The 288,358-nt window shown below is 42.6% G+C and overlaps 1 protein-coding gene across 1 annotated transcript; it reads right to left on the reverse strand.

Annotated features, from left to right (window-relative positions):
• Positions 1-30,506: 30,506 nt before the first annotated feature.
• Positions 30,507-160,728, reverse strand: CNTN3 (contactin 3). Its single transcript, XM_068154378.1, has 21 exons — positions 160,659-160,728; positions 126,111-126,245; positions 92,847-92,942; positions 75,741-75,944; positions 74,735-74,837; positions 73,556-73,740; positions 63,344-63,480; positions 60,399-60,528; positions 59,064-59,214; positions 49,929-50,056; positions 48,291-48,466; positions 44,171-44,288; positions 42,932-43,090; positions 42,664-42,813; positions 41,842-41,912; positions 40,732-40,966; positions 40,437-40,552; positions 38,592-38,778; positions 34,787-34,899; positions 33,116-33,284; positions 30,507-32,516 (listed from the first exon to the last, which is right to left on the reverse strand). The coding sequence occupies exons 2-21, from the start codon at positions 126,163-126,165 to the stop codon at positions 32,416-32,418; spliced, it is 2,784 nt and encodes a 927-aa protein (XP_068010479.1). The 5' UTR covers positions 126,166-126,245; positions 160,659-160,728; the 3' UTR covers positions 30,507-32,415.
• Positions 160,729-288,358: the final 127,630 nt, after the last annotated feature.

Consider the following 288,358-nt stretch of genomic DNA (forward strand, 5'->3'; position numbering starts at 1 on the left):
GGGAAGAAGGAGATGGAAAATGATGGTGTAACATTGTCTTGGTGTGTGTCCTGTCCTGCCTGAGTAGATGGGTGATGTACAGATTGAGTTTTGAATGGTATTATGACCCAGTGTGTGAGATTTCGGTGTTATTATTACCCAGTGTACGAACTGCTCTGGAGAAAGGAACTGAAGGCCAAGGCTGTAGATTCAGTCTCTGTTGCCTTATGCACAGACACTGAGGAGGAGAATGGAGAGGAGAAGGTGCTGGGAGTCAGGCAGTTCTGTATAACTTGAGAATCAAACAAGCAGAGCAATGGATTCTCCAAGTCTGAAATGTAGAACAGAGCGTTCTTTTTCTCCTCTTGGTGATGCAGTCACAGATAATCCAGCTGGCTTGTTGCTGTAAAATAGATAGCATCTGGACTTTGTGTCTGCTCCAGTGTCAAATCCCAAGTGTCCTCAGTGGCTATCAGTGCTCCTTTCTAAGGGAAAAGGCTGTCACAGATGCAGGCACACACACAGAGTCAGGATTTACAGATCCAGCAGGAGAGATTTGGTGGCTTTTAGGAAATTCCCATTTGCAATTAGGCTAAGAAAGCTCAGAGATCCATTTTACAGGCTTCTCAGTGTGTGGAGGCTTGGAGGCTTTGCTGCTTCTCCTCTGCCAGCACTGATGCTGGTAGTGCAGGACCAGGAACCTGGTTTGCTTCAATCATGGCAAAGAACTACCAGTAAAAAACAAAAAATCCTTATCATTTGTGGTAGTTATAGGCTGTACCTTTCAAATTGTCCAGGATAAAGGATTAAGGCACCAGTGTAGTGCTCCTGATCCTGCCCAAAAGGGGCTGCTCAGGGAAGGGAAATGGGGCTCATCACCACCCTCTGTCTCCTTCCAGCTCTTGTACCTATACCTGGAGACCAGATCAAAGCAAAAGGCCTCTCCAAAGTTAGGACTCTTCATTAGGAAGTGTAGTGACAGGATGAGGGGCACAACTGCAAACTGAAAGAGGGGAGGTTTTGTTTACACATTAGGATAAAATTCTTTACAGTGAGGGGAATGAGGCCCTGGAACAGGTTGCCCAGAGAAGCTTCCCGTCCCTGGAAGAATTCAAGGCCAGGTTGGATGGGGCTTTGAGCAACCTGGTCTAGTAGAAGGTGTCCCTACCCATGGCAGAGTGGTTGGAACTTTAAAGTCCCTTCCAACCCAACCCATTCCATGAATTTGTGATTCTTTTTATGTCCAGCACAACTAAATCAGTGAAAGCCATGGGTACACACAGGCCTTCAGAAGCAGTCCTTGGTGAATTAGTTGTTTAGCCTGTCCCATTACACTTGTGAGCCACTGCATCCTATCATCCTATCACCTGCATGGACCGTGTGAATGCACCTTCCTGGTGCCATTTGTTCCTTTGAATTGAAGTTTATTCTGAAAAGTGAAATCAGTTTGGTCTTGTGCAGAGCAGGATGTTGCTGAACACAGCTGTGAACATGGAGATAGGGTACTCTAGGCCATAATTTTGTGGTGGGTTAACAGTTGGGCTTGGTGCAGCCACTCGATGCAGCCCCTTGCAGCTGCTAACATTCTGTGATCTGAAAGATCTCTACAAGCAAAACCATTCTGTGATTTTTCTGACTATGGGTACCAGAGCCTGGCCCTGGATGGCCACCACATCTGCTCTGACCATACCAGAGCATCACAGCAAGGAAAACAGAGACTGTCACCACACTAACATGAAATACTGAAATAGCTTCAAAGTTTGGAGCTGCCAAGTTGTAGTGGATATGCCCTCAGAAATGAGCGACAGATGTGTCAATGAAAATATAAGTTTATTGATATATATATACAAACTCTGTAAGGGGGTATTTACAGTCACCATTCACAGGTATCAATATTTGGTTAGTGGAACTATCTTTACAGAATGTTATGTATGGGCACTTAAATGATTCACAGAACTTATAATCGAAACTGAGTCAGAGAGTAGCAGGGGAGGGGTTGGTCAGTGACCGGCAACCCTCCACTCGGAGCAATATAAATGCTACCCTAACTGAAGCTCTGTAAAGAAGGGCTTGGCTTACTCACGAGCTGAGGACTTCCTGGAGTCTTTCCTTAATAATGTTCATAGTCCAGAGAATGTGGCACGGATGTGCCGTAATAAGGAGACAGGAAATGGCGCCGGCCGCGTGGCCGCACCACGTGGCTCTGCTGTTCTCTCCCAGGAAACAAAAGGTTCCTCGCTCGGAGGGGGGCAGTGGCAGGTCAGCAACGCTGGTTCACACGGGCTACCAGGTTTTCTCCTACAGTGATGGATCACACAGCGGTTGATCCCACGGAGTGCTGTCCACCGCACCGCACGCATCTGGGTGATGGTGGCAAAGGACCACGAGGCCTCTTGAAACACTGGCACGCGCACACACAGGCTCCAACACCGAGGTGGGAGGGGCTCATTTACCAAACGACCCCTATTTACCATTTGCCCCAGAGAATACTGGCCCAACAAGCATCTGTTGCTAACGCAAACACTAACCAATGAACTGACACCTACCAAATATGGCCTGAGTATATGCTATACCCAGGGAAACATATAGCCTGCCTCTTGTACTGCAGGGGTGAGACCACGCCCAGGTAGGCTGTTTACCTGGACTCAGTGGCGCCAGGATCCCCCCCTGCCGCCTTCAGAAAGGAGGGGGGAGCAAAGGAGGGTTAGTACACAGAGAACTATATCCTACAAATGTTTGGGGCACAATCCGGACCATAAGCATCGCTCACTACACAAGTGTCAGGCCTATAACACATGTTCCAGAGCAGTCCAACTGAGGTTATGGGTGCAAAAAATATTAACAGCTCATTGGTTATTTAAACGACATCATTTAGGGCTCATCTGGCTAATGAGGAAGAAAAAACTGAGCTGAACACTTCTTTTCAGTTTTAAGGAGATGTATGAGATCAGCTGTTCACAGGAAGCTATCAGTGTACATCCCTCGTTAGCTCCCTTGTGTAAAATTCCTTATCTGCCTCGTATTAGTCCTTCATTAATTAAAGCTACAGAATTCAGGGTGTTGTGCTATTTTTTTTCCTTAGCTGTTCTCTCAGCATGAAATTCAGCTAATTCTTCTGCTATTGGAAACAAAGCTCCAAGATTGAAGTTTATACTTATTGTGTTCTTTCAGTTACTTATTTCACATTGCTGTCATGCATGGATGAATTTATATGATGCTCCGATGACCTTTAGAAAATTCTCCTGATTAAATGCTGTTCTACTTCATTATGACATTTCTGTACTTGTACTACCAGATTTGATGTGTACAGCTTAATAACACGACCAGACATGAATGCTAATAACTTTACAATTCATTGCATTGCTATTTTGTTAACGTAGATGAATTTTAAAACAAGTTTCTCTTGCTGCAGGCTTCCATGAATCATCTAAATTAGAAGGTAACAAAGGAACGGATTAGCATTTGTTAGCCTGGATGCACAAATTTTGTAGGAACCATTTTAATATGTACTACAACTTTTCCAGCCTCAAGTTTAATATGTACTACAACTTTGCACCCTCGATTTTTCAACCAACATCATAATTGAATTGGTTTCCTTCTTGCCTAAGGATAATGATTTTACGCTGATGGAATCGTTATTAGATGCTAAGGATTATACTGATGTTGCCTGGTTTACATACAGCTAAAAAAACCCTGAAGTTACCCAACTGTAAAATACTTTTACACAAAGGCTACTGTAAGTCTGAGACAGATAGATGAACTAATTATGATGTTTAGAGTTGTTGTTAATATTCAGCATCCCTAACCGGAGCAAACTTCTCGGCGTAGCTCTGTGGATGTGGAGAGCTTTTGGAAACCACAACCCCATTGCATGTCCCATTGCTGCACCAGGGGAGGGTTAGGCTGGATGTTAGGAAGAAGTTCTTCACAGAAAGAGAGACTGGCCATAGGAGTGTGCTGCCCAGGGAGGTGGTGGAGTCACCATCACTGGAGGTGTTTAAGAAGAGACTGGATGAGGCACTTAGTGCCATAGTTTAGTTGATCGGCTGGTGTTGGGTGATAGGTTGGACTTGATGGTCTCGAAGGTCTTTTCCAACAAGGTCCATTCCATTCCATTCCATTCCATTCCATTCCATTCCATTCCATTCCATTCCATTCCATTCCATTCCATTCCATTCCATTCCGTGCCGTGCCATTCCATTCCACTCCTCAAAGCCTGGCAGATGGTAACTTGCTGTTGTGGAGCTGATGCTGTGAAAGCATGTGCTCACTGAGGTGGGGCATGGCTCCCTGCAGATTCATAGAAGGGTTTGTAGTTGGAAGGGACCATCTAGTTCCAGTGCCCCTGGCATTGGTGGGCACACCTTGCACTAAACCAGGTTACTCAAGGCCTCACCCAACCTGGCCTTGAACACTTCCAGGAAGAGGGCATTCATGACCTCTCTGGGCAACCAGTACCAGTGTATCACCACCCTTACTGTAAAGATGTTCACAGATAATATTCAGAAACCTCCAATTCTAGAGACAAACTCTGGTTGCGGGACAAAAAGCAGAGGAAAGGTGGTAGAGGTGAAAATAGGAGGTATTACCTTGGGGCTCAAGTGGTAGGGCTGTGGTTAGCATTTCAATGTGTGTTGGGAAGATCTACTCATGTTCCACCACAGTGTTTTAACCGATCTAGAATGTATGAGAAGCAGCTCACCAGCATCTGCCATTTTCTGTCTGCACATCCAAGCATCTCTTTGCTGTTCTTAGATGCCCAGAGAGGAAAAATAGTCCAGGTTAAGCATAAATGAAAGATTTCTGCTATCCTGAAAAACATCAGCATTTCATGGGCAATTACTCTCCAGGCTGCAGAAATAGCTGTTGAAATAATTGATTTTGCAGTGACTTCCTGATGTGCTAAGTGGGTGTTGGTCCTAGTGGACCTGTCAAAATAACATCTTCAGAAGTCTCAGTTGTAAAAGACATTTACCTATAGCCATTGAGTCACCAACAGTTATCACAGAATCCTGGATGAGTTTGGGTTAGAAAGCATCTTTGAAAGGTCATCTAGCCCTGTGGTCAGCAGGGACATCTTCAACTAGATTGGGTTGCTTAGAGCCCAAACCAACCTAACCTGGAATGTTTTCAGGGATGTGGTATCTACCACCTCTCTGGGCAGCCTGGGCTAGTGTGTCACCATCACCATCTCTTTCAGTTTAAACCCATCACCCTTCGTCTTGTCATAACAGGCCCTGCTAAAATGGCTGTTCCCAGCTTTCTTATGGGCCCCTTGAAGCACTGAAAGGCTACAGTAAGGTCTCCCTGGGGCCTGCTCTTTTCCAAGCTGAACAGCTCCCAGCTCTCTCAGCCTGTCCTCACAGCAGAGGGGTTCCAACCTTCTGATCAATATTGTGGTCTCCTCTGGACCCCCTCTAAAAGCTCCTTGTCCTTCTTATGCTGGGGTCTTCAGAGCTGGGCACAGCTGGGATACAATATTAGACCAGAGTACAATATTACAGTTTTAGAATACAGTATCAATATCTGCAACAATTAATGAGACAAAGGAGGAAGAAACACATGAAAACTATTGCCTTTAAATATTATGAGCATTTTTACAGGTTTTGCTTGTCAAATATAAGTGTGCCTGGGACTGAAATTAAGCAAGTTACCACTCTTGATTTACATGAAGCTGGGGGTTAACCTCAATTAAGAGAAACATTTTTGAACCATGTTTCTTTAGGCATCCCTTTCAATCCTTTTAAACTACAGGTGAGAAACCAGTCAGCATAACTTCAAGGGGCTGCTCTTCTGCATGACTTTACAAAGCCTTCCTGCTTCATTACTGGGGATGGATGTCCCTGCTAAGGTCAGGAAACACAATTGCTTTCCTACACTTCTGCTTCAGACACTTTTATTCACTACAGAAAAGAAGAGTGAGGAGCAGGACCAGTTGTAAACTTGCACTTACCTGACTAATTGTATAGAGAGTGATCAATATATGAAATCCAATGCTATGTCCATAGTGCATTAAGACATTATCAAACTCTTGTGCTTCTTGCCTACTTTAATATGTCTCCAGGTAGAGCACACCACTCCAGTTATATGTGGTTCAATAGTTTCTTTAAGCTGAGATGTAAACTTCTCTTTAAAAAGAATGAAAAAAAAAAGCAGCTGATCTAAAGCTAATAGAGCTGCACTGAATTCAGCTCGAATACATGGTAAATTTTCTTGACACCATTACCCTTTTCCTTGGAAACTTCAGTGATCCTGGATAACAATAAAATAAGGAGAAGAAAACAAGCACTGTAAAAACAAACCAAGAAAACTCAGGGGCCCATCTACTTTCAACCTTTTGCTCTTCCTCCTGGGTGTTCTCAGCAAAGGAGACAAAATCCCATCAAGCTTTCTTTTCAGCACCGCACAGGACTTTATGTTATTTCCTATGCTCAAGTTTTTGCCTGTAACAAAACAAAGTAATTAAGGTGGTTCTAGCAAAGTTAAATCAAGACAATAGCAGGAGACAAGATCTCTGAATTTCAGCCCAGGCTCTGCAAACTGATTTATTGAACAACCCTCCCTAAACTGTTTAACCTATTTGCTTCTGATTCCCTGTCTTTAAGGCCTTGCCAGCCCATGGTATCAGTCACAGCAGCTGGTGACTTGTATTTGTGGGGCGCTTTTGAACTGCAGCGCTCCGTAATGTTGCAGTGGAGTGTGGGCCTGTCGAGACATGACAGTACAGAATGGGGAATTGATCCTGGCTTGGCTTTGAAGATGTTGCTGGCAAGTTCTTCTTCTCATCCCTCAATGGGAACAGGAGACTTGGACTCCTCATTGGTGTGTGCCCATAGCCATATGATGTAGAGTGAGCTGCAGCGTTTCTCAGCAAGGAGCCAGCCCCAGCTGAGCACCTCCTCTCATCTTGGCTGCAAGTGATGAGCTCAGGCAACTCAAGGAAAACATGTCATAGAATCATGTTTGGGTTGGAAAAGACCTCTAAGATCACCAAGGACAACTGTTAACCTATGACTACCATGGCTCTTAAACCATATCCCAAAGTGTCCTGCCCACATGTTTCATGTCCTTGTGCCATGGACAGAAATGTCCCTTGCAAATCCTGGGGTGATTTCCCCAGCCCCTTGATGGTGCTAATATGGAGCTGATTCATTCTCTGTAAGGACAGAGTGACACTCTAGTGCCAAGTCACTGGTGAGACACCAGTGAGCTTCAGCAGGATGTCAATTTACCCACTGTCTTTTAGTTCAAGGTCTAAATCTGTGTTTCCATGGATGCTGGGTGCAGAGCAAGTGACTCAGGTTCAAGACTGGGTTGGCTTTGGAGGTTTTTGCTCCTTAGAACTTGAACTCTTCCAAAAATTCACCAGATTTCTGTAAATCTCTAGGGGAAGAGTTAAATCTGTTGTTGCAGTAAAACCTCATTACAGACTTGGTGTTACATTTCATAAGGGATTAGTTTGTGAAGCATCTGTTATTGCACTTCCAGAGAAGGTGGAGAGCAGAACTGCAGAGAAGCTTTAAGTTGAGTTTGGGGGATCAGGCATAATTAGCAAGTTGCTGAAGACTTGCCATGTGCTGTAATTAAAGGGCTGCTGTCAAAGGCCAAGCAGCCATAAAAATGTACCTTCCTCAGCTGCTGTCCCCTCTGGTGAGTTCATCTTAATTTTCAACCTTTGATGGAAAATTGAATTTTGAGATGGAAAAGGGCATGTCTTATTTTAGTAAGACCTTGCTATCTCTTAGTGCTTTTCTGGGGATATCCAAGCTGCACAGGCTTAGAAGGAAAGGAGCTGGGTCCTTGACACACCACTCAATCTCTCAAATTATCAAAAGGTCTCTGTAGGGGATGTGCTGACAGCAGGAGAGGGCAGGCTGGGTAAGTGGCTTTACCACCAGTTGTTCAACTTGTACAACTAAATGTGCTGTACCACTGGGTCCACTTGTAGCCAGGACTTTAATTTCCACTGGGAGAGAAGCTCAGCTGCACAGGTCAGTTTGCCAGCTGGGTGGTGATAGTCACAGGGCTGTTTTGGTTGGAAGAGACCTTTAAGATCATCAAGTTCAGTCCTTCAGCCAGCACTGTCAGGTCACAGCTAAATCATGTCCCTCATCACATCTCCATGGCTTTGAAACCCTTCCAGAGATGGTGGCTTTAGCACTGCCCTGAGCAGCCTGTTCCAGGTCTTGACAAGCCTTTTGTGGAAGAAATTGTCCCTCCTGTACAATTGAAACCTCCCCTGGAACAACTTGGAACCATTTACTCTTGTCCTGTCACTTATTCCTTGGGAGGAGAGAGCAATCCCCACCTTGGTCTGATGTCCTTTCAGGAAGCTGTGGAGAACAAGGAGGTCTCCTCTGAGCCTTCTCTTAGAATAGAATAGAATAGAATAGAATAGAATAGAATAGAATAGAATAGAATAGAATAGAATAGAATAGAATAGAATAAAACCAGGTTGGAAGAGACCTTCAAGATCATTGCATCCAACCTATCATCCAACACCACCTAATCAACTAACCCATGGCACCAAGCACCCCATCAAGTCTCCTCCTAAACACCTCCAGCGATGGTGACTCCACCACCTCCCCAGGCAGCCCATTCCAATGGGCAATCACTCTCTCTGTGTAAAACTTCCTCCTAACCTCCAGCCTGAACCTCCCCTGTCACAGCCTGAGACTGTGTCCTCTTGTTCTGCTACTGGCTGCCTGGGAGAAGAGACCAACCTCTGCCTGTCTACAACCTCCCTTCAGGTAGTTGTAGAGAGCAATAAGGTCACCCCTGAGTCTCCTCTTCTCCAGGATAAGCAACCCCAGCTCCCTCAGTCTTTCCTCATAGGGTTTGTGTTCCAAGCCCCTCACCAACTTTGTTGCCCTTCTCTGGACGCGCTCCAGCAAGTCAACATCCTTCCTAAACTGAGGGGCCCAGAACTGGACACAGGACTCGAGCTGTGGCCTAACCAGTGCAGTGTACAGGGGCAGAATGACCTCCCTGCTCCTGCTGGCCACACTGTTCCTGATGCAGGCCAGGATGCCATTGGCCCTCCTGGCTGCCTGGGCACACTGCAGGCTCATGTTCAGCCTACCATCAACCAGCACCCCTAGGTCCCTCTCTGCCTGGCTGCTCTCAGCCACTCTGACCCCAGCCTGTAGCACTGCATGGGGTTGCTGTGGCCAATGTGCAGAACCCAGCACTTGGATGTGTTCAATCTCATGCCGTTGGATTCTGCCCATCTGTCCAGCCTGTTGAGGTCCCTCTGCAGAGCCTCTCTACCCTCCAGCAGATCAACTCCTGCCCCCAGCTTGGTGTCATCAGCAAATTTACTGATGATAGACTCAATGCCTTCATCCAGATCATCAGTAAAGATGTTAAAGAGCACAGGGCCCAGCACTGATCCCTGGGGCACACCACTGGTGCCTGGCTGCCAGCTGGCTGTGGCACCATTCACCACCACTCTCTGGGCTCAGCCTCCAGCCAGTTCCTAATCCAGCTCAGAGTGCTTCCGTCCAAGCCATGGGCTGACAGCTTGGCCAGGAGTTTGCTATGGGGGATGGTGTCAAAGGCCTTGCTGAAGTCCAGGTAGACCACATCCACAGGCCTCCCCATATCCACCAGGCAGTCACCTGATCATAGAAGGAGATCAGGTTGGTCAGGCAGGACCTGTCCTTCCTAAATCCATGCTGGCTGGGCCTGATCCCTTGGCCATCCTGTAAGTGCTGTGTGATTGCACTCAGGATGACCTGTTCCATGATCTTGCCTGGCACTGAGGTCAGGCTGACAGGCCTATAATTCCCTGGCTCGTCCAACCGGCCCTTCTTGTGGATGGGTACCATGTTGGCAGCTTCCAGTCCTCTGGGACCTCTCCAGTGAGCCAGGACTGCTGGAAAATGATGGATAGTGGCTTGGCCAGCTCCTCTGCCAGCTCTCTCAGCACCCTAGGATGGATCCCATCTGGTCCCATGGACTTGTGGGGATCCAAGCGGCTGAGCAGATCACCAACTACCCCATTCTGGAACAGAGGAAACCTATGCTGCTCCCTGGCTCCTTCTGCCAGCTCTACAGGCCAGCTGTCTGGAAGACATTCTGTCCTCTTCAGGCTAAACTAGCCCAGTTTTCTCAGCCACTCCTCATAAGGCTTTTTCTCTAGATGCTTCATCATCTTCAGTGCCCTTCTTTGGACCTACTCCAGCACCTTAATGTCCTTCTTGTAGTGAGGTGCCCAAAACTGAACCCTAGATTTAAGGTGTGGCTTCACCAGTGCTGAGTACAGACAAGGGCATGATCACTACCCTAGTCCTGCTGGCCTTGCTATTTCTGATTCAAGCCAGGATGCTGGTGGCTGCTTTGGCCTCCTGGGTACACTGCTGGCTTGTATTCAACTGGTTGCTGACCAACAGCTTCAGGTCCTTTTCTGCTGGGCAGCTTTCCAGCCACTCTTCCCCTAGGCTGCAGCGTTGAACAGGGCTACAAGTTAAAAACAGATGTTGCTGAGACAGATTTCTTTGGCAGATGTGAGAAGATTTCTAGGAAGGGAGCACTTGAGTCTGTCCCACTTTGGTAGCTGTTAAGCTTCTGAAATGTAAGGAAAATTTGACCACGAACTTGGATATGACCTCATCCCAAGGTGGAGAGGTACCAGAGGTGCTCCTAAGGGCAAACATGAGTGCCTGGCAGCTCCAGGCTCTAGAGGTGTCTCTGTAGTTCAGAGGTGTGTTAGGTTTGCTGGGATCCTTCAAGGAGCTCTGCTGCAGCAGCGCTGAGCTCACTCCTGTTGCAAAATCCATCTGGGAAGCTGGGAGGATGGGTGGTGTTTGAGCAGTGCCTGCATCATCCAGCCATGTGCTCAGGCAGAGTGCTATCACTAGCTACAGTGCTTTAGAACTGTGCAGAGCTGCCACTGGCTGCTCTCTCTGAAGTGCCTACAAGCTAGACAGACCCTGTAGCTCTCCAATCACCAGGTCAGACCAGGCTTTGAATAATTTGGATGCATTCTGATGAACTTGGTGGCCTTTTTCTTTCCAAAGAATAGGAATAAGAGATCAGCAGTTAAAAAAAGACAGGGAGAAGAGAAAGTTTATCCTTCTGTTGTTTCCTTTCTAAACAACACTTCATTTGGTGTCAGTGTTAATATTGACAAGTGCATTGCAGGATCTGCAGGTGCTGGTGTGTTGGGTTGGAATGTTTAATGCACAGAGTTTAGGTGGCATGCATTAATCATACTCCCTTTGCCTTTGTTGTGTTAATGGGAGAAGGAAGCTCTTGGATTAGTGTATTTGTGTTTTTTACAGAAAAAGTGAAAAAGAAAAAGAAAATAATGAAAAAGGAAAAAGAAAAAGAAAAAAGAAAGAAAAAAGAAAAAAAAAGGAAAAAGGAAAGAAGAAAGGAAAAAGGAAAAACAAAGAAAAAGAAAAAAGCAAAGAAAAAGGAGTTGAGGCTTTTTTTAAAAAAAGAAAAAACCAAGGAGGAGAAAAAGAAAGAAAAAGGGAAAAAAAAAGGAAAAACAGAAAGAAAAAGAAAAGAAAAAGGAGTTAAGACTTTTTTTCAGATGCCTTCTACACCAGCAGCTAATGAAGAGGAAATAATGATGACTCTGCAGCGTGATGTGTATTAGAGCACTAATTAGACTATAGCAGAAGTGCTTACGGATGTCTTCCAGACACCTGCTTGGCAATTTCCAGCCCCATGAGTTAATGCATTTACCAGTGCACACATGACAAGGCAGAGTTGAGACTGCAATATGAAATGCTGCACACATCAGCCTTCACTTTTCTCTGTTTGTTTGTCCAGCTTTATGTATGATTAAGAAAAGGATAATGTGGATGGTCACTGAACAGCCCTGCTCTTGGGCTGGGCTTTCTACAGCTACCTGACGAGAAGTGGCTGCTGGTCTCTTCTCCTAGCACTAGGATGAGAGGACCTCAAGTTGTGCCAGAGGAGGTTTAGGATTGGATATTAGGAAAAAATTCTTTACTGAAAGAGTGGTCAGACATTGGAACAGGCTGCCCAGCTTGTGAGGGGTTTGGAGCACAAGCCCTATGAGGAGAAGCAGAGGGAGCTGGGGTTGCTTAGCCTGGAGAAGAAGAGGCTCAGAGGAGTCCTTATTGCTGTCTACAACTCCCTGAAGGGAGGTTGTAGCCAGGTGGGGGTTGGTCTCTTCTCCCAGGCAACCAGCACCAGAACAAGAGGACACAGTCTCAAGCTGTGACAGGGGAGGTTTAGGCTGGATGTTAGGAAGTTCTTCATAGAAAGAGAGATTGGCCATTGGAATGTGCTGTCCAGGGAGGTGGTGGAGTCACCATCACTGGAGGTGTTTAGGAAGAGACTGGATGGGGTGCTTGGTGCCATGGTTTAGTTAATTAGATGGTGTCGGATGATCGGTTGGACTTGATGATCTCAAAGGTCTTTTGCAACCTGGTCTGGTCTATTCTATCCTATCCTATCCTATCCTATCCTATTCTATTCTATTCTATTCTATTCTATTCTATTCTATTCTATTCTATTCTATTCTATTCTATTCTATTCTATTCTATTCTATTCTATTCTATTCTATTCATCCCTAGAGGTGGTCAAAAACCACAGACATTGCACCTAACACCACCTTGCCTGTGGTTTAGAGGGCAGGGTGGCCTTGGATTGATGGTTGGACTCAGTCATCTTCGAGGTCTTTTCCAAACTTCCTGATTCTATGATTCTGTTGCCCATTTCAAGAGTACATAAAGGATTCAGGTATGTGGTTTTCTAGCTTCTCTTTGACCATACAAAGACATTAATTGGTTTCAAGGCAAGAATTCCCAATTTAGACTGCTGTCTTGCACATAAATCAGTCCAGGATGTGCTGTGTATTGTGTCTCCAACATGTGCTTATCATTGATTTATTTTTGAGTGTGTGTTTTTGAGATCATTAAATCATACACTGGAGACAAGAGTGATGGAGCACTGGAGCAGGCTGCCCAGGGAGGTTGTGGAGTCTACTGCTCTGGAGACTTTCAAAACCTGCCTAGATGTGTTCCTGTGTGGCCTGCCCTGGGTGATCCCGCTTTTGCAGGGGGGTTGGATTTGATAATGTCTGGAGGTCCCTTCCAACCTCTAACACTCTGTAATTCTGTGATTTGGAGCTGTTTGTGCCTGAAAGCCTGAACTGATCCCAAATGACCACGCTAAAGGTGAGCAACCCTGAGTCAAAGCTTTCAAAAATTGTTTCTTTTTCTCTTGACCATGAACATTTTCAACTGATGCACTGCATCCTGGGTCAGTCAGACATTGAAATGCAGCATGACCACATTTCCCATAAAATGACACATTTAAAAGTAATGTGCAATATTTCCCTTTTACAAGTGTGTCACAGAGAATTCTGTTCTCTATTTTGAAATTTTTGGTGTTCTCTGCAATTTTATACAACCCCATTTCAGGTGGTCATTGTGAGCTGCATATGTTTCCATCCCATATCAGATCAGTTTTGCCTTACAGGGATGCCGCTGCTTTGTGTGACTTCTACTGTGTGCCCTGAGAGTAGCAATAAACTTAGTGCAGCATGGGTGGAAAGGGTGTAGCTGAAAAGAAGAGTTCTGGGGAAGTTCAGTGGTAGCATTTGAGTCCAAGAATGGCAACAGATTTATAATATGCCCAAGGACCGAATGGGAGGGAAGAGGTGAATGCAAAGTGGTGCAAAGTAACATCAGTTGCCATAAGGAGCATGGTGATGAGGCATGGGTCTGATGAAGGAGAGAGGAAAAAGGAGAATCTCTTCTCCTCATCTTTCCCAGTATGTGGTCTGATCCAGCCTATGGTCCTGTGCTATGTGGTGGGTGTACAACAGGACTCCTGAAGGCACTACCAAGGTGCTTTGGAGCTGGGAGGGCTCTCTGATGCTGGGTTACAGAGCAAACACCCAAGACTCTGCAGCATCAAATATTATCTAACAGATGCCCCAGGGTCTGCAGTACTGGAAGAAGATCCCTTGGGTGGGAGTTTTACAGACAGAAAGGAACAGAAAACTTACTCCAAGTGTAAGATATGGGACTTATGGAGATACAGACAAACAAGCAGCTAAGAAAGCCCCAAAACCCCAAGCAATTTTGTCATGTTCATTGTCAGGGTAAGTAGTGGTCTCAGCACACCTGGAGCCTCAGTGCTGTCAGCACTTGTGGAGGCAGCAGAGCATAGCAAAAATGCATCCTTGCAAGGGAACTGTGAGGCCAGAGCCTGCTCTTTCAAAGCCCCAGGTGGATGTTCTGCCTTGCTAAGTGAGTCTGCTTGGTTAGTGCCACCAGCTGTCTACCCATTACCCCTGTGTAACGCTGGTGGTGCCCCTGAGAGCTGTCAGTCCTGAGCTCACCCTGCGGTGAAGCACTGAACAAGTACAGCTAGGACACAAGTCAGGCGTGCTCATCTCTGGAAGAACATTCTTCTGAGGCTAGGCATTCTCCTTCAGTTGTCTGAGGAACTGCCTCAGTTGCAGAAGGAGGGGAAGGAGGGCATCTCCAAACAGGTCTTCCAAAGTCCTACTCCATGCAGTTATGCTGGGAAGTCTGAAGAATCTGAGGAGTTTTTGCCTCTGCTGTTAGTACTGGGGGGTGGGGATGTGTGTCACTGATGGAGGTGTGTAAGGTGAGCTGTCCCCACCTCTGTCTGCCTCCTTCCTTGTGGCTTTAGAATTTGTGCTCCACCCCAGAGGAGATGGTACCTTGTTGTGGTGGGTTAACGCCTTTTTCTGAAAACAAAAGAAGAAAGCAGGGTGGAGGGCTTGCGGGTACTTTACACTCCCTGAAGGGCGTCTCCCCCCTGGGAAAGCTGAGTCTGTTCCACTCCCCGCTCCCTGCCCAGCAAGGGTATAAAAAGCAGGACCTCATAGCTGTTGGATCTCCTTTTTGGCTGCTGCCTCTGCTGGATGAGAGCTACAGCAGCTGCCCTCCTGCTCCTCAGCCATGTGGCCGGACCTGATCCTTCTCCCTGCTGCCTCTGCGCCTCCTCAGAGAAAGACTGGTTTTGTATTATTCTTTTCTGTCCCCTTCCCATCCATTCTTGTTCCTTGCCCTTGTGAACCTTTTTTCCCTGTTATTATTATATATATATATAATTAGAAGAAAAAAATTATTTGCCTCTCTACTTCCAAGCTGGCTCCAGATTGTTGCTTAGTGGATTTGCTCCTTACCTTTTTTTTTTTTTTTTTTTTCCCTCCTCTCCCAGTTTGGAGGGAGGAGGTGGGGGGGAAGTGGGGAAGAGATTCTCAGCCTTTTCCCCATTTGAGCCTTTAACTCTCAGTTAAGGCTCAAACCACCACAATTTTGCTGTCTCAGCAGCATGTGGGAGATAAATGAGCAGTCCAGAAGCACTACAGTAACCCTCTAGAGGGTTTCTGCTTCTTGCTGGGGTTGAACCAGTCCCTCCAGGGGTCCTTCCCTGTGCTCCCCAGTGCATTTCAGGTGAATCCAAAGATCCCAGCTTCTATTGCTATTTAGTTGCTCGTCTATATCAGAGGTGTACTTTGGCATAAGCCATACCAATCTAATCACAAACCCAAGCAAACCATCATTGCAGTCCTTCATATATTGGCAGGCAGAAGCAAGCCCTCCCCTCTTATCCATTCTGCATACACATAATTTTTCTGCAGCCGTCATCAGCACGAGGAGCTCAATAGCTGAGACCAGTATTTCTGTCAGTAAATCAAGTGTGTGGATCTGCCCCTTTCCTTGATTATTCCAATATGCTGTCACAACAGTGTCTCTCATTTGGAGGACAATGACAAGGGTCATAATTTTATTCTTTATCTCCCTCTTCACCTGTTCCTTAATGCTGAAAAAAAGGGAGGAAATGGCATGTTGGGAAGCTCAGTGATGTTGATGACCACGTTGCAATGCTCACCCATTTGTCAGGACATCGTGAGAGGATGATGAGGAGTGAGGAGCACAGAGCATAGCTGAGTGTCCGTGCCTTGCAGTCCTGGCTGGCAGGTGCTGGTGCTGGTGAGGTGGTGCTGCTGATGGTGGGAGGGAGGAGGTGGGCACTAGGCTGCCCATCCCTCCAGTCAAAGTGTGAAGTCAAAGGCCAGGAAGGCAACAAAGCTGGTGAGGGGTCTGGAGAACAGGACTTATGAGGAGCAACTCAGGGAACTGCCATTGTTTAGTCTGGAGAAGAGGAGGCTGGGGTGGGACCTCATCGCTCCCTACAACTCCCTGAAAAGGAAGTTGTGGTGAGGTGAGGCTTGGTCTCTTCTGCCTAGTATCAGGTGACAGAACATGAGGAAATGGCCTGAAATTCTTCCAGGAGAGGTTTAAGTTGGATATCAAGAAAAATTTCTTTACTGAAAGGGTGGTCAAGTACTGGAACAGGCTGTCCAGGGAGGCGGTGGAGTCACCACCCCTGGAGGAGTGCAAAAAATGTGCAGACATGGCACCTGGGGATAGGGTGATGGTTGCACTCAATCATCTTTGAGGTCCTTTCCAACCAAAACTATCCTATGAATTGCCATGTCAGGTAGGAAATCTTCAGCCTGATCCCAAATAGGTCTGCTGGCAGAAGATGAAAAAGGTTAAAATGGAGTTTAAATGTCTTGAACTTCCCTGAGAACTGTGTCGTGAGAAGGGTGGTGAGATTCGTTTGGTTGTTTTCCAGTCGTGCTGCATTTACATGCCTAAAATGACTCAGCTGTCAGAGCCCTGACAAGTGCTAAAAAGCTCCTGTTAAGGTCACTGGTACCAGAGAAGTGTCTCTCACACAACATCCCAGTGTAGCAGGGCCACTGTCGCTGGGAATGGGGGTTGATGTCAGACACTGTTTGCTACAGACAGGATTGCGACCCTGGCATCCTGGCAGGGCTGAGCTGGAGCTTTCCTCACTTCTCCTAAGGAGAGCTGCTGGGCAACACTGCTCCAGCTACGTGTGAGAAAAGCTCTAAACATTCCTGACCTTTAAACTGAGGCTGAAGCAAAAAGATCTACTGCTAACTAAAAACACATCTGGGCTTGCTTTCATGTGTCTGAGCTCCCAGGGGGTAGCTGTAGCTTACCATGCAAATGCAAGGCTCCCTGCAGGACAGCCCAGCTTTGCAGCAGCTCTCACTGCACACTGCTACCACTCCACGCCCTGCTGTTCCTCTGAAAAGAGCCTCTCTGAGGAAAAGTTTCCCACAGTCACAAATCCAACTGATGTGTTTTAGAAAAATGAAAAACCAGCAACTGAAGAGTTTCATTCCAAAGTCTGTGCTGTCCATTTCCAGCCTGAAAAGCAGCCGCACCTCTGGTGTTTAGAAAGCAGCCCCCTGCTCCCTCTCCCTCTGTTTATGTGCTTTTTGTCTTTTCCCTCATCTGTTTAAGTGAAGTCAGGAGGCAGGAGCGCTCTCCTGCTGCAGGTGTGCAGAGGAAGGTTTCCTGTGGTGAAGAGCAACACCTCAGCATCTTTTGGCACACTCATTTGTGTGTCTCTGGTCTCTGTGTCAGAGTGACCATGCTCTCGTGACTTCAGGGTTCTGCACACGTGGAGAAATAGATGTCCAAGAGTTTTTAGAACCATTTCAAGATCATTGAGCCCAACCATTAACTGCCAAGTGTGTTGTTAACTCATGCCCTTTCCTTATCACTGATGAAGTGTGCCTGTAAAGCCCATGCCTGGCAGGTCACTTCCTGGCAGCCACAAGTGTGATGTGCCAGCAGCAGAGTCTACTTGTTGGGGTAATGTTTATTTGATACTTTAAATAGCTTCCTTGAGCCACCTGGGCATCATCATCTTCTGCCTTTAAAGCCGTGTGTGATGTGTTATTGGAGCACAGGTGAGATTTGACATCTCTCTAATACCTTCCAGTTTCCTCCTCTTCTAATTTCAAGTATTTCCCATCTTCTGCTCCTGCCATATAATTCCACTTTTAAAACATATTGTTCCTCATGGTCTCTGCATATATTTTGGAGCTTGTCTGGATAATTTGACAACAGGAGACAGCATAAATTATGTGAGCAATTTCTCTCTTCACAAGCTGATCCCAGCCCTGTGCTGCCATGATAAGGGCAGTGAGACAGAAGCTGCTTTAGTAACAGCAGGACATGTGTGACAGCCCTTCAGCTGCACTGTGACCAGAGAGCAGAGCATGTGCCCTGTGGGAAAGGACTTGAAACTACATAGCATGGGGCGGGGAAAGTCTTCAAGCCTGGCTGTGGTCTGAAAGTCCTCTGAAGTGGGGTTTGTGTCAATTTAGTCTTAAAGCTGTAGTTGTGGCTGTGCCATGAGCTGTATCTAATGGAGCTAACTAGAAATCATGGTGTCTTCATCTCTGAAAGCTGGGCTTTCATATCAGACATCCAACTGGAAACTCAGGTATGTTAGAGAGAGTTCTGATCCCTGAAGCTTCAAGAAAATCAGAGACATTGGATTAAAACAGCTTGAGCATGGCAGGGATCCAAACCTGTCTCTCACTTCCCAGCACATTCTTGATGTTGGGATAGTGACCACAAGCAGCAGCATCTTGGTTCTTGAGCTCAAAGAACATCAAGAGTTCTGCTGTTTCCTTGAAGGAAAGGGAGGTACTGGGAAGTCATGCCCTGCTCCTCATCTCAGTAGCTGGTGAGGCTGCACCATGATGCTCATATTCAGAGGTCAGCCTCCTGACCCCTCTGTCACCTCTCTCATATAAACAATCATTAGAGACTAATTGATAATCTTGAGAACTGGCAGCAGTTATCTGGGACAGATGGCCTCTGCTGGGAAACCTCTGCCTCTGATAGCTGCAAAACATGACATAAGTGTCATCTTTTCAAGAAAGCCTTTACCAGATGGGTCCAATTTAAAGCATGGCCTTTCTCCTTTCTTCCTAGAGGATAGCTCATTAACTGCAGAACAGATAGCTCTGCTCCTGAGAGGGCAGGCGAGGGTGGGTGTTTGATATTGAGACACTTATGGATTTGGTTCCAGCACATGAGTGAGGAAAGATGATGAACTTGTTAGAATAAATGTCAATAAGTGTATTGAAGTTCTCATTATTCTGGCTGTGCTAGAGCTGGCCCAAAAGAGACCAATTCTTGAGAAGTATGTTGTGAAAAAAGTCTTTCTTATGTTGATTTTTATTATTGCTCTGCACTGACCAACTCAAAGGCAATTTGTATCATCTCTCATCAGTCCTATTAGGAGACTGCTGCCAAAATTGGTGCTCACAGCTGAGGAGCTCAGGGAGCAGTTCATAAGAGGAGGATGAAATAAAGTCCTTCCCAGGGCTGCCTGCATGAATCTGATTGTTTCTGGCAGTCATTTCCCAGTCAGTACTAGGGAAAAAATTCTTAACTGAAGGAGTGGCCAGACATTGGAACAGGCTGCCCAGGGAGGCAGTGGAGTCACCATCCCTGGAGGTATTCAAGGAACATGTGGACATGGCACTTGGGGACATGGTTTAATGGCCATGGTAGTGCTAGGTTGATGGTTGGACTCAGTGATCTTAGAGGTCTTTTCCAAATGGAACAATTCTATGATTCTCATAGTCAGGTTGGCCATTTAACATTTGAACCTTTGACTTATTTGGCTGGGCTCCTTGTGGTCCTTGGTTTGCTCCTTGGAGGTGTCATCCCCAGGCTGCCATGGGATGCTTCATTCTCTTCTTCTCTTGTGCATCAAAATGGCTCCCAGGGATTCTTCTCCTTGAGGCAGGAAGCCCTGAAAACTGCATCTTTTCAATTAGTTGCATTCCAGACCATTCTGCTTGCCAGCCTTGTCTCTCTTCTCTTCCACAAGCTGGACCCGGGGCCCTCAGTTTAGGAAAGATGTTGAGTTGCTGGAAGGTGTCCAGAGAAGGGCAACAAAGCTGGGGAGGGGTCTGGAGCACAGTGCTGTGAAGAGAGGCTGAGGGAGCTGGGGTTGCTTAGCCTGGAGAAGAGGAGGCTCGGGGGAGATCTTCTTGCTGTCTACAGCTACCTGAAGGGAGGTTGCAGCCAGGTGGGGGTTGGTCTCTTCTCCCAGGCAGCCAGCACCAGAACAAGAGGACACAGTCTCAAGCTGCACCAGGGGAGGTTTAGGCTGGATGTTAGGAAGAAGCTCTTCATAGAAAGAGAGATTGGCCATTGGAATGTGCTGCCCAGGGAGGTGGTGGAGTCACCATCACTGGAGGTGTTTGAGAAGAGACTGGATGGGGTGCTTGGTGCTATGGTTTAGTTGATTAGCTGGTGTTGGGTGTTAGGTTGGACTTGATGATCTCAAAGGTCTTTTCCAACCTGATTAATTCTATTCTATTCTATTCTATAATACACCTCTACTGCCCTCCCCAGCTGAACTAAAAATGCCTCATTTTATACACTTTTTACAAGCATGTCTGCATGGTAGAAATGAGGAGTTCTTGCTTGTCCTGTGTTATGTAAACATTGTTGTGCTTCTAGAATGAAGTTTTCCTTTCCCTTTGATCCATCTCTCTTGTAGTCAGTTTAACCTTCAGAAGGAGTCAAAAGAGATTCATGGATGCCCTTGGCATTATTGCTGAGGAAAGTTGGAAAGAGAAAAGAGAGAAAAGAAAACTCCAAATTAGTGATCTAAGCAGCTCATTTAGAAATGGATGGGTAGCTAGAGGTTGTCTGTTGGTGTCTTTTAAAGCAAATCTTTTCCTTAAAATAGCTGAGGCCAAGTGTAAAAATAGCATTTGCCATGTTTACAAAGCATTACAGGATGAAAGTGTTCTTTTTCAGCAGCCTGGGAGGTAGCTGTGTCCCATCTCTGTGCCATGGGCAGGAGATTCAAAATTCATCCCCAGGGCTGCAGTGAAGGGACAAGGTGGGTTGTGGGGCAACTCTGGGTTTGGGTCTGTGGTGTACCCCCAGCACACATTCACCCAGTGGTGGTGACCATCACCAGTGTCTGCTGTGGTCCCTTTCAGCTGTAGGTGTTGAACAGTATCAGCAGAAAAAAGGAGCAGTTGGAGTCTGGCTAGAGGTGATTTTCTCAACAAATGGATGCTCCTGGTGGAATACTTCCCTGAAAATGTTAATTATGCTTCTTTAGAAGTATGGTGAGAGGTGAAGCAAGGCACCAGCAATCCAGGATGTTCCTGGACTGCATAGAAGACAACTTCCTCCTCCAAATGGTAGAGGAACCAACAAGAAATGGTGCTATGCTGGACCTTGTTCTCACCAACAGGGAAGGGCTGGTAAGCAAGGTGAGGCTCAGAGACAGCCTTGGCTGCAGTGACCATGAAGCAGTTGAATTGAATCTCCTCAGGGCATCAGGAGGAAGTATTCCAAGCTCACGGCCCTAGACTTTAGGCGTGCAGACTTTGATGGCTTCAGGGATCTGCTAGCCAAAGTGTCGTGGGACAAAGCCCTGGGGGGAAGAGGGACCCAGGACAGCTGGTCAGTATTCAAGGACCACCTCCTCTGTGTCCAGGAGCTCTGTGTACCAACAAAGAGAAAAGCAGGTAAGAATGCTAGGAGGCCTGCCTGGATGGGCAAGGAGCTACTGGACACACTATTACTTAAAAGGAAACTCTACAGGCAGTGGAAAGAAGGACAGGTAGAACAGGGGGATATAAGGAAGCTGCCCAAGCAGCAAGAGTCCTGGTTAGGAAAGCCAAAGCAGAGTTTGAATTGAATCTAGCCAGGGAGGTTAAAGGGAACACTAAGAACTTCTACAGGTATATGAATGGGAAGAAGAAGCCTAGGGAAGGTGTGGGCCCCCTCAGAAAGGAAACTGGTGACATGGTCACAAGTGATGAGGAAAAGGCTGAGGTACTTAATAACTTCTTTACCTCAGTCTTCACTGCAAGGGCCTCCAGCCACACTCCTGATGTTATGGAAGACAATGCCAGGGACAGGGAGGAAGAACTGCCCATGGTAAGTGAAGATCAGGTTGGTGATCACCTGAAGAACCTGAAAGTGTTCAAGTCCATGGGACCCGACGGGGTACACCCACGGGTGCTGAGAGAACTGGCAGAGGAGGTTGCTGAACCCCTCTCTATTATATTTCAAAAGTCATGACAGTCTGGTGAAGTCCCCACAGACTGGAAAAGGGGAAACATTGCCCCCATCTTCAAAAAGGGCAAGAAGGAGGAACCAGGGAACTCCAGGCCAGTCGGTCTCACCTCTGTGCCTGGAAAGATCATGGAACAGATCCTCCTGGAGTCACTACTCGCTCAAAAGAATAGTGAAGAGGTGATTTGGAACAGTCAGCAGGGCTTTGCCAAGGGCAAATCCTGCCTGACCAACCTGGTGGCCTTCTATGAGCAGGTGACAAAATTAATAGATGAGGGGCGAGCAACTGATGTCATTTACCTGGACCTGAGCAAAGCCTTTGACACTGTCCCGCACCACATCCTGGTCTCCAAACTGGTGACACATGGGTTTGATGGGTGACCACTAGATGGATAAGGAACTGGCTTGATGGCCGCACCCAAAGAGTGGCTGTCAATGGCTCCATGTCCCAGTGGAGGCCAGGGACAAGCAGAGTCCCTCAGGGATCAGTCCTGGGACCAGGCTTGTTCAACATCTTTGTGGGTGCCATGGACAGTGGCATTGAGTGCACCCTCAGCAAGTTTGCTGATGACACCAAGCTGTGTGGTGCAGCAGACATGCTGGAGGGAAGGGAGGCCATCCAGAGGGACCTTGACAGGCTGGAGAGGTGGGCACAAGCCAACCTCATGAAGTTCAATAAGAGCAAGTGCAGGGTCCTGCATCTGGGTCGAGGCAATCCCCGGCACAAATCCAGGCTGGGCAGTGACTGGCTGGAAAGCAGCCCTGAGGAGAGAGACTTGGGGGTGCTGGTGGACAAGAAGCTCAACAGGAGCTCTCAGTGTGCACTTGCAGCCCGCAAAGCCAATCAGATCCTGGGCTGCATCAAGAGAAGTATGGCCAGCAGGGCAAGGGAGGTGATTCTCCCCCTCTACTCAGCCCTGGGGAGACCCCACCTGGAGTACTGTGTCCAGTTCTGGAGCCCCTATTACAAGAGGGATCTGGAGGTGCTGGAAGGTGTCCAGAGAAGGGCCACAAGGATGATCAGAGGGCTGGAGCACATCTCCTGTGAGGACAGACTGAAGGAGTTGGGGCTGTTCAGTCTGGAGAAGAGAAGGCTCCCAGGTGACCTCATTGTGGCCTTCCAGTATCTGAAGGGGGCCTACAGGAAGGCTGGGGAAGGACTTCTCAGGATGTCAGGTAGTGATAGGACTAGGGGGAATGGAATGAAGCTGGAGGTGGGGAGATTCAGGCTAGATGTGAGGAGGAGGTTCTTCACCATGAGTGGTGAAGCCCTGGAATGGGTTGTCCAGGGAGGTGGTTGAGGCCCCATCCCTGGAGGTGTTTAAGCCCAGGCTGGATGAGGCTCTGTCCAGCCTGATCTAGTGTGGGGTGTCCCTGCCCATGGCAGGGAGGTTGGAACTAGATGATCCTTGTGGTCCCTTCCAACCCTGAATGATACTATGATACTATGTAGGGAGGATGCAGAGAGAGTCCTGGAAAAAGTCTGTCTCCAGTGGGTTTTGCTCATTAGCCTCCTAAGTGGAGGAGGCAGTTTGAAATGCTGCTGAGGCCCTTTGCCTGCAAAAACTGAAATGGGTCTTGGACTTCATATATGGTAGTGCCTGTGGTCATAAGAGTACCTTACAGGGATATGGTTTAGCAGTGGACTTGGCAATGCTGGGATAATGGTTAGACTTGATGATCTGAAAGGTCTTTTCCAGCCTGAATGATTCCATGATTCTATAGAAGAATATACACATGATGGAAAAGGTAGAAATGGTTGGAATTAGGTGAGTCAGGCTCCTGGTGCTAAGTGGTGAAGTCAGCTTTGGGTTTGTGGCTGAACGGTGCCCTCTTTAGTACCATCCACTGTGAAGGTGAGGCTGGAGCCAGAAAGGGGCCAGTGTGGTTGATGGGGACAAGGTGTGCCCACCACAGTGGTGCAGGGAGCTGTGTGCTGATGTTGCTTTGCTGCAGCCCTGTTAACACCCCATGGAAGCAGCTGGGGATGGCTGCAAGGTCCCCTTGGTTCAGTACCTCCCTGTGCTCTGTGTTTTTCCAGGCTGTGCCTGCTGCACAGGGTGACCACCACAGCTGCAGATGGAGTCTCAGACTCTGGTGTGTCTCCAGCTCATCATTGTGTGCCCATTTTGAACAAGCTGTGCAGCATGTAGGCTTCACCTCCTTCCAGCACCTATTTGATGAAATGCTTTCAGGAGTGTCAAGTAGGGCTGTGTTAAAACCCAGCCCAAATCCAAACCCAGATAATCAACGTCCTTTAGCAGTGCTGGTTGAGCTTGTGAATATGAATGAGTGGAAAACCCTAAAGCTGTGCTTGGGTTGATAGGCAAAGATTAATATTCACTGTAAATGAAAGGGAAGGGACACTTTGTGTAGGTCATACATGAGGAGGATTGCTGGAGAAAATTAAGGAGCTTTTACTGGCATTATTTTTATCCTCCTGTATCTTTGTGGCTGGAGTTTTAGCTGATTGCTTTGGGCAGTGCTGGCAGAGGGGATGAACAATCTTTCCAAAGGAAAAGTTTAGCATAGCCTCAAACACCCTCAAGAAGAGGCTGATTCTAGTCTTCAGAGTTAGGACCCAAAACTCCAGTACTAGCAGAAGCAGCAGCAAGCAGTCTGCAGTTAAAAAATGTTTATAATTAACAGTTAAAAACTATTTTAAGAGAAGATAAAGTAGTAAAGACTTTGCTACTTGGCAGTATCTTGGGCAGAAAGGATGATAGCAGAAGGTCTGGCTGAACTCATGCTTCTGTGCCATGATTGGCACTATTGGCACTTTTTCCTGTCTGGAGCAAATGTATAGTGGGGTTTATGTAGGTCCCATATGGATGTTTGCAAGGGTGTTTGTCAGGGTGATCTGCTACAGACAAGAGGGCTTGTATTAAGAAAAGAAGCAGCTGACAATGTTAAGAGTCAGGGATGTGAAAGCAAGAAGGGACCACTGCAAACCACCCCTTAGAGTGTCTGCCTGAAGCCTCCTGGTGACATTCCTGGAAATGCTGTCAGAGTAAAACTTGGCTGAGCCTTGCTCTGCCTCCATCCTCTCCTTCTTGCAAAGGCTTGATGGATCAGCCCCAGTCTGCTGAAGCTGGGGTAAGGGTTTGATTAGGCTTGGCTCAGGCCCTCAGCACTGGGTGCTCTGGTTGCTTGAAAACAGGTAATTAATGGTGCTTTATTTTTCATGTTTCCAAGGCAACACAGAACCCTCAAGACATTGTCTTCCAGTGCATGAACAGAAGCTTTTGGCTGCTGCAGAAGAGTTCCCCTCTGTCTCATCTGAAGCTGCTGTGAAGGTACTCAAGCCGTATTTCCTGTCGTTATAGTCGATTTACAGCTAATATGCAAAAAAGTAATGAGGATCAGATGCTGCTGCTGCTGAAATGATCTCTTCTCACTGCAGAGGAACTCATTCAATCTGCTGAGAGCTCTGCTGCTCACATAGATAATTAGTGTTGTGACAAGTTGTCTCGGCGGTCTCAGACACAAGTCTAACTTTAAGTGCCTCAGTTTGGTGGCAGTATTAGGAAAGGTGACAAAAGTTATTTGTCTGCTTTCCCCACAACCCCCCTTGGATTGTTAATGAGAGACTTTTTTGTTAAACACCTCCTTTTTGATAAACTCCTTCACAGGTCCTCAGCTGGGAAAATGATTTATCATTTTAACATAAAAGACATGAAAAAGAGGTTTTCCCCCTTATTTTCTCTGTCTCTTTTCTTTTTACATCTTTAGTTGATGTAAGAGGCCATTGCTTGTGTGCCAGCACAGAGTGGAAAGAGCCCCTACAGTGAAATCACCAGGGAGAGCAATCCCCATGAGCATCTTTCCTGCTGTCAATATTCCTCCCCAATTAACAGGCACAGGGAGCAGAGGTAGCTGCTCAAATCCCAGAGGAGCATTTGCTGGCACCTTCTCTGGGGGTGACAGAAAAATCAATCCACACTTCTACTTTGGCCTCAGAGCAGAGAGTTCAGAGCACCTAAAAATAAGTCCCCATGCCTCCTTTGAATCCCTCCGTGTCCCAGAGTAGGAGGATGCTGCACTAAGTGCTGAGGGAGAGCAGGGAGCTGCTCCAGTTGCTTGCATTCCAAGGAAGCATTGTTGGCAGTTAGGGACATGGTTTAGTGTTGACCCTTCAGTGCTAGGTCAAAGGTTGAACTGGATGGTCATTGAGGTCTCTTCCAACCAAATGTATTCTGTGATTCATTGTTCTGTTTGCATTTTTATTAATGGCCAGAAAGTTTGGTAGCTGATTTTAGGTCCAGTTTTGACCAAGTGTGTGCAAACCCTCCCCTTGTGCTGCTGGGTGATTCTAATCCTTCACCCTCAGCTGGCAATGAAGGGGGAGAAGGAACACCATGTCCTTTCACCTCTTGCAGATGAGTCATTTTGTGTCCCAAGGAGTGTGGGATTTGGGAAGCTGAGTGAGCAGGAAGGAAGACACTGAGGCGCTGGAGTGGGTCCAGAGAAGGGCAATGAAGCTGGTGAAGGGTCTAGAGCATAAATGTTATAAGGAGCAGCTGATGGCAGTGGGGTTGTTTAGTCTGGAAAAAAGAGGCTAGGGGGTGACCTCCTCACTCTCTATAACTCTCTGAAAGGAGGTTGGAGCCAAGTGTGTGTTGGTCTCTTCTCCAAAGCGGCAAGTGACAGGGAAGAGAGAAATAGCCTCAAGTGGCACCAGGGGAGGTTTAGGTTGGACAGTAGGAAAAATGTCTTCATCAAAAGTTTGTCAAGCACTGAAATAGGTTGCCCAGGGCAGTGGTTGAATCATTATCCTTGGAGGGATCTGAAAGCCATGTAGCTGTGGTGCTGAGGGACATGGTTTAGCAGTGGACTTGGAAGTGTTGGGTTTATGGCTGGACTTAATGACTAAGTTGCTCATTCCTGATGGACAACTGTGGAATGTCCTTCTGTCCCTAGGAGCTGCTTTGAGTTTAAATCATTGTGGACCAAATTAATGACTATCTTGAAGTTGCACCCTTTCTGTTGGCTCCTAACAGGATGCTTTTAATTCTTCCTCATGCAGCTTTTGCCAGTGCCTTGATGTTCTCCCACCCAAAGGGGATTAATTGCCGAGATGGGATGAAGAGCACAGCGCAGAGAGCAGGCATGGTCCAGACCTCACAGGACTAATTATGCTCTTAAAGGGTAAGGAAATAATCTTGGGTACATTGGGAAGAAAGTGTTTTGGTAATGCTACATAGGGTTACTGGCATGGCTCCTGTATTTGTGCATTTAAACAAAAAAAGGAGAGACTTGCAAAGATACTTCTTGACCTCAAATAGCTCAGCAAGGAGCTCAAGAAAAGAAATTTAATACCAAATGAGTTTATCAAGTTTTGCTGACCCTTAGAGATGGGGATAAACAAAGGAGAGATGCACACGAAGGTCCTGTGAAATTCTAATACTAAAAGACTCTCATGCACAAACTGGAAAGTCTCAAACCAGAGAGTTCAAAACCAAAGCAAATGAAGAGCATGGCATGAATTACAATAAAGCCATCACAGACACTGCAACATGGCAGCTAAAGCTGATGGAGAGGATGCCTGAAAGGAGAGTTTTTTGAGGGGAACTTTTTGGAGCACCTAATGAGAGGCAGGAGAGAGTCAGAGGACTGGCAATGCACAGCCGCTGTCAGCAAGAGGAAATCATGAAAATAGACTCAAAATTGGAGGTTATTTTAGACTGGCATCAACGTGTGTTTGTGGGAAGTGCACTTATGCCCAGACATACACACATACTCTGAGCACATCTCCAGATAGCTGTGTTCCTCTGGCAGAGAGGACATGGTCCCTGCTGCTGAGGTCTCCTCCACTGTGCTGGCTGCAGTTTGCAGCAGCAATTCCCTGCTGAGAGGCACAGTGGCTGTGCAGCTCCCGGGAGGACCCAAGGTCTGTACTGGAGAGGATGTCCTCTGCCAAGGACAGTGTGAGGGGACGTGCTGGTCTTTGGGAGGGCTGCCAAGGGAGCATCTGTCTGCATTTCCTCATCCTGCAGCCAGTGCTTTGTCATGGAGTGCTAGTGACCAGTGATGCTAGCCAAGGATGTGGGCACCTTGCTGACCTTGGGAAAGACTTCCAAGCCAAAGGTGAGACATAAACAGCACCTCTGAGAAGCAGCTCCAATTATGTGCAGGGTGCAGGCAGCCTCTGCTTGCTGAGGCTGCTGAAATAAGTGTTAAGCTTAGAAAAAGACAAATGTCTCTTATTTTACAGGCTGTACATCCTGCTTCCTGGAGAGACCCAAGCTGCACACACGCCAGGGAGGCAGCTCCAAACTGTGAGAAGTCTTTGAAGCAAAGCTGTGCTCTAAGAGGGTAAGAGCACGAGCTGGAGACCCAGTGAAGAGCTGTGCCATCTGCCCCCTGTCATGCTGCAGCTTGCACTTGGGTAGGCATCAGATTTGAAGAGAAGTGATGCCTCTTTTTGTCAAGCAGACTGAATAAAACACCAGGAGCCTACATCCAGATCCAGCTCCGCTAAGCACATCCTTGTTTGTTTTTTTTACTGCTTTTCAGTTCAAAGCATTAGCACAAACCCATGGAGGAGGTTGTTTTTCCTAAGAGAGCCAGTGCTTGTTTACAAACTCATTCTATTTTCACAATATTTGGCTGTTATTTATTGGAGACAGAGAGCTGTCAGGTTAATGCACTCCCTCACACAGGACCGTGTGCTTTATTGCCTGTTATTAAGACATAACATATACAAGCTGACAGGCACTGCCCATGTCTGTGTGCCACCAGCACAAGGCAAATTAAGTAGAAAATGGAGATATCCAATGTTTTCTAGGGCTAGAGGGAAGTTTTTAACTTATTTTGTATTCATAGCAGTAGTGGTGGGATTGCAAGCTCTAAGGAGCTCTCTTCCAACCTCAACAGTTCTATGGTTCATAGGGGAGCCTGTGTGTTCCCAACATATCTGAGAGTAAATTGTCCAAGGAAAAAGTTGTTTGTGGTTTTGTTTTAAATTCTTATGCCAGCTCCAGCTGAAAAATCCACACTCTAGAAGCACAGGGGGAGTTCTCAAATCCCCTGCTATAAACAGAATGAAACATCTTCACATTACTCAGGTGGCAGACGAAACCCCTCAGAAAGCGAATCTTGGAGGGGAAGGGGTTGTATGTGTGTGAGGTGGGATAGCAGTGCAGGGTGAGAATCCTTAAACCCATGCTTAAAATAACCTAACAAGCAGCCCTCACCCTCCAGACCTTCAAATCTCAGCACTCCCCTCTTCCCTCCCTCTCCAGCTCTACTCAACTTTGGGCTTTGGTAGCCTTCACCATCCCTGGAGGAACAGCTACATTTTTGGGTAAGGTGTTAAAACCACACACTTCACAGCAGTGTTTTCCTAAAATCCTGTGACTCATCCTACTAGAGTTCAAAGAACAGCAGCTGTAAGTGCTAAAGTGGTGGCTATTTTTGGTGCAAGTGGAACGGCAGAAATACCTTCCCCACCATCCCCAGTTCCAGGCAAACAATTATCATTGATTTAATTTCTTTTCTTTTTCTCCTCAGGTCTGAATTGCTGATCTTGGTTAGCCACAGAAGCTGCTCTGGAAAAGCCTTTTAAGAGGTAGGCTGGCTTAGGGGCCTCTCCCCTTACTGGCCTTTCACCTTTTCCTCTTTAAGTTCCCCAGTGACAACGTTATTTTCCCACCTCTCCCTGCAGAATCAAGTAAGATTTATTGCCACAAATAAACACTGATATCAACTGAATTAATTAACATAAGCTGGGGAACAGAGATCAGTTTAAAGGAAGATTAATCTGACTATTGGGGGGGAACACAGAGCAGGGCAGGTGTCCATCTGCAACCATCTGAAAGGGAAAACACTGTTTGCTCGAGAAGAATTACTTCAGTCTTGCCTCTTTGTATGCACTTGTAGAGGTGCTGGGCTTATTGTTAACCCTTACTGCAGCATCTAGATTAGTTCCCTGTTATGCAGGAGGAAGAGAGGATTTAAAAGTATCAAATAGTTCTGTTTTGCCCATGTTCCTGGTGAGGTTTTTAGTGCTAGAATGCCTTGGGCTTTTATGGGAAGGAATATACCAGCTGTAAGAGAACACAGGCCACGCCATGCAGCCTAATGCTAAATAGTGATACACTAAATAAAGGATTATAAAGAACAAACTCTTCTTCAATATAATTTCATTATTTTGTTTTGATTTCAGAGAAGAGGAAACAGCCTCACTGCATATATGGGAAATGAAGCAAAGGGCAGGGAGGTGGCATTTTGTCCAACGTGCTGCAAGCCAAGTGGGCAGCTCAGAAGCTCAAGCACAACCTTGGGTCCCTGCTCCATGCATGTCTGACTCCTCCAGGCCATGACTGGGACACATTTGCATCCTTGCTCCTCTTCACCCTCCTGCCCTGTGTTCTGTGTAAACAGGTCTGGGTAGGTGGGGTGGGATTGTAATCTTTCAGCAGCAGAACCACTGAGAGGGAAACCACTCCTACCCCAAGTGCCACTTAGTGCAGATATGATGGAGATCTATTGAGCAGTCAGCACAGAAAGGTCAGGAGACACAGTAAGCACCGTTTGTAGCTGCAGTGAATCCCCATGTGTGCAAATCTCTAATAGGACCAAGCAGTAATACTCTGCAATGTTCTGCTCTCCCTCAATGTAATAAATATTTTATTAGAGTAATAGAAAAAAATGCATACAGATAACCATAGGATACACACACAGCTGGAAGTTTAAGGATAAATTTCAAACTTTTCAATATGAAACAAGGTACTGGGCACATATCTCATGGAGATATATAACTAGAAATTAAAGAGGACAATGGAATCACATGGAAATGGCAATACAGGGACAGGGACTAGAATGGTGTGAGATGAGACTAGAAAGAGTCACCCTTTGTTGCATGGAACATAACTAGATACCAACTAGTAACACCTGGTTTTCCATCCCTCCCCCACCCCCCATTTGCAAGTGTCTGCAAACATCACTGGTTAGCCACATTGAAAAGCAACTAGCCATTTATAACTAGGTATGTACAGTATATACAGAGCCTGCTTACTTCAACACTTAGCACGGATGTCCATCTGGATGTGATACTGAGAAGGTGATTTGCTATTTGAATGCATATCCAAAGTTTTGTGGGTTTGTGTTTTTGTTTACAGTGCTACCCTAATTTCATTAATCCTGGTTCTCTCCTTTTGTTGTCTGTGGTGGAATAATGCTGTGAAAGGAAAACCAAACTCTTTAAAAGGGTTTGCTTTATGTCACGTGAACACTACCATGGATGGAGGCAGCTCTCTACATTGATTGGATTGGCTGAGTGGACTAAATTCACAACTAGAGATGTCAAATGCACCAGGTTTAATGGATTTTTAATGTATTGCTGTGAAAGAAAACAGATTTCTCTGTGACAGCAAGCCTGAAGCGTCTTTATGTGTTTATCTTTTCTTCTAACCTATAGTATTGCCAGCAACTTAGCAGTAGTGGGGTGCATGAGAGTGCCAGAGCAGGTGAAGTAAGTTTTGAATTGGTTCAAGAGCAGTGGGAGGGGAGTTATGAATGTAACACTGAATGAGGGATGATCTTACAGACAGAGCAAGATAATTTGGGCTGCATATTTGGAAGCACCACATCACAAGGTGGGGAGGTGGTGGTAGTCCCTTTTCATAAGGCCGTGGTGCAACTGCATCTCAATGCTTGCAGCTGGGCACTTTTGTTAGTGAAACACTGACAGGAGTTCAGAGAAGGGCAACAGAATGATCCTGAAGGAAGGTGGGAGAATTTGGTTATGAATGAGGAATAAGAAATGTAAGGTGGGTACATAAGGAAATCAAGTTCAAAATGTCTTGCTGAAGAGGAGGGTTGGGTGTTGCAGAAGGTGTGTGAATATACACTGTGATCAAACAGAGCCACCTTTGAAACACAGCTCTATTCTGAAGGGTAGTAGTGGAAGCCTGCCTCTGGGACAGTCCAACCTGGACTAATATCCATAGTGGCACTGCTCTCTACCTTTCCTCTCTGATTTCTTGCTAGATTTAGACTAATTTCTATAAATGGCAGTAAGAAAAGTGATCCAAACCTATTGGATTATGACAGTGTCTTAAGGACAGCCTCTTGGTCAGCATGTTACCAAGTGACTGAAAAACCACAGCTCTGATGTTGTCCTGACATCAGAACAACACACCCCAAATGATTGAGTGTCACTGCAAAATGGGGTTTGTCACTGAGCTCTTCCTCCTTGCTCTGATCATGGTGCCATTGCTCTCTGTCTGTCACATTGTAGCTGAAGGACGTCATATGTAAACTCCTTTGGTTCAAGTATTAAGGCATTCTGGATTCCTTTTTAAAGGATTTGCTAAACTTTACAGGATAGTTTTACTTCAACCTACAGTGAAATATAAAGAATTTAAAAACACATCAGGATAGAGGAAAAAAAAACATGCATTAACCACTGCAGATTTCTTGAAACCCCCAGCACTTCTCTGGAGTAACAGATGCTTGCTCTTTTTTTTCCTTCTTTTTCCCCCAGCAAACGAACAAAAAAAAAGCATCATCACAACACAGAGTTAAGAGTCAAGGAAAATATTGTTGGCAAGAAGCTGGATACACTGAAGATACTCAAGACTGATGGACCAGAACCTCTTGCATCCATACCTGTGACAAATGAAAAAGGTCAGGATTAAATTCATGCCTGTCTGCTGTGCCAAAAAAAATATAAATGACTGCTCTTCCTACATGCTAAGCAAAAAGGGCTGTAAAGTTTTCTTTCTGACAAGCAAGGAAAACATGCAAAAAGACAGTGAATGTTTTCTAGCTGCAAAAGGCTGAGCTGTATGAATGCTCTTGACTTTCAAGGTAATAGTGGGGGGGAAAAAAAGGAGGAAAAGTGTACAAAACCAATCCGATCTTTTTCATACCAATTTTGCTGGTAATGTACCAGTTCAAGAGAATGAAGTTTGCCATGCATGAGGGCATGAAGACTGTTAATTGCTTTTCTTTTGATTAGCTTTTTTTTTACCATACAACACACACTATTACTTCTCTTACCCCCCCCCCCCATCAGTAAGGACTCATTTCCTATAAAGAGAAGCTGTGACATCTGCAGGGTGTCAGCTGTAGATTTATAATGACTCTCTACACCAAGGCAGAGAGCTGTCTCTCTATACCATGACCAGCATGAAGGAGGTGCTGGCATTGGCAAGGGACACTCTATAAGCATGTGATAAAATAATGGTGATTCAGCTTTAACTTACTAGCTAGCCTGGGAATCAGGATCTGCTCACTGCTGGTGCCATCTCCACCATCAGTTGTTGCTTTCACTTCAATGATGTAATCTTCATTAGACTGCAGCAGAAGTTCAGCAGTTGTCTTGTCCGTGCTCAGCACGTTCATACTGGGCTGGCTGCTGGTCCTGTACAAAACCTGCAACGGGAGCCAAGAGCTGCAGTGTGACATTGCTCACACTGAGCAGCAGTTCCTGTGTTTCTTAGAAACAAGGTTTCAGACTTTAAAAGGATGGCACGAGAGGAAAGATCTGATTTTGGGTTAATATTAGGGGGCAGAATTGCATTAAAAGGAGGAAGGTAACATCAATCACTCTCTTACTGCAGCTTTAATCTAAAATGTCATGATGTGTAATGATCACACATGAATAATGGAATCTGTTAAGTATCTTGATGCTGTATTGTTCTAGAAATTATCCCACCATTTGGAATCTGTCATTACCTAGATCAGCTTATGCCAATACATAGTTTGGGAAGGAGTAAAGTAATCAAAATTACAGCTTGTGCTTGGAAGATGCTCTGCAGGTGCTCAGTGATTATCTTGCCATGAAACTGAACTGCATTTGGCATCCCCTGTTTTAAGGAGCAGGAGCCTTCCCTGAACTTCACAGCCTGCTGCTCAGTATGATCAGGCAGGAAGGATTTAAGAGCAACATCAGCCTCCCTTTGTTCCTGAAGGCTTGATGAACTCCTGAGTTCAAACTAAGTTCTGTTAAGGCCCTTGCCTTCTGGGATAAACCCAGCCCCCACAAGTGCTTTACTTCGGTAAAATTAAGCATCTTTATCAAAATTCAGCTTACCCTCAGCAATGTTTGCTGTCCACAGGGGAACCTGGAAGTGGTGTGGGAGGCAGCAAGCAGTGTGAAACTCTGCATGGTGTGTTTTTAGGTCAGCTACCATCGATGGAACTGGATGGCTTTATCTAAGCTATAAACAGGTATTTCATGCCAGTATACTCAGAACACTGAGTAGTCAGATTTTCAGCATAAATCTTTTATGCAGGAATATATCATGTGTGATCAAGCTTCTGCAGCTCATCAGGAACAGCCTCAGCTATTCTCCTAAACACACTTAAGATACCTGACACACTGAAATACTTGTACATTTGTGTGTGCTGATCAGAATTGGAGTAGATGCAGCAATCTAACTGCTATCAAGGCAATGAGCATGTCCCTCAGCAGGTAAGAAGAGTAAGATTTAAGGATATCAGTTTGATATAGATGGTATTAATAACTATTTATAAACTGCACCCATCAGCTATATCTTAGGTTAATTGGGTTCTTTTAAGCTGTTACACAGTTGGGGAAGTGTTACAGAGTTATAATGAGTGTTGTTAGATATGTTACAACATCCAACTATTACACATCTGGGTAAATGTGATCCCACGAGCTAGCAGCAGTGCCTGCAGCTCCTGGCTTTGCCTGCATGAGGAGGAGAAGGCATTTACTGGACATTAATGGTTAAAGCACCACAGGTTGTGAGACACTGTTAGAATATGATCTAATTTCTGTCCAAAGGAGGCACTACTGAAATGATTCAGAGGTGGTATCATGCACCCTGTGAACTCCTGCCTTGCAAACAGACAAGACAAAGCAAAGAGAGGATTGCTTTCAGGTATTTTTCTGGTCTGTTTTCCCTTACCTTGTACCCAGTGACCTCTGACTCATTCTCCATCGCTCTTACTTCCTCCCAGTTGAGGATTACTCTGGAGTTGGTGACATTCCACACAAGGTTTCCCGGGGGTTGACTGGGTGCTTCAAATACATAACAAAAGCATGACTTAAATTGGCATTAGTGATTTATACAACAGTAGGAAATAATAGCTCAGGTAATTGCCTGTCATTACATGTCAGATGCAAAGCAACTGAAAGGCAGCCTCTTTTGTACACTTTATGGTTCCGAGACTGAAGTGGGAAAAAAGAAGGAAAAATAGAATGGTACAAAATGTTATTTCTGAAGTTCTACTACCTGGTGATGTCTTTCCATAAATACAGCCAGACAAAAGCACAGATCTTAGGACATGAGTGAGCAGTTAGTACAAATTCTAATGATGGTAACAGACAGTTTCTAGTTTTAGTATCCTGCCAGGACTAAGCAAATACTACACAACAGGCTGTGTGTTTGTTAGACAAACCTAGTCTTAGTGACTATTCAAATCCACACACTGTGCTGATTAGCATCTTTGTAATGGGAAAAAATACTTGACAGGTTTGTGCTGCTCTTCTAACTCGAGCTGTGAGTCAGAAACACCGTCCGTACCACTTCTGTCCCTGCAGCTGGAACAACAGTGTGCTATGGCCAAGTAAATCTATTGGGGGTTTTGTTCATTAACAATCTCAGACTGTTAGTTTCAAAAGCAGTAGCATGCTTTTGGCTGTCCACTTCAATGTACCTTGAGCTGCCGAGCTTACAGGCAAGGAAAAGGTAAGGACAAACCTTTTAAGATGCCTCATGTTGGTTTGCTAGAAAGTGGGTCACACAGTGACACAATCAATGATTAAAATCTTTTCTAAATGTGTTAGGGAAAACAATTTACTGTTGCTGTCACCTAGTGGAGGCAACTGCTGCTTAGGTGGACTACACCATGCTTTGATGCTGAAGGTTTCAGTAGTAAACACTGACAGGGCTTTTAAACACTCTTATTTTCAAACTCTCTCACACAGGTAGCTCCCTACCTCCTTTACATGAGCAGTCAGATCAACCCCCTCCTGGTTATACTTCGTAACAAAAAGCGGACACACAAAACGTAAAATCTGAGAGTGAGACTTAAAAGAATGATTCTGAAGTCAAGTAACCACTTGCAGGTATATATTTGGCAGCATCTGCCCTGCTCTATATACTAAATAGGATTTAACCTGATACACTAATAAGCCCCTATGTGTAAATGTAAGAGGAGATTGTTTTACTCCTGAGAATTAAGTATTGCAGCATATCTGAACAGTTTCCACACTGAGATATTAAAGCTGAGTTTCAAAAGAAATGAGTCATTCTTTTAAATCCACAACAACATATTAATATGACAGCTGAAAAAATGAAGAGTAATTATAGCTAAAACCCCCATAAGCCTCTATCTACCACTTGACTTTTGGAAGTGATTCAGTAGGCTCCAATTCACTTCACATACCAAAATCTCCACTAATCTCCAATCTTCAGAACTGCAGAACATAATCTGTAATAGGTCAGATCCTGAACCACCACCACCACCATCTCACCTAAGTACGTGCCCACTGCTAAGCATGCACAAAGCTACGTGGATTTCTCTGAGGCTCCACAGATGCCTGGTCACATACTCTAGTGCTTAGAATTGATGGATGGAACATTTTCTTGTAGTTTAAGACCTTCTAAATAAGAAATAAGTGTAACATCTTCTTTTATAAATGTAGGCAAGTCTTCCTCAATTGCCTGCCATTTTCCATAGTGTTCAGTTCTTGTGTCCCCAGAATAAGGACAGAGAGCTATTGGAGGGAGTCCAGAGGAGGCCACAAAGATGATCCAAGGGCTGAGACACCTCTGCTGTGAGGATAGGCTGAGGGAGCTGGGGTTGTAGAGCATGAAGAGAAGACTCTTGGGAGACCTTAGTGCTGCCTTGCATTACCTGAAGGGATCCTACAGGAAGGCGGAAGCGAGACTTTTCATAAGGGTGTCTAGTGACAGGACAAGGGGGAATGGTTTGAAGCTGAGGGAGAGTAGTTTAGACTGGACCTTAGGAAGAAGTTCTTCAATATGAGGGTGGTGAGACTCTGGAATAGGTTGCCCAGGGAGGTTGTGGATGCCTCCTCCCTGGGGGTGTTCAAGGCCAGGCTGGATAAAGCCTTGAGCAGCTAAGTCTAGTTGAGAGGCATCCCTGCCCATGGCAGGGAGGTTGGAGTAGATGATCTCTGAGGTCCCTTCCAACCTAAGGCATTCTGTGATTCTGTGATTGATTTTACAGAACTAAGCTATGCTTCTTATTTTGGGCTGGGAATGTGACTGTTGATTTCAATTATAAGAGCAAAGATACTTTAATGGTCTAAGATAAACACTGAGTTTTCAATATTGAAATATACTGCCAGCTGACCTTAGGTATTTGTTTGCTTTGATGTAGCAAACAGTCCCTGAGAAGTATCTTGTAAATCATGTGGGGTGAATGTAAATGCAGTGTGCACAGGAATCCTTCTCAGTGAAAAACACATCAATCACCAATATTCAGGTTAAGGTAGAAATTGGCATTGATTAAAAATCAGACATTTGAATGAAAAATCAGATTCTACTGCAGCAGTACAGAGAATTATTTATCTTAGTCAATTCAATTAGCAGTTAGCAAAATCCTTCAGACTGACATCATACTGTACTGCAGTTTTTGCTCTCTTTATTCACCAGCAAGACCTGTGGACATAAAGCAATTAATTTTTCTTTTTAATTACTCCAGTAGCAGTGATCTTATCTTGACTAAGGGCCTGATCCAGCTCCTGTTCATAGCAGTGGGATCAGGTGCTTGTCCAGGTCTCTTTCGTGGAATATCACTGACCAGACTGGCACGACCTTGAGTGAGCAGCCAGAGAGATGATTAATTAGAGAGAGCTTCTCATCATGTCAGGCACAGGCTACAGGCAGTGAGTTAGTTCAGCTCAGCCAATTCATGGTGACTATGCATAGAATATATTTAAAGTCCAGCAAATGTAAGTTCATCTGTGTTGGTTTGGTCCTCAGCGACAGGCTGCCACTCACTGCTGCATATAATCATTTCTGATAAACTGCCTTGTTTTGTAATATTGATGATGTGACTGCTTTTGGAAGCAGGATGTTAATGACTCTTCCAGAGAATTTGACCTTTCAGACAGATTTAATTGTACATTCTTGTGACTGTGACAGAAATACTTGGAGATTGATGACCCTAATTCTGAGTTGCAGTACAATGCACGAGCACGCTAAAAATATTTCCATTTGTAGACAAATTAGTGCAGCCTTTGACAAGCTGTTCCCCAGCTTAATTTCTCCTTTTTAATAGTAAAGTGGCCTCTTGTGCAATTTGTTCAAGGGGAAACAATGGACATGAAGGATTGTTTTGCATGAATGGGATGAGGATCACTGCATTTCAAACGCCGTGCCCTAGAGAACTTACAAATATGTTACAAAACCCTGAAAAATTCAACAAGTCTGGCTTTGGCCTTCCAAATAACAGGAATTGTTCCTTTCACATTCTTCCAGCCACTAGAAGAATAATAAAAGAGTCTGTGCAGAAATTAGAGATCTATCTTCAGCTTCACTAGCACAGCCGGGTTTCACTTACTTATCCTGCTAAAAGCAGCAGAGGGTAGAAAATGGAAGATCTGTGTGAGTCCCCTGGCCTGTGAGAGAATTCAGGAGTTATGCAGATTGTGGTCCCCAGGAAGGTGCCTGTTTTCATTTCCCTGCAAGCACTAACACACACTTACAGCTCTCCCCACTTGAAATTCAAGCTACTTACGTGTCTTTTTTGTGGTAGCATTCACTGTGGCACTGAAGGGACCTGCTCCAGCACTGTTATAAGCACGGACAGCTGTGTAGTATGCTAAGTTGCTCTTCAAACCAGTTATTCTTACTGATGTCTCATTCCCTGCAGCTTTTACTCTGTTTGAAGATTCTTCTTTTCCACCATTGTTCCAGTACCTAACCTAGTAGATAGAAAACCAAACCATTCAAAAACCATGCTTGGAATAGAGTGTTCACCCACAGCACTGCATTTGACTCCTTTAAGTGCCTTTTATTTGTTCTCAAGTGAGAAAGGTGAAACTACATTCAGGATCCAAAAATAAGTTTACTATGTAAAAAAAAAAAAGATAGCTATAATGATTCTTATCCATTTGCTTTTCACACTTGCTGCTCTATTTACTGTGACTGTAGGAAAATGGAAACTGAAATATTAGATCTTGCTTAAATTAAAAGATGACAAGAGCAAAACCATCACCTCATCTAAAAAAGCAAGTTAAACCTAGAATAACTGTCCCTTATAAAACAGTTCTTTTGTGAGTAAAAGCAGTGCTGAAAAAGTGACAGTTTGGAAGCACTGTTAGACACATGGCTATCAGCAAAGCAGAATTTTGTTCTGTGTTCTTTATTTTAGACTAGACTAGACTAGAATTAACCAGGATGGAAAAGACCTTCGAGATCATCAAGTCCAACCTATCACCCAACACCATCTAATCAGTCAAACCATGGCACCAATGGCCTCATCAAGTCCCTTCTTAAACACCTCCAGTGATGGTGACTCCACCACCTCTCTGGGCAGCACATCCCAATGGCCAATCTCTCTTTCTATGAAGAACTTCTTCCTAACATCCAGCCTAAACCTCCCCTGGCACAGTTTGAGACTGTGTCCTCTTGTTCTGGTGCTGGCTGCCTGGGAGAAGAGACCAACCCCCACCTGGCTACAACCTCTCTTCAGGGAGTTGTAGAGAGCAAGAAGGTCTCCCCTGAGCTTCCTCTTCTCCAGGCTAAGCAACCCCAGCTCCCTCAGCCTCTCCTCACAGGGCTGTGCTCCAGACCCCTCCCCAGCTTTGTTGCCCTCTTCTGGACACCTTCCAGCAACTCAACATCTTTCCTAAACTGAGGGGCTCAGAACTGGACACAGGACTCAAGGTGTGGCCTAACCAGTGCTGAATACAGGGGCACAATGACTTCCCTGCTCCTGCTGGCCACACTGTTCCTGATGCAGGCCAGGATGCCATTGGCCTTCTTGGCCTCCTGGGCACACTGCTGGCTCATACTGTCAACCAGCACCCCCAGGTCCCTTTCTGCCTGGCCACTCTCCAGCCACTCTGACACCAGCCTGTAGCACTGCATGGGGTTGTTGTGGCCAATGTGTAGAACCTGGCACATAGAAAGTAGCCTCCTTCTGGGTGTAGATGGGGCAGGAAGAAAGCAAGCTGCATTTACCCAGCACTTGGTGCTTTACAAGAGGAGCCAAAAAATCCCAACCAGCCAACCAACAAAAAAACCCCAACCCAACCAACCAACTCCAAACAAACCACCCACCCCCGCAAAACCAACCAACAAAAACTCAAAGGAGAAGCAAAGAGGGGCCAGTTAGGAAGACACAGGGTCCTAGCAGCAGGCACTTCAAACAGGCAAGGCCACTTCTTCCAGGAAGGAGATAAACAGCAAAATAAAATCCACTTTTTGCAGGTCAGAGCACACTGCTTGGTTGGTTTGTGTGAGAAGGACTCTGCTTATCTGCCTCTCCTGCACAGAGGTGCACTGCTGTCCTGCAGCCTGCATGACCCTTGTGGCTCACAGCCCCTTACCAGTGGTACTATACATTCAAAGAGCTTACCTCATAGCCCAGTAACCTTCCACTACTCATCTTCCAGGGAATGGCTGTCCAGGAGACTTCGATGACCGAGGATGACAGACTTGTTGCAGACACACCAGAAGGTGCTGTGCTTGGCTCTGTGTTGGGAAATCAGTAAATGAGAGATGGTCAGCAGCACTGGTGACTGAAGATCAAAACATGTCCATGTTCCAAGTGATCTCATTTCTACTGCCTGCTTGTTACATTGTCTGATGAAACACCTCATGTAAATATCTGGAGGTAACTCACTCGGTCTTGAGGTACCTCAGCCACATACCTTCTTCTGCTGAAAACACTGTAGTTACTGAACTAAATGGCCCTTCTCCTTTGTTGTTATAGACCCCAACTTTGACTTCATATGGTGAAAAGGGCAAGATGCTTTCATTCCTAAAGACATATCGTGGTGTGTCAGGAGAGGTGACCACAGTCTGTATCCAAGTCGTGGTGCCAGAGGGGCGGAAAGCAACAACATAGCCAAAGCCTTCTCCATTTTGTAATTCTTCGGGGATGGGCTGTAAGAAAAGCAACAGATGACAAAGTCTGTGATGCTACACACAGCACTGCACATGCTTTGCAGGAAGAAAGCACCCACAGACTAACAGACATGATTGTAACCAGGTTCTGGTACTGCTTTTGGTATTGTTCCACCAGTGAATTAACTCTGGACCAGCAGAGCAAAACGTGCTCCTTTGAACTTACTTTAAGGTTTGCACTTCAAGAAGAGAGTAACCTTCAGGTACTTCCCTTATTTTTCACTGAGTATACTGCTTTAAGACTCTTCAGGAAATGCCTTTTTTTTCCCCCTTTACTTTCACAATCCATAATTCATAAAAAATGAATAATTGCTTACTCAGCTCTTCCAGAATCCAATACTACCTTTGTAAAATGGCTTACACCATGCTCTGCTGTGATTATGATTAGATAGCCACACAGAGCAGTGTTAGCAAAAGAATGTTAACATTTTTTACCTCATTAAAAAGGGGACACCTAACAAAGCGGTGTCTGATTGTTGGCACTGGCTAGAATGTGCATCCAGAGTTAATGGTAGGAAGGCAAATTTGCTCTGAATAGCATAATTCTTTGGCTCAACCTTTGAGCAACTCCCCTTTCTCTTCCCCCCATTCTCCTCCTCCCTTTTTTAGCCTCCACATTTGTTTGAGAAGCAATCTCAGACACACTAACGAAGCTCCCCACTGCTTGCCATCCAGCACAGTAACACAGGGAAGCAGGAGGGGGAAGGCAAACGTGCAGAGCTGACACCACAGACTATTACCAAGCACATATACATCCCAGATGAGAAGCTGCTGCAGCCAAGGAAATTAATTTTTTAAGGAGTTTGAATGAAAACAATCATTCTCTGAAGAAAATTGCTTGCCAGGAAACTTACATCCCATGTTATGACCAGTTCAGACCTGCTGCCTCCTCCCCCACTGACTTCAGATGGGGGGATTTCAGGAACTGCGGAAAGGAAATGCACAGCTGTCTACACAGTGCAGATACAAGAGACCACAACACATCATGTTATCCTCCTGCTCTGCAGCTGACTTGGTTGTATTCATACTGCTTTTGCAAACCAATGGAAATGCTTTTTGAGGCAGGGTGGGCAGTCCTGGAAAGACACAGCCCTATCCCACACCTTGCTGCTGCCCATCACTGGGGCAGGCTGATGTTTTTCTGAGTGCCTGAGGACCCTCACTAGCTTGCAGTCTGAAACATGCAAGCTAATGCATGTAAAAACTGGAGGCATGTTTCATATTTTTAGCAGCAGAGTTAACTTATGCAGATGTCTTGGGCAATGGCCTTACTCCCCGGGACCTCCTGGGGTTTTAATTGATGTCTTCTTCCGAGCCGCATGCTTGTTACATGGGAGCTGTACACTGATCAAACACTGGGAATGAAAATACCCTGTCAAAATTAACCTTTTCCCATCCATCAATACATCCAGACTCTGCAGCACTGCCTGAGCTGGCAGACTTTGGCATGCTAAATACAGTTTAAAGGTATTTAGATGTCATGCCTCTGTGGTGCTCAATAATGCACCACAAACTGTCCACAGCTAAACGGAAAAATCACGAATTGGTGACAGGCTTTTATACTCCATGGGTATTCCAGGATTGTTTGCTCAGAGCCACGGATATGAACACTCTTTTTTTTTTTTAACAAACATTCAAGATTCTTAAAATAAAAGCAAATAGAAGAACCCACTAACCTGCCTCTTCAGTTCTTACTTTTTCTGAGGGTAAACTAGGTTCTCCACCTCCTATTTTGTTATTGGCAACCACACGAAATTCATATTCCACCCAAGGATTTAAATCCACAACGGTGGTTGTGAAAGTTTTTCCATCAATCACATCTGGAACTATTTAAAAAGAAAGAAGAAAATAAAACAAAAAAACCCACAAAAACCATAAAGTAAGAACATGGTGTCCCTGGTCAAGAACAATTCAACAGAGCCTGTAACAAGAATTGTGTTCTACCTGTTGTAACTCGCTGCCAGCCAACTGAGAAGGGCGTCCTTGCTTGTATGGTGTAAGTGGTTACTGGGCTGTGATTATCTGTGCCTTCTTGCCAGGAGATCTGTGCTGTGGTGTCAGTAATTTCATCCACTTTCACATGTTCAGGGGGCCCAGGTGAGCCTGGAATCAGATTGAAAAATATACAGCATTTTGTAAAGGCAGTACCCTGGAAAGCTCTAACACAGCAGCCTGGATCCCCACTTTATCAGTACTGTGGGAGGAAGAAAACAATTCAGCCTGGCATGAGAACACTTGGAATTACTGTTTTACATTCACTAAACTCTGAACATCTAACTCAGAACCACTCTGAACTGCAGCACAGGTGACAGGGTTTTGGTTTTTATTCCAAGGGCCTTTGTTCAGTGTGATCCCTTGATCACTCCAGTGCCTTTTACTTTAGTCCTCAATGTCCTTTTGTAACCCACTAACACACTGCTGCACTCTGCTAGCTTTTTCAGCTACAGCTGTTCTACTGTACAATGCACTGTAGCAATTCTTCAGCACAACATGTGATCAGCACCCTGAGCAGCAGGGTTTTGTGTCTTCAGCACCAGCAAAGGGGTTGAAATACCTTAACAGCACATTGACAATTAGTAAATATCTGGAGTATTTTAAACTACATCAAATAAGTGTTGATCTCATAATGTGCTTTCCTAGATCAAAGCTTCTCTCTTGCATTATATATAGCTGGAAAGCTACAGTTCTGGCTTAAGCACCAGCATTCCAGCTCTGAAAAAAAGGGAATAATCCTGCACTATATGCTGCAAACTCCAGTGTGTCCCTGGAGCAAAGCCTTTCCCAGGCTCTGGCAGCCATTGCCCATTTCACAGAAGGACTCCAGCGTCACCAACCCTAACTGTTCAGTTTGCAGAGGCATCAGCTCGCCGCTCTGTCACAGCTGCCAGTACCAAGTTCCCTCTCATCACTGACTTGAAGGATTGTCACAGGCAGAAAAGCTGTGACGTCAATATTACATCCTCCAGCTCTTAATTTCTCCGGGAAAAATTAGACTTCGTCCGAAAATTGAGCTGAAAGTCTCCCTAACTGCAAGGCAGAATGGAATAATTCCAGTCACGGTCATTCATCACTTAATGCAAGTCATGAATTGTTTCTGTAATCTACAACCATCAGTTGTTTCTGTAATCTACAATATAAAAATGTTAGAGAACGTGATTCATGGGAAGGGAAGCTGAAAGGTACCTCGTACGATAAGGTCTGCTGCCGATGCTACGCTATCCACTTCCGTCTTCACCATGCAAACGTACTTTCCACTGTGTTTCAGCTGGATGTTTCTAATCATTAAATCCCCTGCTGCACTCTGTCGAAATACAAAGTTCTTATTAACATAAACATTACTATCTTGGTGTTTAATAGCAATATTTGTAAATGAAAGCAACCAAAAAAGTCAAGAGAAAGTTGTTAAAGATGGCGCTGGCAGGGCAGCAAGGCCAGCCCCTCAGCTGCTCCATGCAGCTGTCTCTCAGCATCTTCCTAATAAACACAGAATCAGAGAATTGGTTTGGTTGGAAAAGACCTTTAAGATCGTTGAGTCCAACCATTCTCTACCAATTCTGGTGCTAAACCCTCAGCACCTCATGAGGTAGTGCCCCTCTTTTCCAGGAGAAGTAAGCCGCAATAAGGTTAGCTCATGCTGGGAATGTGCCTCCTGACTGCTGCTAGGAACCATGGAGCGAGTCAGTGCCTTGTGACCAAGCAGTTATCTCAAAATCCTAAGAGAAAAATGCAGGGTTTATGGCCTTTAACCATTTTTCTCCCCCATTGTCTCTCTCATATCATCTTCTGAATCAAGGGAAACAGCCATAAAACTTGAGTGACAGCTGTGATAACTTCCTACCACATTAGGGCTCCTGGTATTTGTTTTCCACATTTCCAAGACCTTTGGTAGTCAGTGTCACTTCAGACATTTCCTCCTTGTGCCAGCTGAATTACTGCATTAACCCAAGGTCACGACATATTTTCCAGGTGAAAAATCTCTCAATCAGATTTTTATTTGTAGAAGTTTTCCATTTTCTAAAAGTTTTCAGGAGAAGCAGAAATTCATTGGAGGACAGAACCCTATCTGGTGGTTATCTTCAGCTACTCTGGCCACAGGACTGATTCTGGGGTGTACAACAGTTTGGGAGAAAATGTAAGAGACAATTCTGGAGTTTATTTTAGTACTGGGAAAAAAATAGCAACCTTTCGATGCTCACCCCCATTATTTCAGCATGAGGATGTTTGAATTCTTTATGCAACACAAACTGAAAGCAATCAAGCCTGATTCCCTTCTCTGCCTGGTGAAAGCAGAGATCAGGAGATTCACAGAAAGCTTTGGGTTGCAGCACAACTCAGTGCTGACTGTCTACCATACATGAGATGAAGGCAATCTAAAATCCATCCAAAATCCATCTGCTGTTTGCAAATGGATATTCAGGGAATGACCAGCAGCAGCAGTGCACACTCACAACCAAATCATGCTCTACACAAACTTGTTTCAGCAAACTAAATTTAAAGCATCTTGACCACGAGGCCTGTTGAACAGAATGATTTTACTTGACATAGACCCCACCAAAATATTAACACTGCACTTGAATGATTTGTGGCTGTTTTGGGGAAGAATCCCAAAGCAGTGGGGAAAACACAGAAACCTGCAGCAGCAAAAAGCTCCCAAGCAGATGACGCCCCCATGGCTCTGCAGGCCAGCAGCAGTATCTACATTCTTGCCTAGCCAAATTAAATCCTTGTCAGCGTGGACAAGGCCAGGTGACAGAAGATCATCTTCCTTTCTCCATGCTACACAGCACACAAAGACTGAGTTGTCCGTGCAGCTGCTGAAGTTGCTTTTGCTTCTCCTGACTGGATAACACCCTGAGCCATTGCTGTGCTCGGAGAGCAGGTGACACCCCAAACAGTTTAGAGGCAATCTGTTCAAACTGTGGGAATCTGCTTGGTGTGCTCTGCTCTTTGGATATATCATCTGCATAACACACAAGAGAGCAGGAAGACACTGTTACATCCTGCATTTTTCTAACCATCTGGAAGACCAGGTGGTGGTCCCATAACATTCCCACTAACTACTACATGTTGGACACCTCAGGCACGTGCGACAGGGACTTCCAAGATGTCACTACACAGAAAACTATCTGGTGAAAAGTTACTTTGCTTTTGCCATGTTTGTGACCAAGAAAATTGTTTGTGCACGGGTATTTAAAAACCCACACACACTGCAGCCATTGGAAGGCTTAGAATATGCAAAGAAGGAACATAAAGAGAGCTGATGGGAGACCCTCTTACTCTCTGCAACCCCTTGAAAGGAGGTGTTGGTCTCTTCTCCCATGTAACAAGTGATAGCACAGAGAGGAAATAACCTCAAGTTGCACCAGGGGAGATTTAGGTCGGATCTTAGAAGAAACTTCTTCAAACTTCTTCACTGAAAGGGTTCTCAAAGCCTGGAACAGGCTCCCCAGGGAGGTGGTTGAATCCACTTTACTGGAGGTGTTTAAAAGACACAGAGATGAGGGACATGGCCTAGCACCAGACGTGGTAGAGTTAGAGAATTGTTGTACTGGATCTTAAAGTTCTTCTCCAACCAAAATGATTCTGTATTTATGTTCACTCACCATGCCCCATCAAATTATTTCATTGACTGTAATGTGATATAAGCTTCATAAAACTCTTGTCCTGGGTTTCTCAGTAACTCATTCAGTTTTGTGCTAATGAGCTTCAATCCCTCTGTACACAAATTAAACTTTAAAAACACCCCAACCCTTAAATGGCTACTTTCCAACACACACACACACACCCCCCCCCCCCCAGTTCTGTTCTGTCCCTTAGGACAAATTGCCAAGTCAAATGCTCTAGATACAGGGTTCTGAGTTAGGCAATGCTCACACTCTGGATCTGTATCCAGCATCACTGGAGAATTTGTGGTGCAAAACTACTTTTTGATGCCTTTTTTCAACCCCCAGTGGCAAAAAGAAATTAAATAAATAATGCAACAAAATAATTAAATAAAATAAATAAAATCAAATAAATAAAATGAAAGAAAATAATAAAATAAAATGAAATGAGACAAAAGGAAACAATCGAAGCACCTAAAGCAGGCTTTGATTTGGAATTAGGCCTGGGTTTGGCTCTGCAAAAAGCTGGATTTTTTTTTAGTGAGAAAATTACATTTTCCTATCAGCTTACAAAGCCTTAATGAAGCCAACTGTCAGATTCAGGTTCTGGTCTGGTTTTAACAGTTCCTTTCTAATATTAGTGTTTGTATATACAACCTGAGTACAGCTGGGGGGAAATATTTCTAAACAAATAAAGCCCATGTAGCAATCCTAGAAGGTAACGGGCTATGAAATCAGAGCATTCCCATTACAGCTTGACAGATGGTCAGTTTGTAATCCTCAAAACATTTCTGTGAACATGCACATGATATATGAATATCTCATGGCTCCTGCAAGGAAATCTCATCATCTCCACATGCACTTCTATTTAATCAACTGCAAACTGCAGTACAATCCCCGTGTTTGGTGCCTACTGATTAAATGCTAAATCTTTCAAGGTTTTACAAGCAAGAAAAAGAAGCAAGTTAGGTAGTGAAGTGTCACAGTTTCACAGGCAGCAGTGTCTAACCCGCAGCTATTCCTCCAGAGCAGGAGATCTGGCAAGAATATGCAAAAAGAACCTTTATGAAGGGTTCTAATGGCCAGTTTCACACCGATGCTCAGCTGCTTGTTTTGTCATCACTTGGCTGTGGCTTGCTCTGTAATGAGCTCTTTTGCTGTAATTGATTTCATTCTCCTGATAGATCCTGCATCTGTCCCATTGCTTTACATCTCATGTTTTGATTAGAAGGCACCAGTGATGCCACCACACACCCCCCAGCAGCATCTCCGCATCCCACATAGGAAATATTTAATGAGATGTATGGCTTCTCACCCAGGGAGGCTCAGGCAGGATGTTGAGGCATACATTGTGAGGCAAGTGGAGGAAAAACAAGGGAAGATGAGATTTTCTCTTTGGCTTTAGGCTGGGGGTTATGAAGTCTGGGCCAAGTTCCTCAGTCTTTGAAAAAAAAAGTCACGTGGGGCCAGATGCAAAAAAAGAGCTGGGAACTTGCATGGCTTCAGGTCTAAGCTACAAGGTGCCTGTACAGTGGGTTATGGGCAGCAAGCTAGCTCAGTGAATGGTTTCCCACCAAGACAGATGCAAATGGTACATGCTCAGAAGAGAAGCAGCATCCTAATTTTAGCATGTTGAAAAAGGAAAAAATAAATAAGGTTGTCTGTGCCGCATAAGGCAAGTGAAGATATTTGCCACTTACCCCTCCAACCTTCTCAAAATGGGAAGCATCTTTCTTGAAGTCTGCGAGTGTTCCATTGAAGTACCAGGTGAAGCTGATGTCCAGTATAGGATCATGCTGAACCTGGCAAGGCAACACAACACTTTCTCCCACAGTGACATCCATGTTGGAAGGTGCCAAAGTAATCCTTGTTGGCTCTGTTGAGAGCAGAAGTATCAGTTATTGGATCTCTGTATTGCTGAGCTTTGCTTGCCACGAATATTCTACCACGTTCTTCAAATCTAATTACTGGCTGTCACTCCAGACTATGCAGCTGGACTATAAATGCTGCTGCCTGACCCTCTTGTTGGACCACTCTGTCCTTGCACATTTACCAGCAGGAGCTACTCGATCCTGAAAAGGTATATTTTAACCTGCTGTGCACAGGCCAACGTGCTTTACCAAGCTAAGTGCACTGCAGCCCACAACAATGAAATTCAAGAGCCTGTGTGGTTCTCAGTAATAACACTCAGGTTTTGGAGCAGGAAGCTGTAAGCAGCAGCCACTGGGAAGATTAAGAGGTAGGAGTGAGCGGAGCAGCTAATAAAATTGGGAAACTAGAGGAAATCAAGACAGGGTAGAAGGCATTGGATATTTGGGTCCATATATCATATAGAACAGAAATAGTGCAGCAAGAACAGTAAGAACAGCTGCTTGTTATTCCAGCATCACATTAATGGAAACAAGTTGCAAGTAAATATTGTAAAACTGAAATATAATCTTGGAAATTACTTTCTATATAATTCTATTATTTCCATATAAAGGGAAATGAATCATTTAGGAGCACAGATGGACAAAGTGCAGCTGTTACTTCACTGACCAAACTAATTCTGTTTGGATCTATGAGCTCTCTAGGATATGGAACACAGTAGCATTAGATAATTCTGACTTTGGAGAGCCTTTCAGATACTCTTCCTTTAGAAAAGATCATGAGAAAAGACATTCTTCAGACCAACTTCAGACCAGTGTCTTAGCAGCTAGCAATGGATGACTTAGAGGAAGGGGCAAGAGCCCATCTAACAACCACCATGGACAGAATTCACTTCTGAAAGACTTCAGACTTTACTGCCCCTGGAGTCCCTGAAGGCTCCTGCAGCTGGAGTCCCTACCACATCTTTTTTTCCATGAGCAAAGAGCCTGTCATTCCTTAAGGCTAGATATATTTTGGACTGGAATATAAAATTTCCTTAAATACTTTCCTGAGGGCCATGTGGGTTTTGTTTGCTTGGTTGGGGGGGTGGTGGTGTTGTTTTGTTTTGTTTTTCTCAACAAATAAGAAACATCTCCAAACTTAAAAGCATAACTGCGTTACTTAGGATTTAGTTAAGTGAGAGAAGGGAGGAAGTGTTCAATAACTCCCTCACAACTGAGAGTTTTCCTTATCAATGACATAAAATCTCTGAGTCTCTTTCCTCTCAACTAATAACAGAGCTATAGCAAATACCCTTTTAGCTTTATGTATTGTCGAACACACAACTTCTCACATCCTTTACTTTCCACCACATTTAGTAGTTCTTCAGTAGGCAAACTCAGACTCCACATCATTACAGACTTCTCTTGCAGAGCTTGCAGTTCACTTTGCATCACCTCACAGACACCCCTCTGTTTCACCTCACCTACCTGTAACTATTAAGCTTGTTGAGCCAGTGGCTGTTCCAAACTGGTTTGCTGCCAGGCACATGTAGCTTCCAGCATCAGCTTTGGTCACATTGGCTATTCTTAATCCACCATCCTTCAAAAGTGTGATTCTAAAAATCATGAAGAGATTTACAAAGTTGCAGCATTGGTTTGTAGGGAAAGCACTTTGCTACTCACACTCTTACCTTAGATCAATCCAAATGTGTGCTTGAAATATTTGTGGCCATACACTGGCAACACAATCTAAATCTGAACTCATCTCGAACTCATATCTTGAAGCCACAATTCTGGCCATCAGCAGAAGCACTGTTTAAGACATGTATGTGTGCAAACACATGTTTGTGTGGGAGGAAAAGCCTACATGAACACTCCAGGTGAACATCACGAGTGTAACAGGTGCCAGAGTATCACAGTTGTCAAAGTATCAACTGAAAAGGTACCCAATGCCATGATCCTTAACATTTCTGAGCAAGGGAAGATAGCAGTCACCAGGATTTTGCCTTCTCACTTGCATGTACTTCATTATTAACCTGCTTCCATTCAGTGCAAAATTACTTAAATATATATCTCTGTTCTTGTTTCTTTGAAACATATTTCAGGCAAATTAGTGTCACTCCATCTTCACTTGCCCCAGCTTAGGTTTAGTTCAGTAAAGTTAAATACATACAACAAAAAGGCAATGGAGAAGTTTGCTGTGTTAGGTGGAAACTAGGATCACTGCTTTTCTTCTCAAAGTTTGTCCTGAGCATGGTTCCTTGCTCTTCTGGCAGTCATGAAGTGTATCTGACAGCTCAGCATGATCAGTTCCTCACATGAAAGCCCACGTGTGCCATGGTAGGTGGTTGAAGAAAGACACTGCAAGGCTGAAAGCTCTGCACCAGCTGCATCTGTAGTCTTTTAGGACTGCAGCCAGGCACAGCTAAAACACAGCAGGTGAGTGCATCACCTTAGATGTAACTGCATTGCAAAACTAAAAGTTGAGCCATAAAAGGTAGAATCTTCAGTAAACTGCACTGTCATTAATTATTTATAGCCATTACATGATAAATAATACAGTGTTATGATGTGTTTTGGGGGGGTTGTGTTTAAGCAATATGCCTGAATTCATTATTTCAGTGAATAATTAAGTTGGCAAATAAGGAGCAGCAGAATGCAGCTCTAGAGTTTGATCTTATTCTTCACCCTTAACTTCTCTGATCCTCCATAACCATGTTCACTAAGCACAGACCACACTGGTGTGAATCTGTTGTGGCTGTGAAGTTATGCTGTTCCTTCCCCTTAGCAGCAAGTTCACCTAATCCTCAGAGCTGCGCAGAGACTGCATTTGAAATGTCTGAAAACAGGAATCTGGATTCCTTCCACAGCTGCACTGATACCACTCATCTCTTTACAACAAAACACACTCCAGAAATAAGCACCAATTCCAATTGTTTTTCTTAATTATTGCATTTTCTTGAAGGTGTTGCAGTGCTCATGGCTGCAGCTGACAGACATTTCTTTTGGGCAAAGGTGGTGCAACAATGGAGTTAACAGATGCAAATTGTATGTGATAGCAAATCATCTCGTTAGAATGACAAAAGCATCTTCTGTGCGGGAGAAAAGAGTTAAAATAGACACTTCAATCAGCTTACATCTGGAGGAAAGATGGTACCTGAGACAGTGTGGTGGTGGTTTGAAGAAGGTTTGGGGGGAGGCTGGGGGGGGGGTGGTGGTGGTGCTTCATCAGTGTCAGCACAAGTGACCTCCCTGAGGCATCTGAACATCTCTTGGAAAAATCCAAGTAATATTTGGCTGCACTTCACAAGACTCATAGAATGGTTTGGGTTGGAAGTGATCTTAAAGATCATCCAACCCCCCTGCAATGGGCAGGGAAACCTTCCTCTAGACCAGGTTGCTTAAAGCCTCATCCAGCCTGGCCCTGAACACTTCCAGGGAGGAGGCATCCACAGCTTCTTTGAACAACCTGTCCCAGTGCTTCACCACCCTCACCATGAAGAATTTCTTCCTTATATCTAATGTAAATCTCCCCACTTCTAGTTTGAAATTGTTACCCCTCATCCTGGATCTTAGGAAGATCTTCAGTATGAGGGTGGTGAGACTCTGGAACAGGTTGCCCAGGGAGGTTGTGGATGCCTCCTCCCTGGAGGTGTTCAAGGCCAGGTTGGATGAGGGTTTGAGAAACAGAGCCTAGCTGAGAGGTGTCCCTGCCCATAGGAGGTTGGAATAGATGATTTCTAAGGTCCCTTCCAACCTAAGCCACTCTATGATTCTATCACTACCATCCCTGATAAGGAGACCTTTCGTATTAGTTAGCACAACTGTAATTAATTAAATCTTACAATACAATTTGTAGGCATTTTAAACATGTTGAAGACAGGACTGATACATTTTATATGTGAAAAGTGTTAAAATGCATCCACCACGGTTGCAAGCAAGCTATTGAGTTGTTGGACTTCCCAGCTTTCTGTGCAGTTTGCAAAGGTTTGTGTTGCACCATCTGCTCTGAACCAGTTTCCAGTAGGAGAAAAAGAAAAGGCAGAACCAAATAAAAACTCAACAGCATTCAGAAAGCCTGAGCTCAGACAAAGGAAAGCAATAGGATCAGGGGGCAAACCCGAAAATGTCTATTGTTTAATTAAAACGAATCCCGTTTAGAGTGCTCTGAGCTAGCTGCAAGTCTAGCTTGCCTACAATAATTAAGCAATAGGCTTATTAAAACTGAAATATAATTAAGAATCGAGTTGTGTGTGGGGTTGGTTTCCCCCCCCCCCGAATTGAAAGAAAAAAAAATAAAATCAGCCAATCAATTCTAGAAATAAAGAAAAGAAAGAAAGAAAACAAACCATTGCCAAAACAAAAGAAAATCTTTGCAGGTAAATTACAGAGAGAAAGGCTTCACTTTTTCAATTACAAACCAGCAAATGCAGTGCAACCTCTGAGAACACTAAACCCCGAAATAGCTCTGCCCCTTCCTGCTGAAACAGAGAAACTGAAGCTTTTAGCATGCTTAAAATGATTAGATATTCAGACACTGTGATAAAACAAGTGCACTGTGGCTGGCCCGCTGCCAGGCACCGAGCTGGAACTCTAACATAAAAAAATAACACATCCTTTGGCGTTGCCTTTATCTGCAAGTGTTTCTCCAACACATTATGCTGAAGGCCAGCAAATTTCAAAGTGAATTCCATTTTCAACAACCTGCACACTTCTGATGCACTGGCAAACGGCAGAAACCTTTGGCCCTGTAAAATAGAGATGCATTCCACTTGCATGACTGGAGATCAATTTAGAACCTATCTGGTCATCGGATCAAAGCACCATTGACAAAATAAACCCATAATCTCTGGCTAACTCTTCAGCAAAATTACAGGAAATTAGTCTTTGAGAAGATTCTTTTCTTTCAATAGCCAAAGGAATGACATAAAAAACTCCAACTAAAAAATAATCTAAGCCCATCAGATGATTTAACTCATGCCCATGCTTTTTGACTGGGGTCAACAGAATGAGAAGGGCAATTAACTGGCTACAGAGCTTCAGGATCACAGGATGCTAGGGTTTGGAAGGGACCTCAAAAGATCATCCAGTGTAACCCACCTGCCAGACTAGGATCACCTGGAGCAGGTCACACAGGAATGCATCCAGGTGGGTTTTGAATGTCTTCAGAGAAGGAGACTGCACAACCTCTCTGGGCAGCCTGCTCCAGGGCTCTGTCACCCTCACAGTGAAAATGTTTTTCCTTACATTCATGTGGAACCTCCTCTGCTCCATCTTGCACCCATTGCCCCTTGTCCTGTCATTGGACATCCCTGAGCAGAGCCTGGCTCTACCCTCCTGACACTGCCCTTCAGTGTCTGAGGTCTCCCCTCAGGCTCCTCTGCTCCAAGCTCAAGAGCCCCAGCGTCCTCAGCCTTTCCTCCCAAGGGAGATGTTCCACTGCCTTAGGCATCTTTGTGGTTCTGTGCTGGACTCTTTCAAGCAGTTCCCTGAGGTCCTTCTTGAACTGAGGACCCAGAACTGGATACAATATTCCAGATGTGGCCTCACCAGGGCAGAGCAGAAGGGGAGGAGAACCTCTCACCTTGATTCCTTTGCTCATTCCATCATCCCAAATTATTTCTTGCAAATGTCCATTCCTGCATTCTGGTGGGCAGCACATCTTCCTTCAACCCTTCATGAACTGAAATCCTATTTCCTGTCTTTCCTCCTGCGTGTTCTGCAGTGCCCCCTGCGCTTTCACTTCTCTGCATTTCACTGCTCTTTTCTGTCCAGTTCCCTTTAGTCAAAATATTAAAAACATAATAACCCCCCCAAAGGACATAGTTTGCAAATCTACCAGGAAGCAAGATTGCATTTTTCAGCACTGAGTGATTTCTCAGTCTCAAGCTCATGAATCCATGCTGAATTACATTTTCTTCCCTCCACAAGACATATGATATTCAGCTCATTTAATTAAAATGTACTGAGTCATTATCCCAATCTCCATACTGTGAGGACACAGCACCAGTTACAAATAAATTAAGAAGGAAGGCAACGGTGCCGTCAAAATGAGAACCTGTCAGCCTTTACTGGAGGAGTGTGGTCAGTACCTCCAGCTAAACATAAATATTCTTACAACAAAGGCTGGGAATACATTGAAGTAATGGAGGATTTGTGCCTCCTTCCTATTATTCAAAAGGGAATTTGCTTAAAAGTGAGACTCAGCCCCTGTTGCTGCACCTTAGGTGATGTCACTTTTACAGCTGATTTCAGGGGTAGTTCCACCCTCATGCTAAGCCACGTTTGGTCTCTTAGCCTTCTCAAAAGACTTCCCAGTTTAGGTACAATTAAAATTAGCATGGTCTACACCAAGGGATTCACACTACAGCGCTGGTGGAATGCATTCCTGTGAGACCTGTGCTAGAGTCCCTGGTCCTGCTCTGGCAGGGGGGTTAGACTCAATCTCTGAGATCCCTTCCAACCCCTAACATCCTGTGATCCTGTAAACTAGCATGGTCTGTACCAAGGCATCCATCCCACAGTGCTGGTGGAACGTGCTGCCACATCCTCAGAAGACTACAGACTCGAATGCTTATTTAGGTGACAATGGCCCCATTCTCTACCAACCCTCAGGAACTCCACTATAGCACCAGCAGATCTACCAACATCAACAAGAATATGGTTTTAACTAGTCAAGGGCAAATAGATTTAGGAAACTGTATGTGTGTTTGTCCACATGGGTGTAAGAGACCTGCCCTTACAGGAACTGATTTCATAGAATGGCTTGAATTGGAAAGGAGCTTGAAAATCATCTAGTTCCAACCCTCATGCCATGGGCAGGGACACCTCTCACTAGACCAGGTTCCTCAAAGCTTCTTTCTCATGTCAAATCCAAATCCACCCTGGTTTAGTTTAATTTATGGTGACAAAATAACTTGCTGCACTCTTTGAAGACTGATTTCCTTCTTGCTCTTTACAAGTAAATGGCAACTCTAATGGGGGGAAGTCTGTCTCCGTCTCACACTCAATCTCCATCTCTCCTAAGGAGCACTCTGTGAGCCTGATCCCTACCAGAGATTTGAGTTCCAAATGTAACTAAGATCATCCTGCTTCTCCTGTTTCTCCTAGGCAATGAGCACACTGGAGCTCTGTGACCAGCACTACCCCCTTCTGGGAGACTCATTCCTCCCTTTTCCTGCAATTAAGACACCCCCACACCAGCCTTCTACATTAGAAATGCAGTTAGTGGTTGAAAAATGTCCTGCTAATTGGCAACACTTTCCTGAGCTGCAAGAACTGTAGAACTGCAAGGAATCCATGAATTGCAATTATTCATGGCAGACAGTAATGAACTCCAGTGCTTTCTGCAAAGAATCACACTGCTGCTCTGCTCTGGAGCGGAGTGTACTTCATTTAGATTGATTCAGCATTATTGCCTTTGTTAATTCTGTTTCCTCACAGTGGGGTGTCCAAAAATACAGGAGGAGACACTTCGGGCCCCATTTTAGAAATACCTGCACTTTGCAGAACTAAAAGCCATCAATTATGTTCATGAATCTAAGCAGGCAGCACCATGCATGCTCAATGCTCTTTCAGAAACTGCACATTGTTTTCTTTAGCCTGGTACCACCCACAAGTAAAACTGGTAGGTGCTGCTTTGGAAGGGCAATCCAAAACCACAGAATGTCTGAGGGTGGGAGGGACATTAAAGATCATCTACTCCAATCTCCCTGCCATGGGCAGGGATGCCTCTCAACTTGATGAGGCTGCTCAAGGCCTCATCCAACCTGGCCTTGAACGCACCCAGGGAGGAGGCATCCACAACCTCCCTGGGCAACCTATTTCAGAGTCTCACCACACTCATACTAGAGGACTTCTTCCTAAGATCCAGTCTAACCCTGCTCTCCCTCAGCTTATGACCATACCCCTTTGTCCTGCCTCTAGACATCTTCATGAAACATCCACCTCCAGCCTTACTGTAGGATCCCTTTTGGTATTGGAAGGCAGCTCTAAGGTCCCCCTGGAGTCTTCTCTAGGCTGAACAACCCCAGCTCCCTCAGCCTATCAGCAGAGGTGTCTCAGCCCTTGGATCGTCTTTGTGGCGTCCTCTGGACTCGCCCCAACAGCTCTGTGTCCATCTTATGCTGGGGACACCAGAACTGGATGTGGTATTCAAGGTGGGGTCTCACCAGAGCAGAGTAAAGGGGCAGAATCCCCTCTTGACCTGCTGGCCACGCTCCTCTTGATGCAGCACACGATTTGCCTTTTGGGCTGCATGAGTGCACTGCTGGCTCATGGGGAGCTTCTCATCAATCAATACACTCAGGTCTCTTTCTTCAAAGCTACTCTCAACCCAGTCTGCACCTAGCCTGGATTTGTGCCTTCAGACCATTAAGACCAGATCTTAACTCCATCCATCCAGACAGCTCACAAAGCAATGCAGTAGTGGCTGGAATGCTTTTTGACACATGCAGAACCTTGCAAAGCATGCTTGGCAACTTTGACTGTCATGAATCAAACCTAGACATGTGGCATGGCATGGCATAGCCCAGCCCAGCCCAGGTTGGAAAAGACCTTTGAGATCATCAAGTCCAACCCATCACCCAACACCATTTAATTAACTAAACCATGGCACCAAGCACCCCATCCAGTCTCTTCCTAAACACCTCCAGTGATGGCGACTCCACCACCTCCCTGGGCAGCACATTCCAATGGCCAATCTCTCTTTCTATGAAGAACTTCTTCCTAACATCCAGCCTAAACCTCTCCTGGAGCAGCTTGAGACTGTAGGAAGGGGAAGGATCCCAATCTTCTTGCCTGCTTTTCTATGGAGATAAAATCTAGGAACTTTCTCAAATGGAGAAAATCAGCTGCTATGCACAACAGGATGGAAGGTTGCATGTAGGAAGCAAAACCAGGTAGTGTTATTGTGAATAAGATTTTGCTTGCAGGCACACAGACAGCTAGAGAGTCTGTGGTACCATGTCAAGCTCTATAATGGCAGACACCTCATCTCCTGCCAAATTGCCACATGTTATCACTTGAACACTGTTGTGGTCTCTGTGAAGAAAGGGCCAGAACTGCACAGATCAGAAAACAGCAAATGTCCAAATCTTTTAGGTAAAAGGAGAGAGCTCCAGCCTTACAACTGAACAGTGTTCTCAATCGTGGTTCCTAAAAGTTTTTGGTCATCTGGCAGCAGCATCTGTGTTTAGGAATTTCAAAGCAAACCCACAATGGGGTGTTTTACAGAAACACCAGGACCAGAAGAACCTCTCAGAAATACCTTCCAGATGAAAGGCTAAGCTTTGTAAAACCTAACACAAAGACCTACAGGAGAGGGGTGCATTCATGAAATCACAACACACTGCCACAGCAATCCTCCTTCAAAACTAAAGTGTGCAGTCCCATGCCTGGACTTCTGGATGCTTCAATGATACCATTGTCCCCAGGTTCTCCTGCCAAGTACAGGGTGATAGCAGAGTGCTGCAAGAGCAGCATTGACAGTCACTCTCTTCTCATTGCATCTAGGTGAACTCTAGATGACTCTCGGTGGCTTTGCTGTGACTACAGTCTGTATCTAACTCAGACACTCCAGCTCCTGGCTGCAGAAAAGCTGACCTCAGGGCAGATGAAACTCCCAAATAATTTTTCTGCTCCTCTGAGTTTTTACAGCCTCTGAAGTGCTGCAGCTGGAATGTTCTGAGTACCAAACTGCCTAGTTCCACACCAAATCACTTATGTAAGTATCTTAATTATACCATTCATCCAAGAAGGGCTTTTTTCCCCTGTCCAGTTCACTATCTATAACTCTCATTCTCTGCAAATACTGAAATGTAGAAACAGGAAGCAGGAAAAGGCAGCAGTCCCCAGTGCTGGAGAGACAGAGAGCAAACAGCTGCTCCAGAGAGCAGAGAGGTACACTTCTGCAGCCTGATTATACAATTTAATCAGCAGGCTTGTGCCAGTTTAGTTTATGACTAATTCAATCATGCTTTAATGGTTATTCCTGGAAAACATGCTTACATCTTGTGGGAAGTCAATAGCTGAGGACACAGGTGAATAACAAGACTCTCCACTGAGAATTACTGACACCAAAACACGTTTCCTCTTGTGTAAACACTACCTTGTTATCATGGGTAGATACATTTCATGGTTGCTTGAGAACCTGAAAGGGTATTTTAATTTTCTTTTTGTGTTTTCATCTGTGACTCTGGACCTCCAACTTACTAACATTTTTCCCCTCTCTCAGCCACATCATCACCATGGCTCTAATATGCCTCATTTGCCTCCTTGTCGGTATTTTGTTGAAGGCCATTAGTATTGTTTTGTAGGCTTTGTCTCTCCAGTTTTCTAGCAGCACCTGATTCTCTCTAAATCAGGCTAAACTCTGCATTAAACTGAAAAGAAAACCTGGCCCTTGACCTCAAAGATAGTAATATGAATGTACCCTCAGTGCTCAGATACAACAGCAATTGAATAACCACCAAAGAGAATGTTCCCAGCTAGACAGGCTTCTAGCTAGCCAGGGTCCCAGCTGGAGAGGCTTTACAACTACGTGGATCTACACAAGCCACTGCTACATAACAAGACACAAACAACCTTTTTTTAAGATTAAAACAAACCAATGTAACTTGATACCTTTCATTTTCGTGTAGCTGCTCACCTCCCTTCTTCCAGGAGCATTTGGCCTTAGGGGAAGCTTTGGGTTTGCATTCAAAATCAACTGTGCTGCCTATCTGAACCTGGATCAGTTTCTTCATTGGATTCTTGGAAAAATCTGGAGCAGAAGCTAAAACACAAGGGATAGAAAGAGTGAAATAAAGCACCTTTTACCCTGTCAATGGTACTGCTATTTAGAACTTACATGACGCTTCTCAGATTCCAAACAGGATTAAAAACATGAACTAGTTCAAATGGATCTTCCAGTAGATAATTATGCATTTCTCCTCATACTGGCACACCAGCAAAGGTCTCAGCTGTGCACAGTATGTCACCTAACAAAGCATGCACAGAAGATCCCATTGACTTCATCTGAGATAAAGCTCCCAAACCCAGCCAGCATTGGACACACGCCTCAGTGCGAGCACACACAGTTTGTCCAAGCCCAGGGAGAGCAGTCATCACCAGCAGGCTCATTACAACTCAAGGAAGTGGTTGGCTTCTAGTTCCACGTGACATTGCGTGTCAGATATGTTAGATGACAGAAAATTAGAGTGCTGTTCATGCTGAATGGGTATGGTTTGTGTTAATTAGCAGTTAAGAAAAGGCACTTGGCTTCTACCTATAGTAGCAGTGAAAGAAAATTCAGTATTTTAAGAGACTAAAGGTGAAGGAGGAGCTGTAACCTTAAAAATAGAGAAGAAATAATGTCCCCAAAACACTGGTCTTCACAAGCTTAGTTCTGAAATCAGTCTGTGTCGGAGGTAAGTATCACACAAGCAGGAGAGCAGAAGGCAGTCACACGTTCAGCACTGCCCTCAGACAAACAGCTGTTACTATTTCAAACTCAAACACACACCATTTGACTGATGGATTGACAACCCCCTGTCCCCTTGCACACAAGAGCATCCTATTGCTTTTAAATGCCATGGTTCCACGGGGAGCACTGGAGCCAGAGTGCAGAAGGTGAGTGCCTCTAACTGATGTGTGGAGCCAGTGCTGCCTCCTGACCATGTCAGCCCTTTTAATCTTTGGGCCTGTGTCCAAAATCCCTATCCCTGCTCTTCCTCTAATGAATAATTTAGCTGTGTTCTGTTTTAAAGCAATGAATTGGACTGTAAATCCTCTGGAAGCAGATGAGTCAATGCCTCAGCATTGCAGATAAAGATATTAGGCTGACAAAAATGTTTACTTCAGTGATAGCATCCGAGTGAGTTAAATTTGAGATCATGCTGAGATGGGACAGGAGGCAGGTGGAGGGGGTGTGGGGAGGGAGAAGGCATTTGTGTTTTAGTGAGAAAGCAAAAATCTTACCTACAACCCTGAGCTCTGCACTGGAATAGATGACACCATGTTTATTTTCAGCTATGCATTGGTATCTGCCAGAATCTGTCAGATTTAGATTTGATATTGTAAGTGCACCATTTTCAATTTGGATCCTTCCCTGAATATTAAGAGAAACATCTTTATTGATGAGATACTTCCTGTGAAAAATTTAAGATAAGTAAGAAATATAAATAGGACAGCATAAATACAGCAAATGGGGCAAATGTAACAGCAGCAGCATGAGAACAGGTCTGGGGTAAGTGAGATGACAGCATTGTGGTGTGACAACAGTGATCAAATATGGAAACACAGCGTATGGAACCGAGGCTTCAAACTTGCTCGCTTTCAGAGAGGCTTTGCAATCCCAAATAGCCTCCCATGTCCCCTGAAATATGGACAAAACCATACCAGGCTCCTCATGACAGCCCAGAGTATCCAAACTGTACAGATGGCCCTGGCATTTTGTACTATTTAGAGATTTCACACATGCCATTTGCTAATGAGCTCTCTGTAATACTATACAGTAAAGATTCCAACAGTCATTAAATGGAAGATGTATCTAAATGCCTTAGAGCTGACAAAGCTACTGAAGTACAGGCATCTTCTCCCCTCACTTGTTCTTGGAAAGCTATATTAGTTACAGGAAGAAGTAACTAACTTGAGGGTGGAATGGTGAGAAAAGGAACTGGTGGCAAAGACGAAACCAAGGGAGCTTTCTCTCTAGGGAAAGCCAGAAAAACAAAAGAACAAAAAATGTCCTCAAAACCATTCTGTGGTATTTCATTTTTGATCTAGACATGGCTTACCAGGCCTAAAGCAATGGTACTCACTCTGCCTTTTCCTAAGAGCATGTACTTACAGTTAGCCCCACTGCAGGGTGACTGGCTATCTATGAACAGCCAGGACAGCTCAGCTCAGCTCCTCCTTTGACAGGTCCCCTTCCCAGTTTCTTGCAAGGCACTCAAGCGAGTTAGACAAAGGACAAAACAATCCTAAAAGGGAGCAAGGCTGAATTTCTACATCTTGCTCCTCTCTCCAGCATTCCAAGCTGCTGCTCTTACCCTTCCTTACAAAAGATTTGGGTTTCTTTTGGAGAAGGGGAGCTAAGTGGAACAACCCCAGCAGAAGAAGGATCATTGCAGTCAAGGAGCCAAGGAGCTGAAGATAACTGATTGGTAGAGACAGAAAAATCCTCCTCCAATGTCTCCTCAGTGCTGGCCTTCAACGAGTTAGTCCTAGAGTTTACTGTCCTTAAAATATTTCCAGAGTAAGTCATGCTTATGCCCTGACACCATGCCAGAGGCTGGACACCAAGACTCAGAAGTGGAGAAATGGGAAGACTGAATGAGAGGAGATATTTTTGTAGCCACTGAGGTAAAAAAAAAAACACATTACCTGGGTGACTTTGTATGATACAGTAACAATGCTCTTAAATCACCAGGATGAGACTTTGTGCTCCCTCATTTAACCTGTCTACAAAACACTGCCATTCCCTTTAGCGAGCGTATAACTATTACACTCTGACTGGCAAGAAATGGCTTTCAGTGTGTAGATCACTTTTCATAGCCATTCACTGTATCCACTTGAGGGGTCGGCTCTTTCTTCTTCAACAGAGAGGGTCAACACTGAGCTAAAGCCAAAATACCTTCCTGCACTGGCCATAGTTTGCATTCTTGATAGCTTCTGCTGGGCAGTTTTCTCAATGAAGCAGTGAGATTAAAATCAGTATAGCTATCAGATGCCTTTCTGTGTTTCTGATCTGGGAGAAAAGTATATTCAAAGTACAACCTCTTTTCCCTGTCACTAGATGCGTTCTTTTCCATTAAGTGACAATAATAATAATAATAATAATAATAATAATAATAATAATAATAATAATAATAATAATAAACAACAACCAGGTTGGAAGAGACCTTCAAGATCATTGCATCCAACCCATCAACCAATCCAACACCATCTAATCAACTAACCCATGGCACCAAGCACCCCATCAAGTCTCCTCCTGAACACCTCCAGTGACAGTGACTCCACCACCTCCATGGGCAGCCCATTCCAATGGGCAATCACTCTCTCTGTATAGAACTTCTTCCTAACATCCAACCTAAACCTCCCCTGGCACAGCCTGAGACTGTGTCCTCTTGTTCTGGTACTGGCTGCCTGGAAGAAGAGACCAACATCTGCCTGTCTACAACCAGAGCTCAAGTGGCTCAGTTGGTAGCACATATAGACCCTTAATGGGAAGGTCATGAGTTCAAGCCTGCAGTGGGCAGCAGTGTCCTCCATACTCCAGTCAACGAGGTCTGTGGTGACAGGTTGGACTTGATGATCTTTGAGGTCCCTTCCAACCTTAGGAATACTGAATCTAAACCTCCCTTCAGGTAGTTGTAGAGAGCAATAAGGTCACCCCTGAGTCTCCAGGCTAAGCAACCCCAGTTCCCTCACCCTCTCCTCACAGGGCTTTACAAATATATTAAAGCCAATACCTTTGTTCCACTGCTCCTTACATGACATTATTTGCACCAAGTAATAGTGACCCTAAGAATTTTCAGGAGTTTTTGCTGATTTTTCATCAAGAAGTTTGAGTATATGCTCTTATGACCTTTAATGAAATGCCAATAGCAAGTATAACAAAATCCTTGCAGTTCTCTATCCCCCATTTGTGGTTCTTAATTTATAACTTTAATTAAACTTCCTTCTCTAGAATTCCCTTACCACACTCATTTCTGTGCTTCTATCATTGCTTTTAAATCTGATTTCAGCTGAGATGTTTTTATACAGCATAATTTGTGTTTCTGGTATTGCAGCTTTTGAAGTTTCCATCTGGATGCTCTTGACAAACATACAAAAGCAGTCTCAGGTATTTCTCTAGCCTAATTCTCACGGGAAGTATTGTTAATTTCACATAGCATCATGTTTTCAAAACAGGATGTTACCTCTATTGACAGTTGTTCTCCATTCTTCAGCCACCTATATGATGGTTTGGGCTTCCCACTTGCTCTGCAGTCCCAGTATAAAGTGTCCTCTACAGCAACTTCAGTGTCTTTTATCGTCTGGACCCAGTGAGGTTTTGCTGCAGAAGAAATAAATACACATCAACAACAACTCCTCTAACAAGTTATTGCTCCATGTGAGAATCAAAGGGTTAATTTGCATGGCACTCATAAGATGGTTTGTACCAACAGTGGTTCAGCTTCAAGGAACCTCATGGAACAAACTACTCACTGTTCAAAGAGTCACAAAATGAGTTTGGAAGGGACCTCCAGAGATTGAGGCCAACCCCTCTGCAAGAGCAGGATCAGCTAGGGCAGGCAGTACAGGAATGTATCCAGGTGGCTTTTGAAAGAGAAAGAGACCTCTCATCCTCTCTGTTCCAGTGCTCTGTCACCCTCACCATAAAGAAGAGTCTCCATGTGGTGTGGTGGCACCCCCTGTGTTCTAGCTTGTACCTGCTGTTCTGTGTCCTGTCACTGGGCACCACCATGGTTTAGTTGATTAGATGGTGTTGGGTGACAGGTTGGACTTGATGATCTCAAAGGTCTTTTCCAACCTGGTTAATTCTATTCTATTTTTTTTTTATTCTATTCAAGAAGAGCCTGGCACCTTCATCTTCACCCACCCTTCAGACATTTACAGATATTGATATGATCCCCTCTCTACCTTCTCCAGACTAAACAGTCCCAGTTCTCTTAGTCTTTCTTCATGGGAGAGATGTTCAAGTCCCCCAGTCATCCTAGTAGCTCTCCAGTGGACTCTCTTCAGAAGATTCTTGTCTCTCTTGACTTGGGGAGCCCCAAGTGTGGAGGGGGAGGAGAACCTCCCCAGACCTACTGAACAGAGTTTTCTGAGTGTACCCCAGGATGCCACTGGCCCTCTTGGTCACAAGGGCACATTGCTGTCCCATGGAGAACTTGCTGTCTATTAGGACTCCAAGGTCTTTTTTTCATGGAGCTGCTTTGACACATTTTTATCACAAGCAGTAAACTAAAATAAAATGGAGCTTAGAAACCACTGAAGTCAAGCTAATGAAACCAATATTCAAACCACTAATCATTAAACAACACAGCTTTGAAACTGAGGTACATGTAAGATAAAGATTTTAGTGGTGGGACTGGGATTAAATAATTGATGGAGCTAAATCATCAAATTAATACTGAAGTGAGTCCTTTAAGTCCCAAAATGAAATGCAATTGTAGGGAAACTCTAGTTCTAAACACCACTTAAATTGCTTTTTAATGCTAGAACTGGATGAAGATGCACAGACCTATGAAGCTGGTCCGGCAAACGTTAGTTCTAGCACAGCATTTGGGGGATGCAAATCAAAACATGGCCTTAAGAAAGTTCATAAACCCCACTGGTAAGAAACCAAATAAAATCTGTATTCCTAGCACACGTCATTCAGAATTATTGAAAACACAATTACAGCTCTAAAGATGGAGTTTAAAACATCTGTTACAGCTCTCCTAGGGTAAAAAACCCAAAAGCTGACTCAGAAAGAAACCATCGCTGTGTGAAAGGCAACAGTAGTTTCTGCCTTTAGTGCTACTTCCCACAACAGAGCTAATTCCTGTGAATTTTCTTTCAATCCACTCAATTTACTAGAAAGTTTATTATCTCAATGTTTCACCAAGAAAAGACAAATTCTGGACTTTGCAAAACAGATCTAAAGCAGAATGAAACTGGCTTGCAAATGCATAGCTAAAGGCAAAAGAATTTTCCAGAGTCCATTGATTACTGTAAAGATTTTCATAGAGTTTTAATTTAGGAAAGTCTTGTAGCACTCATTTCAGAGCAATTACAAGGAAAGGAAAAAAGAGACCCTGGTGATACAGGAAAATATTATTTAATGGATGAGTTTTGGAAGCACAGAAGGTCAGATTAATTCCTGTTGAAATTCCTACCACAGTGGAGTTATACCAGCAATTAATTCTGGCCAGGGAAATGAATGACTGGCCAGAAGGAAGTCTGCAGCACAGCTGAGAGCTGAACCTGTTCCATAGCCACAGGCACAAGACCAGCAGACCAATGCTTGGATGAGGGTTGGTATTAATTGCATTAAAAAAAAGCTTCCCTTTTCTCTAGCATACAGATTTTCTCTCCATCAGGCAAAGCAGAGATAAGATCTTACCATGACCATGCACAATAGCACCCTTCTGATAACGAGGATTAATAGTGTTTATGATTGCGGTATATACACTTTGGATTAACTTCTCACAGAAGGCTTTACTAGGATGTATTAATTGAGGTATTAGCAAAGGGTTTGGAATTCAATCAGTATTTGCTGACAATGAAACCCTGTTATTACTTTTGTTTTGCACATCCCTCATGCCTCGTGAGGTGATTGTCCCCTTGTACTCAGCTCTGGTGAGGCCACACCTTGAGTACGGTGTTCAGTTTGGGGCACCTCAGTAGAAGAGAGACATTGAGGTACTAGAGTGAGTGCAGAGGAGGGCAACAAAGATGATGAAAGGCCTGGAGAATAAATCTTATGAAGAATGACTGAGGAAGCTGGGGCTGTTCAGACTGAAAAAGAGGAGGCTGAGGGGGGACCTCATTGCTCTCTACAACTCCCTGAAAGGACATTGAGGAGAGGCTGGTGCTGGTCTCTCTTCACTGGTAAATAGTGATAGAAAAGAGGGAACAGCTTCAAGCTGTGACTGGATAGGTTCAGACTGGACGTTAGGAAACATTGTTTTTTTCCACAGAAAGAGTGGTCAGGGATTAGAATGTGCTGCCCAGGGATGTGGTTGAGTCATCAACCCTGGGTGTGTTTAAAGGTGGTTTGGATGTGGTGCTTGGCGATACGGTTCAGTGGTGAACGTTGTAGAGTAGGGTTCAGGGTTGGACTTGGTGATCCTGAGGGTGTTTTCCAACATGAATATTTCTGTGATTTCACCATTTTGGTGATGATAAATTTTCTTACACTCTCTTTATCAAGGTCAGCTCTAAAAGACAGCATCAACTGATCTTTGTGTCAGGCAAATCTGCTATCTCCCTGATGATGATTTTAGTTAAAGCTTCATCTGGTAAGAGTTCAAGAAGGAGCCATTGCTTTATCTCACTTCATCGTCTGGTGTATTTGCCCCACATATATCAAGGGCATGAAAGCTCAGGACTCCATGTCACCATGCTTCCTGCACTTTGCATGCCTAAATATTTACACAATGTGCAACAGTGCATGAATTATTGATGGATCCATACATGTGCAATGTTTCACACCTGCTGCCTATCTCCACTTGAAAGTAGGCTAAATGTAGTCTATTTACAAGTTCAAGTTCTTGGATTCAATTCCATTAGTAAAAAACCTTGTCTACACCACAGATCTTCATTTCAGGAGTCTTTGTGTCAGACAGTCTCCATAGAAGGCTCCACAATAGATGTGATAAACTCTTTGGAAAGCATGGCAGCAGGACAACCACTCAAACCAGAAACAAACAGAACAGTTTCCCAAGCCACAGCACAAGAATTTCCAATGCCTGCTTATCCACCAAGGAGGGATGACGTAGACTTCAGTGATTTTCTCAAGGCAGGCTCTTTTTCCCTTCAAATTACCGATGAAGGAATCCAGCAGGAAGAAAAACACTCTTTTCAACCTGCCACATCTCAAAATCTTTAGAGAAGGCTGTAAAGGTATTAGAAACTCTTTGAAACAGAACAATTCAGCTAACTAGTTCAAAATTGAAATGGCAGCTAAATGGGGCAATTCCAGGTGGGACTATTCCACTGAATGCTCTACTCCTGGCCAAAGATGTCCACTTGGCAGCAACTGAGAAAAGTGCAGGCAGAGGTGATGTATCAGTAGGTCTGTATACTCTTTTTAAAGCATGACCCCAAGCCCTTTTCTGTTGAGCTCTGTCTCAGTGTACCTAAATGATTCGGAATGCACAAAGTCATTCTGCCTAAGGTCTAGTCGCTGCTAGGCAAATGTTACTTAGAACATCTGGTTCCACCACCACTACAACATGTGTGCTCCTGAAGAGAGACTAAAGACTTGGTAACAAAGCCTCCTTCTCTCATTGAGCTACTGCATTGGCTTGGTGTGTAACTTGGATCTTCCTGAGGAGACACCACTCCTTCCTCCCTAAGCAACAAATAGGCAATGAGGCAACACATTTTCGTTGAGATGGAAAAAAACCCCAACAAGGAGGTGATCTCCTGTAAGTTGAGAGGTTAGAAATTGATTTTAATGCAGTTTGTAGTGCAGGGTTTGAGACTGTGACAGGAATCCATACTGTGCGATAATGTTAAGAATTCTTAGGAACTTGCTGTGCAATTGTCATGAAAGATTCATACAAAGTTCCCTGAGGATGAAATACTTGTAGGTAACTGATTCTCTCATGAAGGTTAGCCATCAGCCTCATGGTCACTCACTTGGAAAAGCACCTGCCTGTGTTTTGCTTCACTTTCTCTGGCCTAAAATATTCCTTGCAATCCCCATGGTCCCACAAGTAAGAAGTGGTACAAGTGTTTAAATTCATAACATTTATCCCTGCGAGAAGACTCAGCCATCATTTTTTTGGTGGCTACGATCACCCTTTTCTTTCAGCTAATTAGGCCAGGCAGGTCTTCCTGAAGAAAATTGTTGCTTCATTACACTCCAGGGCACCCCTGCAGTCCATAAGGAAAGGAAGGTGTTTTAGACTTTTAAGAAACACTTTGCAATAATTTCTCTGGGGGCTGATGTGAATGAAAACCAACTGCAATGAGTGACTGCTTCGAAGCTCTTGGAAGCAGTGGCTAAAGAAGTTGACACTTCTCAGAAGGGGTGCTGAGACCTGATTTGTAAATGATTTGTGGGGTACCAAGTACAATGGCTGTCTACATGTGTTTTTGTACATGATCTCCTTCAGAGTAGGAGACTCCAATAAAAAATGTCTTTTTAATTCCTGAGGTCATTGAAAATGAATAAAGCAGAAGCAGAGCTTCAGGCTCATGACTTCTGTCTAGACACTGCATTCTCACAGAGAGTACTGAGGTCTGCCAGGCCTCTGCCTGGAGGCAGAAGACTACAGGAAGCTCTTCTAGAACAGTCCCTAATTGGGGCTTGCACATAAGATGCAGTCTGCTTATATACCGATCTCTACTTTGAAATTTACAGTATGAAAGCTGGGCTGCAAATACCCTCTGAAAATCCTTTTGGTTAGCTCAGCAGTTGGGCCATAAATCAGAGTCAAAAGGAACTTCTCATAGTTCAAGGGAAAGCAGCTATGAAGCATACTGAGGAAAAAACAACCAGAAAACATGACCTTCATTTTGCTAGGCAGTATATCTGAAAGTCAGGCTATGACACTCATGCTGATGCCTCCAGCAATGACGAACCTTATTTTACCTCAAAACTCAAAGGGACTTTAAGCATGATTAACTTTTTTTTTTATGATAGAACAATTGAGCCAGGAGAAATAGCTCACATCTCCCTGAAGATGTCTACTATTTGACTTCCATTCAAAAGTAAAAATGCTCTCAAGCAACAGGTAATTGATACGTCATTGGGGAAAGTTTTAGTATGTAAAAGGGATGGACAGTTTGACTCTCTAGAAAGACAATGAAATGAGTAGCATTGACAATTCATAGTAGTAGTATCAGTCAGGGTTGGAAGGGACCACAAGGATCATCTAGTTCCAACCCCACTGTCATCGGCAGGGACACCCCACACTAGGTCAGGCTGGCCAGAGCCTCGTCCAGCCTGGTCTTAAACACCTCCAGGGATGGGGCCTCAGCCACCTAAACTCTAGGTTGATCAAACTCAGCAACTCCTTGACCTTATTTCATAGAACCACAGAATCATAGAAGATTAGGGGTTGGAAGGGACCTCCAGAGATCAAAGAGTCCAACCTCCCCAGCCAAAGCAGGATCATCACACAGGAACACCTCCAGGATGGCTCTGAAAATCTCCAGAGGAGACTCCACAACTTCTCTGGGTAGCCTGTTCCAGAGCTCTGTAATCCTGACAGTAAAGAAGTTCCTCCTCTTGTTGAGGTGGGACTTCCTGTGGTCTATCTTACATCCATTATTCCTTGTCCTATTACAGGGATTTATAGTTTTGTAGTTAACATTTTGAAGACATCTCCATGAAAGAGTCAAACCGTCAGACAAATGCTTGAAACGGGGAGGATCTTCCACACACAAAATAATGCTGCTTTAGTGTAGTTTTGGTGGCACATTATTACCAAATCAATGAAATACAAAGGTGGTTCTTTTCCTACACTAAAAAAACTGTGGGGTCTCTGCATTACTGGGGCTTTGCCTGCAGACCACCCCTGCGGAACAAGAGAACAGCAGCAGATCTTTTTCTCTCTGTTAAACATTTCACTTGGGTACTTGTCAACCATAAGGTCTGTCAGATCAGCATGTGCTAATTAAGACTAGAAATGTGGTTGGGTTTTTTTCCAATTATACTTTAAATTGTTCCATGCAGCTCTACCATGTTACATGTTTAATTGCATCTTACAGTACAAAAATGGAATTGTTTCATCTCCTCTCATTTTTCCGTTCCATGAAACGCCTCCATGGATTCTTTCTTCTTCTCTAATCTCTTTATGGAAAGGGCTAAAAGTGATGAGAAACAAATATACTAATAAAGCAAATCATTCATATATTCAGGTTTTATATGAAATCAAAGTTAGATAATCGTGTCCTATTTTTAGCACGTTCTGAAATCCCCCGAGGAGAAAAATGACATTAAGCAAATGTTGGAACAGCGCAAATGACAATAAACTGAACGTTTCCTTCTCTGGAGACTTTCAGAACCTGCCTGGGTGCACTCGTGTGTGACCTGCCCAGGGTGAACCTGGGACTAGGTGATTTCTAGAGGTCCCTTCCAAACCCTAACATTCTGTGATTCTATGATTTGATGTTCTGCTTTGCTTGACAAAACCTTTCAGGAGAAAAAAAAGGAAGAAGAATAGCCTGTCAGTAATGTCATGAAAGAATCCAGAATACCTGGTTTAGAGTATCTGTTTTTACTATTGACTTCAACTATAGGTTGAGAGTTCCATTCAAAACCCACAATAAATTAAAAAACGCCAAAAACCACCAAAACAATGCCCAAACACCCCAGACATGTTTTATTTTTCATGAAGAGAGTTAGTGACGTGCACAGAATTTCTAAGTTGAGCATATTTATAACCATTCTGAAGGAAATTACTATGGACACAAATGAAGTTGATCCTCTGTTCCATTTCTGGAAGAGGAGACAGGAGAGCATGGAAAACATCAGTGAGTTTGGGTTTTTTTGACATCAAACCATTTATGCACTGAAAATTCCATTTTTCAGATTTCAAATTTTACAGTTTCAGCTCATGAAACAAATCAGGAGAGTGTGAGTGTTATGCTTCACAGCAGAGCAGTGAAATGTTTCAAGCTTTTGTTCAGGACCAGCTTTATGCTTCAGTCACAAGCAATCTTTAAATTCCACAATGAGAAGAAAACCACCTAATTCACCAACTGATTTATTGCTGGGGAAGAGGAGGCTCAGGGGAGACCTTATTGCTCTCTACAACTCCCTGAAAGGAGGTTGGAGACAGGTGGGGTTGGTCTCTTCTCCCAGGCAACCAGCACCAGAACAAGAGGGGACAGTCTCAAGCTGTGACAGGGGAAGTTTAGGCTGGAGGTGAGGAGAAAGTTCTTCACAGAAAGAGTAATTGTCCATTGGAATGTGCTGCCCAGGGAGGTGGCGGAGTCACCATCCCTGGAGGTCTTCAAAAAAGGATTGATGTGACACTCGAAGCCATGGTTTAGTTAGTCACGAGGTGTTAGGTAATGGGTTGGACTTGATGATCTCTGAAGGCTTTTCCAACCTGGTTAATTGTATGATTTTTTTTTTTTGTCTCTTTATTCTTCCCTGAAAAAGACTTATTTTTCACAATACTTCACTAAGATGGCATAGAAAAGGTTAATTCTAATACTCTTCAATTCTTTTTCCAGGTAGGATAGGAAAGAGCTTTTTTGCCTCGAAGAGAGAAAAAGAAATGTTTTCCGTGTTGAAGTAAAAAGGAATTTGTCTATTTGTGGTGCATGACTTTTTCTATACACAACTGCAAACACGTCTTAGACTTCTATCAGTAAAATATTTTAACAGTAGCCCACATCCACTAACATTACCACACAGATTTTAGTCATCTTTGCCATGGTTGTTACTTCCTGGCAGATGGATGGGGTTTTATTTTAAGTCTTCAGAATACTGCATTAATTTCTCCCCAAACCTCATCTGCTTTTAGAACAACTTCCTTAAATATCAATCTTTTATTGGAAGACTAAGTAGCATATGGCTGGAATTCTTCATCAGACAGATTCCTGAGCCTTGATATCAGACACAGTGGCAAGCCATCAGAAATTATTTTCAGTTATAGAGCATTATTAATCCACAAACAGAACAAAACCCCTTCAAATTATCAAAAAGTGTTGAAATGATGCTACCCTGAACACAAACTTGTTGGCATTCTAATTGTGACAACAAAGCAAGTAACAAAATATGAAAGATTACTGAAATCTCCTTCTGCAGAATGGGCTTTGCTAAGCAGAACAAATGAAATGAAACAGTTGGGGTTCCATTACTGCTGTTACAGGTCCCATTATTCCTTCGAGTCTAAATATCCATATTAGTCATGAACCAAATGTGGGCAGATATTTATACTGCGATATGAATGCAGTTTGAGGGTTCAGATACCTTCCTGAATTTGTAATGAAAACATTCACACCAATTTTCCTGTCACAAAACTGCAGCTCCCCTGCTTTTATTGATCAGCCACATTCTTTGTTTCAGTTGTTTGTCCTTTAATGAGCAAAGCAAAACTTGGGGAGCAGGCCAAACACTCCAGATTGACCATTGCTGTAATTACATTACAAGAGCTAACTCAATTCTGTACACAGTTTCTATTGACATCTTACAACTGCCCTGGTTTAAAACTGGAGCAGAAATACTCACCCAAACTGATATTCAAACCACAACTTGTCTGAAACTTTCAAGTAGCAAAAAGAAGTCACTTTGTAGTCAAATGCATGCTGCCAAATTTGGAATGACAGATGACACTGGCAGATGAACCATCTTAGATCTTTTCTTTCACAGAATGTTAGGGGTTTGAAGGGACCTCTGGAGATCTGAGTCCAACCCCTCTGCCAGAGCAGGATCAGATCGTTTGTTCTGTATCTTTTGTTCTATCTTCTTAACAGGATTTCAACAAACATATGGAAAATGCAGGTTGCTGCATGTCCCCCATGCAACCTAACCTTGAACATATCAAATTATGTGTCATCAAATCAGCCTAACTACCAATCTAGAATCTGAGTGGGCAAAAGTCTCTTCTCCTTCCTTATAAAATCTGTTATGCTTTAAATTAAAGTTTTCATTGACTAAAATCTGCCTTGCATCACTCTGAGTGTTCTAGTAAACAGCAGCTTCCCATAGAGAAGCACTAAAGAGCATTATATAACTTATAAATAAATAAATAAATCTTCACTCAGCTATTCCTAGGTGAGGCAAAGCATTGCAAAGCACAGTCTGAAACTGCTTAAATTGCCATTTACCTAAAGAAAATTATATTTGCTGAGATCTGGCTTTAACAAAAATTGTCAATTACCACTTTGCTGCAAATCACTCTGGCTTTAAAACACCACCAATGTACTTTGCCAATATTCATTTCCCTCTATAGCCTGAAATGCACAAGAGACTCTGTTTCCAGCTATTACATTTCATATTATTTCATTTCCTATGCTGGATTATATTCTCTCATTTATTTACTCATTTAAAATAAAATTGGCCACTTTGAAAGCAAAGGATTGACAACACCCATCAGTAATCTCTTCCTAAAGCAATATAAAATTTGTACTTCCTGTAAATGTGAGGCCTAAATGATCCCCCAAATAAATTCAATTGACTGAAAATCTAAGGTTTCACCAGTGGGCCAGCAAGGATGTGTAAAAATATCTCTCCACCATAGGAAAAAATAAGGACAAGCAATTTCCACACTACTCTTAGCAACCCTTTTGAGCCTGGGCATTCATTACAAGCATTACACAAAAAACTTGGTGCAGAAGTTCTCTGTGAGTAGTTAAGATGACACAAAAGCTTGATGGTACTGCAGAAGCTACAAACCCAGAAGTACCCTAGAGTGGTTTCTATTTTGCACAGAAAGGAGGAGAAAGTTTCCTACCATAGTAAGTGAGACGTCCTCTGGCAATGTTTTTCCCTCTTGAGTTTTCAGTAATACATTCATAGAGTCCAGCATCCTCCTGCTGGAAATTAGGTATTTCAATCATGCCATTGGATTTCCTCAGCTTTATTTTACTTGGAAAGGGCAGACCATCAGTTCTTCTCCAGTTGATCTGAGGCACAGGGCTGAAAATCAAAATACCAGGATTTTAGACAGCTTTGGTTCACGTACTTGATTGGCAAAATTAAAAACTTACTATATGATAAAGCTGAGAAGCAACTAAAGGCTCGTGCTAAAAGCGGCACTCACGCTGTACGTGACAGATGGTCAGATTCTATGGCAACTGATTTGCATGTAGTGTTCTGTTTCATGTGCTATGATTTGTGGTAGCAAACTTTTCATTACTGTCTGTGTGATTGTCCAGTGACACTCAAATTTCTTGCAAATCAGCACTGGCCTCCCCTGGAGATGGGCGAGATTCAGCAGTGACTGCCATGGAAGGAGAATCAAGGCAAGCCTTTTGAAATTCCCATCCAAACAACCATTCATTCTCTGATTTTAAAGCTTCCACTCACCTAGCTGAAGGACCAAAGCAATAGCATGTGATTAAGTTATCAATCTGGCACTTAAAATTACGAACACCTGACAAAGCTGTCTGCAAATAAACCTCAAAGTGGTAAGTAAATACATTTACAGAAACATAAACGCATTCTCAGATCGTTTGTGAAGGAGAAGAGATATCAATTGTGTGTGAAATACCACTCAGAAGAGGAATGCATTTTAATCTTTATTTCAGCTATAAAGGAAGAACAATATTATGAAAGCATCAAGTCCATTTAGCAGTAAAATTCAGACAGACTTCTGGCAGGTTTCAACAACATTTCCTCCTATGCAGAGAAGGCAGGGTTAGGCCAAAGGATAGCTGCAAAACGGCGCTGGTGTTATTCAGGATAACCTGAAACGTAAATGCCTGTGTTGCCACACCCACATTTTATTCCTAAACAACACAAAAACTACTCCAAGACTCTTTGCCCTTTTATTCCAAAGCAATAATGATGTGATGATTAGAATAGGGTGTTTAGAAACCAGCTCCAAAATAACTGGCAGAACTGGATGACACTTGTGCAGATGAACCCTAACGTGCTTCAGCTTTCAGTATGGGTTTAGGCAAAAACTTACTTTCCTAGTGCAAAGCATTCTAGCTTCACCGTTGAGCCTTTAGCTGCAGGAAGAGTCTCAGGAAACTGCACTTCTATTTTGGGTTCATATTCTCCCATCACACCTGTATGAGAGAATTGAAAAAAGGTAATTTTCAATTTTCAAAGCCTTTTTTCCTCTCTTTTGCATTACATCACATTAAACTCAGACCCAAGTTTATTTCTCTTGCGCACCATTTATAAAGACAAGCACTGGGAGCTGCCACTGAAATCACTGTTAGACTTCAGAGAGGAAGAGGAGCATGCAACACAAAATAGTTTAACTTCTTATAGAGCAATCACTATCCTGAGAATGCATGAAAGGTTACACTGTAAGAGACAAAAGCATTCGCTGATGTCTAGATGTGTTATTTGTTTATGCTGCAAAGGGGAGTCACAGAATCATATAATATTAGGGGTTGGAAGGGCCCTTGAAAGATCATCCAGTCCAACCCCCCTGCCAGAGCAGGATCACCTGGAGCAGGTCACACAGGAATGCATCCAGTGGGTTTTGAATGTCTCCAGAGAAGACTCCACAGCCTCTCCGGCCAACCTCTTCCAGGGCTTGGTCACCCTTACAGTGAAAATTTTTTTTCCTCATGTTCCTGTGGAACCTCCTATACTCCAGCTTGCACTCATTGCCCCCTGCCCTATCATTGGACATCACTAAGAAGTGCCTGGTTCTGTCCTCCTGACACCGCCCTTCACATCCTTATAAACATAAATGAGGTCAACCCTCAGGCTCCTTTTCTCCAAGGTATAGCCCCAGCTCTTTTAGCCTTGTCTCATAAGAAGATGTTCTACTCCCTTCAGCATCTTTATGGCTCTGAGCTGGACTCCTTCAAGCAGTTCCCTGAGGTTCTCCTTGAACTGTGGGGCCCAGAACTGGATGCAACATTCCAGATGCAGCCTCACCAGGGCAAAGCAGAGGGGCAGGAGAAACTCTCTCTACCTGCTAACCACAGTCCCTCTAACAGAGCCCCTCGTACCATCTGTGCGCAGCACTAGAGGAGTTGGTGAGCCAAGAACCTGGCTGTTGGTGACGGTGCTGGTTACAACACAGGTGTAGTTTCCCACGTCTGATGGCTCCACTTTGGCGATGTAGAGGTGCCCGGTCTCTTGAGACACAAAGCGCCGACTGTCCTCTTGCACGAAAGATGGGTATTCATTGAAGATCCATGCAAATGACAGGTCTAGGTGGTAATAAAAAAGAAAGAGCGATGCTTGTTGGGGGGCTTCCACTCTTTGTTTGGGGTTTTTTCCCCCTTCAATGACCAGTTCATTTTAGCAGTTATACAGCATAATGTATTATGGGACACACAGGACCAGAGAGCCAATGACTGCGAAAAGTCATTTTTACTAAGTATCAGAATCACAGAATTGTTAGGGTTGGAAGGGACCTCAAGGGTCACCAAGTGCCAAACCCTCTGCCATGGCCAGAGACACCTAGATCAGATCTAGCAAAAGCAAATAAAAGCAAACAAATCACTTCTGCACCAAAGCCCTATCTCTTCCAGCAGAAGGGTGACAGGAATTCAAAGTGATTTAGAGCAAGATAGTTTTTCAGGTCCTTTTCTTTTTTTTTTAAGACTTAATATGCACAGAAATAGGAACAGACAGCAAAAATGAGAGCAAATTTTGCTAAAATGGAAACATTATTCATTCAGTAGCTACTTAACAACTCAGCTAGATACTTAACAGCTAAAAACAGCAAGTGGGGAAGGTCAAAGGAAGCATGGAGTCCCAGTACTGCTCAATGCACAGTAAAACTAACTTTTTTTCCTTACAAAAGCTCATAAAACTTCACTAACATTCCCTTTGCATGATGATGATGATTATTAACAACCAGGCTGGAAGAGACCTTCAAGATCATCGCATCCAACCCATCAACCAATCCAACCCACCTAAACAACTAACCCATGGCACCAAGCACCCCATCAAGTCTCCTCCTGAACACCTCCAATGATGGTGACTCCACCACCTCCATGGGCAGCACATTGGGCAATCACTCTTTCTGTATAGAACTTCTTCCTAACCTCCAGCCTAAACCTCCCCTGGCGCAGCCTGAGACTGTGTCCTCTTGTTCTGGTACTGGCTGCCTGGGATAAGAGACCAACATCCACCTGTCTACAACTTCCCCCCTTCAGGTAGTTGTAGAGAGCAATAAGGCGACCCCTGAGACTCCTCTTCTCCAGGCTACGCAACCCCAGCTCCCTCAGCCTCTCCTCACAGGGCTGTGCTCCAAACTCCTCCCCAACTTTGTTGCCCTTCTCTGGACTCATTCCAGCAAGTCAACCTCCTTCCTCAACTGAGGGGCCCAGATATGGCAAAGAGCCCTCCCTACCATTTGGCACAGCCATTTGAAAGGGAAAGCAGACTTCAAAAGATAAACCCAAGAGATCTGGCAACAGCTGCGTTACAATTGGTTTGGGTTATTTTGTATTTTTTTTTTTGCCCCTGAACACCGCTCTGAGCTGTGTGTGTCCAATTTTAATTGGCAAAAAGCCCCTTCCTGTGTGAGGCCACGTGCTTGCCTCATTTATATCCTACAGAATCAAAAGGAAATTAATGTTTAATGGTTTTCCAGGCAAGAAATAATTTTTCACCCAAGCGGCGCTCGGCTGAAAGTTTATAAAAAGATTATAGCTTCTGCAAGCGCTAATTAGGGGTGATTACAGCTTGATTGACCTGCCTTCATGCTAAAATATCTTGCAGCATTTGCACTGCCCCTACAAAAATGGAGTTCACTCCTGTTCTGCACAGGTTTAATTCCAAAGTGCATAAAATTGGCTGCAGGCATGAAACAGAGAGCAGGCGCTCTGCTAACCCTCGAGGTTGAGGATGAAAGCGAAGGCAGGAACGTGCAAAAGCGACAGGACAATTTAACACAAGGTAAGATTGTGGAGATGAAAGGAAAAAATATTCAATAAATGGAATTATTAAAATATTTATGGGCTGGCTAATGCAAAAAAGGGCATCAAATGAAATGGCTTATCATAATTGCATTTGATTGTCTTCTATCAATATTTAAACTTCTTCCATTAACATCATTTTGCAGGAGCAGAGAGTGTGAACAATTAACAGTCTCAGGACTTTGCTTAAAGAGTTTAAGTTTTGTCATATTTGGAAATGTTTATTCTTGGAAACAGTCACTTATCCTTCTGGACTTGCAGTGTGTATCCTCAGATGAAACAGTGGCTTTCACTAAAAGTTCTTTCCTACGTAACATGAGAAGTGCAGCTGATTTCACAGTATCACCAAGGTTGGAAGAGACCTCAAAAGATCGAGTCCAACCTGTCACCACAGACCTCATGACTAGACCATAGCACCAAGTGCCATGTCCAATCCCCTCTTGAACACCTCCAGGGATGGTGACTTCGCCACCTCCCCGGGCAGCACATTCCAATGACGAATGACTCTCTCAGTGAAGAACTTTCTCCTCACCTCCAGCCTAAACCTCCCCTGGCGCAGCTTGAGATTGTGTCCTCTTGTTCTGGTGCTGGCTGCCTGGGAGAAGAGACCAACCCCTTCCTGGCTACAACCACCTTTCAGGTAGTTGTAGAGGGCAATCAGGTCACCCCTGAGCCTCCTCTTCTCCAGGCTAAACAATCCCAGCTCCCTCAGCCTCTCCTCACAGGGCTGTGCTCAAGGCCTCTCCCCAGCCTTGTTGCCCTTCTCTGGACATGTTCAAGTGTCTCAATGTCCTTCTTAAACTGAGGGGCCCAGAACTGGACACAGGACTCAAGGTGCAGCCTAACCAATGCAGAGTACAGGGGCACAATGATCTCCCTGCTCCCTGCCCCACTATTCCTAATGCAGGCCAGGATGCCATTGGCCTTCTTGGCCACCTGGGCACACTGCTGGCTCATGTTTGTGATAAGGAAGAGCAGCAAGGATCTGCCAAGAAAAGATGAGGGAGTTGGTACAGTGGGAAGTAAAATTCTTGTCTCCAGTAGGCCTTTTGAGATGTGCCACAAGAATCTCATACACAAGCCAAAGATCAGTCAGTCAACCTAAACACTCTGTACAGCTGTTCCCCCATCTCACAAAACAAACACCGAGGTGCAGTTATCAATAGTTTGCTGTCTGGCACTACTCAATAGCAAACCTGCCACTTCAAACAGAAACAAGAGAATAAGAAACTATTTCAAGAAAGAAACCAAAGAAAGAGTACACCCAAAGAGTTTGAAAGGAACTACAACCTCTTTGCCAGCAAAGGCTAGAAAATAAACAACAATTCCATTTCTACAGAGCAGATGAATGAAATGAGCATCCACAAGGCTGAGGAAGGGGCTGTAGACAAAATTAGGTATCAGCTGAGGAACTGTGAGAAAAGGAAAGAAATAAATTGTATTTTCATCTCTATGTTCACAAGACACACAAGTGCAGGAAGTCAGGCTTTATTGGTTCTGGTATTTATTGAGCTGCTTGTTTTCCTTAGCTCACCATTTTATTTTCACTCCCCTCTCTCTGTCTCTCTCTCTTTATTTTTTAGGAGAAAATTATAAGGAAAAAAAAAGACATTATTCAAAATACTCAAAGGGGTCAGATAGATCTGGATACACAGGCAGAAAATCAGCAGCCTGGTTTCCTTCTTGTTATATTGGGTTAAGTCAAGAGTAAACTCATTGTAATCAGTCATTATGATTATGAAAGCCACATAAAGTGTATTCCAGTTTAATTGGGTCCTTCAACAGCCTATGAATAAGCACTCCTGGAACTTAATTTCCCATCCAACATATATTTTCATTGACTCTTTTAAATAAAAGAGAGCAGGGGAGGGTGGTTCTCTACCAGGGCCCCACAGCCAATATCTCATTTGATATTTCCTGTACTTTACAGAACTGCATTCTTATTTTCCCAAAATAATTCATATTAAACAACTCCTGCTGTGATTTATTATGTTTATACCACTTGCCTGTTGCTGATCCTCGGGCACCTCAAGGGACACAAACTCACTCCCCTTTCTGTCAATTACAAGTTTGCAGTTGATTTTCTGTTATAAATGGAAGCAATATGTCTCTCCTGGCCTTTCTTGGAGATCTAAGCCTTTGCTTTCCAGGACATTCCCCCCCCCCCCCCCATTTGGTGGCCATACATGGATAAGGTATTTCAAATTACAGTTATTACTCAATTTTTATTTGTTTACTACCTCTTGGTTGGCAGCTTCTCTTTAGTTTGCATTATCTCATTATTATTTACTGTGCAGTCTCCAAGCCCCACTCAGCATGCTCACACTGTTCTAGGAGCTTTGTGCAACTGAGGGTTCAACTGCATATATGGACAACTGAAGTTTATTTTATCCACTAAATGCACAAGTTCCAAAGGTCATCTCTTGCTCCTTGTGTGCTGGACCATACAGTAGCTTGATACATACTCACTAACCCCATCTAAACTCACATCTAAATCAAAGTCCCAAAAGAACCTAAAGTAAATTATGTGAATAATATTGTTCTGAAACAGATTTAAACTTATGTTCAAGAGCTGGGGGAGGGTGTTCAGAGATGGTCAACAAATCTACTGATGGGTCTGGCGAGGAGGCAGCTGAGGGAACAGGGTTTATTTAGTCCAGAGAAGACAAGGCTGAAAGGAAACCTCAATGCCCTCTAGAACTCCCTGAAAGGAGGTTGGAGTGAGGTGGGGGTTGGTCTCTTCTGCCTAGCATCAGGTGACAGAATGAGAGAAAATGGCCTCAAATTGCACCAGAGGAGTTTTAGGTTGAAGATAGGAAGAATTTGTTTAGTCTAAGTGTGGTCAGGCATTATAACAGGCTGCCCAGGGGAGGTGGTGGAGCTGCCACCCCGGAGGTGTTCAAGAAATGTATGAACATGGCACTTCAGGACATGGTTTAGTGGTCATGGTGGTGTTAGGCTGATGGTTGGACTTGATCTTAGAAGGTTTTTTCCAATTGAAACAATTCCATGATTCAAAAGCTATTGGATTTCAATTAGTGAAGTTTCCATAAATAATCCTGAAAATAAATGATAACATTTGATTTTGAGTGCATCAAGCTGACTGAACAACAGCTAGAGGTTTTGTGTGTTGTGGTTTAAAGACGCTTCATGTGTCAATCATCGCTACCCAAAGCTACAGCACTTCATCCACTTCTCCAATTCAGATTTTAGAATATTCTGTAACAGAGATACAAGGAGAAGCTGAAGCATCCTGGAGTTTCCTGTCTGCAGCTGGCACTCTGCCTAACCTGCAGTATTATGGCTTTTAAAAACTCTTTGCAAGAAAGTAATCAGCAACAACTAGAAACTGCAATTAAAGAGGTGGAAATCTGAAGCAACCAGCTATTTGGAATTAGCTACCTTAAAAGTAATGGAAAAGTAACACTGAATTTGAGAGGATAATGACAGATTCCATAATTAAGGAAGAAACCAATTAGTTCATCATTTGGCCCAGTTTCAGCTCAAACTGTGTTGAAATGACAGAACATGGAGAAAAGCCTCTCACTCTGCAGATGAGCATCACTCAGAAGGAGCAAGCTCTTGCTCACAGACATGAAGCAATCACATATGGCTTTGTGGGGCAGCCACAGGGAAATGCCGGTTTGCCATCACTGCTGAGGACAGCTCTGTACCTCTGTCTGCACAGGAACATCCAGGGAAGTGCAAACAAATCATTTAAAGGTAGCAAATTAATCTGCATTGGGCAAAAGTGCATTAAACTCCCAGAGAATGCTCTTCAGCTAGATGTAAACTGTCCTTAGCTCACTGCAGCCTAATACTTAGAAGATTCCACTGCAATGGGTTCACAGATTTACAGATTGCATCAGGTTGGAAGGGACCCTTCACAGGTCACCTTGTCCAACCCCCCTGCAGTCAACAGCAACACCTCCAGCTAGATCAGGCTGCCCATGGCCACACTGAGTCTGACCTTGAGTGTCTCATGGGATGGGGCCTCAAACACATCCCTGGGCAGCCTGTTCCAGTATTTTACCACTCTCATTGTAAAGAGCTCCCTCCTGATGTCCAACTTAAATCTACCCTTCTGCAACTTCAAACCACTGCCCCTCAACTTACTGTTACAAGCCCTGATAAAGAGTCCTTCCCCAGCTTTCCTGTTGGTCCCCTTCCACAATTGAAATGGATCTCTAAGGCCTCCCTGGAGCCTTCTTTCCTCCAGACTGAAAAGCACCCATTCTTTCATCTTGTCTTCATGTGAAAGGTGTTCCAGCAGCCCTCTGATCAGCTTTGTGGCCCTCCTCTGGACCCACTTCAGCAGGTCCCTGTCTCTTGTGTTGAAGGCTCCATAGCTGGACACAGTACTCCAGGTGAGGTCTCACCAGAACAGGGCAGCAGAATCACCTCTCGACCTGCTGGCCATGCTTCTTTTGATGCAGCTCACTCATGGATGCGAGTGCCCTTGGAGGTGTGATACATTTTATCTTACACACACTACCATTAACTCATTAACTAAATTCCTTTCATTATTAGCTACCTTAGTTCACCACCAGAAAATGCCCATTCTTCCTTTGGCAAGCCAGCACACCCAGCTGCAAAGCTACTCTTGGTGCCTGGATTTCAGCCAGAAAAAAAAAAAAGAGAGGTAATATTTTATCTCTGCCATAAAATAAATCACATCTTTCTCAAGATCTGGGCAAACATTAAAGGTGGTTCTACAAATGAAAAACTTACCCACTCTGGGCATAAGACAAGGTGTTTATGTACTCCAGTGTGGGACCTCCTAATAAATGTGTAACTGGAGACTATAACCTCTTTAGGTGCCACTGTCAAAAGAGATATAGTTTTGACAATAAAAAACCTCTTTAAAATTTTATTAGAAATAAATTGTCCAGAATTACAGGGTTTTAGGGCATATTCTCCATCACAGTAAGTGCCCAGAAACTGAAAAACTGTCCTAGAGTGTGTTCAGATGGAAAAAAACAAACTCAGTATTTCTCAGGGGCATCCTGAGCTATTTGCAGGCAAGTAGTTATACCAGGAATCACTGAATCACAGAATGGGTTGGGTTGGAAGGGATCTCCAAAGGTCGTCTAGTCCAACCCCCCTGCAGTCTGCAGGGGCATCCTCCACTAGATTAGGTTGCTCAGAACCCTGTTGAGCCTGACCTTCAGGGATGGGGCCTCAGCTACCTCCCTGGGCAACCTGTTCCTGTGATCCATGACCCTCATGGTAAAGAACTTGATCCTAACAACAATTAAAATCTCCTCTAAATTCAAACCACTGTCCCTTGTCCTAACACTGCAGGTCTTTGGAAACAGTCCCTCTGCAGCCATCCTGCATGACCACTTCAGCTACTGGATGGCCACTAATAGGCTTCCTTGGAACCTTCTCCAGACTGAACAACCCCAGCTCCTTTAACCTGTCCCCGCAGAGGAGGTGCTCCAGCCACTTGATTATCCTCATGGCCCTCCTCCACGAGGTCCGTCTTCTTCCTGTGTTGAAGGCTCCAGATAACAATGCAAAAGTTTTTAGCTGTTCACAAAAAGCTGCAGTCACACTTCAGAGCACAGCCCAGCTATAATCTGGAGCTCGGCAGGTTACTTTTTGTTGATGTTTTCTACATACAGGGATTGAATTGTGGCTACCAGGAGTAAGGTGACACAGTGAGTATCACATTAAAATAGAACCATAAAATCATAGAATGGCCCAGACTGGAAGAGACCTTAGAGAGCACCTAATCCAACCTCCCTGCCAAGGGCAGAGACACCTCTCAACTAGACCAGGTTACTCAAGGCCCCATCCAGCTTGGCCCTGAACATCTCCAGGGAGGGGACATCTACAACCTCTATGGCAGCAATCCATTCCAGAGTCTTGCCAGCCTCACAGTGAAGAATTCCTTCCTAAGATCCAATCTAAAACTATTCTCCTTCAAATTTAAATAGCTGGATCATTTTCCAGACTTGGGGAAAAATTGTTTGGAGGTTTACAAATGGTTCTGAGATTTGCCCTGAACTCCCCAGTATAACACTCTTCTTTTGGCTGAAGATAGTTTTGTCCACACAAAACATGAACAGGACGATGGGAATCAGAGTCCAGCTATAAAAACAAAAAGTGAGGAACATCTGCTGAGAAATTCATTTTATTCCAGAATACAATGGAAACACCCTGATTTGAAACTAATGCAGACCATTAATCTTTTTGGCATGAAAGTTGAATTATTTTGTAGATAAAATAGAAAAGATCAATTTTCAGCACGCTGTGCAGGTAATTAGGCATGCAACTTCTGTGTATAGAATAACCCCAAACAATGAGAGCAGCGAGAGAGGCCGAGGCAGTATCTTGCAATTTCAATCTACACATTTAATGAGAATATTGAAATGTTTTTAGCTGAAACTGCAAGGTTCCTACTTCAGGCTAACACCTAATTTTCATTTTTTAAATGGAATATGGTAAGGGATCCACTCATTTGCTGACTCTGAAGTGAGCCAGTGTGATGTAAAACCAGATGCAATTCCTGGAAAATCAATATACCATGAACTGGATTGGGTTTTTTTTCCTACTGCCTCCCTGCCTTACCACAGCCATACACTGGTAAAGTAGGAATCACACAAACAAGCTGGCTACCTTCTGCCTGAGGTGACAAAGCTCCAACCATGTTCAATGGCCCACTGAAGGCCTGTCTGTTTCTACACTCAGACTTTTCTAAGTCTTTCAGAGCAGTGCCACAAGCGAAGCACACCATTGCAATTAAACAGAAACAGTCTTAAGCTCACCCTTGGGAAACGCAAATATTCAAGACTGGCAGTATTAGCTCTTTAGTAATACCATCAAACTTCCCTCCCCCCCCACCTCCCTGACTCAGAATGGCTTGGGTTGGAAGGGACCTTAAAAGATCATCTAGTTCCACCCCCCTCTGACATGAGCAGAGACACGCTCCACTACACCAGGTTGCTCAGGACCTCATCCAACCTGGCCTTACTCACAGTGAGCACATCCCCAAACTGGAAAAGCAGCTTGTCAACATGGCCTTGCTAAATCTGTCTGCTTTTTGTCCCTCCCCTCTCCCACATGGGATTTGATCATTAGCTAGTGTCAAGTTTCAAACCAAACATGACCTCACAATATCAAGTTGCTCCTTAACTGGAGGGTTAAATGTTCCTCGGTACTCCCAGGGAGTCCTGATGTTAATAGGTGAGTCTAACAAACTGCATTTCTCCATTGGGGTTCCAGTGAGGAATAAAGACCCAATTTTGCTTCCTCTCCAGATGATGGATTAGTTTCTTTTTCTCACATTTCCAAACTAATTGTTTCAGACTATCTGTGCTATTCAAAGGGTCCAGGCTCTGATCACATTATTCCTACTCTGGAAGTACGCAGAAGAGTAAGAAACTGCTTTAGGAAGCAGTATTTAAATACATACCCATTAGCCATATCCATTTCAAATGACAAATTGTTCTTTTAATCACCTCCCTAGAACTCTACATTTAATTGCTCAGAGCATTTCCAACAACTCTGTTGTGCTTTCTCATGAGTTGAAAGTGTTTTAAATTGCTTCATGCCTATAATAATTTTGAGGAGAGAAAGATGATAGTTTAGTTTATTGCTCAACTAAAACACATCTGATTTCTTCTGGATGTTAAGTATTAAGGAGATAAGTTCAAAGAAACTAATGGGAATACCAAAGAGTAGGTTTTCAAAGGAATTTACTAATGTTTATAGGTGCAAGTAGTAATCAGTGACAAGTTTCATTTGGTAGTCTTGCACTCATTTAGGAGAAGGGACTTGGTAAACCCCTGTGAAAAACAAGAATTACTTGCAGTACTCTCATTAAGAGTGTAATGATCAGCTATGACTGTGTGCTGGAACTGCAGCTATCTCCCTCCTGCCTCTTCCTAATCAATTATCCTGCTTCCAAAGAAAAGCTCAAATATTTTAGTGGAGAAGATAACAAATAGAGGAGAAAAACCCTTCAGCAACAATTTAGGGACAAAAATAATCTTGAGAGAGGGCCAAATCAAGTTATTTTCTCCATTTTTCTTTTCTTTACCCAAGGCATGCTTGAGAGACCCAGGAACAGCTAAGTGAAAGGCCTTGGTCTGAACTTCTTGCTTGAAATTTGGTTCTTCCTAATCTATTTCCACCTCTTTCTTTCCATCTCCCCCTTTTTCCAACAAATACCCCCCCACCAGGAGACATATCTGCCCTTAGGAGATTCACATCCCAGGTTGCTGCCTCTCAGGTTTTCAGGTTCAGGAAATAGGGCCAATGAGAGCAGGTATCAGCAGTAAAGTGCACATCCCATAGACTTTCGAGGTCTTCTGGAATGCCCACATCTATTTTGCTGATGAAACTTATGCAGTATTATGCCCACAAAACCCTGCTTTACTCCTTGCTCCTCATGCTACTACTGGAAGTAACCAACTCCTAGTAAATCTTCAGTGGAAACCAAATGCACTGCAACCAGCAAGAGCTGACCCACTCTTATGCAAAAGTCCTCCTTAGGCTGTAAGTGAAATTGTACCTCTCACTGCACAGACTACAGGTTCTGACATGCTCTCACTTCCCACTAAGGAAAACAATAATTTATCTCTAAAATACTGACATTTAGGGGGTTTATTTTGTTTTTTATGCTACTTGTCAAATATAGAAATACATAGAAAAGACTGAAGGCTAGAATTTTTCCTTAAAAAACAAACCAAAACAAGATCAAAAGCGGCAATATTCCCATAATCATTTTGCAATGACTATTCAAGATGTAGTACAAGACTCAAAAGAACTAGTATTACTGTTTCCAGGCTTTATGCTCTTCTGATTACCTGGCTATACAGCTATATCCTTCACAATCTACATACATCTCTTAAAGTAAGACTTACAGCAGGGCCAACCTGGATGTGTTCTTGTGTGGCCTGCCCTAGGTGATCCTGCTGTGGGAGGGTTGTTGGGCTGGATGATTTTCTGAGCTCCCTTCCAACCCCTAACATTCTGTGAAGATCAAATACTCATTCACAACTTCAGTGTCACAGATTGCATTGGGACGGAATGTGCATAATGAAACATGAAGTGAACAAAAGAGTTTTGTAGGAATCACAGAATTGTAGAATGTTAGGGGTTGGAAGCAAGCTTTGAAGATTGAGTTCAAACCATCCTGCCAAAGCAGGATCACCTTGGGCAGGTCACACAGGAAAGCATTGAGATGAATTTTGCAAGTCTCCAGATAGGAAACTCCACAACTTCTCTGAGCAGCCTGTTCCAGTGCTCCTTCACCCTTACAGTAAAAAGCCTTTTCTCATGCTGGGGTTGAACTTATGTTGTAGTTTGTATCCATTGCCCCTTGTGCTATCACACACACCATTGAAAAGAGACTGGCACCTTCTTGACACTCACACTTCAGATACTTATAAACATTAGTAAGATTTTCTCTCAAGCTTGCTCTTTTACAGACTAAACAGCCCCAGGCCTCTCAACTTTTCCTCATCAGGCAGATGTTCCAGTCCTTTCCTTATTCTCATAGCCCCCTCATTGGACTCTCTCTAGCATATCCCTGTCACTGTTGAACTGAGGAGTCCAGAGTTAGACACAATACTTGAGATGTGGTCTCATCAGGGCAGAGTAGAGGGGAAGAACCTCCCTTGACCTGCTGGACACACTTAATGCATGCCAACATACTGCTGACCTTCCTGGCCACAAGAAGGCACATTGCTAGAATTGTGAATTATACCATACTTGTCCAGTTTGCCCTTTCCCAAATTGGAATAATCCATCTTTTGCTGAAGGTTTCTTAGGCCACTTACATACTTCCATGCCAGCTTAAAATCAGGTACAGTAAGTAGCTGCAGACCTTGCACGAATAAATAAATGAAGAAAACAAACATATACTTGGCCTGATGCCCATCAGCCTGGAGCACAGGTTTATCACAAAAGTGCTTTGGAAAGACTGCATTTGACAAAGTGCAGAGCAGCAAAAGCGTCTCTGAAGCGTTGGTTTGTTACTGGTGGTGAAAATAATGCTCTGACAGATCGAAATCATTGAGAAATCCAGCTGTGAATGTGTGTTATTGTCCCTCATATGGACAAATGTAAGTGTCTCTTGGGTACCATTTGATTTCAGACTGTCAGCTGAAATTTGTGCAGATGATGATGATGACACCAGCAGGGCTATTGCAAGATATATTTTTAAATAAAAATACCATTTCTCTCTGGCAGGTTGAGAACAGCTCGAGAACACTGCGGAAGCATTTATAAGGGCACTGCTCTTACAATATTCCACACACTCTTCTCCTTAGAATGCATTTTTGTGCAAAAACCTCATAACCTGCCTCCTGCAAGCATGATTTATTCCTCGTGCCCAGAGAAGTGTCATCCACAATATGTAACAGAATCAAAGAGAGAGGTGCAAAACCAGGATGCTTTCCACCTCCTGAAAACACACTGAGGGGCAGCAGAAAAGAAAACGAATTCTGGAGTCCTATCAGTTTGAATCAGATCCTGGGCTGCATCAGGAGAAGTGTGGCCAGCAGAGCAAGGGAGGTGATTCTCCCCCTCTACTCAGCTCTGGTAACACCCCACCTGGAGTACTGCCTCCAGTTCTGGAGCCCCTATTACAAGAGGGATCTGGAGGTGCTGGAAGGTGTCCAGAGAAGGGCCACAAGGATGATCAGAGGGCTGGAGCACCTCTCCTATGAGGACAGACTGAAGGAGTTGGGGCTGTTCAGTCTGGAGAAGAGAAGGCTCCCAGGTGACCTCATTGTGGCCTTCCAGTATCTGAAAGGGGCCTACAGGAAGGCTGGGGAGGGACTGCTCAGGATCTCAGGTAGTCATAGGACTAGGGGGAATGGAATGAAGCTGGAGGTGGGGAGATTCAGGCTGGAGGTGAGGAGGAAGTTCTTCACCATGAGAGTGGTGAAGCCCTGGAATGGGTTGTCCAGGGAGGTGGTCGAGGCCCTGTCCCTGGAGGTGTTTAAGCCCAGGCTGGATGAGGCTCTGGCCAGCCTGATCTAGTGTGGGGTGTCCCTGTCCATGGCAGTGAGGTTGGAACTAGAAGATCCTTGTGGTCCCTTCTAACCCTGACTGATACTATGATACTATGATTTTGCTTTGTTTTAAGGGTCTGAAATGATTCCAAGGCCAAACAAGTAAAAATCAATTCAATTTGCAGTTCCCTGATAAATAAATAGCATGTTGGTATTCAGGAGCTGCAGAAAGGAAACAATCAAAGCATCCAACTATCCCTGGCATATGAGGTACTTTCCATACCATGTTATTCATGAAGCATGGTCCTGCTGAAACTTGCAGGTCTCCAAATGGCAATACAAGAGACAAGAGCACAAATCTGCAAGTCTAAATGCTCATTTGCAAGAGACATGACATTATTCACTGAATGATCTGTCACAGCAAACAGTCAGCAATAAATTGGGATCTATTTTTTCATTGTCTAATATCATTTTGCATCAGCATGTCACAACTTTAAAACAATATGCTGCAAGCTAAATTGATCCCTCCCTATCAAATGTACTCCTGTGTAGTGATTAATAGCCTATGTTTTTCAGGGCACAGCAGTAAGACAGAGGACATATTCTTGCTGCTTTATAGATATAGAAATGTTTGTGTCATACTGCATGAAGCAGGAACACATATAACACAAGGCTAATTATGAATATATGACAAATGGAATTTCCTTGCAAATTTCCAAGCAACAGATTGTCAGCTCCACAATGTTCTTGCCATTTACTGAATTTCTTGTGGGTTACGGTCATATTCCACACAGTAACAAGATAACAGGGAGTATCTGCACCGACAGAATGCTAATTCCTTATTTTTCCAGGCAAGCCTGAATTCTTTAAAATACCTGAATGACCATCAAGCAAACATTCACCTACCATTATGAAGTACCTTTTTCTCCCTATACAAAGAAGCTCTGAAATCACCACAACAGGAAAGGACCATGCCTCATTGCTCCCTCCTCTCCTGAAGAGCAGAATATACCTCACAAATCCAAAATCGATGTCAGATTAGTAGAACTGACTGCACCAAACAAATATCAATCACAGCATCCAGCAAACAGAAATGGCTGAAGACAAGCTACATGATAATCAAGCTACACCCTCAGTATAAACAGTAGGTGAAACCCCTAAAGGAACTTGGTGGATTTGCTTTCCTTGGGACTTTGTTGCTCCTCAGACACCGACATTGGAACAAAATCAATAGCAGAGAAAAATCATTTTTAGATCTCCATATGCCTAGCCTCTTCCATTCTTGGCAGAATGGGAAGAAATTAGCCTTGCATGAATGTTTTTTTAACCAGCTGCACATTAAGTGTATCCAACATTAAGTTTTGTTTGGTGAGATGTTTGTTATATTGACAGCTCTTCAAAACCAGCTAAGACACAACAGTATCACAGTAAAAAAAATAGCTGTAGAGAGTTCAGCAGAATTTAATGGTCCTAACAATTGAAAAAGATAGCAGGAGATCTACATGAATCAATTGTAGATAACCATTTTATCTTCTGAGTCTGTGGGTGAGATGATTTACTGATTTGTGGAGAACACAGGGTAGTTAAACAGATTCCCTTGTAACAGAATTAGAATTTTCTGCAGAAGTATGGTCACACAGAACGATGACAGATGACCATCTTAATTACCCCAAAATCACTGCTCAATTATAATACATCTTATATTATTGAGCATAAAACCCAGCTGAATTAGTACAATATTTGGGGAGGAAGTCATCATAGAATGGCTCAGTTTGGAAGGGACCTTAAAGAGCACCTACTCCAACTGTCTAGGCTCAACAGCCCCAGCTCCCTCAGTCAATCCTCACGGCTCCAGCCTCCACACATCTATGGAATTTCCCATTCAGTAAATCTCAAACAATACTGCTAAAAGAGGGAATGCCCCGAAGGGAAAACATGGCAACTCTAAAGAAAATATTGGTGTGTTTTGTGATACAGGTTGTGTTTAATGACAGCAATACAAAAATTATCTGAGCACCCTCAAATGGAAGTGCTGATCACCCACTTCCTCCTCCCATACACCAACATCTATCACAGAAAACAAGCCAAAATACAAACTCAGCACACAAGCTCATGTTTATGAAGTTAAATGGAGTTTCATTGTTGGTCTAAATGGTAGATGTCCATACCCTGAGGAAACTGGAACTTCAGACTTTGAAAGGACAAAAGTACCATTAACTGCATGAATAATTTGCTCCCCATTGAAAGGGAATATTCATATTACATGAATAGCTGTGGCTAAGATAAGCAAAGAAAAAAGATGCCAAATTGTAGAAGGGCAGCAATTTCTCTTTTTCCATACTATAATCTGGGATGAACATTGGTTTCTATTGTAACTGGAATGCTGTATATGGAGGAATAATCATAATTTAATCAAGTCTCTTCCTGAAGACTCTTTACAGAGAATGTAAGAACTAAGTGCAATTAAAGTTGCAAGAACTTCGAAATTGCACAACATGACAGAACACAAAAGGTCAGCATTTGGGAGGGCTAAAGGGAAAGACCAAACATTTAAGAAGGTTTTTAGAATTAGTATTGTCTGAAATAATTTGATAGCTCAGTACCACAAATACAGAATCAAAGAAAAATAGAATTAGATCACTGATCTGGAAAGGGCTGAACAGCCCTCAGGCCACGTCAGCTGTTCCTAAACCATCCCTGCTATTCCTATTTCTGCTTTATCTAAGACTTTCTAACCTGCATCTAACCACAGCAGCTCTAGAGGCACTGTATGCTTAATGCCACCATGCTATAGGTTCATGTTGTAGAAGAAAGAAGAGGGAGAATATTTTTCCACCTTGCTCCATGTCTCCCCAAAACTTTTAATGATTAATCCTCCATCTGTCAGACACACCCAAGGATTGTGAGTAACTGTGGTATCAGTTCTCAATTCCATTTGATAATTCAGGGAGCCCTCAGCTTGCTTGTTTTTTGGGTTGGGTTTTTGGTTTGTTTTTGTGGTGGTTTTTTTTTTGTTTGTTTGTTTGTTTTGGTTTTGTTTTGGTTTCCTGAACAACCCAATTGGTGTGTGGGGGTATCAATTATATCCCAGCTGCTGACTGCAAAAGGAAATTCTCACCTTTTCCATGTGTTGATCTGAACCACTGTTCTCAGCAACATGAATGTGTTTGGTCTCACCTCCTGTTTAACACCTCACTCTTAAACATAGCAAGAGCCAGGCAGAGTTGTAGTCACTTTATCAATCACCTCTGGGTGTGTTGCCATGCAAGGGACGCGAGTGTAGGAATGGCTAGGGTAATTGAGACCTTGGGCTGCATGTGGAAATAAAATTTAATCATTCTAATTCTTACAGATAGCTGGAAGAATGACCCATTTTCTCAGCAGCTGAAAAGACAAAGCTGTTGTAAGGCTATAAAGATGATTTAAGGGTATGTATCAGTTTAGAGCGGGAAAAATTCTGCAAGCTGAGACAGTTGTAAAATTGCCACTTTATGGCTGTGTCTGCTTGGACTCTAGCAAATTCAAGAAGCCACAATACCTATATTATTGTATTGAATGTTTAGTTTACATTACCTTGTCTTTGCAATCAAATCTAATGTTTGACATCATAACCCTTCAATAACGAGACTCCATATCAATTAAAAACAAATAAAACTCAGTTACTTTCAAATACTGCTTGAGGCTCAACAGCAATTAGTCACACAGACTCAAGATGCAGAATGAATGATAAAATGTATGAAGAACTTTTGATCCACCAAGAAACCATATACCTAGTTTCCTCACCCCCCTCCAGACAGCAGTGTTTTAAATCATATCAGCATCGTGACATTACACTATCAAATGTCTCATGTACAAGGAAGCAGGTAGATACCAGAATAATTAAAGACAATCTACTCTCTGCAATTGTCTACTCCGAGAGAAAACCAGGTTCAGAAAGCTTGGCAATTGTGAAACTGGGCAGAATTTAACTCCAGAAGACAATTAATTACTGAAACTATCAAAAATATCAGACATATTAAGCACACAGAAATCACTAGGAGCTAGAGAGGCTTTCCAAGATAGAAGGAAATCCTAAGCACTACTTCCCCCTCTTTTGGTTTTCTCTCTGTGTATTTATTCCAAAACTAGGTCTCACTCTTGTTCTCTATTGCATTTCCTAGAGATATTCCTGTTTACAGTCTGGCTGAAGCATGAAGCTTGGAAGGTCTCTTACCTCCTGCCCTAGGGGGTGGTCCACAGAGGAGCACAACTCCCTGCCCCTCTCGAACCGATACCGCACTTCTCATTTTTGTCCTGGAGTTTTCAAGCTCTGTTTTTGAAAGAAAAGAGAGACAGATATTAGGAAGCACAAAAGACTAAACATACAGAAGTCTCTAGTTCTCAAACCCTGAAATTTGACCTCTTAGGAAACACCCAAGCTCAGTGAGTTCAGCCAGCTGGTTACAGAAGAAACGGCTGCTCAAAATGAGGGAGGATGACAGAATTAGGACTGACCTAATTTGCAACAACACAATTAAGCAAATTCTATGGCTAATTTTGTTCTTATTCTAGGCTTATGCTACCCTAATTTTGACAACCAGAAAGGAGTCAGAAGCATAACTTAAAAATAGGTCTTTAAGCCACTGCTACTTCTGAAATGAAGGCTCTGATGCAAATAACATCAGGATCCTGCTGAGCTCCTCTAACCAACTGTAAAATGAGACTAGGAACAGAGTTAATCAGAAACCAGATATAAATCTTTTCAAACAGAAAGGAAACCCCTCAACCATCTCCCTGCAGCAGAATCCCTTGTAACCTCTATAAGCTCTGCTGAAGACAAGCACTTTGCACCTCAGTGTATTGAGCCAGCTCTCTGCTCTGCCTGGCCCCAGGTCTTCTGGGATCTTTAGAAGCTGTATAAGAGGGGTAAGAAATGCTCCTGAGTCTCCATAAATGAAAAGTCACAGAGCAGCAGTATTTTAACATAAATTTAAATTAACTTTCCCTCTAAGTGGTGACTCAAGATCCAGGAAAGCATGGCCTCATTAAAACCTTGAATTGAGCTAAATAGAACATTCAATACCAACTAAGATTGAGGGTCTATACAAAGAAAGGGTTTTCCATGAATAAGTCACTTATTTTCCCATAATAACCTCAAGCAATTAAAAAATCCTCTATGGTTATAACCTCATACAGGATACTAGAAGAGTCTTGAAAATAGGGCTGCCTTTATAATCAAGCCTAACAGCAGTAGTAAGTTGACCAACAGTAGCTAATTCCCCAAATGCATTTTTGACTATTGAGCAGCAACAGCTGTTGCAGTCAGAACACGGAGCAAGAGGAGGGCTGCAGTGCTTCATTTTACAAAAATACATTCAGTGCCACAATAAGATCCTGTTGGACTATTCCTTGTCACTGTCCACAAAGCTCATAGGAGAGGTTCTTAAAAGGGGCTGTTTGCAGCTTTCCAGCTGTGAATTAGTTTCTGTGCAGGCACATCTCAGTGCCTAAGTTTCTGTGCACAAAGCTTGGATCCTTTCGCTGGATGTGTCGTGGAGGTCATGTACAACCTAAGCCAAGCTGATTTCACTAGGAGGGAGAGGGTGCTGAGGGCACTGGAACACCTCTCTTACAAGGAGAGGCCAAAAGAGCTGGGACTGTGTTGCCTGGGCAGTAGCAGACTGAGAGGAGATCTTCCCAATGCTCAGCAAGAGCTAAAGGGTGGGGCTCAGCTCTTTTCACTAGGGCCCAGGCATAGGCCAAGGGGTAACAGGTACAAACCACAACACAAGAGATTTCAGCTTCAGAGAAAACTCTTTGCTGTGAGCCTGCAGGCTGCCCGGAGTGGAGTCTGCTTGTCTGGAGACTTTGGAAAGCCACCTGGACGTTGTCACCCTGGGCAACCTGATCTAGGTGATCCTATTCTGGCAGGAGCTTGGACTAGATGATCTCATCAGGAGGTCCCTTCTAAACCCTGCTGTTCTGTGATGATTCTGTGAAAATACCATGCCTTGCAATTCTTCCCAGGCTTTCTAAACAGCCTTTTCTTCCTTCTCTAACCAATGTACATTCATGAGCTTCCCCTAACACAATTCCCCTGAGCCACCAAAGCAAGAACCAAGAACTGACAGGATCCCAGAGAACACACACTATTCTACATTAGAATGAAATCAGACACACCTTTTGGATTTTGAAGTTAACAAAAAAAAGGGGGGGGGGGGGGGGGAAAGTCCACATTTATTTTATGTATGAAATAAATGTAAACAAAATCCTGCTCTCCTACATCACAGCCACTACAAGACATAAATGCAGTGATAATTTCTGTAATCAAAGTGCAACAGTTTATCACTGTTTCCTAAGGACACGTGCTCATTTACTGCAATTACAGACCTTCAGGAGCTTGCTTGTCTTTGTCTTGTCCAACCACCTGCATGGGAAAGATGGGATCGGGCTGAGAGCACCACAGGAAGGGACGTGACCTGTGGGACATGCCAAGGCATCGAGAAAGGCACATCCTCCTTATCCTGCCGGCACCCAGCGGGGACCCACTGCAGCTCTGCGGTTCAATCTGTTGCAGTGTGGTACTGCAGAAGTTATTACTCAGTGATTGCAGATGAAGACTGCTCTCATCACAGGGGAATAGTTTTTTGGGAAACAAGAAGCAATGCAGAATCCATCAGAAGGTAAAGCGTATGAGCCATACTACAATGAAAGAATAATTTTTCACTAATTAGCAGGAAGCTCTCCATCCTACCTGCCAGAGCAGTTTAAGCACTAAGACTAATCACACAGCTGCAGAAATATCATCAGTTAAGTAATTTATATGCTTGTATATTCTCTTTACACATTGTCTGGTGTCACTTTGAATATAATTAAAAATCACCATGAAAAACATTAATAGAGTTCTCTATGAGTAATATACAAAGAAGTCTAAGCCTCTGACCTTGGAAAGTGCTCCCTGCTTATGTATGAGATTCTGTTCTGATTTCCAGGCTTTTCTGTAGCAGCACTAATGAGATTGCACTTCAAATACTGGGTTTTGGGGCTCTCACTCCAGGAAGGACATTGAAATGCTGGAGTAGGTCCAGAGGAGAGAAACAAAGCTGCAGAAGAGTCTACAGCACAAGTGTTGTGAAGAGCAGCTCAGGGAATTGATTGAAGCTTGAGGAAGGCAGATTTAGAGTGGATATGAGAAAGTGATTGCTTACAATAAGGGTGGTGAGGCCCTGAACAGGTTGTCCAGAGAGGTTCGGGAAGCTGCCCTCCCTGGAGATGTCAAAAGCCAGGTGGGATGAAGCCTTGAGCAACCTGGGCTAGTAGAAGGTGTCCCTGTCCATGGCAGGGGGTTGGAACTAGATGATCTCTAAGGTCCTTCCCAACCCACCCCATTTTATGAATTGATTAACTAGGGCTCTTCAGCCTAGAAAAAAGGAGGCTCAGGGGAAACCTCACTCTCTATATCTTAATATAGGTTGTAGGGAGGTGGGTTTTGGTCTCCTTTCCCAAATGAAGAGTGACAAGACGAGAGCAAATAACCTCAAGTTGCACCAGGGGAGGTTTAGATTGAGTATTAGGGAAATAGTTCTCGCTGAAAGAGTAATGAAACCCTGGAATAAGTTGCAGGGAAGAAGTGGAATCACTGTCACTGGAAATGTACAAAATAGGTCCAGATGTTACACTTAGGGACATGGTGTAGTGGTAGATGTGACAGCGCTGGGTTAATAGCTGGACCTGATGATATTGAAGGTCTCCTCCATCCTTAGTGATTCTGAATACTAAAGGTCAAAATCAGTCCTGGTTGGTGGAATAATGGGACTGAATATTTAGGGTTTATGTTTGTTTGAGGTTTTGAAGGTTTGGTTTTGTTTTGATGGGTTTTGTTGTCGTTTTTTTACCAATAAAGGCAGTATCCTAAGAGCAATAACACTGGGGAAAAGTGCTGCATCTTCTACCTAAATTTGCTATTACACGAAATCATTGAGAAGGAACATTAAGTTCTCAGAAAGCTGACAGGGTAAATAAAACACTGTAAAAGGTGGGTAAATAATGGAGAACAGTGTTTACTTTCACAGATCAATTTGAAAGCAGAGGCTCTTACCCTGCTGAAATGTCTTAATAGATAAAATGTAAACTGAAAACATAGGATGAAGGCAAGAACAGGACAGGAGATGGAGTTGAGAAGGAATGAGTCAGACTAGGACTTGCTATTCAGTGCCTCCTGGGATGACTGTATCCCTTTGTTTGTTTGGGAGAAAAAGGCAAACCCAATTTTTTCCGTGCATTTTATCTATTGATCTATGAGTTGTCTTATTCAGCAGAGTTTCAAAATTTTATCTGCCTTCAACTGCTCACCAAAATGAAATATTTTCAGGAGTTTGTCTTGTATAGATCTTCTTACTTGTATTTATTATGCCCTACTTCTGTCTTCTTTCATATGAAATCTTACCCTTACAGTAGGAAGTGGGCAACTTCATTACTGAACTTTACCAGGAAACTTCTGAGAACAATCTGGGTAAAAATGCCACCAAAACCTGACTACACAAGGAAAGAAAAATAAATCCAATTTTAACCCAATCTAGATTTGTGTAATTTGCAAGTGAAAATGTTTTTATTGCCTGTTTAGAGTTGGCTGTACAGAAGAAAGTTTAAAATTAGCAATTGAGATTTTTCTGACTCCTGAAACAGCATTTTTTTTCCTTTCCCCTGCTAATACATATATTTGCCTTATTACTTTAGCACCAAGTACATAAAGTTACATCAACTGAAATACACATGCCACTGCAATAAACTGGAGCAAGGAAATGTAATTCAGCTTTATTGAAAAGCCTTTTATTCTGCCCGAAAAGGCGAACAAAACGCCTTCTTGCACATACAAACAGCAAGGATATGAAAACTGCATATTCCATTGGGCCCTCTCCATTTAATAAGTTAAGTTTCAAGTCCCAAGCACCTTGCAAGGAAAGATTTCAAAATATGAAGGAAAAGGAACATGAGCATCATAGCCTGTAGGAACTGGTTTATGTCTTTGGAAGAGAAGCATTTAGAAGTTTATGTGAAAAGCGCTACAATTAAAAGACAGGTTTGTGAATTGATGAGGGAAAGAGCATACTGTGGGAAGCAGAAACTCAACATCAGCAGCCAGTAGTCACTTATAGTCCAGAAACCATCGAGATCCTGGGCTGCACCAAGAGAAGTGTGACCAGCAGGACAAGGGAGGCGATTCTGCACCTCTGCTCTAGTGAAACCCCATCTGGAATACTGCATCCAGTTCTGGTGCCCCCATCATAACAGGGACAAACAACTGCCTGAGCAGGTCTAGGGAAGGCCATGAAGATAATCAGAGGGCTGGAGCACCTTCCCTATGGGGATGGTCTGAGAGAGTTTCAGCTGTTCAGCCTGGAGAAAAGACAACTTTAAGGAGACCTAACAGCAGCCTTCCAATACTTGAAAGAGGCCTACAAGCAAGTAGGGGAGAGACTTTTCTCAAGGGCGTATAGTGATTAGAGGGAACAGATTGAAGCTTGAAGAGAGCAGATTTAGACTGGAGATTAGAATGAAATTCTTTACAGTGAGGGTGCTGAGACACTGGAACAGGTCATGCATGGCTCCTCCCTGGAGAAGTTCAAGACCAGGTTGGATGGAACCTTGGGCAATCTGGTCTAATGGAAGGTGTGCCTGCCCAAGGCAGAGGGGTTAGAACTAGATGATCTTTAGAGGTCCCTTCCAACCCAAATCATTCTATGAATCTGCAGAAGATAAACCCAACCTTGTTCTCACATGATAAAGAGCAAAAATACCCTGGTCTTCACCTGTAGACCACAGGCCTGCTGAGTGCATTTATTGTGGTTTACTGTGAGCACCTTCTAAAATGTTTTTGGGTTTCTGTAATCTTGCACAACCAAGGGAGGTAAGAAAGCAAGCCACGAAAAGTCAGATCTGTGTCTTTCCAAAGCATGGACGTAACATCTGAACACCTGGTGATGACAGCCAGAGAATTTTTGATGGCAGAGCTGCTCCAAACACAGGACTCCTAACTTGTGGCAGCAGTGAGTTGTATTACATTTTGCCAGGAAACCTGGGTGATGATTCATCCCAGGTCACACAAATGTACATAGGGTCATCAAAAGATGAGGAGCTGGTACAATTTCTAGTAGTCTCTACTAGGTGTTTTTTTACTTATTTGAAGTAATGTACATGACACATTATCTCCTTGCAGTTGGAAACCTACTGAATCCTGCTCCTCTCCAAGTCCAGTAATACCCAAGCATCTTATTACCCTTGCATCAATTGATATTTATTGTCAACATGTTTACTAGCAGTTCTACCATGTTTCGATAACTGCAGAACAAGAGTCCACACTCTACAAGCATAATTGTCCCATAAGAGCCACAAAAACATTTATTCCATTACTCCATTAAGCTCATTATTATTCCAAGCAGCAGAACTTGTTAAATGTACTTTATGTACAATTCTGTACTGGTAGGATGTTCAAGTACCTAAATGATTCAGACAACCAAATCAAACTGTTCTCTTGAATAGGTAATTCCAAAGTGAGGACTCTGTTCGATGTCAGCACCTAATGAAGTACTAATTCACAACCTGCTAAGCCTGGTAGAAGTCACATGATGAAAAAGAAGTCAAATACCAGTCTCAGCTCTTCAGAAAAAAATAGCTATTAGAGCATGCAGAGGCTGTAACAATTTCTGGACAAGCAGTAAGACAAATGTGTTTCCTTAAAAACCCAAACATGTTAAGCCTCACAAAAATAACACTCATCACAAAAATCACTTATGTGCACAAGCAAACCTTCTTCCCCACCAGTCTAGACCCCAAAGTTTGCTATACAAAGGCCTTAACCATCCTCTTTAGACAGGTACCAGACACTGACTGTAAGCTTGGTGCAGTTTTAAGTCTCTAAGAAATCACAGAATGTTTGGGGTTGGAAGGCACCTCAAGAGACTGAGTCCAACCCCCTTTGACTAAGAGTATCAACTAGGGCAGGCCACATAGGAACACATCCAGGGGGTTTTTAAAGTCTCCAGAGAAACAGATTCAACCTCCCTGGGCAGCCTGTTCCAGGGCTCTGTCACCCTCACACCAAAGAAAAGTTTCCTCGTAGTTAGGTGGAACCTCCTGTGTTCCAGCTTGTACCTGCTGTTCTTTGTCCCACCACTGAACACCAGCCAAAATGAGACTGGCATCAGCATCTCAAGGTTCACCCCTCATATTTATAGATGTTGATAAGATACCCTTCTACTCTTCTCTGCAGAATAGTTAGGATACTCTGCCTGTTAACTCCATCAAGCTATCTGCAGACATCTAGTCCTTAGCAAAAGCAAACCAGAGCTGCCCACAAAGCAACTGAGACTTTTTGCTGCCTTCCCTGGGATTTGGATCAAACATGGGAAAACCATACTGAGGAGGGAGAAAATAATGAGACAAAAATTGTCTCTGTGGTTATCAATTATTATTGTAAGTAGAAGTATTAACAGTGCAAAAGCAAATACTAGCCAAAGCAGACACTGTTGGAGTGATTTCTCACTTGAGATAAGATTCACTGGCTACTGGAAAACCATCTCCAGTTTCATTTGTGTCAGGCTGGTGTGACAGGGAAATTATATCATTTCACAGCAGCCTCTACAACAGCTCTTAATGCTGTGACACACTGCTGAACTTACATTTTACAGTACAACATTTATCTGAAGAAGAGTATAGCAGGTTACACTCACAGTATGGAGTGGTTCTAAACCTCATTCCAGTAAGAGGAGCGGCTCCAGCCCTTGTGAGCATCCTTGTACAACCCATGAGCAGCAGCAATGCTACCCCAGGCTGAGATTCAGCCCTGCTCTCTACAGCCACAAACACCTTTGCCATTCATACCTTAAAGGCTCCAGAACAGAGTAAGCAGAAACCAGCTCCCACCCTCACAGTACTTTTTATTCTGCACTAGTTTGAGCTAGAGCAGAACAAATTCTGGTCAGTGCTGTGACTTCCCAGCTCAGGTTCTGCTCGGTAAGGCACTTTCTGAAGTTCAGGGCAGCTTTGCACAGCCAGGGGCTTCCTCTAGCAGGGAGAAGCTGATGGGAAGAGCTCCTGCCAAGGGCTACGCTGCAGAAAGGCTCTGCCTGAGACTTGGCCTTGTGCACAGCAAGGACACTACCACAGCTTATGCCCCATCTTGGAGGAGCAGGAAGTCAGGGGTAGTACCTGCAGGGAAAAGCAGCCAGGACAGGTGACCCCCACTGTCCCACAACTGCCCAATATGGGATTGCAGCCCATGCTGGGCATCTTCAACAGCAAGCCTCTTTTTCACTGGCCGGTATCATTCTGCATTTGATCACAATCTGTGTGTTCCTGAATTTGGTTCCCATCTGCCACTGAGTCTAGAGTAGGACTTGCCCAGTGCTTGCCCCCAGCATCACTGGTGACAGTGATGTAACTGCCACAAAGGATTAAGTTCAATATTGAGTTTGTATATATTTTGTTAGTATTACTTTAATTAAAGCTGTTAGTTTCCCAATCCATTAGTCTCTCTTCTTTAATCCCTTTCTCCTCCTTTTTGGAGTGGGTGAGGGGTTAATAAAGTGTGTCTGGCACTTATTTAGTGGTAAGCCCAGCCCTTGAATTGACAACTCACAACCCAAAGCACTACTTAGATAACTTGGAGTTTTTAGTTTGAAATGACAGTTCTGTCCCTGTTCACATTCCATTAGTCTCACCTCATTAATCCATCCATTTCTCACACCCATTGAGATATTGCGAATAAAATGTAGCCAACTTCTATGTAGCACAGGCAGGTGAGGAAAGAGACCCTGCAGGCTGCTGCCATTGCATGAAAAGCTGAACATCTAATGAGCAAGTCATGCAGGGATTAACAGGCTGTTGGAGCCAGCTTCAATGAACAGCACCAAGCATCAGCACAAAAAAAACAACTTACTTATGAACCTATCAAACTCTTCACCTCCCCTATGACCACTTGGGATGCAGCAAAAAAATGAAACAGTCGAGAATTAAAGAGTCTTAGACCAATTAAAGGAGACTCATTTAGGAGTCATACAACAAAGTCTGTATTATGTAAACCCAAACAGGAAAAGCTAAAAAAGAACTTGGCAGGGATCTATCAGTGTGGTGAACATGAGATGCCAGCATGGAATGAGGCAGAAGATTCTGTAGTAACAAAGGGGAAAGAGGGGCAGAGAAAGATGAGATGCTTTTGTGGGCTCTGTGGAGCAGACAGAAGAGACCAGAGACAGCAGGATTAAAAAAAAAAAAATAGGAAGAGAAGAACATTAATAGCAAAAAAGTTGAGTCAACATCTGATGAGAAGGGAATGTTTTTTTGTAAACATACTAATGCACTGGCAAAAAATGCACTCACAGATCTGGAAAAGAGCATTGTAAGGGAAAATTGTCCCATAAATATTTCAGAAACTATGCCTTCAATAAACTCATATTATCTAGGAATTATCACTGAACTCAAGGCAAGCACAGCAGTGAATACAGCAATTCAAGTAATTTAAGATATCTCAGGAGGGAAGGATGTTTGCTCAAGGAAATTATCCCACAGCCAAATTCTCAGATGCAAGGTGGATTTGGGCCCTCTGAAGCTTTCCTAAAACAAGCACTAAGAATATCCTGCCAGTCCATATAGCACTTCCTTCACTAACTACTCATGACTACAAAGCAGGTTTAGTATTGAAGAACATCAGGCTATTCAATGTTTCTGTAAACAGAAGGCTGAATGCTTCTCCATATTTAAGTCTACCTACCTGAAACTTTGTTTATTAAAGAAGCAGCAGTGTATCCAAGAAGACTTTTCTCAAATCAATTAAACACACTGATAACATCAAGATGTTTTTTTCCTGCCACTGACTTTACTCCTTTATCTTTCCAAAGACAGCCACCTTCCTTAAAGATGGATTCTCCCACAAATACTACAGAATATAGCTGGGTTGTCACCAGGAAGTATTGCTAGGATACGTGTAACCAAAGTCTGTCATCTTCCCCATCTCACTTGGTGTGGAGCACCTGGCAAAAAGCCCCACTGCTTTGATTAGGGCCATATGGACTATAACAGATGTAATGATGACAAATAACAGATCTAGCAGATGAGTAAGTGTCCTATCAACAGATGTCTTACCACAGCTGCTGCTTCACACAAAGATACACTAACTTGTTAGTCAGCATAAAAATCCCAAACTAACTGACATCCAGAACACTTAATTCTCATCTCAAAATACATGTCCTACCTGGGTACAGCAAAATAACTTGAAACGCATAAAAACTTTTTAAACAGAGCTGCAAACTGAAGGAATTAGTCAACAGAGATAATTCAAGACAAAGCCTCTGGAGGAAAGAGTCTTTATGGAGCTCCTCCAGCTCTCCAGAGTGAGCCCCCAGCTTTCACAGCTTGCAGATCCCCTCTTGAGGATCAGGATCTTCAGCTACAAGCCTGAATTTCTTGCTGTGACTAAAAGTCTGGTGTAGCTTTATCTATTAATGCCTGTCCCTCTTGCATAAGCTTTACCAACCAGCAGGCATGTGCATTGAAACAAGCCTGCTCCCCAGCCATCAACTACAATACCAGAAGGCAGCAAACCTTAACCCATGACCTACCCTGCCAAAAATCACCAGTGCTGTTTTGATTTCCAAAATCAGCCAGGTTTTATCTCTATCTCCAGCTGCTTTTAGGTATCTTGAACCTGATGTGCTGGGGGTTTTGAAGAGCCAATATTAATGGATTTTCATTTTTACTTTAATAATTCTCCAGTATACTGTTACTCAGGAGAAAACCTGATGGGTTTGGCAGGTACATCACACCTCAAGTCTTTACTTTAATAAATAAGTGTAAGAGAACATGGACACTATCTGTTTGTAACTGATTTCAGTAGCCTACTTGAAGCAAGCCATGGAGGGGATAAGAGTGGATTATCCTGGCAGCAATAACTGCGCACCTGAAGGATGGCCAAGGGCTCAGGTCCAGCCAACATGGATTCAGGAAGGGCAGATCCTGCCTCTCCAACCTGATCTCTTTCTATGATCAGGTGACCCGTCTGGTGGACTTAGGGAGGCCTGTGGATGTGGTCTACCTGGACTTCAGCAAGGCCTTTGACACCGTCCCCCACAGCAAACTGCTGGCTAAGCTGTCAGCCTGTGGATTGGACCACTACACTCTGTGCTGGGTTAGGAACTGGCTGGAGGGCCGGGCCCAGAGAGTGGTAGTGAACGGTGCCACATCCAGCTGGTGGCCAGGCACCAGTGGTGTCCCCCAGGGATCAGTGCTGGGCCCTGTCCTCTTCAACATCTTCATTGATGATCTGGATGAAGGGGTAGAGTCAGTCATCAGCAAGTTTGCAGATGACACATAGTTAGGGGCAGATGTTGGTCAGTTAGAGGGTAGAAAGGCTCTGCAGAGGGACCTCGACTGACTGGTCAGATGGGCAGAGTCCAATGGGATGGCATTCAACAAGTCCAAGTGCCGAGTGCTGCACTTTGGCTACGGCAATCCCATGCTGAGCTACAGGCTGGGGTCGGAGTGGCTGGAGAGCTCCCAAACAGAGAGGGACCTGGGGGTGCTGATCGACAGCCACCTGAATATGAGCCAGCAGTGTGCCCAGGTGGCCAGGAGGGCCAATGGCATCCTGGCCTGCATTAGGAATAGTGTGGCCAGCAGGAGCAGGGAGGTCATTGTGCCCTGTACTCTGCTTTGGTTAGGCCGCACTTTGAGTCCTGTGTCCAGTTCGGGGCCCCTCAGTTTCAGAAAGACATCAAAACACTTGAAGGTGTCCAGAGAAGGGCAACAAGGCTGGGGAGAGGCCTTGAACACAGCCCTGTGAGGAGAGGCTGAGGGAGCTGGGGTTGTTTAGCCTGCAGAAGAGGAGGCTCAGGGGTGACCTCATTGCCCTCTACAACTACCTGAAAGGTGGTTGTAGCCAGGGAGGGGTTGGCCTCTTCTCCCAGGCAACCAGCACCAGAACAAGAGGACACAATCTCAAGCTGCGCCAGGGGAGGTTTAGACTCGAGGTGAGGAGGAAGTTCTTCACCGAGCGAGTCATTCGTCATTGGAACTGGTTGCCCAGGGAGGTGGTTGAGTCATCGACCCTGGAGGCGTTCAAGGGGAGATTGGACGTGGCACTTGGTGCCATGGTCTAGTCATGGGGTCTGTGTTGATAGGTTGGACTCGATGATCCTCAAGGTCCTTTCCAACCTAAGTTATGCTGTGATACTGTGTGCAAACAGAGAAACTAACACTGTGCAGTGGGCACAAACTGGAATTGTGGTAGTTTTAGGCTATGCCTTTAAAGTTTTTCCACAGATCTTGAACAAAGTGGTAAAATGTAAATAAATCACTGTTGGGTGTGAAAAGGAAAATAATGATATTTTTAAACAACCACATTGGAGAGTTAGCTACCATAAGAATTAGTTTGGTAAATAACCTCTCTCTTCTCCTTGGCCTGGGAGGTAGTAAGTTGCTTCTACTTGACCTCTACTGCACTGCTTTTGTTGTGACTGGTATTAACTTCTCTGCTTCTTCCTCTTGTCCCTTTTTGTACAGGGGGTGAAGGGGGAGGCAGGGAGGGAGAAGCCTTGGCCAGGGAGATTCTTGTGCTGTTTATTAATGGTAAATATCTGTAAGTATTGTGTATTTGTATATATTCATTGCATTCCATTGTAGATTGTAGTTTTGCTTGTAAATACAGCTTACATTTGCTTCCAACTGGGCTGGTCTGGCAAATCCACCATAGTAACCCAGGAGGGTCTATCTGAACAGGAGAAGAAAAGAAACACACGCACATACCACAAACACTTCTTTCACATGAGAGTGCCAGAGCCCTGGAACAGGCTGCCCAGAGAGGTTGTGGAGTCTCCTACTCTAGAGAGATTCCAAACCCAAACCTAGACATTGTGATCCCTGATGACCTGCTGTGGGTGATCTCCAGAGGTCCCTTTCAATGCTTATCATGCTGGGATTCTGTGATCAAGAACAGTATTTACAGAGAAATTTAGAGGAGATTAAAACTTCTAATTTTATTAACAAAGTTATAGGCAGAGTAAAACTGCAGAGGGAGAAATAAAAGTCACATTTTCCCAGCAGCACATTTGCTCACAGAGAAGAGGAGCAGTTATTTTACTGTATCAACTACTCACATCACCACTTGAAGAAAGAGGTAAGTGAATTTTCACATCTGACAAATACAATAACCCAGCCTCAGTATCCTGAAGATAGCACACGGTACTGACATTAATTGCTTCTGTGATGTTCCAACTGAACATTTCCGAGGCAGGGCTATAACACGCTCCTCCTTGGGTGCTCCACTACAACTGCAGCAGTATCTAGCTGAGTACAAAGATGTTGCCACAGCATAAAACAGATTCTGGAAAATTGCTGCAAACATTTATGACTATAAATCTCTTAGGTTACCAGCTAGGATTAGACTCCATTAACAGGCTCAGAAGGACAGCATAGATAAGAAAAATGATCTATTTCCATGCAGGCACCGTACAGCAGCACTGAAGTTGTAGCTTGATGGATGTTCAGGAACACATCAAAGCAAACTAGAATAGATTTTCTTCATTTCTTTTACAGTAGCCCAAAGTGGCTAAAGCAGATGGTCTGTAGTTACTTTCCTCATAGACTTCAGGCAACAGGGATGCAGTGAAAAGCATTTCTTACCATCATGTCATTTGCGGCTGACAAGCAAACTGGTATTTTCCGTGGCAGATAAGGTAGGAAAAAAATAAAAGGGAAAAAGCTACATCGTTGGGATGCTGACAGGGGAGATGTTTAAAACAATAAAAATGCCAGGTTCACATAAAAATGCAAAACTGAAAGATGTAGCTTTATCTCTAGAAGACAGGACACTGCACAGTCCAAGCGGAAGGAGCATCTCCTGAATTCTGAAGATAAAAGCCAAACGATGAGGAGTTTCCCATGAAGCCACATCTCCAACCTGTGCACAAACATGAGTTCTTAGAAGGCAAAAAAAATAAATCAAAAGCTAAACCACACTGTATAAAGCAATTCAGTATTCTTGTGCAAACATTACTCTGTAGTCCCTAATAAAATCAGAGCATACTGCGGTTGCAAACTTCACTATTTGGAATTAGAAAATGCCAAAATTCAAAGTCACCTAAGATCAAAGATCAGCCAAGATAAAATGATAAAAGCCCAACCAGGAGGAGTTCAGTATCAACAGCTTGGAAGGGAAGATGCATTGGTCTCTGTTGGCTGGGGACACATGGAATCTGGGAAACACACCGAGGGGCTACTAGAGGTGCTTCTAGCAGGGGTCACATGAAGCAGTCACAGACTGAAATCTCCAGATCTAGAATACTCCAATGCCAACATCATGGTTTCCCATTAGGTCTGAGATGCTTTAGCTTATGCTGCAATTCCTACATATTTCTGCCATTCCTCACACCACCTCCAATCCTGTCCCTACTCTTCAACAGCTTTCCTTCAGTCCTTGCTTCTATAGCTGTTCCAGGCTCCTCCTACCCATGCCCAGGCTCAGCACATCCCTTAACCTTTCATACTTCCCAGCTAAGATCCTGATATTAATTACAACCAAATTCCTCTAGGTCCTCCCTTTTTCTTTTCACCCAGATGGATTTCACAGCTCTTGCTGCTGGCACCTGAACATAAGACAATCTCATCTCAGTAGGGATCCATTAGGTAAGTGTTACAGAGAAATACCAACAAACAGCAAGAAAGAGAGGGATCAAGAGTTTGGGCATCCTCCCATGGTAAGGCTTCACATCTACAGTAGGAGTTAGAATGGGATTATCATTCCTGGAGCCAAGGTAGAACAGAATAGAATAAACCAGGTTGGAAGAGACCTTCAAGACCATCGTGTCCAACCGATCATCCAACACCACCCAACCAACTAACCCATGGCACCAAGCACCCTATCAAGTCTCCTCCTGAACACCTCCAGTGATGGTGACTCCACCACCTCCCCAGGCAGCCCATTCCAATGGGCAATTACTCTCTCTGTGTAGAACTTCCTCCTGGCCTCCAGCCTGAACCTCCCCTGGTGCAGCCTGAGACTGTGTTCTCTTGTTCTGGTACTGGCTGCCTGGGAGAAGAGACCAACCTCTGCCTGTCTACAACCCCACTTCAGGTAGTTGTAGAGAGCAATAAGGTCATCCCTGAGTCTCCTCTTCTCCAGGCTAAGCAGCCCCAGCTCCCTCAGCCTCTCCTCACAGGGCTGTGTTCCAAGCCCCTCACCAACTTTGTTGCCCTTCTCTGGACACGTTCCAGCAAGTCAACCTCCTTCCTAAACTGAGGGGCCCAGAACTGGACACAGGACTTGAGGTATGGCCTAACCAGTGCAGTGTACAGGGGCAGAATGACCTCCCTGCTCCTGCTGGCCACACTGTTCCTGATGCAGGCCAGGATGCCATTGGCCCTCTTGGCTGCCTGGGCACACTGCAGGCTCATGTTCAGCCTGCCATCGACCAGCATCCCCAGGTCCCTCTCTGCCTAGCTGCTCTCCAGCCACTCTGACCCTAGCCTCTAGCACTACATGGGGTTCTTGTGGCCAATGTGCAGAACCCAGCACTTGGATGTGTTCAATCTCCTGCCATTGGACCCTGCCCATCTGTCCAGCCTGTCGAGGTCTCTCTGCAGAGCCTCTCTACCCTCCAGCAGATCAACTCCTGCCCACAGCTTGGTGTCATCAGCAAATTTACTGATGATCCCTCATCCAGATCATCAATAAAGATGTTAAAGAGGATGGGGCCCAGCACTGATCCCTGGGGGACTCCACTAGTGACTGGCCACCAGCTGGCTGTGGCACCATTCACCACCACGCTCTGGGCTTGGCCCTCCAGCCTGTTCCTAACCCATCGCAGTGTGCTCCCGTCCAAGCCATGGGCTGACAGCTTGGCCAGGAGTTTGCTATGGGAGACAGTGTCAAAGGCCTTGCTGAAGTCCAGGTAGACTACATCCACAGGCCTACCCACATCCACCAGGTACAGGGGGAAGGAAATGCTGCAGTAAAGCTGGGAAGCTTTGGGGAGTAGAATTTGATGGAAGCATTTCTTAAGCAGCAAAGACTAAAAGTCAATTCAACCAAAACAGCCTAAAGGCCATCTGGGCTCATTTTGGAGCTGCTCAATATGAGGAGTTGATGATTCGTACCAGTTTCCAGCCATCAGAGCAGCCAGTTTCTTGTCTTATCTGGAAACCTCTCCTCAAGTGCTGCTAAGTATATTTAATTAGTTTTTGAGAATTTGAATGTTCAGTGGAAGGTGTCAAATTATTTTGCACCTAGAGCAAACCGCAGCCAGCATTAAGTGCATGGCAGCTCTTGCTGAGCAGTGGCTTTGTGCTCCTGATAGGATGTTTAAGGAAACTTGATGAACAGTTGCAACTTGCAGTTGCTCCAACATTCACAGCAAGACATTGCAGCAGTGCTACTTATCTACACTAAAATATGTTTTCACTGTAAGCAACTTTCTTAGGCTTGTACTGTCCCATCAACAGTCTCACAGCAGTGCAAAGAAATGATGTAGAGCAGAGTGAATGGATACCAAAGGTGAAAACTCCAACACGACCTGCAGAGCAGGGGCTGGCTATTCAGCAGCTCTCAGCAACATGATACCCACTCACCTGCCCATTACATTTTCCACAGCAGTTTCTCCTGGTATCACTTCTCAGCAAGGGCAAACCCAAAGGATGGAGCCAGACAAACTGGAGTTAGAATTAAAGCTTCAGATAGTTCAGAGGAAACAGTAAGTTACTTAATACCAAAAAGGTTACTGAGTAAAATTACATGGTGATATCCAGGAGATGAAAACAGTTCTGCCATCTTAGAAAGTCATGAATAACCCATGGCACAGTGTTTTCTCAAATCTGAAAGACTGCAAACACCACTTTTTCTCTTACTAAAGAACTGCTATGTTCCTACCAGCTACACAAACACAGGCTGATCAGCCTGGCTGGAACTACAAAGTCTACCCACTGCAATTAAGCCAACATTTTATTTGCTCTGTCACATCTACTTCTGCTCCTCATGTCCCCTATGAAAATCAGAATGGCCTTTTCAGTACATGTGCCAGAACTCCAGTCTTGTCACAAAAACTCTCTTCAAATATCAATCATTGCTTTGACCCAGATGTAATAGAGAGACATTTAGAAAACAAGCAGTATAATCCCCATGTGGATAACAAATCCCATGTTTTGGTTTATAAGAGCAGGAACAACAACCATTATGCAATTAAACAGAAGGATGAAGAGATGATAAAACTGCATTTGGTCTTGCTCAGAAGGAATTGGTGTCTGATACTGTATTGTCTGGAGGAAGAACAGGAGACTTCTGCAAGCATGGCTTGGAATAAATTAAATTCATTACGCAGAGCAATGACTTGCTCTAAGAACTAACTTGATGTGCTTGGACACCTCAGATAGTGGCAAATCAATGCAATTTGGAGTGTGTGGCACACAAGTAGCATGGTGTGGCTCAGTATCTTGCTCTCAAATGAACACAGCTACAGTGCATAGCAGTCCTTCTCCAGCTTCTAGACCAACCCAGCCATCTCACAGACAGGGGGATGTGATAAATTGATTTTACCTTTGCTGTGGAGTCAGTAAGTGCTGGAGTCTGGAAGTATGTGCAGATCTCACAGTATAGACAAATTTCATAACTGGCACCTCTAGACTTTTTTTTTTCCAGTAGAGGAGGATTTATTATGAGACAAAAGGGTTTCTAAAACCAAGATGGAGATTCTGTGGGACTGCTATCAGAAAAGCTGGGATGGATAAGAGAACTGGCTTAAAGAAAGGCTATAGCTACTTCTAAATAGAAGTGAATAAAAGAGTTACTCAAAAAGATTAAAGGGTAGATAAATGTGTGTCATCATGAGCAACAGTTACCAAATACTAAGGAAGAAAATGCTGTACTTTAACTGAAGCAGATCAACATTCAAAAAAGACATCTTAAAAATACTCCCAAATAAAACCAGAAAGATATGCATGAAGAAAGCAGGGGCTCGAAACCAGATGAATGCAAAGGAGTAGAAGCAACTGATAAGGAAATACAAAACAACTATTACTATCAGATTATTAATAAAAAAAAGGCACCACATACTCTTATTTAGTACATGGGAAGGGACTGATGAAGCCTACTGGTAAATCTCAAACAAGCTGAGAGAACAGATGAGAAGCTGTGGCAGTGTAGATCTAGTCTCTAAACCAAGAAACCCAATAAATCACTGACTCGTTTGACTGTTTAACTTCATTACTGGCTAAAATAGCAGTACATACAGTAGAATCAATCAATAAAAGAGCACTAGGAAAATACAAGTCATTAGACATTACAATGACAATGAGTTCATAAAGAGAATCTGCACTCAATGACATGACAGCTGCTGCCCGACGTGCTGAGGTTTGGAATAGAGGTCCCCAGACAGCAGTTTCAGCCCATCATCTACAAGCTCTCATTCTCTCCATCAGCTCTGCAAGATCACAAGGCCATCCACACTGCCTGAAAAGCACTAATATAATGCAAACATTCACATGAAGCCGAGAGAAGGGTGTTTGTTTTTTAAATGGTTCACTTGTAAATGATATGAATGTCTATAGACAAAACACCCATTAAAGGTCAGGCTTAAGTTATTCCCATTAATATTTAAACATGGTTTGGTTTGGGTAAAGAGGTTTTGGCTTGCTTAGTTCCATGGTGAAGTGATACTAGAAAGAAAGAAGAAAAAATAATGTATAAACTGTTAATACAAAATTACAAAAATAAAAGTGGTCAGGAAACAAATGAAGGCCTTTGGAATTGGTAAAGAGAGCTTCCACCTAACTGGTCAGTTCATCATTCAGGGAGTTCATCATTCCAGTGTGCTCCACCTCCCAAAAGTTACTGCAAACATGATCCAGAGCACTTTCCCCTTTGCTCGTGTTACAGCAAGAGAGTGAAAAAAGAAAATGCAGGGATCATTTGAGCACATTAACCTCTTCAGAAGAGAAGGGAAGGAGACAAGATCTTAGGAGAATTGCATTCTGTCTGCCTCCGCAGTAATGGCCTTACACCTGAATGAAAGTAAAATTATGTGGAAGACTGTTAGTTTACTGAAAGGTCAAAGAGATGACAGCTGTGGCAGGCGGCAATAAACCTTTAATATGCCATGATGTACCAATGTGCACATCCTTCAGTGGGTGAACAAATGTGGCTGAACAAAGGATTACACCTGAGCAAGCAACCGCATAGCTGAAGACTTTCACTATTAGACCATTCCAAAACAGAAGCTGCAGGAGTTGACAAAAAACAACTGCCCAGAAATACCTTCTGCTATTCCACTTATAGGAGCAAATACAATCCCAGTGTTACTGAGGTGGTTTTAGTGGATTGAGACTTCTACATAAGGAGAAAAGCCCCCAAATGCAGTGGGACCTCAAATCTCTTTGTCAGTATCTAAGCAGTATCGTTAAGTGACAGATGCTCTATGTGCAGATTGATCTCCAGGCAAAGCCAAATTGCTCCACATAGGGTGATGTAATCCTCAGAAGTATATTGTTAACTACAATTTAATAGAGCCATGGGCTGAAAAAATAGAGTTTCATAAAAAAAAAAGAAAGAAACTCTGACTGCACAGGGCTAGGAGAGGTAATAAAAGGAAAATAAAAACCAGGTACTGCATCTCTTGTAAGTGATGAGAATTTCCCTGGTTATTAAATGAGACTCCCTACAACTCACAGCCTGCGCTCTTTGTCACTGCTCACCACCACCTTGTTTGGAAAACACTTAGGTAAATGCATTACCAATATGAGAATAAAGGCAGAAGCAAGGCAGTGTAACAGGAGGAGGTCTGAGTGTGCTGCAGCCTTGGGATACCTACAGTTAATGTTTACTATGTACCTAATGGGTGTTGGTATCATTCGGTACATGGCAAGACAGCTGTGCTTGTTACACACCTTTTAGCAACACCACTTCTACTCCAGAACTTGTCACTACAGGATACATTAAAATAATAATTCTGAAAGTATTTACTTCAGTTTGAGACAGCTCCAAATCCATGTTTTATCAGCTATGAAGGGTGAAGTGAGACACAAATACATCTGTGTTGTCTCTGCTGACTGAAACTTGAGTTTTGTTTCTCCTTTTGTTTGTTGTGATTTTAAAAAGTTGCAAAACTACAGCTGAAAGACCAAAGTTTAAATAGCTACTGAATGTACCTATCAACTTCAATGGGCTTTAGATCAGGCCCTTAATGTGGTATTAATCTAAACCTCTAATTATTTTTTGTATTATCTATGGTATGCTAAATAGACTACCAAGACCCCATTAGGTAATACTGACAAACAAGGGCTCAAATTCCTTCACTAGCAAGAACTTGCTTTGATTTTTCAGTAAATAAGCTGTTTTCCCCACTCTCCCAACAACACTCCCTCAAAAAAAAGGAAGAAAAATTATTATTCATGTTCCAGAGGCTATTGGAACATTCCCAAAATACAAAACATTCTAGGGAAAGTCAACATTTAAGAGAGAAAAAAAGGGTTGAGTAAGATGACCTTGGAGGGTCCCTTCCAACACAATGCAATCTGTGAATCCAAACTTCAATTAAAGTGGGACTCTAAGTTATATAAGCCGTACATCTCTATGCCATTAACTCTCTATTTCTGACTGTGTACAAACAACCTACTAAAACAGCATGAAAGTTTTAGTCTTCATGAAAATACCATACACCGACAGTCATGCAATAAATAGCTTTGGGTAAAGTCAAAAAAGATTTTATCTCTCTCTCCAAAATATTTTTCCCCTCATTTCCCACACCACAAAGTCTCTGCTGTCGCTCCTGACCATCCCCCCTCCCTCACAAGCTATTCATGCACAAGCTTTGAAAGATAGAGATGAGCAGATTTACATCAAAAATAAAAAAAGAGAGATAGATAAGGTTGCTATGGGAATAAGAAGACAAAAACTGTTACTTAATCCAACATAAAAAGGATGAGATCTTAAATGGAATTGAAATTGCCACCCCAGCCAGTAAGGTTATGATCTGCAACAACTGCTTTTACTTCTGCATTCACTTCATGCTTTCAGGTAATTTTATTTTCCCTTCAGACACTATTTGCAGAATATAATAATTCAAGGTAAGATCCAAAAAAACTTTAGACTAGAAGATGGGAGTATTTTCCAATCTGCTGCTCACTGCTGTTGCTCACTTGCAAACTCTTGTACAAACCCAAACATGTTTGCCCTGCATCAATGCTCTGGATGCAAGATCTGGGATTTGGAATTAATCTTTATGGTTTACATATAAAATATACATTAAAAAAAAATTAGATTCAACCACAATTTTCTTTCTTTAAACCACAGTTTACGGTCTGCAGTAAAGTTTTGCATAAGCTAGTCAGTAAATTCAGATTTCTTTTCTTCCACAGTTGCAGTCAAAGGCAATTCTTCTGCATTCAAAAGCGGAAGGAATTGTCACACCACCCCCTCTCCCCAGAAAAGTCAAGGCACCATTAATGTCAGTAGTTTATCTCAAAACCCACTGTTTCTTATCAGAGCCTGCTGGAATCGCTTCCCAGCTAGCACAAAACATCGCAGGAAGGAAGGAATCTGTGCCATTTTTAAGCTGTTGATACAGGCTAAATGTTTCTCCATGTTTTGAAAAATGCAGGGAAAGTGTATTTCCTGCCATTACAGATCCCCACAGTTGCCTTGCCTCAGTAAATAACATGCTAGCTGATCTCCCTACATGCTGAACCCTACAAATGAGAAATGTGATGAAACCTTAAAAGACCCAATTCATAAAGTCGCTACCGATGGCTGATCTTTGGCAACATAGAGACCAGAAAATAATCTGGAATGAAGTAGCTAAAAGTTGAACATGCACCAGAGCTTTTCAGGACTGGTTTTTATTTGCAGGAGAACAGTTGCTTCTGGGAGGCTTTTGAAAAATATAAAGCTTCCAAGCTAGGCAAGGGCCTCCTAAAAGTGACCAAGGAGCAGATCTGAAGCTCCTTTAAGATGCCATTACAAGATTTCTACTGGGGTACATTCATAGAGTAGCTTAGGTTGGAATGGACCTCAGACATCATCTATTCCAACCTCTCAACTAGACATGGCTGCTCAAGGCCTCACCCAACCTGGCCTTGAACATCCCCAGAGAGGAGGGATCCACAACCTCCCCAGGCAACCTATTCCAGTCTCACCACCCTGTACTGAAGAACTCCTTCCAAAGATTCAGTTTAAACCTACTCTCCCTCAGGAAGTAAATTAAGCTGGTTTTAATTGAAGTTTTAAACACTTTAAAGCTCTTATTGCACAGACACTGCCAAGAGGAATGGAATATTTTTTTTTTCCTTTGCCTCCTGCTGTAGAGCACTGAAAGATGTACCAAATTACTTTGCAAAGTACATGTGTGCAAGGTGTGAGTTGTAGTTCGCAAGAGACAAGGTGGAGTTTTGAGCCTCTCCAGTCTGCAATGGTGAAGGAGTTGCAGGGCAGTTGGGAAACTTTCCTGCTTATTTAAAAAAAGCTCCTGACTTACTTCATTGCCTCCACTAATCCACCAACTCCTCACACTTGGTAGTTCTCCACCAAAATGACACTTAAGAGATTGCTCCCAATGCACCTTGCAGTTTGTTCCTATGCAGTATCTCTAAGGTATAGGACTTGACACAGACCACTGGGACTGCACAAAAACTTGGAAACACCTTTATGCTTTTTGCTGGCAATCTGAACAGAAGTGTAAGTCACCTGCACAAGGTCACAGCCACTACAATTCAAATCCAGGTCTCCTCAAAACCCAGAGCTCCCTGGATCCTTTGCATTAAGCTATTCCAGGTTTATCATTTTACACCACAGGCAAACAGCTTTCTGGATACAGAGTTCCTTACTGTACAGCACTGCATAAAGCTCTTCCACACCTCCCCTTCTTCATTAAGGCTCTCTTCTGCCCTGGTGAACTGAAATAGCAAATATTCACAATGCCTGGTACAAGTAAAGTGGTTTCAATGTTAAAATGTTTCTCCACTGACTTGTCAGTTCCTGAACATCTGACCCCTGACAGCACAAGAGTCAAGCATGAGCATTCACCTATGTGTCATCTTCTGCTTGCTCTTCCAAGAGCACAAGAATTTCCCTCAAGAAAGGTCTAGTTTCCTGCCAAAAGGCATACATTTGAAATGCTTTTGACTTTGCTGAAACGCTCCTAAAAAGTTGAGGAGAAAGTCACAACTATTTGTTCATTCCAAGGAGGGAAAAAACCCCAAACCATCATGCTACATTAGCCAGCTATATTTTAATATTCTGTTTATAGTTATGGAAATTTGGTTCCTTTTAGCATCAATAAGTTCTGATTGTGCTAATCAGACAAGAATATAAATGAGCCTCTATTTGCTTAGGTTTTCAAATGTGTATTGTAATATGGTTGAGGTTAAGCTTTTGCTTCACGATTGTATGTTGGGTTTTTTACTGAAAACTCCATGTGAAAATAGTGCTCTCATCCCTGGTCAATACTGATCCCCCCAAATCTCATCACTGATCTTGTACTGGAAGAGTTCAAGGGTAATATTATCCCATTTGTTACTAAACTAACAGGTTAATTGTGGCAAAAAATAAAGCTTCTGTCCAAGCAGCCACAAGCAGCCTGTTTAAAATTACTGAAAAGCAAAAAATCTGAAGCATGCATTTTGAACATGATCATTAAGAACAACAAAATCAGAACAGTTTCTTCTGGCAGGCTTTTTAAATGTACAAACTGAAGTATTTCTTCTCAGTTCTGTTGTTCTCCAGAACATCTGCCAAATTATTCAGCTTTACACTGCAGTGTTTTTTAACTGTCACTCACAACCACTTATACACATCTTTCCTCCTCACGGTGTCCTGAGCTTCCCAAGTCAGGGGCTGGTACAGATCATGTTCTGCACAGCAAACTTCTCCCAAAATTCTTTTCCCTTGCATTCCTCTTCACTCAAATGTCTTTTACCCTTCTGCTTGCAGAAGAAAGGGGTTCCCCCTACCCACTTTGGCATTTCTATAGTATGACTCACCTGTGGATCAGTTGAGGCCCTGTTCCTGGAGACAAGATCAGACTCAATGTGGCCTTGGGCAGCCTGATCTAGTTGGAAGTGTCCCTACTCACTGAAGGGGATTGGACAAGATGACCAACCCAATGCAATCTGTGAATCTCAGTCTTTGTAAAGCAATGAACACTACTAGATCTGTTTGCAGATACAAAATAGAAGCTCAAAGGTAGCACCCACAGGTGGTAACACATTAGATGAGATTATTCATCCATTCTGACCATCATTTATTCTTCAGCAATAGACAGGGACAGATACTTCAGAAAGCAAGCAATCTAATCAATGAAAATAGCTGAACAGCAAGCCTGGGATGCCTCTGTGTAGTCTGCTATCAAAAGGCAGAAGAAACAATAGGATACCTGTTCAGTAGGACATTATCCAGGTAATGAGTGAAAGCTTTATCTTCATTTCATTATACAAACCAGCAGAAGAAAGGCAAACCAGCCAGGCTCTAGGCTTTTCTCTCTTCAGCAGGGACAGCCTGGCAAGTAAAGAAGGATGGCTTTAATAGTCACTGCCAGGGGACAAAGAAGAGATAAACTGATGTTTTAGGAAGGAAGAAAGATGTATCCCAGCTTGCAGAGAGCAGATGACACAGCCTTTTCTCAACATAGCTCCTAGAGTTCCCTCATCACCAAAGGATGAGAGGGGAGAGCTGCCTGATGTTAGGGTGGAAGCTACTTGTTCTACAACAGCTTCCAAGACCATGCCTCTACTCAACTCCTGCATTGCCAACATTAGGCCCTGCTAACCCAAAACCCACAGTTGTGGAGAGGTTTCTGTCCTGCCCTCATCACACAGCAGCCATGCTACATGTCTAAGGAACAGCTATGTACCTTCAAAACATCTTTTTGGAGACAGAAGACTGAAGTCATACAAGCAGGCATAAATGAAATACCAAGAAACTCAGGAAACAGAAGTCTCAATGCACTGGGAATTATCATCATTCTTAATGGATATTTCAAGTGTAGATTTGAGTAAGTATTTTGATAAGGGTTACTATTAAATGCAGTCAAGCTCCATAACCCTTTACAAAATATATATATTGGAATTACTTGCTATATTCTGCCATACTTTGAACTGAACTAGGAACAAGGACTGTAGATAAAGACATACAGCCTTTATGCTTAGACTATTTGCATTAGCCATGTTTTATTGCAAGATAAAGCACTTGAAAATTTCTTCTTGGTAACTCCTGTAAAAAAATTGAATTGCCACTAGCCAAACTCTCTCTGTTCAAATGCCATAAAGTCTCCCTGATGAGGTTAATCAATGATAAAGACAGCATTTGTCTCATTGAAATGGAGCGTGAATTGTCTGGAGGGGAGTACTCGGCTTTAAGGTTAGACAATATCTGCAGCTAAGAGGTGGTGGCTTCCAGAAAACCACTTTTCTCCAGCTTGGAGAACAAAGTGGAAGATGAGGATACTCTTCCTAGGTGCTTAAGGTCTCTTTTCAAAAAGTTTTAATAACACATCCTTTTCCAGCTTAGGGAATATTGCAGCTGATAGGAATATGCCCATCACTGAACACAGATTGCTGTAAATCCACCAAACTTGAAGGAAGTCCATGAAGTCAATGACAGTCTTCTCACTGGTTTGGACCGTCCCAAGTTTACATAATGCTTCATTCCAAATTAGCAGATTAGCATAATTCTGCATTGCTGCTCACCTTTATTGCAATATTGATGAAGAACTAACACAAGCTCAAAAAGCCATTTCTTGAGAGCGCTCCGTTGGGAGCTTGTAAACAGAAAAGCTCACAATGCTAAGGCAGAGTGTACTAGACACTCACAGAACCTTAGAATCATTTTGGTTGGAGAAGACCTTTAAGATTATTAAGCCCAAGCCTTCTCTTATTCTAGCAAGCCTGGTGCTAAACCATGCCCTCAGCACCTCTATGTGTCTTTTAAGAGCAAGAGTTGCAGCAGGAAAGCAAAGGTGAGTTTTACACTGGTTCTCAGTAAGAGGTGAAACTGGGTCTCCAATCAGCTACCACCATCTGTCAGTTTATAAATGAAAGACGCCTACAGCAGGGCAAATTTCTTGCCTGCCAGATTTTATATACCAGGCTGTTCATTGCATAATCTTTTTTTCTCACCATAATAGAGGAATAGAAGCTTGATAACATGTTGGGTTTAAGTGCAAAGGGATATCTACAATGTGTGCCTTTTAAGATTTACAGCAGCAATTCTGCTTTCTGGTAATGCCTGTGATATGAAACAATTCATAGAAAAACAGAACTCTAAGATTGGTTCCTCATTTTGTAACTAATTCAATAAGCAAACAGAATTTTCTATCAGTGTAAAGAAGCCTGTTAGCAATGCACCAGCAATCCAAGCTAACCAGTTCTGACAGTCACTATTGGCAGAGATGCATTTTAGCACTGTGGCTGTACATGGGAAATGGACAAAAAGGATATTACTATTAATATGCAAAACCATTATGCATTAAGATACAGCCCTGCTCTGTCTGAATGCTGTAACTCTTAATGAAAACTGAATTTTAACAAGAGCAGTGGCACACTAGTAAGTGATGACAGATATGTATTTTCTCCCACAAATGGATTCCCATACAGAAACTCCTCACTGAAAACTAAATCAAAATTATTGCAAGTTTCCAAGAGCTGTATCTCCTTTGCACCAGGGAAGGTATCATTGGAATTCTGCCAGTGTCCAAGAAACCTACTATAAGAATTACACATTTATGACCACAAATATACTCCTACATGGGATTAGTTTCAATACAAGAATTCACCAGAAACACATGAATTATTTCCTCATCTACACTGAATCACCAACATACTGATGTGTTGTACACCCCTTGTTTTCAAGAAATAGGGAAGCAAAACCAAAACCCACCAACAAAACAAACCAAGCACTCTTGTAGCTTCTGAAGATGTTTAGCCACATGGAAATGATATCTTACCACCTAAGTGCTAATCCAGGGGAAGATAACAAACGCCCCTGTGGATACTGGGTGGAAGACTGAGCTCCAAGCAGACTGCTCCTGCAAATTCAAGGTAGCATGGATTGAGGCCAGATTCATTACCATGAGTAGATCCTACAGCAGCACTCAAAAACGAATATATATATATCCCCGGGTGATGGGAAAACATGGACTAGTGCATCTGTACACACACCTGGTACAGGGCTAGGGACTGGCTTGCCAGATCAGCTGGCCAGTAAGGTTTGTCAAAAAATTCAAGCCTGTTTCCACACAGAATCCCAGATTGGTAGGGGTTGGAAGGGACCTCCAGAGATCAAGTCCAACCCCCCTGCTCAAACAGGATCATCTAGAGCAGGTCACACAGGAATGTATCCAGGTAGGTTCTGAAAGTCTCTTGAGACTGCACCAGATTTTAGAAAGAACAGGATCTCACTGATCCTGGTATAGGTATTGATCCTGCTATTTAGGATCCAGAACAAGTGCAGTGAGGCATTGGAACAGGCTGTCCAGGGAGGTGGTAGAGTCACCATCCCTGGAGGTGTTGAAAAACCAAGACAATGTGGTACCTCAGGACATGGTCTAGTGGTCAGGGACATGTTAGGTGGAAGGTTGGAGTTCATGACCTTGGAGGTCTTTTCCAACCTTAATTAAAAAATAAAACTATTTAAAGGTGAGCCCATATCACACTTGTCAGTGGGATCCCCTTTTTGCCTCTCCAAATCTATGAGACAGAAGTTGCAGGATCTAAACAAGAACCTGACTGGGATCAGTTGCACATCCCCTGGCAAACAAATCACCTCTCACCTCATGAAATGGTATTCTGGGTGTGGAGAGCCAAGGATTTCCTCTGAAGAGGATATTCCCGCTTTCCTCATGGCACAATTTAATAGCAACAATAAATCAGTAAGAACACAAGGTTTATCTTCATGCTCTTTTGAAAATCAAGGAAGAATAAGAATGTTTTCTCATTTCATAAGTCTCCTAAACCTAATACTAATAAAGAGGAAAGCTGTGGATCCGATTCATGACATTACTGAGCCTGAGGGCTTAGGGTTTGAGTTTTTATTTTCCTGTGTTAGACTGAGAAATAAATAAAATGAAAAGAAAAAAAAAAAAGGGAAAAGACAAAACCCAAGAAAACATCAGAACTGACAAATGCATAATATGATCTAGTTTTAAATATCAAATATACTATTAAATAAAGAATTAGAAGGAAAACTTCCCTGTTTGCAAACTTCAGTGTAAAGGGACAAAGCAGGAACCAGGCTTCAACATCCAAAGAGTTTCTGTATATGCAAATATTTTTTGATTGGGGCTCTGGTGTTGTTTGAGGAGGGCTTTTCTTGGCTCTGTTTTGTTTGGGGGTTTTTGTTTCATTGTTTGGCTTGGTGGGGGTTGTGTCTCAGTCTGAGATTTTTATTTTATTCTAGCCAATGTTTTAATGGCTGGAGGGAAAGGGTTAATGGTAAAGGTTTTGTTTGCCTTACTTCTGCAAAGCACAGTCAATACATTGCTAGGATACACTATTTGTAGTGGCAAAGAGTTAGAATCATGGAATTGTTAGGGTTGGAAGGGACCTCCAGGATCAGCCAGTTCCAACCCACCTGCCATGGGCAGGGACACCTCACACTAGAGCAGATTGCCCAGAGCCACATCCAGCCTGGCCTTCAAAACCTCCAGGGATGGGTCTTCCATCACCTGCCGGGGCAACCTGTTCCCATGTCTCACCACCTTCATGGGGAATAACTTCCTAACATCCAATCTGGGCACGTAATGCCTAGCAGAGAAAATTAGTCCTAGTGAATTCTACAGATCTGGCCCCAGACATGCTGTTTGAAATGTGCCCTTTCATCTCTGGAAGAACAAAAATTTTATGCATTTACACACACAGGTCTCCTTGTTTCTTTTCTTTGAACTCTCTCTTTATTCGCAGCTTTCTTTCCCCTTCAAACATCCTTCTAAAGTTGTTTTTCCTCTTAATTCTCAAGAGAAACTTTAAAAAGGTACCTTTTCTATGGAGAAAAGAGCAGTTCGCTTTAGCAGGAGAAAGCAAGCAACAACCGTAGCAAATTAAGAGAAACCAAAATAATCTAATGCCAGTGCTCACACCAGTGCTGCTGGGAAAGGCTGGGTGAGCACCTGCACAGCAATGGTGCCAGCTCGGGCTGGTGGAGCCACTCCTCACAGAGTTTACTCCTCCTCTCTAGTTGAGCAGTGCATTGAACTGCAGCAGGAAAATGAAGCCAAAAGCAGCAAGAGTGGCAAGCAAAAGCAGCTGTGGTGCAAACTGCAGAGAAGCAGTTTATACACTTCTGTGATGGGCCACTCTGCCAACCAGAAGGACCTTGATAGGCTCAAGAGCTTGCCCATGCAAGCCTCATGAAGCTCAACGAAGTCAAGTGCAAGGTTTTGCATATGGGTTGGGGATATCTCATGCACAAATACAGGCTGGGAGATGAGCAGATGAAGAGTAGCCTTGCTAAGAAGGGCATGAGGATGTTGGTGGCTGAACAAATTAGTATGAGCCAACAATGTGTACTTGCAGCCAAGAAGAGCAATCTTATTCTGACCAGTTTGCCTCTCTGCTCTGCGTTCCCCACTAAGTGTTGTGTCCAGCTTTAGGGCCTCCAGTGCAAGACAGAATGACCTGCTTGAGGAGCTCCAGAGCAGCCCAAGATGATCAGGGGACTGGAGGACCTCTCTGAGGAGGCTCTGAGTGGGGGTTGTCAAACCTGGTGAAGAGAAAGCTCCAGGCAAACCTTATAGCAGCCTTGCAGTAATTAAAGGGAAGTAATACACAAAAGATGGAGAGAGAGACTTCATCAGCAAGTGCAGTGATAGGACGGGGTGTAACAGTTTCAAACTGGAATTAAGTAGATTTAGCTTATATATAAGGAATAAATTCTTCACCATGAGGGTGCTGAGGCACTGCAACAGGCTAAATTGGATTGGACTTTCAGCAGCCTAGTCTAGTAAGAGATGTCCTTGCAATCACACAGGGATTGGAAGTAGATGCTTTAAGGCCACTTCCATCCCAAACCATTCTGTGACCCTATGGTAGCTGTTAACCTTCATTATCTTCAGATGTTCACCATATTCACCAGGCACTGCACCAGCAGTCTGCTTATCCTCCCAAATACTGGAAGTGAGGGAACCAAGATTAAGTGAAATCAACCAGGTCACTCAGATGAGTGGGATGCTTTTACAAGACTCAGAAGTTGTAACACAGAATCAATTCATGACTTGACCACAGATCATGGCTTACTTTTGTCTTTTATCTGTTCATATTTTTGGCATATTTTATTCATTTACCTTTGAAGTTGTTCTTCAGAGTAATTTAAACATAATAATGTTGAAGTATGTGTTTTAAAATTCCTTTCCTAACAAAGTAGACATTGTGAAACTCTCTCTCTCTATATATATATATATATTTAATGCTAACTAATCACCTTTTTGCTCCCCAAGGTAAATAGACAAAAAGACTGCAGGATCATTAGTCACACAGATATAAGCACACATCAACAAACAAAAACCCAAGGACCATTTATTTTTTCTCTCATTAGATACTCTCACATCTCCACTTTGATGAACTGTGAAGATTCACACAGAATAAACAAAAGGCAATTCAGTATAGGACATTGCACCAAGGGAATTTAGTTTGAAACATATTACCTACAAAGACAGAGAATGCCAAAGTTTATAAGCCAAGATCTCTCCATTTCTGTAGCTGCAATGTTATTCCATCACACTGAACTGCAGGCAGGTCTCTCTGTTTATCAGCAGAGCACAAGAAAAATTCTGCTTCACATAGTCAGAATACTTGCTCATCTATCTTAATGATGGGTTAAAAGAAATATTCTCAGAATGGTTTAACAACTTGCTTTACATCAAAGTCTGTCTTGAAATAAAATTCAACTGCAGGCTTCTCAAGTGGATTTTTGAAGCACACTGATCCAAAGGTCTACTAATAACATTCAAGGGATTGAAGCAAACAGGTAATGTTAGCCTTAAACACATGCCCAGTCTCCAAATAGAACTGCATGTCAGGACTAAGACCTTCTGTTTTGAGTGAGATGGTTTAGGCAGCTGGAAATGCTCAGTTCAGGCTGTTCAGCAAATTACATCTGGCTCCAAGTCTTGTCTCTGCAAGTGCTGAGTAACACCGAGCCACAATCTCACGACGGCACTACAGCAGTGTTAAGTCAGGGATATATATTATCAATTATGGGTGCTCAAGGCTTCCAAGCAGTCCTGCTCCATCAACCCATCTGGCTTTTGGCAATGTGAAAAATAGCTTTTTGCTTGACTTCTTGCTGGTCCCCAACTCCCCAAGGCTACTAAACTGACATTTGGGAAGTATCCTAATTGGAGAGATGAACTGAAACAGATGCAAAGAATGGCTAGCAGGATCAACACAGGAAGAGGACAGCCTTACACAGGGCCAGAATCATTTGTGCCTCAAAAGATTAGCAACATTTTCCTTGTTACTGCAATGGTCATTGGCAATTAAGTAATCTACTAGCAATTAGCTGAGTAAGAAACATTTCTGTTGCTTCATGACAGTCAATACCAGCTTTGGTACTAAGATATTGAACTTTGAGATATGTGAATTAGCAAGCTTACAGCTAACATTATTCCTTTGATTCTGTGTCTCTTGCTGCACTTACACAGAGCTACATTTATGACTAGATGTTTTTATCAGGAAAATTAGTTGTTACATCTGGTGTCAATACTGTTTAAGGTAAGAAACCTTCACATTATCCTTAAGGCCACCCCTCCTCAATGAGCAGCAAAACAGAACTTGCTTTCATCTAAGTACCTTTTAAATGTGACCCAAAAGAACTGAGATGACGTTAAATAAAAAAAATGTAAGAAAGATTAAAGGATAAAAAAAAACAAGTCCTTGTTGTTGAAGTAGGTTATGTTGTTCTCCAAACAAATCACTACCAAGGTCAAAGGGATCTAAGCAAAGCTTTGAGAGACACACACCAAGAGTTCTGCAGATGTTGCAGTTCACACTCCAAAATCTGCTTGCAGCTCTCCAAATGGTGATGTTTACACGTTTCTCCATATTATTGCTCATAACACAGCACAAAGATGAACCCTGTGCTATTCAAGAGTTAGCCCGCCCTCCTGGGTCTGGATGTTACCCCAGGTATTATCTCAAAGGGGTCTTCCCTTATTTAAAATAAAAGAAGATATTCAAAGTCAATACATGAGGCCAGAAGATTTGCATACTCTGCAATTTAAAAAGATGCAACCTCAGAGTGAATGACTGCTGTCTTTCAAAAGAATGTGGCAACTCCGCCTCCCTGGGCAGCCTATTCCAACACCTCACCACTCTCTCAGTTTAAGGAGCTTTTTCTAATGACCAATCTGCACCTCTCCTGGCACAACTTAAAGCCATTTCCTCTCATCCTATCACTGGTTACTTGGGAGAAGAGACCAACAGCCTCACTACAATCTCCTTTCAGGCAGCTGTAGAGAGCAATAAGATCTCCCCTTTGCCTTCTCCTCTCCAGACTAAACAACCTCAGCTCCTTCAGCCGCTCCTCATATGACACCCTCCAAACTCCTCACCAGCCTTGTTGCTCTCCTCAGGACATGCTCCAGGATCTCCATGTCTTTCCTGTACTTTGGCATCCAGAACTGAACACAGCATTCAAGTTATGGCCTCACCAGGACCCCATACAGGGGGTGCAACCACTTCCCTACTCCTGCGGGGCATGCTGGTTTTGATCCAGGCCCGGAGGCCCATATTGGCCTTCTTGGCAACCTAAGCATATTGTTGGCTCACAAGTCAGAGCTCTCCTGTCCTCCTGGCACACTCCCTGGAATTACTAAGGTTGCTCAAGCAGAACGCACGTTGAATGAAAAAGTCACCAAGGAAAGTGAGGGACCTCTGCTGCTGCTGCTATGAACATTGACCTTGGTAAAGAAAAACAACTCAGAAGAGCTAGCATGGCAGGAAAGACACCTGAAAAGCTGCACAAGCTCCAAACCCTGAGAATTATCTGGATTACTGTCTGGCAGAGTTAGAAAATCAAACCTCTGAAATGAACAGGTACAGTGATAAACATAGCTCTACCCCTCATGAATAAACCCATACTGAAGTACACAAAGTTTTGACAAAAGCTGCAGCTGATTTCTCTAGGGACAGGAAAAGTATACAGTTTCCAGTTAAAGAAAAACACACATTGCAGCTCTTAAATCAGCATACCCACAACGCATGCACCACCAATAATATCCTTTGTGTAGTCAAGCATCATCATCTTGCTTTGAAAGCACAGCCTGATGTAGTAACTTTGGAGACAGATATATGGCACTTTCATTCATCCACTGTTAACATTTTGTATTATTTAAGGTATGTATTGCATGCTTGGTTTCTAAACTCTGCAACATTTGCATTTCAAAAGCTCTAAGGTTTTATTTCTGAAGTGCAGTTCAAATCTGGAGACTTAGGCATGGCTCTAAACTGGAAGCTAGATACAATTGTGTATTATTACCTCCAAGACAGCCAACAAATGATACCAGGAACAGCTGTTTCCACAGCAGCAGCATCTTCAGTCACCTAAATTCAGTAATTGTGGCTCAGTCTCAGGTGAACTGTATCTTTAGTCTTCCAGGTGGCACGGTTTAACCTGTTAAAAGAACAAACATAAAAGTGAATCCCATGATGATCCTTAAGAACCAGCTTCCTTGTTAATGCACTTTTTAATAAACATAAAGCTGTCAGATCCTCTAATGTTCCTCTTCTTTTTCCTGTGACTTAGCTCTTAACAGAAGGGGACACATACTACATTTAGAAATCTAGGTGGTGGTAGAAGTTGTATAAATCAGCAGCAGCAGAACTGATGGATAAGTAGATTCTGTAGTTGCTGCTTCTCACCACCCTCCAACATTCATTTATTTGTAAGAAACAGAAGTTTTAAAGGAAGAGAGAGTACAGGAGGTGCAATCACACACAAAATGTAGTAGTTTAATGCATTTGTTACAAGAGCTTGCTGTGTACAGACTCTGCTAGCAACAATCTGAACATGTGCAATAACTGATTTAATTAAAGCCCCCTTTAATCCTTTACTCACTCTCCATACTCAACCTGCACTCGGTATGCATAACAGATCTGCAGAAATCTAAAGAGGAAGACCTAGCAACTCCCCCCAAAAAAACAACCAAACAAACACTAGTGAGTACACTGCACCCAAGTGCATCAGGTGCAATGCTATGAACTCATCTGATGGCTTCCATTTCCACTCTTATCACGGCTAGATTACAAATAGTTTAGCAAGGTCTACCTAAGCTAGTTCTGGCATTGCTATTTTCATTTTTCTTATCCTAAAGCAGCTTTACAGGACATTTTCTGAAGTTGTGTGACAACTGTGGCCTTCTTATTTTGTGCATGCCACTTCCACAGTTCCTTTCTCTCTGAAGAAAGAGGAGCTGGGCAAAATCTGAGGTTGTGTAGTACACTGACCAGACCAAATGATTCCTTCTGCAATTTGATTACAATCACTGCACAGAAATAGCAAATTCAAGAAAGCAACCATTAATTGAGGAACCAAATGGCTGAATGTGCTTTTTCCATACAAACCATGTTTATTGTCACGGTGGAGTTTCTAATACTTCTGTAACTAGGTCTGGATTTCAAGCTAAGCACCCCAGAAGAGATCACACACCCTGCTTCATGACTCACCAGGAGAATTTAAGCATCCCAGAAAAACATCCTATGGACCTACGCCCCCAGAACTATATCTTTTCTCATCCTGCAATCCCAGCTCACACAGGATATGGTATCAGCTTCTGCAGCAACACAGTGCTGACAGAGGCATCCTCTCCTCTGTACTCTCAAAAGTGCTGCTGTCTGGTTTTTTATATGCTTCTAAACCAAAAACTGGGCAAACCCAAACCCTCACACTTCTATCAAGCAATAGGCATTGATCACTCAGCTGGTATCTGCTGCCAAAGCTGGTACAAGAAGCAAGCTTTCTGTAGGGTTACAGCAATTCCCAAGTACCTAAAAATAGGGGTACACTGACATATTTCACCCCTAGGCAGCTCTCTGGATCAGACAGTTTGAGGAATTGCACCCAATTCTCTTAGCCCTTAAGATCTGAAGAAGTTTATCATATGCAGCTGAAGTGTCACTGGTTTCTGACAGGAAACATTTAAGTATAATAAACTGCTGATAAGTCTGCTTGTTTAAAAAACCCCACAACACACACACACACACCATTATAGATTTACCTATCCTGGAGCTAAAAAACCCTAAGGTCAGATGACTTCCTCATGCTGAGGAAGTCATATAAAGGAAGGTAGATACCTGTTTTGCATCAGATCAGCAGTCCAAGACCTTACTATTTCTTAACAGTAATAATTAGACCCAAACAAAACACCCCAAGCAAGTAAAAGAAAAATAATAATCCTTTTTGTTGAAACTTAAAGCTTGGAACCAGTCTCAACCACCACTTCATGTTCCCAAGGGCCATCTATAAAGCCATTCCCTAAGGAATGTTATTCATAAACAGCCACAGAGCAGAAGCACGACAACCAAACACTGGCCCAGGATACGGCCCTGGCTGTTCTGCTCAAGGACCAGCTGCTTCCATAGCTATCAGAAGTCACAACTGTGACAATGCCACCCTAGAGTGGCAAAGCAGCATCTTGGGATACCCTCTGTTTTGGGCTGCAATGCAAAACCCTGCCAAAACGTCCCCAGCCCAGCCCATGGAAACCAGTGATTTTATTTCTGTGATGATTGCCCCAAGCATTGAGGACAAGCAGAAGGGCAGGAAGGGAAGGGGAGGAGGTGGAGTAAGAATACTAAAGTAGGTCACTCTTCTATGTCAGCTCTCTTGCAATCTTAGAAGGGAAGGCAAAAAAAAAAAAAAGAAGAAAAAACTAAATTAATTTGATTTTGGTTTTTAAGTGCTCAGGGCAAAGTAGAACAGCATAGATCTGTTTCAGGCCAGGGGAAAGAAAAAAGGGACTTTAGTAGAACCTAAAAAAAGGGAAAGTGTTATATGTGGGTATAATACAAATACATCTCAACCTCTGCCTGCATTGTATTTGAATACATTTTAATATCTAAAAGACAGAAGGGTAGCTAGGAGCTTGTAACCTTGTAAGATTTGAATTACTTTAAATGCTTCATTTTCTCTCTGGTCTCTCAGAGTTTGCTAATCTAGGATCTGCTCCTGAACACCCAAAATTTCATTTGTAGAACATGACACTTAGTAGTGTTCAAATTTATAGCTTTAAGCCAGATAAACATTTCCTTATGCTCATCCACATGTCAGTTCCTTACAAAAAGATGATGTAAATTCATATGCCTCCACATTTAACATCAAAATATAACAATCTCGAAGCTTCTCCTCAGTTCACCATTCAGCAAGAGTCTTCCCACTAAAACAAGGAAACTAAAAGGCGACTTTCTCTGCTCACACCACCCCAGTGTGCAGCTGGGGGGTACAGGAAGCATGGGACCCATCACGGACTCTCTGGTCTTCCTTTGGCACTAAAGTTGTCTCTGCCAAAATGCTCCAAAAAAATCATGTATTAGGCTGTTTATAGATCCTCAGTGAATATCTGGCACTGGAGTAAGCTTGTTGCTCTTGAAATTGCTCCAAAAATCAAGTATTATTGAGTAGCACTGCAGCTCAGCCTTACTGTGTTAATCTAAGATGATTGTATTAATCTAAAAATTAGATCCCCATCAGAGGTAACAAGTCAAAATCCATTACATTAGAAAGGTTGCAGTGAGCTGCTCTTCATAACATACACATTCCAATTATCAATCACATGGAAATAGTTTGTAAATGGATTCAAAATCAGGTGACACTGAGCATCTCTGCCACCTTCAGAGCTCCTAGATAACCATAGGTGTTTTTCAGATCATCCACATTGAGAAAGGGGCAAGAAAATAAAAGTGACTACCAAAAAAACCAGGTCCTACCTTCTCACCACCTCATTGCCAGGTTTCATGTGTCACAGCTTACAAAGAAAGAGTTAGAATAGAATAAACCAGGTTGGAAGAGACCTTCAAGATCATCGCACCCAACCTATCATCCAACCTAATCAACTAAACCATGCAACCAAGCACCCTATCAAGTCTCCTCCTGAACACCTCCAAAGATGGTGACTCCACCTCCTCCCTGGGCTGCACATTCTAATGGGCAATCACTCTCTCTGTGTAGAACTTCTTCCTAGCCTCCAGCCTAAACCTCCCCTGCTGCAGCCTGAGACTGTGTCCTCTTGTTCTGGTGCTGGTTGCCTGGGAGAAGAGACCAACCTCTGCCTGTCTACAACCTCCCTTAAGGTAGTTGTAGGGAGCAATAAGGTCACCCCTGAGTCTCCTCCTCTCCAGGCTAAGCAATCCCAGGTCCCTCAGTCTCTCCTCACAGGGCTTGTGTTCCAAACCCCAAGCCAAATTATGTAGCAGTAAAATTAGAGAATAAACTTGACCTCCCCCTCACTTTGCAGAAGCAAAGGGGCATGTCCACACCATCATTTAGGTGCTTTTGAAAACACCTGCACTACAATTAGCTCTGCACAAGTCCAGCACTTTGTACGTAAAGGCCTGAAATACAGACAAGCAGCACTTGGTTGGAAAAGATGGTGAAGAAACAGCAATCCCCACGAAATATGGAAAAGGAAATTTAAATACATATTTTAAGTTAGAAAACTTCCTAGTCTTACTGCTCAGGTTTCAGGAGAAGCCCAAGATACTTTAAAAGCATAATAAAGTGAAACCTAATGTGATCGGGGTTGGGAACCCCAAACCCAGATTTGCTTTTCTATAGAATTAATTCAGTAAAGCAATTGAAAACAATAGGAAGTCCCACCTAAACACAAGGAGGAGCTTCTTCACTTTGAAGGTGGCAGAGCACTGGAACAGGCTGCCCACAGAGCTGGTGGAGTCTCCATCTCTGAAGTCATTCAAAACTGGCCTGGACTCCACCCTATGCATCCTGCTCTAGGTTCTCTGACAGGAGGGTTAGACTAGATGACCTCCAGGAGGTCCATTCCAACTCTTAACATTCTGTGATTTCTTTATTATACATGTCTTTGAAAGGGAGAGCAACCAGAGGGACCTTGACAGGCTGGAGAGGAGGGCACAAGCCAACCTCATGAGGTTCAACAAGAGCAAGTACAGGGTCCTGCATCTGGGTCGAGGCAATCCCAGGCACAAATCCAGGCTGGGCAGGGACTGGCTGGAAAGCAGCCCTGAGGAGAGAGACTTGGGGGTGCTGGTGGACAAGAAGCTCAACAGGAGCTCTCAGTGTGCACTTGCAGCCCGCAAAGCCAATCAGATCCTGGGCTGCATCAGGAGAAGTGTGGCTAGCAGGGCAAGGGAGGTGATTCTCCCCCTCTGCTCAGCTCTGGTAACACCCCACCTGGAGTACTGTGTCCAGTTCTGGAGCCCCTATTACAAGAGGGATCTGGAGGTGCTGGAACGTGTCCAGAGAAGGGCCACAAGGATGATCAGAGGGCTGGAGCACCTCTCCTATGAGGACAGACTGAAGGAGTTGGGGCTGTTCAGTCTGGAGAAGAGAAGGCTCCCAGGTGACCTCATTGTGGCCTTCCAGTATCTGAAGGGGGCCTACAGGAAGGCTGGGGAAGGACTTCTCAGGATGTCAGGTAGTGATAGGACTAGGGGGAATGGAATGAAGCTGGAGGTGGGGAGATTCAGGCTGGAGGTGAGGAGGAAGTTCTTCACTGTGAGAGTGGTGAAGCCCTGGAATGGGTTGTCCAGGGAGGTGGTTGAGGCCCCATCCCTGGAGGTGTTTAAGCCCAGGCTGGATGAGGCTCTGTCCAGCCTGATCTAGTGTGGGGTGTCCCTGCCCATGGCAGGGGGGTTGGAACTAGATGATCCTTGTGGTCCCTTCCAACCCTGAATGATACTAGGATAAGTTCCTCTGAAAAGCTTGTTGAAGACAATCACAAGACAGTAAGAAAAAAAACCCCAAATTCCATAGGCTGAAAGCACACAGAGCAAAACCAAACAAACCCCACAACAACAAAAAACAACCAAAAATCAACTTGATTCTCCTTCCTTCAAATATAGCTTTCCAAAACCTCTGTGATTTCAGATCATGTCATACAGCAAGTGATGGACACAGAAGCCTGAAAGAAACAGCAAGTTAGGGAGAGGTTCAAGAGTTGGTAATTTTATTCAGTGACCTTAATTTTACTACCTAGAGGCAAGTGTAAAAAGCAGCAGCTCCCCAAAGGTGGAATTTTTATTGCAGTCTACAGAAATGGAACTTGTCAGATCTGGCTGACAAGTTCAAGTTAAACTTCAGTAGGAGTTGAAGGAATTTGTGGTGTCACCCAGCCTAAATGAATCAGATTCCTGGAACTTAGGAGAGCTACGAAGACCTACAACAACTTTTGCTGTATTGATCACAAACCACAAAACAGAAAATGAACTGATGTACTGGCACTAGAGGTCAGCATACCTTTGCAAAGGGAAAGAATTATTAGAATCTCATCTCAATAAATTATGAGATTAATTCTCTAGCTAATGATAAAGTTATTTCCACAGGGCATTGTAAAGAGAAGACGCACTGATGAGCATGGGATAGCCCTCAGCAACATCAAGTAGCCCAGTTCTTGAAGGAGGAGGAATATCCATTTCTCATTTCCCTCAAAATGAAATTACTAGCTGTGAAAAATTACTGTTATCTTCTGCATCATTAATTCAAGCTTCTGCCTCTTACAGTGCTCACTCTAAGACAGAAAGAAACCAGGCCCATGATGAAAGCATTCTTGGTTCATCTAGTATCTACACAGAAAAAACCTAACCCACTACCCTAGGATTTTGGAAATGCACCCCAAAAAAACCAACCAAAACCTCTACAGAAGTACTAAATTTGCACATAATTTAATCAAGCTAGTCTTTCTCCAACATCAGCTGGTGTCTAGACTTGGCTATCATACCAGGACAACCCAGCTCACTGGGATCCATCTCTGTTGCTATCAATCCAATCCAAAAGTGCTAAAGGTATATGGAAGTGATAAGCCCAGGATCTAGCCAATGCCAGAGTTGATCACAAGTTTTGTTATTGTATTATGTGAAATTATTTGTCCCACTGATGCAGACATGATGTCAGTTCAAGATGAAAATTCTGAAGGGGTTTCTGATCCTCGAAGAAAATAGTGAATGCATAGAATTACAGAATGCTGTGGGTTGGAAGGGACCTTTAAAAATCATTTAATCCAGACCCTTGCAGTAAGCAGGGATATAGAATCAGAATGGTTTGAGTTGGAAGGGAACTTTACAGGTCATCTAGGCCACCCCCCCTCCAGCAAGCAGGGACATTTTCAATAAGATCAGGTTACTCAGAGCCCCATTCAACCTGACCTGAAACACTTCCAGAGACAGGGCATCTGCCATGGGCAACCTGTGCCAGTAACTCTGACAATCAGAGTTGTTAGGGTTGGAAGGGACCTTAAGGATCATCTAGTTCCAATCCTCCTGCCATGGGCAGGGCCACTTCACACTAGATTGGGTTGCTCAGAGCCTATGGGCAAATCTGGAGAGCAAGGTATCCAAATAGTGTTTGAGATTGAAAAGCTTTATAAAAACATCAAGGCTGCAGAGGAAGTATTGGCTGTTACGGAGTCAGCACTGGCAGCGTGCTTCTGAAAGAAAAGCAGATGCATCCAATGCACCTGAAAGACTATAAATAAGTAAGAATTGACCAGTTAAAAGAACTAACTAATATGACAAAAGAGTTAAAAAACCCTGCTGTGCCTGACTCCAAAAAAAGTTTCAAATGGTGCTCCAAGGAAAATCATGGCAGCTCTGACTCCTTTGGGGTCTCATTAGATCTTTGCTCCATGGCTTCATGGTAGCACCACTCATTAGAAGGAGCCTTTGCAGGCAGTAGTTGTGAGGCTGCCTGTGGCTCTTCTTTCTATCCCTATAGGGACTTTGACAATAGACAAATCATCCTGATCAAGTTGGACTGTAAGCACAAAGAGAATAAAGAAAGTTTCAGAGAAACTATTGTCAAGAACTAAGTAGGATTTAAAGTCATCTCCAGTGTGTCATTAGCAGAGACTTCATTAAACATCATTTTAAAGCAAAACTTATTTACAAAAGCTTAAAACAGGAGAACCAGGAGAACCAGCAACTGTCTGTGGGGAGTTTTATTGCTCTCTCTTGTCTGACCACTGATACTTTTGTCCATGGTCCCCTGCTACACCTGGCCATCCATCCTTTGCACTTACCTAAATCTCTGTGGTATGTACTGGAGGTTCTGGTTTACAGAGCATCTTCCCCTAGCCTTTCATTTAATTCAGTCCTTCCTTTCCTCACTGGAACAATGAGCATTTGTAGTCACCGAATGCCCACCTTCCCCACATACTAATTGTTCTACAAGCAGCATCACAGAGCATCTCTGATTTATATCTTAGTTGTCATGCTGTTAAAACCCTCTCTGAACACACCAACAGGTTTACTGAACTCAGAATCTGCAGTTCTGCCATTTAAGAGCTGTAACCACTGAGCAAAGCTCTAACTGAGCCAAGCCTTTCACTGCAGGGAGTTATTCCACCCAAGTCAGCAAAACACTGAAGTTGCAAAAAGGAAATAAAGAAGGACATTCATTTTGAAGTCCTCAGAAATCCTACTTTAAGGCAACCATTTTCCACAACTCTGTTATCACCAATTTGAGAGCCTCTTTTAAACCCAGCCAGAGGGGTTTACTTTGCAGCACCTGTGGAGACAGCCTACCTTGATCAATTTTGGGACACTCAAGGGAACGCTTCACAAAAGAACCAGCTTGGCTTTTTTGCCCAGGTTTACAGGGAAATGTTTATCAGAATCTCTTAACTCCTTCAATTTAAGCTACCTGATACAATTTAAAATCAGGAAGCCTAAGCAATGGCAACTCCAGACCAAACATACATGGATCTTAAAGGGACTTTGACCTTAATGACTCTATGAAGACCTATTCCAGAGTGACTGCTGTTTGATGGGGTTTTTTAAGTTACTCACCATGCCTATTTCTGCTGTTGGCATGCTCGTGAGGTGGGTTAATTTTTTACATTTAATATCTGTGTCTTGAATTTGAACTGAATTATGTTGCTTATTTCTACATTACTTCATGAAGCATTCACACAGTGGTAAACACAAGTTGAGGAGACAAAACACGTGTACAGAAGTTCACATTTGAAACCTCACTTATCTTGACAGAATTTGCTTTTTCTGTCCAGTCAGTTACGGCCTCTGATTAACTAGTTTAACACAAACAAGTAAAAAGTTATGTTGGGGTTTTCCTCATACAATTTTGAAGGTTTGATTGAAGAAAAATAGACAAGACTGTTATTCACAGAAGAGCTACAAGAGAATAAACCAGGTTGGAAGAGACCTTCAAGACCATCGCGTCCAACCTATCATCCAACACCACCTAATCAACTAACCCATGGCACCAAGCACCCTATCAAGTCTCCTCCTGAACACCTCCAATGATGGTGACTCCACCACCTCCCCAGGCAGCCCATTCCAATGGGCAATCACTCTCTGTGTAGAACTTCCTCCTGGCCTCCAGCCTGAACCTCCCCTGGTGCAGCCTGAGACTGTGTCCTCTTGTTCTAGTGCTAGTTGCTTGGGAGAAGAGACCAACCTCTGCCTGTCTACAACCTCCCTTCAGGTAGTTGTAGAGAGCAATAAGGTCACCCCTGAATCTCCTCTTCTTCAGGCTAAGCAACCCCAGCTCCCTCAGTCTCTCCTCACAGGGCTGTGTTCCAAACCCCTCACCAACTTTGTTGCCCTTCTCTGGACATGCTCCAGCAAGTCAACCTCCTTCCTAAACTGAGGGGCCCAGAACTGGACACAGGACTCAAGGTGTGGCCTAACCAGTGCAGTGTACAGGGGCAGAATGACCTCCCTGCTCCTGCTGGCCACACTGTTCCTGATGCAGGCCAGGAAGCCATTGGCCCTCCTGGCTGCCTGGGCACACTGCAGGCTCATGTTCAGCCTACCATCAACCAGCACCCCCAAGTCCCTTTCTGCCTGGCTGCTCTCAGCTGCTCTGACCCCAGCCTGTAGCACTGCATGGGGTTGCTGTGGCCAATGTGCAGCACCTGGCACTTGGATGTGTTCAGTCTCATGCCGTTGGACTCTGCCTATCTGCCCAGCCTGTCGAGGTCCCTCTGCAGAGCCTCTCTACCCTCCAGCAGATCAACTCCTGCCCCCAGCTTGGTGTCGTCAGCACATTTACTGATGATGGACTCAATGCCCTCATCCAGATCATCAATGAGGATGTTAAAGAGCACAGGGCCCAGCACTGATCCTTGGGGCACGCCACTAGTGCCTGGCTGCCAGCTGGATGTGGCACCATTCATCACTGCTCTCCAGGCTCGGCCCTCCAGCCAGTTCCTAATCCATCGCAGTGTGCTCCCATCCAAGCCATGGGCTGACAGCATCAAAGTCCTTGCTGAAGTCCCGGTAGAGTTAAGACATGATTAGACAAAGCATCTCCTACGACAATATTAACAGCAGAGACAGCCTAGACATTTGATTTCAAATGGCAAAAGCACAGTCCTAATGTGGATGCGAGCACAGATTCTGTCCTTGCTCCGCCATATGTCTCTGGAGCCCTAAGAGCAGGCCTGTAGTTTGCTGCAGTGATCATCTGCACACAGCCTGTGTGCCCTAGTTACCATCAAGCTCCAATTTCCAAATAGGTTGTTCTCTTTGGTGCCAAAATTTTACCTACAAACAGCACAGGAGAAGAGAGCATTTTTTTTTTTACAGCATCCTAAAAGTTCCAGACTGAAACTTCTTGGTGAAAATTCTTCCCCTCTGGTAATGAGGAGTCTTGTCTATTTAGCACAAAGAAAGGTTTCAACTTCCCTACAAGTGTCATTAAAATTTAAATACATATATATTACTCTTCACCAGTCATGGCCAAAAGCTAACTTCTGCTGCTACTTTAAACACCTCCATTTATTACCCTTACACAGATACATTCCTCCACACTTCAGTCAGTTATTAAATACCTTGCCAGCCCATAACACACAAATGTCAGTAAAACAGCCTCTTGCCTTTCAAAACTCTGATTAACATACTGCAAGGTTAGACTCGCAATGCACCCTGGATGACACAGCTTGCACTCTGTCCATCAATTCTTCCTTCCTTGGCATAACAATAGTTCAAGCCAATAACCAACTTCAGAAAGCCTTCTTTTATTTTTTTTTTAATTCCAGCAGAGTGACTTGTCACAAATAAAGTATTTCCACTGTTATTTCCAAGCTCCTGTTCCTGTAATTTGTATGCCTGAGGCTGTTCCCCTGCAACTTACCAGCGCCAGGCATCCTTTGGATAACACATATGGGTCATCACCCTCACCCAAGCGTTCCAAGACAGGTACTTCCAGAGGTCAGACATTCCTCTAACCCAGACAATAAGATGTCACAAATCACTTCAAAATAACCTAAGGGTCTAGAATTATGATAAATAAATCAAGGCTACCAGAAAAATCAAACACAAAGTTGGATGAACTATGCCTTGTGTAGCTGCAGTAGGGGGGGAAAGGAGGACCTGACTACCTGATTCCTATTTCCATAGCTCAGATGACTGATGTCTGCATTCATATTACCAGCTCCCCAGGGCTGCCAGAGTTCCTGTTGACCATTAGCACAGCAAGCCTTAGGATGGCAAGACATGTTCCTGATGAGCCAGTTCTGAAAATACAACTGACCCTTGACTGTTACAATTACTTTTTAGACCTTCCTCATTCCCATGCAAGGAGCCTTTGTATTGTATAGAGAGCAGTCTCTGGTGAGGTACAAGTAATGCAGTATTTCTTTCAAAAGACTCTTGGTTCCATCTCCTACAATTCATAACTTCAAAAGCTTCTTTTATCCTGCATGGTTGCTCAAATATAACTCATCACTTCCCATTGCATACATAATTTCACTTTGATATTCTTTGGCCAGAACAAAGCTGATCTGTACCTCTTGCCTTTTTCCAGCTGACCCTAAAATCCACCTCTGGCCAGGCCCCCCAGGAATGCTGCTTATGTCTTGATGACTTGGCTCCAAGGGTTACCTATAGCAATTTGTCAGCAGTTGCCACTTCAAAAATTTAAAAGCTGATGAATTTCCAAGAATCCTTTTGCTCATTGTAACACCATCTATTTGGCACTTTCTGGTAAAAAACAAACCTGTTCTCTCTCATGTTTATCCCATACAGAAGCACAGTACCCACATAACATCAAAATGTAGGACAACCGAAACTCATCCCACCCTTGAAAGATGCTTTAAAACCCAGTAACTGAAATTCAGGCAGCCATATTCACCTTTACTGAGGAATGTAGGGAGCAAAGAAACACTATAAAGTAATAATAGGCTGAGAACACCCACAAAAATGAAACAAAGAAAACCCAACAAAGGAAATCCAACCCTCCCTTAATACTTCCCAGACTCTCTCCCTATACGAAGAGATAAAAAAACCAAACCAACACCACAATAACCCTAAGCATAGACAGACAGCTATATTCCACTGGATGAAACACCACCACAAGTCAATCCACTCAGAAAGTGTTGACATATTACTTTAAGAGAGCTGTGGCTCAAAAGCACACAGAACCCAACACAGCAATGTTCTCCACAAGAGACTGCACTGAAAATGACACCAACAGGCCCCTGTGTTTGAGTAGCTCTTCCTGAGGAAAAAACAACTCTGATTTACAAACCTCTGTATAACAAACATGGCTGCTCCCAAAACCACTCAATGTATACTCCAGCCTTTCTGGTCTCTCACTACAAGAGAGCATACAGACACTCAACATTTCTATTCTAACTTTTCATTAAACTGAGAATTTGAACTGTAATATAGGACAAAAATCCATCCTGGGTCTAATTGGTCAGCTACAAAAATTTTAACCATTAATTCAGCTGTTCACATAAACCTTACCAGTGAGTCATTAAAGATAGTAGAAAACCAAAACAACTTCATTACATGACTCTAAGACAGGTAATTATCCCCTTACATGGATCCTCTGATAGGGTTGTAGGCTTAAAGGTGCAGATTTGGTATTTTACTCTTTCACTACACGTTTCCTGATTAACAGCAAGAGAAACTCCCTAGAACTAAAATGACATAAAATTGATGCAAACCTTTTGGTGAGACACATTGCTCCACCCAAGAAAGTTAATCTTTCCAGATGCTTCACACACATTTTCTTTTTCCTTTATCTCCAAGCAGAAGCCAGCCTAGAGGAAGAGATGACCTACAGGCAGGCTGACCCAAGAAAGACCCCACAGGCTTGTTTTCTGCCTCACGGCCAGATCAGCAGAGGAAGAAGCCTCCAGGTGAACACAGGGGATCCTTTGTTGTTTCTTTTTTAGCTATTAGACATCTACAGGTTTTGCCATGGCAGGCAAGGGCAAGGTGTCACATACATCACTGAACTAGCAGTAAATCCTTGTTTTTAAGGTCAGCACACATCTCCAAGTACAACAGCCTTTAAACCCACATGTACACAGCAGATAGATTTTATTAGAAACATTACTCAGTGGTGATCCATGGAGGAGTCTGCGTGGGGAAGACAACAGCAAAAGGCTCCTCTGGAGAGTCTTCTGCTCCAAAGCTCAATGCATCTTCAAAATGCCTCCAGCAATGGAGAAACTAAGCTTAACACTAGGCCATGCTTGGTACACTACATGAGCAGTTGCCTGACAGGGAATAACTCTCAAACCACCTTATGTGGCTGTAGAGTGCAGAAAAGCAGCACTGGGAGAATGCATCGTTGCAGCCCCAAGCTGAGAGCTCACCCTGCAAAGTTAAGGAGCAGCTCCATTTCCCCACATGCACCACAGCCACATTTGTTTACAGCTTAACAGCTAATGTGCAGTGGGTGAGGAGATGCATTGTCTCTGTTCAATTGTCCAAGAAAAAGTTATAATACCCAAATATGATACTAAGAAGACAAAACAAGAGTGCTTTCAGTATTGGAAAACAGGGGACAGAAAGGGTAGGGGGGAAGTGAAATAACATTTTATATACAGCCTTACCAGCCTTTTCTTATTCTTTTGATCTATCTATAGCCTGGGAACAGCAGAGCCAAAGAGAAGTATTCATCAATTTTAGCAAGGGAACAGTTTCAGGAGATATGGCCACAGGTATCCTTAATCTATCTTGTCTGTGATTATCTCACTCAAAGTCACATGCAAGAAAATAATCCCCTGCAGCATAGAGCACTGATGTGAAAGGAAAGCAAAGCTCAAAGTCACAGCTGAATGGCCATAGCTGAACCCATTCCAGGAGGTTTCTACACCTCCCCCTTCTTACTTGAGACCAAAGCAGCTTAATCTGCACTGATGCCTATGAAGTTTCACTTTTTTAAAAGTTATTCATCCTGAGAGACTTCCCTCTCTTATGAGCAGAAATAAAATGCTCACATATCTTTATGCAAAGGTTTTTTAAAGCAGAAACTATGGGACACTGTCTGAAAAAAATAATGAATCTTGCACTTCAGTCAAATTTCAAACTAGGAGCAGAATTATTAACCCCAAAGTGGGATTGTAACAGGAAAAAAAAACACAAACCCAAACAACACAAAACAACAACCAGAACGCAACAACCCACACTTAAGCTGAACAGGCAGAAAATACCCACTGGAGAATATGTTAAAGCCATTACAGATGTTCAGTTGATTAGTGTGGCTGATTGTTTGACAGTGCACTGTCCTGTACAAGCTAATCTGATAATTTTATGGCTACTGTTAAGACCACAGAATATGGTATTTTTAAATTATTTGAGTAGAACACTTCCCTACCCTTCATTTTCTCTGTCTTGCCCCACACACCCCTGTAACCCTTCATCACTGCAGTAGGGCTTTCAGCATCGGTCCAGATGCATCCGCTTTTTATTTAGAATAAACCAAACCAGGTTGGAAGAGACCTTCAAGATCATCGTGTCCAACCCATCAACCAATCCAACCCACTTAAACAGCTAACCCATGGCACCAAGCACCACATCAAGTCTCCTCCTGAACACCTCCAATGATGGTGACTCCACCACCTCCCCAGGCAGCCCATTCCAATGGGCAATCACTCTTTCTGTATAGAACTTCTTCCTAACATCCAACCTGAACCTCCCCTTTTTAACTGATCACTGGAAGGAGAGTACCCAGACTGCTATGATGGAAAGCAAAGGGAAGGAAAAAATACAATAAGCAAGGAAATACCAGCAGGTAATCCCAGCTCTGTGTAATTTGGAGATTATTATTATTTGAGTATCTTGTCACTCATGCCAAGACTAGGCCCCTGTCTGGACACAAGACCCATTAGCATGAAAAAAAGCAGACTACTACAGGTTAAATGTCAACTGAGTTCTATTCCACTGATACTAAAAGAGAAATTTCAGGGCCTAATTCTAAAATTAATGCATGCAACCACAGCTGATCTGTGGCCACAACACCACCTTTTTAATCCTTCCTGCATAACAAGGCCTCACTTTCAGGCTATTAAAAAAGAAAGCCTCACAAATTGCAGTGTATAAAATTACTTAGCAAGATCTCTTTAAATATCAGCACAAGGTTAGATGTGATACAGACTACATCAGCTTTGCTGGATAAGCTTGACAGCTTTGCTTTATGAAGAACCAAACAGAACTGGAAGGAGCAGAGAGCAATATTGAGATAACATTCAGGCACCATGAACCTAAGACTACCTAAAGTAGTGGAAATAAAAGATAAATTAAAAAATTAAATCAAGTTGTTGACATGGGAACTAAATTCAAATTAGGAAATCTCTGTCTGACAGACATTCAAAAACCATGGAAAGAAAAGAACAGGGGAAGGGATGCTAAGGGTTTTGTAAACTATTCAGTACCATGCTAAGTGCCCTGGCAGGAAAACACAGCTGCTGAAGAGCCACACAGAGAGAGCACATGGAGTTTACACCAGAGAGGGGGATGCAAAAGCAACCCCAAATATAATTGGTTGTTTGTTTTTTTTTTTTAAGGTTGAGAAGGTTTATTTCATCCTAATAATATTGTTCTGGAACCCTTCATGGAGCCAGTGTGAAATACAGCCTCACAAAACCTACACTTCCCAAATACCTCTTTACCTTTGCTTCAGGGAAGGAAAAAAACCAAAACCACCAAAACCCAAACAACAACAGAAAGAGCTTTACCACAGTGACTAAGACTAAAGCAGCAACAAGGCCCAGACCCCAAAAGATGCTGTTTTTCTTCTGGATCCCCAAGGTTCACTTCATGTCGCAATGCACTTGGCGCTGCTCTCACTATTAATCCTGTACTGTGGGCCAAGAGAAAGCACTTCTTGCAAAAATGACCTTAAACTAAATTCATAATTCTTTAAGAACCAATAAACCACTGAACCAGAAAGCTCAGCCCCTCTGCCACAGGCTACAAGCAGCCAAGTTGGTTTCCTCCCTTTAGCAAGATACACAACCACCTTTTATTTAAAGCACTGAGCAGAAACTGTTTGTATAGTTTAACAACATATCTGTGTCTGCAGCCAGGAGGGGAAGAAGCAGCCAGAAGACAACAAAAAAATCCTTTATGAACAGCTACACTATAGACAGGTTACAGAACCTCAATCTGTCGCTGAATTTGTATTTTCCTGTGCTATAGTCAAAGGAGCAAAGGCTCCTGGATAGGCCTTTTTCCTAACCTGTGAGACCTAGGTGTGCATCCCTTAGCGCTTTCCAAGTGTGCCTACAGAAAGAGGTCTTCTGGGTTACAATTTGCTGGAGTTACCCTCATCATGAGAAACAATTTTCTATGAAAGCCAGGTACATGTCTGTCTCAACACATATATTAAATGGGTTCATAGATTCATAGAACAGTCTAGGTTGCAATAGGCCTTAATGATCATCTAGTTCCAACCCCCATGCCATGGGCAGGGGACACCTTGCACTAGATCAGGTTGCTCAAGGTCTCATTCAATGTGGCCTTGAACACCTCCAGGGAGGGGGTATCCATGACCTCCCTGAGCAACCTGTCACAGTGTCTCACCACCCTCACTGTAAGGAGTTTCTTCCTAACATTCAGCCTAAATTTTTACTCTTCTTCACAGGGGGAAGTTAAGCTGAATATGAAGTTGTCACGATCCAAACTGTGACATATGGCATGAAAGACATTAACTGCTAAAAGTATTCATAACACCTTTGCATGCTTAACTGTGCAGGCAAAGGAAGGTGGAACTTATGCTGGAATACAGCCTTTAAGAATATATGACAACACCTGAAGAACACTTGCAGTGATAGGATGAGAGGGAATGGATTGAAGCTAGAGAAGGGCAAATTTAGACTGGAGATTAGGAAGAAATTCTTTACAGTGAGAGTGGTGAAACACTGGAACAGATTGCCCAGAGACACTGCAGATGCCCCCTCCCTGGAGGTGCTCAAGGACAGGTTGGATGAGCCCTTGAGCAACCTGGTCTTTAAGCGGTATCATCAAAGCAAGAACACAAAAGTATAAACTCATCTATGAAAAATCTTGAGCAAGAGCATGTGAAGCTGTGCCCACAATGCTCGTGTTTAAGTCATGAAAAGCAATTTTATTTCTACAAAGGCTTTTGGAGTCTTTTTGACTACAAGAGCATTAAATTCACCTGAACACACAATGAAGCCAGGAAGCAGGATTTTTTTGAAGCCTCATGTTAAAAGAAGCTTTCAAGACTTCTTTCACATTCCTGCAATATTAATTGGATCTGCATATATTTGACAGGGTGGAGAGAAAGAATACCATGATAGAACCATCATCAATTGATGATAAAGCCTTGCTGGGATTTTGCTTCTAGAAGTACCAGCTTCTTTTAGTTACACAAGTCTATAAAATGTAAAACACATGCCAGTGAAACAAAGGGTTGGATTCTTTCCCCTCCCAAGGTCCTCCACACAATGCAGAGAAAAGTTGTGAATTTATCAGGATAATACATCACTCAGGAGGGTTTGCAGAGGAAGCAGGTAAATAACACAAATAACAAGTGTGCCCAGAATTATAGTTGCCTGTATCTGTAGAGTAAATAGGGACTGGAGCCAGCACCACAGGACATAGCTTGTAGCTGCCAGAGGGAGGAAGCAGCTCCACGGAGCAGCAGCTGTAGAAACAGATCCCACCAGGCTCCTTCCACCTTCCTCCAGGTCACAGGGGTTGGCTGTTTGCTGGGAACATCCATGTGTATAATGAATGTGACTTTGCATAACTGAGACTGATAGAGTCACCTCTTGCCATCACTTACTACAATGACAGGGTGTGTGTATGTGAAAAACAACACTCTTTTCTGTTGCCAAACCTGACCTGGTTGGGGTCAAAAAGAAATATAGACACTACAATTCTCTACCCCCTGATTCATGAGCATAACATTGCATATTTCCTTCCATATAGCCATCATAGGTTAAGTTTAACACACGTAAAGTGTAAATCTGTGTAGCAGCACTGCAACATGGACATTTCATTTGTGTTCTCTACTGCAGTAGTGTTTGTGCATCTCAACTTCTTTTCACTTGTGGCATTAAACTAATGGAATTTTTTTATATTGCTTCCTAGGAAGTGCAGGAATAAATTAATCCAAGAATGATACCTTCATTACCACCGTAATTAGGCTTATTGGACAACTCACTGAGTCTTTCAGAAAAGAATATAAAAAAGGCAGATCTTTACAAATTTGGAGTTGGAGGAAATCTAGAGTTAGGATTGCAGACAGTGAAGTGGCTGCAGTGCTTACTCCCCCAACTGATGCACTAAGTGTTTTATGAAAATATTGTGGAATTGCTGATTCTTCCCCCCTGCTGCAGGGAACCAAAGGCTGGCAGAAGATTCCTTCTGTTATAGTACTGCAAAGGGTCAAAAAGATGAAGGGAGACTATTTTCTTCTGCTTAGTTTGCTAAGATACCTGCAGAGAAAAATATGATTTTCCCCTTCTGGATGATGCTGTATGGACCAACAACAGATTCCAAGTCTGGCTCTCTTCAAAGTGTTACTGTAGACTGTTACATTCTAGGACACAAAAGACAAAGTACACCTTTGTTGTTAGTGATTTATATGTCTGGGGCTTACATGTAAGTCTGTTCCTACTGTAACGTAGAAAGCTCCAGGAAACACCTGAAAACTTCTACCAAAACATGGTGAGGTTCCCAGAAAGGCAGTATATACCTCATGAGGAATTAGGGGATCAAATGACCCAGGCAAGAACACTGGCTACTCTGCATTAAACAATTGAGAGTTCATCTCAGAATGAAAGCAGACTGGAAAAAGCTTCAGGTTTATTCTCAAACCTTCCTATCATTTTCTAAGAATTTCACACATTTTATCATTTTATATATCTATTTAGGTTTTTTTAATCACAACTATTCAAAGTTCTGGGAGCTTTTTGTTCTTTCAGGACAACACACAGGCATGAGCAGTTAACGAGGTAGTTCATCAGAATTTGTAACATAAGGATGTTGAGATGCTAGGAGAAGACTATGTCAAAATAGCTCACAACAGCAGGAAGCACGAGGTGCTGAAGCTTTGCAACTTTCTTAAGCTGCTTAGCTTCAGATAAGAAGCTTATACAACTTTTAACTCTGGAGTACATTCAGCCAGTGCTATCAAAACAGTTTAAAAGTTAAGTTACACTTGGGACAGATACCTCTCGAGTACTGTGATTCTGCCTTCTTACCAATGGAAGATGCCACAGAACCAAGACAACCAAAGGCCCAATGTCATACTACTTTTCCCTGACATTTCCTTGCATGACATGGGACATCTGCATATTAATTCCAGCTTGGGCAGTATGGGCAAGAGACTGCTTCACAGTTTAAGTGGAGCCTGACAAAGCAGCTGCTTTGTTGTCATCTAGAAATACTTGTAGAAATGAGTATGAATACTGCAGTAACTCTAGTCAAAAGATTTATGATTGATTGGATTTTTTTTGTCTGAAAGTAAACCAATGAAGCCAGAACAGTCTTAATCCCTATCCTGTTACAAGAATATTCTTGACAAGTTCAAAACCTGAAATGTCTTACAACAATCTTGATTAAGGTGAATCAAAGCTTAACTCAGTTGATCAATGAATACAAAAGAACCACTATGCTCCTCCTGGAAGCCTAAGGAGACATGGAAAACGCTGAGAAAAGTCCATCATCCTCCCTTTCTGGACTCCAGCGCCTTATGGAGGGGCAGCAAATGTCACCATCACCACATCCAGGGGAAATATAACAGTGATGTCAAACACCAGGTGAAGGCACAGCCCACCACTGCAGATTCACAGAGGCTAGTTCTCAGGCTGTGCTTTTGAAGATTCACTTGATGAAAATACACTTATTTCAGATGCTTTGCAGAAGGGCTTTCTGATCTACATCTACCCAATGAAAACCCAGAACTCTCCAGTGTGCAAACTGCAGTTACAAAACAGGGAAGAACTTACTACAACACAAGATGCCAACAATTTTTTGTTATTCTCCAAAGGAAAAGAGCAAAGGAAACCCTACTTGTCCTCTGTGTAACTGTGACAGAAGAATAGCATGATTAGACATAAGCTTAAAATGCAAACAGAAGAGGTCTTCTCAAGGACAAATTATGTTCAAGAAGGCAATACCTCAGCTTTCAAAACACTACAAAGAGCTCTTCAGCAGAGTCATGCAGATTTCCAGTTTCTTTAGCAATGCAATAGCAAAGACAGCCAACATGAGGTTCCAAATCCAATAGTTGCAACAATTATAGTAATAAATTGATAACCTCCAAAAACCTATAAACAGACTAAGCTAAATACACAAAAGGAAAACTACTGTATGTATGCAACTACTCCAGTAATTGTATTTGATTCCACAAATCATTTGTCAGTCCTCTGCAAGGCTTCATTGCCTTTTCACTATACTTCCAACAGAATTTTTAGAACAGTAGGAGACAAGCAACAAGAGGAGAAGTGCTTTGTGAAAGAGCATACCCTCAAAAGTGAGGGAAGAATAGGAAAATAACTCCTGTTTACATTAATTTCGCTTCTTCTGGGACAAAAGCTAACTCTTGCTTAGTCGAGAGTAGAAAATAGACAAACAAATAAATGTCTAAGAATGGGAGAAGTGTTACACATGAGCAGCTGCTGCCCTTTATCTTGTCAAGAAGAAAAACACATTTAAGTACACGTCCATCACAGCTGGGTGATGATGGCAACAGAGCTTATCAGGGCTGCCTACAGCATCACTGAGTTCCACAGCTTCTGCTATGAGGATGATTGCAGAACTTGAAGGCCTCTTCTGTGAAGAAAGACTGGGAGACCCAGGGCTGTTCAGTCTGGAGAAGAGAAGGCTGAGAGAGGATCTCATCAATATCTATAAAGATCTGAGGGGTAGATGTCAACATCAAAGTGTCAGGCTCCTTTTAGTCGTGCCTAGTGACAAGACAAGGAACAATGGGTACAAACTAGAACGTAGGAAGTTCCACCTCAACATGAGGATGGAAGAATTAAAAGGAAGAAAAATTTTCAGCATCAGTGTAGCCAACCACTTTCTGCCAGCTTTAACAGGGAACCTTTTGGTCAAGCAGACACCTACACATCTTCCATCCTTCCACATGAATGACAAGAGCTTTAGTTTACAAAAACAGAACAGTATTTCCTAGAGTGTAAAAAGTTTGTTGTATAAATAGAGGCTTTTCATACACCACTAATGACATGCACAGAAACCTGATGAGCATCTAGAACATCTCTGTTGAATCAATTAATCTTTATCTGGAGGGGGTGTGCATTGCTAAAACATAGGCTTGAACACTCAAACATATGTTAGAGACCACACATGAAGAACACAAACCTTAGAAACTAGAGTTCTGGTTTCCCCATTGAAAGACTTCCTCATTTAGAGTCAGGGGATGCTTTTTCAGCAGCAATGCTGATTTAGTCTGTATCTTCATCTACTCATTATTCTCTCCTTAGGTGATGCTGGTACATCCAATTGTCAGACCTGCAATGGCCAAAATCACAGAGTTGATGTAGGCTTAATTAAAGGGTTATTAAGGAGATGGGTGATTTGATCCCCTGTACATCACCCTCAACTCAAGGATTATAGCTCTGAAAAAGCTAAGTCACTTTGACATCTTTAAGTTTTCACTTGTTATCCCAAAAATCTTTCCTATCTAGAAGGGATTAAACAAATTTATATTACCTCTATTCTTAGCCATATCTCCTTCCTTCCTGGCTGCTAAGTCAGTTTTGTTTACCTTTCTTCTCTTCTCCAAGCTTTAGCTTTGCTTTTTTATCCTGTAAGCCAATGACTACACATCAAGGAGACTTAAAAACTTGTGTTTTGCACATCACTTGGAAGTGGCAAAAACTCCAGGACGCATGTAGTGATGTTTATTTTCCATCACAACTCAGCCTCAACTAATTAATTCAGGAAGGTTTTACCTAAGACTCCGATTTCCACTATAAACTTTCTCCCTCCCTTTTTAATACGGCTGCATCATCAGCAACCTCCTGACCTTGGCAGCTTGTCTCAGATTTTAATGGCAAAAGTAGTAAGAAAATTCCTGAAGATAAAATGTGGTAGCTAGAAACTGATACATTAAAAATCCAGTCTACCATATGGCTGATAAACATAAACCCTCTCCCTCTTAAAGCTGTTTTAGTCTGCCTGTTTTAAATCAGGTTAAAGCATGGATAAAACAGACAAATCAATTCACTTATAATGAGGAATCAAACACTTCTCCATTTTAACCTTCTCAGATTTTATCAAAAAAAAAAAAAAAAAGAAAAAAAAAAGGGGGGGGGGTGGGGAGGGAGGAAGAAAAATCCCAGTAGATGGTTCAGAGATGCTCAGCATCATGGTGTACCTCTCCCTCAGAGAAGGCCCAAGAGCTTCCCCCGGCCACCTTCCTCACCTGCCCCTAGGGAAAAGCAGATGTCCTGCTGGACAACTAGACATGTTGAGCCAGAGGACAAAAAGCTCTTGGGAAAGAAGGCACAAGAAAGTCAGCACTAAAATGAAGTGTTCCAGTAGTCTCTGTTCTACCTACAGATACCAACTCATAATGATCAGACTAATTAACACACCATTTCCACCTATGCTCCCCTGGGAGGCAAGATGAGTGACAAGTTGCAGGGAACCTCAGGACCACACCTTTCCTCACCTCTGCAAATCTCTCCATCTGAAGAGATGAAATAGCAATCCAAACAGCATTCCACAAAGTTTAAGAGCTATGAGCAAGTTACTTTAAAAGAAGGCTCACAAATTTAGTCAACATCATAGGACATCTTAGTGTGTTTGAAGTCATCTGCCAGAAATTGCATTCCACAGACCACAAGACAGACATTCACTAAACACATCACCAACATTTCAGTAGTCACTGTTTAAAGGGATTCTAAGTATCTAGTTCTTCACATTTGTTTATTTGAATCATCCTCTCAGCACTCACTTCATTCATAGACATAGTGATGCAGATTTCTATCCCATTTCCATTCACTGTTACTCACTTCCACTCCAGTAGATAGACTCAACTCAATATTCAGGATGACATTTTAAGGAACAGTGAGTATTACCCCAATCAAATCCTAAACTTAGAGCAGCAAGAGTCATTTTCTCCACTCAACACATCTATCTGAAGCACTCAACTGGGATACTTTGCAAGCTGTGTCCCTGAAGATCCCAAAATATCTGACTTAGCATCTTGGAATTTCTACTGTTTTCCAAACAAAGAAAAAAGGGCTGGGCACAAGAAAATGCAAGAGGATACAATCAAGCATGTACATAATACTCTGCATGAATTTTAGCTGAGCTTTCATAAAATTTAGCCTTTTGCCTATCAGTTAACCCACATATTAGTTATTAAAGCAAGTATTTGTGCTGCATCAAGAACAGTGTGGCCAGCAGGAGCAGGGAGGTCATTTTGCCCCTGTACACTGCACTGGTTAGGCCACACCTCGAGTCCTGTGTCCAGTTCTGGGCCCATCAGTTTAGGAAGGAGGCTGACTTGCTGGAACAAGTCCAGAGAAGGGCAACAAAGTTGGTGAGGGGTTTGGAACACAGGCCTGTGAGGAGAGACTGAGGGAGCTGGGGTTGCTTAGCCTGGAGAAGAGGAGACTCAGGGGTAACCTTATTGCTCTCTACAACTACCTGAAGGGAGACAGGCAGAGGTTGGTCTCTTCTCCCAGGCAGCCAGCACCAGAACAAGAGGACACAGTCTCAGGCTGTGCCAGGGGAGGTTTAGGTTGGATGTTAGGAAGAAGTTCTATACAGAGAGTGATTGCCCATTGGAATGGGCTGCCCAAGGAAGTGGTGGAGTCACTGTCATTGGAGGTGTTCAGGAGGAGACTTGATGGGGTGCTTGGTGCCATGGGTTAGTTGTTCAGGTGGGTTGGATTGGTTGATGGGTTGGACACGATGATCTTGAAGGTCTCTTCCAAACTGGTTTATTCTATATAATATGTAATTCTATGCTCATGAGTGAGAGAATAGACAGGACAAAAATGATTCACATATCAAGTAAGGACTTTGTGGTTTGGACAGTTGATTCCCTTTATTCTGCTGTAAGCTGATCAACCTACTACTAACAGCCTTCACTGGGGTTTTCACTAAACATTCCGGAGGTATTGCTCAGCAGCATTTGCCATTGATTTAAATCACCACACAGGGTCCATTTCCTAAGATCCAGACATAAGAAACATGTCTGGAAAAGATAATCTGATATTAATATTCATCTACCGGTTTGACCTGTGGTCTCGGGGAAAGTGTCACCTCCCTGTATCTTGTGGCTTCAGCTTCATTGGAAGGACAGTGACCCGAAAGCACTTAGAAACCCTGAATAAATCACACCCCTTACTCTCTTCAAGCCATTATGCTAACAGATGGACTCATTTCACATATTTACATGCACCCTCCTACTAAAGAGGAGAGAAAAGTTCCAAGCCTCAATCTTTCCACCTAGACTATCCAAAGCACATACTCATCTTCATACCTTCATCTGCACAGTTAAAAACCCACACTTGTTATATATATAGTCACTACAAGGATAAACTACGACAGATGGAAAGGAAAGTGCTGGAGCCAGCATCAGTGTGTAACAAATGCCAGTTCATGTATAAAAACATTAGGAATTTTCCTAAAAAGCCAGACGTAGACCTGAATGGCCCAGAAGCCAGGAGCAGTGCTCAAAACCAAGGCTTACTTACTGGATCACTTTCAAAAGTGGCAAGGCTACTCTGGCTGGAACTTCAACCAATCAATGTTTAAATATATCCCCCTGCGAAGTAGCACAAATATTTTCAATTGCCTTTTAATAACTCTAGGGCCATATATTCTTAAATCCCAAGGTTAAAAAGGAAACAATTGATATCATTAAGGAGTTCCTTGGTATGGGCCAATGAAGTGAAACTTAAATTCAGTACAGAACAACATGATGGAAAAATTGTTAGTGCTTCAAAAGTTCACATTTCAAGGGCAATTATTAATAATAATGTGCCCTTGTAACTCAAAATGGAAGAGCAGCCTACCAATTATTCAGGCATACAATCCATTGTCCAAAAATAAATAATAATTAAAACCACAACAGAAAACCCCCTCATCATAAAAATGAAAAGGCTGACTGCAGACCAGAGTCAGCTCTGCTCCTTCTCTCCAGTCTCAGTTCCACACAAGCAGATTCGAGCACACAGCTTGAAACAGGGCATCCCACCACCAGGCTGGGCTGGCAGCAGGCTCTTTTTACATCATTTTGGATGTTCAGGGCAGTTGAAAGGCTGTGATGAAGTACAACCTTCAATGGAACAGCCTCCCTCTGTGACCATGCCCTTGATTCACCCTTCTCACCAGCCATGGTTGGCAGCAAGAGAAGATAAAAAGAGCACCAGCTGTTCCTTCTAACAAACTTCTGGTTTCTCTACAACTATCACCTCCTTGAGTATTCAAAGTGACTAAAATTTAGAGATGAGAGGGAGAAGAGAGGATGGAAGGACTTAATAGCCAAAGAATTAGTGGAACAAAGCGCTGTTCCACCACCTCAATAAATGCTGACTGTTAATACAGAGCTGACCTCCCTAATGAGGCTGTTTTAAGGCAGCCCTATTTTTTGCTAGGTAAGCAACAATAGAAAGCTGTACAGTGGGATTTAATTGCTTTATAACAAGAGAAAAATACTGCTGCTACAACCCTGAGACCCTGCCCCACCCATAGAAGTAACATTCCCTCCTGGCATCACTGCTAAGCATCTACTACAGGGCTCAAACTACACCAGAGCCCAAATTAAATCCTCCTCACCAGCTAACTGTAAGCTTCCAATTGGAAACATATCGTCAAGGAGACAGCTACTGCCAACAGGAGTTAGGGAAGATCCTGTTAACAGCTCTCTCCTATAACTGTGGAAGTGCCAGGGAAAAAAAATCATTACAGAAATCCCACCCTCAAACCTAGAGTACTTGAATAATAGGCAATAGCTACCTATATAATCATTAACCTACCCATTCCATTCAATTTAGAATCCTGCTGGTTTAAAATTGTATATAGATTGCAGCAATTAGTTAGAATTATTAATAAACACCCTCTGGTCTCTCTTATGGCAATGGAGAACATAATTTCCTGCAGCACAATATTTAACTGCAGACAGAGAACTCAACAAAATAACCTAGAAGTTAGATATATATTCCCCTAACTCCTCTGAAGGAGTGAGGTAGTGTTCACCACTATTTCCCACGGCATTTGGATGCTCAGATTTGAAATACTAAAAAGGTAAGGACATAAAGGTTCTTCTACCAATGTTAATAAAGGGAAAGACTCGAAGTACATCAACACATGTGCTAGAGTATATACTAGTAGCTCTCCATCACTGTGCCAGGTTTCTTCAGAGCATTTAAGAAGTGCAACAAACATTTCACTGTTATTAATCGCCCAGCACATGTTCCCAGAGCACTACACTTCAGTGGGAAGGAGGCACTGGGGGTCAAGCACTGACCTAGCAGAAATGCTATCAACCTATATTCTGCTTTATAACTTACTCTAGTAAAACATAAATGACAAAGAAAAGGCTGTATATGTACAACCTACATCACACTTGACTGAGATGTTAAATCACCCAGGATGCTGAAGAAAGCTTTCCTCCCACTCACCACCTCAGCTTTGTGCACACAACAACCTGCACTACACTTAGAGCAGCAAGCACCAAAAAAGTTACTGTTCAAATAAAAAGCCATCACAGTAAATGCTGACATTTTAGCCATGAGTTTGGCATGCAAAAACTGCATGTGACCCTGCACCTGTATGTCCCACCACCATACAGGACAGATTACTGCCCAGCACACACAAGATCCAGACCACCAGGGGTTACTACCTGCTTCAGTATGTAAGTGTTACAGACCCACAGATTGCACTGGGTTGGAAAAGACCCTCAAAGACTATCTTACCCAACCCTGCCTCCTGCGGTCAGCAGGGACACTTCCAACTAGATCAGGCTGCTCAGGGCCACATCAAGTTTGGTATCTCCAGGGGTGGGCCTCAAGTACATGCCTGGACAACCTGTTCCAGTATTTAACCACTCATTGTGAAGAGCTTCCTCCTTATGTCCAACCTAAACCTACCTGCTCCACTTTAAAACGCTGATGCTCACCCCCACCTCCCATCCTGCCCCCAGTAAGTGGCAAAGACAGACCCTGTTTTCACGGGCTTAGAGATAGGCTATCCTCAACCAGCAGGACAGACATCCACACAACTGTAATAAGCCTTAACAGCTCAAGATGAAGTCAAAATATTTGGGTATATTCAGGAAAAGTAAAGGATGGATGCTGCATGAATCATACCAGTTCAAGTTCCCAAATTCTCCATGTAAAATATCTCCACAATAACATGCCATTAAAACAGTATTTTTCATCTCACACATTTGCACTGGGAACGCCAAGAGACACTGACTTCAACAAATGGAGCATCTTCAAATGCAGAGATATATGATTCTTCTGTAAATGAACTGTGAAAATCAGCATGCTTGCAAGCTAAACAAAATTTATCATGTACTGACCTGCTCTGGATTGAATTAGACAGGATTGCTCCTTATGTAGTCAAGTAGCGCAATATGCTAAAAAATGATTGTCTTGACCTCAGCACAAGCAACAGGGATGCTGGCCACACTTTACATTGAGCCAGATTGTGAAAAACCAGTTCATTTTCCCTACCAATTTACTCCAAAGAGAGGTTTACAGCCACAAACCAGCTGTAATTTATTATATTTTAAATTTCATAAAAGACCTAAGTATGTTGAGCAATAATCCTCTTCAGAATTGTCAAGGCCTATTGAACTGAAACACACTCCCCAACCATGAACCCAGCACTGTGATTTCAGCAATGCTGGAGAAATAATGTGTTTTTTTTTTTCTCCTTTAAAGTGAGTGAGTAAACAAAACATGGAAATAGAGAGGGGAGCAGTTTTTAAAACAATTAGTGCCAGGTTGGGCCATTACTGCTTGGATTAAAATGCAGTAATCTGAATTTAACCATTGATTTTCAATTCAGTTCAAACTACTGTCTTAAGACTACAGTAAAACACAGACCTTTGTAGTTGTCCTTTACTATTGAACATACAAGTGTGTCTTCCCTCAATTATCATGGAAAGGTTTGGGTTGGAAGGGATCTCCAAAGGTCACCTAGTCCAACTCCCTCTGCAGTCAGCAGGGACATCTTCAACTAGATCAGGTTGCTCAGAGCGTTCTCAAGCCTCTCCTTGAATATCTCCAGGGATGGGGCCTCAACTACCACCCTGAACAACCTGTTCCAGTGTTCCACTACCCTCATGGTGAAGAAGCTGTTCCTAACATCCAATCTAAATCTACTCTTCTCTAGTCTGAAGCCATTGCCCCTCATCCTATCACTACAGGCCTTTGTAAGTGTTCATGGCCAGGTTGGATGGGGCTTTATGCAGCCTAGCCCATGGCAAGGAGGTTGGAACTAGATCATCTTTAAGGTCCCTCCCAACGCAAACCAGTCTACGAATCCACGAAATAACCTACTGAAATAGATCTACAGTAAGAGATACGAAGCCTCTCCCTACTCAGCGCCTGTGGTGCTTCTTGTGTGGTATTCACCACAGCTCACTTGAGCAGAGGAGGTCTTGATTTCACAGCTTCCCTGGCATGGCACTACACAAGCATGGTAAAAAACCTGCTTTATTTAGTCCTCTTAATTTACAACATGGTGTGGAGGGCTGATTTTTAACAGCCGAATCAGTTTAATCATCATGGATTTTTGCTGCAAACAAATCAGAACAGCAGAGACACCTGCCACCACCAGAAACACACCTGGGTGGAGGTTCAGCACAGGTGTCTTGCATCATTTTCAGCTCTTGGAATTGTAACCTCCTAGGCAGCATAAGGCTCTCCAGGATGACAGAGAGGTTGGTGGCACCATCCTGTAAGTCAGACTTCACTTGCACAAAGTCTTTGTGAGTTCCGCCATGCTCACACTTGTTAACCCTTGTCATCACAACATGTATCTGCCCCCACAAACTACAGGTCAGAAAACTAACACAGTACTACAGAGACCCTCCAGCCTGTGCTCTGCACATCACAGCCAGAAGAAACAGGCCTTGAAATGGAAGCAGCTTCCACTCATCTCTGCACTGTTGTTCCATCAAACTGTCTATATCCATCTAGTCACATAAGTATTGCATAGTAAGTGAGCCTGTGTTGAGAGACTGGTTTGGGGTTAGTTTTTGGGAGGTGGTGGGATGGTTTCTGCATTATTTTTGTTTCCTTTTTTCCCCTTTGGTTATTGATGGTGGTAGTTTGTCAGAGTTGTTTGGAGCTCTGGTTTGGTCTGGTTTTGGTGGTGGTGGTTAGGTGTGGGGTTTTTCTTCAGTGTTTGGGTTCAGCTACAAGACTAGAAATAAAGCAGCTAACAGCTCAGGAAAAACAGCAACAACAACAAAAAGGACATTTCAGTCAAGTGTTAAATTTCAAGAGCATGCTCTTCATAACCATAAATGTCAGCCTGCCCATCTGGAATTAGTCTCTTTGACAACAACTTGCTTATTTCCAGTATTTAAAGAGGGGAAAAAAAAAAAAAAACAAAGTACCTCAGAGCAAAGCAGTTAGAAGAAAGACTTCACTGAGTTTGGTGCGCTGGCGTGTGAGTGAGCAATGTAACTCTCTCACGGAAAAACCCTGAGGTTTACTCGTGTTCATTCCAGCACCCAATAACTGACTGATCAATAAGAACCTCCCAGACAACTCTGGTTATTTCTGGGTTTCTCTTCCTATTATCTGAGCCACTTGCTCAAAAGCCTTTTACAACCCATACTGCCATGGCTCATTTTCTGGGGGTTCACCACATTAGAAGCTCTGCAGCACATAATTCAAATGCTTCATGACTTACAGCCAAACGCTGCAACAAGAGAAGTTTTCTGCAGTGTGCCATCAGGCTTCAGAAAACACTAAAATCCAAGGCTGGTTTCACAGGCTGTCCATTCTCACTAGCAGGTTTATCCCGAAGAGCATGAGTAGGGTGCAGACGTTGATTGTTCAGGGCTGAGCACAACTAGAGTAGCTCTGGTTGCTGTTTTGCTCAACTGGAAATGCAGCAACTTTACCAGTTAATTATTCTTTATATTGATTAAACATATATACATATATTTTTTTTCCAAGAGAAAAATCTTTCCAAATTATAATTTGAGCTAAAACCCCACATCAGCTATGCAAGATTGAATTGCCATCCATTTTAAGGAATTATATTATACTTTATTACATTTAAAAGAGAAACCTAAAGAGTTTCTTCAAGTGCTTTCACCTAAAGCCAATGCTGTAAATGTTATGAGCTATAATTTAGTTGATCTTTTCTCAGACCAGAATTCAATATGCTTATTTTAGCTTGACACAAAAAACATCAGCTATCTGCATTATTTCACCTGCTGCCCACCAACTTTGCACCTCAAACAAGTTCAAGACTGAGAATCCAAGATTTAACCCCTGCCACTTCACTCTGTCAGCTTCTTGTTACTTTGTATTGGACAACACACTAAAACCCCCACAAAACCCATGTACAGTAAATTTCATGAAGCAAATTTAATAGTGCAGCCTTCTTATTTTTTTCCCCCTCTCTCATTTTTTTGTTATCCTAACAGTACCCTTCTGGATACAATTTCTTTTTAAAGGCCATCAACTTTGATTTGTTTTTCATCTGTCTCAATGGACACTAGAACAATGTGGCCTTTTGAGCACTGAATCAATACCTGTAAAAAGGAAAGCACTTGAATTTTTCAGACCTGCAGCCTTTGACTAATCCTTTCCCATGTTAAGTTACAAGGTATCACTGAAGATTCTTTATTTTTTTTCCTCTAATGTATTCTCCTACACCACATGCTAAAAAAAAATAAAACTGTGGATATTCAAGCCTACATTGAGAAGCTAGGGCTATGACTAACTAGCATCACTAAATCAAAGGTGGGGATGTTGGCGTAAGAATACAGCTCTAGCACCTCTATGCTTCTGCATTTTAATTGTTTTAAGTTAGGATAATCACTGGATGGTCTTTCTTTGGTTTGGCTGAAAGAAGCTGCTTCTGAGCCAAACTTAAGCTGTAGAGGTGCAAAACAACAGCAAAAGGAGTCCATGAAAGGGCTTAACTATCACTGCAGATATGTTTTGCTAAGGCTAGGAGCAACAGCAACCATCTCAGAGTACAAATATCAAGGCAAGTCTCCATTTTGAGTCAGTTTCTGTGGCACATTCAGTTTTAAAGGTTCAAAACAGTAAGTTCCCAAAGTTCTTTCAAAAAAAGCTGATTTCAAAGCATCATGTAATTTGTCTTGACGTCATCCATGTACAACATAAACCTAAGCAGGACATGCACCACAGAAGTCCCTCAAGCAACTCGTTTCCCACCACTTGTAACTAATGGCATTCAACTTCAACATGTCTGTGCATCCCTGGAGAATATCCTCTGTCATCTACCGGCTTCCAAATATGAACTAGAAGGTTACATACTTGAAATCAGAACAAGACAGACCTAAATGCCAAATTCAGCACCAAGGACAGCTTCTAATCCACACATAAAGAACTTGATATATGAACAGACCTCCCATTGTCTAGTAAATAAGCCCCATCTTGCAATTATTCCTCAAAGCACCCACAGTCATCCTTAGACTCTGGAGAGACATTCACCAGCCATGATCATGCCTCATCAGTAACTTCTTCCTTTTCTCTGTAGGCAGGCAGGAGCATCACACCCCACCCCACCATTCCCTTAATTGCATCAAAGGTGTACAAATCTTGCTTGCAGATTGTCATTAATCTGTGTCTTTTAATATCAAAGCAAACCCTCATAACCACTTGCATTCATATAAACTTAAGCTTATCTCTCTTGCAAGAATCTCTCTCTTCCAGGATAAAATCTAAAAGGATTGAAACAATTTGCAGAATACCACAAGAACATAAAGGTGCAGCACAAAATGAAAGCCAGTGAATCTTGCTCAAAGGAAAAACCCCAAAACCATCCCCCCTGCACGAGTAGTTGGAAGTGTTTATTTGCAGAGGGAAACTCCAATACAAACATTGCAGAAAAGCAACATGAGAATACGGCATCCCTGTGTAGCTACAGTGGCTTGCTCTTGAGGAGTGCCAAGAAGCCGTTTCGGCAGGTTTATAACTCTCACATCCATTATTTCTCAAGTCCAGAGATTTGCAAAGTGTGCAGACAAGAGGACAGACGCATGGATTTCAGTGCAAGACTCTAAGGTCACCAGCATGGGAACTGAATGACTGCCAGAGCTATGGGAGTTACGTGCAGGGCCAGAGCTTGCCACCACTTTCCAGCAGCTCTGAACCCCACAGACTGTCTTCAGCAGTCTACCATTAATTCCTTCCCTTAACATAAAAGGTACCAAGATGCAGATTAATTAGGCAAGCCCCTACCTGATGTTTCATTCACTACACAAGCATCCTCACAAACAACATCGCAAGAAATCCTGTAGCAAATGCCAGTGCCAACTTGCAGATCCTCTGCTCTGACAACACAGAGCAGAGCAGCACCTCCTCCTGCTTTACACACACAAGAAACCACCAATGCTTGCTGCTCAAAGCCTGTAGCTCATTCTCAGTGCAAGGCAACACTCAGAGGAACACAAAGTATATAATGCCTGTAGGAGCCCTGAACAGTGATAGAGGTGCCTATGTTGCAGGCTACAGAGTTCATAGCATGGGGAAAAAAAACGTGGGGCATCAACGTGCCTTTAAATTGCAGCCCCAACATCGAGTTGGCAGCATTTTTTGTAAGAATTAAACACTTCCACTATACCATTTTCTTCCAATGCTCTCACAAATTCACTTGCCAGATAAATCTGGGAAGTCTCTTGCATAATAAATAACTTTCTGGAATAATTTCACACCGAGTAGCAGAACACTTTCAATACTTCAAACTTCGCTCAGCATTTCCATCATTTGTTCATAACTTCCCATACACATTAAAAAATTATATCACTGAACAAACCTGGCATGCAGCTTAAGCCATAGCTCAAGTTTCTCTTGCAAAATACCACAGTCAATAGTTTGGAGACTTTGCTGATCCTTCATAAAGTCTTGATTTCTTTATTTCTGTGTCTGCATTCATCATATAAATGCCGGTATTATTTCCCCTTGTGTAAAGCAAGCACTCTGAGGACAGCCCAAAATCAGTATGCTAGTGATTTTGTGTGTGTCAATGTCATCAGTAAGGTAATCATGACTAACCAGCTAACACCCAAGGCTACTGCTGGATCATTTCACATCAGAAACGCACTGATCTCTCTCTGACACGTACAACAAAATGGTGCTTGGATTTAGGTTAATCGCAGCCAGGCATCGCACTTAATTGGTAACCTTGAGTTACACTGAGGACAGCAGCAGCTCACACCCAGCTAGGTATGAATCATCAATAAAAATCAAAAAGTTCCAGTAGAGAAAGCAAATCACTAGTTACAGAATGAACACCAGGGCAGACAAAACCTGCAGAGAGGCTGTTGCAGAGAGCTACAGAGGGAGAGGAGAGCCTTTTGCTGTGCTGAGCCACTACACCCAGAGAGATGCCACTGAAACTTCATCTCTATCTCAATCTTCTCCACCAGATCTGATGGGAAAGTTCTGGGTTTGTCGGAATTCAGTGCTAACTGAACGGTCCCAAATGCCTCACAGTAAGGGCACGATGATTATGCAAGGGAAGAAAAAGCTCTTCAAAAAGCCTTCACTGGAGGGCTGTGGGGTTTGGGTTGGTTTTTTTAACGTTCCCACTGACATCAGAGAGGAGGAAAAGCTCATACACTCACGTTCAGAAATTGAGACAATTATTACTACTTAATTAAAATCAAAACCAGCGAAGCACAGCTTAAGGACTCGAGTAACTCCAGACTCACTAAAACCAATTTTCTGGAGGGGAAGGAAAAAAAAAAAAAAAAAAAAAAGCGCAGAAGTCAAACCCACTCCGGTATTTTCGGTAGTTTGCAGAGCCCAGCGCAGCCTCCCGGGTCAGGCCGAGCAGACGGACCCCAGCAGCGCCCAGCCCCGCAGCCCTCGCGCGCTTCCAACCCCTCGGGCAGCGGCTGGGGACCCAAAGTGCGTTCTGTGCAGCGTTTGCAGCCGAGCTGGAGCTGCTTCGGGAGAGGGAAAGCCTCACAGCTGCTCCCGGTCGCGCGGGCAGCGAGCAAAGGTGCCTTCGCTAATGCAATTAGCGGCGATCTATCAGGCGAACAGCAGCTGTGGGTTCGCACCGGTGCTGCAGGAGCACGTACCCCGTGCCCGTGATGCTTAATGCTCCGTGCTGGACTGTTCGGCGAGCTGCACCCCAAACCCCGCTATCTCCCCCAAACCTGGCGGGGACCCCTTCCGTAGCATTTCAAGCACCCCAAGGCTGCTGCCGGCTTCGACCCATCCGGGGCCGTTCCCCCCGCACTTACCGCCGCCAGTGCCCGTACTGCAGCCCCGCTCTCCCAGCAACTTGGGCGCCCACGGGACAGGCCCAGGCACAGAACTGGGCACGGTTCTTCCCTCCATGCCGCGGGGCGCAGCAACCCCAACAGTGGCAGCGCTGAGGGTAGCCGGACACCTCGGCCGCCACCCCGAAGTAAGACCAACTTTGTTCCCCGAAAGTTACCCACCTCAAAGCAAGCCGCTCCCCGCCGAAGACGCAGCCGCTCACCTGAACCCTTTCAGCAGAGCCACCCACCGTAATCCGGCAGCTCCCGCGGCGCCCGGCGCCTCTTCTGAAGCGGCGAGCGCCGCGCTTCAGGCGGCGAGGCGGGGCGGGGCGGGCACGGGCTGGCTCCCGCCCACACGCTCCCCCACCGCCCAGGGGCCGAGCCGGCCCCGGCCCAGCCGAGCATTGCCGAGCCCAGCCGAGCCCAGCCGCGGTGCGGCGACGGGTTGGAACCCGTCCGGCGAATGAGGGCAGGGAGCGGAGAGGCAAGGCAGCGGCGGTTTCCCGGAGCGGCCGCGGAAGCTTGGCTTACCCGGCACGGCGTGAGCGAGCCCGGTGGGGTAAATGTGCTCCCGCCGCGAGGGAGTGCCATCTGGGGCTGCCCTTTCCCGCGGGGCTGAGCGAGCTTGGTGTCTGTGGAGAAAGTTGACGCGTAAGAGCTTAGATAAAAACTCCATCTAATTTCTGGGCTGGAAGCCCAGGGAAAGAATCAGGTTCGCGTAGGTCTCTGTGCAGGAGCCGGATGGAGATTTTATTGAATCTGGCTCCAGCTGATCGCAGTATTATAGCTGTGTTGCTGTAATTAAGGCTGAGCTGAATTCCTATAAGCCCTTTTCTTTAGCAGGTTCTATAACAAATAGCAATAAGTTTCCTGAAACCTCTATTATCTTTCAGGATCCCAAAGCACAGCAAAGCATGCATTAGAATAAAGTGTACATTAGCCTACTCTGCCTTGCTGGAACTCATGAATTGAACACCAAGGAGGGATTTGGAGCCACAGGGAAGCTGTTGATGCCAGAGAAGGGAAAAACTTGGTGAGTGTCCTCTGCTGCCCAGAGGGCTCTTGGACACGGGTGGTGATGCATTGCTCTCTGGGCATGGGGAGGAAGGACAAGAAGATAAGTGTTTGCTTCTCCAACGAGTAAGATATAAATTGCTGCCACCTCTGCTTCCCTTTCTTTCTGTTTTTGTGGTGAATTATTGAAATGTGATGGCTGGGAAGTGGTGACATCTCCTTTGGGACTAGTAGAAACTCAGCACAGCCTCTATTGACCTGGGTTTAGCACAGGAGCCCTTACCCAAAGAGACATCTTCACTTCTTTACACATGTGCAAGTCTATAATTAAGGAATATCCAGCTTCTGTAATGAAATGTGGCAGCAGTGTGAGGAAGCTATGTCAAAAAATAAATTACCTCAGAAAAACAAGATGCATTTTTAATTGGCAGAGTGTGATCACAGAGGACTCATAAAGCTGATAGAATAACTGTGATTTAACAAGTTACCATTCCTGAGCTGAGCACTGAGATTCACACTAGTATGGTTCAACTCAGTTTTGGCGAAGAGCAGGAGTGTGCACTCAGTGCACTCAGCCTGGTATTGTAGCTCAGATGATGTATTACAGTTATGGTAAATCCATCACATTGCCAAAACTCCACTTTGGGCTTTTACTTTAGAATCATATATAATGGGAAGGTCATGAGTTCAAGCCTGCAGTGGGCAGTAGTGTCCTCCCTACTCTAGTCATGAGGTCTGTGGTGACAGGTTGGACTCGATGATCTTTGAGGTCTCTTCCAACTTTAGTGATACTGATACTGATACTGATACTGAAAAGACCTCAGAGATCATCGAGTCCAACCTACTACCTAATACCTAACACCTCATGACAACTAAACCATGGCTTCAAGTGCCATGTCCAATCCTTTTTTGATCACCTTCAGGGTCGGAAGAAGATAGTATTAGCTTATTGCTATTATTACACAAAGTGTTATATGATAAGACTTGAATCAAGCCTTAGTTTTACAGCAAACTCTAGCACAGGTTGGAGCATGGTGGCTGTGGACACCTCTCTGGGACACTGTCTGAGCACAGACCCAGGAGCAAAGTCCAAAATGCAGATGTGGCTTCCTCAGAGGTCTGCTGTTCACGTATTCACTATACCCGATTCACTTGGGCTTATGAGAGCTGACAAGGTCAGGCACCTATGGCATAGTTCTCCACTTGGAAATATTAGCTTTAGCTGTACAAGACCAGCATGAGAAGGAGAGCCTGTATTTTTATGCTTGGCTGACCACAGGAGCTGTTAGAATTTTGAAAATGCACTCTGCAGTTTGCCTTCCCTGGTGTCCTTTGTCACCTCCAACCCAGCCCCACAATTTGACTGCTTTGGCCAACTAATAGATTGTTTTTTTCTTTCAGTTCAGTTAAGTTAAGGACTTTCAATTCCTATCATAGGTATCAAGTTACACAGAGTAAAAGATGCTTTGTTAAAAAAAACTTTCTCAGAGAGGCACTTTATGAGATTGTGAGGTCGAAAAGATGACTCTAATCTTTGAGATGACAAGTAAAAAGGGACATAAAGCACTCTCCCTCACTGATTTTATAGCAAACCAGGCATGTAGAAATAGTGGTTTTCTAAGTGCTTTTGCCTGTATTCATTTCAGAAAACACAGCAAACATGCACTATCACTTACTGAAGATAATCAAGCTGGAGGCAGTAAATTCTCTGAGTGGCATTGTCTGGGTGACATGTTTTCACACAGTACCTGACACTATGGTGCCCTTCTGCCATCTCAGGCTTCTGGACCAACTGTAATGTATATGTTCATTAATAACAAGTTAATTGCAGGTTTCACGCTGCTTTTGCCTTAATGGCTTGTTTCATTTCCACTTGTCATTCAGACATCACTGTCAACATCTCTGAAATTATATGCAAAGAGCAGAGATGCTTCTACTCTAGTGTTGCTTAATTAATGCTTCCTAAGGATTAAAGTGGGGGGAAAAAAAAACCACCCCAGACTTTAATTTATAAGCATGAGTGTAAGCAGGTAAATGAATATGCTATTTAAACTTCCCAATTAATAAATAATTTAATTGGAAGGCCCAATTTAACCCTGCCCATCCTGATCCTAGCTGGCAGAGAGCTAAGTTATCAGCTGAGCACTTGCTCCCATTAACTACATCCCCCTGATTGCTTTCTGCTGTCATAGCTGCTGTGTCAACTTTCAAGTAATATTTCTTTGCCAGGTTCATGTTTTCAACACGTGAATTACCTACATAACCATTTGTGCCCTGCTCTTGTCCACTGTCTGCTTGGACAAACCTTGGGGGTTTGAGTTTTTGATGGAAATTCAGCTACCAGTAACAAGTAGACTCAGATCCACTATGATTTCCTCCAGAAAACACAACCACAGGATCACAGAATACATCTTTTTGGCAGATACTTCAAAGACCATTCAGTCCAACCCTCAACCTACCTCCAGGGAAGGTGACTCCACCACAGCCCAGGGCAGAGAATCCAATGTTTGACAACCCTCTCTATGAATAAATATTTCCTAATATCCATCATGAACCTCCCTTGGTGCATCTTGAAACCATTTCTTCTAGTCCTGTTGCTTGACACCAAGAAGGGGCTGGCCCCCTCCTTGCTCCAGCCTCCTTTCAGGTAGCTGTAGCTTGTGTCCTAGTTGCTTTAGCTTTCAAAGGCTTCCTCATAAGCCTGGCAGAAATACCAACTCACCTCAAGCTTAAATGGAATTTGTTTTGCAAAAGACCCCTAGGACATTGTCAGAATTGGATATAGTCAATGGGACTTGATGGATCATTAGTCTGGTCTTATGGCTGACAATCACAGCTATCAGTTTCTTTGGAGGTAGATAACTTGGTTAATCTGAAACAGCCACTAGACAATAGAATATTAAAATAAAAATAAAATAAATGACAGATGAAAATGTAGGTTTTTGTCTTCCTTTTTGTGGAGGCTCCAAACCTAGAAGTGTTTAAGGCCAGGTTGGATGAGACTTTGAGCAATCTGGTCTAGTAGGAGGTGTCCCTGACCATGACAGGGGGTTAGAACTAGGTGATCTTTAGGGTCCTTTCCAACACAAACCATTCTATGATCCCATGTATAAGGGTTATAGTAGCCCACCTTTTCCAATCACACTTTCAGATGCTTAATGACAATGATGAAAATATATGGACAAATTATATGATGTTAGCCATTGGAATGTGCTGCCCAGGAAGGTGGTGGAGTCACCACCCTGGGGATGTTCACAAGGGGATTGGATGTGGCACTAGGTGCCATGGTTTAGTAGCCATGAGGTCTTGGGTGTCAGGTTGGACTTGATGATCTTTGAGGTCTTTTCCATCCTTATTGATTCTATGATTCTGTGTTTTGGATGAAGATAAATGGGAGGAAAATCCACTTTCCTTAGTGATATTTATGGGAATCTTATTCCCATAGACAAGTTCTTAATGTAAATTTAATCTAATTTTGAAGCCATGCTTCTCTCCATAAGCCAACATTGATATCAGCTTATCTGAGGCCTTGATCTGCAGGCAGAGTTACTAGATTCTGCATTTAAGACTGAGGTCAACTGTGGTATCTAGATGGTATTTTTAATATATACATCACAAGATAACAACCCATTTTTTCAGGGCACAGGAGACTCCCTATTGTGGTGGTGTCAGGGGATAAACTTTATTCACCTCTCTCAATATTTTCAATGCTGACACCTATGTCAGACATGCTCCTCATGCACATAGACATGTGTATTTTGTCTCTTGTGCTTGCTTCACAGTCATCTTTCAATATTTCGGATGCTGACACCTATGTCAGGCATGCTCCTCATGCTCATGGCCATGTGCATTTTGTCACTCTTTTGTATAACCCTGCTCTCTCTAGGCTGTTATGTTAAAAAGTTTAGTGGTTTTAGAAGCACCCAGGCATGGTTGTGTCCAGTTTATCAAAGTCAAGGATAATCCTTCTTTGGCATCAAATGCAATCAATTAAATTGCCAGCATCTTAAATTTTCCATTTCATTGTCTCCATGAGCTCCTGCTTGTGCTAATAAATGGAGAGTGTAACTGGTGTTTGGAGCAGCAGGAGGGAAGGACCTGTGGGGGGGAGGCTAATGAGAGGCCCTGTCTGTATTAAGGAAATTAATTATGTGACTGGATTAAACTGCAGTGCTGAAAGCCTCACTTTGCCCTGACACAGACTCTTTGCATTAAGGGTTTATGCCACTGTAATAACCACAGCAGTGGTGTTATATGGATGCAAATTTCCTTAATGCAGGCAGGACCTAGACCAGACCACAGTGACTAATACAAAACCAATAAAAGAAAGTGAATTAAGTGCAATTGTACTGGAGAGCATAATACAGAAAGAAAATGATAATAGGAAGGTTAAGTGCCCAGTGAGTGCAAACTGATATACAATATCTTGAAATCACAGAAAGAGAAAATTAAAACAGTGAAATGATTTCATGTATAGGTAGATGGAGGCATAAAAGCAATCTATGAACTGTGGGAAGGAGGACAGAGTGAGAGCATGATAATTTGAGATGTACAGCCTGCCATCTATTAGGAATTAATACGTGGTGATAATAATAAGCTAATTGTAATAAACAGGCAATTTTAGCTTTGTTTTAATTTGGTGGGGGGGTGTTGTTTGGCTCTGCTTTTGTGTGCCACTGAAATACTTGTGTATTAATAGGTCCTCATTTTAATGGCATTACAGCAATCTGAACATCTGCAGTTACTAGGCATTAAAATATGATTACTTCCCTATATATCAAGTTATTTGCACAGTACTTCTGCTTGATTTTATCATATCTATTAAAATGCAGTGGTTTGGTTCTTATCATTACCTATTAACTGACAGTCTTGAGCTGAAGTGTTAAGCAGAAACAAACCTGATGCCTGGAGGCCTGGCTAGCAACTCAGCAGTAGGCAAGGACATTTTATGGCTGTCCTGAAAGCAAAATTATGGGCTGGGTAACTTTCCTAATCAGATAGAATTAAGTACAAAATTAGATTCCCACCATCCCTGCCATCCTTTGTCCAAACACAATGCCTGATGAACTGTTCAACAGTTTACTAAATACAGAACATTTGCTAGAACTGGAATAGAGGGTTTCATGCTACCCAAGCCCTCAGTTTAATGTATTAAAGCAATTAGCTGTTTTGTTTCGAGTGCTGAGGAGCTCTCACATGACATAAAGGCTCTCTCAGGAGGAGAAATGACTCTTCTCCTGGGCTCAAACTGACTTTTGAAGAGGTGAACACCCAGAGGATAAATGCATCCAAACCACGACGGTGAGTTTGCTGGTAAGGGTCAGAAAACGGAAACCAAAGTGTAGGCAGCCACTGCCAGTAAAGACACGGGTAGTAAATTTTTGACCAGCAAAGAAATACTCCTTAAAAACACTCTGAAGTATGATCACTGTGTCACTGTCATGCTAAGGGGGAGTGGAGGAGAGAGCAGGCTACTCCTCCTTCCCTTCTTAGCGTGACAGTGATTTTTCATTCTACTCCACAGCACTTAAAAGAATCCATATTTTTAAAGTTATTTCTGTAATGGTGCAATATTTGCTTCCAAATGCAATGCTGGATTTCAGTCCAAAGCTTTCAGTTCCAGCTGGGAAATTCATGGCAGTCATGACACACTAATATTAGGAACTGTCTTCACCATATCAGCCATCAGCCTAGCACTTCTCACACAGCACCCTCCATCCATCCATGGAGTGGTGCTCCTGCAGCATAGTTCTGTGTGTAGAACCTTAAAAATCATCTGGCATTTTAAAGTTTAATATGATGAAGTAGCTTCAGGTTTTAATATCCTGCACTTTCATTCATGAGTTAGCTCAGGCATCCCAAACATGTCTGAAGGGATAAAAAAGGGTAAGTGCATTTAATCCTAAACTTTGTCAGCAAGATCAGATGCAGCCAGATAAAACGATGAGCATAAATAACGCTGACCTATGAAGAAGCAAAATAAAACCCAGCACACCTGAAGATAAACAAGACAAAAACATGCCCCAAGAGCTTCAGATTGGTGAAGTATTTCAGCCAGTATTTGTTTGTCTCTGGGAAAATGCATGCTTTAATTCCTGTCTAGGTTAGGAATACTTGCCTAAGTCAAGTAGTAATAATTCTGAGATCTATAAATACCCTGATGGGAAAACTCTGCATCTGTATGAATACAAATGACCCCATGGAAATGTGCTTTGAACAGAAACAATGAGGAAAACAGCATGTCAGTGGCCTCCAACCAAAACATTATTGCATCTCAATGTGAGGGCAGTGGTGGACCTCAACGTGCTGGAAGCAAATTTAAAAATATTTATAGACTTATCAAACAAAAAGGAGTCTGAGAACATTCAAGTTGCTAATATTATTGACTACCAGTCACTGATTCACAGCTTGCATCAGGTCATCTTGTCCAACCTCGCTGCAGTCAGCAGGGACACCTTCAATTAGATCAGGCTGCCCAGGGCCATATCAAGTCTGATTCTGAATGTCTCCAGGGACAGGGCCTGTTCCAGTATTTTACTGCTTTCATCATAAAGAACTTTCTCCTTATGTCCAACCTAAATCTACCCTGCTCCAGCTCACATCATTGCACTTCATCCTATCACTACAAGCCCTTCTAAACAGTCCTTCCCCAGCCTTCCTGCAGGTCCCCTTCAGATATTGAAATGTAGCTATAAGGTCTTCCTGGAGCCTTCTCTTTTCCAGGTTGAACAGCCCCATTTCTTTCAGCGTGTCTCCATAGGAGAGGTGCTCCAGCCCTCTGATCATCTTTGTAGCCCTCCTCTGGACTCTCCAAATTGTGAGAATTGTGCTGGAAATTTTCCAGAACAGTATTGCCATCCCACACTAGAACACCCCCAAATACAACTGGAACTCACGCTCTTTAATCAGCACTCTGTTGTCCCTTTATTTCAAATTGCCAGCTGCTTTCCTTTCAATGCTTTAGCATTTTATTAGTTTCAAGTGAAAAGTTCTATAAAGTGAATGTTAAGGAACAGTACATGAGGCTGTGGCTTGGACATAAGCCAGGATGTTTGGTCAGGAGAAAGTGCTGCCACTCCTGCAGGCATGGGGGTTGTTATGAGTTGAATCTAAAGGAATGATTCTGGACAGTAATTGGACTGATAAGGGAGGCCATTTCTTTCAGATACAGATGCAGGGACGCAGGGAGGTAATTCCCACAGTCCACCACTTTCTGAATAAAGCCATTTCTTGACTGTTCTTTCCTCTTCCCAGCTGGTCCCTGTTTTGCAGGGTCTGTGAGGTCCCTTCCAACACTGACAATTCTATGATTCTATAAGGAGCTGGTGGAGGAGGATGCTCTGCTGATCCTGAGGGGCTGGAGGACTCTGAGTACCTCACTGCTTAGGCCAGTCACTGTGCTGATAAGCATTTCCAAGAGGGACATGATATCCATCTGTTTCTTACTATTTTCCAGCTAAGATTTGGAAAGTTATTGGCACTCTTTTGAAAAGACACATGACAGTTAAGGGAATTTGGAGATGTTGGAAGCTGCATTTATTAAGGATGCTCTTGCTAACTCTAACTTACCCTGCTGCTCAATTAGTTATGCAGATTATTTTAAGAGTAACTGTATGCACCAGGAAATCTGCTCTTCATCTGCAGCAAGCACATCAGCAAAAAAAATGAAGTACAAGACAAAATGAGCCATTTTTAAGTTGTGGAGGTTCACAAACTCAAAAGTTACTTGGAAAAGTTTGCACAGCCCTGATAAAGCCAGCACTTTCTAGTTCATGCATTACTCTCCACTTCTATATTATTCTTATTATCCCTTCTAAGCTTACTGCAGAGCCAAGAGTCTCAGGCTCAGTTCTTGGCATCATACTGAATGATCCAGCCAGAACCTGCCTTAGGATGGCTTGGTGGGGTCCTGGTACTTTTAGCCATGTTGACCCTGCTCATATCCTTATCACAAGCAGTGATTCTATCCATGGCTGCCAGTTTCCCACATCCTTCAATATTTTTCTCCAAGTTCTTTATGTTTTTTTTTGACAGCAGTGGGCTAGCTGGCTAGGAGATAACATCTGTAACTTCAGGGTTAGAATAAATCCAATATTAGATTTTCTACTCACTGAAATCTTGCACATAGCTATCTTCAGAAATTTACAGAAGTTGGGCAGAAAGTGGAAGCAAATAAGTTAGGGTTTGGGGTTATTTGCCTATATTCTCTTAAACTTTGTCCTACTGGATTCTCTTTCTGTTAATTAATTTTTCCTTTGCAATTTTTTAGATAACTTCTAAATCTATGGAATGGAAGATCATTGGTTTTTAGCCCAAGCTTTGGTTTCCCATGAGGGAGGGGGGAATATTTTTATGTAAAGTTTACCAAGTTTATACATAAAATTGTAATTAAAAAAAATAAATCCCAAACCTTCCAATCCCCATTATTTTAAAACAGCTAATCCATATTTTTTTTGGGGGGGTGGGGGGAGTTATATTAATATTGCTTCCATTCTAATTGTTCACTGCCACCTCTTTATCTTTTATTCCCTTATTCCCATTCCCTAAAATATTGCCTTTTTTTTTTGATAGTGAACTGTACAGAAACAAACTCTCTGGCAGGTCTGGAATGCAAAATCATTTAAAAGCCTTCTCTTTGCAATTATCTCTTCCTGGATAATGCAGCCAAACTCCACAGAATGTTCATTATTGGAAATAGATGTATATATATATATTTTTTCCCCCTTCCTATGAATTTTTTAATTGCTTTTATTATGGCAGGCTGTGTGTGAAATGAATGTGATTAAAACAGTTGTGCCCTCTACTGGCATAAAGGAAATAATGAAAAAAGAGAAAGAAACACCTGAATTTCAGATGTTGTATCAGAACAGAGGGTGAAAACCAAGGTTTTGTTGGTTTTATTTGGTAGTACGCTTCACTCTCACCTGAAGGTTAGATTATTTTCAGTGTTCAATCTTAGCCCATTAATTGCTTACAGATTTTGTTTATTTTTTTATAATCTCAGAATTGTCAGAGTTAGAAGGGACCTCAAGGATTATATAGTTTCAACCCCCCTGCTTTGGGCAGAGACACTTTCCACTAGATCAGGTAATAAATAATAAAAGGAATATTTACACTATTAAGGCAGTATAATATGGCCTTACCATGAGTGAATATGGTGGTGTGGGTGGTACCTAAAGTTAGTAACTTTATTTGTATAAGACTTTGAGGAGCTGTGCTATGAACTAGAGAGTATAACTAAGCTGTGTGACCGAATCACAGAATCACACAATATTGGGGGTTGGAAGGGACCTCCAAAGATGATCCAGTCCAACCTCCTTGCCAAAGCAGAATCACCTAGAGCAGGCTGTACAGGAATACATCCAAGCAGGAGAAGGAGACTGCACAACCTCTCTGGGCAGCCTGTTCCAGTGCTCTGTCACCCTCACCACAAAGAAGAGTCTCCTCATGTTGAGGTGGAACCTCCTGTGCTCCAGCTTGTACCCCTTGTTCCTTGTCCTATCACTGGACACCACTGAAAAGAGCCTGGCACCTTCAGCTTGACACCCAGCTTTCAGATATTAACAGATGTTGATAAAATCCCCTCTTAGCCTCCTCTCCCCAGGCTAAACAGCCCCAGGTCTCTCAGTCTTTCTTCACAGGAGAATCACTTACAAAGTTCATAGAAACTTCAGAGCCTTCAACCATGTAAAAGGAAGTCTGTAGGAGTTGATGCATAATGTGAAGTAGAATATAGAATTTCATATAATACAGGAGAATTAAGACCTCACCCTCTACTGAAATGCTTCTAGCCAATTCTTCACCTTCCCTTGAAAAGAAAGCTTATAATTTTCTGTCCTATCCCCCATCATTGAAGTTGCCAACAGGCATTACACTCGAATAACAAAGAAACAAAAACCTACTCTTTGGTAAGAGACTTGCATGCTGCAACTTCCCAGCGTGGGCAGGATTAGTCACGGATGCTAATTGAAATACTAATTGACATATTTATACCATCATATAAAATCCACTCAACACAGTGGCAATAATGTTCTAATCTAAAATAGCTGTGGCATCCACGTGGAGGATGGAGACAGACAGAAAGTCAGCAAAATCCATTTCCTTTAGCCTAGCAGGAAGGTTTTGGGTTCTTCATTTTTCACCTGCTATAAAATGTGGTGGCTATGGACTGCAGATTAAATGGATACCAGCCTACACTGATCAGAGAAGAAGAAAAACAATTACCTTCCAGAAAACTTAATAATCAGCAGATGATGAGGCCAGCATACTCTTGACCTCTCCCTTGGCTCCAACATTGTCCCTCTGTAGAGGAAAGGGATCTTATTTACCATCAAAGCAAAATCATTAATCACAAAATTGAGTTACAATGTAGCCTAGAACTGGCTTTATGCATAAGTAACTGCATCTGGAAATGAGGTAGGTACAAACAGCATGGGGTCAGCCCCCCAGAAAGCTCAGCCCACTATTGAGTGCTTCACTGCTAGAGAAAGCTACACTGCCAAAAGGAGCTGCAATCATCCAGGAGAGCAGAGGATGGACTCTTGTGCGTATGACACAATTCTTGCTGCCAACTTCCCTGTCCAGAACTGTGTTCTAATAAAAGTAAATATTTCAGGCATGACTGTTGCTTTGAATTGCTGTGTGTTTCACAGAATCACAGAATGGTAGGGGTTGGAAGTGACCTCTGGAGATAGTCTGGAGATGATCTGGAGATTGTGGTTCAGATATATTTGCTTTATAGTAGAAGCTTTCATTTTATTGGCCCCCCAAAAATTTATAGTAATTTAATACTCCAGCTTAAATATCTGCTGTGTCTCTTTGCTGAATCAGTAGAAAGAATAGTTTTTGTATATATCACATGATTTTCTTAGAGACTCAAGCAAATTCAAACTAAAGCAGTACAAATGTGCTCAAAGGGAAAGATGTAGCAGAATGAAATAAAATTAAAGACCCAGATAAAGGGATTTTAAATACTAGGGAGGCAAAGAAGAGAAAACTATAACATGCTGCTGGCACCCACAAACTGCTGCAAGATGGATAGAAATGTTGCAGATGGACAACTTTATCATGCTTTGCATGAAACTAAGGAAGAGGTTTGTCTGGAGTCAAAAAAGGAAGAGGATAAAACAGGAGCCGCAGGAAACCACTGTGACTGTGCAGATAAAAATGCAGCAAGGTCACGTTGAGGGAAGGTGGAGAAGAGGGAAAGGTGGTGAAGAGGGAAAGGTGGTGAAATGGGGCATCTGCTCAAATGCCACAAATAATTGGCAGCTGCCAGGTCTAATGTGCTCTGTGCTGCTTGTAACATGGCAGCTTGGGCCACCAGTCATCTCCTGGACTTTCGAGGTGAACACTGCTGTGATACATGCACTAAACACAAGAAAAGTGAATTAGCCAGGGACCATTTGCACTTGGACTGATGCATAAAATGAGCAGGACCAAGAGCAATGCCAGACAACCCTCAGGCACCAAGGAAGCCCTACCTGCCCCAACATCATCTCTCTTCCACTAAGGAGAGCTGAGGATGCTGCCAGCCTGGCTGTGACCTTTTCTGTCTTTGAGAATGGGAACCCTAAGTGCTCCCCATCTCCAGGCAGCTTTTGCAGCCAATTTCACTCCTTGCTCTTGTAATGAGCTGCATTGGACAGTATGGACTTAGAGGACTCCAGTTTATTATATTAATTGGTTACAGCAATTAGCCAGGACACCCAGGTCTTTAGGCACCTTGGTTACTTGTGTGAGACAATTAGAGCCTCATACATATTCATGTCACTTCATGCACACACCAAGAACTGCTTCCCCAGCCCTCTGCCCAACACTCAGCTCACTGTGAGGGGAAGGATTGTCCTTTCCTTTCACTTTTCCTTGAAATCAAGCAATTCAACTAGTGAAGTGCAAATAAAAGACACATCTGAGAGGGAAGTGCAAAACCAGCCTGTCCAAACCTCACTCGTGCCCTGGGAGGTGGAGAGAGACCATTCTGGATCCTTCTGTGCAGTCACTTTACTCAGTAAATTAACCATAGTGTTTTACTCACCTGGCCTGACCACAGAAACATCTGACTTCCATTAACAATCTCACCTCATAGGGCCACCTGTGAGATAACTCTTCTTTTCTTATCTCCTTAATGATTTATTTTTGATGTGACCTTGCACTGTGGTGAAGCTGTAACTGCACCACCAACATCACGTACACTGAAAATGTGAGGGCAGTGCCGGGCTGTGAGAGTGGTGCTGGGTCTGAGTGCATAGCCCTCAAGGGAGCTCAGGTGAACCTAAAATCTACAAGCAAATCCAAATCCCCCCGTTTTGTGACAATTCAAAACCCAATGGATGAACCTAGAAGCCCCTGAGGTGATTACCTGAGCAGCCTGTTGCATTGACCTAGTGCCTTTGAAGAGCTTCAGAGTGCCTGGGCCAGTTCCCTAGAACCCCATGGCAATTCTAACATCTTGTAATGGATGTCTGATAAAACTTGATCCCTCAACAACTTAATTCAACCACTCAGATGTCTGCAGCTTGCTTTCTTCCTCTTTTGTCTGGTTCTTGTTTTATAATTTTTCCCCTTTGCTGCACTTTTGCCTGTTCTGGGAACTTTGCAGAAGAGAAAAACAGATCAGTGTTTGATGTGGTGCTCTCTGTTTAGAAGTTTGTTTTGCTTTCTTCTTCTATTGCATCAATATTAACATGTTGATTCATAAGCAAAATAAATAAAGTCTATAAATACATTCTCTCCTTTTTTTTTTTTTTGAAATCACGAAGCCTCAAAGTTACTGTTCCCACAGCAACTGCACAATGTGCACATACATTAAAGGCAGGGATATTGCCACCCAAGGCAGCCATCAAATATGCATGAGGGACTTGCATTACTGGCACTTAGAGGACTGTGTGCGTTTGAAAGCCCAGAGCCATGAATCATGGAATCATACAATGGTTTGGACTGGAAAGAGCATTAAAGATAATCCAGTTCTGAACCCCTCCCGTGGCCAGAGACACCTCCCACTAGACCAGGTTGTTTAAGGCCTCATCCAACACAAACCTTGAACACCTCCAGGGAGGTGGCATCCACAGCCTCTCTGGGCAGCCTGTTCATGTGTCTCACCACCCTCATTATAATGAATTTCTTCCTAATCTCCAGTATAAATCTCCCTTCTTCCAGCTTCAATCTGTTTCCTCTCACCCTATCACTACAAGGCCTTGTAAAAGTTCCTCCCAAGCTTTCTTGTATCACAGTATCACAGTATCACAGTATAACTAAGGTTGGAAGAGACCTTAAGGATCATCAAGTCCAACCTGTCACCACAGACCTCATGACTAGACCATGGCACCAAGTGCCACGTCCAATCTCCGTTTGAACACCTCCAGGGACGGTGACTCCACTACCTCCCTGGGCAGCCCATTCCAATGCCGAATGACTCGCTCGGTGAAGAACTTTCTCCTCACCTCAAGTCTAAACCTCCCCTGTCGCAGCTTCAGACTGTGTCCTCTTGTTGTAGCCCTCTTCAGGTACTGGGAGGCTGCTGTAAGGCCTTCCCAGAGCCTTCTTTTCTCCAGGCTGAACATTCTCAATTTGCACATGCTGTCTCCATAGGGGAGGTGATCCAGCCCTCTGATTATCTTCATGGCCCTCCTCTGAACCCACTCCAGCAGTCTTCACCTCAATTCTATTTCAGTATGTCAGGAAGAAAAAATTCTGATATCAGAACTGAACCCCACCATATGCAGAGGTGCTTACGGGATAATTGGGGGGGGGGGGGGGGGGGGGTGCCTTTTCTGTTGAACCAACTGGCTTCAAAGATGTGAAGTCAGTCCAGAGCTAAAGACGTTCTGGAAAAAAATAATTACTGTTAATTAGCTGAAATCCATAGCCAGAAGTTGTCATAACAACAAAAGTATGATGAACAGAGTTCATTGTTCACAGTCCTGACGATCCTTAAATGCTATAGATAAATTTATTGCAGTTTGAAGAGGAATGAAGAGTGCTCTCTACACTGCTGGAGAAGTTCATGCCATCTATGTGCTGCATTTCTTACAATCAATGAAATTATTTCATTGAATCAAAGGATGCTTAGTTTCCTGCTTTCTGGATCTCCCTCAACTACTGGCTAATGAAAGTTTATTTTTCTAGGTCATGAATTCAGCATCTCAGCACCTAACCATGCTCAGCACTGTCAGCTGGGATCTAAGTTCATCCTGTTGGCTGCTCCCTTGTAACTGACATTCTCTTCTTTGTGCTTAGCAATTTGGAACTGAAGTTTTCCAGCAGTGTATGCAGTGCTGTCATTGTCCCCTGAGCCAGGAATCCTGGCATTTCTTGTAGCCAGTCTGATGGTGCTTGGTAATCAACTGCAAGCTTCCTGCTGGCTAATGAAACAGCCCCAAGACCCCTGTCCTCTGTGAGGTGCCTTGGGAGAAGAACAGGGAATTCAGATTTAAAAATTTAACAGTATTGATTATTTTCTTTTCCATTGTCTGTTACAGTAGAGACTGTAGGCATCATGTTTCAGTGATAAAAAGAGAAGCAGCATCCCATCAAGTGACTAAATGTCTTGGTACTATTAATCTCTTATAATCTAGTAATTAAAAGGAACTGGTGGATGGATGTTTTACTGAAAAAATGGCCAAGTGCTTAAATGTCAAGAAGGGACTGCAAATACTTTTAAGCACATCTCATAGAATCATAGAAATATTAAGGTTGGAAAAGACCTCTAAGATCACCAAATCTCACCAACCTCACCCAGGTAGCCTCTAGGATAGGAACCAGGCTGGTCAAGGAGCAATTTCTATGTGATTTCATTGAAAATTTAGGAATTGAAAATGAAGATACCATATAGACACAGAATTATAACTAACTTAATCTATTGACTACCTGAATGACTTTCAGATTTGCCTGTTTGCTTTGTGTGGTCAACAAATACCAACCACTGACTCTGAGAAGTGTTTGAGCTTTTTCCAGATTTTAAAATGAGAGAATAAATAAAGAAAATAAATAATTCCATTCACAATGGGTTGAGAATGAGGCACAAACAGTTTGTCTCTCGGCTGTAGCTTTCACCATGAAGAACATGCAATTTAGATTTTTCCCAGCAGTTTTGAAACAAAAATCTAGAAGGTTTCATAAAGACTGAGCCTGTGTCTTTGAGACCTGCAAGCAATGATGAAGTATGGAAAATGAAGCTGGGGAACAGGAGTAGCTACACAGAAGTCACGATTGCAAATTTGCCACATATACAACAGAAACACATTTTGTCCTCACTGACAGCAAGAGAGAAAATCACAGAATCATGGAATCACAGAATGGTAAGGGTTAGAAGGGACTTCCAGAGACCATTGAGTTCAACCCCCCCTGCCAAAGCAGGATCACCCAGGGCAGGTCACACAGGAACACCTCCAGGCAGGTTTTGAAAGTCTCCAGAGAAGGAGACTTCACAACCTCTCTGGGCAGCCTGCTCCAAGGCTCTGTCACCCTCGCCATAAAGAAGTGTCTCCTCCTATGTTCTAGCTTGTACCCATTGTTCCTTGTCCTATCACTGGGCACCACTGAAAAGAGCCTGGCACCTTCATCCTGACACCCACCCCTCAGATACTTATAGACATTGATAAGATCCCCTCTCAGCCTTCTCTCCTCCAGACTAAACAGCCCCAGGTCTCTCAGTTTTTCTTCACAGGAGAGATGTTCAAGTATCAGAGATGTTCAATGCATCAGACTTGTTAGAAATAAGTGTGATTAGCATAAATTTACCTTAACAGTAACAAAATGTGAAAGTGATTGTATCAAAGCACCGTAATTTCTGTAGAGCAAGTTGTAGCTGCACTGTGAAATATGCCTTTTAAACCCACTTTATTTTATTATTTTTTTTGTTCCCTCTGAAAAGCAGCAGGGATTGCCAGCCAGATAATTCTTCTGAAACATTGCAGGATTTCCTAGGGATATTAATTTGTGTTTAAGCCTCTCCAAACTTTGGCAGGAAGACAAGTTTCATTTTTCTTTAACAACTCCTATAGTTGTGCAGATGTTGTAGCCAGATTGGCAATAAATTTTGCTGTAACAGTTAACTCAGCGTAGGGAAAGATGCTGTTATTTAACATCCTGATTCCATGTCACCTTTTGAACCTTAATTTGTAGATGATATATTTTATAGTTAGCATTCCACAGAAGCCTGCAAACCCTACTAGATGATTATGTTCTCTGCCAGTCCAAATAAATATTTTCCAAAGTTTGAGCATTAAATATTGTGTAAAGTAAAAAGTCCATCTTGTGCCCCATTTCCAAATGGGTACATACATTGTGATTACGCCTCTCTCTCGTTTCTATCAGTCTATTTTGGTCTCTCCACAATTGGCCTGATTAAAAGCCTAGTAAAATGAGTGGAAAAGGAAAACTCTCCTTGACTTAAGTGGCTTGGAAGCAGTTTCCAAACTGTTCTTTCACTTTGGTTCCTTATTACCCTGGAGAAAAGCTGTATTTGTTCCTCATTTTGCCTTGTCACCAGGATTTTGCCTCAAGATCAGGAATCTATCTTTACACTTTCATAACCTCAAGCATCTGCACTAGTTAGCAGCCCCTGAACTGCAACAGTTCATTCAGAGTTCAGAAAAAGACCTTCTGATTTCTCAAAGTACATTTGATACTCCTATGGAATGGAGAATGGCCCTTACCCTGGGCAATGTGCATATCTCTCCCACGGCAGGTTTGGCTGTGTTGGGAGTGATGCACAGGATCTGTCTTTCTTCCTCCTCCACCCACCCAGTAGATTATCCAGGTCAGTGATTTCTGTTGTCTGTTCCGCCGAGTGTTGGCGATTTGCACTTGACTTCTCAAAGCAGTAAGGAAAACCAAACCTGCTCCCAGGTAGTGAACATTCCCTACACAGGGATGGGCACTCTCAGTGGGATATATTTGGGAAATCCATGAATCCCCACATCACTGCGCTGGCTGCTGCCTTCCTATTGCCTCCGCAGGAGTGCTTCCTTCAGCTTCGGCATCTGCTGGAGGCTGATGCACGGCTAATGAAGTTCTGATATTTAAGCTGCCAGTTCTGGCAGCTGTCTTCTGTAATTCAAAGACAGGCTTTGAATTTGGAGTTTCAGATATTTGACCAGCAGTAATATAAACTGACAAGCAATCAGTCTAATTGTATCATAACCCTCATGACAACTAACATTTTCAAAGAGCACATCAGAACCTTTACATCTGAAGGAACCAGTGGGCATCAAAGTTGCAAAGCAGGCTTAGTTTTAATAGCTGGGTTTGCTGCAGCTGCCAGACTTACCACGATCTTAGGGAATTTTGTTTTACTTCAGCACTTCAGTAAGTACAGAATCTGTCCCAAACACAGGAAAATAACATTGTTGCAGACAAAGCAACCCTACTGAAAGAGGATATTTGAATTCCAAACCCAGACCATTCTGCCAGAAGAAATCCCTCTGAGACTTCCTGTCATATGAATGATGCAGAATGAGAACCATGCTGGAGGCACATTGGGCTAGTTACACAAAACAATCCCAGGCTGACTGACCCCACCAGAGCTCTTCTGGTCTCTGGTGGTAGGACACAACAGTATCTCATTTTGTCTGGGATGTTGGCTTCCTCTGCCCTTTCTTCCCCCCACTTAGGCCTCGACCTGCAGCAGCTTGGGTCAGTGCTGCCCAGCTTCTCCACAATGGAGGAGTCCATGATACACTGGTCAGTAGATACTACCATTTATCTATTCAGTGGCATCTGTTTTTACTTCACCTCTGACCCTTCCTGCCAGGCTGTCAAGCATCCAGGTGCCTCTGATTCCAGGGCACAATGGGCAGGTCTTCACAAACATCAATGCTGGATTTCTCCTGAAAATCAGGGAGATCCAATGTTCAGGATATCGACTGAGAAATCTTGGGAAGAATACAGTTCAGAGTACACTTAGAAGTTTAAAATCAGTTATTGCTACCAGAGTTACCAGCAAAAACTTGCTGAAGGGGAAACAGCTCGCACCAATAAGTGTGTAAGCAAACAAACTTGCAGCCCTTGGAAATTATGAGAAAAAAGAGAGCTGTAGAGCTGCTACAGTCCCTAGCCAATCCTCACTCTTCTGAAGCTCTGAAAACAGCAGCTTCTTGCCTTCAATCTTGTTTGTTTTTGCAGGGATTTAGAGAAGCTTCCATGCAGATTCTGAATTGGGTCCACTATTCATCCTTGTGAATTTTAGAAAGCCTTTTTAGAAAGCCAAGGAAAACAGCTCAAGTTTTGTAATGTGGGAGATAGCTTTCTGTTGCACTGCAGTAAAATGCTTGGCACTCAGTGAAGCTAAATTAATAAAGTTTTTTATGATGGCTTGAAGTTATGTCTCCTGTATTCTGGAGAAGAGAGATAATTGGGGTGGCCAGAGCTGGATCTGCAGTGCTGTGAAATTGTTGTAATAATTCTGGACCTGAAATTGTCTAAATTTAGGAGAATGCACAAGAATTTGCATAATATATTTCCCTGACTTCTACTGAGACCTCTAGGGAATTGGATTGTGAGTGAATAAACTGTTACTTAAAATTCCCATGACATGAAAAAAAGAAATAAATTCATTAACTAGATGTATTGACAGCTTCCCTGATAAGGTGAACAGCAGTCTATAATCATTAGCTGATCTGCATGGGTTTGCTTGTGGGAGTTCTAATAGAGCTATTGAAAAGGAATTACAAATAGAGGCAAAAGGGACACAGTTCTCGTATTTTAGAGTGCTGATTTGTATTTTGATTCCTTTTGCAGTGAAGGTTGCTAAGAGTTATGGCTGTCTGAGGGTCAACAAATTTCAGACAGAACTAGCCCTCTCCATTGGCCTGAAAAGAAAAGCCCAGAACCTTGAGCTCTGAAATTGGTGACACCCATGTGGAGAAGTGTCATCTGCTGTGATTTATTCTGACAGTTACATTATTGGGTGCATGTTAACCAGGACAAATAGCTGTGCAGGAGAGGACTACAAGGAGCTCCAAATTACTCTTTTAGAAACTTTTCTTTGTACAATATGCTGTTAACAGAGAATAGGCAATGGCTTTTCAGGGGGTGAGATCTCATCAGCAAACCTGAATCAATCACTCCTGGCTCTACCAGCAGTAAATAAGCAAACCATACCAAACACAAACTGCCAGACCATTACACCAGGCTGGTCCATCTGGCTTCTAAAACCTTTAACTACATGATGAGTTTGAATGCACAGAGAGCAGAAATAGCAAATACTAATGTGGTGTCACTGTCTCTTTTCTATCCTTTATCCTTCAAGACTATTGTGTCATCTGGCACAATACAGTACATTGCTTTCTATTTCCTCTTGCATGGAATGTCCCTTTATGTCAAATTTGGTTTGCAGACTTACAGCCAGAGAGCAATTCCTCTCACCCACAGAAGCAGTGAGAGTGTGTGAGGCTGTTGGCACATCTCCAATACCATTGTTAACAATTATGACATGACTGTCAAAACTTATTATCAGCCTTTAGGAATCTCTGTGAGACCCTGCAAGCACAGCTGCTTGGCTTTTCTCTGAAAGACTGATCTTGGAAGGCAAGAGAAAGAGCCTGCTTTTTAGGATGAACCACTGAATGCTTGCACAAAGCCACAGCAATCAGTTTCTGGGGAGGGTGCACTCTGCCTCTGGTTGTCACAGAATCATAGAATCAATAAGGTTGGAAAAGACCTCAGAGATCATCAAGTCCAACCTGTCACCCAACATCTCATGACCACTACATAGCTACTTATAGCTTTGTCCACAGCCTTGTTAAAGATCAGTTGAACTTCAGATCCCTAGGAGAGATCACAGGGGGCTGGATGGGACCTCTGGAGATCATCTAAGTCCAACCCTCCTGCTAAAGCAGGGTCACCCACAGTAGACTGCCCAGGATCACTTCCAGGTGGGTTTGGATTCTCTCTGGGCAGCCAGCTCCAAGGCTCCATGACTCTCATAGGAAAGAAGTTTTATCCTATGCTTAGGCGGAGGTTGCTGTGTTATGGTTTGTGCCCATTGCCCACCACTGAAAAGAGTCTGTCCTCTCGACACTCATCCTTCACATATTGATCAGTGCTGATAAGATTTTCAACATATATTTTGACAAGTGGCACAAAGCAGCCAGGCAAGGAGGGAGGCAGCTCTGAACTGAACTTTCTAAATTGGAAAGGGGAGGAGAATGGAAGATGAGAAGAGAGTTGGGAAGGAGCCATGCAGTGTTAGGGTAACCTTCATTCCTTGTTTTGGCCTGACCACCCTCATGCTTACCACCATGTAAGCCAGTAGCTACCTTTTGTACTGATTGAAGTTAGTCCATTCCTTGTTCCCCACATCATGCCTTGTTTCACACTGCATGAAAATAAACTGGAAAATGTCTCATAGGAGCACATCTCTTAGACACCATCTGGAAAAAGACATCCAGCCTTGGGATGGGACTGGCCCCATTTTGTAGTAAAAGCCCCAGAAATGTCCTTCACACCAGCTATGAACCTGGTCCTCTTCATCTGCCCTACCTGCTGCTGTAGACACAACCTCATGGACCAGTATCCATAGTGCTCAGCGTTGCAAACCCCAGCCCATTGTGTGAGAGAATAAAATAGCAGTCATACCTGCGTTAACTGATGGGTTTAGAGCACAAGCCACTTACCCGTTGTCCGGTTTTTTGTTGCATTAGGTCCAAAGGGAGGTTGGACAAGAGGTTTAAAAGGTTGGAGTGAAGCAGCAGCATTGCAGTTACCTGCTGAGCAGAGAGGTAAAGGTCTGCAGATGTCCTCAGTAGATGGGGAGTGATTGTCACATGCGTGCATGAGCTCTGCTTATTTGCTTTATATCACCGCTGCTAATCTGCCACAGGAGAGGTATTCCGGACTTTTAACATAAGATGTTCAACAGGCCTCTGTCTCACACCCTAATGGCACACAAAAAAATAATAGATACTACATTTCACATGCTGTTCCTTGGAGTCTGGAACATCCTTCTCCTGCTGGCCTTATCACAAGTCCCATTGTAATTGGCAAGTTTTCATTTCAGTGGGAATCTTGGGGGGGGAGGTCATTGATTTCTCACAACCGATTCAATCTTTTTACATGCCTGACTGCCCTAAATCACTACAAGTAGGAAACTATTTTCAAAATTTCTCAAGAGCCCTGAATGTATTGATTGAGTCTAACTTTGACTTCAAGACATTAAATTCTTTCTTTTCCTTGGAAAAAAAACCACCAACCAACAACCCTTAACCTTCTACAAGGCTCCTCACTTTTAGTTGGCAATCTGTTCTTGCTTCAGTCCTTTATGCTCTTCTCAAGAGTATTCACATGAAACCTTTAATAGCTTGCTCAAAACTTCTTTATTATCTTTTTTCCCCCTCACATTTGGAAATTAAAGTTAATTTCATTTGAATGTTTTGTCTTTGTGTTGGTTACATGAGTAACTCAAACCAGTTGTTGCATTTTGTGCTAAACAGTAGCATGGTGTCTGTCATGCTTTTGTATTTCTCCTAGGTTCTACTATCTCTAATTAAACAACAAGAACTTTGAAACTTGGAAATTAGTTAGTGGGGGAATGGTGGGGAGGAGGTGGGGGAAAGCCTTCACTGTTGGATAAATCTTTTTGGTAATATCCTCCCTTGCCTTTATAAATATCTCCCGAGAGTTAATGCAGTTAGTGTGAAGATTAGTGATAATGTTTTACCTCATTTCCCCCCAATCTATAACAGTGTACAGCTCTATTAGAGCTATCAATGTGGTCCATCATGTGAAGGATTTTAGGTCATGCAGGTGCTCAGCACACAGAAGCATATCTAAAGTCTACAATGTCCCAAGGCCAGAAGCCTTACAGGATGTTGAAAACCAGATTAACTAGATGGAGTTCACCTGGAGTACATGCAGTAACTTACAATGGAGCGAAATGGCAGCAAAACATAGAGGAGAATTAATTCTTTCTTTCAGTTAGGCTAGAGAATCCAATCCTGGTGTAATGCCTTTGTCACTTAGAAGGCTAGAAATTGTTCTCTAAGTCATTATCTCAGTAGTTACTTAGGGAAATGAGGGAATGCCTGTTACAAATGGTATCAGGACCAAACACCGAAGAAAGCTGTCCATGCAGAATACAGATCCTTAAGTTTATCACATTAATTTTCACACCTCCCTTCCCCTTCTCAGTGGATTTAAGTAAAATCACATTTTTCATCTTAATATGCAATTAAATACAGATAAGCTTAAAAGAGATGATTTGATTATTTTAAATAAACAGACAAAAAATAGATAATTTTGGATAGTTAAAGCTTTCACTCAGTGCAAAAAAATAGAAAAGAGGAGATTGGTACAAAATAATTTGCCAATTATTTGCAGCAGGTAACACTGGTAATTTTGGGGGTCCCAACTGCACTACGTCATGTAAGGCAAATTAGTCCTCATCAGTGACAATGCACATTGCTACAGGTTCCTTCATAAACAGAGCTCTTCCTCTTGTGCTTTCCCTTTATTCTGTGTACTCTAATCAGGTATAAATTCAACCACAACATTTCTTCTGCCAGCAGCTGGTTAAACTTAGAGAAAACACAGACTTTCACCTTGCCAGAACATGCACCTTGGTGCCACACTCCTCCAATTCAGCACCAGTCAATTCGCTGACATCTCTTCGCGTTGCTGCGACCAGGGACCACCATGGTGGCATTAGAAACAGCTGTGATATTTGAGCAGGAGAACGATGTCATCTTCTAGATGACAGCTTCTCCATGTTTAGCTTTGGGGATGTCACTCCTCCTTCGTGGCACCAAGGCTTTTGTGACAGTTAATAATCAGATCTCGAAATGCAATAAAGCTGTCTGGTGAATAATGCTAGCAAGTGGCCAGCTGAAAACCTCGGCAGCAATTACAGCTGTAGCAAAGCTATTCTTGCTGCTCCTGGATCTGCAATGGGAAACAAAGGAGAATTCTCAGAGTGTTTAACTTTGATAGACTGTGGGCACACCAAAAGGAAAAACAAAATAAAAATTAAAGCTGTCAGAGATGCGCTAGCAACTTTGTAATGATGGCTATTTTGACAAGTCTGTAGAACTCAGACACTGAGCAGAAGTTCCCAAAGAGGAAGGAAGAAACAATAATGATTCAGCTTTCTTTTTCTTTCCTTTTTATAATCACTTTTTGATTTAAATTTTATTTGTGGATTAAGCTTCATTTGAGTAATGTGATTTCTTTGGTGCTTTTGTTTTGTTTTCAGAGGTTTGGGGGCAGGGGATTGGTTTGGTTTGGGTTTTTCTGAGGTTTTGTATGGTTGGGTTTTGGGGGGGTGGGGCGTTGGGGTTGGTGATTTTTGGTTTGTTTGGTTGGTTGGGTTTTTAGGTAGGATTATTATGCTGTGAGGTTTCATCATGAAGGAAGAAAACCACACAGGCTGCAGTACTGCGCAGGGACTCAGAAGACATATACTTTGGTCTCTGCAGTGATTGCTGGCAAATCTCTTAAACTCATATCCATTTGTATCCATGTAACAGGAAAGAAATGGATCCTAGCAGTGAGCACACATTGAACTCGTGTCTGTAGCTTCAGAAAGTGAAGCACCTTTGGCTACTCGGGCAATTTTTCCAGCAGCAAATCACACTATGCGTGGCAAGGTTGCACATTGTATCACTTAGTTCTCACACAATGAGGGGCTAGAGAGGACAGAGCCTATTTTAAGGCACTGGATGAAAAGTGAGTTGTATCTAAATCTCTTCTATAGACAATCAGACTCTGGAGAACGTTTCTCCCGTGTGCCAGTCTGTGTATAATGCTATGGCATCCTTCAGGTGTAATCCCAAAGGCTTGCAGGTGCCTTTACATGCAAATAAAAGATACGAGCACACACTGCAGTGTTCAGTGCTCATATTACAGACATCTTTGGAACATCCGAGTCCCCGGTGGGAAGCACTCCTTTTGAGCACTGTGCACAGAGTGCCATAATATCACAGAATGGAGCTGAGAGCTAAAATGCTCCTTGTAACTGTGCTGCAGAAACATAAAGCCTGTAGGAAGCTGAACTTCATAAAAACATGCACTTATGCACACAGGTTGTAATTTCCTATGGAAGTTAATCTCTTCTATTCCTCTTATTACATTTGTAAATGGAATGCTGGTTTGAATTATGGCTCAGTACAGTGCTTCTTTTATGCTTCAGTAGTCACTGCTTGGGTATTTCAAGTATTTATTGTAGAATCTTGTCAACTCTCATTCATCATACACCTGCATACCAGTTCTGCACAAGGATGGTTCAGAACCATCACAAACTTACTGTCAGTATATTGCAAGTCAGCAGTTCTGCCACCTTTCTGCAGTTAATTACTAAAATATAACCAGCAAGTACTTAAGCACTCATTTGAGTCAGTGGCATTACTTATGGGTTTTAATGCAAGTACTGTTTGGGCTACAAGCCTGATCCTCTCATAGTCCTAAAATGCCTTCTACAGAATTGAATTTTGCCTTACATGTATGATAACACTGCTGCTATTTTTATGATGGATCATCTGCATGAAAATCCAGCTGCCTTTTCATGCAGAGAGCTTTTTATTCTAAGGGTACCATGGAGAATCTTTAAAAGATGCCTGCTAGATGTCAGTAACTGGTAGCGAATCGATGTAATCTGCATTACAATACTTGCATCATGACTTTGAAGAGGGACTGAGCTTCTCTGGCTGCCTGTGCATCCAGAATCACTTTAAAGATACCATTTCTGACATTCAGGGTTATCTCTGGCTTTGTTCCAATTCATTTCATTGCAAACTGAATCCGGAGGCGGCAAGAGTAGCGAGCCAGCGACATCACGACTGGCACCTTCAGCTCATATTACACAGAACGCAGAGTAGCATGAACCATGCCCTTTCACTGGGCCTGCAATCTACCTGCCTTGCAGGAAGGCAGAAGGGGTTAGAACAAAAACTACTTATTGTATCATCTAGGTGCCTAAAGGCTTTCTGACCCCATATGAAACCCCCTGCACTGTTCAACAGGAAAGCACTCCGGTTTATCATCAGTCATTCTTCAGGGGCTGAGGGTGAACTGCTCACTGCAGTAACTGAAGACAATACTGTCACCTATTACAGATATTAATATCCTGCCCAAACCCTGGAAAAATGTATAAATGTACTCTCATGTTCATTCTGTAGTGGAGACTGGCCAAGCGCAAACAAAATAATATGTCCAATGTAATACTGAAAACAAAACTATGAGAAAAGGCAATCTTTCTCCTGAGTTCCAGCAAGCTAAGCATAGCATCATCATCAACACCACCACCGTCATCTTTTCTGCCCTTTAAGCTCACTGTGTAACCCAATAAGCCCAAGAGAAGGCTCCTGGAAGACCTAACAACCTTCCAGTACCCAAAAGGGACCTACAAGAAAGATGGGGAGACACTATTTACAAAGGCCTGTAGTGATAGGATGAGGGGCAATGGTTTCAAACTAGAGAAGAGTAGATTTAGATTGGATGTTAGGAACAAGTTCTTCACCATGAGGGCAGTGGAACACTGCAACAGGTTGCCCAGGGAGGCAATTGAGGTCCCATCTCTGGAGACATTCAAGGTGAGGCCCAACAGGGCTCTGGGCAGCCTGATGTAGTTGAGGATGCCCCTGCTGACTGCAGAGGGAGCCAGACTAGATGACCTTTGGTAGTCCCTTCCAGTCCAGACCATTCTATGATTCTATGATAGCTAACAACCCCCATACAACATTCTCCAGTGTTCTTGAAGGTCCTCCAAATGCAACCCCTCTACAGACCTTTTCCCATCAGTTAGCTTGTTGTATTGCTGCGCACATAGATCTGTTTTATCTAACCTCTGCAACATCCATGAGACATTCAAGGTAGTAATTTTTCCATTTTCTGCAGCTTGATGGTCTACCTGAGGAGAATTCCTTTCTCAAAGTAGACAGGGTTGAGAACAAAGGAAATGAGACAGCAAGAATTAGAGAGAACCAAGTGTGTATGAGCCATTCTCTCCCCTGGAAAACCCTCTGTTCTAGGAAACCTCCTTTGGAGAGCTTCAGGTTTCCCATGGCAACGCTTTATTGATTCTGTATAAATAGATTATTCTTTTCTACAAACACTTATTATCCTAATATCTCAGCAGCTTTAGGAGTCCACTCATAAAAACCAAAAACCATTAGCCAAATGTACGATTGGTTGTGTTGGAAATTTTGAAGCAGGGCATCAGACACACTTTTCCAAGTGTAAATACTCCTGCTAGCAGCTTATGCATAAGACTTCACATGAATTAATGCAGCAAGGAAATATTTTAGTATAAAACATGGTAAGAGAAGCTGTCCCTGCAGAACAGAACAAACCAGCAGATTTGTTTGGTAAATAAACTTAACTTGGCCTCTCTAAAGCAGGTGCTGCTGCTGCTGCTGCTTGTGTGAAGATGATGGGATTGAATAGTTTTTTCTGAACTCTTTACATATATTAAAGTGAACTTACTGAGACTGAAAACCTCCTATTGTCTCCTCACGGACAAGTCAAACGTATTAAAATGGTAATTCTTTCCCATGGTTTTAATCCTCTCAACATGTTACCTTCCCCTGTACAGGATGAACCAAAGAGAGCAGGACTTCAGAGAAGATTTGCAAATGTTATGTTGGCATAGTGCATAACCCAAGCTGAAGGTAATGGAATACATTACAGCTCCCCGAAGGAAAGAGAACATTGTCATTTCTGAAACTCAACTGTTTTAATTGGGCATCCCAATTATGTATAATCCTGTATGAATTAGTAACTACAATGCTTCCACCAAATAGGTCAAAACTATTGCATAGAAACAGATATCTGCTTGGCATTAATTTATCACTGCCTTTAATGAGACCACTATGAATAAATCTGGTCCATTATTTATGAGGTTACCTACCCACTAACCTACCTACCCTTTTATTCCTTTGAATCATCATTTTCAATCCATCCTGTCCTCCCATCTTTTCTTCTCCCACTGATGTGGCAATCTTTTCCATATGCCAAAATGATTAATTCATATTTCTTGATGTTTAGATTTACCATCCTTGCTCATGTTCCCACTTTACAGGCTCTTTGTCTTCAAAACAACAAACCAGCGTGCTTTGTCCAACATGATTGATTTTTGGTGTGGATATAGGGCAATATCTGTTCCTAAAGTACTGCAAAGTTTTTATTATTCAGTGAGAGAGTACAGAATATAATACACTTTAACTCACTACAAAGTCTTCAGGAGCCCCTTTCCTCTTGAATGCTTGAAGTTTTCTTTGGTTTGATTCCACATCAAGTTGCCTGAAACGAAGCCAGAGACAGTTTTAAAGATGTGATCTCACAACTGTATGTGCTAACATAAGGCAGAGTGTTTAAGACTCTAAAGTTTTCTTCTTGAATGTCATTTCTCTTTGCAAATTTACTAATTTCAATGTCCAGCCTTTTTGTAGGGGTTAGGTTTTCATGATTTTACCCGTGTATTTCTCGGTGTATATCCTGCTTTAATTAGGAAAGCATCATTCACATTCCCAGTAGGAAGGGCAAGAGATTAAATATTTTTCATCAGACTCCTAGACTAAAGCCAAGTTATATAGAGATGTCCTTGCCAGTGGCAGAGCAGCGAGAGTTACAGGTATTTATGTGCAACTTCTGGTACATTTAAGAATCCAAGATGCTGGCTCATACAATTTACTGTGCTCAGACCGAAGCTGGACATCCAGATTCTGTGTCTCCCATGGCAGATTCTGAAAACTGCTGCCATCCCACACCCTAAAGTGTTTTCTGTTGCTTGGCACAGTGATACTGCCACTGACAGGAGGAAATGCTTGTTAAGAGTGTTTCCTCCAAAGCTGATTCCTTTCAACATATTTTCATATGGTATCCCTGCCCTACCTTCTGCACCTCTATAGATTCAGTTGGTGCTTCTGAATGCATGAGGATCAAAATGCCCTAAGCTTTTCTAGTCATGTTTTATTCATGTTTTCAGCCTCTCATTTTATTTACCTGATGTACTGCCTGCCAGAAGTAGTTTTTGGCAGAGAGCAGATAATTCATTTTGTGGACATCTGCTCATAATGCTTTGTGAATAATTAGAGAAGTCTGTAGAGTCTATTCAATGGGACTGAGCACTGACAACATCAAGGGATTCCTCTACTCCTCCTCTTAATGTAATAAAGATCTTCTTTTATTTTCTTTTTTTCTTAAAAAAAAAAAAAGATTTCTTCAATATTTAAGTTTCTTCAATATTTCAGTTTCTTCAATATTTAAGTTGTATTGCCACAGTGGAGCAAAAGAACTTATGTTAGGACCTGTTGGGCTCCTGTTATCTTTTTGACATATTTCATTGCTTCCACTCTGATAATTGAAGATGGAATAATTCAAAGCTATATATGAAAGAACAGCTTCATAAAAAAGGAGATGGGAGGAAAAGAGCTGACTGCTGTGTGAAGATAAGATGCCACATTTTAATAAAAGGAATGCTAACTTGAAGCAAGCAATGAGCACACACTTGGTTCATTAGTGCATTTTACTTGCCAAAACCCAGCAAATTGCGGTGAAGTTTTTCAAAGCATGCCTGTGCTTACCTATCACTGCGGCCTTTCATGCTCATTAAGTTAGGGTTATCCAGAAACATCTGCTGCAGTTTGGGCATTTGCACCATTTTTGCTCCAATCCAAATCTATCTGGACAATCACATTTTTTTATCTGCTGGAAGTTTGTTTCCATTCCAATGGACTTTGTTTTACTGAGGGAGCTCAGACTAATTCTCTTTTTAACTACTCTTTTTTTTTTTGAGTATTTTAGCTCACCCAGCCCCTGAAAAGTTTTCAGATGTAGCTTACTGAAAACATATGTTTTCAACATCTTGTTGATGCTTTCATTTGGAACATTTTTTTCCCATTTTTTCCCTGTATTTTTAGAATACTCAGAAATAACCCAAATTAGTTATCTAATGAGTCATTCTCCTTCTTCTTTTTCTTCTTCTGCTTTTTTTAAAAGCTAAAACTGTCAGTGTGTTTTCTCTATTTATATTTCTCTGCAGAAAATTTCTCATTAAAAAGTGGCAACAACATTTAAACCTCACAGAATTTCATCCAAGGTGCCAGTGAGGCCAAATTCTTTCTTTTTTTTTCTTGTTTTGCCTGAGCTATACTCAGGCTCCCAACTGCGCACATCAGCCAGGAGATTATCTTTTGCAGAGAGGTCAGGTTTTGTCAGTGCTCTCCCCCTTGCCAACTCAGCAAACAGAAGTTCCAGTTTTGGAACTGAAAGCCAGTCCATTTCCAGCCTGGGGTTTATAATGGTTGTGTATGCTACACAAACATCCTCATCACTGTGGAAATACATACAATCATCACAAGCCATTAACTGAGCCTACAGATGAAATTATGATATGATTGTCTCCTCTGTCAGGCTGCTGAATTGCCTTTCGAGGGCTTTGTTCGCAGCAAAAGGCACAAAATGAGCCCTCAGATAGTTAGCCGTGGCATTGTTAACTACACTTTTACCTTGCTTGCAGAGCAATGTTCATGCAACAATCCAACCTTTTGTTTCTCTTCATCAGTATGTTTCTTGGCTTGCCTGGGCTTAAACGAGCCATTAATTGGGGTTGCTTTGTTCTTTCTTTCTTTCTTTCTCTCTCCTTTTTCTTTCTTTCTTTTTTTTTTTTTTTTTTTTTGTTTTTTTTTCCTTAATGGACTTCAACAAGACAACCAAAAGCTCAGGAGCAATTTCGCATATTGCACAAATTTGTTTTTCTCCAGGGAAAAAAAAAATAAGGAAGAAAAGGAAAAAAAGGAGGGGTGGGGTGGGGAAAGCTCGTGATCGTTTTCTGTCCAGTGTTAGTTTGTTCAGAGCAGGGCACAGGACATTCCAGCACAGAGCAGCTGTGCCATCAAGGCCACCACCTCAAGACATTACTGGCAACCTCTGAATAAATTTTTCATTCTATAGAAGCATTAGTATGCTGCAGACATCAAAGTAATCCAAGAATTAAAGAAATGTAAATAAATGCTCTCTCAATTGCTAGAACAGAGACAATTTGCCCTAATTCCTCCCAGCGAACTGCTTTCCCATATGTCCCAAGGTGTGATGCTTATTTTCGACTCCACTGTTGAAAGCACAGATTAAGAACTTCCTTCTGAAATAAAGAGCTTGCTCAATCTGTTACCAGCAGTTGTATCTGAGCTGCTTCCTACTCCATCTTTCCTTTCTGCTTATGAACTCCTGCATTTATTTTTCTTTGCATCTTGTAACACGTTTCTTTCATATGCCTTTACTTGTTTATTCTTACAAATGAGAAACAAATAACTGGCCTAGAAAAAGGGAGTTGACAGTTTTTGCTCTGAATGTCACTAGATCTCTTCCTTTGGCAGGCGTTTCAGTGCCTGCAAATCTTCACTGTTTACACCCACTGTTAATATTTAAGAAGCAGGATTTATTGTAAGGTAAATAGGCATTGCAGAGAAGAGAGCACTGAAAAATGTCATACCTGTTATTATTAAAATAATCAATGTGCTTGTCTTTTTGCACTGCATTTCTACATCAAGAGAAGCATAGCCAGCAGGTTGAGGGAGGTGATTCTCCCCCTCTATTCCGCTTTGGTGAGACCCCACCTGGAGTACTGTGTCCAGTTCTGGAGCTTCTATTACAGGCAGGATCTGGAGATACTGGAACATGTCCAGAGAAGGGCTATGAGGCTGATCAGAGGGCTGGAGCTGCTCACCTATGAGTGCAGACTGAAGGGAGTTGGGGCTGTTCAGTCTGGAGAAGAGAAGGCCTTCCAGTATCTTAAGGGGCAGCTACAAGAGAACTGGGGAGGGACTTTTTAGGGTGTCAGGGAGTGATAGGAGTAGGGGGAATGGATCAAAACTAGAAGTGAGTAGATTCAGATTGGATGTTAAGAAGAAGTTCTTTAGCATGAGGGTGGTGAGATACTGGAACAGGTTGCCCAGGGAGGTGGTAGAAGCCTCATCCCTGGAGGTTTTTAAGGCCAGGCTGGTTATGGCTCTGGGCAACCTGATCTAGTGTGAGGTATCCCTGCCCATGGGAGGGGGGTTGGAACTGGCTGATCCTTGAGTTCCCTTCCAACCCTAACAATTCTATGGTCCTATGATTCTGTGATTTCTTATATGAGCAAATGGGGTGCATGGTTTTCTCTCCCCCAAAATAAGCTTAAAATGAAATAAATTGCAAGCACCAGAAGCTTTAGACACTATGGCACTTGCATTGTGAGGAACAGTCCGCTAACAGAGAAGATCTGCAATAAAATTTGAACATAGAGATGGTGAATTACACCCTTATTAGCTCTATATAAAGTCTCAGGGGAGCCCTTCCTGTTTTCTACAACTTCCAAAAATGAGGTTGGAGCCAGGTGGGTGTTGGTCTCTTATCCCAAGTGTCAAATCACAGGACTAGAAAATGGCCTCAAGTTGCACCAGGGGAGGTTTAGGCTGGGCATTAGGAAAAATGCCTTCTTCAAACAGGTTGTCAAGCCCTGGAATTGGCTGCCAGGGCAGTGGTGGAGTCCCTATCCCTGGAGGGATTTAAAAGCCATGTAGATGTGGTGCTGAAGTACATGGTTATGGTGACCTGGCAGTGCTGGGTTAAGCGTTGGTCTTGGTGATCGAAAAGCTCTCTTCCAACAAAAACAATTCTATGCTAGCTCTGATAGCTTTAACCAAATATAGACCTGGTCCACTCCATAGCTAAAGGAGAAAGACCTCTGTTGAGGGCAACTCACCCAAAAGGAGGAAAGTTGTTGGAGAGGGAGGACAGGGCGTTGACAAAAACCTTTCTGATTAGATGCACTATGAAGGCTTTCTGCTGGGCAAATCTAACCAAGGACAGCGAGTGTTGATATGTAGCTGTGTTTATTTTCTTGATAATTATCTTCTGTTTAAGAAGGACTCCAAGTGATGACAGCACAAACAAAGTTAAGCACACATTGAATGGCTTGTGGAGATTGTTGCAATCATTGTTGACTCATGCTAATGACAAAAAGGAAGGGTGTAGAAGAGAGTTTACATGGGGGGGGGGGCTCTCCCCCATACCCAGTGGGCACTACAGGCATGCAAGGAAAAAGAAAACTTGAATCAAAGGGAGTGCTGAGGGATCTGTGTATTATTAGTTTGGAGGAGAGGAGACTGAGGGGTGACCTCATTTATGTTCATAGATGTGTGAAGGGTGTCAAGAAGATGGAGCCAGGCTCTGCATAGAGATGTCCCAGGGGCAGTGGGTGCAAGCTTAAGCATAGCAGGTTCCACATGATCATAAAGAAAAAACTTTGTCACTCTGAGGGTGACAGAGCCCTTGAACAGGCTGCCCAGAGAGGTTGCGAGTCTTCTTCTCTGGAGATGTTCAAAACCCACCTGGATGTGTTCCTGTGTGACCTACTCTAGGTGATCCTGCTCTGGCAGGTGGGTTGGACTGGATGATCTTCTGAGGTCCCTTTCAACTCCTAACATTCTGTGATTCTATGCAATTCTGTGATTTACAGTAATGTCAAGGGAGCTTTAATTCCAGCTGGCCGCAGGACCCTCTCCCTGTAATCATGCATTGGAGATTTTCAGCAGCTGTTCCTCAGCAATGTATGCCACAAGAAGGAGATGTGATATCTTACTTTTCTCCTTCACATAATGAATTATCTGGAGCTGGTGCAAAGGATTTACTGGACTGCTTTATGGAAAGTTCAGAATAAAAGGGAAAAATAAGTCTTGCCTTTTCCCTGCCCCAGCCAAGCATTTGGGAAACATTCTGCTAGGCTTTGCATTGCTTCTGCAGCAAAGTTCATGTTCCTGTTAAACATACTCTCTTGGAGTATTAAACCAGTGAGGTAGAGATAGTGCAACAGCAAGTGAGCTGACTTCTATTTCAGAGCTTCTGAGGTCAGTTTGCACCACTGAAACAGTGAGAGTCTGGAACAGCATTGCAATAGGAGTAATGGGAACAATCCAATCTACCATGGCCTAGGATGGAACAGCATAATTTTATAAGCTGTAGTTGCTAACACAGCAGGGCACAGAGTTTAGCTTGCTGCACAAGGTTCCTTTCAGGCCATGTTTCTAAAGGGACTTGATTCCAAAATAAAAATAAATAAATCTCAGCCATTTCCTGAGGTGGAACTGGCAAAGGTCAGGACACGTTGTGGAGACAGAGGTGACCTCCTTGGCTGATGAAGGGAAACAGCTGCTGGTGCCCAGACAGGGTGCCAGCAGGAGCAGAGCTGGCTTCATCAGGCAGGTCAGGAGCCACTTTAACTGCTGATGGCACTGAAGCAGCCTGGACATCTCTTGTCCAGCCCCCTGTGTCAGGGACAGAAATGCAACTACCTGGAAGATAAACTGCAGCTACTGTCTGAAAGTGCACAGATGGTTTAGTACAAGAAAGTGAAGAAGAGTCCAATCAACATCAAACTGAAAATTGACATGTGAATTTTAAACAGACAGAATGCAATTACCCAAATAGGAGCTTGGCTTAGGCTCCAAGCAATTGAGGGTTTTATATCTGTGTTTTGGAAGTTTTATGGGCTTACATAGCCATGCCATGCAAATAGCAGAAGCAAAATAATAGCTGCACTATGAGAGCTTCTCACTGTGCTTCTGGAGAGTGATGCAGTGATGACATCTCCCTGGTTTAAAACTTGGCCTCCATGGTGTAGAGACGGAAGCATTCAACCTACTTTCTGCTGATTTAAAAACCAGACAAACAAAACTAAACCAACTACAGGAAAATCCCAACCCAACAACACAATGCACTGACAGTTCACATTCATCAAGACCTGAGGCATTGAACTAATATTGAAAAACTGATCTATAACCATAGACCCTGAGTGCAGTCCCTGTTAAAGATCACTGCATGTACCTGAGGGACACAGTATGTGTTCTTTATAACTACAAAGCAGTTTAAAAAACTATAGAACCTTCTGCAGAGCCCCAAGCTTCAGCTGTCTTGTGGTGCTCCTGGTTTTCCCAGGAGCTAACAATGAGTTATCCACTGGAAAGCATAGTGCTGTTGTGGCCAAGAAGGCCAGGGATATCTTTGGGAACATTAAGAAGAATGTGTCCAGCAAGTCAAGTGGGTTGTCCTTCCCCTTCACTCTGCCTTAATGAGACCACGTCTTGAGTATTGTGTCCATTTCTGGGCTCCTCAGTTCAAGAGGGACAGGGATATGCTAGACAGAGTCCAACAGAAGGCTACAGGGATGATTAAGGGCTTGGAACCTCTGATAAGGAAAGGCTGAGAGACCTGGGGCTGTTCAGTCTGGAAAAGACTGAGAAGAGACCTTATTAATGTTAGAAATACCCAAAGGGTAGGTGTCAAGAAGAAGGGGCCAGTCCTTTTTCAGTGGTGCCCTGTGATAGAACAAGGAGCAATGCACACAAACTGGAATACAGGAAGTTCCGCCTCAACGTGAGGAAAAACTGATTTGCTGTAAGGGTGCTGGAGCCCTGGAGTAGGCTGTCCAGAGAAGTGGTGGAATCTCCTCCAGGGACTTACAAGACCCATCTAGATGCATTCCTGTGTGACCTGCCCTAGTTGATCCTGCTTTGACAGTGGGTTGTACTCAATGATCCTCAGAGGTCCCTTCCAACCCCTAATATTCTGTGATCTCCAGCACTGAAAAAAAGTAATTCCTTAGAGGTCTCCTTGTAGAACACAGAAATATATGAACAGGGTTCAAATGTATTTTTTGTAGCATATCTAAAGAGGTGCATTTTGTCTTTGTACTTGCATTTCTCCCCTTTGCAGTTCTTCATAGCATCCCTGACGACAGTCTAGCGTCTTGTGAGAGATGCATTTTAAAGCAGGAACAGCAGCGTGGTGCTGTCACACTTTGGCACCCATGCAGAATGATTTAAGTGTCTGCATAGGAGGAGGTAAGTTAGGAAATGACACAAATCCCAAGCTTATTAGATAGAGTTGTCTACATTACTAGCTCCTCTTTACTGTCTTTATTTAGAGAAAACACACCCAAAATTGCAATGATTTCTATTCTGTTCTTCCTGGCTAACTACTTTCAGCCACATTATTGGCTCACCTGCCTAAAATTTTAAGCCCCTGAATGCAGAACTGTGTTTTCATCACACAATTTCTTACTAATTGTAGAGAATCAGTCCTAATAAACTGAAGTAATTCTGCAGAAGCATCCATTTCTCACTTACATAAGATGAGTCTTGGATGTGAATTCCGGTTTTGATAAAGTGTAAGCAGCCTTCTTTTTCTCTTCTGCCTATTCTCCATTAAAGCTTTTTCCACTGTTCCCACATTGGCATTTATCCCCTTCTTCCTTAACATGGTTTAAGTACAAAAGTCTGGGCATGTTGAAGTCCTAAGATAATAGCATTTGCAGGTACCCAGTAAAAATCAACAAATTCTAAAGTGAGTACATACATTATGGTATGAATTTAACCTCTGTTAATATACTTGAGTACATTCCAGCTTATAAGGGTCATGTTTGCAGTTCCACAAGATGTCTCCCAAAGGATCATAAACTAAAAGATGTAAACACACTCTCCATTGAATATATATTTATGTTTTCTCATATCAATTTCAGGATATAATCATCCAGTCCAATCCTCCTGATAAAGCAGGGTCACCCACAGCAGCAGCTTGTCCAAGATCACTATGTCCAGGTGGGCTTGTAATCCCTCCAGAGAAGACTCTAGAAACTCTTTGGGCAGCCTGCTCCAGTTTCTGCCTCTTGTTCCCTGTCCTATCACTGAGAGATATCACTTAAGAGACTTGCACCCATCCTCTTGATACTCATCCTTTAGATATTGATAAGTATTTTCCAGGCTAAACAGCTCAGGCCTCTCAGCCTTTGCTCCTCACAGAGATGGTCCAGTCCCCTCAGCATCTTCATAGCCTCCACTGGACTCTCTCCAGTATTTCAATGTCTGTCTTGAACTAGGGAGCCCAGAACTGTCTATAATACTCTAGATGTGGCCTCACTAGGACATAAGAGAGGGGGGAAAGAGCCTCCCTCAACCTGCTGGTCATATTCTTCTTAATGCACACAAGAAGAACTACAAAATAAATACTGAGCCAAAGAGATTTGCAAGCTATGGATTTCTTTAGAGGTGCAGAATTCTTGACTTCAAGGTTGGAACTTGGAGGCTGTCCCTGGGAAACCACACATAGTTACTAAGCAACTCTGGGAGCTGGGGTTCATTGAAATTTCAGCAGCTTCCCTGCCTGCAACAGAATCTATACAACCCTGTGAGACCATCACACAGAATGAGGCCCTGAAGGGTTCTCCTAAATATTAACAAAAAACATGTGTAGAGCATTGCACAACCCAGCTCACAAATCAGATTTTTGTTGTGCTTATATGTAATTTGTAAATTCTGTGAAGAGCTCACAGCAAGCTAAATGTCATAAATCTTGAAAAGAAGCTAGTACTGCTCATAACTCATATATCATGAGAGGAATTGAGTAGTGCCACCGAGTTTTAAGAGCCTGAAAAAGAAAGAGGAAGCAGCCTGGAGCCTAAACCCTGACACGGACTGATTAAAGGGGATGATATATGTTTCTGCATGAGCTCAGGGTGTTCATGGATTGCCACCAGGTGCCCTAGTCAGAGGGGATGAACAAGGCTAAAGGCAGAGGGGGAGTGAAGAAGGATGGGACATGCTCTCCTGGGCAACTGAAGAGCAGGTCACACTGGCCCCTCAGAAAAGGGGGTGCATGAACGAGTTGCAAGATCAAGCACAATAAGCCCAGGCAAGTTTTACAGGCATGTGAGTACTAGCACAAGATGGTCCCTGATGCATTTTTGCTCTTTGCTGCAAATCCATGGTTTTAAGCAAATATATTACTTTATCCTTATATCCACCCTAGTTCTACCATTATTACTTTGTTTATCTATCAAACAAGTTGGTTATTCAGTGGTGGATGGTAGATATGTAAGGAACTTGTTATCTTATGAGCTTTGGATTCCCAAAAGTGCTCAGGATAATAATGATAATAGATGAGTGGCATACACAGCCAGTTTTGTTAGGCAGCTTTTTTGACAAGCAGAAAACCCGTGGTGGAAGGATGTGAGACTGGGTGACCTACAAGATCACCTAACACACATGTTCACAGGTTAGTATTAGTCCTGATTCTATGCTGAAACAGAAATACTACCGAGACCTCTAGCAACCTCTGATGGAACAGGAAGAGAGGGAAAAAGGAAATCTCACTCACAAAATCTACTCAGTGCAAGTCATTAATATCGGAATAATAAAAATGAGCAGAGTCTGCTTCCTGGAGATTGTAAGTGTTTTGGCAAGCTTCTGGCAGCATAACCATTGACCTAAAAGCCTGTAATTACAGGTGGTTATTAGGTGATGCTACAGCAGTGGGAAAAGCAGGGAAGACAGACAAACAAATAAATATAATCTGCTCAATTTTTACAGTGTTGCACAAGCCATCAGAAATAAGAGGAATTAGTGCATTGCTACACCCTAGAGGAGTCCAACACCAGCTGTTTCTGTATCAAACATAATCAAAAGTATATATCTAAATGCAAGGTATGATTTGACCCCCAGTATTTCAGTGTACAAACCTAGGTGCTGGCCAAAGTGAGCAGAAAGAAGAAAATATCTGTTTCAAAAGTCCCTCTAGAAAGACTGTAAAGGTAAAGCCTTGTTTTAATTACAAAATTCATTTTGTAATAAGAAATCTATTTGAGCTCTCAGATGGTTCCTCTCAAAGCAACCAAAGTATAGCAGAGGTGCCCTACACTAATTAATATTTTATTATTAAATCCTTCAATATTGACACTTAAAAATCAAGCTTTGTTTGCCTGCAGTGAGACAAGGGGTCCTTACCAAGGATTCAATTTATGAGGCCGTAGTGTTGAACCTTTGCAAGTCCCAGGACTGAATCAGTTGTTACCAACAATGAACTGAAGATATAACAAAATACACAAGAAAGCCAAGCTGAACATCTGTGAACTGTGCAGAGACCCAAAATTTATATCAAAATGGAGGCAATGATCCCTCTTTAAAGTATCACAAATCTAACCCTAAGCCTGGTGGGTGTCAGAATGCACCATCTGTTAAATTAATACAGTTCAATTAATCAAAGTTAAATGTTCTTACAGTGGGGTTTTGTTGGGGTTTGGAGGGGCTTTGGTTTGTTTTGTTGGGGGGTTTAAATTTTTTTTTCATTATTTTTTTCTCACTTCTGTATCTGAATAGGCATTAATTCTACAGAATAGTGTATGTCTTGCAACTGGATCCAGGAAGAATTTAGGATTAATGATTATGATTAATGTGTTTACAGTGAACATCCAGCCAATGGAAATGTTGACTTGTAAGATACATGGGGAAATTTGAAAACAAGACCCAACAAACCAAACCCAACCCCACCCCCCCCCCCCCAAATATACTTTCAGTATCACTAAGGTTGGAAGAGACCTCAAAGATCATAAAGTCCAACCTGTCACCACAGACCTCATGACTAGAGTAGGGAGGACACTACTGCCCACTGCAGGCTTGAACTCACGACCTTCCCATTAAGGGTCTTATGCGCTACCAACTGAGCCACATGATGTCCTCTACTTCATACTTCATACTTCATACTTCAGCAGTATACATACCATGCAGGTTAACAGACAAAAATAAGGCTTGGGAAGGCACCTGCTATTCAGGTGACCATCATGTGAAAAATATCCACAAATCTTATCCATATTCCTTGAAAAAACCTGCTATGAAGGATTTTTCCATGTGGAGAACCTGTGTCCCCATAGAAATGCCAGGTAATAGACCCATAACTGTCTTGGTCTTCTAGCTAGTTTCCTGGTTTGGGATCAAGAAAAGATTTCCTTACAGCTCCTTTGCAGTAAGTATAAGTGTGGAGTAGATGTTCACTGAATTAAATACTATATGGATCTGGCAACATTGAGCCAGCTGTCCTTGAACTCTCAGTTCAATAACTGTGTTCTTTGCCTTGTGCCAGCACATGGAAGCCTCACCATGAAGGGCCTCACTATGTGACATGAATAAATATTGATGCTTATCCTCTTGGTCCCATCCTAAAAGAAAGACTTCACAAGTAACTTCATAAATGGTTTATAATGTTTTCATTTTATCCATCACTGTACTCACATTAGTACCCAAATAAAACATCTTGGTACAGGTTATCATAGAAAAATTATTTGATGGGGTCACTGGTAGTTTACACAAAATCATGGAAGGATTTGGCCTGGAAGGGGATTTTAAGTCTTCTCTAGTCCAACACGCCTGGAGTCAGCAGGGACATCTGCAACTACAACAGGTTGCTCAGAGCCCCAGACAACCTGACCTGGAGTGGTTCTGGGGATGGGGCAACTGCCACTGCTGTGGCCAGCCTGGGACAGCGTTTCACCACCCTCATTATAAAAAATGTCTTCCTTATATCTTGTGTAAACCTCCATCCTTTAGTTTAAAACCATCACCCCTTGTCCTGTCACAAAGGCCCTGTTAAAAAAGTCTGTCCCCATGTTTCCGATTTGCCCCTTTAAGTACTAAAAGGCCACAAAACGGTAGGCCTGGCACCTTCCCTGCTCCAGGCTGAGCAACCCCAACTCTCTTAGCTTGGTCTCACAGCAGAGGGGTCATTTTTGTGGCCTTCTCCGGACCAGCTTCAGCAGGGCCATGTCCCTCCTGTGCTGAGGATTCCCGAGCTGGATACAGAGCTGCAGCGTGGCCTGACCAGAGCAGAGGGACAGAATCAGCTCCCTTGACCTTCTGGCCTCGCTAGCCACTATATTTAGAATACTGTACATACATAGAATCCAGTTTGTGCAAGTGGAAGCTCTTTGGTAGTACAGAGATTCAGGTAAGATTTTTGAAATGAAACACGATGTTAGACTGGAGCAGAGGATTAACTGTGGCAATGAAACCAGATGCTGATGTTTCATAGCTGCTCCTGTGGTACTGCACAGGTCCACTGAGCTGGAAAGCTGGGTTGGCCATCCCTGCACTGGTGATGTACTATCTGTGCAGGAGATACAATGTGATGAAAGGGTTTTTTCTCTTCACTGCAAACTATGCTGGAAGACTACTCCAGGGGACAGAAGTAGATTAAATAAAAGGAGGATACAGGCTTAATCACATTAGTAATAAGCAAAAATATGAGCTGAGCTTGAAAGCAAAATATTAGAAGAAAACAGGTTAGAGCCCCAGAGAATCACCACAAAGAACTTCTGGGTTTGGAGACAGAAACAAACTCAGACAATGTGCATGGCCCTGAGCCAGGGTTCATCTCAGGGCTTCACAGCTCCTCGAGTGAACGCACAGTCACCCCTGCTACCCAATCTGGAAAGTACTAGGTGGGGACGTTCTGCTCAAGGAAAAGGCACTTCAAGATTGAAGAGGAGTTTAAGAGAAGACAGGGAAGAAAAAGAGAGGGGGAGTATGGTAGCTTCACATGTGCAGGTGCCTCACTCCTCTATGTATTGCAACTCATTTTGATGAGACAAAGAGCTTGGCACTCCTTCTGCTGTGTGCTGCTGGTAATGGCTATAGTGACAGTAATAACTTGGGTTTTAAGCCTACAGGATACATAAAACCAGGCAAGATGACAGAAGTGACTGAGTAGCTGAACTAGACTTAAACAAAGAAAAAAATATCAGGTAATGCAACTCTGGCTATTTTTGAGGGCATGATTAGCTCTCCTCCCCACAAACACCTTTCTGGGGGCATGTGGGAAGTGCTCCAGTCAGACAGAACCTGCACAGCTTCTTCTGCTTTCTTTGACCACTCCTTCTCACACATCAAAGTAGGGCTTATCTTCCTCTTACCAGAGAGCTGGGGAAAAAAACTTCATAATAAACTACTGATTTTTGTTTGCTGTGTACCTTTACATCTTGTGCTCATAAGACCAGAGTTCACTGTGGCCACAAAAAGATCTCAGGGTGATTTAACAGACAGATTTACATGGACTATAGCAGAGATATCAAAAGGAAACACTAATTAAAATTCTCCTCAGCTCAGCAGAAGTCATCCACCTGTGCTCGTGGAAGCCCTCTGTGTGCTATCATCGCTCAATACCTTTCACCGTGGTCAAGGAGGGCATAAAGGTGACACACAATGAAAGAGCATAATAGCATAAAAGCTATAAAACAGAATTAAAACCAAGATATTGAACATCTTCCACCTTCTAAGGGGTGAGGGAAGAAGGCAGACTTCTTGTGTAAGTGTAAGCCCCCACCCCTGTGTGCCCCAGCTCACACCTGCACAGATGTTTCTTTCTCTGGGCGTTCTCAGCCTGCACAGCACTGCTGAGCACGTTGCCCTCAACACAAGCTAGGTCAGGCTTGCATTTACACCAATTACATTAGCAGAGATTTAATCTGGTTGCAAATTGTTCCCAGGATCAATGGAGCACACAGTGCAGTTAGTTATTGAAACAAGGCCAAAACTACAAAAAACCCAGAAGAGAACCCGACTGCCGCAGATGCCTGCTTTCAGAACTGGCTCCACAGTTTTGCCAGCTTATGCAGGTGCATCTGTGACCACTTCTTCAAAAGCAGAGTAGATAAATCAGGCTCTTTAACCCAGTCTCTTGTCTTTCCTCAGTGACTTACACCCCAAGAGGCTGAAGGACCCTGTTCATCTACCACAGGGCTTAGCAGTGCCATCAGTCACCTTAAAAACAGCCACTTTCAACCCCTCAGTTCAGTTCTTTACCTCATTTTCACCTTATCATTTCTCATTCTCCTTAGTCCCAGGGCATTTGAGCAAATCTGTATCAGCTCCTACTACCTCTAGTCTCCACCCAAATGCACACAAACTCCATGATGAATGAAGATACTACCTTAAAAATGGTAAGGACAGAAAGTAGCTGAGCAGGAATGGAATGAATGTCAACAGGAGAAATTACACATGGTGCCACTGAAGAAGATGGGGTTGAAAGAACAGCCCACTTAGAGGCTATCAAAAAACCCCAAACATAACCCCCAAACAAACCAAACCAAACCCAACCAAACCCAAAGCCCTCTTGCCCAGATATAAAGCAATGGCCAGGTAGAAATGCCTAGCAGGCTGGTGGTCAGACAACTCTCCCTTCCTCTCTCTAGGAACAACTGGCTTTCCACCAACAGTGAAACACCTTCTTATTGCCTTTGTGGTCCATGTTTGCCTACTCATCAAGAGCAGGACCACAGCCAGAAGCACTGGAGACACACAGATGGTGATTAGGGCAACCTTCTCAGAGAGGAGATTTGATTTAAATTTCTTCAGAGAGAACAAGAAATTGAAAATTTGCTTCTCCTTGTTCTGCATAAGCGACTACTGAACTATTGCTTAAGTGGAGACACAGGAGAGGCAAAAACAAGAGCAGTCATTCTTCCTGGAGCAGGACTCTGAATGTTATCCCTCCAAGGCATGTTGTGCAACTGAACTTGTCTGGGTGTTTCACTTTGGTGAGAAAGAGTGAAGGAAAAAACAAAAATCAGTTTGGCTTGTTCCTTCCTTCCTCCCCCCCCCCCCGGTGTGTTTTGTTCAGATAATAAAGCAATCTAGGAATAAAATCCAGCAGAAAGCAAGTATTCCCTCCACCCTCTTTGTGCTCCAACAAGCAGGAGCAGATTTAGCTGCTCATGCAGTCCCTGCTTTGCACCTTGTATAACCATTTGCTCCTGTGAAAACCGTGTTTAATACCACACCTGCCTGGGAAGGACAGCATTTTGTACGTCCTGAGCACAGGCACAAAGGACAACCCACTGCTCAGGGCAGCAAGGCATTCTCTCCTCCATCTGTTTTTTCTCTGTGTGCAAAGAGGCTAATTCAGAATAGCCCTGACATGGTGGCACAGATCACTTGGCCAACTACACGTCAGAGACGATTAGTGAAAAAGAGAAGAAGCCTTTCCTCTTGGGGAGCTCTGAAGGCAAGCAAAGGACAGGAGGTAGCTGAACATTGCAAGTCAGGGGGAAGTTGTTCTGTATCCAAGTCACAGTTCAGCTTCTTTTGCCATAAAGTTATCAAAAATACAATGTTGAATCTTGCTTGGTTTAGTGGTTCATTCCCAAATGCTGCAGTGATTTATGACCCTGAGACTCAGGAAAAAAAATAACAATAAAAAAAAGAATTGCTTTGTCTTCCTGCTAAAACTGTGTCCTTCTGAGTCAGAGGGAAGAATAGGTCATTGGTTAGGACTCAGGTCTGGGACCACAAGGACCTTGTTTCTTCCCCTGTTCCATCATAAGCTGGCCATGTGACTTTAGAATGATTTTTTTTCACTTGCTTCTCCAGTGTTATTCAGGTAAGTGGTTTAGATTCAGAAGCTAACGGGTCTCTGAGAAAGGTAGAAAAGCATTTATTTTCTTTCCTGGTGAGAATGAATATATGGGATTTAGAGCAGCTCAGCTATCAGAATAACAGGCTGATCAATAGGTAGACTAGATTTCAGCTGTCTTTTGATGGATAGCATGAAGGGATATACCAACAGAGTTCAGAAAAGCTTAATAAAGCTTTTGCACAGCAGGAACTAACAGCTATTATCACCTTGCTACTTTACACATTCATCAGTTGATTCTTGAGGTGTGGGGAGGAAGAGGAAAAAAAACTGTTTCAAGCTGATATCCTGATTAAATAAGTAATTTGATTATAATTAAATTGCTGAGATAGTGTGCACAGCATTCCCGACTGTTTGTCACAGTGTGCTGGATCACATGGCTGAGGGACTGGAGCGGGTCTCCAAAAGCAGACTATGGTCCCTGAGAATTACAAGGCTTCCTGGAGCTCTCATCCTGAGAGGGGAAATGGCCTTATCAGGTCTAAGCAGGCTGAGCTAGAAAGCTCTAGAAGTTACTGCAAGCTGAACTCCCAAGAGAACTAGGCAATTTTACCTTGCTAACAGCTGAGTAGTTTTGTTAGGGTTCCTTGTTCCCTTCTTAGCAGCAATAGTGGTGCTCCCATTGCTCTGTTTTCTTCATTGCTGTTTATTTTCACTGTGCTAGAGAATGGAGAAACATTCTTCACAAGAAGGCATAGGGATGGGTTCAGACAAATTCACCAGGGAAGTGGGAGACAGTAATGGTCAACATGATAGGTAGCAGAAAGAAATGCCTGTTTTAACTTTGACTTGGTTTAATTGCCAGCAGTTCAATAGCTTAATTCACAAAAGCTCACATCAGAAGTCCTGCAGCAAAGCTTACAAGGCATTGCAGAAGTGGATTCTACTCTCAGTACATCCTGGGAGCTGTGACTTTATATCCCACACTCCTGTGCTAAGAAAAATTGAGCTTCCCAATTTCTACATCCTCCTATCTCACCCCAGCTGCTCCTTCCCTGAGGTTAGACACCAGGGAGATTTTCTCACTTCCAAAAATACCAATACCATTTCCTAGACAACTGCTTATACACCTATGGAAACAGGCATCGCTGAAGGTTATATTGACATGATAACATAGAAACCTCTCTATGCATCAATCTGAGCCTCTCCCTCTTCAAGGCCTCTGATGCCAGTTGTATTTGGAAGCCAATTCTGCTATTTTTTGCCGGCTTTGTTAATGTCTTACTCGATGCTACTGCATGGCTTTGGGTAATTATCTCCCTGGTGCCTCCTTCTCCTGATTTCTCATTTTCTCTGACCAGAGAAATTCGATAAGCAGCACTGAAAGTTGCTAAAATCCATGGGCTTTCCCATTTGCCAAGGGTTGTTGCCAACTCTGCAGAAGTTCAGGGTGTGCATGTGTAAGTCATCATAATCAGATATGCATGGATGCATCTGGGTCACAGGAGCAACGTATGCACACACACACACATCTATGAATAGGCACCACCTTTCAAAAGCCAGTTTGCTCATGTGTACACTATTTGTATTCTCATACATTTCCCCTGACTGTATTTTTATAAGAACCACAGCAAGCTGTCAAGTGTAATAACTATTATCAGCAAAAAAATATATTCACAAATGTGCTTTCCTTTCAAACACTGAATCAGTTTCTTCCTGGGTTGTGTTTATTCCAGATTTTTCTCTTAGCTACTATCATTTAATTTCACAATAGCTTATTGCTGCAGTGCACTGATGGTGGGGATAATTTTGTAAACTGTTCAAGGGATGCAGGGGTTTTGTGTTCAAATCTTCATTGAAGTGAGGTAGAACATCTTCAACTAGATCAGGTTGCTCAGAGCCCTGAACAGCCTGACCTAGAATGGTTCCAGTGGTGGAGCCTCTACTACCTCTGTGGCCAGGCTGAGAGAATGTCTCCCCACACTCAGTGTAAAATGTTGCTCACTTGTATCCAATCTAAATCTCCCTCGTATCCAATCTAAATCTCCCTCATTTAGTTTAAAACCATCACCCCTTGTCCAGTCACAACACGCTCTGGTGAAAAAGTCTTTTGCCATCTTTCTGATTGAGGACTGAAATGCCACAAGTAGCTTTCCCTAGAACTTTCTCTTCCCCAGGCTGAACAATCCCCACTCTCTCAGCCTGCTCTCACAGCAGAGTGGTTCCAATGCTCAAATAATTTTTGTGGCCTCCTCTGGGCATCCTATGGGTTAGATCCAGACTTAGTGCTTGCAAGCCTGCTCTATTACATTCCTCATGCCCAGCAGCGTAAGTTCTTTACTACGAGGGTGGTGAGACACTGGAGTGGGTTGCCCACGGAAGTTGTGGACATCTCATCCCTGGAAGTTTTCAAGACCAGTCTGGATGAGGCTTTGAGCAACTTAATGTAGGGGGAGACTTCCCTACCCATGGTTGGGGTGTGTGTGTGTGTTTGGAACTAGATGACCTTTAAGGTCTCTTCTAACTCAAGACAATCTGTGATTCTATGAAGTCACCTCCTGTAACCCACCTCCTGTAACCCACCTCCTGGGCACATGGGACTTAATTGTCCAGAATGTATTTGGGTTTCTGTGAATTCCATTGTCATCTGGAATTGGCTCTGGATGCTAAACACATTTATTACTTTAGCTAATATGAAATCCACTTGTACCCCTCATGTAAAGGAGAATGGATGCATTCAGGCAAGCCTGCTTTGTTCACTTTGGTGCTGCTCTGAATTTCAGCTACAGTTGTCTCTGACACACGCTCCTTGATTACAAAGTCACCATTAAATTTACATTATAGGATGTGAATGGGGTCAACAATGCTAGTAAACAGGAGGTAAAAGCAACCATTAAAAGGCATTTGCTGGTGGGTAATCTTTGTAGTCTTAGAGAAGGCCAGGTAGGTCACTGAATGTGAAATGGTGAGATCAAGAGACGTAATCAATTATTAATTGTCATAATTCATTATTTATTTCCTCTGTGCTACAGTTTACCTAGAGCTTTATGGGCAAACAAAAGAAGCAGAGTATTCAAATCAAACTTGTGTTCTGATTTTTTAGGTTGGGATCATTTGAAGCCACTGTGGTGTCATAAATTTTGGGCAGCATTCAAAGGACACTTAAGTCAATGGCAAATCTCCTTCATAATTAAGATAGTGGCCAGTTAAGGTTCTCTAATCAGCTTTATTCCTACCATTCCATCACATGACTGCAAACCAGATTAACCTCTTGGCTTCCAAACTGTCCTGCACTCCTGTACTCAGCACTATTTTTCAGGGATATACATTATACACGAAGGATTTACTTATTATTTTGTATTTTTTGCTTTCAAAACCTTGTCTGGAAAAGTTGTTCCCCATTTCCAGTGGGGATGGGGTGGGGTGGGAAAGTGCTGACATGGCAATATCCACAGTTACTTGGACTGAGACTGTGGGAAAAGAATAGAAACATAGAATTAGCAAGGTTGGAAAAGGTCTCAAAGATCACCAAGTCCAACCTGTCACCAAGACCCAAGAAAAGTAAGTCTTGGATGAAAATTTGAGTTATTTGACCTCATGTATTTCAGATTTTGTTCATACACATGCAGTTCACATTAAGAATTGCCTTGGCCTTAAAAAACCCTTTTCACATGAGGAGTTTCAGTTTTAAGAGAAATGATCTGCAGATCTAGATCTCGTCCACTTGGTTTAAGCTGATATCTTGATGTGTACATTGACACACTCCCATGCACTCCCACTCACACTCTTTTACCATTCCTTTGCAGGTTGGGGCGAGTATCAGTCTCAGTGAAAGTGAAGGGAGATTTTCCTTTTGGTAGGGAGAAGCATTTCATTCCTGGTGAAAGGAATGCAGTGCATAAAGCTAAGAAAGGACACATTTTCTTGCAGGATTGAAGCCTTGGAAAATATTGCTTTATACTGCAAGCTGAATTTTAGAGGCTTAGGTGTAAGTTTTCAGTGAATTCTGACAAGGATTTTAGGTCAAGCTTTGCTTTCTCTAAGTGATGACAACCTATCCCTTTAGTTGCAGTAAAACCAAATTATGCTGAATCATAAAGCCTTGAAGTTTACCACTCAGTAATGTTGTTCCTTATTCACCCAAACCAATTATTTCACCTCATTCATTCCAGCAAACTAAGGACCAATTAATTTGTTCAGCCACAGTTTGGACTAACATAAACTGGTGGAAGTCTCTGAAAAGAGAGGGGCTGGGTGATCTCACCTCAACAGAGAAAGCACATTAGTTTTAAACAGGAGATGCTGACAGGAAGCTGACAGCTGCAGCTATGAGAGGTAAAATGCCACAGCAGTAGATGTGTATGTTATTTATCTGTTTAATTAAAGAGCAAATTAATTCCTGCTTGCAGGGCAGGGAACATTTGGCATCCCCAAAATCTGTTGCCTAAAACCCTTGAGAAGTAAATCTCATCCAGATAGAGAAAATGAGAGCCAAGCGCTAGGCTTTGTCAGAGCATCACCAAAGATCCAGAAGCTGGAGGAGGTGGCCGTGAAGAGCAAATAGTGCCTAGTATTCTAGCTCTATAACCCAGAATTAGGGTATTAAGTGAGCATTCTAATGCCTTGCATGGCAAATAAAGAGGGACCTGATAATATCATTTCTAATCATCAGTAAGGAAGAAGCAAAAAGAAGTTAAATATTCTTCAGTTATTAATGAGACCTTTGCTTGTTTTTATGAGTCTCCTCCATACTTCAGAAGAGTGTGCTGGTGATGGAGAGCACACCGGCTGTTTACAAGCAGGGCAAAAATGAATAGCCTGTCTGATTCTGACAAATTATCCTCAGAGAGGAAAATAACTCTATAAGAAATATAGTTGATGTTAAACTTAATAAAAACAGACCCTGATGGACTCCCTTTGGAATTGTGGCGGACCTTTCCCAGGCACTCTACCCCTGCTCCTGTCAGAGAGTCTCCATGATCTTACAATGCAGAGAAAAAAAAAAATAAAAATATTCTTTTAATCTATTAAAACATAATCACTTTTTTTTTCCATTCCCCCCAGTAAAAAGCATTTAAAAAAGATAAATTAAAAAAAAAAAAGAAGAAGAGGAAGAAGAAGAAGAAGAAAGTAAAAAGAGAAACCTGCAGCTAAAGCCCTCTCTGCTGCCGTCGCCTCTGGATGAAGAACTTACAATTCTAGCTAAAGTATCAAGAGCTTAAGAAACTACCCACTTCTTTTTCCAGAGACTCAGCAAGATGTGTTAAGAAGAATTTGCTGCTCCACTGGGAAATGTGTAGAATTTGCTTACCACAAGGAAAAGCCATGCATACTGTCCAGCTCCATGCAGAAGCATTTGAAAGGGTCACACAGAGATACTGCCTGCATTAAACTTCTTGGAAATATGCATATGCAGGATACATTGACTGTTAATCTCTGCTGTAAAGAAGATGCATCACCTTTCATCCAGTCTGGTGAACACTTGTCAAGATTTTGACTGCTTTTGCAAGCAGCTGGCATGTTCTGGGACTCGGAGAGCCATTACTCGTCCTTAGGAAATGAATTGCCTTTCCAGAGAGACACGGGGAAGGATGGAAAAATGAAAGTTACTGTAATTCACGGAGAGGTATGGGGGTGGCTGTGAGAGATGTAATCAAGGCATCCTGGGTTCCAAAGCTGCATATTGTGTTAAAAAATGTGCTTGCTGGAAAGACCATCGAGAAGGAGCCAGGTCTTTCAGCTGGTCTGTGAGAGCCTTGCTGTAAATAGACACTGTGATTCAAATTCAGACTGACCTGCACTTCCTGATTCCAGAGTTCTGGACTCACTTTGTGGCAGCAGTTGTCACTCTGTGGTAGCAGTTTGGGGTCATCTTGTCCATCACTGCCTATCTGGCATGCAAAACTGTGCAGGGTCCTGCTCTGTGTGGCCAAGGCACAGCAGTGCCCATCTGCTGCAGGCACTGACTTATTTTGTGGTAATAGCCACCATCATCCATAGATTATATTAAGCCCTGTTAAATACTGCAAATTTAACAACAAGTGTGTAGTGGGAGAAGCCACTTTTGCATGGTTTATGGAGGTCTGGAAGGATTTATTTCCTCCACCCAGAAAATTTTTACACTAACATTCAAAGATTTACAATCCCCCATATAGGGGAAAAGTCTACTCCCAGCTTTATTTGAATATCTGTTGGTAGATCAAGAGATCTTTCTGCTATGAAATCCTCCCTTTGCCACTTCCTTGCTTGTCTGAAACATGGGCTATGGAGTCTCAAAAGTACTTGATTCCTATAGCTGCTCTCTCTAGGAGGGGAAGGGAAAGAGGAAGGTTAAGGGGAAAGGGGAAGGGGAAGGGGAAGGGGAAGAAGGGAGAAAAGGAAAGGAGGGGGAAAGTAAATGAGTAAGATAATGAAAGGAGTAGGGAAAGTAAATGAGGAAGAATAGGAAAGGAGGGGAAAAAAGGAAATGAGTGAAGAAAGGAAAGAAGGGGGAAAAGGAAAGTAGAGAGAGAAGCATCAATTGATTAGCTTCCTATCTATTACGTATTCGAAATGCTGAATATTATTTTATGTCCACAGCAAGGATTCCAGGCTTAAGTTGTCTGATATTAATGGGCTAATGGCATGTTATGGAATTGATTTTCCATCAGCCTTTACAGGGATAGCACTCCTCCTTTGTTCTTCTAATAGGTAACATCACCTTCTATAACCTCTCCTCTCTGCATCTATTAACTGGCATGTGTATCTCTCCTCTACCCCTTCACTTTTTCCATATGCTATATCTTCATATGAATCCAGGTAATACCTTTATAATAAAGAGACAGGTAGGATCTGGATATGAGCACTTTTCTCAAAGAAGAAAAATTGCTGGGCTGAGATTGCTGCTTTCATGGTACAGAGAGAAGAGTGGGTGCACTACACTGTAGCCTTGGGTATGATATGAAATTACAGTTTAGAGTTAAGAATCTGATTTAAGAGAGTGCTTCAATCTAGGGGTTTGGAATTCTAGCTAAGCTATTAATTCCTATTAGTTTCTCTCAGATGCCTTGGCACTAGTCTTAAAATATGCATATTATTAATATAAATTTTAAAATACACTCCAGAATATTTCTGTGGCCTTTGGGTTAAGCCCTAATTGATTTATACCAGTAAAATACTTGACATATTTTAAACCACAGAAGGAGAGGACTTTTCTGAGACACCTGAGTCTTTTCAAGAAAAGAAGTAGATAATAAATGGTGAGAGATCTTGAAATGTGTTGTTGATATAGAGTACAGAAACAAGAACCAAGTATTCTTTTTTCTGGGAGATTTTTGGTTACACTTCAATTGCCCATCCAGGCATATCAGACCCTCCAAGTGTTGTACTTATTCCTGAGGTAAACAGCCTCCCATATAGGTGGGGAAATATTTTATGTCGAAATTAGCAAGCTGTTGAATTGATATCACCTGGTCCATCTTTAATGTATTCTACTCTGCTTGCAATCTGTAATACCATCAGAGTTATGCAAAGCTGACTGAAGGTTGTGCCAAGTTCAAATGAAGTGTCTATTTATCAATTGTAGGCTTCCTGCTGGAGCCTGAGATGTTAATATTGAATATGCCTAATAGCATTTTTCAAACTCAAACAGTCCTGGCTTATTGCTGAGCATTTTGAAACAGAAATCTCAGCTGACAGGGACACTCTGCACTACAAAATGCCTGCCCAGCTTTCTGGAATCCTGTGGTTTCATGATCTACATTTCTTCCCATATGACTAACCAGTGAAAGGGACCAAGAAGTCCAGGCTGTCGACAAAACAGGCATCAGAGTTCAGTTTTGTATGATCCAAAGAATACTTGCTAACTACAGAATGCCTACATACAATACTTACTGGAGGCCATTAATCGTTTGCTTTACTTAAACCTGTCTAAGAAGATAAGTGTAAACTACTGATACTGTAATGAGACTTGCTCTTTCCTTCATGTGTGCCTTTGTCATCCTAATACACCTTGAAATTGGACAAGAATTTAAGAACTGTAATCCTGTTTGCCTAACCCCCCCACAACCTTTTGAATCCACCTCATCTTGCTGTCCTGTCCTCCCTCAAAAAGCTTTTGAGCTCCATGACCAATTTGAACCAATTTTCAGTGATTGTGTAGCCATCTCAAAAATAAGATATTTCTCCAGGTTTCACAGAAATAGAAATGAAAGGTCTGCCTTTGGAACAGACTCTGCTTTTGTATTGAAAACATGGGGAAAACAGAGGAAAATACCTTCATTTGTCCTGTCCCTGTCCTCCTATCCAGGAAGGAGATGTTATGAATGCCTCCTTAGTGTGAAAAACTTCTGATGGAGTTCTCACTTTATTAGGCACCAGAGAATCCAACTAAGAGAGACAAACCCATAAGAAAGCAGGCTTCATTAGTTTCATTGCTCATGGAAGTGCTTGTTAATACAGACACTCCATTTTTAAAATGCCTTTCTCTGAGCACAGAGACTGTCTGGTGGAATTAAAGCTACGTAGATGATGGGCCCCTTGCCAGTTCAAAGGAACACAAATTAAGGCTCTGATGTTGGTAGCGTTTATGCACCCGCTTAATTTTGCAAACCAGAGGGAGTAGTCAGAGATTGGAGCTTGAACCCATTTGTAAGTGTTTGCAGACTGGGGACTATGGAAAATAATACCCAATATCACAAAATGTCTATTTGTACTACTTAATCTGAGTGTAGCACTCAAAGATGCACATTTGGAGTTAAACGGGAGGCAGGTGTTTGAGGATTCTCCAAAGAGCATACGTAACCTGAGTTTTTCTGATGGGTTGGTGCATTAAGGTTTAGCAGACACGTTGCTGTTGCTTATTTTGGAGAGTAATTAGTGGGTGCCAAGTTAGTTATAGTTCAGCAACAGTAACATTAGACTCATTGTAATCATAGAATCATAGAAATGTTTTGGTTGGAAAGGAGTTTTTAGATCCTCAAGTCAAACCATCAACCTAATATCACCATGGCCATTAGATCATGTCCCAAAGCACCATGTCTACATGATTTTGAACACCTCCAGGGATGGTGACTCCACCACCTCCCTTGGCAGCCTATTCCAATGCTTGACCTCTCCTTCAGCATAGAAATTGTTCCTAATATGCAATCTAAACCTCCCCGCTGCAAATTGAGGCCAATTCCTCTCATTAGGGAGAAAGAAACATTAGTGGGGGGAAACCAATAGAGGGGGGAAAATGGAGGCTTGTACCTGCAAGATCTGTCCAAATGCAGACTGTTAATTTTCAGTGTTTTCCTCCACACATCTTCCGTCTCCTGCAGTCCCATGCTGCATTCAAAAGCACAGGCTTTGAGATCTTACTCTAGAAAGGAATGTAAGGGAGCACCCAGTGCTCAGCGAATAAAGAAATGGATGTTTGCCCTGTCTTGGGAAGCAAATAAAAACAAGCTGTCAATTTAAATCTAGACAAAGACAATTCTGGAATGAGAGGTTTGAGAAAGGTGCAAGGGAGACTCATCAGAGCAGACAAGACAGGGGCAGAAGTATGTAAAGGGCAACGGAGACTCTGAGTGGGTCCAGGGTAGAAGCAGGAAGAGCACACGCAGATCCCACTGCTTGATTTTGAAGGCTCTCTGCCAGTCCAATGGCAACAGCATAATCTGAAGGAGTTATTTAAGATGGTTCCTGGTGGCTGGCAGGACCATGCCCTGCTGCAGGCTCAGCAGATGAGATGTCACTGGCCATGGATGTCAAACTGCTCTGTGTATTTATGAAGTCAGGGGCTGCAGCTCTGTGACTACACCAGGCTCTTATTCTTTGTATTTCATACTCAAACACCAGGTCTGGAGCTGGCACAAATCACAAGAGCTACGTACAGCCCGACTGATTTATTTCAGATGGAGATTTGGTACTGTAAGCTCTCTTGGGTTTCAGACTACATTCTTCAGTTCTCTCTCCAGGAGCATCTAAGTGGATATCAAAATACCTATTCATAGATTTAGACAAAACTTGTTTGAAGGCTTAATCCAATGTCTTGTAAAGCCATGTATCCTGGCAGGAGTACGGACTCATCACAAATTCAGTGTAGATGCACTCAGATCATACCTCAAATGAATCAGAAACACGCTGCATGTTTCTCCCCATTTAGGACTCCAGGATGTTATAATTTAAGTCTAAATATTGCAGCACACACACTTGTCTGTGACATTGAACTACTGCATATTGTTTGAAAATAGAAGGGGACTATTTTTCAAATCCTGAAAAGACGAACAGGTGAGAAAGGCTCCCTAGGAATGTTTTATGACACAAGTCCTTCTGAGCACAATTAATTAAAATGTATATCATAGCTGTAGGGGAAAAAAAAATACTGACAAAAAATCCTGACTTTTAGCCTGATTCCCCTCTCATTTACATGAATATAGATTGGAATGCTCTCCCCCTGAATCCCAAGGTAAATTGCCAGCTGATTTCTGTTAACTCAGTGAGGTAAAATTAATGGAGCAAGAATTAAACCCTTTCCATTAACTGCTATATGTTCTTTCACATTTGAAATTAAGATTCTACCTTACTGTGAGGGTAATAAAAAATTACAGCCATTTTGCTGAGTTATTTCACTGACCTTAGGTTTTCCATTTAAAATGATTGCCACCAACATCAGCAGGTCTCATACTTCCAATTTAGAGTGGGTTTTGTATATGCCTTGCCTGTGGATGCCAACAAATTGGTCGGTCCTTCCTTAACACTCCCAGAAAATGGATGCCATGTGGAAAACCACAGAGATCCCAGCACCAGGCACAGTTGTTTCTCTGAGGCTTCTCAGAATTTATTCAGCATGCTCCAAAAAGAAGAGCAAGGGGTTTAAGAGGAGGAGGAGGAGGGGGAAGAAGTTGTAAATCCAGGTGCCATCTTTGTTTGATTAAGAATTCCTTTAGGACCAAAGAACAGAACATTTGGGAGAGAAGGAAAAAAAATGAAGAAAGAAAAAAATAAAAGCCCTGCAAAAGTCAGTCATAGAAGGCTGAGGAAAAAAGCTACTGCCACTCTCCCCATTTGCTGGGAATAAAGTGAGAAGAAATTTCCTTCTCTGTATTTTTCATAGACTGGCATTATTATGTTTATGTGCTTGTTTTCCTCCACTGTGTATTTTGGAAAACAACCTCAATCTTTTCAATGGCATCTGCAGAAGGATGCAGAGCTCTCCGTGCACACATTCCGTAGCTGTTAGCCTGGTTTGTAGTCAGTAGGATTTCCTGTAAGTTTGAACTATTCATTGTGTTGAAGTACCTGGTTTCCATTAAAGTCTGATTAGATTTTAATGCTGGACTTTCTTCGGCTTCTTAGGAAATCCCAGCTATCAGGCATAAATAATTTCCCAACTGCTTCAAACAGCCACAACTTCCAATTAAACAGAGCTATACTCAGGCTGGGGAAGAACTGCTAAATCCTCATCTAAAAATGAAGGTGACCCCAAACTTCAGAGAAATTTCAGAGGAAGCTGGAAGTTCGATCAGTTCAACTGTTGACAGCCTGTCCTTCTGGCTATGGACTTAATGGGGGATTTTAAATATTCACCGTGGACATTAAAGTATCCAATGTCGGCACAGCACATACACACAGCAGCATGCAGATCTTGCAGATACATGGTTAAACCCAGACATTTTGGGTCTGAAAACGAGTTATAGCCTAACGATGCATTCCCTTTGCATTCTGCACCTGAAAAGATGCCTGCTGAATAATAAAGAGATGGAAAGCGATGGTTCTGTCTTGGGACATTAGGAGCAGTGGAGGCAGATCCCAGAAGGGAGCTCTAGCTGGTCGACCATTGTGTCTCCGAGCAACCCTGATGATTACAGAACTGCTTTACCTCCCCCAGGTATTTCCACCAGTTTGCAGAGGAAAAAACAGAGGCTTAAACGCTGAATGCATGTTAGCGCTAGGGGATGGGGCTTTTTCTGACTGGGGGAAACAGAAGATGATTTCTGTCATGTGTCTTGAACCTCAAAATAATCTCCCCTAGAAAATGAGAGATGATGCAGTAGAAGGAAAAGAAAACCCAGAGCCAGACCAGTGACATGAGTTGCATGTGTAATGCTGCCAGCAAGCCTAGGGAAACAAAAAAATTCGATGTGCAAGTTAAAGCAGACAGTAAGTTTTAACTTAGGGGCTAGAACCAGACAGACAGCAGATTACTCAGTCTTACTCATGCCATCCCCACACTACATTACAACGTCTGTATATTTTTTACTGGTGGACTGCTCTTTTTGATTGATATCTCTGAGGTCTTAGGCACTGGCAAGCAAAGGCTGACTTTGTTTTCTTCTGTTCCAAATCGTCATCAGCGTTATAGTTACCTGCATTAAAATCCCACTTTACCTTTTTGTTTCTCCTCTCTTGTTATCACTTCTTAGGGAAAGCAGGGCAAAATTCCTATCTTACAGCTTCTTTTAGGGATCTTACTGCAGCATTACTGCAGCAATAAATAATATTTATTAACCATAAGAGCCACGAAAATTATTATAAACTTTGATCCTGCCTCCAGTGAAATCAGTGGTAAAACTGTCATTGATTTCCAGCCAGCAGGAGCTGGAGAGTTTGTCTTCATCCTCTTTACAAAATAAAGCCACTGGACTTATCCTTCACCATTAATGATGGAATGGGAAACTGAGTTCAGTAACACAACATTCAAGACTTTCCAGCCATGAAATGACAGGAAAATTTAAAATCATTTGAACCAGCAAAATATTCTCTTGTGCTATTGGGCTAACTACCACTGTTTCTTGCCCTTTTTCTCTTCATATTTTTTCCACCATTCTCCATCCCAGGAGAAAGCTTCCAGCATTTCCCTTACTTACATCACCATTTTCTTCTTAACTGTTGGGCATATTCTGAAAAAAAAAAAGAAAAAGAAAAAGGATAAACCCAGTTCTTAGTCTCTCCTTAACATTTTCAGCACAGGAATACCCAGATGCTGCTTATTCAGAACACAACATTTTAACATCTCCCAAACTAATTTCTGAAGGGTGGCATATACATGAGAATAATGACCCCCCCTGATTTTTAGATCAAACCACTACAATCACTGTTTGTCACGCTGGATAATGGGAGCTGAACAGCTTCACTCAGTAATTTGTTCATCAAGCCCATGCTCTTTGGCTGTGCTTTCTCAAAAGCCAGCTGCTTTTGATTCAAGGGTATCACAGAGCAGAAAGTCCATTTCATTCCAAGATAAGTTATTTTAATGGCTAGAAACATTCATTTCAAATTTGAATTAGCCTCACTTCAGCAAAATCTTTTTAATATCTCTCTCTTTTTTTTTTTTTTCCCTGATAGATCAAAGACTTGTTTACCATCACAATTTCCTCATTCATCACTGAAATAGAGCCTGTTCTTAGACAGGCATAAGAAATGTGAGCCTGGAAGCCTGCAGAAGAAGCTCCCACTGACACAGAACCAATATTTACAGTGAAGCTGTGATAATGTGCCCCAATAGCAAACCTGTCCTGTGATATGGATATTATTTAATGGTTCATTATGTCATTCTTGCAGACATGTGGAAAGAAAGGCAAAATACAAATGACCCATGTTGACTCATCATCTTTATTAATTACAGCTCTTTGGGAACTCTGCAATTGCTTGGATGGAGTCTGCAGCCCGTAGTCACTCTTAACTGTTGCACGGTTGCCATCAGCAGTCCATCTTTTCTGCACATTTAATTCCCCTTGCCTTTTAACTCCAGTAGCTTGCTTCTGGATATGGCTAAAGGTCATTTAGATGTGGTGCCTGGGCATATGGTTTAGGAGTGAACTTTGTAGAGTAGGGTTAAGCGCCAGGGGAGGTTTAGGCTGTATGTTAGGAAGAAGTTCCATACAGAGAGAGAGATTGCCCATTGGAATGGGCTGCCTGAGGAGGTGGTGGAGTCGCCGTCATTGGAGGTGCTCAGAAGGAGACTTGATAGGGTGCTTGGTTGCATGGTTTAGTTGATTAGGTAGGTTGGGTTAGTTGATAGGTTGGATGTGATGATCTTGAAGGTCTCTTCCAACCTGTTCTATTCTATTCTATTCTATTCTATTCTATTCTATTCTATTCTATTCTATTCTATTCTATTCTATTCTATTCTATTCTATTCTATTCTATTCCTCTAAGGTCTTTTCCAACCTGAATGTTTCTGTGATTCTGTGATTCTTTATATTGTAAAGAAGGGCTGTCCAAATGCTCAGGAGGTGATAGAAGGTGCTTCTCTGCAACACCATACCAAAAATCACCTTCCTATTGAATCCTACCTTCAGAGCTCTGAGGCAAACAGCTCCTACTGAAAGCCCCAAATGCTGGATTTCATAGTTCATATTCTTTCTTCAAGTACCATGAATTTCTCTCCGTAACAACTGGCCTCAGTCTTATCTTGCAGAACCTAAGCAAACAGCTTTGAGAAGCCAGTCATGAAACTTTGGGTCAAACATGCAGTGTTTTGCTCACAAATCCAGATCCCTGTTGCTGTGATTCATCGGTCATGAGAGAAGACGCAGAAAAACTCTGCACTTTCTTTCCTGGTGAGGGTCTCCAAACACTCCATCAGTCTACCATCTGCCTCAGGATTTATGGTGGCTTTGCTATCATTGCTCAAGACAGGGAAACTGTGATGGTGTTTTTCAAAGAAAGTCCTAAATTACAAGAAAATGTTCTTCCCTGTGATTGCAGAGAAGTAATTCTATCCCTATAGCATAAAGTGTTACCCTGTGAGGGGAGGAACTGAGCTGGGGATGCAGGAGTCACAGCCAGGGTGAGCAGGGATCAGTGGTCCAGCTGACCTCACTGCCTTGCTCATCCAGCTGGGACATTGTTTATGTTCCAAAGCCAATGAAAAGAGGGAAAAAAACAGCAACAAAGAAAAACAAGGCCTTTTTTTAATTCTTCTTTTTTTTTTTTTTTCAGCTGTGCTCAAAATTTCAGGGGCTGCATTTCAGTGCACTTTAGAAAAGAAACTAAACCAACTTCCTAGTCTTTTAAATGGGTGAGATTAGTGAATGAAGGTGGAACTTTAAGTCAAAGACACACTGCTGAGTACTGTGCTGCTCTGGAGCCCCAGCCCACAGGTATTTTGAGGATTGTTCCTATGAAGAATTCATATGCAGTTGTTTTCAGGGAAGAGGATTCTGGTTGTGTGCTTACCATTATCAGCTCCGTCTTCTGGTCGGTTGACAGGCAATCTCAAACCCTGGGGAAGAGAATGTGGATAGAAGGCTTTCTTATTTTGACATAGAAAATATTGCACTGCACCACTATCTTGTAATGGAAAAAGAAAAGCAAAAGAAAAGATTGTTGTGATATATATGTGAATACATCAGCATGCTGCTTCGTCTCTTCACAAACACTTTGACTGACACGGAGACACCCATTTTACTCCAGTGTTTGCCTCAGACTGCTCTGAACTTTGCTTAAGTAATACATAAAAGAAATAATGGGTATCAATTTCAGCACTTTTACATTCTCCTTAAAACCAGAGCAAGAAAAATGACTGTGAATTCATACTGGGAGAGTATAACGCATCAGCATTGGAGATAAAGATGAGAGCTGAGTTATCTGGAATCTTTTGTGCCCCTACCAATTGCCAAAGCAGATTATATTTGGAATAATTATCCCATACCTTTTTTTTTTTTCCTGCTATGCACAAACATGCAGAAAAAGAAAAGGAGGATAAGATCCAGCCCAAGTACCAAAATACAATTGATATTTTCATGAATGAAACTCAGTTTGTAGCTGAGGTTCCTTTCCTTCGTTCTTTTTTCTCCACGTCATGCTGTTTATCCTCTTCACATGGCAAACTGTCTGACTAAACAAGTGACATAGAACCAAGGAAGGTGCTAATTTAGAAGGATTCCGCTTTGACAATACTGTCTTACTATGCCCCAAATGTTGTATCTGATGTAAGCAAGACCTAGGCTTTAAATTTTACAGTGTGGAATTGTCTTTTTAAAAGAAATTTATGGCAATGCCCTGCCTAGAACTTTGGCTTCACAGTGATGTACCTGATTTAATATGCCAGGTTTTAATAGGCAAGCCATTTAACTGGTTCAATATGGACTCTGTCTACCATGCAATGTATTTATTTTAGCATAGTCTAAGGCATCTCTTGCCCAGGATATATGTTTCAATTATATCTCAGTGCAAAACACATCTGCTGCAAGAATCTTCATATGCCAGGATCTTGAGTAATGAAACATTTTAAGTGCTGGAGAGCCCAGTGCTGGAATCTTTACTCAGGCAATCTCCCACAAAGGCAGCCATTTCTCTCAGCAACTTTGATCAATATCCCAATATGCCAGACCAAAAAAGCTTTAAGAGCAATGTGGATTCCTTCTGTTCCTATCAATAAAATATGTAATTAATTGGAAATGGAAAACTTGATTAATTTGGGTTTGATTTTCCTTTCTTTCTTTATTTTTTCCATTTCAGTTCTATCAGCCATGTTGTCAGATACACATGGATTTGGCCCTCAACTGGCATGAAGCAGGGAAGCTGCAGTAAGACTTAAAAAATCTGATTGAATTTAAGATCTGGAAGGCAGAAATGGTTGAAAAAATCACAGATTCTCAGAATGTTAGACATTGGAAGGGACCTCCAGAGATCATCAAGTCCAACCCCCAAATGAAATAACTTATGTATACTGGCTGCATCTACTTTCTACATACCAAGTACTTCTGGTGCAAGTGCTCTGTTAACATGTTAATTTAAAAGAGAAGCTTCTAACATCCAGCTACCCCAAGTGAAAAAGTGGTGGTACCCTGCAGCTTTGGAATGCTTGGACACTGAAGACTCCTGAGGACTCAGTGATGATTAATATCTAAAGGGCAGACATCAAGAATATAGGGGCAGACTCTTTTCAGTGGTGCCCTGTGATAGGACAAGAAGCAGTGGGCAAGAACTAGAACCCAGGAGGTTCCATTTGATTGTGATGGAAAAAAATCTCTGTGAGGGTGCTGAAGCCCTGGAGCAGGCTGCTTAGAGAGGTTATGGAGTCTCCTTCCCTGCTGAGATTCCAAACCCACCTGGAGATTACGATCCCAGGCAACCTGTCCTGGGTTATTCTGCTTTAGCAGAGGGGTTGGACTTGATGATCCCCAGCCTTCACCATTCTGTTGTTCTGTGAGGTCTCCCCACAACAGGAGCCGTCCAAGCTGGGCTCAAGTCTACCCTGGGGCTGCTCTCTGGGCCAGGAGGAGCTGAAGAAATGCAAATGTGGTGGGTAAAACAAGCAAACAAACAAAACCACAAAAAACCCCTAACAACCAGAAAAAATACAACACAACCACAACAACATCAACAACAAAAACCCCAAAGAAATGTAAGAAAACATGGGAAAGAGTTAAGGATTTGAACAATTTATACTGTGTCACATCTTGAGCTGGCTTTAGAGACTGCATTAATGTCAGGGACAAAGCCTTTATCACCATAACCTATTAGGGAATGTGCTAAATCTGAAGCCTCCCAAAGCTGGGAATAAACATGTGTTTTAATCTGATTGTTTTCCCCCGCAGCTGGAGCTGATCTGAAAGAGCTTTTAAAGTAACTATTTAAAGTTGAAGACTGCACTGCTGCATTCTTGGTACGGCCATTGCATTTTTGTGCACAAATGTTGCTTCCTACTGGAGTAAAATCCTGAACCAAGTGAAAATAATGCAGTAAAGATGGGCAATAGATAGAGACATATGACTTTTATATGCTTTCCACATTAACAGAGCTCCTTTTATAAATCCCTGTTAATCAGGCATTCCATCAATATAAAGTTTTCCATTAAATTCAAAGAGGAACTCTAGCAAGTGTAATCATAGAGCTTGTTTAATACAGTGCAATGATGCCAACATTTCCATCTCATCTATCTAGCTGCAGAGCTTTTTTCCTCCTCAGCTCGTCACTGGAGTAGCTGCAAGCTCAATGACAGAGTGGAAAATGTTCCCTGAATATCTACAGGGCGGGGGAGGGGAAATAAATAAATAACTCTCTGACTCTCTTCTCTGACTTTCATCAGTTTTAAAGCAAAGCCAGTAACACCAGAATGGTGAATTACAAGTTCCAGGACAGATGTTTGCAGTTTTCTGGGCCCAAAGAGCACCAATTTAAAAAATGCCTTGACCTATCTGAACAAATTCTTCTTCTCAGTTTTGATTTTTCAGGTGACATCTGGACACTTCACAGGAGCTGAAGTGTAAAGTTGTAGTGCTTGGGGTGAAGCACAAATGGAAAAAAAGTAGGCTTCAAGAAAAAAAAAAAGTATTTGTGTGCTTTGTATGTTTTTTATTGCCCAGTATTAATACAGGAGGGGAGGGAAGAGGCTAAAACAAACAAAAGAGACAAAAGGAAAGGACTGAATAAGTCAGACCTCATAATGAAGCACTGTGGAAGGAAACAACAGTTTTGAAAGGAAACATTGTGCAGTCTTGTTAAAATTAAATGGTAGATATTGGGTTGGATTAGACATGAAGAGAGGAAAATGAAATGGAACAGCAGAGGGATGAGAGATGTTTAATTCACCCGGCTTCACTGGCAACAAGTCAACGAGAAGGAGAAAGGCTTCTCAGGGATCATTAGGCTCCTGGAGAATTTCTGTTCCTTTGATTATAAAGGGATGTTAAGTGAGATGTAGAAGTAGGATGGAAGCTTCTCCACCTCAGGGCACTCCCAAGGCCAGCGCCTTCTACAAAGCTCCAAGGCCGCACCTTGAGTACTGTGTCCATTTCTGCACCCCTCAGTTTAAGAAGGACATCAAAACACTTGAACGTGTCCAGAGAAGGGCAACAAGGCTGGGGAGAGGCCTTGAACACAAGCCCTATGAGGAGAGGCTGAGGGAGCTGGGATTGTTTAGCCTGGAGAAGAGGAGGCTCAGAGGTGACCTCATTGCCCTCTACAACTACCTGAGGGGTGGTTGTGGCCGGGAAGGGGTTGGTCTCTTCTCCCAGGCAACCAGCACCAGAACAAGGGGACACAGTCTCAAGCTGCACCACGGGAGGTTTAGACTCGAGGTGAGGAGGAAATTCTTCACCGAGCGAGTCATTCGTCATTGGAACGGGTTGCCCAGGGAGGTGGTTGAGTCATCGACCCTGGAGGCGTTCAAGAGGAGATTGGACGTGGCACTTGGTGCCATGGTCTAGTCATGGGGTCTGTGTTGATAGGTAGGACTCGATGATCCTCGAGGTCCTTTCCAACCTAAGTTATACTGTGATACTGTGATACTGTAATTCCCCTTACAGCTTTTTTGGGTTTGGGCTTTTTTTTTTTTAAATAAAAATCAGCAGTGTTATTTTTTTCTGTTCTTTATCATCTCAAGCCATTTTGTTTCTGTGTCCCTGGTGGAATTTTGTCCTGTTTGGTCTTGTTTGCTCCAGGCAAAACATCCAGGGCTTGACTCTCTGCCTCTCCTTCTTCTTCAGCTTCCTGCAACAAAGGACATCCCCAAAGAAGCTGGATTTGTTTTTCTTTCATCTCAGAAGGAAATGAAATCAAGGAATGAAACATTGCATCCTTGAAACACACAACAATGGCTTGTGTTCTAGGTGGTCTTTGGTGAGATTTATAGGCTATTTTCAGTATCACTGACATTACAGCACAGTCTAAGAAGGCTCTTTTACACTGCACATTATATTCCTGGTATAGCTGCTGCCCTAACTCAGTAGATTGCCTAGGATGAAAAGAAGGTTATTGGTCATAAACATCTTCCATATCAGCCCGTTGTACTTTGTTTGGGTCGAGTCACGTCCTTTGTTCATTTGTGCTTCCCAGCCCTGGGTCACCAGCTTCCCTACTTGGACTGGTGACAGTGACACAAGGCAGAAGACTTAATACAAATTACAGGCTTTTCAGGTCAAGTGAAGAGCAAAAGCCCTCTGGGGATTTCCTGGGGTTGGGGGAACATCTAAGGCACCAGCTGAGTTTGCTTACGGGTGACCATATTTTCACATGATCCAGAGCTCAAGGCCTGTTGCACAGTCCCAGAGAAGTGAACATCCCCATTGTAAGATGAAATATAAACAGTCAGGTAGATGAAGTGGAAAATGCAGCAGGCACAGTGAAAGACTCAGAATCAATTTATTTTCCACTGCTGAAGACGATCACATGTGCCTGGCTCATCTCAGTGCCCTGCTCCACCACTCATGAGTTGCTCACCCTTCAGTAGTGAAACCTATTTATTTGGTCCAGTTTGAGTTTATGCATTCTGTCTGTGTACAAGTGTGGACAGACAAGGAGAGATAGTGGGAGACACATAAACCATTACATGTCCTCTCTCTTACTGTTTTAGCACGACTCATCTTGACTGTCTGATCTAATACCACAGTTTTCCCCATCAGGCATAACTGCAGTAATGCAAATGGATTTTGAGAGAAAGGAAATCCAGGAGGAGACAAGGTTGAATAGCAAAGGAAGACACTAACATTTTCATACAAGGGCAGAATAAAATATTTACCCTTTCCTTACATTTGTCTCTTTCTCCTGTGCCGGTGCTGTGTCTTTCTGCAGACCGACGTGCAGACAATGAGGTTTCTTTTCAGGAGAGTGTAATATTTCTACCCAAGAACAAGTTAAGTATGTTCTTATAGGCATCCTTGACTCACGACCCAAGATATCATTTGTCACTGAAAATCCCTCTCTCCTATTTCTCTTTTGGAGCTAATAAGGCTGTGCATTTACACAGCAAATCCAATGCATCTTGAAAACCCACTTCTGTGAGCAGTACATTATTTCCTGTCTTTCAAAGGCTCCTCTAAAACAGAATATAATAGATTGTCTTTTAACAAGTAGTACTCCCCAAAAAGTAAGAAAAGTCAGTGTGGTGTAGATTTTGATATCAACATGTTAAGCAACTGAGCTGAAGCCCAAGTTCCTCTCATGAGCTGTGTTTTCAGCAGGAAAAAAGAGGTGTATTCTTAAATCATGAGGCAACGAGCAGAAAGTTAAATCACAGTGACAGCAAAATGTAGTTTAATTCAAAGTTAGCAGGTCAAGAAGGGCTATGAAGGATCCTTGTGTTTACCCCAAGCTATTAATTCAGATAAAAACTACTAGCTGCTTCAGTCCTCAAGGATTTTATTTTTCATGTTCCTGCTTGTGAGCTCACACAAATGAAGAAAGGATTATTTTTTTTTCTCTGAGACATGAGTTTCAATTGACTTGTCTAACTTAATGCCTTGGACTGGATTACTTAGGAAATGTCCCTCTTTGGGTGCCACAGCCAGAAGACTAGCAGTGCAGGGAGTTGTGCCTGGCTGCAACTCCACTGCTCCCACCCTATGGAGGCTGCAAGCCCTCCATGACAGGCTACCTTCAGCATCCATGAAGATACATAGCAGCTGCCAGCATCTGTCCCTTCAGCTCCCCAGAGTACAATGAAGCAAATAATTTCTTTAATTATTTATCAAGGGCTGCTTCCTCAGTCAATAAATTTGTTTTGCTGTCTCCTGGAGGCCTGGCTTGCTGCTTTATTAGGTTCTTCTTCCTCATATGTTTGAAATATGTTTTATTATTCATAGTAATATCTACTGCAAGGCTCCTTTCTTTTTCTGCTTTTCTTTTTACCATCAATTTTATGCTGTTCTTTCATTTTGTTCTGTAAGCTTTTTGTTGCTTTTTCTTTTTCCTGTGCCTGATGTTTTATGAGACAAGACTTGACCTTTAATTAACCTTCTAGCCACTCTTTTCGTTTGCCTCCCTTCTCTGTCTTTATATTAGAACAAACCCTTTGCATATGTATTATTTTAATTGACCACTGAGTCATTTAATTCCCTCTCTATTGTCAGGGCTTGACTTGGGGGAGAACCGAACTATTCTTTTGAGTGAAACTCCTCCAAATAAGCACATTTGCAGTTTTGTAATGAACTATTTTAATCAACAGCTGTGAAATGGCCAATAAAACAAATCTGTATTCAGGGCTTATGCAGTGGGAGAGAAGATTTATGAATTTTAAAAAAACCCACAACAAACCAACAAAACAACCAAATAAAAATCCTTCTTGCTTCTGCTGAAGTGGTGCCTGGTTTTGGCTCAACTCTCCAACTGCCAGGAGGCAAAATGACCTTTTATTTTTCCTCCCCTCCATTTTGGCAGTCATACCTAAGATGAATCAAGCCAACACCTTGCAAATTGCTTGGCTACTTTGAGAAGTCCACAGGGGTTAATTATTCTTGTTAACAATTAGGAAGAGAACCAAGGTAGGAGGCAGGAGTGGGAGGATGAGACTGTAGGGAGAAGAGAGAGGGGAAGAGCAGAAGCTGCTGAAGTTATCGCTGCTCTTCCACCAATCCGCAGTTCAGTCTGAAAACACTAATCACTAACTTGGTAGACAATAACTTCACCATGAGGCAGCACTGGGCTCTTGTGGCCATGAAGGCCAGTGGTCTCCTGGGGTCTATTAGGAACGTGGCCAGCAGGTCAAGAGAAGTTCTGCTCTCCCACATACTGTGACCTAGTACGGCTACATCTGGAGTATTGTGTCTAGTTCTGGGCTCTCCAGCTCAGTAGAGACAGGGAACTACTGGAGAGAGTCCAGTAGAGGCTACAGAGATGCTGAGGGGCATGGTGCATCTCTGTGAAGAGTAAAGGCTGATAGATCTGGGGCTGTTTAGTCTGGAGAAGAGCAATCTGAGAGGGGATTTTCTTGGTGCTCAGCAACAGTTAATGGGTGGTGAGGCAAGAGGTTGGGGTCAGAGTCTTCTCAGTGATGCCCAGCAACAGGATAACAGGAAATGGGCACAAACTGGAACCCAGGAGGTTCCATCTGAACATGAGGAGAAACTTCTTTGGTGTTAGGGTGCTGGAATCCTAGAGCAGGCTGCCCAGAGAGGTTGTGGAGTCTCCTTGTCTGAAGAGATTCCAAACCCACCTGGCCATTGATATCCTGGGCAAGCTGCTGTGGATGCCCCTGCTTTTGCAGATGGGTTGGACTGCCCTTCCAACTCCCACCACACTGGGATTTTGTGATTTTGTGTTCTTCATACAAAGACTTGATGTCTGCAGGTGCAGTGATAAAAATCTTGCAGTGAAGCACATTAAACAAGGAAAGAAATTTGAAGCGTGTCACAGACACCCCCATCCCTCTGTGCAACATTACAGTGCTTGCCACGGATTTCACCCCAGCAGAGCCTGCCTTTCTAATCAAAGGTACAGAGTGAAAATTCAGCAGGGATTGTTCTCTGCAAACAGCATGCTTATTTTTTTATCACTGCTTCCATATGCAGTTTATAGACTTTCCTTACCTCAAAATCGTACATTGAGCTATGAAAGCAGCCAAAGCCCTGAAAAATAAACACAAGAGAAAAATGGAGTTAAGCAAACCTTACAGAGAACACAACCTGCTCTTTTATGCCTGTACCAAAAAACCAAAAAACAGTGAAATATTAATTGCATCTTGAAAAAAACATGTCATCTGCTTTGGGACAGATGATGGCTTCACTCATACTCATGTCAGATGTTCTTAATAGAATTCTGACATTTTTCAATTGGTGGAATTTTGTCTTTCCTACCTAATACCCTGCTAGGAGTGCTGCTGCATACCTACACTACCATACCCAATGGTCTTTTAAGACAAAAATGAACTCTTTTTAAACTATAATTATGTAAAAAGTATAGAAATATGGAATTGTTGGAGAATGGGTTGGGTTGGGTGGGACATTTAAAGGTCATCTAGTTCAACTCTCCTTCAGTCAGCAAGGACATCTGCAACTAAACCAGGTTACTTGGAGCCCCAAACAACCTGGCCTGGCTGATTTATTTTTCTAACATTTAAACAAAATCTTGAAGTATTTTTAAACGCATACTAAGGACAACTTAAGTTGCCCTTGGGTTTGTTTCACAGTGTTACAGGAGATGCAAAAATTCTTTCAATGGGAATTATCAAATCACTGTGCTGGATTATTTTAAATAATTTACATTTCTGTTACTAGATAAACCCTGTCGTGGAAGGGGTTGCCTGTACACAAGCTCTGCTCAGCCACACTGTTTTCCAGAGCACATCTGTCACTGCCTTCATGGAAAACCAGACAGGAATCTCTGCACAGCTCTTCATTATTTCCATAGATTCCCAGCCTACAAACACTTAGAGTTTATGCATAGTTACAGAAGATTCATGTTGTATGCTTTAAGGCAATGTATTTATAATGAGTAGAAAAAAAAATTGCTTTTACTTAGAATACCTCAAGACATCATTTAATTTCCTACCCACAGCTGAGTCTCACCAAGTGCTTTGGAAAGAGCCAGGTCCTGTGTTGCTTGCTGTGTTTGCTGCCAAACAAACCACACGTGTTCCAAACTTAATACAAATGTTTGGTGCAACAGTAAGGGTTCTTTCACATCATTTTGAATCATCACTTTGCAATCCTTATTTTATTGGTTTTTCTGCCCCTCCCCAAAATAAAGAAGACTCCACTGCTAATTCACAAGCAAGGACTGGAGAGCAGAGTGGTTGCCAAGGCAGAGTGTTTCCCCGCCAACATCACACAAGTTGTGATCTTTGTCAAGCCTGGAAGCATCTGTGAATAAATACCCACAAAACTGCACTGGATCTTCCAGAAAGTTCACCTTTCCCATGCTACCAACACACCTCAAATGATTGAGCACTTTTGCAATAATTTACTGTGAGCACCTTGCTGGCATCTTGCGCTGCCCCATCTATTTGAAAACACAGGATATTGATAACAGCTGCTCCTCTACTTAGTGCATTGATGGCTTATCTTCTTGTTCAAGGCAAAATGTCTCTAATTAGAGCACAAATCAGAATCACCTTGGCACACAGAATGTTTTACTTGGTAGGAAGGAGCAGTGTTAGTTATTTTACATTAATTTCTAAACAAAAAAGCAACAAATGAATACATTGAATTCCTTTGATTATCGGCAAAGGGTGACATATGAAATCTGTCAGCTTCTGAGTAGATAAAGTGGCATATTATTTGCCACCATAATGGACATGTAATTGAACCTTTTTGAAGTGTAAAGGATAAAACAGATTTGAAAAGGGCATTTTTTTTTTTTTTTCTCCCCTATAATATGTTTCAACTTGGCAAGACAACAAATTAGAAAGTCTAACTGGCTGCATTTCAGACTCATGTCTTGGGCCTTTTCATTCTAGGCTGAAAGTTGACGCTGATGGAAAGCCTTTTACTGAATTAAAACATTTTGGATGAGGTAGCTGGTTGGGAATTAAGCTGATCAAAACACTGATCTCAGTATGACTTTACAGCTCTGCAACAAAGATTTTATCGTGAGTTGATAACAAGAGTTCCCACTCTCACTCCTCATTATGTGCCAGCTTCAGTTTGCAGGATTTTATCTACATTATCTACATTGCATTCCATTCTATAGACTGTGACCATATTTTCCACCACAAATAATGGTTTTTTACATGTTGGCAGCTTCATCTTAGTAGGAAACTCAAGCCCAAAAGACCATACCTGATGAAGTGAAACCAATTAACTAAAAATTGGGATAAAACTCCAGGAGACATAAGAACTTTTGTGGTTTTTTTTTGGTTTCATTGTGGGTTTTGTTTGGTTGGTTTGGGGTTTTTGATTGGTTGGTTTGGGTTTTTTTTTAAACTTTATCTTCTCATGGAACATTTCTTTTGAGGCTTAGTAGGCAACAATTACTTATCCAAGTGAAGTACACTTAAATACAGTCTATTTAAAGGAGGCTTACCAAGATTACTATGGAAATTCATGTAGCATCCTTAGTTCAGCTAATGTTACTCACTCAGTGCCTGGTCGCTTTATCCCTTTTCATTACTTATGGACAGATCTGGATAACAGAGCTGTTTCCTTAACAAGTCTTCCATTTTCCTCATCCCTTCTAAATCACATCTCTAAGAGTTCTGCTGAATGGAGAACAGATACTGTGGAGATCAGAAGCTAAAAGACACTTTGCCACAGTCTTCCCTGAAAGCAGGAGGATCTGCTTTTTTAACATACTCCCTACATTTTAACACGCTTTCTGCAGTCCCACATTGGAGGCTAGCAAGATGTATGCTTAAGAATTGATCACTTGGGCACTATCTAGCCCCAGATTTAAAGACTGATAACAGTTTAAGGAGCACACAGCTTTTTATGTGTGTTAAGTTGTTCACGTCAAACTACCTTATGCCCAGGAGATGTTTCCAGTAGGTTTGCTTCACATATTGTACTGCAACCTTTTGCCCCAGCTTACACAAGACCTTAACAGGGATATAATTCTTGAGCGTCTCGTGTGAAGCTGTTCTCCCCTTAGCACTGCTTGCTTTATTTCCCCATACATTCTGCTTTGCTAAAGATGCTCAAAATAGGCTCAAATTGCTCCAGTTATGCAGAGTACAATGTGATATGGGTCACAGAACACAGCAAGGGTGAGGGGAAGACTGGCGCATAGGAGTAACACGTCAGAATTTTACAAACTAACCAAAAAACATCTAACACTTGCCTCATCCTGTGAAAGAAAAGAGAACTTTTCATATTCTTTTTACTCAGACTTGCTACATTCTAGTTACAGAACTACAATGCTAGAGTATATCCAGAGGAAGACCATGAAGATGGTCAGAGGGTGGGAGTACTACTCCCATGAAGACAGGCTGAGTGTTGGGGTTGCACAGCCTGAAGAAGAGAAGGCTCTGGGGAGACTTTAGAGCAGCCTTCCAGTATTTGAAGGGGTGTACAGGAGAGCTGGAAAGGGACTTTTGATAAATGGGTGCAGTGACAGGATGAGGGATAATGGCTTCAAATTGGAAGAAGCTGGATTTAGATTAGACAATAGGAAGAAATTTTTCCCCTTGAGCTGGTGAGGCACTGGAATAAGTTGCTCAGAGAAGTTATAGGGGCTCCAAGCCTGGGACTATTCACAGCCAGGTTGTTTGGACCCTTGAGCAACCTGGTCTAGTAGGAGCTGTCCCTGCACACGGCAGGGCGGTTGGAACAAGATGATCTTTAAGGTCCTTCCCAACCCAAACCAGTCTATGATTTTCTGATTTTCTAACTCTGTGATTCTATGACTCTTTTACTGTATCATCACCATTTTGAGGACTCACTTCTAGTCCTTAGCTGTCAAAGGATTCACCTTTTTTTGCCCTGTTCTTCATAATAACTACCAGTGTGTGTTTACTTGTCACAGTTTCATGGGAGCCACACCAAGATGAGTTTTTCCCCTGCACTCATATTCCTGTCTATCATTTCCTGTGTGGTTTTTTGTTTTAAACTGGGCTGTGCACAGTGGATGAAGCATAGGCCAAGTAGTTTGTGGATGTTTGGTTTAGAAATCACAGCTAACCCACAAACTGTAAAATGCAGTGTGCACTAATATGTTCATTAGCCATCTTTGGTTTGGGATTTGACATGTGAAGCCTCTCAATGATCCATCCAGGAAAATTCTGTACTTTTGGGAAGTATGAGGTAACTGGAAGTGTTGGGTAACTTTCAGCCCAAACCGCCTGCGTGTCTTGCTAGCAATTGCAACAAGGGGCAATTTCATGAGACACTAAAGCAGTTTGGGTTCCTCACACAAAATGCACAGTGAGCTCTTCCAAGCTATCCTGGTAAAATGAGATGTTGCTCCTACTCTCCATGCACAGCACATTTAAGAAGTTCTTTTGGGCCACCTGTTTTCCATGGAGAAGGGTCCTCCCAAACCCTTGCTCTCCACGTGGCTCTTCCTACCAAGATGTCAGCACAGCAAAGGACACAACAGCTGTGCACACACATAATCTTGCATTCTCTTCAGCTGCTGCATCTGCTTGCATTAAAGTAACAGCATATCATAATGGCTATTAAAATATTCTGCAGAACAACATAGATTGAGCCAACAACAAAGCAATCTCAGTCATCTGCTTCCTTGCAATTAGGCTGAGCCATGGCTGGTTGCTCAGTGTTTGAGTGTACTGAGGGTCATGACTTTCTCTCCCTCTATATCAAACAGAATCTCTTTCCTATTGAGTGTCCTTCTGTAAAACCTTTATGATTTTCAAATGGGCAAGGCTCCTGGATTACATTTTTTTGACAAGATAGATGAGACTACTTTTCACATGAGACCAAGGAAAGTAATGAGCTGTAATCTTTGAGCTGGAAGATATCTATCTTTTTTAATTACAGGTAGATTATTTCTGTATTAGCCCCCATGGCAAAAGCAGTGCTGTTTCTCAGAGCAGCACTGCATCAAGAGGAAGGGATTAGATGACTTTTCCAAGTCCCTGTCTCAGGGGATGGGGCCTCAACCACATCCCTAGGCAACCTTTTCCAGTATTTCACCACCCTCTTTTAAAGAGCTTCCTCCTTATGTCCAACCTAAATCTACCCTGCTGAAGTTTAAAATCATTGTCCCTTGTCCTATCACTACAAGCCCTTCTAAACAGTCCTTCCCTAGCCTTCCTGTAGGTCCTCTTCAGATATTGAAATATAGCTATAAGGTATCCTCAGAGCCTCTTCTCCAGGTTGAACATCCCCAAGTGTTTCAGCCTGTCTTCACAGGAGAGGTATTCCAGCAGGTCTATTTCCCTCTTGTGTTGGGGGTCTCATAGCTGGACACAGTACTACACGATTTTAGCTTTTCCACTTGTGTGGAAAGAAAAAGAGACAACTCTAGCAGAAACTTGAAACTGACTTTAGGGAGGAAGTCCATGATGAAAGACATCTTCGGTAGACCTCCTAGATACTGAATTGAGCACTCTACACCTGGAGATTATTATGTGAGCAGCCAGAAATAAAGCTGAAGAGCAGAAAGCTGTAACAAAGTAAATTCATGCTAAAGGAAGTCTTTACCAAGTTTTACTTCCTGTGTTGCACCTCACAGGTTATATAACTTTACATTTAATGGATATTCTCAACTGGAGTCCTATCTGTGAACTGGAGGGAAGGTTATTACTATGCTAATAAGTTCTGCAGAGTAAATTGGTTGTAAGAGTAGGGTTCTAGGGAAAGGTACAATAGGGGAATATTTTTAAATTAGCACACTATGAAGCCTATTCTCCCCCTGATGCCTGTGCATGTCCCCTATTGACATTAATTTCAGCCACACAACTTCTGTTAAAATCAAGAGGTATTGCATAACTCTGCTCCGAAGTAATCTGAACATATCCACAGGAATGGGTGATGGCCACTTTCTGATTTGCAGCCACATAAGTGCTGGCAGATTCCAAGCACAGCTTTTACAGTAGGAAACATTGTTTCTGAATCCCAGCATGGCAGAACTGGGAGGAACCTCTGGATATCACTTAGTCAAAACTCCCTGCTAAAGCAGGGTCACTCACAGCAGGTCGCTCAGAATTGCAGTGTCCCGTCAGCTTTGGAATCTCTCCAGAGAAGAAGACTCCACCACTTCTCTGGGCAGCCTGCTCTAGGTCTCCGGCAGCCTCACAGCAAAGATATGTTTCCTTATGCTTCTGTGGAATTTCCTGAGTTCCAGTTTTTGCCTATTGTCCGTTGTTCTGTTGCTGGGCATCACTGAAAGGAGTATGGTCCATCCTCTTGACACCTGCCCTTTAGATATTGATCAGCATTGAGAGAAGACCCCTCTGGGTCTTGTCTTTTCCAAGCTAAACAGCCTCAGGTCTCTCAGCCTTTCCTTGTAGAATTTATGTCCACTGTTTTTGTCCCATCAGACACTGCTGGTTGAAGGAACATGGATTCTCTCACTCTTGAGTTTAACCTTAGTTTCAGTCAACTGTCAGTTTTCATTGTGGATTCCAGATGACCGCAGTGCTCATCCTGGACTCAGGCTAAATTCACATTTGCTGCAGATGGACTTGTGGAGTTTATCACTGGTGTAGGAAATACCTGAGAGAATCAGTTCTGCAAAACACTCTTGCTCTTTGATTAGTTGGGGTTTTTTTATTGAAAAAGTTTCTAAGGTTCACAAGCCTCAAATGAACCTTTAGAAGAGTTGATGGAGAAAATAATTAAAGCACCAAGAAAAATAGTGGCTTGGGAATCATAATGTGAATAATGAAAGCAGGCAATAATAATCTGCAGTTTGGTATGTGAATTTTATCACTTGAATGACATTATTTTAAGTTATTTTCCTTCAGCAGCAGCCACCCCCAGGAGAGACAGAGTGTTTTCAATGTCCTCATGCAACACCCAAATGTCCACTTCCTAGATAATGTCTCCCTGACCTTATGCTAGAACTTTACTACTTAATCCCTCAGACCCTTAAACAACATTAAAAATTGGCTTTGTATCCTACTAGTTCAGTTGCAATGTTCATGAGAAATATCTTGGAATCGATTATTTTATCAAGATCCTTGAAGCATATCTGTTGAAGAGTCCTGTTTGAGAGCTGGATATCATTGATGAAAGAAGTCCAGCAGCCATAGGATTTCTGCAAAACCAAAACAGCTGACACCTCTGCATGCTCCAAGGTTTTCTAAGTACATCTCACACATGCCTCCACACTTAATGGAAGGTAAAATACTGCTGAGCATGCTAAAGATCCTGCTTAGTATGACAAGGCCAGGTTTTCATTCTGTACTTTTATGTGTTTATATTTTACTATGGAATAGCTCATAGAATAATTAAGGTTGGAAAAGATGCCTAAGATCATCAAATCCACCTATCAACCCAACACCACCATGCCCACTACACCATGTCCCAAAGTGTCACATATGGAATACAAGAATCAACAAAACCTGGGCTCTAAATCCTTGAGAGAAAGTTAAGCTCCTTCTATGTCGTTCTTGACTAGGGTTTCAAAAGAGCCCCAGCACTACTGCAAGACCCTCTGGACAGTCGACTTTAATTTCCTTCCCTGCACATAAAGAATAAGTGACAGTTCTGCAGTATTAATTCCTAAGTAAATTTCTTTCACTGAATTAAAAGCTTTTACCATTATTAGAGCACAATATTGTCTAATAAAAAAAGTTAAAGATCTTTGGAGGTTTCAAGGGCCACAGTCTTTATCTCATTGCAACAACCACCTCAAACATATGCCTAAGGATTGTTAAAACACTGAGGAAGTGCCGTGTTAGAACATATGAACATAAAAGTATCAGTTTATTGGTCTACACATCAGGTATTATATCATCTTCATTTTCCTTCATCTCTGGCTCAAGAGACATTTAAAAACACAACCCTCCATTTGCTGCCTTTGTAAAAATATTTTTGAAGTGCAGACTAAAATTCTTCTTCTGGAGGAAATGAGATGAGAGTTAAGATGATCTGGAACTATTTCCTTCTGAACCTAAATCTTGGAGGTAAAAGAATTTGGGGCTAGAGATGGGAACAGTAAATATAAACATAGCAAACACAACCCCAGCATCCTAAAGCCCCACTGAAACCAATAAACAGGACACATCACAAATATAGCTTCTCTAATTGGTATGGATTTTCTTCTGCAAGATGCCTTCAGACCTAGACTGAAAGGCTGGAGGGCATTTACAGTGCTTTGTCTAACACAGACCATCAGACTCTCCTGAATTAATTCCTGAGAGAGCTAGAGCAGATCACCTGGGAATACTTTCAGTCTTAAGTTTGACAGAGAAGCAGCTACAACCTATTCTCCAACAGTTAATCATCTCAACTACAAGCACTGAGGATATTTTAGAGTGATTTAAACTCCTAACCACTACTAAACTAGAAGAATGTGTTTCTTATATCTACGTTCCCTGTTCACAGTGAGTGACTAAAACTGTAATGATTTCTTGCATGGTGGTCCAAACTTTTCCTTTTTTAAGGACTACATGTTTCTTTTATGGAGCATTCACTGACCAAATATGACTTGCAACCTGCTGTACCTATAAGGGCTGGTGTCAACTTGCGGAACAGACTAAGAGATTTACAGCCATGATGAATCATAGACAAGATGGGACTGATGGACTTGCTGGATTTCAGCTAACAACTCTACTCCTCTGATTCTAAGATTATAGAAGCTAATTAAGACAAATTATACCACATTTTTGAACACATCATCATTGAGGTCCTTTCACTACTCCCATCCTTCCCATCTGTGAATTCAAGAACTAGCTCTGACTATGTTGGCTGATTTAGTGCCCCTTGGGGCAGACCAGCTCCTTAATTCCCATTTCAGTTTTGCTGGTCCATACATCACTGATCTTATGCTATCAATCTGTCTCTTCTCCCCAGTGTATCAACTCATACCATTCTCCCAGTGACTGAGCAGTCATGAACTCTGACCCAAGGGACAGAATCATGTGAACAGAGATGGAAGCAGAGCCCTGGGTTAGACCAGAGCAAGTGTTTTATGAATGTATAACCCAAGCTGGAGCCCTGCCAAGGGTCTGACATTTATTAGCCAGTGTGGTCTACAATGCTGCTGGGGTTTGATAATATATTAAATGTAATTTATATTGGTAGCATGGTATGGTCATCTATATTAAACAAAATAAACAAAAAGCTGTATGGAGCATAATATTAGCCATTATTGTGTTGGAAGCTCTTGTTCAGCATGGTTAGCCACCATGAGCCCCAAGGGCTGTTCTTAGAATAATTGTTTCCCGGAGCTGAGCCTGACATCAGTGAAGATTCATTGTTCTTAGCTATGATTTTACATATGGTTATGCCAAAATGCCTGTTTCTTAATCTGGGTGCAAACAGGTAGTCCATATATGGATTTCTGTATCAGTGATTTGTCATCTTCTTTTTAAGTGATCCTCCAAACCCAGAGTCATCAGGTGGACTTGAGGATCTCAGAAGTCACAGTATCACAGTATAACTAAGGTTGGAAGAGACCTCGAGGATCATCGAGTCCAATCTGTCACCACAGACCTCATGACTAGACCATGGCACCAAGTGCCATGTCCAATCTCCTCTTGAACACCTCCAGGGATGGTGACTCCACCACCTCCCTGGGCAACACATTCCAATGACAAATGACTCACTCGGTGAAGAACTTTCTCCTCACCTACAGCCTAAATTTCCCCTGGCACAGCTTGAGACTGTGTCCTCTTGCTCCGGTGCTGGTTGCCTGTTAGAAGAGACCAACCCCTTCCTGGCTACAACCACCTTTCAGGTAGTTGTAGAGGGCAATGAGGTCACCCCTGAGCCTCCTCTTCTCCAGGCTAAACAATCCCAGCTCCTTTAGCCTCTCCTCACAGGGCTGTGTTCAAGGCCTCTCCCCAGCCTTGTTGCCCTTCTCTGGACACGTTCAAGTATTTTGATGTCCTTTTTAAACTGAGGGGCCCAGAACTGGACACAGGACTCAAGGTGCAGCCTAACCAATGCAGAGTACAGGGGCACAATGACCTCCCTGCTCCTGCTGGCCACATTATTCCTAATGCAGGCCAGGATGCCATTGGCCTTCTTGGCCACCTGGGCACACTGCTGGCTCATCCTTATGAAACTCCATCCTTAATGAAACTATGATGTACTTGCAGGCTTGCTCAGGGACAACTGTTTTTCCTTTGAAATCATTAATAAAATGCCTAAAATAAGAAAGGGCTAAGGAATTCCTGGAGTCCCTCAGAAAATGAAGTACATGGCTAGTGAAGATCCCTTCTTAGAGTTAGTTTGAGCTCTGTCAGCCAATTTTTAATCCATTAAACACGAACTGTTTATTTTGTATCTCTCCGTTTTTGAAAATCAGTGTCATGCAGTGGCAAGTCCAATGCTTTAGAGAAGGCTATTACACGAACATTATTATGGTTATCAACAAAATTTGTAATCTCATTCACAGAAAAGCAATTTTGACAGGATCTGCCTTCCCTAAGCCCACGTTGATTGGCATTAATTAGATTTCCAACGTTAATCCTTTATTAATCAAATTCTACATCAGCCATTCCCGGATCAGTATCAATCTGACAAACCTGTAATTACCGAGGTCATCTCATTTTACTCTTTTAAATACTGGAACAACATTTGCTTTTCTCAGCCTCCTGGAACTTCCCCACCGCTCCTAAACTCATTTAAGAATTCACAATAGCAGCTGGAGGAGCTGAAGCACGGTGCAGGCTCTTATCAGCCACTGCAAGGTTTGGCAAACTTGGAGTAGCACTGAGCTGTTCAGGGCAGCGCTTTGAGCTGTCTCGTTGGTCACAGGCTCACGGCAGTGTTGCACAAGATGCTGTCTTGGTTGATTAAGGGAGGCTTTTACTAAACAGAAGGTAAAGAGATAGGAAAGAAGAAATAAGACCAAAAATAAGACTCCATATTTCATAGGCCATGTCTGGTATAAGGTGTCTTCATGAGCTCGATCTGAATGTCCCTTGTCCAGCCCAAGTGAGGAACCAGAGGGCCATGCCAAGGCCTGGGGACAATCTGCCCATCCTTGGATCATACCCTGTGATCCCCAAATCTTGCTGAAAAATCACCAAGTGTTGCACCTAGGCTTTCACCTAGAACTACTTCAATCTTGAAAAACAAGACATTCTATGCAAGTCTTCAGATGACTCCCTTGAAGCTTTTTAAGATATAACCATTAGGCATCCAGAGTAAAATGCCTACAAATTCTGTATGGATAGAAACACCTGAAGCAGAAATCTGGTTTTAAAGCATGGTTTTGCGGCTGATGTTTGCTGGCACCCAGCTGCAGCTGTTTTGGAGGTGGGCTTAGGTGCCTGCATCTCCCATGCATTGCAGAAGGCAGCCTATGGACCTCTTCAGGGTTTGACACAAGCACACAAGTTAGTGATCTCCAAGTCTCCTTTTTAAATGCCTTTTTTCCCTAATCTTCTGCCAAAACCCTCACATCTGAGGAAGCTCCAGTGATGCAACGAATAGAAATGTCAATATTGTCTTTATTTTATCATCTAATGAGTCTTTTCCAACCCTCTTCTCTTTTCTACCACTTATTGAGTTGTAGGGTTGTCTGTGTAGCCCCACTTCTCTGGATTAATTTTGTCCATCTCATTTTGTCTTCAATCCAGAAAGCTGCAGGAGTTATGAAACTCTTAGCCCTTTTCCCACAGGCAAGCACATGGTCTAGATAATTTTACTAGGAAAGATTTTTTTTTTCCCCTTTCTTTTTTTCAAGGAATCCTCTTTGTTTTAATGGCAAAAAAAAAAAATTATCTTAGAATGAGATTAATATTAATCTATAGAAAAGTACAAGATAAAGATAGATTCTGCCTATTAAGTTTCAGAATGACAATCAGTAAAGTGTCTACTAAGTGTGGCTAAATTAAAATGAAGCACCAAGAGAAGCACATATGACAGGCTATAGTGTATTAAATGGTTTCATTATCCTCTGATATAATGAATAACAAATGGATCTGGAAATTGATGCAATGTTTTGAAAAAGGTATTGCTGGAGAATTACAGTAAAATTAGGCTGAAATCATGTTTCCACCACTGCAATTCTCCCAGAGTTAGCTGTGGGGTTTAATTCCTGTTTATGTGCCTTTCTCGAGCAGAAGTTGAAATCAGTTCATCAGTTATCACATAAGACCTGCTTAGGAATAAATCCATATTAAATTAGGAAAAACTAGGTGAGATAAGAGTGCAGCACTTACAACATCAGTAAGACAGAAATAGGTTTAAATTAGAAATGGACTAATTTAATTAGATATTAGGCGGTATTCACAAAGATTGTGCTGCTTCTGTGTTTTCTAAAGAGGTTCTCTTGCAGCACAGCCTTGTTATCACGTTAAACAATTTTCAGTGTGTTATACCTGAAAGATCACAACAGATTAAATTCTGTTCAATGGATTTTACTACTGAACCAGCCTGTTTGAAATTCTCCATGAAATGTAAGATGGATTTAAAATTTATGAACAGGAGCCTACAATGACAGAGGACAGATTAAAAAAAAAAAGAAGAAAAAAGTGGAATTTAACATAAAGTATTATTAGTAATAACATTGCAATCAATCACCCTTCTTATCTACTCATATGCCTTTAGATTATATCTTTTAAAAGCCCTAGTGAAGACAAATCACACAGCACTGAGCTGAGCGCTGTAGTTGGAGCCAGTCAGAGGACCATGGTGGAATTCATCACTCCAGTGCCCAGCTCCTTGCTGGAGAGTCACACAAGCTGTTCCTTCTGCCTGCACAAAAATTAAACTAGCTTTTGTTCAAGAAGGAGAAAGAAGGCATTGAAGATTCCTTTTTCTTGAAGAAAAACCTCAGAACCTCTCTGCTCCTCTCCCCCTGCCTTTTAATCTAACATTAAAAACTCTTAAAAAACCAAACAAATGCTTGAAATCTACAGTGCCATTTCACAGAGATTTTTAGCCTTATTCTAATGGCTTGTTAGGCAGAAGAGGTTTTTGTTACTCCAGCTATTGTTCTGCCTGCTGAGTAATTTCAAGGTCACAGAAAGGAAATACAAATAGAAAAATGGGCGGGAGAAAGGCATTAAGTGGGAATAATACAGTCCTCCTTTGGCAAAAAAAGAACAGCATTAGGGGCTGAAAAGGAAAACCAAGAGACAAATGTAGTTTCAGCAGCATTTTCCGTTGTTTCCTCCAATCCTTTATTCCTTCCAACATGTCAACCAGAAATAAATAATGTGTCAGAAATTCAGGAAATTAAGGAGGTCACAACAAAAACAACTGGCAAAAGAGGCTGCAATCTGAATTATCCAGGGGAAAGACATTTAGAAGTGAAGTGGAGCTGGTGCCAGTGATGTGGAAGAGTAAAGCAAATCAGCAGAAAGGGGGGGGGAGGAAAGTCTCAGCATATAAACAAACCCAGACATTTGCTGCAATTAAGCCCATAACCCGCAGCAGATAACATGCAGCCTGGTCCCTGGCTGCCAGCAGCTCTCCTGCTGCTGCCAGCCCACAAGATTTCAGCAGCAAAGGTTGGGCATGTCACCAGGCCCTTGACAGGAGGCAGAACACTGGCAGGGAGGGCTTGTTTGCTGTGAAAAATAGTCAGAGCTTTACCCTGCAACTGAGTTTTCCAGCCTGTGTGCTGTTGCACTTTAATCAATATTTCACTTTGATGACTTTGTTACATTAGGAATAAAACAAAGTTTACAGTCAGAGTTTACAGTCAGCTCAAAAGATCTTATATCACAGAATCATTTTTGTTGGAAAACCCCTCTAAGCTCAAGTTCAACCATCAACCTAGCACCAGCACGGCCATTAAAACTTGTCCCAAAGTGCCACGTCTACATGTTTCTTGAACACCTCTAGGCATGGTGACTCCACCACCTCCCTGGGCAGCCTGTTCCCATGCCTGACCATCCTTTTAATAAAGAAATATTTTCTAATATCCAATCTAAACCTCCCCTGGAACAATTTGAGGCAGTTGATACTAGGGAGAAGAGATCGACCCCTTGATACTAGGGAGAAGAGATCGACCCCCACCTCACTACAACCTATCCTAGAAATCACCCTAAAATATATCTTCCATTCTTTTTTCTCCTTGCCAGCTAGGTGTTAATAAGCACCAGGATTAGGGAGGTGGTACTAAAACACCCCTAATCCATAGCAACCTCAAAGGAATTAGAGGCTACTTGCTGCTGTTTAAAACTGTATGAAAAGCTCTACAGAAATCAGACACTGAAATTCTTGATTGCTTTATTTTTCCTCCAGTCTCTGCCATCCTCTTCTGTAAGAGACAGCAAACTGTGCCAAGAAGATAATACATTCCAGGCATAGGAACATGGAGATGCTAATTCATACACAGTCAGTTCTTTTCTGAACCTGTGCTAATATTACATGGAAGAAGCCACTGGAATTAAAGGACTTCTGTCAATTAGCTGCATTGCTGTCCCAGGACCAGCCCAAACCTCCTTATCTGACTGATCAATTAAGAATCTGGCAGGGTGTGTGCAGATGTGCAAGAGGCCAAGGTACCTGTTACAGGTCATTCAAGTGGTTAAGAAACATGTTGCAAGATGAGAAACTGAAGCTGAGGGTGGTTGGCTCCTGAACCAGCTCCTTCCTATCTAGGGAAGAGACTTACACAAATTCTTCTTTACAACTTCCATGTTAAACTAACACTGTAGGGGCTACAGTCTTGCTGCATATATGATGGCAAAGACTAACTTGCAGGTGGTTTAGCTGGGATGTGTTCAACCAAAGCCACTGGGAGATTTCTTCTCCCACATGAAAGGTATTAAATTAATCCATACAGTTTCTTTCTTCTATCTTAAGGCTTATCTTCAGAAATGTGTCTCCTTGTCTTGAGCACAAGGTCTTTTGCTATTTCTGTGGTCTCATCTGATCAGCTATGCACTTGTTTTGCTGGAAACTGCCACTGTTGAGGTCCTGGTGAACAAAGGGCTATGCTCTCCTCCCCACCACAGTCCATCAGCAGCTACAAAGGGATCTCCAAGAGCATCCACAGCATCAAGCCTTGCCTGTCATAGTGGAATGATTTCAACACATCACTGAGAGCACAGTGCACAGCAGATGAGTGAAATTACCTGCTATTTTAGAAAATGGTGCTGGGGAAAAACCTGGAGTCTTACCAGAAGTTAATAAAAGCCAATATGATGTACTCCTTTCCTTATCTTGTTCCAAATAAGCTTTCTACATAGTTCTTCTTTATTATGTTCCAAATTGTGCAACAGTTTTAAAGATACTGCTGGTAGTCCCCATTGCATTTCCTAGCCAGTTTTCTTGATGGTAATCACATATGTAATTATCTCTCATGTGGCTTGCATTTAACTTAAGCTATGAGTTTGGGTTGTGTATGTTGCAGATTCACTATTCTGAAGCAAATCTGATTGATAGCACTCACTGAAACATGCAGGATCAGCAAATTTCCACAGGAAAGATGACTGTATGGGGTACTTTAATGGTATTGTTTATTTGTTTAGAAAGCAGAGTCCTCAGAGGTGAGCTAATCTGGTGGGAGGTGATGTGAGAGGTTAGTTGCTCTCTGGACATGAGCAGTCACAGGAAGAGCAGGCATCAGGAATGGAGATGCAGGAAGGACCAGAGTGACTTTGGAGTTTAAAGTTCTAGAAAGTTGCTCCAGGTGATTTTCCACCCAGCTGTGGATATTCTGGACCACTTTGCTGAGGTATTTTGGCTTTCTCACATGCAGCATGAATAGTGTGGATGCACGTCTGCGCAATGGCTTCCCTTTAGGGTTAGAAACCTGAGCAATAAAGGCTGCAGACCAAGGCTGGAACTGTCCCAAAGAACCCAAGTACTTAAAAGTGAAAGAGCAGTGGTTAAAGCTGTTATTCTGAGGGCTATGGAAGATGCCACCATTATAATGCCAGCAAGAGGCCCTCCCAAGTTCACAGCTGTGTACACAGTACAAACTGAGAGGAGATGTGCCTCCTTTCCCCCATGGAGACTCTGGGGATTTCAGGAGCCTCACCCTTCTGTGAGGCATTTTGTGGAATTACAGAGTCTGTGAAAGTGCACTCTCCATTTTGTTATTCATTAACTGCCTTCAGCTCTTTAATATGCCACAGAATCCTCCTTCTACTGAGAGCCAGGGAGAAAGATAACAGAGCAAAGGGCAGCGCAGACAACATCAAGAAGCCAGAAAAGCAAGGAAAGCAGGGAAATATTGTTTCATCCTTTTCTTAGAGCCACTTATTTCCATGCTGAAAGGCAGCATGTGGGCTGAGATGCTTTTCTTTGCATTTTACATGGAAACTACAGAAACTATTCTCCACTTAACACTGAAGGGGAATGGCTCAGTGCAGTTCAACTGTGATGGTATTAAACCATGACCATTAGGCCAACCTACCACTTTAAAGTGAGGAGAAGAGCCATTGAAATATTTAGCTTTTGACTGTAATGTGTCATCTGCTCCATCAGATTATTTATCTGGGTAGGAAGGGGATGTAGCTTTCTCTTTACTAGACCAGCTTTTGCTCTTCAAGGGTGCTCATCAAGATCATATGTAAGTGACATGAAATACTTGAGAGGACTTTCTCCTTTCCAATTGCTTCCACTAATTATTTCCTTACTCTATAAACCTTAGCTTTGATGGTCTACTCTATTTCCCCACCTGCTCTTATCTTTTGTATGCTGAATTTATAAGGGGCTGTAAGAGGGTTACTGATGTATCCAGGAATTACCCATGTGCTCAGAACCCTTTGGAGATGCAGTGAGACTGCTGAAGAATGATTCCTAAGTACCTCAAATACCGAGATGGGATTCAGGAAAGCCAGATTAGCCCCTCCTCAGCAGATTCCCTTAAAACCCCTGGAGAATGTCCTTTTGCCCTGGGTTTCAATCCCTGTCCAGTAAACTTGGATGCCCTTCCTTCACCCTGAGCAGTATTGTGAGGATGGCATCCAAACAGTGTGACAGATAGGAAGTAGCTCTATTAGCTTGTAAAAAGTCATTCCTCCACTTAACTTTCTAAAAGTGCCATAGTTCTGTTCCTGTAGAACTTTCTTTAAAATGAGTTAATTGAGTATAAGTCAGGCAGCAGCATGCCTGTATCCACTACCACTGGAAGGCATCTCCCCATAACCTTATGCAAATCCCTTTTTGCATAGACAGACCATGCAGCACGAGCCACATGGTCACAGTCTGCCGGGTACACCCAGCTCCATCAGCACTTCAGCCTCAGTGCTACCTTGGTGCTAAAATCAGGTACATTTGCAGGCCAGGAATTTTCACAAGGAAGCTGACATTGCTTCCCTGTCCAAATATAAAGCAAGGAAATCCAAGCTGTGAGTAACTTTTTTCCATAACTATGGAGATATCTAACAAGTTACTCTTTTTAAGATCACCACACACAAATAAGACAACAGAGCTGACTTCAGGCAGCTCTCCATGTGCCTCAGCTTCTGGCAAAGGAGGCCTTTCAAATAAGCTGATCCTTATATACAGAAAGGTTACAGGAAGTTTTATTGTTTTGTGTTATGGCAGGGCTTGGAGCCTATGCTCACCAGCCCTGCTGGAAGGTGGATGGTTCAAAGTAACTTTGTTGTGTCTCTAAGCCCTGAGCACTATGCCTTAATTAACAGCAGAATCAGAGAATGGCAAGTCAAAACAGTTGATTGGGAAACTTACTAAAAATTTTGGACCAAACTCTATTATAACATGCACCTAGAGCAAATTTAATACTGCAGCTGAGAATTAGTCCTGGTAGAGAGGAGAAACAACATTACATTTCCTAGCTAGAAAAGTGTAGGAAAGCAGATGGTACCTATGGAAGGTTTCAGGACAAGAAAGAACAACAGGCCACTCATACTGGAAGGATGGCTGATAAAGAAGAGCTGACCGTGGTAAACAACCTGAAGTGCCAGACAGGAGGATGCTTGCCTCCATGCTGGAGAAGATCAACCTGATATGGCATGAAGATAACAATGGACAGCTGCATATCAGAGGAGAAAACTCAGTTAGCAGCAGTGGTGCAAGACTGTCAGAGAATTGCTTACCCTGCTCGATTTTTCCTATATAAGCTGCTTGTTCTGTACCAATAAATGATTCCTGCTTCACCAACAAGGGAGTCCCTGCATGCTCTCCGAAAGAAAAGATCTGTGTCTCATAACATCTGTGTTATCCCAAAACAGAAATATCAAGTTTTGATCTGTCCTAGGGTGAAAGAATCTTTCTCTTTGGCCAGCTGTCCATCACCAGTTAAATAGCCTTTCAAACTGGCTTGTACTCTAGCCCACCTTTGGCAAGCCTTCAGGTTCCAGGCAGAATAGAATAGAATAGAATAGAATGGAATGGAATGGAATGGAATGGAATGGAATGGAATGGAATAGAATAGAATAGAATAAACCAGGTTGGAAGAGACCTTCAAGATCATCATGTACAGAGCACAGTACAAGTCAGGGCATTAATTTTCCTGTGCCTCTAACACACTGACAATCTCTACCACAGACTAGACCGAGTCAAATGAGAGATTCCCTTTAAAAATTCAGTGTGAAGCTGAGACTCTCAACCTGCTCATGATGAGGCAGGATCATGCAAAGTTAATGAAGAGCGAGCTTCTGTTTCTGTATTACACACATGATTAACAAAGTTCACAGATTGATACTTGTCTTTCAAGCCCCAGTGCTGCCATTTGAAGAGATTTTTAACAATGAAATGACTATTGAGTAATTGACATTTTCTTTTGCCTGTCAGAATATGCACAAACTACTCGTCTTCTTTCTTTTTTTTTTTCTTTTTAATTATTATTATTTCCCAGCTAAATTTATCCTGAAATGTGTGCAGGCATGTATTTCCTGCTTCCAAACTGAAAATCAGATTACTGTCTTGAGTACTAGCTGGGGTTCTGATGAATGTTTATTTGGCACCATGTTCGTACCGTTATGCACAAGTGCATGGAATTAAAATAATAATTTCTACTTGATTTCATGCTTCTCTGCCTTAATGGTCTCTGATGTTTTTTAGCAGATCCATTATACATACTTAAATATAGAAAAGACTTGCTGCAAGGAAAAAAAAAAAAAGAAAAGGCAGCAGAAGAATAACCTGGTGACCGAATTTACTCCAAAAGTGAAGTTGGAAGGAAAGCTGCAAATACGACTTTTGATGGGATTTGCTGCTGTGTTTTTCCTGGATATGATACTGAAGTATTTGTAATAATCAGTGGTGTACCCAAAACAGTTTTCTGCTTGTCTCTACAAAATCCTGACAACTCCTGTTTTTCCTTTAAGTGCAGTTAAAGGTAATTAGCAAATTGCTCAAGGCTTGATTAAAATGTCATTTTGTGAATCTGCGCTATCTTCAGCTCTTTTTCTGAAGCCACTCATCACCTGCTCAGCTTAACCCCATGCCAGTCAAAGATCTTGTCACCAGGGACAGGGAAATTTCTGTTTTACTCTTTAGCTTGACAGCATCCGCTGCTCTCCATCCAGCACAGATGGTAGGAACCCAGAGTGGCAGGAAGAGGTACCAAAAGGCTGCTGAAATTCTGAGCAGAACAGGGATTGTCATTTTGGACGGCGCTCTCAAAAGCCATGCTTGGGTAAAACATCCCTTTGGGGAGTGATTCTGCAGTGCCACTGAGTGCTGACATGCTGAGAGTGCTCAGGCAGTCTTATCTGAGCTGGGACTCAAGAGAGAATTCAAGGAAAGAGATGGAAGATAATGTAAATACAAGTGATGGTGTGTAACGTGTGCAAGCAAACATTCCCACCCCCCGAGCTGCACCAGCACTGTTTGTGGCTCACAGCTCCCATCGCCCTTCAGCTTTCACAGTGTCTTTAAATATTTGCTGTTTCATTCAGGCTCAGGTCTAAAAGAGGGAGGTCAAAGCAGCTTCAGTTTCATCAGAGCAACTGGGAGCTGCAAAAGGGAAATGCTTCCATTTGCATTGCAACAAACAGACTTCCAGTGGGAATGCTCCGGAGCCTGTGCTGGGAAGGCTGAAGTGTTTATGATCTCACCATCTAGCTTGGCTTCCTCAGCTGTTGTCACCATCTAAAGAGATTGTTTGGTTTGTGTTTTTGAAGAAGAATATTAGCCTTTCTCCATTCTCACAAAACCCAAGTTATTTTTATCTCAGTTCTGCCTGGGGAGAACACATTGATATTGCTTAGCTCTGCAAGAACTATTTATGCCTTATAGATAGGATCTCACACCAGGAGAGCTAATACACTCCAGTTATGGCTCTGTAAAAACAGAACTCAGCTCATCTCTGCTACCATATGTGAACACACACACACACATTCCCATACTTCAACATCAAAGATGTTTCATAACCTCTGTCCTACTCCTATTGCCCAGCTTCCCAGGCAGCATTGTTCTTTCTGTGTGGCTTTTCATGTTCTTCTAAATTAGGTTACTTTGTGCTGGATTCAAGCAATTTTGACCTATTAGCTGGCAGAAATAAATCATGAAAGGAAATCTAAGGTTTACCCAAGCACCTGTTAACATAGTCAGTCATGTTTGGTAGGGTTTTTCCCCCACTAGATAGAAGGCCAGAACCCAAGCATTTATTTGGATTTTTCTAGCACTGCTATGCTATAATCAAGGATGTTTTACAGTTACATCTTCATTGTCTCAACACAAATCATGCTTTAAATGATTAAATAAATCTATGCAAAGAGACAGGATTTTTCTGCACTGCTGTCCATGAGTGATTTGCATGCAAGCAAAATAAATTTGGACCTGTCCCTGAAAAAAAAAATTAATTTTCTAGGGAGCTGTGAATTTTGCATCTTTAATTATTACATAAGTGGGCTTGTTTGGTGCTGTTCTGGTAAGCCTATATTTTATTAGGGCTCTGGTGATTTATAACAATACATGTTTGTTCAGCAGTAACTGGTCTCAGATCATTATCCTACCAAACGTTCTTTATTTATTCATCCCATCTCATTTTTAACCCTTAAAGATTTTGTTTTCTTTCTCTAGTCACAACATTTTTCGCTGGAAAGAAGTCAATCTCCCTTTGAAAATACTTCACAGCAAATTAAGGTGACATGTTTCTGGACCAGACATTGGGTAGTGGTTGAGCATGCAAGCTACACCATCTGCAGACTTTGTGGTGTGCTCTTGATGGATAGTGACTGCTCTTATAGTAGCATAGCCTCTGACCTTCCCACACAGCTGTTAGCCACTAAAAAATAGACTTAATGCATTGACAGCAGGCTAGATGTTATTAACGGATATCAGTGGGAGTCCTGCTCTTGATACCGTCAAGGAAGAGAAAACTTCAGACCATTAATGTCATGTTCCTTTGAGGGGTTTGGCATGCTTTATAGCTAATGCTCCAATGGAGATGTACATCTCTACTATAACAGGAAGTGAAATAATCCCCATCTCATGTAACTCACCTCAGTGCTGCTGGTTTAGATCCACAAAATGGAGGCCATCTCGGCTCTGCTTTCCCAGCTCTAGAACCACCTTCTGATGGTATTCTCAGGTCCAGGATGTTCCTAGTGGGATGCTGTGGTCATGCAACCCTGAAAACAAAGCCAGCCAGGTTACGATGGCGTTGTCCCTATCTGCCAGAAGGAAATAGTGAACAATATATTAAGGCTTCATTCTTGTTTTCTGGGAGGTGATGTGCTTGTGCCCTGGCTGAAGGGGACTCTATGCCATTCATAGCATACAGATCTGAATGTTTTCCTGACTAGATCAGATCAGAACCTGGAGGGAGAAGGTAGAAATAGAGCCCTTCGTTCCGCTGCCCAGGGTTAATCACAAGAATGTAGGTGATTTAAGTTCAAATCCATCCTCCTTATCTGAAGCAGAGAATTGAACTTGACACCTCTCCTCATCCCAAATCGGGGTGCATTAACCATGAGACCAGAGAGTCAATTCCTCAGTTTTCCTTTGCCTTCATCTCAAACACAATTAAAGCTGACATTACTTAAACAAAGAGGGAAATAAAGGAGAGGCTGGGTGTATCTTGGATGTTGTAGTGGCTGCAGAATTTTTCTGTGGGAGCAGCAAGAAGAGCACTAAACCTTAACTCAGATGAAGCAGAAAGTAGAAGATGCATAATACTGAGACAGATGAAGCCACAAAGTGTGGGTCTAACTCAAAGTCTACTGAAATTCTGAGCTGTATTTTCACTGACATGACAGAGCTTGAATCAGCAGGTGGATATCCAATTTAAAAAATAATTTCTTCACATTTTTAACAGAGAAAAGTGCTGACATAGTATTGAAGATAACAGAGGGATTACTCCAGCAAGTATTGATTGAAATAAATGTTTCAGCTGAATAAAAACCAGTCAAGGTGTGACTTCCAGTAACAGAGTTCTGAGTGTTTAATTTGTTGGAAATATAATGGTTATTCAAAAATAATTTGAGAGATGTTCATGAGTAGATCCACCTGTTTGGAGAAGGTATAACTTGGTATTCCAAAAATTGCAGCCCTATATAACACTAGTTCCCTATAAAGCTAATATTCAAAACAAATTAGAAAAGCATTGAACTTAATTTCTTATGGTCAGAGGTCAAGAGAGAGCAACCATGGCTCAGACAGGAGAAATTCTGTCATTCAGATCTCAAGTAGAAGGGAGAAGTCATTTCATTTTCCCCTGGTTGTTGCAGTTTTGATTTTTAAGCCTGGCTTCACCCCACCATCCTTCACCACATCTAGATGATATCATGAGAAGTTCCATGCAACTGGTCTCAAGTGGTGCATCCCTTTGTCATCTTTAGAAGTGCTGAGTGAGAAGCTCATTTATAGATCATAGTAGAATGGAATGGAATGGAATGGAATGGAATGGAATGGAATGGAATAGAATAGAATAGAATAGAATAGAATAGAATAGAATAGAATAGAATAGAATAGACCAGGTTGGAAGAGACCTTCAAGATCATTGTGTCCAACCTATCATCCAACACCACCCTAGAGGTACTATACGCTATTCAGACTTGCAGCTGGGTAGAGCTGGCTTTAGCCCCATCATTAAGAGTCTGTAACTACCTATCAGAACTCTAAGAATTAGTGGGTTCTGTTACAGTTGATAGTAAGTAAACAAAAGTATTTCTAGAGGCTTCTATTACCTTTTTGTTAATCTCTGGGCTGTTGATTAATGGAACCCTACTAAAAAATATGAGCAGTGTTGGTCCTTGTGGGCCCTTCCAACCCTGACTGATACTATGATACTATGAAATTACTTTACTATGAAATCCACAAGGAGAAGAATAAAGATGTAAAACCTTCTCAGTTACCCAGATTTGAAGAGAAAACCCTGAAAGTGCCCTCAATTGGCACAGTCAACTGAAATCCTTAATACATGTGCTTTAGTAGCAGTATAATTTAAGTAAGTGTTGGCTTTGGATATGCCCAGTATCTAAATATTTGCTTTAGATGTTCACTGATCACTTGAAGGTGAATAACCATCTTTTAACAGTATTTTATCTTTGTTATGCTCAAGTGGTTTTCTTGCAGTATCTCATGGGAAGGGCACAAAGCAGGAATATTTTAGAATCTAGTACTGTTGAAAAGCAAAGCTAGGACTATAGATTTTGTCCATCCACATGTAAATCCACAAGATGCTCTACAATGCCAAGCTCTAGTTTTCAGGGTCCTGGCTTCCAAAAGGTAACATCCAATCTTAAAGTCAAGATCTCAATTTCACAGCATTGTGAGAATGGCACTTTCAAGAGCCAGCATGCTCAGAAATGAGTTACAAGCATCAGGGCAAGCACAGAGGGCATGACCCATACCTCTAGGTCCTTGCAAAAGCTTTTCTCAAGCATGCATGTGCAGGCACTATTTCATTCAAGGATGACAAACGCAAACAGCTGTTCCTGGCAGGTAAAATGCCTATACGTGGATTTTGAGTGAGGCTTTTTATATTTGTGATCTCAAAAAGAGCTACTTTGCCAAATCTTGTCCTGTTCCTCAGACAGTTAGGAGTTCAGAACTAAATTCTTAAGAAAAAAATGCCATTTGCAAAAAACATTGAAGTAGGTTCAGTTATTTTCCAAGTGACTTGTCACTCTCTCTTTCCTTTCATGTCACTCAGTCACGACCCTTATCCATGAAGACAGGCTATGGTAGCTGAGGCAGCAAGGACCTAAACTGATGGCATCATGTTGTTTTGGCTTTTCTTGCCAGGTCTGGTTCTCTTCTTTAATCTCTGCTGGCACTGTACTCTTAGCTCTGAGTGCCACCTGTGACAAGGATCCCCACTGAACCACTTCCCAGACATTGTACAGGTTTCTCTGACAACAGAGAAATCCTTCTTGGGAAGTCTCAGATATTGTTTTCATGCTCCAAGCAGTCCTTGAATCCAATTTATGAGGATGATACTATTTTGGTTCTCATAATTTAGATTTGGTGTATTGCTTAACAACTCTTTGGATGAAGCCTCCCAGCATGCACAGCATTACTGGTATTGGAAGACCTTTCTTATTTCCCTTTGCTTTTTACAAATACACTGTGACAGCTTCCTCTTAAGGTTTTAGAAGTTAAAAGTAGGGGGCGGGGGGGAATCTAAAAGGACAGGAGAAACTGAGTTTCAAAGTAGAAACAGAGCTTTTAAATGCATCCTCTGGAGATTGCTGCTCTTTTTCTGCGGATTAATAGTCAAGTCTTCATTCATTGGAATGATAACAACAACAGCCAAAAGTGCTCAGAGGTTTTTACATGTTGGTGATGAGCACAGTAAGCCACATACTCTTCTCCCTAACACTTTCTTTAAATAAAGGCAGTCTGAAGCTGGTTAATGATATTGATACTTGTTGATTTTATACCTTCCTGTAATGAAGTATGGAGCAGAGAAAAAAAAAATCCCCAAGAGACCAGTCAAGTAAATAAAGATATGTTTGTGCAGAGCTTAAATTATCTGGTCCTGAGGAAGAGCTATAAGCAGAAGAATACACAGCAAGTAAGGTGAGACATCTCTAAACCCACAACTACAATTGGCAGTGGTGCTTTGAGAACCTCCATGACCCAGAAATAGCTTCTGTATGGCCTGAAGAAAGACTACAGCAAGGCAAGGAAGAAATAATTATGAGCTAAAATGTGGAGGGGTTTGTGGAGGTGGCTGCAAGGGAAAGGTGTTTCAGGGCTTTTGGTCAGAGAGACATGTAATATTCACGTAGTTTGAAGCAACAGAGAGAAGAGGCAAAGGGGACTTGTAGATCAAGAATTCAAGTGACCTGGAAAAAATTAAATTACTTAGTAAGAAAGATCTGGAAAAGAAGGTTAAGATGTTACTGTTTTGGTCGTGTTTATATTAATGAAGTGATCTAAGAACAGCAGATCAAAAGCTTCATTTTGATGTAAATTAACTTGTGCAATATCTTCCACTTTTCTATTTAAAAGTATTTTGTTTTCTTCCTTTGAAGATGCACTGAATTTAGAATTGCTGTAGAAAGGACCAACTTCTGTAAGGCAGAAGGAAAAAAAAAAGGAGAATTGTGGTTTATGAAATGGCAGCAGATGTGTAAAGCTAGAATGTGCAAATTTCTCTGCAGCATAGAGAAATATTCCTGTTCCAGCATTCCTCCTTCCCAGGCAGCTCAGATTTATGTACTCAGTCAAGTGAAATGCATCTTCAGAAAATTCTGCAGTGTTAGAAGACTGACATGTACATGAGACAATGCCTTCAGCCATCCACACAGTGCTGCTGCATTAAATTTGCTCTAATATATTATGATTCCCACCTGTAAGTGAAATAGCAGTAAACCATATCTGGCTTTTCAAGCATTATAAGCTTGAAAATGTTAGTGTCTTACATATTTACAATCATATGCACATAAACAGAGCTTGAGCCATCAACTCCTGATATAACAGGGTCATATGCAGTGACAAGGGATTTGCAACACTGATTTGAATGGAAAAATACTGGGGGCTGGAATAGATCTTCCTTTCATACAGTTTGCAAGGAGTTAGTCTGATTCAAATACCACATAAAGCAATCTAAATTTAATATTTGCAATGCCCTGGGGATGTCTTTAAGAAGACACAACTTCCAGATTAGATGCCTGCATCAGTCTGCCATGCTCAGGGTCCAGACTACTCCAGTTTCTCAGTATCTGCAAGGGTGCACAGGATCACCTGCATGTGAGACAAAGAAAAAGGCACAAGGTAAGATATTATGCAAAAGCTCACAGGGAAGTTGCAGGTGAGTTAAGAAAGAAACATTTCTCAAGACCCAGCCTGGTGTCCTAACTACTATTTCTCCCTTCATATCTGCTGCCCATCCAGACATCTCTACATTGCCAACTTCCATTGATGAATTGCTCAGCATAAAACTCTTCCTGAAGTTTCTTAGTTCTTCAGCACAGCCATAAAATAGATTAATTCACATATGGAGTAGCTTTCTGCTGGTGGATGAGTATCTCTAAAGCCAGTGGAGTGCCCAAAACAAACTTCAAGAAAATACCATGGTGGGATGCAAACTTCAGGGAATTTATGGCTCCTAGCAAAGACAAATATAACACAGGAGAAGACTAAGAATTTGCAGTATCCTATAGACCATACTAAAAAGCACCAATTCATCAGAAGGGAGACTAAACCTGGCTGTCATTGTTGCATGGGCTGTGGGAATTGGGAGGTATCTGTCTGGGTCCTTCTTCCTGTTCCATCTATGAAAAATAATGTGAAACAGAGATCATAAGATCTGATGTAGAAATTTAAGGAGGTGAGGGACCAGTCATACTGCTTGCTGACAGCACTGCATTTCCAAGAGGCTTTTGGAGCAATTACCTACTCCTTCTACAAAGTGTGAACACACCTGACTGCTCTGAGCAGAGACATCAGCACATGGTATTATGCCTTGAAATAAGGTATAGCCTTCCCAATCAGAGTGAACACAAATGTCAAAACATTCCTAAGGAAATTAATTTGAACAGTTTGCTGAAGTTGATAAGAGAAGAAGATGGATTTTGGTACAATTTGACTGTTCTTATTTTTATTTTTCCCTTCTGGCATATCCACATTTTGCTTCAGCCTAACATTGCCTTTGCTTTTTCAAGAGCATATCAGATTTTATTTGAAAGTAAAGCAAACAATATATTTTTTTAAAAAGCCTTCATGTATATTTTATCCTAAAGCAATCTGTATCATTATTGATTGTTCCTGCAATAAGAAAGTTAATAGGATGAATTGCAAGTAGTTGCCATAGTAACTACCATTGGTCCCTTTCTCTTGAAAAGGAAGGATACAATTAATTTGTCTTTTAACCTACTTTATTGCTGGAAAGCCTATATAAATGCAGCAGCCCAGGTCCAGATTCGTTATAGACCTCTGTGTCATTGTCCTCTTAAATCATCTTTTCAGATATATTTTTTTGAGGGTTTATTGGGAGGAAAGTTGTCATTCAGTGTATTTCCTGGTGTCTGTTTTGCCTAGGATGAAAGCAGAGATGTTCAGAGGACTAGGAGTCTTGCTTTTCCTATCATTCATACAACACTTCACAGCCCTTGCCCTACCCTCTCCCTGCTAGCAAAACACTTTGGAGCAGACCATTACTTTGACAAAACACATCAGCTCTGAAGCCAGCACACCATTTTAGGCTAGACTTGAGTTGTTTTACACTATATTACTGACTGGATTTTGGTTTGCATTTTGATACTTATAGCCTGTCCTTCTGGCATTATTAATGCAGGTTCTGGCAGTTTTGCCTGAGTAAGGGCATCATGATTTGGCACATATTAAACCCACTCCATTCCAGGTTAATCAGAGGAAAACATCTGTTAGCTTCTGCAGGAGTTCTTCTGGGGGCTGTTTCCTCACTACAGGCATTAAAAGACAGAAAAACAGTGGACAAAGGTGTTCCTGATTTGGTTTGCACTCCCTTTGTACCGGAGAAACTTCATGTCCTTTTTGTAACTTCTACTTCACAACTGTAAAGTGGAACAGTAAACACTTTGATATTTCCCTTTATTTGATAGGAACCATGCTTTATGGGGAAAAAAATTGTTCCATAGGTTTCTCTTAGGTTTCACATAGACAGTTTCTTTTTCACTTTGGCTAGTAAGGGACACAAAGCAGAATCATAAAATAGTACAATCATTTTGGAAAAGACCTTTAGGTTCATCAAGTCCAACCGTTCTCTAACTCTATCTAGTCTGGTGCTAACCCATGTTCCTCAGCAGCACATCTCTGCATTTTTTTAATTACTTCCTGGGATGGGGATTCAATCACCTTCCTGGGTAGCCTGTTTCAGTGTTTGAGAACCCCTTCATTGAAGAAGTTTCCTTTAATGCCCAATCTAAACAACCCCGGTGCAAACTGAGGCCATCTCCTTTCATTCTACCACTTGCAACTAGTGAGAAGAGAACAAAACAGACCTTGTAGTATCATACAGCAAAACAGATGTAAGATGGAATAATCTTCAATGTGTATTTTCCATTAAAACAAACAAACAAACAAAAGCAAAACTGAAATATTATCAACATCCATGTCTTAAGCATAAGGCTGTGGAAGTTATAAGCATAAAGGAATGTCCCTGCACTACTGCACCTTTTCTCTTTTCCCTCCATTGGATCAACTGCTGATGACCACAGCCCCATTGTCAATGTGGTTAGAATAGAATAGAATAGAATAGAATAGAATAGAATAGAATAGAATAGAATAGAATAGAATAGAATAGACCAGGTTGGAAGAGACCCTCAAGATCATCGTGTCCAACCTATCAAACAATCCAACCCACCTAATCAATTAAACCATGGCACCAAGCACCCCATTAAGACTCCTCCTGAACACCTCCAATGATGGTGACTCCACCACCTCCTCAGGCAGCCCATTCCAATGGGCAATCACTCTCTCTGTACAGAACTTCTTCCTAACATCCAGCCTAAACCTCCCCTGGCACAGCCTGAGACTGTGTCCTCTTGTTCTGGTGCTGGCTGCCTGGGAGAAGAGACCAACCTCTGCCTGTCTACAACCACCCTTCAGGTTTGGACAGGACAAGAAAAATCCAGTGACCAGTAACCTCTACTGCAAGGTAGACCACTATTGGAGGGGGAAAGACACAACTGGGAGTCACAGGGCCACACAGATTTGTAAGGGGTCATTTAGACTCTCAGACGCTGTGCTGACAGGAGAAAAACCCCAGAACATGCCATGCAGTGAAGGGTGCCTGCAACGAACGAGGAGCAGAGCTTTGTTTATGCCAAGACATTGCACTTACAGTCATTTATAAAACACTAAACAGCTCCAAGGAGCTTTGGATTTGGTACCAAAGATTAAAAAAAAAACAAACAGAAAGTTCCTTTCTGTGTAGTTCTTCCCTAGCTCCTTATGGAGACCGAGGAAATTATTCACAACGAAAATATCACCATATGCTCAGGTATGAGCTGACAAAGACATATTAGTTTTGCTTCACAAAATGAGAGGTCAGCCCACAGGAAGATTTGCCTGCAGAGTGTTTGGGGAAGTCATCCACCACATTCGCATAAAAAGAGAGAATAACATTGGGAGGAAGAGGAGGATGAAGATCCCACAACTTCTGAGATGCATTAGAAAGGAGGGGTTTGAAAAGGTTGAAGGCACTGAGACAGCAAAAAAGGTGGATGACTAATAATGTAGAGGTCAGGGAGTGGGATCCTCACAGTCACAGTTGCAAGAGGGGAATATTAAGCAAATTCCTCTCTGAAGAGAGAGCAAAGGTAAATTCTTGTAGACAGGTCATTAATTTTTACCACCTCTTACAACTGCAAACATCAGTTTAGACCTTTATTAGATCAGCCCAGACATAAGCATTTGCTGAAACATGACTCAGAGGATGTTTTTTTTTCTTTGTTTGTTTGTTTGTTTGTTTGTTTTTAATTCAATTTCATTTTTAGATCAGCTATGGAATTGTTTGCTGCAAGTGTGCAAAGTGAGGTCATTCTTCTTTTCTGTTGATGAAATTACTACAGCCAGGGCAGGGAACATGTAAGAATAATGATTTCCTAAAAGAAAAACCAACAACAAACCAAACCAACTTGAATAACCAAGGATTTACAAACCTTAACAAATGTAGTGGAGCTCAGAAATTAGAATATTAGTACATGAAAGAAGAGTTTAGATAACGTAAAGAGTCATACAAAGGAAAGACTATTAAAAAATAAGTTTGTGGGTTTTGTTGTTGGTTTTGTTTTTCCCCCCTCCTTCCTCTCCTTTCTTATGAGCTTCAAGTAAATTTTTGTTTTGTTTTCTAACAGAAAGCAATGGCTGGATATATTCATGTTTGTTGACAAAAGCACATTGACAGTCCCAAGGAAGGAGAAAGGTTTGAAGGGAAAGAGGTGTCAGCCACTTCACCACAATGATGTTTAATGGTATGTGTGGGGAAGAAAGGCGAAAGGAAGAGATTGCTGGTATCAGGACTTGCCTCCTGAGAGGGAATAACTCAGCCCCTCCAGATGCAGTTCTCCATAGAAAATTGGATTTTTAGCTAACAATTCTCCTCATTTCAGTACTTAAAAGTCAAAATTTATACAGGCACCTTCTCTGATAGAAGCAGAAGGGACAAGCCTAGCAGGTAGGCTTGTTAGCTACTTCTGCTAACAGCAGCAAAGACAGGCTGTACGTGGCCAAGCATTTAAAGCCCTCACCCCCTATTTTCAGGTGTTTCAGCTAAACCCAGCTCAGGTAGACCTATGCGACAGTTGTGCCGTAGCATACTGTGACCGTTTGAGGCTGTGCCTTTAAGAAAGGGACAGTGCTGGGACACTCTGGCTGAATGTTTTGGAATAATAACGAAAACAATCAGATATTCTAAATGAATTTCATTGGTAGATTGGTAGAATGCAACTTTAAGTTTGAGTTCAGTTGGAATTTTTCTCAGTTTCTCTCTGTCCTGCTTTTCCAGCCTGTTTGCTTCTGAGCAGCCAGAGTTTTACCTTGGACCAGCTAAGCACTAATCCTGCATGCGCTTTGAAGGCCTAACAAAATGTCATCCTTATTAATTACCTTTTGTCTCTCTCTAGCCCTTTTTGGGAAAAAAGGGAGGTAGGGGGAGAGAGGAGGGTGCAGAGGGAGAACCCTCCTCTGTCCGGAGGAGGGAGTTTTGGTGCTGTATCTTTTTTTCTTTGCTGTATATTTCTGTATATATATAGTAAATACTGTGTATTGTGTATACATATAACCTGCAGTTCATTTTTGCTTGTAAATACAGCATTCCTTTTGCTTCTCTGACGGAGTTAGCTGTGGTTTGTTTTTATTCCTCTTTGTGGGGGAGGGAGAGCTAGGCCTTCTCTCAACCCACTACACATAACCTTTAATCTCAGGTCTAATTTAAGATTTCTCAACAGCATCACACCTCTGCCTCTGCACCTGGAAGTGCAGGTACCCAGCAAAGATTATTAAGTTTATTAAGTGGCAACATCCTCAGTTTTTTATGGCTTGGTCTTGTCCATATTCTGGTGGCCTGCAAGCCTCATTCTTCTCCTTTTTTCTTCACAGAATCACAAAATTTCAGGGGCTAGAAGGGACCTCGAAAACTCATCCAGTCCAACCCCCCTGCCAGAGCAGGATCACCTACAGCAGATTACCCAGGGACACATCCAGGTGAGTTTTGAATATCTCCGGAGAGGGAGACTCCACAACCCCCCTGGGCAGCCTGCTCCAGGGCTGTCAGCCTCACAGGGACATTTTTTTTCCTCATATTTACATGAAACTTCCTATGCCTCAGCTTCCACCATTGCCCCTTGTGCTGTCATTGGGCATCACCAAGCAGAGCCTGGCTCCATCCTTTCAGCACTCGACCTTTACATATTTCTAAACGTTGATGAGGTCACCTCCCAGGCTCCTCCTTTCCAAGCTACAGAGCCCTCAGCTCCCTCAGGCTCTCCTCATGCAGAAGATGTTCCACTCCCCTCATCATCCTCGTGGCTCTGTGCTGCACTCTCTCAAGCAGCTCAATGTCTTTCTTGAACTGAGGGCCCAGAACTGGACACAAGATTCCAGATGTGGCCTCACCAGTGCAGAGTAGAGGGGGAGGAGAACCTCTCTCAACCTACTGGTCACAGCTCTTCCAATCCACCCCAGAATGGCACCGGCCTTCCTGGCCACAGGAGCACATTGCTGGCTCATGGTCTTCACCCACTCCAAGGATGTCAACACCTTGCCATAACACAGCAGTTTTATTTCCTCTTTTTGTAGTTAGTTATTTGTCAAAGGACAGAGCAAGCTGTCCCTGTGTCCCTCAGGACTATGTCGTCCCTCCAGTCAGCATAACCCATAGACAGAAGCAGAGGGAGCCTTACCTCAGAGGAAGCCTCTAGAGAGCACCTAAGCCCAGTGCAGCTTCTTCATAGATTCATAGCATTGCAAGAGGCCATAAGGATCATCTATTTTCAGCCTCCCTGCCATGGGCTTAGGGACAACTTCCACCAGTGCAGGTTGCTCAAGGCCTCATCCAACCTGGCCTCGAACACCTCCAGGGAGGCCTCGGGCAGGCACAGCCTCCCTGGGCAACCTGTGCCGGTGTCTCACCACCCTCCCTGCAAAGGATTTGTTCCTAATATCCAGCCTAAAGCCATCTTTCTCAAGCTTAAATCCATTAGCTCCCATCCTATTGCTACAAGCCTTTTTAAAGGTCCCTTCCTAGCTTTCTTGTAGGGCCTCGTTCCCACCTCTGAGCTATGCCAGGTTTTCCCTCAGCCTTGGCCAAGAGCTCATCTGTGGCATTCTGGCAGCTCCTACACCAAGGCTGTAGGGACACCTGTGGTGGGTTGGGATTTCCCCTCAACATTAACTTTGCCAGATCAGCTCAGTTGGAAGCAAATGGAAGCTCTCTTATAGCAGATATCTCTCCAACGAAATTGTTTAGAATTATCTTTGGTTTTCCTTTTTACACCCAGTAGGGATTTATTTACATTTTTATTTATTTACATTTTTCTACGTTTCTGCAACAAAATTTTGAAGGCATAGCTTCAAACTACCACAACACCCAAAAGCTAAAGGCAGCAACTAATGAAGCTCTCCTAAGCTGGTCTCATAGCACACTTGTAGACCTCGCCTCTACACTTTATCCTTGTGGTGGATTATTCCAAAACATTCAGCCAGAGTGTCCCAGCTCTGTCCCTTTCTTAAAGGCACAGCCTCAAATGGTCACAGTCCTCTATCTATGAATTATTTCCCTCTGTCCTTCAATTCCTTATCTGAGTGTGACTTTTGAGCATGGATCTGTCATAAAAATCCTGCTCTCAGCTCTGCCCAGTTTTGGTTGATTTTGTCCCCCACACAAACAACTGATTCCTCAAGCCTACAGGAACATGCATATCCACAAGAGGAAATTGGGCTGTGTATTATCACTGCCATTTCTTCCTCTTTTTTTCTTTTTAAAGCAATAAAAGCTCCAATCAAATATGGAGATTGCCATTGTGCCTTCAAACTATAGCTGCAGTTTTGTTACAGGTATTTCAGTCCTAAACTTTTTGTGTCTTACCAAACCAGCTTCCAATTTAGAAGAAAAGAAAAGCCCTTGCTCAAGCATTTTTTTAATTACAAAGAGGATATTTATTCAGGTTTCCCCTCGTGCTTCTTTTGTGCACCCCAGTTAGATATCAAGGGACTGATTTTATTTTTCCTTGCCCATGTATGTTGTGATGTCAGTGGAGCTATTTTGAATAACCCTATTATAAAATAGGTCAGAATCAAGTTCTTTTAGTGGATAAGAGTGGTCTTATTACCTCTTATTAAAATTTCCCATTGAGCTTTATAAACTTTCTCAATGCATCAGCAGAACTTGTGATGAAAGCTCTACAAAACAAAGCTTTATTCATTATTGTTATTATTATTTATATATGCAGTGTTATGGTGTTATCTGTCATTCTGTTAGCTCTACCACCCTGGAAGTCTCGTGTTGTGGTCTTATCTGAAGTGTTAGTGGGCAGGTTGATATAGTTATACGGTTTGGTCCCTTCACTGGACTCTCCCAATATCTCTTCCATTGTAACCCTGCATCATTAATTTCATTATAATAAATAAATCATGTATACAGCAGTAGTGCTGGCTGAGAACAGGGCTGGTTTTGTTAGGCACTGTGAAAGAGACCTGAAGAGCAGCAACAAACCAAGAAGATGTGGTTGATGAAAGGTCTAAATATGAACTAGATTGACAAGATCAAGACTGGAACAAGGAAAGGCATACAGAGGGAGCAATGTGTTCCTGCAGACACCCTGTTATTCCTGTGGTTTTGTTTATAGCTTCCGTCCCCTCAGTGGGTGGCAGGGCATTACTCTAGCAGGATTTAAGCACTCCCAAAGCTAAATGAACAAAGAAGGGGAGGGTTGTTGCAAGCAGGCATACAGTTTAGGTGAAAAAATATTCAATCTAAAGCTGCACAGATTCTTAGATAGGTCCAATTTGATAAATAACTCATGCCCCAAGGGCAGCAGCGTTGCCTTAAATTGCTTCTTGCTACTGCTACCCTGGCACCCTTCAGCATTTCAGTTTGCCTTCTCTTGATTCAATTTAGCAGTTCCTTTTCTCATCTTTTTAAATATGTTCCAAATTGTAGGCTGTTGGTGGGCAATAAACATTCAATTTTTAGACCCAGACAGCATTTCCCATCCAGATTTCACATATGGGGCCAGAGTGTGCACAGAAACACTCACTGTTTGTTGCTTTGGATCTCCAGAAGAGGCATGGAAATGCTTTGAATGGGCAAGCAGGTCTCCTGGACAGTAAGGAGGAAGGCAGCAGCACGTGCTGGACCACTCTATGCCTCAGATACTCCAGATACCAGGAGGGAATCACAAATTACATAGAGCCTTCTTTCACCCTACACCATACTTTGGAGGAGCTGTGTTCTGTCTCAGAATAATTAATGGGGGAAGAAACTTGTTGCTTGCTCATCTCTATGGCTGATTTGTGAAAGAAGACTACTGAGTCACCTCAGAAGATTGTTCCTACTTAAAACTCCTTCTGGAAGGCAATGGAAACTGGTTGATTGCCAACTTGAGCCTTGATATTTGAAATTATGAGGAGAGAGTGTGCAGGAAGATGGCATGTCTTGCTTTTTTAAGACCTTGTATTTCTTGCGTGGGGGATGACAGTGCTGTGTGTTCCTACTATGGCAGAAGCAAGATGCTGGGAGACTCTCAGTGAATGTGTAGATCTGCTGCCTGTGCTGACACACGTTTGGAACCATTATTTTTGCTAATGTCATTAATGAATTTGTACAGCCTGCTGCAACCCTTCAGTTCTGTCGTCATTCTATTTTCCAGGAAAATGTTAAAAGGATAAACTAAGGGGGTGGTAGTGGTGGGGGGGAACAAACTGATTTCCCAGCCAGAGAAAACTATTGCATCTAAATTGTACATTAACTGGGCTGCGTTCCACACAGAGGAACATGAACTTCTGCTGCACCATTTTTTTTCCCATTCAAGATAATTATGTGTTTGTCCTTGCCTTACCTTGTTCCTTTTTTTGCAGCTCTAGTTACTTTTTTCCTAGTAAGAACTCATTTAAATGCTCATGTTAATAAAAGGACTGGTCAATGTGATGGGTTATGTGAACAAAATCATGTGCTAAATCCTCCACTGCTGTTTAACTGACACAGCTCCCAGTGATCCACAGCAGCCGAGGGCAACCCCGCAGCCTTTCTCAGCTGAACGTGAAGATGTGGAAAAATACTTTTGTATCTTAATAGTGTGTTCTCACCAGGTGGCTTTTAAATGGTGTTTGTTGAGTTTGATTACTGCTAATAGGGAACAGGAGACAGAAAGGGCATGGTAGGGTCCCAAAGACACTCAGGGGCCTTAATGACCCTAATTGGTCTCACAGAATTACAGAACACAAAGCGTTGGAAAGGACCTGAAAAGATCATCCAGTACAACTCCTCTACTAGAGCAGGGCCATTCTGACCACCAGGCCATCTAGGTCATTTTCCTCTATGCTGCTCTCCTATAGATCAGTCCCCAACCTATACTGCTATAGAGGATTGTTCTTTCCTGTTTCCTCCCATCCACCCCACCTATAGGATCCACCCACAGTCTCTATTTAAGGTCAACCCTTGATCCTCAGTCTGGTTTGAGTTGTACTGTATGAGTGCTGCTTTTCAACCTGCCTAGTTTGTTTGAGGTATGACCTGAGGCTGTTCTTCCTTACCGGACTGTGGACCTGCATTGTCACCACAAGTTTGATGGTCTCAGTTCCAGGCTGAAGATGTTTGCTGTTTTTCTCAGTGTGCTCAGGTACTGGGACAGGACTGGGTGCTGGGTGGTGAGCTCTAGCTTGTACTTGGATACCTGGCAGAAATTTCCCCTGCCAGCATGTGGGTAAGAACCCAAAGGTGTGTTGGCATGTGCTGCTAAGGTGTGTGTGGGGTGTTGAGCCACCATACTTGGAGGTGTTTAAAAGATGTGTGTATGTGATGCTTAAGGACATGGTTTTTTGGAGGACTTGGCAGTGCTGGGTCAATGGTTGGACTTGCTCATCTAAGTGATTCAATGATTCTGTGCTGTAGAAGCAATCTTTGCAAAGGACTGTGAATGACCTCTTGCAGGGTAGGGAGGCTTCCCCAGAGATAGAAATATCTATAGCCAAGAGAGTTTCTGTCACTTCTGCGCTGTTTGTACCACCCAACATACTATTGGAGGCCACAAGAGCTGCGGCACAGGCTTTGGTAAAATCACTGTGTTTGCCTGAAAAAAAAAGGGAAAAAAAAAAAAGAGAGAGAGAACTGGGCTATAACAGGAGCTTGGCTAGCAGCAGACTTGGCAGCCACTCTTTTTTGCTGGTGTATGTGTGCATTGCCTATAGGGTTGTAAGGCAAAGGCTTATTGAAAGTCCGAGGAACACATTGTATATCCTAGAGAGAGGAAGGTGAAAAAACAGGCTTGAGGAGCAGCTCTCTGAGCAATGGCAAGAAGTAGGGAGCAGTTGGTACACAGCAACATTTACATCCCAGGGCAAATTGCCCAACCCCCAAGGGTATTATCATATTTTAAAACTCTTATACCTGTAACTTAAAGGACATATATGAAATAAGATAGCTGCTGCTGCTTCCTTGTAACTTCTTTTGCTATCACACCACAGCTTTTAAAGACTCTTTAATACCTGAAACTTGCTGAGATGTTGGCTATAAAACACTTGCCTTCTTGTTGATGGCAGCTTCATCACTGAAAGGCTTTTCTCCTTGACAGATTTGACATTAGCTTTACTTGGCATCTTCTTGTTCTACCTGTGACTGGCTTCACCAAGGGGCATATTTTCTATGCTTCTCTTACTAAATCCCTTGTTAGAGTGTGGCCTCATTTGACTAGTGCTCTTTGTTAGCAGTCAGTGGGGCTCTTGACTCTGCAACAATAGCTAACATGGGAGCATGGTGAATGCAATTTTGCATGAAAGTGCACAAAAGACTTGGTGAAAAGCAGATTATGAAGTACAAACCCCATAATGCTCTTAGTTGTATTCCACAAGGCAAATGTGCTTTCCTCTCTGAAGGACAATGGGGTTGTCATGGCATATTGGGGGAAATAAAAACAACTTTAATATTTTATAAACACTCTTCCTTTTTTCTTCTGGTTTGTCTCAAGACTGCTGCAACAAATCCTCTGTATGTGGAAATCATCCAATGTGACTAGACCTTGGATTCCTGCTTGTAGATGAGCCTAGAGGAGAATGTCCAAGATCTTTGAAGCTGAAAATTGAAAAATGAATAGCAGTGAGAAGCTAGATCTCTTGAAGCTCATGTATAGCATTTCAGAATGCTTCACAAAGCTTATATAGAATTCTAGTTAGCATATAAGCTGCTCATGTGGTAATATGTTGGGTTCCTTTGCTGTTTCCTTGCAGCTGGTGAAGCAGGAAGAAAAATCAAGTCATAAGCATGTTTTAACCTCTAAATTTCACTACACCTGTAAAACAAGAGGTTGCCTCAACCTTTGCAGGAAGGAGTAATAGCTGATAATTTATGTGTGCAATTTGAGGAAAGCACAGTTCCATGGGGTGATTACGGCAATAAATAACTGAAGTAGAACACCCTTGTCCTAACATAAACTCAACTTCATTTTTCCCAATACTCTGCATAAAGAACCTGATCTGGGACTGGGAGGGTATAGGGGAGGGAAAGAAGCACAGAGCGAAGCATATGTAACCTTCTTGTGGAAGTTAAAGAGATTAGAAAGGAAGAATTTCAGAACCAGTAGATGGGATCCTAGTTTCTTCTGCAGTAGCATCAGTGATGTTATCATTGTGTTATGGCAAGTGAAAGCAGGTGCTAGCAAACCCAATATATGTTATTGCATAGGTAGAGTGTTTAGGGTAAGAATTGTCCTTTTGTTTCATTGGAACATTACCTGGCACAGCCTTGTGTAAACCAATGAGCAGAACTTCAGTGAGCTGCCAGCCAAAATGATGACAATACTATTACATAGCTAATAATAAATTGATAAACATTTTTGGCTTAGTTTCATTTTAATTCAAGAATGTCTACATGCAGCAGAAACATCCATCAAGTTAAGCTCCTTTCTAAAACAACTAAAAAGTTAGTTCCCGTGGCCAGGCCCCCAATGTATTTTGCTGCTAAAACAAGAGCAGTATTTGTTTTATCTCTTTAATGTGGCTTTTGTGATTTATGTTTCTTTCCCACACCTGGTCTGCTGCTAAGCTTGATAAATAAAATATGGGACAGACCAGAAGGTAAACATGTTCCAGAAGATAATTTACTGTAGATGTGGAGAAGCAGTTGCAAGGTTGTTCTATAGCATAGAATGGAGAACCTGATAGAGGATGACTCTTTACCCCCACTTGACTGTTCCCCACTGTGTCTGCATCTAGCTGTGCTTACTCCAAGGTCCTTCTGTTGTTCTCACTTCAGCCATGTGCATTCAAGGGACTTAACTGAATATCTCTGCTAGCATTAGTTGCTGCAGGGTAGCAAGAGGAGGGATGAAAGGAGATAGCCTCTCTGAGAACCAAGCCTACCATGAAAAGCTGCAAAGGTCAATAACAGCTTGAGTCCCACCTGGAAGCCTAAAGGCAGCCAGCTCATCTGTCCAAGCAGCAGTGGGACATGCTCTGAACAAAATGTTCTGCCTACCAGGCAGGTGGCCACTGTCTCGCCTTCCAAACTGCCTCAGAGGACAGCCTTGAGCAGGACTTGCTGCTGTACACTGAAATGGCAGTCAAAGGAATGACACCATATTTCTCATCCAAAACTGCTTGGCCCAGCAAATGCATATGAAAGCCTTCTCTTTGGGTTTGCTGCCAACAGAGCCCAGCAAATTCCCTGAACTCTGAGCTCTATCTACAAACCCATGGCTTTGCACTCCCAGTCCCTCAATTTGTGACTGCTACCCTGCTCCACTGCCTTCACCAGCAGTCACCCAGCCAGGCTGCCCTCCCCAGAGACACCTCATCATTCTTGTTGCTATTATGGTATAGCTTAGGTGACTGTGATTACTGTGATTTATTTTTTGATGTTTAAAACCTAGCAGTAGATATCCAGCAGACTTGTTCCACTGGACCCATGCCTGTAGACATAATGAATGTCTCTAGCTGGGCACTACTACTACTACTGCAGATGAGGTAGCCAATAACTTAGTCTCCATAATACTCCTGGGTGTATAATCAAAGAGAAGTTGACAGAGAAATTAGAATTGAATGCTGAAATGATTTATTGGTTTTCTGCCCACAGTGAAGATTTTTAACTTAAGATATTTTCTTTGCTGAAAATCAAAATGTGTACTTCATTTTTCAGTTTCTAGCCCCTCTTTATACTCTGCAGTAAGAGTGCTGGAAATTCACTAAATTAAGGAACTCAGCATGAAAATCTTGTGGTTTTGTTTTTCTCAAATACCTATTACTCAGACATGACCCACCTGACAAATACTTCAGGTTTTTGTTGGTGTTTTATTCCCCTCTAAACTATATTTTTCTGTGCTTGAGCTCTTCAGCAAAAAACCCCAAAGAACCCACTCAAAAGCCCATAGCCTTCTCCATCTTTGAAACAATAACACTTAGCTGTGATGTCTAAAAATGAACAAACCTTTCTCAGTCCTCAGGGTGGAGATTCCTATTCCTTTCCCAGCAAAATAATCGGTCTGAGAGATCCCATTACTGTCTGGTTTTTCCCTTCTCCTTAATGTGTTCACTGCACTGTCAGTTGTTCTGGCACATTTGCAGCGCTGTGCTTCAAACTCAGTGAAATAACAAAGGTTAAAAGTATCATCTTTTTTTTTCTCTTTCCTCCTTCCCCACTTTCCCCTTTTCCTCTTGATCATGGCTGAGACTGGAGCTGTTACAGAGCTAGAGACTGTATCTGAATTTTTGTGTAGCAAATTGCAGAATTCTGTGCTTAAGCGAGGTGTGGTGCACAGATGTTAACTACCAACGTTTGCAAGCAGCACTTCATCACATTGATTCCAGTAACAGAGGTTAAGTCATTAAGAACATAGAATGGCAGGAAAAGATGTTGCTTTCCATCTGGTCTTTTCAAGGCTTTGGGGGTTTTATGGTTTTTTGTTTTTTTTTAGCCTAAATTTTGGGTTCAAATGGAGACCAGCACAGAAACTGTTCAAGCTTTGAGTTGAGCTGCATGTTGAAACTGAAGGTTGAAGTAAACTGTAAGGGCGATGTTTGAGGTAGATGCTAACTAAAACTCTGCGTGTATTTAAAAACTACTCTTGTGACTGCAGAAGATTGAAATCACCAACAGAATTGGGTCTTCAGGCCATAAAGACAAATCCACATTCTGGTGTCACTTTTCAGAGTACCTGATGGAGCTCAGGAGCCACAGTGGCTGTTGTGAGGGGAAAAATAGCTGGTGACAGATGATTTTAGTGAAGCTGACAATAATATATGAAAGAAAGTATCTGACCTTCTGGGATGCTGCTTCTATTTGTGCCTTCTCTTGCAAGTGTTAGGGAGCTGCTCTCCTACCATGCTCACTGGTTCTGCACTTCTTCATTTTATAGCAATCCCAAACTGCATCCTCTAATGATTCGTTTTCTGCATGCACCTGCTGAGCTATATTTATTCCATCTGTTTGCTGCAGGAAATGGACTGGACCAGAGAAGAGGAATCGGTGTAGGAGTGAGGGGTTTTAGGTCATGAATGATGATGTATAGGAATATGAACAGCTTCACAAGCTAAATTCAGAATAGAGGAATGAGCTCTGGACCAGGAAGCAATCAATGCATCCATGGGAGAGTAGTGCAGGGTCCAGGTTAATGAACTCTTTGAGAAATAGGTTAATTTCTCTGAGTTCTGAAAGATCTTGCACAAACATGGGGACTTTCAGAAGCTGTATGATGTATCTGGAAAACCAAATGTCAACCCAGATATTGGGAAGCTTTTCCTCTCAAATGTTTTTTATCTTCCAGCAGCCCTTAAATGAAGAGCAAAGTACTTTGTTGCTATTGCCAATCTGATTCTTTTAACAGCCGCTAGAAAATAAGCAGCAGAAGCTGTAAATGAGATCGCTGCAAATGACTTGGTCACCCTTTGCTGTGGGAATGTTGTGTAATGAACAGTTAGATAAGCAAAGGTCTTTATTAGGGCTGAAGAAAAGGGGATAAGAAGGAATTGCCTGGATGCAGCTCAGTAGCAATGAATCATGTTTTCAATTAAATATATTCTAAATGCTTTGTTTACATGATCCTGCCATTTAGGTTTGTATGTTTCCCCCCCAATAGTCTTGTTAAGGAAGACAAAGTCATTAGGAGTTATCATCTATGCAATAATAAGGTTGCAGAAGACTTGCTGTGTGAGATGTTGACCCACTGGAGACAAGTGCTTAAGTGTCTTTGCTAACACCACTTTCAGTTTTCTACCCTAGATGCTAGGAAACAAGTGAAGCTGTTTAAATTACACCAGCCTTACCCAAGGCTTTTAATCGAAGGAGGAGACCTCTGATACATGCAGAGTGGTGACTTTTTCTTTCAGGAAGCCTTTTCTTGTTGGCCGAATCACTATGTTGAGGTGCTTTGACATATGCTGCTCACAGCCCCCTGTCAGGATGTGCTGTCAGTCACTTTACTTTCTGCTGCAGGCATACTTCAAGATGATAAAAAGCTTCATCAAAGCCCTATAGGACTTGCATTAAAAAACTATGATGGTATCTTTTACTTCAGAAAACAGATTTTACTCCTGTATTTTTCTGAGATCTTGTATTATCTCTTCAAAATCAGTGGTTATTATCTTTTCCAGCAAGAAAAGCATGTTCAGTGCCACAATTATAGCAGGGAGTCACATTAAAGCAGCAGCTCCATTTGTTTCTTAGTCTCCTAATAAGAGGGAATTAACGAGGAAAGCAAATATTTCCTGGAAAGTTATTTTCTAGCATTTGTTTCTTGCTCTCTCTCTGGAGAGGCAAAACAGCCTTGTTTCCAATTGTGGGGTAATTTGTGTAATACAACAGGAGTTACTTAGATTTATTTCCCTGTGTTTTCTGTAGCTCATGACAAAAATATTTTGTTGCAAGGAGAAATAAATGCTGGGTGATACAGATTCGAGAGGGATGTGAGTTGTTTTGGGGGCAGTTTTTTGTTTCTTGCTTACAGAATTTACATTTTGTGCAGAGCGGAAGGTTTGCTCCTGAAGAATTTGAAATGGAGGTATTTGAAATGTTGACAAAGGGTGGGGGGGAGGGTTACAAGGGCAGATAGGAATTTAGCAATCAGGTTTGCAGTGTTGGGAAGAAAAGGTTGGCTATTTTACATTAAAAATGCTTGTCTTGGTGGCAGGCTGCATATCCTCAAATACTGAATATTTCCTTCTGTTTGCTTGACAATACTGACTTTCATAACTGATTTTTCTGTTACTTTTCTTTTGCTCAATCTTGTAAATGCTGAATGTTGGGGGTTTGGGTTTTGGTTGGGTTTTTTCAGGGTTTTTTGTGTGGTGTTTCTTTTTAATGGAAGTTGTTATATGAAGCTAAAATTAGTTTGGATACTGTCATATTTTTTGGAAGGAAAGCTGAATGCTGCTCAGCAGAAGTGACATTGGGTTATACTGGAGCAAATGAATAGCTGATGGTTTAAATGCCCCTCTGGAACATGAATACCGACATTTTGATTAATGTCTTTGTCATGGGCAAAGATTATTTAGTTAATGATTTGCAGTTTCCTTTGCCTGGTGCTAGGAAAGGCATGCCAAATCCCAGGGTGAAAGGGAGGAACCAAGCAGCTTGAAGTTATTCGGTTATTCATGTATTTTCAGCACGTGGCCAAAACCTTTTCTGCATCAGGCCTGAAGCTTACAGGAGAGTAAACCTCATGAAAGAGTAGAAATAAAAATCTGTTATTCATACTCTTTGATTTATGGAATTCAAAAGCTTAAAAGAAGTGGGAGGGAGGGGTGTGGACACGGTACAATTTGGTGCCTTCTGCTGGCAGTGCTGCTGGATTGTGGAAGCAGCAGCAATGCGCCTTCATGCTGCTGTTGCGTGGCAGTGATTCCTGGATAACGGAATGGACCTTTCTGCTTTATCTAGGGACACAACAGAGTGCCCAAGTTACATTTTTCCAAACCTGTGCTGGCTTGGGAGAGAAACTCTTCTGTTTCTGTTCTATGCAATGAGAATGGGAGGCGTGGAAGGGCACAGTGTAGCATTGTCCTGGCTGCCACCTTGGCTGGTGGGGCTGCAGAATTAACAGCATCCAAGCTGGCAGCTGAATCAGGGGGATGAAGCAGAGGGGGCCAAGTCAAGAAGTGAAAATGCAGCAGTGTTTCTGGGCTACCTGGGGCAGCAGTCCCAGTGAAGAGGAGAGGATGTGCTCAAATGACAAGATAGTGCCATCAGAACACTGCTGGATTACTCCAAAGGCTCAGAAAGAACGATAAGAAGTTTGGAACCTTTTACAGTAAATGCTTTTATCAGTAGAGATCTTAATGCTGACTTCTATCAGTAAACCCAGCTGTGATAACAGTGAGAGCAGCCTTGTTCATGGTGCCATTTTGAGTCTAAGCTATTTTTGGGCAAAACATTTCAATGTTTACATGTGAATTTCTTTGTAAGCAAATTTATTTTTCATGTCCTGTTGAGTGCAACCTGTTCCCTTCTGTTTTATATGCACATTACACTTTTCCCCCCTCTCATCCCTCTTCCATTCATAGCTTTCAGAAAGACTAAAATGGAAGAAGCCCTTAAAGGTTTAAACAACTTCAGCAGTTACTTTTAAATTATCTTAACATGTTCAAAAACCTTGCCAGATTTACCCTTTGGAAGGCAGTAAAATAATTGTGAATGGAATGTGACCAGATAAAATGAATATGATTTTATTATTCATGAATACTTTACCCTGAATGCTTTAGTGCCTACATCTCTCTATTATATTAAATTATGGTGGAACATAAAACTGTCACTCTGGGGTTTGTAGATTGGTATTCCCTATGGATTCCCCTGATGTTTTTCTATAGCTATCCCTGCTGTTGCTAATGGAACCAGTCCTTTGATACCTTTTCCCTTCTAGTTATGTTCTATTTCTCTATTGACTGCTTCGAAGCAGCTTCAGGTCTGGTGGGGAGGTTAGGTACATCTTTTCACAGTGAACACGCAAATAACCCTTATGTATTCCTGCCCACACGTGTACTTTTGTATCTGCCTTGCTCTTTCAGAGCTCTTTTTTTTTCACGTGCTCTCTCTGGGCAATTTCTTTCCCCCAGATATCACACTTTAGGGTATACTTTAGGAGAGATGCTCAGATATTTAGGTGAGGCTCCCATTAAAGTTAATGAGACATGTGGCTAAATGCCTGTGCACTGCATTAACAATACCCTTTACTGTTTATTATCTGGCTTAGAGAAAAGGTCACATTGGCTCCTTAATCCTAGTCCTAGATCTTTGCCTTCTCTTTAGATCTTAGAGGTCACTGAAAGAAGAATGCAAGGCATAGGGCCTTGCCATGCTTATTTTTTTTTCCAGCTGGCAATATTGTTCCTTTAGCTCCATTTTCTTGGTTTTTTTTTATGTGGAGCTATAGAAATTACAGACCTGAAAGGAGCTTTTATCCCAAATTGTCAAAAGCACAGTGATGGCAAGTTATTGCTGAAGCACCACAAGATTCACTGTGGTGCTTTGTGCAGAAAATTCCGCTGGAACCAGGAACAAATATCAGATCTTCAGAAGAGAGACTTTTATCATGCCGTGCATTTACTGAGCCTTGTACAATAGGATTCTGGCTCTTGGCTGGGGCATAGCTTACTTATCCCAATATAGCTAATACATATTAACTATAAATATTTGCTGAGGCATGCTGATAACACAGCACAGGATTTCACCTGTGTCCTTGCCAGAGAGTTTTTGGTTAGAAATTTTGATGCTGTAGCAGGAGGAGGAGGACGTGACAGTGAACACAGGTCTGGTGTAAGATGTGAAGATATTAAAAAGGGTAAAAAACCTGCAACTTTGCAGCTGGGTCCTGTGAAGTGGGCGAACACAATTCCAGTCCCTTCATCTGGGCTTGGCTTAGAGTGACATCTGATTGATCAGGAAATTGGTATTTCTAAACAATGTTGCAAAATGGTTCTAAATAATAAATGTTATTTAATTTCCCTGTGCTTTAGTCTTCTCAGGGGGATTATGATATTTAAGTCTTGGTAAACATGAGTGGAGAGCCTAAGGTGAAACATGCAGTAAATGTAATCTTTGTAATGTGAGCAAGAATCCAGCTTCAGATCCCCTTTCCATTCATCTTATTAGCCCAAAGGTAATCTCTGTGCTCTATTATAGTGGGGTTCCTCTGGTAAAATGAGAAGTGAGCTATTCAATACAGTCCTCATCAACAGTCTATTTTTTCCGTATTTCTAAAGCTCAGTAGAAAATGGCATTAGCCATTGTGTTGAGTCAAGGAGCTGAAGTACAGCAAGGTTAAACACAGCTTTTACTCTAAAAGGGGAAAATGAAACTTAGAATTCTGAAGTTGAAAAAAATATTATATAAATATATTGGGTGAAATGAAACATTAAAATGAAAAGACTAGCATGGGTGGGAGAAGTTCAGCATCAGTAGGAGTGTTTAAGTTGAGAAGGTTTGTATCCAACAGTGAATTGCTAATGATGTCGCTATAGTTGACAGTTTGTTTCTGAAGGCAGATACTCTCCTAATGCTGCTGCTTTGAGAGCTTCAATTATATATAAAGAACATGCCATTCATCAGTGCCTATCATCAATCATTATGCAGTCTTTTGTCTACTTCTCTTTCTGTTATGGCAGTCCATGGGAGTGGAAAGGACTCTGTATGCATATAGACAGCCTCAGAGGCACACAACTCAGAATCTGACCAATGTCTCTTTAAGTTCTCCTTTGAGGAAGAAAGAGGAAAGAATTAAAAATCTGAAGGAGTTGATGGATAAAAAAACAAGTGTGATCAAAGATCCCTTCCAGTTCCCAAAGGGAGGCCTACAAGAAAGCTGGGGAGAGGCCCCATCCCTGGAGGTGTTTAAGACCAGGCTGGATGAGGCTCTGGCCAGCCCGATCTGGAGTGGGGTGTCCCTGCCCATGGCAGGGGGGTTGGAACTAGATGATCCTTGTGGTCCCTTCCAACCCTGACTGATACTATGATAAGACAAGGATGAGTGGTTTTAAACTAGAGAAGAGTAGATTTGGATTGGATGTTAGGAACAAGTTTTTTACCAGGAGGGTGGTGGAACACTGGAACAGGTTGCCCAGGGAGGTGTTGGAGGTCCCATCCCTGGAGCTATTCAAGGTCAGGCTTGATGGAGCTCTAGCAATCTGATCAATCTAGTTAGGGATGTTCCTGTTTACTCCAGGGGATTTGGAACAGATAACCTCTATAGGTCACTTCCAATCCATTGCATTCTATGGCTTTATGAAGATTTCCACACAGAGCAATGTTTGCTGATTTTTCTCTGGCAGCAAGGTGAACTGTGGTATTAGTCTGTATGGACAGAAGTATTTTGACTACTTTGCTCTTTATTCAAGAAAAGAGCAAATTTTTCTGTGGCAGAAGGCAGGAACTAATTAATTGGTTAATAATGGTGTCATTAATATGCTTATTACTCATTTCCTCTGCAGTAACTCACAGGTGTTTCAGTCATAGACAAATAGCTGATGTGTTAGGTTCTGTACATGCACTGAATGAAATGGCTTTTGCAGAGGAGCATTCAGTAAATGCTGTGCCCTCAAAGGGTTCTGATCTTTTCTTCCCAGGAGCTCTCCAAGAGTAGCTGCTCTTGCTGTGGAAAGGGCTACCCTGCACATTCTCACAAAGCTGTTGTCTTCCTCATTGTTCAGCATGTGTAAAATATTGCCTACATGGAATTAGCATCAAGCTCCAAGCCTTAGATAGGAAGAAAAGCATCAGGAAAGCATCTCTGCTTTGCTTTCAGCCATCATGAGCCACTGTTTGAAGCCTGGTTGGTTAATTTGCACCCTGGGTGGCACAGTCTGATGTTTGCATATATAGAAACATACGTAGGTAAGGGGCAAATCTTTCAGTTCAATTCTGGTGACTTGGGAACCTAAGTCCTGATATGAAAAGAGAGATGGGAATTGCAGCTGGGCAGGTAATGAGCTGTGAACAAATATTTCTGTTCAGCTTCTCCACAAAGTTTCACTGCCACTTGTAGAGTTTCATTTTTATTAAGGTTTGGATTTCTAATCAAAACCACACTGAACATTTTTGATCATTCTGAAACTGAAGCCATTGCAACATGTAAGCAGCTCAGAATTACCTGCAAGAAGCAGAGAATCAATATTTTATTTTTTCTTTAGAAATGGTAGAGATGGAAATAGAGATTCAGGAAAAACAAGATTGAATTGGCTGTAGGAGGATGTGAGAGTGTAGCCTCACTGAAAACTGGCAGCAATTAGGAACTTGGTTAGCTGGCTGTGTAATTTTGATCTGAAGCAGAAAAGGAGGTGCAGTCCTCCCTTTTAAAAGCACAGGAATGAAATTCAGAGAGAAAATTAAGAGGCGCAAAGCTGATGCGGGTTTGGGTTTTGGCTTTGCGCCTTCACATATGCAGTCTTGTCTGAGGTCATCTGTTAGACTACAGCTAATAGATGATGCTGGAGATGGGAGCTTTGAGGAATTGCTGGAAATGGGTTTACTCAACAAGTTTTTTTCATTTCCTTGGTCTGCCTCTTAAGGAATGTGAATTTGCTGTGTTGAAAACTTTTCTGTGGCCTGAAATGTACAAAGCAGGACACACCTGCTATGCAAGAATAAGAAGTAATAACAGTAATTGCATTACTAACACAAAAGAATTGTTGATGAGGCCTCAGTGGAGTTAACAAGTGATGAGGATGCTGAAATGAACTCCTCTCTTTGCTTTTCAGATCCCTTTGCTCCTCACTCTGCATTTTAGCAATTGTCAGAGGGTTACATGGGAGTCTGGGAAGCATTTCAGGACTCACCTGGCATTTTACTTATCTGTATATTGAAAGACATCCTAGTTCCTCACTGGAGGGGACTCAGTATCGATTTATATAAGACTACCTCACATTCATGTCAATGTATATTTGGCATGTTGTGTATTTATTTCTAGTTGATATTTTTTCCACAGTCAAACTGTGTAGCCCTGAGTTCCCCTGCTGGATTTAACTTTATAAACAATGAGCATCTGGCCCTCTTTACCTGCTGCTTGCCCCATGTGAGGTACATCCCTCAGATGGTGATAGGGAGCAGCCTTAAATTTGCTAGAGAAGCTGGCTCCAGTGCAGTCCTGCAGTTTAAATGCCATGACATTTCCTAGCTATTAACATAATTTTAATATAATGCTCCTATGTTCCATGGGGACTGTAGCATCATATGGCTTGGGAGAATCCCCTTGCTTATTCAATGAGACTCCAAGAGTTTAAATGATGGTATTTGCAGTTAATAGATCCTTTCCAGGGGTACCACTTTGAAACAAGACCAGAAGTCACTGTGGTGGTGTTTGTTGTTTTGGTTTTTTTGCTCCGAGATGCTCTGGTACAGCTCCTCAGAGTTCTTCCTAGCCCTTGTGAGAATATCTAACCTTCATCAGCTGTGAGCCTGAGAAACCCCCTGAGTAAGCTTTCTGTGGCTGATTCTTTAAATAGCCACATAGTTGGTCCCATTCTCAGCTGGTGTAAATTTGCACTGGCCTCATTGCCTTTCATGCAGCTGTGACAATTTACATCAGCTTACCTGCTCTCTTGAGTTCTGAATAGCTTGAAAATGAAGGCAAATGACAGCTTTGCTGAAGGTGGATATTTAAATGTATGCATGCCACTCAGTACTTCATGATTAAAACTCCCTGCAATCAAACAAACATACTCATAGCCTTCATGTGCAGTGATTCATGTCCCCCAAAACCGGAGCATTGGCTCTTAGTTATTTGTTACCATCAGATAATCTGAGCTCTGCTAAACCTGGTATATTGTTTCTGTAGTTATAATGAAATAGGATCTGTTGTTTTGCAGTAAATTGGAAACTATAACTTGTGCTTTGATTAATCTTCCTCTGAAACACAGAGGTCATTCCTAACTTCCAGATATTTCTATTCTCTGTGTATATTAATTTCCAGTAGCCTGGGGTTTAATACACATTCCTCTGTTTCATTCCCACAATTAATGGTTGTAAGACAACACAGATAAAAATGCAAATGAACAACTTATCTTTATGCTTTTCAACTGGATGTTTACAATTGCAGCTACAACGAGCTTTTAAAACTGCCCAAACAGCTTTTCCTGCAGATAGGAGAATTGTGAAGATACCTTTATAAATCATGGGGTTTAAAAACTGCTGTCATTTTAAATGGCTATGTAGTTTGTTTATTGAAACTAGTTTAAGTATAAATGCAACACTCTCTGTAATGCTTTATTTTTTTGTAATTGCAGAGTGACACATGATATTGGCATAAAGAAAAGCTCACAGGCATGTCACAGAATCACAGCATGGTAGAGGTTGAAAGGAACCTCTGGGCATCATCTAGCCCAAGCCTCCTGCTAGAGCAGGCTCACCCAGGATTGTCCAAGCAGGGTTTTAAACTCTCCAGGGGAGCAGACTCTGCGGCATTTCTGGGCAGCTTGTTTCAGCACTCTGCCACCCTCACATGGAAAGAATTTTTTCCTTACATTCAGATGGAACTTTCTCTGCTCTAGTTGTGCCCGTTGCCCCTTGTTTTGTCACTGGGTATCAACGAAAAGGGGTCTGGCCCCATCCTCCTGACCCCTGCCCTTTAGATACTGATAACTATTGAGAAGAGGTCCTCTGGATCTTTTCTTTTCCAGACTAAACAGCCCCATGTCTCATCCTCTCATCAAGGGCAACAAAGGTGGTGAGGGGCTTGGAACATAACCCCTATGAGGAGAGACTGAAGGAGCCTGGAGAAGAGGAGACTCAGGGGTGACCTTATTGCTCTCTACAACTACCTGAAGGGAGGTTGTAGACAGGCGGATGTTGGTCTCTTCTTCCAGGCAACCAGCACCAGAACAAGAGGACACAGTCTCAGGCAGTGCCAGGGGAGGTTCAGGCTGGAGGTCAAGAGGAAGTTCTACACAGAGAGAGTGATTGCCCATTGGAATGGACTGCCCAAGGAGGTGGTGGAGTCGCCATCACTGGAGGTGTTCAGGAGGAGACTTGATGGGGTGCTTGGTGCCATGGTTTAGTTGATTAGGTGGTGCTGGATGATAGGTTGGACACAATGATCTTGAGGTTCTCTTCCAACTTAGTTTATTCTATTCTAAAATCCTCTCCTCATAGGAGAGGTTGCCTCCAAGTTCTCCTCATGGATGCACTGCTGTGAAATCATCCTGGAATTCAGGGGAGGTGAGGGGGAGAAATGTACACGAAAATTGTAGATCTTGACAAAACCAAACAAAAAAAGCCCTAACCAAACCAAAAATAAACCAACCCACGGGGCTGTTACAGCTGCAGCATAATAGGGGCCCTGGGAAATTAAAACTTTTCTGTTTTCCCTGAGCTGTGTTTCTACAGCTGGTAGTGAGAACTTTGCTTTTTTAACTAACACAATCAAAAATTAAGACAGTTTGGAAGAGTGCTCAAAAATGCCAATAAAGTTTTCATTTACCTTGTGACTAAAAAGAATTGAATTAGGGCAAACCTAATAAGAAGCCCATAAATATTATAAAGCTGCTGTCTTAAATAGGCTGCTTAAAATGATTCTATTTTTTCCCTAGCCTAGAGGCAGGCCAGTCTTCAGGAGGAATGAGATTTTCTTGTCCTTTCTGACACAGAGCCTTCAATTACTGAGATGGGTTTTCAATTTAGAAATAACAGGTTACTTCAATAGACCTTATGGCTACATCTATAGCACTACAGTAGCATGGGAAACCTGGGCCCTTGATTCATCTAAATTGACTTCATGTCTAACAGGTTTTGATGTCGTTTCTGTGTGTTGCTATTACAGACTGAGTTCATGCTTGAGCATGGACCAGAGGCTCTGGGACAAAATTAGCCTGATACAAGAATGTGTTAGTAGACGATATTGACAACCTGAATCCTTTATAGCCCTATTTGCTTTGCAGTTTTTCACATCCTCAGTGTGAGGCAAACCGAGCTAACTGGGTGGCAAAGAAGATTTACACTACAGTGGAGGCCAGACTACAAGACAGCAATAAAAGAGAAGTAACTTCAGAAATTGCATCTGCAAGCCAAGCTCTGGAAGTAATGGATCTCCCAACGTGGCAGATAGTTTGCAGTGTAGGCTCTGCATATCTCAAGAGTTGCTTTTTTGTTTTAGTGGAATAAATGTTTGGTTGAATAAATTCCTCATTTTCACAGGATGTTAGGGGTTGGAAGGGACCTCCAAAGGTCATCAAATCCAACCCCCCTGCCAGAGCAGGACCATAGAATCCAGCACAGGTCACACAGGAACACATCCAGACAGGGCTGGAAAGTCTCCGGAGAAGGGGACTCCACAACCTCTCTGGGCAGCCTGTTCCAGTGCTCTGGGACCCTCACAATGAAGAGGTTCTTCCTCATGTTGAGGTGGAACTTCCTGTGCTGTAGTTTCCATCCATTGCCCCTTGTCCTATCCCAGGGCACAAATGAGCAGAGGCTGTCCCTGTCCCTTCCTTCCTTCCTGAACCCCAGCCCTCAGATATTTATAGACATTGATCAGATCCCCTCTCAGTCTTCTCCTCTCCAGACTAAACAGCCCCAGGGCTCTCATCCTCTGCTCGTCAGGCAGTGCTCCAGTCCCTTCACCATCCCTGTAGTCCTCCCTTGGACTCTCTCCATTATATCCCTGTCCCTCCTGAACTGCAGAGCACAGAACTTGATTCAGTATTCCAGGTAAGGCCTCGCTTACTCCACTGCATGGTGTAGCTGTATTAGCCAAACCACACTTTTTTTATCAGAGTGGTTTTCACAGGCAATTATTGTTACTAACAGTCTTGCCAGGTGATTAATTATCCTGTCATGTATTCCTGAATGTCTGTATATTTGCTCCTTTTATCTGTCAATCCAAGGTTTTTGTGCTTGCTCAGCTCATCAGTGCGTTATACAGAAATAGTAACATTCTAGGCTGTGTGCTGGGCAGTGTGGAGCTGTGAGTCTTAAATTCAGAGGCTAGATATAATAGTATATTTATTTTACATCAGGGAAAATAAGATGGATACATCCATGAATATGGCATGCAGAAAGACGAGCATCTCAAATACCACAGAACCTCAGACTCTGTTTACACCTCCCAGACTTGAATCATTGGTGTTCCAACTCCAGTGGTAGTGTTCAAAGTTGTGTTGGAGATAAAAAAGAAAATAAAAGCATGCTGGGAACATTTTCTCTAGCCAATTAAGCAGGAAGAAAAGTGATAAAGTGTATGCAGAAAGAAGTGGTGGCTAGGCAAACAGAATCTCGTGACAGCTCTCAGCAGACTACTTTATGTGACGATAAAAAGGCAGCGAATGCCTTCAGTGCCCTATATTTGTGCATCCATCACCTTAACCCAGGAAACCAAACCAAATACTGCATCTTTCTTGTCTTCAAATATTGATAGCGAAGGGTATTACAATAGGCATCAAGGCCATAGGTACAGTGGCCTGCCTTATTTGGGGTTGTTTCCTGTCATTTTACATCAATATTTCCATGAAAGCTTCCACGGTGTTTCTGCTGGCAAGCAGAAGAGCCTAAAGTTGAGCTGGCACCAAGTTAACTTTATTTGCCTGAAGTTTTGCTTTAGTTGCAAGCTCTGTGTGAGTAATGAGAGTTCTGCAGAATTCTTGGTACAGATTTCTCATCACCTTTTGTGGCAGCTCAGCTGAGCACTGAAAGCTGCATGAAGCACCTGTCTTTACAGCACAGTGAAGGGAGTCTAAATCTCTTATTCTTCTTCTCCGATCATACCTTCATGATTGTAATTACTCCTGAGTTATGCCCTACTCTCAACTCCTTCCCACTTGCCCAGAAAAGGGTTTGTTTAATCTTTTGTTTACTCATTTTATGTATTTGGGATGGCAGTGTCCTCTGCTTTCTCTCACAGTAAGATGTTAAAATTGATAAAAATCCTCACTGCTCCTTTCCTGTTTTGCATATTTCACTTCTATGTTGCTTGCACAGAGGATGATACAAGTGTTCTGAACTTATTGGTCCCCTCAGCTTCATTCTCAAAGCAAAATATGCTCAGCCTCATCCAGCCATGGAAAAGAAGGTTGCCTTATCAGCATTACTTCTTCTAAGGGAGCACTGAATGTACTTGTGGTGTATCACTCTACGGTAGCAATACTGCAAGAGCCAACACCATTGTCTGGTGGGAAGATCACAGTATGGTGATAGGTCTCTTCTGCCACTCAAACTAAGTGTTTGTTTTCTTGGGGTGGTGGATTTTCACGGTCTGTTATTTGCTTGGTCTTTATCAGTCAGGTACCAGGTTTCCTATCCAAGACCTAGAAGGGCTCCTGACTGCTCTTTTGCAGGGATAAAACATATCCAGCTTGCCATGACCAAGCTTATATCCTGCTAAAATGCAGGCTTTCTGCTGTCAGTCAGTGACTCAGAAAAGCTTGAAGATCCATCTTTCTATAGCAATGTCAGAAGATTCACATTGAAACTATTATTTATTTTTTTATTTCTGAGCTTGGGAAAATCCCAGTCCAGAGGAGTTCAGCTGCTAAATTGCTGATTGTTATTGGGGGAAGAAGAGGGATGACACTAAGCCCTAAATATGTGACAATTCAGCTCGATGCATATAGGCGTGCAGTGAGTTCTTGAGAGGTGGGAGGCAAAGGAACTAGAAGGAAGAGAAACTCTTTTTTGTAAGAAGGTTTTATCAATGAATCTAAATTTTTTTTATTCTGGAGGAATGATTGGAGTTCCTGCAAATGGTTCCTTATTTACTACAATATTGTTTCCCTTTGAAACATTGAGTTTAACTACCATCTGTCAAAAATAGTAGTAATGGAGAACTACACTGGGTAAGGCAAAAGAAATTACTCACTTTGGTCTGGTTTACGAGGGTGTAAGTAAAATAGAAGAGCAGATAATGAAGATCCCAGGCAAAATCTGAGCTTGTTTATATCTCCTCTAGTATTCTCTGCATAATACAGCTATATCTTCCCTTGATAGATGAGAAGTAAGGCTGCCTATTTTTTCCTCATATATGTTTTTTGCTTTTCTAATGTTATTTTTTCAGAGTTTGCAAGTGAGTTTGTTGCTTCTTGTCTTCCTACCAACCTTTGGGTTAATGTTAACAGCAGAATTCCATCTATAGATAGCTGCACAGCCTTCTCAAGCTGTCACTGAGTTCTTCCCACCATCTGTTTGCCATCCCAAAAGACTGGCAAGGTTCTATAGGCCTTCTGTAGGGGAGGATTATGTACCACTTGCTCATCAGCTCTGAAACAAGCTTCCAAGTCTGTTTGTCACTGCTGGGTTTTTCCTCTGCTTTTGAATGTGAGAATGGGAGGTAATTCTGTTTGTTCCTCAGTCCTGCTGCAAGCTTCCAGGTCTTTCTGGTGTTTTGTGCTGTGTTGTTACTAGCAGTGCTGTCAATGCAGTGTTGTCAATGCAATGCCTGCAGAAGTTGACAGGCATGCCCAGATTCTGGAATGGGATGAGTTTTCTGGGAACAAACAGTGAAGCAACAGAAGATGTCAGCTTCTACTCTGGTTTTGTTTTGGCTGGGAGTTCCTTGGCAATGAGCTTTCCTGAAGCTGGGAAAGAATATCACTGCAGCACGAAAATTCTCTCTAAAGCTCAGTTAATGGCACAAACTCAGGAATGTGATTCCTCTTTAATGGGAGAGGGAGCTTGCACTGATTTAGATTTCTAAACACACTAAAACTGTGAGAAAATGTCATCTCCTTGGATCAGCTATCAGAGACATGAGCCCTGGAATTAAGTCCAAGAGAATTTATGCCTGAATACTGCCTCCAGTTTTTGTTTCTTGCTGGGTGTAAATATTTAGGATGTATTTTTGCACACCAAATTTGACATACTAGAGAATATAATGTAGCTGCTAAAATATATGCTTCCCTTATTATTCTACATAAACCATCATTTAAATCACTTCTATAATAATACCCTAGTTACATAAATATTTAACAATACACAGTCTCTATGCATTAAGCAGGAAAATTCAAAGCCATTGCAGTAATGTGAGGTATTTCTACTTAGTGTTTGTTTTCTGTCAGTAGGAAATGTTGGATACCATTTTAGTGAACTTCCTTTGCGAGTAACCTAATTATCTCCAACTGACTTTCTGAGGAGAAGGACTTCTGTTTGGGGGAGTGGAAGGGAAATCAGAACAACAAGAGAGAGAACATTGAGTTAATTTTTAGGTAAGAACATCTCTCTGCAATATTACTGGTTCCTCCCCCCAGTTTTTCCTTTAATTTTGTGCAGTATTGGGTGTCTCTCAAACTTCAGGTTGCACTGTTTGCTTCTTTCTTTCCTGAGCTGAAATAGCAAAACAAGATTTCATTTTATTTTTGTTTCCAGTAAAGGATTTTAGTCTTATAAATTTGTCAAATCATTACAATTTGGTATAGGAAGCAATATAGTCTCCATTATTTCTTTCTAAACAGTATTTAACCTCAAAAAGAAACACAATTCTGATCTCTTATGAAGCCTGCTGGAGACATTGTGGCTGTTACACATATTATGTGGTTATCAGTGGCCTGAATCTTCATTAATGCCATAGTGTACTCAGGAATGTTTTTCTTTCGTATACACTGAGAGTTTTCTTTCCCAAGTTAAGTTGGATGTGACAGAATGCAGTGTCTTTGTCAATAAAAAAGGTACTTTGTGGTGGTGTACAGTGGTCTGACAGTGTGGAAGTTTTCTGTGGGTAGTTTCTCAGTCAGGAACTCTAACAATGGAAAAGAAAAACATATCATTCAAGGTAGGGCACTGCAGAAGTCTGTACCCAGCCTTTTTAATCTTTAAGTGATAATAGTAGTAAAGGAGCTACCCTGCATGGGGGTATATGAGAAAGTTAGCCCTGCTTGGGCACCCATTGCAGAATGGAAGGGTTTAACAGATATAGTAACACAGATAAAAATTCTTAGCTTTAAAATAACTTTCATATAAATGTTTTGTTCCCCTGGGAGGAACAAATCAAGCTAATTTAAAGTAGTATTTTGGCTACTATCTTTCCCAATGGTCACAGACTCACAAGAGGAACACCTCTTCTCTTATTTCCATCAGACCTACTTATAAATGCACTAAATGCAAATATTAGCAATGTGCCAGCTTAGGAGCAGATGTGGAACATTCAGGCCAAGAAGCAACACATCCATAGGAATCCACCCAAAACCAAGGAGGTGGTAGGCAGAGATCACAGAACCACTTAAATATTCAGGTTGGAAAAGACCCTTGGCATCTCCAAGCCCAACCACTAACCCTACTCTACAAGGTTCTAAATCATATCCCCAAGCACCAGATCCAAACAGATATAACTAGCCTTAAACCATAAGATTAATGCCAGGTTCCTAGGAGGAAAAAATATCACTTGAGATCCATCTAACATGCTTTTTATCAACAAATCTCCATATAAATATAACCACTGCCTCTGCTGAGCAAAATCTATGCACAAACACATGGCTCCACTGCTAGGTACCAAATAATGGAATGAAGTAAATCACATCCAAAACTATATTAGCATACTTGCAAAGAAGTTATATATATATATATATATAATTGGAAATCTTCTAGAGTAAATCTCTTGTGTAGTCTTGGCACTGGATCTCAGGAGAAGGTTCATGCCCATTCAAAGTGGTAAGGTAGCTCATTAAGTTAGAATCAGAGAATCAGTCAGGGTTGGAAGGGACCACAAGGATCATCTAGTTCCAACCCCCTGCCATGGGCAGGGACACCCCACACTAGATCAGGCTGGACAGAGCCTCATCCAGCCTGGGCTTAAACACCTCCAGGGACGGCGCCCCAACCACCTCCCTGGACAACCCATTCCAGGGCTTCACCACTCTCATGGTGAAGAACTTCCTCCTCACCTCCAGCCTGAATCTCCCCACCTCCAGCTTCATTCCATTCCCCCTAGTCCTATGACTACCTGAGATCCTGAGCAGTCCCTCCCCAGCCTTCCTGTAGCCCCCCTTCAGATACTGGAAGGCCACAATTAGGTCACTTCAGAGCCTTCTTTTCTCTAGACTCAGCAGCCCCAACTCTTTCAGTCTGTCCTCCCAGGAGAGGTGCTCCAGCCCTCTGATCATCCTCATGGCCCTTATTTGAAGTGGTCTGTAAGATTTAAAATATTTAATTATCAGTAGTGTAATAATTCAGATTCATTAAATAGTTTCTGTTGGAAGGACTTTGAGGATCATCTAGTTCCAACCTCCCTGCCATGGGCAGTGACCCCTTCCACTAGACCAGGATGCTGAAGGCCTGATCCAGCATGAATGTATCATGTAATAGCTGTATCATTTGAAAATGTTTCTCAAATTTAACCCACATGCTCAGCCAGTTTGTATTTCTGCTGTGGAGATACTGCACAACAGGTGATTATTCCTACAGTGTTTAAAGATAAGTGGAAATAGTTTCTGAAATCAGCCAGGTCTGGATTTTACTCCTCTGGTTTCAAAGATTGATGCTCTTCTTCCATGTGTCACAGGAACACAGGACAGGGTTCTGCTCCCTGCTGAACATCTCCTGTGTTGTCTCTGGCAATAACATTTTCTTTCATGACAAAAATACCCTTTAAAAAAGTCAGCAAAATAAAACAAAAAACACTCCATCATGAAAGCAGCAAGAAAAGATCCTTAGCAAGCTGTTATCAACTGAGTCAAATCAGTCTGGGGGGGAAAAAAAATTAAACCTTTTCATGCCCACACCTAGCTCTTTTTAATTGTACTATTACTTTAATCACACCTGCTGTCTGACATCCTATTATATGCATCCCAGTGTTGCCAGAAAGGGAAGATTTTTGACTTGAGGAAATAAAATCTGATTTCTGAGTACTCTGAAATAACCTATTCTTGTGATGCTGAGACTTGCAAGCTGTCCCTGGGGTACAGAAAAAAAGCTAATCTTTCTTTGCTATTCTTGATGGGAGCTTGGTGTGCTTTAAAGTGACAGGTCCAAAATCTAGAGAGACCCTTGAGCCTTTTTCTTACTGAGACAACAAGAGAGAGCTACTCACAATTAAACAACCAAAGGTTTTGTTTGGGAGTTTGTTTTCTTCTTTTTCAGTTACAGTTATGTTCCAGAAAATTCTCTCTAAAACATACCAAATTTCACACAAATTCCCAAGATTTCAGATTACTTCATGCTCTGGGAACTTAGCCTGAGGCAGGCAGTTTTGCCCTCTCATTAGTTAAAAGGGAATAAGAATTTCCAGGTTTGTTTTCTTGAGGTAGAAGTGATGTAACTTATTGCTGCCATAGCCTGCTTGCTTTACAAATTATCATCTGAGGGGGTTGCTGCAAGTCGAATTCAACCATTCTTAGAGCAATTTGTTGAGCACCAGAGACAGAGCTTAGGACAGCAGACAAAGTAACTTTTTTCTGTAGTGACACAGCTCCACAAAAATAGTGATACAAATAATTTCTGTAATTATTTCTTTCAAGATGCAGGAAAGCTGTCAGACTTCAGTGACTCCTTTACTTTTGTCTGCTTTTCAATGTGGTCTTTAAAGTCTTAGAACAATCTCTAGCCACTGCTTTTGTACAGACCACCTGGTGCAGCTGGCCTTTGAAAGGGCTGCTAGCTGCTACAGCTCTGAAAGAATGAATTTCTCTAGTCTGAGCTGGTGAATCTTAAGAGTTTTCTGTTTTCTTGTGACTAAGAAGAGGTTGTATAATGCATGGCTACCAGTGACTTCCCTACTGTATAGGTAGTCATGTAAGGATTAGGTAACTACCTTCTCCGGAGTTTCATGACAGTATGAGAAACTTCCTGTAGGCATAACATAGGTGGGGAAGGTTCTATTCCAGGTTCATATTTTACCTGAATTGTCCAAATTATCATTGTCAAACTCACAACGTATTTGTTATCAGACTCATGGACATGTTATCAAATCCATAGACACCTGAGTTTTGGCTTTGGAACTGCTGATATATCCCTGTAGAAGTTTCTAGTGCTTTCAAGTCTCTGTGACAGCAGCAGTGACAGGAGGAAGAAGAAGGAAAGCCCAGATATTTGTGCAGGGCACTCATCAAAATCATAAAGGCCAGGCAGAAGGGTATTTGTCTCTAGAAAATGCTGCTTGCTAGGCTAACTCCTAAATGTGAGACAGAGTGACTGCTTCAGATTTGCAAAGAGGCAGTTGGGAAGCTCAGCTGGAACCAGTTTTTATGATATTTTGTATTCTTTAAAACTGGTATTTCTGCTCCAAATATAAATGACATTGTTCCAGATGTGAATAGAAGAGGGGGGGAAAATCTATGTAGAAAGTCAGCCTGCCCTAATGAAGGCAGGTCATTAGGGAAGGGGTGGAGAAGGAAGAGTAAATAACTGGGGTAATGGATTCAGTAAATAATTGGGGTGATAGATTTAGAGGCGGTTGCAGTCTTTTGGCTTAAGTTCTGTGAATGTCAAAAAGTTGTTTTCTTTCTTAACAATGAATGATCTATTTAGATTTATTGTTTCACTGGTGAGGTCTTGCTATGATTAAGGTGGTCAGGAGAAGACTGCCTTTTGTTGCAGGCTATAAAAAGTAATACCAGCCTTTAAGCAACTTTGTGAGAGAACAGAATGAATGTAGCACACATGGTCTGAAACTATAATGTAAATCAAGTGATTTCTGTGAATTGCATGAATATATGTATATATTTTAGCATTGCCATAAAGAAAGTTGCAAAGCAGATAATAGTGCCTTAGTTATTGTGCATAGGTCTTAACTCCACTCTGTTAAACAGCCTCAATTATTTCAAACATTCCTGGATCTTTAAAATGGAACAGCTTTATAAAATGGGAATATAGAGAAGATTAAATGTTGCAAACAACTTGAAAAGCTCCTGAATTCTTGCTGGTGCATGCAATAACTGATAAAATCTGTAGCTAGAGTGTTTCTATACAGTGATACCCCTGTGGGATACCTCTGAACACATTTACTTGAAATATTCTGGAAACAACGCTGGAAGTGTTTTCAGTAAGCAGTGCAAAACCACTTAGTTCTTTTTCCTCTGCTCCTTTGAAATCATCCCTGATACACCAATACATTTTGAATTTTAATGATAAGATTATGACTTTAGGCTGAGCTCTTAGAATACAAAGGAAAATGAAGCACAGATTGAAGCACCACGTTCCCATTTCTTCTGTGCTGCTAACATCAG

The sequence above is a fragment of the Melanerpes formicivorus genome, unplaced genomic scaffold (assembly GCF_026170545.1).
Source record: "Melanerpes formicivorus ecotype bairdi unplaced genomic scaffold, bMelFor1.0.p_v2 SCAF_28, whole genome shotgun sequence".
NCBI lineage: Eukaryota > Metazoa > Chordata > Aves > Piciformes > Picidae > Melanerpes > Melanerpes formicivorus.

Bases quoted from the DNA above. Each gene is read 5' to 3' on its own strand.
- CNTN3 (XM_068154378.1), bottom strand. From the start codon at position 126,165: ATGCTGCTGCTGTGGAAACAGCTGTTCCTGGTATCATTTGTTGGCTGT. The intron at 75,945-92,846 runs GTAAGAGACCTT...ATTACCACCTAG, and splicing joins ACCACCCCCTAGGGCAGGAG to ACCTGTCATTTGCATGGATC. The intron at 44,289-48,290 runs GTAAGTGGCAAA...GTATTTCGACAG, and splicing joins ATTTTGAGAAGGTTGGAGGG to AGTGCAGCAGGGGATTTAAT.